We start from the raw sequence: 288,358 nt of genomic DNA on the forward strand, positions 1-288,358 counted from the left end.
TTCCCAACTCCGATTCCATTTTCTGGGACTGACTACTGTCTCCCAGAACATGTAAAGTTGCCATTGACTTTATTAGTCTTTTTAAATTCACAGACCCAGTACAACCTATCTTACATAGAGTACTGGAAAGGGTTAATACTTATCCCTGTTTGGCTGTTGGCAGTGGTAACTACCCTATTTTTCCTACCACAGTTATCTTAAATAGCCCTGGTAGTGTGGTAGGCTATTTTAGTAGCCTAGAACTTAAACCCATATAGATTTGTATACGGTTCCAGCTGAGTTTATTTGCCATTTCTTTTTGCAAATGTCTTTCTCGTGTTTACTCTGCGCATCAAACCAGGTTTCATTCCTTTGTTCGCCGTCCTTTTGAGGGCTTCTACACAGAAGCCCTCCCTAGGCGCCTGAATGTTTGAGGGGGACAGGATGTGAGGGAGGGGTTTGAGACTCCCTGCACAGGGTCTCCTTGGAGACCCATGTCGCACTCTAGCATGATTGGCTGAGGTGACTGTCCCGGCGGGACAGCCGCCCTGCTGTGTGATTGACAGCCAGGCTGTGTGAATGTGCATAAAAAGCAGGTCTCTTGGGATTGGAAGTCAGAGTCGCCACTGAAACGAAAGAACCGATGAGGAGCTGACAGAAGAGGACCCCTACAACGACTGAACCGCCCAGTGAAGCCCTGCTGCAGGTCCGAATCTTCAGACTCCAACGACAGAGAAGATCCACCAGGAATCTTCTTCCCCTGAGCTGGTGGTACCAGCCAGTTCGCCCAAACTGCAAGCCAGGACTCCCTCTTCTGGTTGAATTTGCTGTACAGAGCTACAGTGAACCAGATAGCCAGGAAGGTCGGACCCTGCTTGGGTTTTAAGGAGCGCACCTTTTATTTGTTGCTTTGCTCTGCAGCTGGTTTCTTCCCTGGGCAGTGCAGGACCCTCCAGTCTTCCTACTTCGTGTCAGTTTGACAGTCGCTTCAGGAACCGTGAACCTGCAGGACCTGCCAGGAACATCAGCCTCAGCTACAGCTTCTTCTCCATTTAAAGGTACTGTGCAAATCCGGTTGTTCGTTTCCTCCATCCGAGGCAAAGGTGTGTGAAACCTTTCGCCAATCCGAGGGCTTGTCCTTCTCTACTCTTTAAACAAACTTTTCTGCCGACCAACTTCGTCCAGAACTGTTGGCAAAGACTTAACCGCGAACTACCCTGAACTGTATGATCTTGAGCAAAAGACTTTTTGTCCTATTGACTTTCGCCTTAAGCCTTTTTGATTTGATTCCATCACTGTAGTTCCTCTTTCTAGATTGCCCTGCTTACTTACCGGTTGGTGCTGCTCAATTTTAGTCTAACTTTGTTTTACCCTCCCTTTTTAAATTGCTGGAGTGCCATTTTACTCACACTTCATTTTGAGTTTAACTTGTCCAGAATCTATTGGGAGTGGTGTGGTGTATTAACATTGTGATTTTCAACTGCTTTACTTTAGTGAAATGTTTTATAACTGATGTGTAAATAAATGTATATTCCTTTACTCAGAAACCTTGAGTCAGTGTTTGTTTGAACCATAGTAATTGCTGTCCTTTGTGTAACTATTTATACTGCTCCCTTTACTTTTCAGATAAGTCTGGCTGCCCAACCATCGCTACCCCTTTACTGTGTAGTACGGGCTTGTACCAAAGGTGAAATTGTACTGTGAAGTGGTTGAGGTAAGGACAGGAGACCTTGGATGAATATAATAACTTTTATTATCTTAAGTAATTAAATATATATGGATAGAGGAGTACGGATGTAAGGCCCCACCGACTGTGGCTGCAACGATCTTCTCATTTGAATGTCAGAACGTTCAACAACATACGTCTCTGACCATTCCAACATTCTATCTTTCTCACACCACGAGAGCTCCTCGCGGATTCTCGTGATGAGATAAGACACACATATACTACACATCTCCCTTCCTTAGCCTCCTGCTGTCCATTAAAAGTCTGGTAAAGATTTCTTCTGTGTCCTTTAAATACTCATACGAAGTATTTCATGTATGCTGGTCTGCAAATCCTCCTTCCTGTTCTTGACACCCGTGAGAAATCTGATTTTGTTTTTGGCAAGGAAATTGTCGACATTACATTTCTGTTTGACATTAATTTCACACGACTATCACTCTCTTCCATGTTTTCACCACTATCCATACTTCTTTGTTCCTTATGTACAGATTCATTTGGACTTACATTACTACATGACTTTATCACACACACCCTTTCCATATTCCAAACTCTTCCATCTTTCACTCGTACTGCATGTTTGAAAACTTCGACTACACCCATCGGCTTGGACCATTTGCAAGGACCATCTCTCAGTACTGGGGGCAGTTTAATTCTTACCAAACCCCCTACTGTGGGTGTTTCCCTCTTTTTTCCTTTCCCTACATGACTATCATGAGCTATTTTGTTTCTTAGCTGGGTGTTTCTAATGTTCTCCACTGCTTCTCCAAAATCTTTTCTCACAACCATTTCCCTCTCCATCCAGGATGGAGTCAACTTAGTGTTTGCTCTGCGTCCCCTACTCATTTCAAATGGCGACAAACCAGTCGTACAATGTGGTGTAAACCGGTGAGCAATTATCTTTCTTTTCACTGCATCTTCCCAGCTTAGTCCATTTGCCCAAGCCCAACGAATGGCATCTTTGAGTATTTTGTTGAATCTCTCAACTACACCATTCATTTGCGGATGATATATTGCACTTCTTTTATGCGTAATAGAATTTTCAATACAAAATTTCTCCATTTCCTTCGACCTAAATTGGACTCCATTGTCAGTTAATATGTTTCTGGGGAAACCTTCTCTAGCACATATTTCTGACATGAATTCCACAACTGTCTTGGCATTCATATTGGGTTTAATAAGAACTTCTACCCATCTGGTCAAAAGATCAATGAATACAAGACAAAACTGTTGTTTACCATCACAGAAAATAGGTCCTAAAATGTCTATGCCCAATTCATCCCATATCTTTCCTGGAATACTCGTTACCACCATAGGGTATTTTGCATTCACACATGCTCTGTCACTCTCATTGCAAAGGATACATTCTCTGATGACTCTTTCGATCTGCAAATCGCATCCCGTCCACCAGAAGTCATCACGTATTCTCTGTTTGGTCTTCACTATTCCTTGATGACCTTCGTGACCTAGTTCAATAATCTTATGTCGCAGGTTCACAGGTGGAATTATCCGATCACCTCTCATGACTCTGTTATTCACCACATTCAGTTCATCTGCAACCTTCCAATATTCCATGAGATTGTGTTCTTCAAATGTATCTTTCTTCAGATATTTACTGCTTTGAAAGATTTGTTTCAATTTCAGCATAACATCATCTCCTTTTTCAGCCTCTTCCCATTCTGTTTTTGATATGGAAAATGTCTCTATATTTAAAACAACTTCTGAGTTATTTTCATTCTCATCATCATTCTCTACATTATTTGTGAGCCGTGACAGACAATCAGCAGCGCGATTTTTCACCCCCGGTATGTATCGTACTGTGCAGTTGTACTCTTGCAAAAGTATGACCCATCTTTTTATTCTGTTGGACACATTATCCAATCCTTTATTCATAATAACATGTACTAATGGTTTATGATCAGTGCGGATTTCTACCTCCACTCCCCAAATGAAATTTCTAAACTTCTCCGTCGCCCACTTGATGGCCAATATCTCTTTCTCTATTGTGGCATAAGACTTTTCCGCACCTTTTAACAGTCTTGATGCAAATGCAATTAAATTTTCTTTCCCATCAACTTCCTGGGTGACAACAGCTCCAAGTCCCAAATTGCTAGCATCCGTCGTAATTATGGTCTTCTTTCCACTTTTGAAATTCTTTAATGATGGTGCTCTGCTCAATTCCCGCTTGATATTCTCAAATTCGTCCTCACATTCTACATTCCATTCGAAGATTTTTTTTTTTAGGAGTTCACGTAGTGGAACTGTATGTAAGGCAAAATCTTTTATGAATTTAGAATAATATTCCGCCATTCCTATGAACGTGCGCACTTCTTCCTTTGATTTGGGTCTCGGCATGTTTTGTATAGCATCAGACAACTGCTTCTTTGGGCGAATACCATCAGCAGATATGTCCAAGATACTCAATTTCTCTGCGATTGATATTGCATTTATCCCTACTGAGAGTCATTCCTGCCTCATATAATTTCTTGTATACATGTCGCAACCTCTCATCATGTTCCTTTTGATCTGTGGCATGCACCAATATATCATCTTGAAAACAAATGATCCCTTGATCATCTTCAAATAGTTTATGCATAATCCTTTGAAATACTGAAGCAGCTGATATTAACCCAAAAGGTAGTCTCCTGTATTGGTACAACCCATGTGGTGTAATAAATGCTGTCAACTTCTTAGATTCTTTATGTAATTTTACTTGGTGATATGCTGAAGTTAAATCGAGTGTAGAGAAATATTTTGAAGGCCCAATAGTGGACACAATTTCTTGTATATTGGGGAGTGGATGTCTGTCAGGGATCACGCTTTTATTAAGCTCCCTCATGTCCACACATATTCTCAGCTTGCCGGATTTTTTTCTTAGCACAACTAATGGTGAAACCCACTCACTGGCATCTATTCTTTCAATGATTCTCTGATCTTCTAACAATTTAATCTCCTTCCTCACCTCATCTCTCATTGATAGTGGAATACTGCGCAATTTCTGTGCTACTGGAGTATGATTCAGTTTCATTTTAATCTCATGAACAAATCCGCGAAGACATCCAATTTCATTCCTGAAAATCCCTTTCGTTATGTCATCATTACTGATGATCTTGTTTTCTTGATTTCTCATAGTGCCACTTTCGACTGAATACACTGATTCGCTGGATGCAGCATCTAATCTCACTTTGAGTTTGCTTTGATGAGTCCAACTCAACAAAGGTGTTCTTCCTGCTTTGGTAATATATATTTTTCCATTTGCTTTCCTCTCTTTGAATTTGAGCGTGCCCCAAAACCATCCAATGACATATATTCGGATTCCACCATATGCTCTGGGTCTTATGTCTGACTCATGCAGATATTCATGTTTCTTCCTGTCCCACATATTTTGTGGCACTAGGGTATATCTGGCTCCCGAATCAATCATCATGTGCATGTCTACACCGTCAACGCACACCATAGCCTTGGGACTTTCCATTTCTTCCTCATTTTCTTCACCTGTTATAACAAACACGCATTCCTCTCCATCTTCATCACTGTAATTATCACCTCCTATCCAATTTGTAGAGGTATTCTGTATTCTGCAGCATCGAGCATAATGTCCCTTTCCTTTACATTTCCCACACATAATTTTTAATGCAGGGCATTCTGCATTATCTGCCCAATGGTCAGTACCATCACATCTGAAACACCTCCCTGTGTTCTTCCTCCTAGAGTCATCTCCTCGTCTGCGTGGGCTCCGCTTCCTCAAATCACCATTATTCGCTCTAGGATTCATTTTATTCCTTTTATCATCATTCCAGGATACTCTGCCACCCCTTTCTGACTTGTATCTTTTACTGGTATTTTCTGTTATTACAGCTATGGATTCACTGTTCTTGGTCACGTTGGTTGTTGTGATTTTGTCTTTAGGAATATCATGTTTAATTTCAGTAGCTTGCAGCCTATTTTCTAATTCTTTGACACATTTCTCTGTATGCTCGACTTCCTTGGCCACACGTAAAACTGTATCCAGAGCGGGATTATCTTCAGCCCATAACCTTTCCCTCACTTTGCTGCTCCTGCACTCCAACATGAATTGATCTCTTAATCTTTCATCTAACTGAGCATCAAAATTGCATGTTTTAGCCAGCTTCCTTAAATTTGTAATGTATTGTTCCACACTCTCACCTTCTTCCTGAGTCCTCTTCCCAAATTTATAACGTTCCAGAATCGTACTCCGTTTCTTCTCATAATGTTTGCTCATTTTCTTGACTGAGCGTTCATACACATTGAGATCAACATCTTCCTCAAGTGGTAGTTCTGGCAAGTTTTCAAATTTTTCTTGTCCTGCCGGGCCCAAACAATGTAAAAGAAGAGATTTCCTCTTCTCCAAACTGCAGTTCTGACCACATACAACACCTGCATAGTGCTCAAATGATTTGATCCACCTTTCCCAAGGGATCACTGGGTCCACAACCTCCGACAGGAAAAACATGGGTGGTGGCACACTGTTAAAAGACATGATGTACACTTTGCTGGATGATAGTAAAAGGGTTAAAAGTTATCTATGTCTTGCACACTGCAGTGTAGGTTCTTATAGTTACTTGAATTCCTTGCATACATTTCATATGTCTTTAACTCAGCACACACTTCTATATATCTTGTGTGCCCTGTATCCTTATTATGCTGTACTTAATAGCATTAACCTTATTGTTGTTTGTTAAACCTATTTGCAAACAGGAGTGCCCTCCTATACCATGCAATACGGTAGATCTGTCCAGGCAGATGATAGAGGAAACAACGTAACTGGGCGTGTCAGGACCCGGAACAAAACAATTAATATAAGCAGGATTTACTGACCACGATCGCGCAACCACTCACTGTGCTTTAAACACTCCAGCGTTTGTCCGATTAGCATCCGGACCGAAATGAGGAACGAAACGGAGCGGCCACAGCTTCTTGACAGCTGCGCGGCCTGCTACACGTTCGCCGTGCAGATTTCACCGTTGGAGCGGAGCGGCTGCAGCGTAGGAGAGTTACGCAGCCAGCTACGACGCTCGTATGAACCAGATAGCACGGGGGCGGTGGGGCCTGTGAAAATCCTCGTCGCCACTTGAAGTGGTTGAGGTAAGACAGGAGACCTTGGATGAATATAATAACTTTTATTATCTTAAGTAATTAAATATATATGGATAGAGGAGTACGGATGTAAGGCCCCACCGACTGTGGCTGCAACGATCTTCTCATTTGAATGTCAGAACGTTCACCAACATACGTCTCTGACCATTCCAACATTCTATCTTTCTCACACCACGAGAGCTCCTCGCGGATTCTCGTGATGAGATAAGACACACGTATACTACATACTGTCACTTGTAGTCTTAATTGTGTGTGGTGTTCCCAAAGGGTACTGCATATAATTCTGCCTAACAAAGGTTCTGCCTTGGCTGTGGGTAGGTCCTGACATGTGTTGTTTGAAACCTAGTTCAAGTAGGGATTGAGTCAGGCCACAAGGCACTTTCAGTCCATCCAGGCTTTTTAGGCAAAGTGGCATCCTGGGAATTTGTAGGGCGTATAGTCCCTGAAACTAAAACACAAGCCCCAACTTCCAGGCCAGGTGGGTGCGACAATTTTTATTTTTTATTTTATTGTTAATTTATAACACGCTTAATACCAGCGAGTTGTTTCTAAGCACAGGATCGGGATTCGAACCTGTGTTGCGCCGTGTTGTCTAGCTTCCAAAAGGAATGCCATATGCAAATGAGTTTTAGAGCAGTCTAGCACAGGTTCGTCACAGTGGTGGGAACTCCAATGGAAACTGGCAGCAATTAATAGCTTTTGGAAGAGAAGGCACCACACTCAGTTGGAAACTCGTAAAATGCAAGCCTTCTCTCAATTGAGATTTTCGTTCGTCAGGGTATCCCACTTTTACAAAAGGGGCTTTGGGCTCTGCTCAGGGGACCTCTCAGCTGCCAGTGGCAGTGGTCCAAGCACAGACCCTGTCATGCATACATGCTCACTCTGGTTTCTCAGACTAACTGAACATTTGCCTTTTTTGGCGTTGCAGCATGCAATGCTGCCTCAAAGTGCCTGTGAGCTGCTGCGAGGCAGCAGGTAAGTGCTACATAAAACACCCGAATAAACAATACATGGCTTCCAAATACATGGCATCTGTGTTCTTTGTACAAGAATGTTTTATTAGTTAATCTATTAGCAGAGAAAAGTGTAAAACTGCAGTAGCTTGCTGGTGTTAAGAGGTACTTAATTTGCACAATACTGAGCTTCCCTGGGAAAGAAAATATCCATCAAGCTCATTTGGCCAGCTGATATTTCACGCCAAAACTAGAGCTTTCCTGAGTCTTAAATCTGGAGGGATTTTTTTAGAGGCATTTTCAACAGCAATCAATGGCCCTCATTAGGACCCCGGCATTAACCAATGGCGCTATTAGCGCCATGGTTAATGCTTGTAACTTACCGACTCCGCCATGGTGAAATGGGGAATTACCACCCCATTCCAAGGTTGGCGGGGCGGTAATTCCCCATTCACCATTGGCCCTTCCCCATTCCCATTTTTGCCCTATAGGGCTCAATGGGAATGGGGAAGGAGGTAATTACGGTACCGCAAATTGCGGTACCGTAATTACCTTCAAGGTCCCTTTGCGGGTCCCTACTTTAACGGCTGGTCCAGACCAGCCGTTAAGGTCGGTAGCCGCAAAGGGACCTCGTAGTAAGGCGTTAAGGGGTTAACGGCGCCGCAACCTTTTACGGCGCTGTTAATCCCTTAACGCCAGGGTCCTAATGAGGGCCAATGTAAAGTTCAACGTGGTTGTGCCGTGTGATAACTGAGGCCTTTGGGCTAGCTTGTCTGTAGCAAGTCGGCTCGAAACACTCTCTGGGCTGCACACACCCATCTACAAATAATGCCTAGTATGAACACCCGATAGCACAGAACGCAGCTGCCTTTTTGTATCCAGACCCCCACATACATGTCATCAACAGAAACGTTAAGTCAGGAAGTCAGAGGCCGCCACCGTCCCAAGTGCCAACCTGTATAATGCATTTGTGCTGTTCTTCATAGTACAATGTAATGTGTAAGTACAGCAAAACGCTCTATTTATAGGTTTAAATCACTGAGCTTCCCAGAGCCATCTAACAAAGCGGACAGAAACAGTAACTTAAGTTATAATTACACACCTCAATAGAGGCAACTAGATGAGAACAAAGACGGGGCCATGTAAGCCCCACTGTCCCAAAACGCCCACTCAGGGGCCACAAGCTACGAATGTGGGGGACCACTGAGCAGAAAAGGGCGTACTGCTTTCACTTTCTTTCCAGCAGCAGCCAGCTGTGACGATTAGAGATAGGACACCAGATGACAGTGAGGCACAGGGTCTCCTCGCATAGTGGTCCTTCTCCCCCTTGGCTCCGCATAGCGGTGCTGGTGGCTCAGCTTAGTCTCACACCTTCACATACAAAGCCACAGAGGTGGGGGGGGGGTGTTTGGCGGGTGACCCGGGTGAGGAAGAAGGAGCGCTCACTGGAATGGTAAGATAAGGTTTTGTAACTTTTGTTAAGATTCCAGCTTCCCGATCCCGATTGCTAAAATGCAAGTGTGTGGAAGGATCAGGAAGCTGGAATCTTAACAAAAGTTACTAAACCTTATCAGTTACGGCAGCAGGAGGACACCGCGGGGGCCGCGTCAGACCCCTGAATCCAGCATCACTTACCTGCTTTGGAGTCGGACCTGAGTCTCCTGTCGGGGGAGAGGTCGGGGTGGGCCTGGGCAGCTACAGAAACGAAAAATAGGCCCTGCAGAGGGAAGCAACTAGGCCGCACCACACGTGGCTAGGATGGCTTGGGCAGGCAGGCTCTCTCTGGTCTTCTCACACAGTGCCACGCCCTAACAAGTAACTTGTGGAGAGTGAAGATGGCGCTGTGTGCCCAACAACAACAGCCACATGACCCACCCCCACACGTCACTGTATCTGTATGTAATATCATTGGCTCAGAAGAACAGACAATGGGCCTCATTACACGGTAGGCGGTAACCATTAGCGCCATGGTTGCCGCCGGTACCGTACCGAGTCCGCCTTGGTGGATGGCGGAATTACCGCCCTACTCCAAGGTGAGCGGGGGCGGTAATTCCCCAATCCCCATTTACCCTTCCCCATTCCAATTTTTGCCCCATAGGGCATAATGGGAATGGGGAAGGTGCTAATTACGGTACTGCACATTGCCGTACCGTAATTAGCTCTGAGGTCCCTTTGCGGGTCCCGTCCTTAACGCCTGGAAAAACCAGGCGTTAAGGGAGGACCCGCAAAGGGACCTCGGAGTAAGGCGGTAAGGGTTTACCGGTACCGGTGCCCTTACTGGTACCGGTAAACCCTTACCGCCTACCGTGTAATGAGGCCCAATGAAAACTGTAAATTCTGTGTTACTATACAGAATTTATGAAATACTGCATAGTAACAACAGAATGTTAGTTTTCATTGGCTGTTTGTTTCACTGCTGTAGTCTCAGGCCCAGCCAGCCATGGCTTGGCTTGCAACTGCACGCAGAACTCAAGATAGATTTGAAACTCAAAGTCACAACAAACATAACAATTATAGGTGCGCCTGCCAGCCGCATTAATTAGTTTTGGTGCCCAAAAAAGAGTGCCGTGTTGGCCACCGGCAACCGCCGGCACAAATTAAGCACTGTGTCTATTAGGGATGACCGGCAGGCTGGACAAGGCCTACTGCAACTGAGAACTTGGTACATAGGACCCAGCTCATTGCAAGGGAAAGAAGGCTGCAAGTGCTCTCTACAAACCTTCCTGGTTGGGAAGGGCAGAAGGATATAATCTTCCCCAGAGATCCTCGACTGGGTCTCCCAGCACCCAAAGAACCAAGCAAGCAACCATTGACTCTACCTGAATGTGTAAACATCCTCAAGGTCAATTTGATGCCATCTATGCTGCTGCAAGTGACCCGCCACAGTAATCTTCGACTTTGACGCTCAACTACCTTTGCATCCCTGAATTTCATTCAACCCGAGGCTCCATTGTCTCTGCATCTAAGACCCACTGAGTCTTCGAGCATCCCCAACTCGGAAGGGCCTGCCTTGTCGCTGTGCTGAGACACTGAATGCCACTCTCCACTTCTCCGCATCTGAGGCTGACGAGTATTCTAGCACTGCTGACCTGACATTCCTTGTCATCAGAAGCGTCTTTGATCTAGAAGCCATCGCCTCTGCCGAACAGCGATGCATCGTTGGAACCCAGCACCGACACTTCGGACTCAACCCTGCTCAGCGCTGAAAAGGCCCAGACTCTCGTTTTGATGCCAAAAGCCTTATGTGAGGCTATTGATCCCTGAAAGACAGGAAACAGAGGTAGTTTAAGTAGTTCTGCTCCCTTTGTGTGCATTAAAGGATCATACTGACATTTAAGCCCACTTCTGTACCTTTTTAAGACATCTTCATACACTTTGCCTGAGCACCTGTGTGACAAAATTACTTCTGCCCGCAGGAATACAAGGTTGAGTAGTGGCTAAACTGCCTACTCAGCCCTCACACATCTACAAACAAGGGTGAGCCCAATCAAAAAGTAAAACAGGCAAGATATATACCTCTTTAGCCTTTTGTGGTAACGTGGACTGAGGGCATGCTATACTGTAATGCTATATAAGAGGGATGTGAATGTGATCCAGGTGGTCCAGTAGCACCCCAAACAGCAAAGTACAACAGTCCAAAATGAAGCAATATCCAATATACATACTTTAATTAAACACACCATTTGCAATAATAACTAAATAGAAAAACACTACAAACTCCCCACCCCCTGTGGAAAGGACAAAGAATATGCAAAGATGGAAAGATGCAGCACTCTGGGTAATGAAACAGGGGTGAAAAGCAATCAAAAACCACAATGTTCATAAAAGGATATGTTCTTGCACGAGAAAGGGTTTTAAGAGTGACCAAACCAGTCTCTAGGTCCAAAGGATGGGCCACAGGGGCAGTTACTATTCAATAATACCATCTCGCTATTCTTGGTGGTTCAACAGCGTTGAATCAGCTTCTTGCACTCTGTGCGAGTGGTTCAAGCAAGTCGCAGGGATCCAGACAATAAGCAGGCGTTGATTATGGTTCGAAGGGAGGCACGCAGAGGTTTGAATTCCTAAACTTATGGTTCAAGCTGAGGCAAGGAAGCACTCAGCTGTTGTGGTGCAGCAGTGAACTGGTTCGAGGATGCTGCAACAGCGGTCCGAAGAATTTGAAGAAGTGCCAAAAGCAGCACCAGAGGTTCCGTTGGTTTGAATGGGGTCGAAATGCAGGAGACCATCTGCTTGACTTCCTCAGTTGCTGTCAGGGGAGCAAACCTTTGAAGGCGATGGTTGCCAGATTTGAGGGAAGTTCCATTGCAAGTATAGGAACATTTAGCACTTTTGCTTTTCCCGAGGGTAGCTAGAAAAGAGGCAGGTTTAGCTCCAGCAGCAGGCTCCCCCAATGTTCCCTGAGATGGTTAGGGAGCAGAGCTTGCCTCTGCCTTGGAACACCTTCCTTCACCTCACAACCGGAGGACTTGAGAAAGGACTACTCTCCCAGCAGGGTCCAACAAATTCGCCTTTGTCAGTGAATGAGATAGTCATATTCAATCTGCTCATGATGTCACGCCCGAGTATGTTTACTGGTGCTTGTTTTGAGTATAACAATGGCAGAGATAAATCGTGATCTCCGACAGATAAGGAAATGCTATCAGTAAATGGAACTGTCATGATGCCTACCCCCAGGCATCAGGACCAAGCCCATCAGCTCCGGGAGGAGGCATCCAGATACTTATTAAAACCCCAACAGCCCCGGCTGGGGGATGTTTGGGTTTAGTCCTGGCGCCTTAGGCGCCAGGCTCATCATAGAAATCAGTCCTAGCGCCATAGGGGCCAGGCTCATAGACTTTACTTACCTGATGCAGACCATGCTGCAAGTGAGTCCAAGCCAACGTGAGGCCTGGATGGGACTATTTTATTAAGCGACTATTTTTTACTCGGGCGTGGCTCTGGGGAGCTTCTTACCTGGAACTACTTTGGAGGCTTTTTAAACCACGCCCGAACAGCAGCACACGCTTTGCGTTATTCTGCATCCAGCAGCGTAACGCTCACCGTGCCTGCAGTCTGCATCCAGTCTTCTGCCACGCCCGCCTCGAATCTGGAGCTCCTAAAACAAAGAGGAAAGAAAAGGACAAGGTTAGAAAACAAACTATTTTCGAATTCCTCACCTGATTCCGGATCCATCTCGCCTCCGGACCTGGAAAGAACATAATTTCTGTACGTGTCGCATCTCCAGCTGCAGCGCCGCGCCATACTCACCAGTCCTCGCAGCATCTTTCGATTCGGCGCTGCCTCCATCATTTCTTCGCCGAACTCCGGCACCTGGGGGACAAAAGAAAACAGGCGAGCCGAGAAAACCAACAAATATAACTCTTATCCTCTTATCACCATAGACTTACCTGATTTACCACCGGAGGCATTATTCTATAACTCTCCACATCTTCATGTGCCGCACCTGCAAAGAGAGAGAAAACAACACGTTAAAAAAAGTGCAACATTTACCGGACAGGTCGGGTAATACAGACTCTTACCTGAGCGCCACCAGCTGCCACGAGAGCATCTTCTCACAATCTCAGCTGCAAGACAGGGAAGGAAGAGGGGGACAAGAGTGAAACATCGGACATATTGAACTCTATGAACTTGATACTACTGGTCCTTGCCAGGAACCTCAGAGTCAATACTCTCCGGAACTCTCCCATGCCTTCAAACCAGTGAAGTAACTGGCATCAAAGCACCCCTGCAATCCATGCAGGATGGAGAGCTCATCTTTCAATATTATAAGGAGAATACTTCTACGGGTCAAGCAGACAAGATTAGGAGGGCCAGTCCAGTCAGTCATCTCTGCACTACGCATCACGTTGGTGGAGACCGCAGCCGTCCGGGTCCGACCGACGCCCCTGTGGGAGCCAGGTGAGCGTAACAGAACGCGAAGCCATTCTATAAATCCCCACCCGGGCGTTATGGAAACCTCAGAAACCGACCAACTGGCCCAATTATTGGGGGAACTTAGGGCGGAAGTGCACTCCGCTCGCCAAGAGACTAATGCCCTCAGTAGAGAACTGATTGTCTCGAAGGAGCGCACTGACGATCTGGCTAGGCAACTGCTGCAAAACCAAGCAGGGTAAACACCTTTACCAGGACTCGGGGGGAATCCAACTCCTCTTTCATCGAGCAATCCGGTGCAAGTGGTTTTACCAGGGGCTATTCCTTTAGCTCGACCTGAACGCTTTGCTGGGGACCCAAAAAGGTTCGCCGTGTTTATGAACCAATGTCGCTTGCACTTTTTATGCAGACCTGGAGCTTTTCCAAATCACCAAGCCAAAGTAGCTTTTGTAATATCATATTTGAGTGGCAGTGCAGCTGATTGGTCGATTCCACTAGTCAATCAGGATGACCCTCTTCTTCGGGACTTTCAGGGTTTTCAAATGAGCATTTGGAAAGACTATTCGCCAGACATTCCCAGGGACAGGCCCTGGATAACGAACTTTTATCCCTACGACAAGGTAACCAGGATCTGTTAACCTATATCGCAACCTATAATAGGTTGGTGGTGGAAACCGGATGGCCAGAGGTAAAACGAATTACTCTATTTCATCGTGGACTTCGGGGAGAACTTAAAGATGTTTTGGCCCAAGTTGTGAACCCACCCCAGGATTGCGCAGAATATATAGACTTAGTGGTCCAGTTAGACCACCGACTTCAGAATAGAAAGGCTGACCGAGCTAAGTTCGAGAATAGGGTATTGGTTAAACCCAACGTCACCCCCAAAAGGAACAGATGCAGCAGAACCTATGCAGATGGTGGGCGTAAAGGGACCCTTAACTCAAAAGGAAAGAGAAAGGAGACAGCAGATGCAATTATGTCTATACTGTGGGGCCTCAGGACATTTTCTACGGGATTGCCCTATAAAACCATCCAAGAAAGTAGTCGGAGTTGCTGATAGAAATCAAACAGAACCTGATTCGGGAAACGACCATGCCCGACAAGCGTAGAGGTCCGCTTGCCGAGCTTGAAGAAGGACACTGAGACCTCGCACCTAATCATACCAATGGTCCTTATTGATCCAAGGCAGCCATCACGTATGCACGCAGTAAGGGCATACATTGATAGCGGGGCCGTAGGAAACTATATGGACCACGAATTGGCTTCTAGGATGAATCTACCTTTCTGCAAAAAAACCTCTTCGGATGTCATCACCACAGTTGATGGAACTGAAATCGCCTCTGGGCCTGTAACTCATTCCACCACAGAAATGACACTGTTGGGTCAAGATGGGCATCAAGAGACTATTGTGTTTGATTTAATCAAAGCCCCGCAGTTCCAAATAATACTGGGGATACCTTGGTTGGAAACACATAATCCTAGTATTGATTGGCGAGAGAAGAGAATAACCTTCCTGGATTGTGCACACACCTGTTACCCGGAAAAAATCTTGAACCAAGGCCTGGCCACAGTCGCTAATCCAGTCGTACAGTTACCTCAGGAACATCAAGAGTTCCAGGATGTTTTTCAAAAAGAACAGGCAAACACCTTACCACCTCACAGATCATACAATTGTCAAATCGACCTCATACCCGGTGCACAACCTCCATGCAGTAGGATCTACACCCTTACGGAACCCGAAAACCTTCACCTACGACAATACTTGGACCAATACCTTGCTAATGGTTTCATTCGTCCATCCAAGTCCCCTGCATCCTCAGCTTTATTCTTCGTGCCTAAAAAGGAAGGTGACCTCAGAACGTGCATAGACTACCGCGTATTAAATCAGATTACGGTGAAGAATCGATACCCACTGCCTCTGATCCCCGAATTACTAGACCAACTAAAGGACGCTTGCATCTACACTAAATTAGATCTCCGAGGGGCATATCATCTGGTACGTATAAAGAAAGGCGACGAATGGAAGACTGTCTTTCGCACCAAGTACGGATTATTCGAATATCAGGTGATGCCCTTCGGGTTGTGCAATGCACCAGCAGCCTTCCAGTATTTTATGAACGATGTCCTTCGTGAACTCATTGACGTCTGTGTTGTCGTATACATAGACGATATTGTAGTGTACTCCTCCTCAGAATCAGACCATGTTAAGCACGTTCGTGCAGTCCTTGAGAAACTATGCTAGCACAAGCTATATGCAAAATTGGAAAAATGCGTTTTTCGTGCTACGGAAGTTGAATTCCTTGGATTTATCCTAACTCCAAAAGGAGTCCAAATGGACTCTCGAAAGGTAGACGCAATTCTCAAGTGGCCATCACCCAGTTCAGTTAAAGGGGTACAAAGCATGCTTGGATTTGCTCATTTCTACCGCAGATTCATTCCAGATTTCTCACATGTTGTACACCCCATCACAGCACTTTTGCGAAAAAACAAACGCTTCTTGTGGACCGAAGAGGCTGAAAAGGCCTTCCAAGAGCTGAAAGCGAAATTCACGTCTGCACCTGTCTTAAAGCATCCACGCCCTGAACTTCCATAAATAGTTGAAACTGATGCATCCAGTTTAGCCATGGGACCTGTCCTGTCCCAGAAGGATCCTGAAACCGGTCAACTTCACCCAGTAGCATTTTGGTCCAGAAAGTTCTCGGCACCCGAGTTAAACTATGCGGTCACCGATAAAGAGTTATTAGCCATCAAATCCTCCTTCAAGGCTTGGCGGCATTATCTTCTCGGTGCCAGGCATACCATTACTGTAATCACCAGAACTTGCAGTATTTAAAAACAGCCAAAGCCCAATCGTTGCGCCAACATTCGATGGGCATTGTTCTTTGCCGAATTCGATTTCGTGATCACCTATCGACCAGGCTGTAAAAATGGCAAAGCAGATACCTTATTCCGAATAGGGATGGGAGAAGCATATGCAAACCCGGAACCGGTGCCTATAATTTCAGAACAAAGAATTCTTAGCATAACTACTCTACACACACTAGAGGATATTCATGTAAAAATCCAACAACTCTTCGATCCAACAGCCCTGCAGGACTGGGTAAAGAAAGGCCTGGACTACTCAGTCATCAATGACCTACCTTATTATCAAGGGCGACTATTTCTACCACACAAGGAACTACAAGAACTTGTCATCTCCAATTATCATGACACCCTGGTGGAAGGGCACCCAGGTATCACAAAAACTGAAGCTAAAATTAAGAGACAATTCTGGTGGCCCACCTGGCGAAAAGACGTAAAGTCATTTGCGATGTCTTGTGACATTTGCGCCCAAAACAAAAGTCAGAAGAAAAAACCAGCTGGCCTTTTACAACCTTTGGATATTCCACCTACACCATGGCACACCTTATCGTTAGACTTTATTACAGATAGATCTACCTCCATGTAATGGATTTAACACCATTCTAGTTATTGTGGATCTTTTTTCCAAGATGGCCCACTTTATTCCTTTAAAGGGATTACCTTCTGCTTCAATTCTGGCCAAGGAGTTCCTCGAAAACATTGTTCGAATACACGGATTTTCTTCCGTATTGGTCTCTGACCGAGGTAGTCAATTCATTTCACATTTTTGGAAGAAATGTTGTCAATTGGCTCAAATCGACGTGAGGTTATAAACCAGTCCCCATCCCCAGACCAATGGTCAGATGGAGAGGACCAACCAGACCCTTGAACAGTACCTACATTGCATGCTACACCAGACCGAAAGTAATTGGAAAGATATTTTATGGATTTACGAGTATGCATACAATAACTCTGTACATTCAGGAACCGGACAAAGCCCCTTTTATACCATATATGGACATCACCCTCGAACCTCAGAATTAGATTCGCCTCAGCACTTAGAAATTCCCGCAGTTAGTCATTTGCACTCAACTATTACACAAGCCTTTAAGGAGGCAACAGAACATTTGAAACAAGCAAAAGAGAAATATAAGAAAAATGCTGATCAACATAGAAGTGAAACTCCACAATACCAGATTGGGGATCAAGTTTGGCTGGCCACAAAAGAAGGGAACTCGGACTTTTAACCCTAGATATTTGAGACCTTACACCATTAAGGCCATTATCAACCCGGTGGCCGTCAAATTGGAATTACCCTCTAATATGCGGATTCAGCCTGTCTTTCATGTTTCACTTTTAAAACCAGTTCAACCAGGAACAAGATTAACCAAACCACCCGACCCCATCTTGATAGATGGAGAACCTGAATTTGAGGTAAAAAATATCCTGGACTCCAAGATGGTTAAATCAAAACTTTTTTATTTAATCGATTGGAAAGGCTACGGACCACAAGAAAGGTCATGGGAGCCTAGTGACCACGTTCATGCACCTTCATGCACCTCGGTTGGTGAAGAGATTCCATCGAGACTTCCCAGACAAACCAGGGCCAAGGGGAAGAACAACTTTAGGAGGGGCCTTGGGGGGGGAGTGCTGTCATGATGCCTACCCCCGGGCATCAGGACCAAGACCATAAGCTCTGGGAGCAGGCATCCAGATACTTATTAAAACCCCAACAGCCCCGGCTGGGGGCTGTTTGGGTTCAGTCCTGGCGCCGTAGGCGCCAGGCTCATCATAGAAATCAGTCCTGGCGCCATAGGCGCCAGGCTCATAGACTTTACTTACCTGATGCAGACCATGCTGCAAGTGAGTCCAAGCCAACGTGAGGCCTGGATGGGACTATTGTATTACATGGACTATTTTTTACTTGGGCGTGGTTCTGGGGAACTTCTTACCTGGAACTACTTTGGAGGCTTTTTAAACCACGCCCGAACAGCAGCACACGCTTCGCGTTATTCTGCATCCAGCAGCGTAACGCTCAACGTGCCTGCAGTCTGCATCCAGTCTTCTGCCACGCCCGCCTCGAATCTGGAGCTCCTAAAACAAAGAGGAAAGAAAACTCTCCACATCTTCATGTGCCGCACCTGCAAAGAGAGAGAAAACAACACGTTAAAAAACGTGCAACATGTACCGGACAGCGTCGGGTAATACATACTCTTACCTGAGCGCCACCAGCTGCCACAAGAGCATCTTCTCACAATCTCAGCTGCAAGACAAGGAAGGAAGAGGGGGACAAGAGTGAAACATCGGACATATTGAACTCGATGAACTTGATACTACTGGTCCTTGCCAGGAACCTCAGAGTCAATACTCTCCGGAACTCTCCCACGCCTTCAAAACAGTGAAGTAACTGGCATCAACGCGCCCCTGCAATCCATGCAGGATGGAGAGCTCATCTTTCAAGAATATAAGGAGAATACTTCTACGGGTCAAGCAGACAAGATTAGGAGGGCCAGTCCAGTTAGTCATCTCTGCACTACGCATCACGTTGGTGGAGACTGCAGCCGTCCGGGTCTGACCGACGCCCCTGTGGGAGCCAGGTGAGCGTAACAGGAACCACTCCCCGGGCCCCAGAAAATCCTTGAGTGTGCATGGCATCGCCTGACAATTTAAAATTCCCTTCCCTTATGCATGACCTAGTAGCCCCTGTGTCTACTAGGAAAGAGAATGTCTTGTCACCTATTGCCACCTTAATGCGTGGTTCCTCCACAGGGTTAGGTGTTACCGACAGGATGGGACCAAACGAGGTAGTCTGTGGGCTGTCCTATTGGGGGTGTAATGATTGTCCGTTACCCGTGTAGGGATTATGTCCCATGATCGTCACTCCTCCCATTTGTGTAATTGGTACTGTTGTGTCCTTGGGTTGTTGTTTACTGTCTTGTAGTTGTGTTAGTTGCTGCACTGTCTGGATATGTTGTTGTTGTGCCATCCCCATTTTCTGCTGTGCCTGTTGATGGGCAGGTTGGTGCTATTGCACCTGTTGTGCATTAGGCATTGCGTATGTGTGCTGATGTGGCTGTGGCACGTTATATTGCTGTCCCATTCACATCTGGGCAGTCTGTTGGGCATCTTGCCGGTAGTATCCACTTGGTCCCCCTTGGTAGCCCTGTTGTCCTTGTTCGCCCCACCCTAGTTGTGCCTGACCTGCATGTGCGTGATATGTGTCTTACCAGCCCACATGTCCAGCATGTGGGCGGCTCCCCTGCCTGCCATGGAAATGCATCTGTGCCGTCCCTGTATCCCTGTGGCCCTTGTTGGCGGTAACCTCAGAACCCTCCTCCCGAGTGGTGTGCCAGTGGTGCAAATCCCCTACCTCTGTTTGACCCTCCTCTCCCTTTATAGTTGTTTGTGTAGCCATTGCCCGTAGCCATGTAACCTCCTCCCATGTGTTCTGTGTCTTGTTGCTGTGCTGTATATGGGGGCGGTTGTGGTAGTTGTTGGGGCCTGGGCTGTGGTGGTTGATGCGATACGGCTGTCTGCGCCTGTGGGACGGGGCTTGTTATGAGTGCTCCCTCTAGGGCGTATTTTGATAGTTTCTTCTGAACTAGTTTTGCCTCGTCTGCCTTCCTGTCTTCCTCTTTCTGTTTCATCTTTTCTTGCCATAGTCTACAGTGGTGTACTATAGTCAGTTGTATCTCTGGCCACGCCTTTGCTTCCATCCCCACCACATTTTTCAATTGTCGTTGCACGAGTTCTGGGAGTCCCTGTATCAATATATGATTAAAAAAAATAGCTAAAGTTTTGTCCCACGACTCCCGCGTTTCCAGGCGCCACTTCTCCTGGATTTCTTGGATGTAAATAACCGGATCCTCATTGTCTCGCATCTTGCGTGACGTAATCGCCCCTATATCTGACGTGTCAGGGTATTGTACCCTTAAGGCCTGCCATATTGCGTGTCTACAGTTTGCAAAGGGCGACCCGTCATGCAATGTGTTATTAATAGTCACTCCAGGGAATCCCGCCCTCTTCCAGATGTCATCTGCCGCATCACCCAAAATTGAAATCAAGAGCCCCTTTACGTCACCCACTGCGAGCCTGTTCCCTGCAGTCAATTTTTCCATTTCATATATCCATTTCCCCTCCTCTCCACTCAGGTTGAGCAGTCTGCACTTAACGTTCTCCCTGTCGGCATGCTTCCAAGGTACATATTGTAGTCTTGTCCCTCCCCTTTCCAATAAGGGCATCTGTGTGTATTCAGCTATCTCCTCTGTTGTGCGTTTAGGCTGTGCAGTCTGTATGTCTTCTGTGTCATCCTCCATATCGGACAACCTGTCAGGGAGGTCTATGCTGTTGTGTGCATAAGACGTGTCTCCTGTTCCCCTATGCCCCCCACGTTGGCATGAATGTCCCTTGTTTTGCGCTATTATTGACCACTTCCTTCTGCGCCCTGGGAGATCTCTGAATCTGTTGACATATGGAGAGTGTGTGGCTGACGGTGTTATTGTCTGCAGTGCCAAAAAACAATAGAAAGACACTGACATTTTAACAGCCCCGAGATTCGTCCCCAATTACTGGCTTGCGACAGCTTCTAAACTTGAGAATCTCATTGCCTCCATGCTGTAACCCCACCAGGAAAACAAGACACATTCATTTATGCACCTTCAACAATTAGAACAATCTCACCATACACACTGTCAATTAATTACAAAACTTTATTATATCAATATATAAAATACAGGTTCACACCACTTTTAAAACAGAGTGCAGAATAACGTCTGCCATAAAAAAGAGATTCTTTCTTTTTATCTCACAAAGTGCAATTGAATAATAAAACGAGGTTCTTTCTTTATATCTCACAAAGTATACTTATACAAACTTACAATAGACAATTCACTCAACCACTTTCTAACTGAAACAAAATTAGACCCCATGTGATGTCAAACACATCTGTCGAATACAAAAATAAGACAGCCCCCAACTTGCAGGTTGCTCTCCTAAAACATCTAGTATCTTAAATAGGAGAATCCTTGTGTATATAATCTCAAGGTGCTACTTAACTCAATAATTTATTAATAGGTGTTGTCATATTGTACACCACCACAAAACACCCAACATGTTTCATTCTTTTTCAACAGTATAATCAAGATGTAAGAACTTCTTCAGGGGAAATTCGACAAACAGGTCTTCACACTCTTACACACTCCTCACAGTAGTGTTCTTCATAAACCTTGAGGGAAACAGCATGAAAAAAAAATAGCCATCAATTACGCTGCTAACTATTAAAACAGCCAGAACATGAAGGAGCAATACATCTCCTACTGTTGGCTCACCTTGACAGTATTTGTTGTTAACACCTGCAACGGATGCGTAGAAACGTCTTCAAAGTAGACTTACAATCTGTTAACAAAAACACACCAATCAGCATCGACCGTACCACTCAAGCTCAATCCCAGAAAGTTTTACTTATTTTCTAGATAATACATATAAAGAGATATATTTTAATAAATTGTCCACTTGGTGCAACAACAGAAATACATGTGTTACCAATGGACTCACTACTCTCAACAGAGAGTACCACTAGTGAGGGTTGGTGAACCTGACTTACCCTCTGCTTGGTGGCATCCGTTAACCCGCGTTGTGCTGCTATGGTAAGTCGATCCTTATTCATGGTAACACCACCTCTCTGCAATCGGGATGCGGTCTCACTGTTGATGCGTCTAGTAAAAGTGGAACTGCTCTTTTCCAAGCAAAGCCTAAACCATAGTGCAAAAGCAGAGGACACAACGGTCGATAATTCCTTCTTGCGACACAACGGTCGATAAGTCCTATTCACATAAAAAAAGGGAAAACGCAGTGAGAAGACGGACACGCAGTAAGAATAAGAAAGAGAGAGGGGGGCTGGACGAGCAGTCATTCGGCACTCCTTAAAACTACGCCTCGTGCATTCCCTCACTTCCGCCTATTTCGAGGTCACGTATCGCCAGTCACCTGATCTTGCAGCGTCTACCAACAATGGTGCTCTTTTAAAGGCGACCGTTCTATGCAGCTGGTTGTTGTTAAGGCATATGTGATGAATCACGTGATCCCTGGTATTGTAAACCAAGATTCGTTAGTGAAGGGAAACCACTCCGCGACTGGTTTATGGTTGTGCAGCAACGGTGTTACTGTTGTATAAACAGGTAACAATGTTAATCTTTCTTATCATTTATGGAACAATTTGATGAAGCTGTATCAGGACCGACCAAGCCCCATAAACGCTAACACGTACAGACTTGTGGCTCCTTAATATTCCGCCCAGCGGAACGTGCATTAATCCTATCTTATGATGGAATTCTTATTCTTTCTACTAGGAATAATACCCTTGAGCCGAATGCTGTCTATCAAATTCATACTAGAATTAAGACAAGAAGATAATTAACCAAAATTCTGGACTAAAACGTTATACCAGGTTGTTCCAATCAACAGCCTCATTCAGCCCTGTAACCCCTGATTTACACAAAAAAATAAACCATTGTTATTTCACCTGTAGTCGTTTAATTACTGACTCGCCATTGTTAGATGGTGAAATGTGTAGCAACACTGTCCACCTGATATCATCCATTCCATGGTCCATCATCAAAAAATGATTACCATTGGAGCTGTGGATACCTTATTCTTTATACAGCTCCTGTGCTCTGAAATCCTCACCTTGATTTTACATTTTGTCATGCCTATATACAATTTCTTGCATGGACACCATATCGCATAAATGACGTTGCTAGTATTACAATTAGTAAATGTCACCTGTGACCATAGTTTCTTTAAACCTAGGTCAACTTGTGTGGTTCTACTAGTTAGATGACAGTTCACACAGTGTCCACAGGGTGCGTGTCTTAACACTTTTGGCAAACCCCACATCTCGGCGACACTCCTCTGTTGTTGAATGCCTCTAGAGATGTCATTTTTCGTGAGGAGATCTTTTAAATTAGGCCCTCTTTTAAAAGCACATAACGGAGGTTCAAGTGGACATTCTCTACCCGTCAAGATATGCCAATTCTTCCTAATAATCTTAATAACTTGGTTGGCTAGGGAAGTGTATGTACTGACAAAAACTATGCTTTTCTTGTGAAGAAGTGAACTTGAGGTATCGATTTTGACAATTAATCCACTCCATAAATTCATTAAACAGGGCAGCTGAACCATTCCACATGATCAAAATATCTTCAATATAGCGACGCCACAGTCCCATTTTAGAAAAATAGGGATTTGTGGGGCTATAAATTACCTGCCGTTCAAAACTCTCAACAAACAAATCCTTGTATTGCCTTGGTTGCCCCCTCCTCCTTTCCCATGGTCGTTCCCTGTAGCTTTAATAGTATGTGTGCTGCTATCCATTCATCCGTCCCTATACCTGCTGACTCAAGCTGTGCTTTTCTTATGCTGCCATCATCCACTTGTGTCCCTTCCATACCTACCGTGCCCTCCTTAGGCGGGGTATTCCGGTAATGCTCTACCGGGGCATACGGTGGTGGGTTGTACGTAGGGTTCGAATATCCCTCTTCCACTGTAAACTCTCGGGGCTCGGCTGCTGTTACGCTCATCTGGTCTCTGCGGAGGTATTGGAGCACAGTTGCAGCCCTCCGTGAACTTGAATCACCCCCTTCAGGCCTCTCCCTCAGTAGAAAAGCTGTGAGCGGTGGTATGTGGTGATACTGCTCCTGTGTGGATATAAGAGTGTCTAAGTATGCCAATCTGTGATTTTTGTACCTCTCAAACCCTTCACCCCAAAGTACGGTTTCTGTGAGCATACACCAGCCCATAAATCTCAATAGTGAATTATGGAAGATAAGCTCTCCGTCCTGCTACTTCTGGCAGGGGCGCGTCGAATGGGATCTAGTTCCTTCACTGATCCCTGATAAGGATTAGCCCAGTCCAGCTGCGACTATGCTTCTCATATGATTGGTAAGTCTTTCTTGAGCTCTTGTGATGCTGTTCGTTCTGTTTAATGTCTTTATATGTTGCTCCTATTTATGCCTGCAATAATGTCTCTCTTCTGTTTTCTTCCCTTAGATGGAAATGCGGCCTCAATGCAACTGTGAGATGCGAGATGGGGCCGGATGGAAGATGGATGCTACTGCAATGTTCGACAGCAGGTAAGTGATGGTTTAAGGAAAAGCGTGAAGTATGGCGAAGCGCAACCTTAAACTGACTGTTTTTTCGATGTCTAACTTTGTCTTTTTTTTTCCCTTGCAGGCGCTGCTGTCGACGATGGAGCGTGTCGTGCTGCGGTGCCAAGATGAAGATTTCGGCGTTCCGGAAAGTGTAAAGATTAATACTTGGTTCGCCAAAGAGATGTATAGGTAAGAACAGCTTCCCCCAGTTGTATGTTGGCAGGAAGCAGGATGTCGAGGAATCAGGATCTTCAAAGGTAAGTCTGACCTCAGTTGACGGTGTGAGCGTTACGCTGCTTGCAAGTGCAGAATAACGCAAAGCGTCTGTCTTCAGGATTGGGGCAGCTTATATAGCTAAGATCGTGAGCACACCCATTAGGGCTGGCTTACCAGCCACACCCTGCCACTGCTAGAGAGTGAGCATGTGGAAGGCAATCCATTAGCAGCCACATCCAAGAATACACTTGGGGCTGCTTAATGGATGGAATGTTCAAGGTTAATGCATCCTGCTTAATGGATGGAATGATCAAGGTTAATGCATCTGAAGTGCTATGTCCATAATAAAAGCTTTTTGGTGTAAAATGGATGTTCTTGTTTACTTTTGTTCATGAGCCTGGTGCCAAAGGCGCCAGGACAGTGTCCACCCAGGTCTCCTGTGCATGCAACCCTGCATGGCTGTGCCCCTGACTTCATGACCATGACAGCTGCTTCCTTTAATTCTCTCATTGGGTACAATCCCTCATCCTCCTCCTCACTCTCCTCAGCGTTGTCCGGGACACCGCTGGAAGGGGCATGAGGCGGAGCGCACCCCTCTCCTTCACCATCCTTCACTTCTCATATGCTCATCATCCCTGGGCCATATCCCTGAAACATTTTTCAAAGCTGGGAAATTTCTAAACAGTTCGCTAACTTCTTCCCCTTGTATGTGTTGTGTAAATACTCTAGCAATGAATGTTGAGTTTCCTTCCAAAAACTACCATTGGGCGGCCAAGCAATTCTTATTGTTTCGTCTGTACCTTTATTCCACTCTACACTATACTTTACTATCCTATCTCTGTAGGTGGGCAGAGTTTTACAAATGTATTGGAGTGATGTTGTCAATGTGTGACACCCATGCTGGGTCCCTCCCCATAGTACGTCATTTTAAATACGTATCATCTTTACCTGGCCCCTAATTGGGGACTTCCAACTCTCCGCTGTCAGCAGGAAAGAAAAAATGTGCGTTAAAATCCTGCTAATTTCTTCAATGTTTATCTTTCTGTTGTCATGCACTGGGCTGCCATCCTCTGACACACCCCTCTGTGCTTCTAGGGCCCCCTTCGGCCCATCATGTGTGAGGTCCCCTGCGACCCAACACCCGGCGCGGCGTGCTCCTGGGCCGTCCCGCCCATTCGGGGTAGCCGCTGCTCGGCACTCCCGTGTTACTGTTCGAAACTCTCGTCTGTTTTGCTCCCTCACAGCCTGTGTTGCGTAGTCTCGTACCAGCCCACCAACACGGGTTGCACCGCTACCCGGAACACCCCTCTGGAGGACGTGCCGGCATTCTCTGTGTGCGGCCGCCGGTTCATTTGCACCCTGTCATAGCCATTGGCCGTGGCTCCACTCTTGCGTAAAATAACGCTATGCCTGTGCAATACTCTATGGGTGACGTCACCAGCTAACCACAAAAAGGACTTATAAACAGGTTATGCTCAATAATTTCCCCATAATAAGATCCCACAATCCCCACAGCTGTCTTCCCACTACACCTGGAGTGGAGTATACGCTATCAATCACCTTTCTCAATATAGTTGCGTCTGCACCCACTGCGTCGCCTCACGTGTGATACTTTCCCTCACTGGAGGAACTTAACCAGCCAACTATCTTCCACAATCTGAGAGAGTCTCTAGCTACATGCTGCGGGACTCCGTCATCTATTCACTGAGTTAAAACACTCAATTAATAGGAAATCCTCATCTACTCATCGAACTACAACGCTGACTCTTAGAAAAACCACATCCCCATACATGTGTTCACTATCCAGACCAATCAGCGCGGCACTCTGTCCTACACGTCGGGACTCGTTACCCCACCCAATATGCTCATCAACACAGAAGGGACTACCTCTGCTTCGTTCCCTACTACAATTCACGTGCCGATCACCATCGATACACCAAATTTTGCGACAATGTAAAACCACCCGCCACCCTATTTACAATTCCTCCCCCCACCCGTACAACACAATATTGCTTGTTGTGTGGTCCATACTCACATTAGGCTCATGTCTGCAATGCCGCTCGGCTGCGGACACCCCTCCCAATCGGCTCTCCACTTCCCCTCTTCTGGACCGCATCTGGACACTCGCCAACCACGGACGGGATCATTTTTTTAATCGGCTCCCGATGACCAATCTCTGGTTGCTCTGTCCGGTTGTGTCGCAGTTCCGCGATGGTCCTGTAGTACTCAAAGGGGGCAACAGTGGAGGGGGCTGCGTTGCCATGCTACCTTATCACTTACGATCTTACTGGGGCCTCCAACGTGTTAGGGGATTCTCTGGTGGTCGGCAGAGCCGTACCCGGGGTCCGCGGACCTCCAGCTTTCGTAAGGCCATAACTCCTTCCGCACCCCAAAGACGCAGAGGGTCCACACAAGAGCAATTGGTTACTGCTGTTTATTAGAAGAAACAAGCAGGGACAATTCATGGAGGATAGGTTCCAGGCAACTTCTCATCCGAGTCGGGCTCGCAGGCCCGTTTTCTACCTGTGTGATGTAACAATTTGCGTCGCCTGAGAAAGTTTGTCTCCAAACCTATCACCACTCCGGGTTGGTTCCCATGTGGTAGGATCAGTATAGCATAACAACATGGAGAAAGGTGTTATTGGTGGATAAGAGGTCAGGTGGTACGCTTGGTTCATCCCCAAAAATGGCTACACCGAAAGTGATACATAAAGAGGGTTAGTGATTGGTTATGTGGTTTTGTCCTCAGTGATTAGCCACCCCGTGTCCTGATTGGTCCATCAGCGAGCCCCCAAGCCTTGGACCATCTTTGTTCCCAGCCAGCGATGTACCTGGTGCTGGCAACAATGTATGACTTTGGGCCTCATTACGACGAGGGCGGCCGCAGTATGAACGGTGCTGGTAAGGGACCGGCACAGTACATACCGGGCCATCCCATTACGAGTCCTGCAGCGGGTCCCTCTCTGTACGCCTGGCCAGACCAGACGTGCAGAGAGGGACCCGCTAGCAGTACAGGATGCTAACAACGTGCCCATTATCAATGGGCCCGTTGTTAGCATCCTCCCCATTCCCATTGAGCTCTATGGGGTCTCAAATGGGAATGTGGACATACCGGGTCTGGGTCCCGCGAAAGGGAATTACCGGGCCCTCCAAGGTCGGAATGGCCCAGTAAATCCCCTTTTGCGGGACCCGGACCCAAGTAATGAGGCCCTATGTGTCTGTGAGAAACAATGGACAGGTACTGGTGATGCCGTTAGAGTGCTCCTTTCCCAGCGCTGCCTGTGTATGTGTTGTTAGAACTTTGTTGCAAGCATGGTCCCAGACGTGGGACACCAGTGCTCCTTCAGTCTCCGGGGATTGGCATTATGTCAGTTCGGCCAGGTCACGTGTTAAGAGACAGTTGCTGAGGCAGAATTACGACGGTTTGATTTGTATTTTGCTTAGGAAAGTCATGGCGGGTGTTTCCTTGGCTTTGCGAGTGTGGAATGTGGATTGCAACATTGCGACCTTGGCTGAGGTGGCTCCTGCCAGGGGCTGTTCTGCGCTCCCAGCATCTTGTAGCTCCAAGGTCTCTGTGGGCCATCTCTGGCCTGTCAGTTCTGTTTCGAGGCCTACTTCGGCTTGGGTTGTGCACCCAACCTAGCATCCAAAGGGGGTGGCGGGTGTGGTGCTTGGTGTGGTCCCTTGTGCTTCCGCCTGTCCATAGGGTCCCGTCCATGGGGTTAGTATCATTAAGCATCTGCAAGCATATACACAAACTCTTCCGGCATCTTGCGTTTCTGCGATGCGGTTGCTGGCCTATGTGGAAAATAATAAAGATGCACGTGTGTGTGTGTGTGTGGGTGCAGTCCGCTAACAGATAGCACTGGACATGTTCTTCGTGTAGATTGGTGTGTGAGTGATTGAGGAGCAACGGCCCATATGTTTTCTGTCTGACTTTGGTATGTCATCATGTCATTTCTAACGATGGCAGCTTTAGCTTGAGTGGTGGTTAGTCGAGCTGGTCCATGTAATAGTTTCCAGCTCCGTCTTGGTTCCCGTCATGTATCTTGGGCGGGATTTGGCCTGGTTTCACAGGTGGAGCCTGGTCGCGGTGTGCGTCGGCGTTCGGGGCAGTGGGAGGAGGTGAAGCCTTGCGTGGCCGCTAGTTTTTTAGCCACAATGTCATCTTCCAAATAGGCGGCTTGGCCTGAGGGAATGGACACTCCCATTTCTCCTCTTCAAAGGGATGGAGCCAAGAGATGAATGAAATGTGTGGGAGACCCCTTATTTTAAAGGCAAAAGTCGATAGGTGATCGGACAAAAGCAACTCTGCTTTAATGGGTCAAATCCCTGTCCCTGAGACAAGTGGCATCATACCCAAAGTGCATTGTGCTAAATGAAGTGAAGGGGACAGGAGGGAAAGAGGTTTACAGCGAGAAACAAGATGGTGGAGCCCTCCTCCAACTATGCTGAGATGCCTCTGTCTGCAGTCACCCCGGCCCTTCTCGGACCCATAGTATCAAAGGCCCTTTCGTATGCAACACCCTGTTGTAATGCTAGTCCTTTTGTCGTAGACGTATAGAATGTATCCTTTGATGCTTGTTTTCCGGGACAATCCCTTCTGAGGGGCTGACTTTCTGTAGAGAGTTGTCAGCTGACATCATAAAGGATCAAAGGAGAGGCAAACCCATTTAGTCTCTTGCCCTGCATGGCCAGGGTGTCTAACCAGAATACACACAATCCTTCGGCAGCTGGCCTGGGCTCACAGTGCTGACACATGTATGCTACAAATTAGATGGGGTTTCTTATAATTAGGTGAATTACTAGCCATCATACCTTAAGCTCGAATCGATTTATTTTTAGAGCTTAAACTTCCACCAGAATAGTTATCACTCATGACTATGTGATTTTGAAACAGAGCATAGACTTTAAATGCAGCCTCTTTGCTGAAGTGTCTTGGCTCTCATGTCAGCTGCCAAAAGGGCTCCTGTGACCTCTGAACCTGCCCCATGCCACTGGAGAGCAGGCAATGCAGATCAGGAGGGAACAGGGCACTAGGCCTTCGGCATGCAATTTATGAGATGGGGAGTGGTTGGTACATCACCCTCTCTGAGATAACCTGCATCATTGTATTAATTAATACAAATAAAAAAAGCCAGGCATTCTACGCCCTTGCCCGGTGGAAATTGCTCACAAACCCCTGTCTACAAACTAAGACTGCCCCTTTAATTTAAAGTCTGATTTCTGTGCGCCTTCCCTTATAGGGGTGGACCAGTAGTATTTGTATTAGTTGTATGTTTAATTAAAGATCCTATTTTCATAGAACATTGCTTTGGCATTCTTTTATTTTGGTTACACAGTACTATTGATGTCTTGATTGCTTCTGAACAGGCTCAGACCGCCTCCTGAAGAGTATACCCTGCCCTGACCGGCGCTACCCAAAGGAGGTATACCCTGGGGATGTGCCCGTTTCACCTATCTGATTGGACTCACTACTGGTTTAGTAGTAGTGTGGGGCTGATTAGGCACGTTAGCAACTACTCATCCCTCGGCTCCTGCAGAGAAGTAGTCATTTCATCACAGCTAGCAAGTAGCATTGTGTAATATATGACATGTATTAGCCAGTCTTGGCATCTTTAGCACCATCACTGTAGCTCCTCGGATTGGTAGCACTAGCCTTGCGGCACATGAAACTACAAGTCCTAGGATGCACAGTGCTGCTGGTCCAAAAAGTCAGGGCTGAACAAAGATGGTCGACATAATGTGGAGCAATGAATGAGTCCCCACCCCTGGGATGCAGTGGGGTGTGAGTGTGTGTGTGTGTCCTGTGTGCACTTCCAATGTGTTATGAGCTCCCCTTTCCGCTAATTTGAAACCTCATGTCCTTAGCTTTGCATTCACCTTGGGCTTTTGGTCTACGCTGCATGCACTTTTCCCAGTTAGCCACGTGTACTGTGGTTGTTGTTGGTTTTTTTTTGGCATTGCAAATGCATGACTGTGGTCCTCATTACGAGGTTGGCGATGCGGTAATAAAGTGGCGGTAACGAAATGTAGAGTACCACTTTGAAAATCTTTAAGTAGCAAATGGTTTTGAGTGGAAGAGATCTTCTCCACAAAAAACCGTATTCATTCGCACTGCAGTCCTATGGGACTGTAAAATGGGGAATAACTGAAGGGAACTCATTACTCTTGCGGAAACCTCCCTTTACCTCATGTTTAATAACGCCCTATAAGAAGCAGCACGCAAGCCAGCTTCGTCAAAGCCAACAAAAGGTCTGACTTTCCATCTGGTCCACATTTTCAAAGCCACGCCTAGCGGCTATTTGTCGATGCTTATTTTCTTTGCATTGTCAGACTACAAGTTCCAGAATGCAAAGAGAGATAAAGGACTGGGTGCCCATGGTGTCACGGGTATTGGGCGTGGGTTGCCTGGGGTAAGGGATCATGGCTATGAACTAATGAGCGGCTGTCTGCAATTCTGGCTTATCCAGGTACCCAGTTTAAAATGTAAACAGCACTGGTTTTAAAAAGATCCTGTATTTATGTTTTGCACACTCATCCAAGCATGTCTATTCTTGAAACCCAAACAGGTTCAACAGGTCCAAAATGTTATCAGTTCCTTTCGAGCACCAGGTTCAAAGTGCAGCGCCGCACCGACCTTTGACAGTTGCTGACAACAAGCTGATAAGAAACCGAAAGTGAAAGTGGCTCATGCACAGACCTGCTGAGGGCAGAGGAGACAGCCCCAGACGCACCATGGCGGCCCCGGTGGCAGACCTCCAGAACGAGGTTACCTGTTCTGTCTGCTTGGAATACTTCACCGATCCGGTGACCATCGAATGTGGCCACAGCTACTGCAGGGCCTGCATCACCCTGACCTGGGAGAGAGCAGGGGGGGCCGAGGCAGCCACCTGTCCCCAGTGCAGGAAGGCCTGCAGAAAGACAGACCTCTCCAGGAACTTGCAGCTGGCTAACTTGGTGGAGATCACCCAGAAGTTTGCCTCTCAGCTGGTGGACGGTGACCTCTGTGAACAGCACGATGAAAAGCTCAAACTCTTCTGCGAGGAAGATCAGCGGGCGGTGTGCACGATCTGCGACCGGTCCAGGGAGCACAGGGGCCACACTGTGATCCCCATCCAAGAAGCTGTCGAGCAGTACCAGGTATGAGCGCTACACATGGCAGATCAATAATTCGAGTGTCCCGTGTTGCAGCCAGCGGATCACACAGCAAATGATTTTGGTTCGAAAGGGCTCATTACGTGTTCGGTGATTTCTCGGCGGTAAATCTGCCATTATACCACCGAACTGTAATATTGCTACCGTCACTTGGCCCAGCGGTATTGACGCCAGATTGCAAGTGGTGGTGGCAGTGTTATTCCCTATTTCATTGGAGTCCATAGTACTACTTACGGGATTTCAGCAGAATTACAGCAGCGGTAATTCTGCCGAAATTTGGCAGAGAGGTGGCAGATTTACTTCCAGCTCTGAGCTGAAGGTGAATTCTCAATATTTCTGGCCAATTTATAGTTGGGTGGTGCAGTAACAGTATTACCCTCACCGCCCAACTCGTAATGAGGCCCATTGTTCTTGCCAGGTTGGGTAATGTGATAAAGGCCTACAGGTTCTAGGTGTTTTTCGAAAAAGGTAAAGGATATTCTTCTCTCAGATCGAAGCAAACAAAAGGAGTAGTGTTGGGGTTAAGATTATTCGCACCTGGGGAAGGGCGCTCAGCCAATCAGGTGGCTGGAAGAGTGGGCGAGAATACTCTATGGACCGCCTGCTATTTCCAGCCACCCAAGGCCCTTCCCTGGGCGGCCCATCTTGATTGTGGGAAGGGAACAGAGAGCCTCTCCCTGTTGCCCTCCCCCTGACATTCGAACCCTTTTCCAACCCCGTTGGTCCAGCCACACTTACCTGCTGGACCAGTGCTTTGTGATCCAGTCCCTTTAATCCTCCCGCCTGCGGCCGCTGCCATTAACATGAAAAAGGGAGTAAGTCCCTAAGTTCCCATTTGCACCCCGGGGCAAATCTTGGGTACGAATAGCTATCACTCCCTCGTCGGGGCGTGTACATGGCCAGTAAGGGAGTGCAGCCCTCACCGAGGCCTGTTAGAGGCCATGTACGCCCCCAACTCGTGGGTGATTGCTATAGCGAATCATGGTTCCCCAGTCTCCTAGGGATACTGGCCTCCCTCTGGTTGTCTATTTTAAACCCACTCTCACAGTTAAAGTGCTCTGCCTTGTCCTCAACCTTTTCAAGACAGCCCCATGAATAAACCACCTAGCCTGCTTCCTGTCACTCAAACAGTCTGAAGGGTATAGCCCCATTTGGTTTCTTGACCTTCTAGACAGTCTCCAGTATACAGCGCCTTGACTGCTTTCTCAGGGATATAGTGCCTAGCTCACTCTCCAGTGCCAGATATTCACACCCTCTGTTCGGGTCACCATTTTGGGCTAGATATACTCCACATGTCTCTCTGCCCTGTGCCCCTTGTCCAGTCTCTCTGAATTCTGGCACCACACAACTTTCTCAACTTATTCAACTCTCCCAAGGCTCTCAGCTTTCCAAGCACTCTGTGCTCTCTCCACTTTGACAGCTTTCCGAGCTCTCTGGGGTCTCTCAGCATTGACCGCTCTCTGGTGTCTCTGTGCTTTGTCATCTCTCTCAGCTCTGTTGGGCTTCTCTGGTTAGTCAGCTTTCTTGGGACCTCTCATTTTCCCAACTCTTTCACATTTCTCAGCTAAGTCAGATATGTGGACCCTCTCAGCTTGGTCAGGTGGGTCTGCGCTGGGATTGTGTGTGCTTTCTTCCTGCAGGTCTCCCATGAGTGCCGCACCGAGTCTGATTTCCTTCAGTCTTTTATATTGCACCACCTAGTTATGCTTCTAAATCACGGTCTTACGTGTGTTCTGTTCAGTAGAGTTTTTACCCTGTCTCAATGAGGTGCTCTTGACACTTCATGCTCAGGTGTTTGGGTCGTGCCTGGGGCAGTCTGGACACATCTTGCAAGCACAAGTGTCCTGAAGCTTGCTGGAGAAGGGACGTGGCGTGCACAATTGCACTGGCTGGACGGTCAGTCAGGTAGCAGTAAAGACAGCAGAGGGTTGCGGCTCCTAGCGAGTGCTCGTGCGCCCCCTTGCCAGTACACGCTTTGATTCACGGTGGCACACCCACTGGTACGTGCAAAGGCCACACTAGCCTCTGAAACACGTCATGGGAGATGATGGAGATGGTGCCCAAGGGGGTGGGGCGCACCGTCAATAAGGGCAGCTGGCGCCGCTGAGTGGCTTTGACGTCACGGGAGCAACTGCCGGCCTTCGACCTCAATGGACTGCATGGGTAGAAAAGCTTGAACTCTTCTTTGACGCTGTTGAGATCAACAAGCAGGCGAAATGGCTGACCTTGCTATATTCAGTGGGTCCCGCTGTGCAGAAGCTGTTCAAAACACTGCGGCCCAGGGACCTATCGTATGCCGCCACCATCGAGGTGCTGAATGAGTATTTCATGCCCATGATCAGCTGTGACTATGAACGGTTCAGGATGAGATCTGCAAGGCAGGAGGAATGAGAAATCCTGGATGCATTTCATGGCAGGCTGCAGCACATTGCACTATCCTGTGCATTGGTCAACAATGAGGATGATGAAATCAGGCAACAAATCATTTATGCCTTCAGCTCGGCCAAATTGAGGAAGCAGGTCCTCAGAGAACCTGGTATAACCTTAGCCCGGATCCTAGAGCTGGGCCGGCCCCAGGAGTTGGCGGAGGTAAGAACGTACACCATGGGCGTGTCCAGACAGCAGTTGAAGCTGGTGGATTTCATGCATCGAGTGAAGCTGGAGGAGGTATGCGCTGTTGGAAAATGGCTGGGAATCAAGCCTTGAGGAAAGGGGATTGACTGGGGAAAGAGGCAAGTGCAGTGCTATGCCCACAGTGTGGATGGGGCTTGCCACACGCACATGAGTGTCCGGCCAAAGGACACACATGCAGGAGGTGCGGAAAAGAAGACCATTTTGCGAGGATCTGTCCAGCCTCATCACAGGCCACAGCCTCAAACGAAGACACTGGACAGACAATGGGAAGGAGATTGCCCAGATCATTTGCGGCTCAGCTGGTGTCACCAGAGGGAGGACACCCCGTTTGTGAAGTCTTTTTCCTATCGTGTGCCCAAGGAAGTGCCCAGGGGCATCACAAGCAAGCGTGGGAGGACTGGAGTGAGGTTCCCCGGAGGAAGAGTTTGATACTGGGATCTAGGATCGGCAGGTGCCGAAAGGACCACCTGCCTCCAAGACTGTAATGGGTGTGCGGACTGGAATGCACCCAATGTTGTACTGTCCATTCATATGGTTGATGTTTATTGTAGTTATTTGGTTATATAAAAGGAGGAGTGTGGTGTTGCCCTTTTAAATGGATGTATCGCTCCTTTAAGGACATGGGTCATGACTTCGCCATGACTGTAGTTAATAAAAGGGGCCTCTGCCCTAACGTGAAACAGTGCAGCAGCAGACTCAATGAGTGAGCAACTGGTGTCTGTGCCTGCTTAATTTGGGGCCTGCCATTTGACCACAGCCCGTGTGTTTACCCTGGCCCATGTGCCTGTTTTGGGGTTAGGTCTCCTATACCCAGAAATAACGACTCAGAACCACAATCCCGGTTTACGTTCTATATTCCCTATTCCTAACAAAAACCTAACTTCCTCCCCACGACATCTCCCCTCTGCTTATCGTGATGCTTCTCAGGTTCACATTTAATCGATGAACTCAGAAGGTTTACGAATGACCCGGTGATGTCACCCTAGGGACTCACGGGTCTCCCGTGACCCTCCTTCATCAGTCTCTGATCGGTTTTCTTCTGGAGGGTTGGTCCATTTGTTGTATGGTACTTCTTCTCTTACTGAGGTCAGTTCATTGATCCCTATTGGTGGCACTGGTTCTGGTGTCTTGGTCTCCTCAGCAGGCAGTCAGCGGAAGGAGGCATTCCGGGTTATGTCACATGCATCTCTTGTCACTGTGACCATGGATCCCTGTGTTTCTGTTACTTGAAAGGGTTTGGGGTCGTACCTTGTGTCTTGTTTTCCGCTCTTGCCTTTGGCGGACCAGAACCTGTTCTCCCACCAATATCATTGGGCCTCATTACGATTTTGGAGGTAGCCATGCCGTTCTTACCGGCATGGCTACCCCCAAACCGGGTACCAGGTCTGGGTCCCAGAAAAAGGGAATTACCGGGCCATGCCGACTTTAGCGGGCCCGGTAATTCCCATTCTCAGGACCCGGACCCGTTACATCCCCATCCCCAATGGAGCCCGCATAGGGCTCAATGGGAATGGGTAGGATGCTAACAACGGGCCCGTTAATGACGGGCCCGTTGTTAGCATCCTGGTCTGCTAGGGGGTCCCGCACTGCACGTCTGGTCTGGCCAGGTGTCCAGAGCGGGACCCGCTGCAGACCTCATAATGTGGCGGCCCGGAATGAACGGTGCCAGTCCCTTACCGGTGCCGTTCATTCCGCGACTGCCAGCCTCCTAATGAGGCCCATTGACTTGTTTGCTCCTCTCCGTCGGTCAGCCCATTCTTTTGCTTTATTATTCGTTTCAGCGTCTCGTTCTTGGATCTCAGAGCCCTGCTCTTCTGTGTAATTTTCAAACTGCAGTAGGCGAGTGCAGGGTTTATATCGGATCATTATTTCCCTGTGGCCTTGTGGGGTATGTTACGATAACTCCTCAACATCTGGCACAGGGCTTGGGGGAAAGGTACTTCCCCTGAATTTGCAATTGCTTATGGGTTGTCTGTCATCTTGCTTGTTGGTGGCTTCTTGTCTCATGGGTTTCCTCTCCTCTCTTATCTCTTTGGTTTGCCGGGCACTTATCTCGTTCCTGCTGCCATCTGTGGCCTTTGGGGTAATCCCAATGATCTACCCTTGTGGTGTGTTAAGAGGTGTTGCTTCCTTCCCTCTCTGGGTGTTGGCACCGTTGCTTCTCCTGTGTCCTTTTCTTTAATCCCTCCCTGGGCCACTTGCATATACATTGGGTGTGTTTGTGGATTGTCTCTCCCACTAGAGACCTCTTTGCTGTTGCTATGCTATACAGTTGGAGATTCCTTCTCCTGTGTCCCTCCCTTGCACTTGCCTTGTCACAGCATCAGCACATTTGGCTCCTTGGCTGCTTTCCCTCGAGCACTCCCTTCCTGATGCGTCCACCTTCTTGATGGCACCGTCGCACACCCCTCTGCAGTGCTGCCTCCGTGTATGCTGTTTCAGGGGTGCCAATGACGATCAGCTTGTCGCTTTGGGAGCCACTCCCGGGCTCCGCCTATCCGCTGAGAAGGGGTAGGAGCCCAATGTGCACAGCATGCCACAGCATGCCACCAATCTCTGGACTGGCTGATGTAAAATGTACAGTTTAAGGGATAATTTACAGCAATTGAATGGTTTAAAGCACTTGGAACTCCAGCATGCCACAGCATGTCACTGCTCTCGGGACTAGCTGATGGCAAATGTACTGTTTAAATGACTTCAAAGACATTAAACAAGTGAATATAAAGGCTCACAAACATTGTGAGATGTTATAAATCAAATATAAAAAAAAATGTAATTAAATTCCGATAGTTTCCTCGAGCTCACAATCTCATGGACTGTAGTTGGAAGTTCTACCATTGCACCAACGCTTAAGGTGGAACAATTTTGGTGCTAGTTATTATGACCTAATCCGAAAGCAGGGCTTGCAAGACCTTTTTCAGTGTCAATTCTAACATGGCATGCCACCTAAATATTTCTTTATATCTGCTTCAAATCCGTTTTTTCATTGCTTCAAAATGACTTCAGGCATCTCACCTCTTAGGCTCTTGCCTTATATTTCATAACTTACAGTAATTGAATGGTTGAAAGCACTTGGAACTCCAGCATGCCACCAATCTCGGGACTAGCTGATGTAAAATGTGCAGTTTAAATGACTTCAAAGACATTAAACAAGTGAAGAAATAGCCTCACAACCATTGTGAGATGTTATAAATCAAATTTAATAATAAAAAGCCTGTGTGTCGCCTTGCGGCTGCTGGCTGTCTGTCTCCTGTGCATTACACAATATGGCCTGGGTAGAAGTAGAATCCTCTGACAGCAAGTAAAGCAGAGAAGGGCCTTCAAACATTCTGCAGGACCCCTCTCTGGGACAGATGATGGAGAAAGCAGCATGGGCAGGGGTAGGGCCGTTATCCCATAAGCTGGACTTTCTCCTAGGCTGGGTCGCCTTTTCGCAAGGGCTGACAACTGTGAGGCCCAGAGCCTGCAAGAGACAATGGCAGGAGGAACATAAGGCCAGTGGCGAACCACTGTCCGAATCATGCAAAGGACACACAAAATAGTGGCATACTAAGGGAAAGGCGTGATGGAAGGGACAAGGTGACATACCGATAGCTCTCAATTCTAAAAGGCTGACTCACCCGCCAAGCCTCCTGCGTGCCCATTCATTCCAATGGGCATCTCACCCGCCAAAAACAAAATTGGGTGATTTCACCCGCCTTTGCAAAACAAATGGTTGAGAGCTATACATACCCCTTAGCCCACAGAAAGACCAAGAGGGCACTGCCACTCCTCAGGAAGGAGAACGTGCAAAAGGCACAATAAGAGCGTTTAGAAATGCAGAGATAGTTCCCTGGTCGACCCCTTTCATCCAGACCTGCTACTCCACCCGAGATCCTTGGAGGGGAAGCCCCCACTTAAGGCCAAAAGGTACTTGAGCAAGCGACTGTGTGCGCCTCTAAATAAGGAGGTGAGAGTCTAATTGAAGGCACAATATCCCAGACCTTCTATGGCGGATAAAGTAGCGGACACTCTGGAGGTGGACTCATTCATGGTGAAGCACACCAAGGACCTGAAAAGGGCATTGAGCGCTCATGGATAGCATGCCAGGACACACTCTCCGATTCCATAGGTCCATTGGCCAAGATCATTAAAATGGTGGAAGAGACCAAAGAGGTCCCTGCCTATGGATGTGCATATTCTGGCTAACTGGGCACAAAGAGCAGTTTGTTTAATAAGTAATGCCAACTGTACGATAGCAGCGGAGTGCAGACGATCGATTTTAGTAAAGACCGACCTGAAACTCAGGAAGTTGGCATCCTCTGAGGCCACTGCAGCAGCTAAAGGGCTTTTGTTTGGAGAAGCTTTTGTCAAACACATGTCCAGATTTGTTAGCACCTTTGCTGGTCTGGACAAAGGTCAGACATCATTAGAAAGAGTGTTTGTGCCCTGTGTATCCGCCAGGGCGGCAGAAGCAGAGGCGTCTCCGCCAGCCGCTGAGGAGGCCAGAGGCCTTATAGAGGAAACAGCTGGTGACAGCAGGAAGACAGAAGGCTGAATCCTTCCTTCCCCTCCTGTGGAAGAGGCAGGTGTCGGGGCTGGCACTGCAGCAGCAGGTGAGAGTACAGTCGTATGCACACAGCACAGCAGCAAGCAATGCAATTCCCAGCGATAGTTGGTAGGCTAGCGATGCACCTAAGCGCTTGGGAGGAGCTTACCGCGGACTCTTGGGTCACAGAGACTGTGCAGGGGTGTTGTCTGTAATTTTTAAAGAGCACAGACAAATGAAACTGCAGCAACCTTTTGCAATTTCAGAGTGTTAGGCAGAATCACATGCAGTACCCTTTGGGAACACTACATGCAATGAAGACTGCAAGTGTCAGTACAATTTCACCTTTGGTACAAGCCTGTACTACACAGTTATGTGGTAGCATTGGCTGAGCAGCCAGACTTATCTCAAGAGTTTAAGTGAGCAGTAGAACAAGTTACACAAAGGGACCAACAAATACAGTGGTTCAAACAAACACTTACTCAAGGTTTCTTGGTAAAAGAATATACATTTATTTACACAGTCAATTAGAAAACATTACACTAGCAAAAGCAGCTTAATATCGTACACTAATACACCACAATACACCACGAATAAGTTACTGAACTAGTTCCGTTCCCCTGAATTGGGAGCAAAATGGCACTTCAGTTACTTTAAAAAGGGGTAAAAAGACAAGGTTATAAGAAATGCAGCCCAAATACATTCATAGGTAGGGAAAAGGGTTTCAGTTAACTACAACCAGCAATTCAATTTGATAGGCCTGGGCCAAAGTCAATGGTTCAGAGTCTTTGTATAGAATAGCATAGTTCTTTTAGATAACGGTTAAGTCTTTGCCACGGTTCTTAGAAGAATTTGGCTAGGCGAAATGTTAGACGAATGTTTAGGGAGGGACCAGCCTTCAAAGAGGGGAAAGTTTCACAAACTTTCTCTGTGGTCGAAAAGATTTCTGGACCGCTTTTGCACAGTACCTTTAAAGTGAAGAAGAGCTGTAGCTGAAGCAGTTGTTCCTGGCAGTTCGAGCAGACCTCGCTGTTCGTGTGCTTCAGTCGTGGGGACAAGAAGGAGGACAACGGGAGGTTCCTGCACTGCCCAGGGAAAAGGCCACAAGCTTGGATAAACGTTGGTTTAATGTGTGAGTGCCTTAAAGACCACCATCTGGTATCCTTCCCACTGGCTATCTGGTTTTCCACAGCACTCTGTAGAAAATTCGACCAGGAGGGGACGGTTTTTATGCGACTTGTGAGTTGGTTGGTCCCACCAAACTCAAGGGAAGAAGTTAACCTTTAAGGGCTTCTCTGTCGATGGAGTTTCAGGCAATTTGGACCTACAGCAGGGCTTCACCGGTCGTCCAGGAGTTGCAGCAGTCCTCTTCCTTCAGCTCGTCTTCGGTTCTTTCGTTCCAGTGGTCGACTCTGCTTTCCAAGTCCCAGAGACCTGCTTTTAAACCACTTTCCCCTATTCATTTCAGCCTGGCTGTCATTCACACAGCAGGGTGACTGTCCTTGCCGGACAGCCAGCCAGCCAATCACGCCAGAGTGCATTCAGGTCTCCTAGGAGACTAAGCACAGGGAGTTTCGGGTACCTCCCTCACCTCCTGTCCACCCCACTTCAGCACTGAAACCCGCCAAAGGCCAACGAACAAAGGGACCAAACCTGGTTTGCCACGCAGAGTTAAACACAAGAAGGACCTTTCCTAAAAGAAACGGCGAAAATAGTCAACCGGAGTCTGTTTTCACAGACAGGTCTTGAGTGCCATCTTGAAAAACATGGCTGACCCGATTTTTTGCTACCGTTGTTTGCGGTCTGGTAAAATCATGGTAGTTTGATCTAAACCACTGCCACCAGCCATTTAAAGTAGGAAATGGTAACATTTGACTGTTACATGAGTGTTTTGACTCAGGGGATGCTAGGCACCCCCTCCAGCACTCTATAGGAATATAGTGTCTGCTGGGTCAGTAAATATAAAGAGACTAGGAAAGTCAATTTAACTTTACATGCTCTGGGAGACGGTAGTCAGTCCCAGAGAAAGTGTTTAAACCTTGGGGAGTCTGAAAGACACCCCTGTGCCACTGCACTGAAGGTATTGTGTGACAAAAAGAAACACTATAACCAAAGAACACAAAAGTAAAACACACATCAAAATACATGAAAGAGTCGGGGAAAAAAAGGCTCACACTCTTCCCAGGTAGAAAAATGAAATCCTAGAAATCCAGCAAAGTTGCTGGGGGTCTCAAAAGGTAAGAGAAATTAGCACATTCTTGAGAATTCTCCCTAACACAGAGGAGGAGCAAAGCCTTGTGGACAAGGAAGTAGGAGAGTTTCTAAAGAAAATGGTGATAAGGCCTGCGCAGCAATGTCTTATTGGTGAAACAGAAGCAAAAGGTCAGGCCGGTGATAATCTCAGACAATTTAACGCCTTTCTCGTGTACCAACACTGCAAGATGGAGGAAATCCATCTCTTCAGGGACATTTTTCAGAAAGGGCACTGGATTTGAGGGATGCCTATCTAGCAGTACCAATTCCTGAGATGCACCAGCAATTTTTAGAATTCCTCTGGTGATGGCAAAGGTGGGAGTTTATGTGTCTCCCTTTTCGGACTAACTTCAGCACTGTGGTGCTTCACAAAGCTACTCAGGAGTGAGACTGATTTTATACATCGAGGATATTTGTCTCATGGCGCAGGATCTGATGCGGCTGCCAGAGCAAATGGTCCCAGTGACGGGTCTCCTAGAGAAGCTGGGGTTTCTCATCAATTGGGAGAAATCTGAGACCAGGCCAAAGCAGGTAATGGAGTTCCTGCGGTTTATCACAGACTCAAAGCTGAGGCACTATCTCTGCCCCTGTAGAAAATGAACGACCCTTTGAAAAATCACAGTATTGACTTTCCATTAAAGACTAAACTTTACTTGACAGTCTTATGTTTGCTCAATCACCTCTTCTGTTTAAAAGTTCTTTTAACTAACTGATCAATTTTCTATCAATCATATGTCATAACAAGTTGCATTTGTCAGTCATTTTACAGTCACTTATCTAAGAAGGAATCTGCTGAACCTCCAACGAACCTGACAGCAGGTGCGGTCAATAAACAGGCAGACAACACAGGGCTGATCCCTGCCAGATTTGGAGGCGGTTCATTGCATGTTTTATTCTTCGTTATACCCTGTTCGAGATGGAGTCATTCATTAGGAAGCTACAGCGAGACAATGAAAAAGAAAGAGGAATTGGGGATGAGGAATTGTGAGGTGATAGGACCATAACGTTGTGATTCATGGACTAGGACAAGTGTCATTCCTGAGGGCAATAGAGTTTCAAACTGCAAAGACTACATTGTCACAGAAAATGTTTTTTTCTTTGATTTTTGGTTAATGTTTTTATTGTTTTTTAAGATTGCTGCTTGAGTTTTAATAAAGAAAAGTATGCATAGTACGAGCCTCTGTGTCTTTAATAGAATCATGACTTTCCTGAAAGTAAGTATGGAAAATCTGGACTCTACCACAGTACTAACTGCCTCGGAGTTTACAATCAGACAGCATTTCTGGCTTGTCCCTTTTTTCTGGCTTTGTATTCCATATCGTGTCATGGAGTCCCTCCTACATTTCTTTGTCAACAGAGCTGCCAAGTCTCCTTAAAATCGTGGGAGTCTCTAGCAAAAGGAGACAGACACCTACACTCTCGTATTTGAGCAAGATTTTCTTTCTACATCTGCAAAGATCTTCAGCTGTGCCTCCGACAGTCCCTTTTGTTTGTGGCAACACTGGATGAAGTAAGTAACACAATGCTGAACACAGCACTCAACAGCACATGGTGAGGCCAGTTGTCCTGTAAGCTAAGCTGTGTCCTGTACTCCTCGACTGCTGAATTTCCAGTTGATCTCTGTGGCAACTTTGGATAAAGAGGGATAAATGCGATGGATAAGATGATCATGTGTGTAATTTCAGCACAGGTGGTGTGCGAGAGGCTACGCAGCCCATGTGATGGTCTGACATGCATATTCTGGCACACAAACATGACTGTAGTGTCTGACAGGACATATTCTTGCTTTGCTTCTAAATTTGATTAGAAACCACATCCTGCAGTCTCATATGAAGCACAGTTTAGGGTTTCTAAGACAGACCTTTCGTTTTTTAATTTTACATCAGGAAAGGAGAGGACTTTGCAATTCTCTTATTGATTTAATGTGAAAGTTTATCACTACCAGGTCGATGCTGCGGACCCCGGTCAACGTCAAGGGATAGGCTTCATGGATGGACTACTTCATCTTAATGTCTACTTTCCTTAAGCCTCAGCCCGAGGAAAATCCAGACACTTCCAAACAGACTGGTCCCTCTGAATGTCGCTGTGGCTCATATGTCTCACACTCTGCCCGAACTCTATTGTCCTTCAAAGGCATGCATGAAATGGACAACTGCCCTCAGGGCCACAGCATTATGGAAGAAGTGGCAGCATGTTGGCAAGAGAGTAACAATATTCTTATACTGCAGGCCCATGTGAAATATAGCTTTGTCTTAACATCTATGTATCATATGTTTGTCCTTCTGTAGGCTGTTGATTTCTTGGAGTCATATATGTGTGTGATGTGTTGCATTTTGATAAGTCGTTCATTTTGTGAGGCCCATTGCTTATGAGTCACATTTTACATGTGCTACATAAGGAAAGAGGGAAGGCCCTTTACCCTGTAATAGGGGTTGCAGAGAGTCTGGGCTCCCAAAGCATTGATACAAACAGAAATGCGACATTCACAAATAGAGTGTGAGGTGTTCCTTGGTCTGTTGTGGTGTGGTCATGTCCACTTTTACATTTTTCATCATCCTATCATGATCGTGATGGACCTAAAACCCCTACTGCCCATTTTCCAAGGGTCATTTCTTCGCACACCACTCCCATTAGAGCTCTTAACTGAAACTGTCAGATTACATGGTCACTGTCCATTTTGATGCAGTGGCTGACAACCCCATGGACTACCTGCTGGGTTATCCAGGTGTTCGGGCGTCGACATCGAAGGCAGCAGAAGTTGAGGCGAAAGCTCTGGTTAGCATGGTCAGATCGATGACTCCTCTAAAACATATGTCACTTTGATTGTCCTGCTGCTATTTAAATTCGTTTTCAGCTGTGTGCCCATCTTGATTGTCCTGTTCCTGTTTACATTTGTTTTTAGCTTTGTGCATAACCTGCTTTTCATGAGAATGTGTTAACAAGTCCACCCCTCTATACTCTGTCTAGTCTGCCACCGGTTCCCTCACCCTTCCTCAGTCCCATTGTCCCTCTGTGCTGTTATTGCCCTCAGCCCTACACCCGCTACCTCCCCTTCCTCTGAGTGTTTACTGTTTTTCTGTGCATATTACCTCCCTCAGCTCCCATTGTTTTTCTCCCATTCTTGTTCCTTGTCTCCCCCCCTCTACCTACTGCTCTCGCTGCACATCTGTGGCCTCAGCCTGGTTAAGTGTACCTCATTCTCTGCAGTTTGCTATGGCGCTCTCTATCTCTCCTATCTTCTCAAACTGCTTCTCTATCTCTTAACCTTCACACCTTACTAAGTCTGTCAGGAAGAACCTCAAGAAGGACATACTGAGCTCTAACCCAGGCCTTCCAATTGCAGGCACCTACGTCATTGCCTCTGCCAGAAAGACTCTCACACACATACTCTATGTCGTTCCCTCACCCGTCCTATAGACTCTCCATATGATTGCTCTTCTCTCGCCTTTCTCTTCTTCGCCCATCAATGGTGGCACCCGCTAGGAGGTCTTTCTTGCCCTCTCCACCTCCAGGGTCCTCATCAATGTCTACTGCAATGGTACCATCATGGTCCAGGGTCCTCAAACCCAACCTTCTACTCTATGATAGGCTCCTCCCCCGCTTTATCAACCTCCCTCCGCCTTCTGCACCAGCTCCTTCAGCTCCTTCAGCTGCTCTGGCTCCCATGCCAGCTGTGCCCACCTTGGCTCCCTTGTCACCTCCTAACCACCCTTCTACCCTCGCCATGGCTTTCTTGCCACCAGCCCACACATTGACAACCCCGTCTGCCTTCTCCTCTTGGAAGAACCAGTCACACACTAACACTGTATCTGGGGCTCCCTTGCCCCCTGTGGTGCCTCCCGCACTGGCTCCCTCCTCACCCATTATGGTCCCGGCTCCCTTACCGGCCTTGGCTCCTCTGCCCCCTTCTACCTCTGTCTCTCAGGCACTATCGTCACTTAGGGGGGCCCACTCCCCCCGTAAGTCTTTCACTGATTGCAATCTGCTCCACATTGCCATGGTAAGCACTCGCTCAGCTGTCAAACACTCCCCTGACATCTACAACCTCCTTGAACTCCTGGATTGTGATGTTCTTGCCATCACTGAAACCTGGTACAAGGATTGCTCTGTCACAAGTTTGGACACACTTCTCCCAGAAGGCTACACAATACTCTCTCTTCTTAGACCAAACAGACCAGGTGAGGGAGTAGCATTGATCTTCCCTGAGTGTATCCCTCTGTCTGTCATTCCCACTCAGGCCTACTCATCCTTTGAGTGACTGGTATGCAGGCTCTGCCTCTCTCCTAGCTCTTCACTCCTGCTGGCCACGTTCTATCAGCCACATGGTCAGCCCTCCCTCTTCCTTTTGTAATGGGCTGACCTGGCCTCCTTTCTCCTTTCCTCCTCTTCTCATCTCCTCCTACTGGGTGATCCCAACATCCATCTCGACTCACCTGATTCCTTAAGACCTTTATGCAACCTTTGCGACTCTCCCTTTCTTTCCATCTTACCATCTGGCCCAATGCACAACGCTGGCCACACCTTGGATGCTCTCTTCTCGACTGACTTTCCGCTATCTATCCCTCTCACTACTTCTCTCTCCTGGACTGATCATTTTCTCCTCTCTTCTCACTTGAAGCTCTCTTCTCCCCTTGCATAGTTAAGCCCGGCAATGCCTCCCGTCTACAAGGTCATCCGACCCATGAAATGAGTCTCAGTAGCTGCCTTTACCTCCACCTATTATGCTCCTTTCACTCCTGCGACTGACTCCCACCCTGCCACAGCCCTCTCAAACTTTAACCTCTCTGTTTCCAATACTCTTTATATTCTTGCCTCTGTCATGAGGGTACGAGTGAAGCCTACCAAAAGTGCAACTCTTGGTATGACTCCAAATCAGCTTCTGTTAAACACAAGTGCAGGGCAGCCAAATATAAATGGGATTCCTCCGGCGCACCCTCTGACAAACTGGCCTGCCGCCTCCTCCAAAGGCAGTAGAGACTCTGCATCTGCTCCCAGAAAAAAGTCTTTATTCAAGCCCGCATCTCTGCGGTATCCAATAACACGGACACACTTTTCAAAGTCTGCAAGGAATTAGCCAACCCTACCGCAGCCCCCTCCACCATTGCACCCACCCAGGCAATTTGCTCGGCCCTGGCTGCACACTCACCTCAAAAACAGTGGATATCCTATCCTCCCTCTCTTCCTCACCACCTCATGTAGCAACATGTCTTGTACCACCCTTGGCCACCTCATCCCCTCCCCTTCTTTTCCCTTCTGTCTCCCCTGTCACACCTGAGGAGGTTACTAGACAAGTCTGGTCTATGAAAGCCTCCTCCAAACAGGTGGACCCCTGTCCCTCCAAATTCATCAAGGATAACATTGACTCTCCAGCCTTGGCTGACCTCTGCAACCTCTCCTTCGCCATTGGAGTTTTCCCCACCACTGCTCTTAAGCACTCCCTTGTGCATCCTCTCCTGGAAAACTATTGCCTGATCTCTATCACTCCTTTCCTGGGCAAACTCCTGGAGAAGTTTGCTATTTCCCAGCTTACCCTCCGCACTGAATCTGTTGACTCCTTCCACAACCACCAGTCTGGTTTTAGACCATCCAGAGGCAAGGAATCTGCTCTTCTGAACACCCGGGAAGATATGCTCTCAAATCTTGGTTCTAATTCTCCCTCTGTCCTCATTCTACTTGACTTCTCCTCTGCCTTCGATACGGTGAACCACAACACACTCATCGCACGTCTCTGTGATACCCTGGCCATCACTGATCAGGCCCTGGCATGGCTAATCTCCTTTCACTCCGACAGCCCATCCCAGGTGGAACTGGGGTCTTTCCTCTCCCCAATCACTCCATCTACTTGCATTTTCCCCCAGGGATCTGACCTACCCCCCTGGATTTTCAATGGCTACATGGCCCTCCTGCCCCGTATGATAGCCACCTTCACCTCCAACGTTCAGTGTTACACGGATGACACACAGCTCTCCTTCAGGCTACCCTCTGCCACTTCCTCTTCCTCACTAATACCTGACTGTCTGGCTGCAATTCAGTCGTGGTGTGCTCCAAACGAACTCTGACCAGCATCCACAGTAGAATCACTCACCTGCGACAGCAATGAGGGTTTCATGTCCATTTCAGCACCAGAGGTTTAGGCTTCCTCAGAGGTGTACTCAGAGACACCCCTGGCCAGGATGGTCTGTAGCACCAATGGATTCTCATGGGCTACTACACCACGTCCTCCTCCAATGCATCCAGTGCCTCATCACCTGCACAAATAAAAAAAAAACATGAATACAAATGTTAATAGCATAGGCCACACACCTAGGTATTACAATGTTGTCAGCCAACACATGAACCTCCCATGTCACACATGACACAAAGTCAGGCACGTACGCAGTGTCAATGAAAGGGAAGGGGATCCTGAAAGCATATATGGATGTGAGTCAAAGGGCAAAATAATACATATACTGCATAGCACCTGCATCACACACAAGCATGTGACTGGCATAGTCCTTCCACAAATATGACTGATGCCAATACACAGATGGCACATAGCATAGCCATGCCAGAATTGTCAACCAGCCTCAGATGGAAGTTGAATACTACTGACCATGAGCCATGTACAATGCATGTCAGATGACATTTCATGGAATTCACTATTAGAAAACACACATGTGTCACAGGGTGCAACAACGCTAGGATGTTGTAATACAGTGAGGGCAGGAATACGGATTCAATAATGCTAGGTCACATTGACATCACGCAAGTGAATAGGCATATTGAAGGGGATAACAGGGTTTAGAAGTGTGTGGGTGCAGTGCAGTACATGGGTATGGCCTCAACTATGAATAAAAACACAGATCCAGTAATGTCAATGTCGTGGCCTGATGGCACTGTAAGGGTAAGTGCCGTCATGTGTAAAGTGTTGGTAGTGGGTTGTAGGGATACAGTAAACCCCACCCCCAAGGGCGGAGGGTGGCTGGGAGGCAGTGCAGGGGTTAAAATGGTTGCTCAGAGGACCGTGTCGTAGCAGACAGTGTGGGCAGGTGGCAAGTGCATTCTCTCAGTCTTCTGGGACTACAGCAGGGGAGAGGTGGACAGAAAGCACAACACATGAGGAAGCATCAGAAGTGCCTGCAGACCCGGAGAAGCTACACCTCCAGTTACATAAAGGCAAGGAGGCTGTACCAGAGAGAGGCCCCAGCTCAACACAGATGTGAACCACAAACTAATTTCCATGAGGAGCAACTGACCCTGAGGGAGTAAGAAAGGGATGATCAAAGACCATGAGAATGAAGTAAATACTGGAGGTGGAGTTGAAGGAATTGCTGGCCCAGGACCCATAGGGACTTGCTAAGAATGCACAGGGTTCAGGAATGAACACTCATAGCCACTGTGAGCCTATGCCATCATCACAGTCCTAGAGAGATACCTTGCACCAAGCCTAAAGAACTTTTCACACAGTCCAGGACTGGCAGAATTGCAGAGGAAAGAGTGTAGAATCACAGAAATCCTGGTAAAGCCTGTTGCAGTAGTCCACCATAGGAATTACCAGTCCTCTGGAGACAGTGAGCTGCTGGGGGATGGATATGAAAGGAAGAATGCCTCTGAGGAGGAGTAACTTGCAGGGTGACCTCACAGAGACGTCAGTCATGTGACGATAGAAGGCGACTGTTGAGTGGAAGATCATCACAGGCTATACGCGACCACAGGTTGGAGCAAGAATAGGGCCAAGAGAGGCTGGACAGAGAGTGTCATGGAAGGAGGGAGCAGGTGTGGTGGTGAGGATTGCCTCTGTGTGCAGCACATCGTTTGTATGCAGTCTGCATGACAACAAGCACGTATCAGTCCAACATCACATGGGTCACACATGGCAGTCATGACAATGTAGCCTGAACTGGCAGACAATCATAACACATCACCCAAGCAACATACACATGGCCTGTACACACACGCACCACCACTTACTGGACATTCCTGTCAAGCTCACCTGGTCTCCACGGGGGCGTCGCTCGAAGCTGCAGGAATGATGTCTGCACTGGCGTTACACGGGGCTGAATAGAGAGGCTTGCACGCGACTTCTCCCTCACTGTCACTTCCTAGGAAGCGTTTGCCTAAAAGGTCGAAATAGGACGTGAGGAGCGGGTTTGGTTCCCACCTCCCGTAACCTCCTAATGCCCCCTCTCTGCTTCAGCCTCACCTTGGGTTTATTAATGGTGGACTCTCCGTCCTGCGATCTCTTGCTAGGGCGCAATATGACAGTCTTTCCCTGGATCGAGTTCCTTCACTGATCGTATGGGGCTGTAGCAGAATCTTGAATAGCTTGACTCAGCAGGTAAGTCTCTATGCCAATAGATGCCAATAGATGCTTGGAATAGTTGCTTAATGTCTTTATTACCCAAGTGTTGACCTTGTTTTCACTTTTATTTCAAGCGTGGTCTTGAGCAGTTTTCAAATGAAGGTTTGGCTGGTCCTACAACGCTGAGCAGATTTCCTGCGGGTGAGTATAGCGCTCGTGCGTGGCGCCAAAAGTCTCTAATAATGGTTTCTTTCCCGTGCGCGACTAACCTGCTGTCTTCTTTTCTTTTCTGCTATGCGGGTGCAGCGCGGCTCCGGAGCGGCGAGCGGAAGAACCGCTTCAGAGGAATCCCAGATGGAGGCGGTCTCTGGGTGAGTATCGGCTGTACTTGCTGATGCTTTCTTCTCTGCAGGTGCGACAAGCCGAAGAGCGGCCGCTCGGATGGAATCCTTCAGGTAAGGCCTCAACTGCTGTATTAATTACTGTTCCTTTCTTCTCCTCTTCTCTTCTCAGGTGCTGATGGATCGCGATTCCAGAACGGGCGTGGCTGCTGGAGTTCGGGTACTGGAGCTAAGCAGACACGGTGAGCGTTACGCTGCAGGAGTGCAGAATAACGGGAAGCGTGTTATATCTGTAGGGTGTGGCTTAAATAGCCTTGTAAGTAGTTCCAATAAAATAGTCCCTTCAGCCTCTTTCTGCAATCCCAGGTAAAGTAGTCCCTCAGCCACACCCAGGATAGGCTGGATGGCTCAGCCCATTAGGCTGGGCTGTATGTAGTCCCTTGCAGTGCACCACCAGATGGAAAATTATGAGCCTGATGCCAACGGCGCCAGGACTGAGTCCAGGAAGTCCTTGGGCAACCCTTTGGGGCTTTATAAGCCCTTATGGGTGTCAGTGACTGGGGAAGGCCCGCCAGCTCCAGGTGTTTGGGAGCATGCACCATGACAATTACCTCATACATTGGCAGGTCTCCCACACCTTGGATCTGCTCCACTGCAATGAAATCACTAGTGATCTCCTCATGTCCAGTGAGTTCATCGTCCTCTGGTGGTGACCCACTTCCAGTCACCAGAGTAGAGGCGAACTTTGCAGCCAGCTTGTCTTTTGCTCGGTGTCGGAGGTCATTCCAACGCTTCACAACATCACCAGCTGTGCACCTCTCATAGCCCAAGGCGTTAATATGGTCCGCGAGGCACTGCCAGTGGGTCATACGCTGAGCAGGTGTATGTGTGCTCCCTGCCTGCACTAGCATGTCACAGCCGTGTTCCAACATGTAGTCCACGAGCATGTCCAGTTCCTCATCACAGAAACTCCTCTTTCTCGACATGTGGGACTCCTGTGCCGTGTCTGGGGTCTTAGTCTCAGTCATGCTTCTGCTTCTTGTGAGGTGGTGCACACCCTGAGTGGCTTGTACTGCTCTGGTCAGTAGGGGCTGGAGTACAGGTGGACTGGCCTATGGAATCAGCCACCAATGTAGCTACAGGTCAGCTTCTGCGCCACACGTGTCTTGGCCTTAGTGACAAGGGACTTGGCCTCTGAGTCACACTGGGCCGGGACCAATCCAGTCCTGGCTGGGTGACCCTGAGCCAGGGTGCCAGTTGCTACAGCTGCCCCTGCAGCTTCCAGACCCTGGCCGGTGTGAACAGAAGATGACACAGCTGCTCCAAATCCCTGTGTGCCGGTGCCTGGAACTTGCACCGCACGTGTCTTGGCCTTCGGGACATGGAAATAGGCCATTGAGTCACCCTGTCCCTGTGCCGGGACCACTACAGTCCGGGCTGGCTGACCCTGAGCCTGGGTAGTGGTAGCCGCAACTTCCCCTGCAGCTTCCACACCCTGGCTGCTCTGGACAGCAGATGGCACTGCTTGTCCGGGACCACGGGTGCTGGGTATGTCAGCAGCTGCTGCATCTCCCTGCCCCGGTTGGGTGGGGGGCATAGTTCTCCCTGCATGGTCCCGGACACCTTGCCCACGTGGACCACCTTGGCCACCCTGGCACGTCACCCACCTTGTCCACCCTGGCCACGTCGCCCACCTTGGCCACCCTGGCCACGTCACCCACCTTGGCCACCTCTGGCAAGTCGCCCACATTTGCCTCTCTTCCCACTTGTTGCCCTCCCAGTCATGGAACTGATGAACTAGTCCAATGGAGGTTCAGCCAACAATTATCCTGGGCAATTGGAGTGAGGGGGCAGGGTACGTGATGGAAAATGTACCACTGTGCTCCAGAAAGCCTCTATGGGACCCCTGGTGAAAAAATAACCGGTCGTGCAACGTCCACACCACAAAAACAAAAATCAATGTGTACGCGACTGCTCGGTAGCCCACGTGTGAGTAAAAAACATCCTGCAATACGCTGTGTCACCCAGCAACACAAAAAATGCATACTCGAGGAACATGTAGGCTACTATGAACTCGAAAATGGGGTACGCGACACAAAGGGGCAACCACAGTGGGACAAATGCATGCACGACTCACCTTCTGTCTCGTACAATGAAAAAAATCAGACGCGCGTAGGCAACTCCCCTCCCAAAATAAGAAGTACGCACTGCCATAGTAGTGAACTATTTGCGTGTGAACCCACAAATATATGAAGTTGCCCACATGCCTGCAGTTTGGTGCCTGCTCATCAGCCATTGCCAGTGATCCTGTTGTTTTGACCACCTCTGCTGATCCTGAAGACTCCCGACTGCCATACCACCGCTCCACAGCCCAGCCCCAGGACCACCTTGCCCACCCACACCTGCCTCGGGTGTTGCCATGTCTGACACCACACCATCTGAGGCAAGTGGCAACCCCCAGGCAGAGAGGCAGAGGGCTGTCAGCTTCTCACCCAGGGAAGTTGGCATCCTGGTGGAGCAAGTCCTAGGGCATCATGATGCCCTCTTCCACGGCCCATTGCAAGTCGGCAATGAAGGACGGAGGAGCGCTACCCTGCGCTGTACCCCCAGGTCTTGGAGTTGGTGCTCTGTCTGGAGTCGACTGGTAAGTGTTCATGTATTCTTGTCCACCCTAGTGCATGTGCATGTTGACGTGTCGCTGGAGTGTGCACCTTGGCCTTATGTCTGGCATGCATCCTGTACAGATGTCTGTGTGCATGTCCCTGACAGTGCTGCATGTGAGCCATTCAAGCGTGTCCCACATCGATGGTGTCTGTGTTGCAATGCGTGAAGCGCACCGGCATGTAACGACGCGCACATGTTTGCATACCTGTGCCTGTTTCTGGTCTGGGGCATGCAAGAGGTGTGACACATGGGTGCTTATGTCACCATCATGGACAATCATGGTGTACATGTGCATGTGTCTGAGTAGTGAGTGTGTGTGACTGCCCAACACACTGCACGTATGTTACTTGAGTTCTTGATTTGTGATTGCCTCCCACTACCAATTTGCCCTTGAGTGCACTGTGACGTGATAGCTCCATGGCCTGCCTTAGGACTGTCAGGTGATGTGTGTGAATGAGATGTGTATGTCCCATGATGTGTGTGGTCTGAACACACAATTATGATATTGTGTCAGTGCCTTGTCCATGGATGTGAATGTCTGGTGTGAATGACAGACATGTTTGTGAATGTGTGTGAATGGCACTTCCCTGTGTGTATTGGAGGGTGATGATGGTTGTGACCTTTGGCAGTGCCACTGATGTACATTTGCATTGTGACAAACACAAATGCCCACATATGTTCAGTAGCCTGATGTTTGTGTTCTATGTTTCCCTATCCACAGCAACGATGGAAGAAGAGGGCGGAGAAGGCGCTGTGGAGCACCGCAACATGGATGCCTCCACCAGGCACAGACGCAGGGCCCAGTCCTCCCAGGTACCGTTATCTTCCCGTAGCAAGGAGACTGGTGCTGTGTCCGCGACAACGGCCACAGCTGCTTAGGGGAGGCCCAAGAGTGTGAAGTTGGTTGTGGGCACCTCGGCAGTGGGAGGGACAGGTGAGCCCACACAGGGGCAGTCCGATGCGGAAGACAGTGGGGAGTCATCCAGGTTAGTGGCTGTGGAGGAGGAGGAGGCCACATCAGCCCAGCCTTGGGGTCCGGCAGGGGTGATGAGGTAGGTGTGACTGGTGCAGTCCAGGATGAGGGGCCGAAGGCAGTGCAGGTCACCGTGGAGGGGCCTTTGACTGATCTTGTCCCTGGAACTGCGACTGCACCAGTATGCACCTGCAGGCATGCCTCAGGCCAGACCCATCCGCATGTGGCAGATGTATCCACGCAAATGGATCTTCCACTACCTGTGGATGAAGCAATTCATGACAGGGTGGAACCGTTGCTAGCCGGTATTGCGAGGCGTACAGCCAGCATTCGTGATGATGTGCAGGCTTCCAATCGGGGGCTTGCACATCATCAAGATGAGATATGTTGCCTCATTAACTGGCTAGCTCAGTTCCTGATCACGAATCTGTGTGCTGGCCACTGCTGCAACCCCCCCTCCTCCTTTTCCTCCTCTGTGCGTCAGTCGTCCTCTCTGCCGTATTCTGCCCCAGATACCACCAGGGCCTCCTGTGTTCCTGTCCCAACCCCGGCAGCCCGTCTGGTGGAGATCACATCCCTGCCACAGTCGGGAGTCGAAGGAGGATCAGCAGAGGTTGTCACTGCAGCGCCAGGAGCTATGGCAATGGAGGAAGTGCAGGCACCAAGCAGCAGGGCACGTGCACGACGGCCCCGGGTGGTGTCATCATCCCGGAGGCTGTCCTTGTGGCGCAGGCACCAGGCATTTTGGCAGCAGCAGGCTCAGGGTAGGATGCAACAGGACTCGGGCGTTCATCATCAGAGGGGCAGGTATGGGCCATCGGGCAGGAGGCAAACATGGACCTTACGACAAGGTTGTCTTCCGTGTTGGAGTGTTTGGGCCAGCAAATCGGGGCAGAGCGGCAGTGGGCACAGGAGGCGCACCTCACCATGGCCAGGGCGGAGAATTCACTGCATCGGGCAGAGAGGCGGGCAGAGGTCCTTGAGGAGACTAGCAGGGAGTTTGAGAGGAGCATGGAGGAGTCCCTGCAAGCCCTCGAGGGGGAAGCTGAGGCACGCCTACTGGAAGTGGACACAGTGTTCGATGATGCCCTGGCAGAGACTATGAGAGAGCATGGTGAGGAGATGGACTAGCCCGCTGCCTTTGTATACAGTTCTTTAGGAGTAGGTTTCATTTGTTTTTTCTTTTTATTTGGAGTTCCTGGACTTTGCTCAGCATCTTGTATATATTTATTTTTGTATTGTATTTTTAGGATTTTCTACATGTTTTGGGACCATGGACCCTGGATCTTTGTAAATATTTGGATTTTAATTTGAACAGTTTTTTTAACCATGAAGGAATGGTTTTCACATGATATGTGATTTCATTTGCACATACGTTAATGGACAAGGACCACATTTTTGACTCTTTCAATTTTTTACATCACATTGATTTTGGTTTTCACTTTCTTTTGGTTTTTGATTTGGTTCATGCATGTTTAATTTGTGTTTTTTACTGTGTGTGACTTAGATACATGTATTTTGTTATAATTTTTTGACATTGAAATCGAAGTGGTATCTGGTCTCAACGGTTTAGTGCATGTTTCACTCCCCCATGGCTCATTTGTGTGTCTCTGCTGTTCACCAATGTTGTTCATGTGTGTGCACATGCATGCAAGTGTGATGTTAGGATTCATATGACATAGGGAGCATGACCAATGGATGGGTGTTGAGGTGCACCAGGGGGATGCAGCGTGTGGTGGCATTTTAGTTGGCATGTGCTGCGCGATTGTTTGTTGGTCCAATGTGTTTTGGGGGTGGGGGCTGGGAACATGTGGCGGGGCCTGCCTGCAGGTTGCTGTCTCAGGTGGGGGGTGGGGACATGAGGTGGGGCCTGCCTGCAGGTTGCTGTCACTGGTGGGGGGTAGGGACATGAGGCAGGCCTGCCTGCAGGTTGCCATCACAGGTGGGGACATGTGGCGGGCCTGCCTGCAGGTTGCCGTCACTGGTGGTGGGTGGGGACATGAGGCGGGGCCTGCATGCGGTGATGGTCACAGGTGATCGGGTGGTCATGTGGTGTGGGCTGCCTGCGGGGTATGTTCACAGGTGATGGTGGGGGCCCCATGTGGTGTGGGCTGCCTGCAGGGTATGTTCACAGGTGATGGTGGGGGCCTCATGTGGTGTGGGCTGCCTGCTGGGTATGTACACAGGTGATGGTGAGGGTCCCATGTGGTGTGGGCTGCCTGTGGGGTATGTTCATAGGTGATGGTGGGGGTCCCATGTGGTGTGGGCTGCCTGCGGGGTATGTTCAAAGGTGATGGTGGGGGTCCCATGTGTTGTGGGCTGCCTGCAGGGTATGGTCACGGGTGATGGTGGGGGTCCCATATGGTGTGGGCTGCCTGCGGGGTGTGGTCACGGGTGATGGGGTGGCCATGGGGTGTGGGCTGCCTGCAGGGTATGTTCAAGGGTGATGGTGGAGATCCCATGTGGTATGGGCTGCCTGCAGGGTGTGGTCACGGTTGATGGGGGGGCCATGTGGTGTGGGCTGCCTGCAGGGTATGATCCACTGCTGGGGTCTGGCTGTCCCGTGAGGAGGCGTCTGCTTCCAGGGGAGTTGTGCATGTATCACGGGGTGCACGCGGGCCTTCCCACGTGATTTGGCTGGTGCGAGCGGAGGGCGCGATTTCGCTGGGGCGCGGACGGGGTATGCCAGGGCCTTCCCACCTGATTTTGCTAATGCGAGTGGGGTACATGATTTTGCTGGGGTGCGGACGGGTTACGCATGGCCCTTCCCATGCGATTTGGCTGGTGCGGGCGGGGTATGTGAGTTCAATGGGGTGCAGATGGGGTACGCGCGGGCCTTCCCACGTGATTTGGCTGGTGCGAGCGGGGTACGCGATTTGGCTGGGGCGCGGACGGGTTACGCACAGGCCTTTTCACGCGATTTGACTGGTGCGAGCGGGTTACACTCTGATTTTTCACGCGATCGCGATGGGGGGCTGTGTGCTGGGTCACAGATGGTGCAGGCCTTGTGCCGTATTGGGCATTTCACTGGCTTTTGCCTGTGCAAGGGGGTGTGTTGGGGCGTTACTTGCACTGCTTGGTGTTCATTGCGCCACGGCTACTGATGCCTCTGAAAATCCATGAATACGCGTGCCGCGCAATTGCTGGTTTGCGCCACAGCTGGTGCACCCGTGGCACACGCTCCTTCTCGGCGCGCAGCACTTGCTCTGCTTCTGCGCTGGATTTTATGAATTGGGCCCTAAATCGGAAGATTTAGCAACATTTGTAAATTATGTTTTCATGATCGTGCATATACTCTGATATATAAGTTATAAATATTATCAGTAGGATATGGTTGTACTGTATTTATCACAGTTCGTACAGTCAAGTGTCAAACGCATGAATTAATGTACAAACACACACACTTTAATAATGCGTCCATACTGTTTTGGAAAACATGTACAGAATACATGTTTGACATTTAAAGCATTACACAGTAATAGGTTTTAGATTGAACTGTTTTTAAAATTTAGTATTATGCAAGAAAAGCACAAGATGCAAATACTTTCAGTAAATTGTTTCTATCCTACAAACTTTCAGAATCGCACATGCAGTTTATTTTAAGATGTAACTTAAAATAAAAAAGGGAGCATCATTAAACCATGCGACAGTTCACATTAGAGATAGAATTTGACATCTACATGGCGTGAGACGTAGTGGTGTAGTGCCCTTGAGTTCGAATCTGCCATAGAGCCTCTCATTTTTATTTTTAAAGAAGGATTATAATTGGCACTTCATATTTTTATTTTTAAAAAGGAGGATTATAATTTGAAAAACGAAGAGACAGATTTACATGTGACACCTGCCAGTGGCGCGTGTCACTGGCATATGACACATGCCATATTCGGCTCCTACCCCTACTGTATCCGCTTCCATGTGTGCCGCTAACTGTGTGCCCGGCTTGCTGCTGCCGGTCAGGGCACTGGTAATAACATCTTCTTTTAGTAGGCACAGCCGCCTGCACTCATTGGCCAGTACGCCTCGTCGCCAGTTGTTTTGGGGGTTAGGTCTCCTACACCCGGAAATATCGACTCAGTGCCATGATCCTGGTTGACCTTCTTTATTCCTTATTCTACACAAAAGCCTAACTTCCTCACCTTGGCCCTCCCCTTCCTCCCCGCTCCTGCGTGCCCTCACCTTGTGCCCGCCCTCTTAAATGGGTCGTTGCTGTTAGGGTCCACGACAGTGCCCACAGAGCTGGGCCTGAGACTCTGTGGTGGGTGAGCCCATCTCTATGAGTGGACCGGGTGAGCTTGATCATTGCAGGGTGCCCGCTGCCTGTACGGCTACGTGACCGCAGCATCTGCTGTCTTGCTGGGTGCTCCCAGAAACTGTGTGCCTGGAGCGGGGGCCACCGATCGAGCCATCACACTCATGGCTTTATTCATCCACAATCCAGTACGGGCACCAAGTTATTATGTCTTTACAGGAATGGCAGAGTGGACAAGGGAGAGCAGCACCATGGTATTACCCAAATTGGTCGTTTCCAATTGACCATATGGTCAATCTGTCCGAATTCGGCCAGTACCATTTGTTTGTTTGGAAACAATTGATTTGGGTAATCACTACCAAACATGTGGAACGGGGGTTGCAGGGGTGTCCCCCGCTCCCAATGTTTGGTAGTGATGGCCTTTGTGGGTAGCTGTGTTGTCCCCCGCTTCCAGAGGTCTGGAGGCGGGGATGGGGGAAAAAGAAAAAAAAGAAAAGAAAAAGAAAAGTGGACCCTGCAGCGTCAGATCCGACCCACGTAGAAGGGACGGATTCGACACTACAGCGTCAGAAACAAAGCAGACTGCAAAAAGGTAAGTAGGGAGGCGTGTGGGGGGCTGTATGGCAGTGGGTGGGGGTTTGAGTTCAAAGGATTTGGCCGTAGCAAAATTGGCTTTGCGGCCGAATTGAGGACGGTCAATTCGGCCACAAACAATTGTGCCACGTCCAAACTGTCTACAACCGGCACCATTGCTTGTCCTGGAGCTTTGGAGAGGAGAACTCTGGCAGTGCAACCCTTACCACCAGCAGGTACCTCTGGGGCTGGCCCAAGGGCCCCATTAGGATGGCTTTCCTGGTGGCCAAGATCCTCCGCAGCTATTGGTACAATTTCAGGCTACTGACTTTTTGCCTCTGGGTCTCCCTTGTTTTCTTGGCAACAGTAGGGAAACATGTTTTGCTTGTAACTTGCCCTCTTGACGACTTTCTGAAAATATGTATGGTTGTGGGTAAACTATCTGATGATCCTGCCATTGGTGTCTCAATGCCAGGCCAAGCATGGTCTGTAAAAGGTCTTCTTCCTGTCTGGTAATATTCTAAGTTCTCTAGAGCCCGCTTGATAACGAGGTATTCAAGTTTGATGGCAGGGTAGTTTCCCACTTTGTGAAATAGTTTTTTCTGATATTATTGAGTGTAGATGGTTGTACTCCATAATTTTCCAGAGATGGAGCTGCTAGTAGACCTACCCTTAAGGGGTCCGTTTGCAGGATGAACTCCTTTTCATAATTTGGCAAACTTAGAAAAGGTTGGAAGCAAAGAATCGTCTTAAAGAATTGGTCAGCAGATTTCTCTTTGTCATTCCACACGAGATAGAATGAACCTATAAATATTGCTCCAGCATCAAACAAGATGTCAGTTCCGTCTTGCCCGTCAGTGTGGAACCTTCTCTGGAACCGCCCTTCCAGCCCCTCTAAGACTTTAGCAGGATCTCCTTAAGTTCGGGAAACTTCTCGAGAGTTTCCCTTTCTCCTCCTCCTTCCCTCTCCCACTCCCCTGCTAATGTCCCCCTGCCGCTGCGGCTAGCACCTGGTCCCTTATGTGCCTTACTGGGGCCAGGCCCTCCTCGTCCAGCCCACTCCAGCACCCCTTAACCAGCACTTGCACTCGGGCACCCTTCCCAGACTATCCTGAATCTGGTCCACCCCTTCCTCGCACCAGCTGACCCTTGTCCCTAGGTTTCCTGCTGGCACTTGCCCTCCTGGGCTCCCCTCAGCACTTGCCCAGCTCCTGGATCCCCAGCCTTCCTGCACTTCTCCCTCGCCCTCACCGCCCCATCCCAGCCTTTCGGCCCTGACCTGCCCCCTACACCCTGCACTTACTGTCACTGCACGTGCACGGTGCGAATGTCACAAGCCCTAGTAGGACAGTTTACTGTTATTGTTTTTATCCTCTGTCCCCCCACCCATTGCCTTGTGGCACCTTGAAACACTTGTGTATAGGTACCTTACAAATTCCCAGTAAAATAAATAAAATCAAATACTGTGTGTATGCTTAATTGCCCGAGGGCTGACGACGCCACTTCCTACATGGAACCTCCAGTACTTTTCCAGAATTCGGGTGAGCTTGCATTAACAGGGTGCTAAACTTGGTTTTCTCGAGGCTTGGCACACCAAATATATATTTTTGTATGTTCCTCCCAGCTGGACTGGTGAATGTCTATATCACCTTTGTATGCCTGGGTGAAATCGTGAGGTAGTGCTGTAATCAGTGAAAATAATGTGGCATACTGTGCAAAAGGGACGATGGTCCATTGGAAGAGACTGCTAGGAGAGGAGAATGCGGTCTTCTCTTTGAGGTTTGTGCCATCAGCAGTGCCAACATCCCTTTGATAAATATATGGTAGGTATGATGTTTGATGTTCCCAGGTCCTCAATGAACTCATCTATCTGACGCAGGTAGGCGTACCATCACCTTCCTAAATTACAATGCAGAACCACCACCATGTCTGACCTGGCTTAGCTAAAATGATGACAGGAGATGACCACTTGCCATAAGACCTCTCGATTAAGTGAGCTCAGAAACTTACTTGCTCACTTAACCAAAGTGTGTGATCCTGGACAAATCATTTAATCTCAGTAATTTAACTTCCAAAAAACTGGGAGTATGTAGAAGTGATTCCGTTCACATGATGTACGTTATTCTAAAAAAGTCTTATTCGTGTGTTACTAGAATCTAACACAACTTTATAAATCATAGTAATATCGAGCACTCACATATTGCACATCATAAGACCTGGACCTGCACTGGTCTTGCCTACTGCCTGCGGCTGAGCCATTGTCCACGTCAGCACCATTGTGGGCCACACGTCGGCGGATCCCAGCTCCCCCCGGTGCAGCCTCCTCCTGCCCAGCTGCCCACTTTACTCTCCTGACTATTTGGGACGCCCGTCTGCCCTCTCCGCCGTCCAGTCCTGGAACGTGACAACCACTGGACCTCCTCCTCCCAGGCACTCACCTACCACCTACCACACAGTCCCTCCTACTAGACCCTCCCACGCCTCCCCTTCAACACAGACCCAGCAAGAATCACACTCGCCTACCTCCTGCTGCTCAGCCACTGCTGCTAGTCCGTTTCCCCCTTCCTCATCCAAGCGTGTTCATCCAATACCACGGTCACGACCCCGGACCCAGCCCTCCCCGCTCGTGCCTTTCACCCTACCACACAGTCTCTGCTGCCAAACCTCCACACCCCTACCAGGATTAACCTGGCACACGCAAACTGCTCCAGCTTAGCCTGCCCCTGCTCTAGTGTGCCCTGTCTCTCTGCCACCTCCCATACAGTCTGCAGCTGAACGTCTTCCAACCTCCTTCCCTACCTGTTCCCATCCACATCTCGCTGCCTGCTCCTGATCTTGCGTACCCAGGCTCTCTGCTTGCTACCTACCAAACTGAGTACCATACTGAATAGCAAGCTGAGTACCAATCTGAGCCTCCTCTCTCTCCTACACCAGTGCTGACTCTACTAGAAGCTGCTACACTGGTCCCTGCTCTCGCCATCATAAGTCTCAACAGCAACTGACCTTCATAGCTCCTCGTATCACTGATTCCTCTGTTATGTGATCTGCCAAATCTCTTTTTCACCACCCTCTCTTCCCTTCCCCCCACTCTTTCACTCACCCCACCTTCCCCTCTCCCTCCTACTCTCCTTTTCCCTCCTCATGCCCAGTCCCCTCTTCAATCCCCTTGTCATGATGCCTACCCCCGGGGAACCAGACCAGGTCCGGCAGCCCCGGGAGCAGGCATAACGTTCCTGGGGAAGGGCCCAACAACCCCTGTTAGGGGCCATCTGGACACAGTCCTGGCGCCTTTGGCGCCAGGCTCATATGAGACTTCAGTCCTGGCGCCTTTGGCGCCAGGCTCATAAGGGGAAAACTTACCTGGACTTACCTGATGCAGACCATGCTGCAAGGGATCCAAGCCCTCAAGAGGCCTAGAAGATACCCCTCACGCCATGGATGACGACACCCATCAGACGGCCACGGAACATGCACGAAGACCTAGGGACTCTTTGCCACTCAGGTGTGGCGGTGGAGGAATACTTACCTGAAACTACTTTGGGGGCTATTTAAACCACACCCGAAGAGCAGCACACGCTTCGCGTTATTCTGCATCCAGCAGCGTAACGCTCACCGTGCCTGCAGCAGCATCCAGACTTCAGCCAAGCCCGCCTCGAGCCCTGAGCACCTAGAAACAAAGGAAAGAAGGAGAAAGGTTAGAACTAGGACATTTACCAGCTTCTTACCTGATTCCAGAGCCATCGCATCGTCGAACCAAAGGAAAGACTTAATTTTTAAACGCGTCGCATCGCCAGCAGCAGCGCCGCGCTGCACTCACCGTTCCTCGCAGCATCTTCACGTTTCACCGCAGCCTCCTGCATGTTCCCACTGCATTCCGGCACCTGAGGGAAGATAAAGACAATAAGGTGAGCCAAGGGAACATATAGAGGAATACTGGTTACGAGCCTAAGACTTACCTGATTTACCACCGGGGGAACCATTCCTCACCTCGGGTCGGCGCAGCTCCCACTGCACCATCGCCGTACCCCGGCCCCTAAGGGGAAACAAAAGCACAACAGGGTGAATCAAAAGGACAATCAAGGGGAGCCACCTCCCGCCATAGACTTACCTGATTTTACCGCCAGAGGTATAACTCCTCGACTCTGGTTTTCTCTCAGCACCTGAATAAAGGAAAAGACCACAGATTACGGGATTGGATAGGAGTGATGGTCAGGCATTTGAACTCTTACGAACTGCATACTTACGGCGTCTTGCCGGGAGAGTCAATATAGCCCTGGAACTCACCAATTCCTTTGACCAGTGGAGCAACTGGTCCATCACACGCCCCTGCGCTCGAAGCAGGATGGAGAACTCACCCTTTCAAAACATAAGGTGAGACTTTGGAGGGGACATCGGAGGTGGTCAGTGGGGAAAACAACGGGGGTGGGGGAAATTACGCTCAACTCCACGGGTGGTTAATTCCCCTTTCTCCATTCACAGAAGAGTACTCATACAGGCCAGACAAACGACACACCTCGGCCCTACGCATTACGCTGGAGGAGGCTGCAGCAGCCCAGATCAGACCGGTGCCTCTGTGGGAGTCAGGTGAGTGTAACAGAACGCGAAGCTTACCTACAATTTCCCACCCGGGCGTTATGGAGACCTCAGAAACTGACCGCCTGGCACGATTTCTAGGGGAACTGAGGGCCGAAGTGCATTCCGCCCGTCAAGAGACCAATACTCTTAGGAGAGAATTGATCTTGTCAAAGGAGCGAACTGATGACCATGCTAGGCAACTATTGCAAAGTCAGGCTGGATAAGCACCCCTACCTGGTTCCGGGGGAAATCCAGCCCCTGTGGTATCAAGTAACCCTGTGCAAATAAACCTACCTGGAAATATTCCGTTAGCTCCACCCAAACGCTTTGCCAGAGATCCCAAAAGGTTTGCCGTATTTATGAACCAATGCCGCTTGCACTTTTTATGCAGACCTGGAGCCTTCCCAAACGATCAAGCCAAGGTAGCTTTTGTATTGTCTTATCTCAGCGGCAGTGCAGCCGATTGGTCTATCCCACTGGTTACTCAGGATGACCCAATGCTCCGGGATTTTCAGGGCTTTCAAACTAGCATAGAAAGACTATTTGCCCGGCACTCTCAAGGACAGGCCCTGGATAACGAACTTTTGTCCCTACGGCAGGGTAACCAGGATCTCCTGTCCTACATCGCAACCTTTAATAGGTTGATTGTAGAAACTGGGTGGCCTGAGGAAAAACGGATCACGTTATTTCATCGAGGACTTCGAGGACAACTCAAAGATGTCTTGGCTCAAGTCGTGAATCCACCTCAAGACTGCACTGAATATATAGATTTAGTGGTCCAGTTAGATCATAGACTTCAGAACAGAAAAGCAGATCGAGCCAGGTTTGAGAACCGGGTGTTGGTCAAAACCCCCGCTAACCCCAAAGGAGCCGATGCTGCAGAACCCATGCAAATCGGAGGAGTTAAAGGACCCTTAACCCAGAAGGAAAGAGAAAGGAGACGGCACATGCAATTGTGCCTTTATTGTGGGACCTCCGGCATTTTCTACGGGATTGCCCTGTAAAACCGCCCAAGAAGGCGGTAGGAGCCGCTGATACAAGCCATATGGAGTCAGACTCGGGAAACGACCACGCCCGACATGCGTAGAGGTCCACTTGCCGAGCTTGAAGCAGGACACTCAGACCTCGCATTTCATCATGCCAATGGTCCTCGTAGATCCTGAGCAACCATCGCGTATGCATGCCGTAAAAGCATACATCGATAGCGGGGCCATAGGAAACTATGTGGACCACGAATTGGCTTCCAGGATGAATCTGCCTCTCTGCCGTGAAACCACCTCAGATGTCATCACCACAGTCGATGGAACCGTAATCGCCTCTGGGCCTGAAACACATTCCACCGTAGAGATGACACTAGTGGGTCAGGATGAGCATCGAGAGACTATTGTGTTTGATGTAATCAAAGCCCCACAGTTCCAGATAATACTGGGGATACCTTGGTTGGAAACACATAATCCTAGTATTGATTGGCGAGAAAAGAGAATAACCTTCCCGGGTTGTGCACAAACCTGTTACCCAAAGAAAAACCTGAACGCAGGCCTGGCTACAGTAACCACAGCAATCATGCAACTATCTCCAGAGTACCAAGAATTCCAGGACGTCTTCCAAAAGGAACAGGCTAACACCTTACCTCCTCACAGATCGTACGATTGTCAAATCGATCTCATACCCGGTGCACAACCCCCTTGTAGCAGAATCTATGCCCTTATGGAACCTGAGAACCTCCACCTACGACAATATTTAGACCAATACCTTGCCAATGGTTTTATTCGCCCATCCAAGTGCCCTGCATCTTCAGCTTTGTTCTTCGTGCCCAAAAAGGAAGGTGACCTTAGAACGTGCATAGACTACCGCGCATTGAACCAGATAACGGTAAAAAACCGATACCCATTGCCTCTGATCCCTGAACTGCTAGACCAGGTGAAGGACGCTTGCATATATACCAAACTAGATCTCCGGGGGGCATACCATCTGGTACGAGTAAAAGAAGGCGACGAATGGAAGACTGCCTTCCGCACCAAATATGGATTATTCGAGATACCAGGTGATGCCTTTCGGGCTGTGCAACGCACCAGCAGCCTTCCAATACTTCATGAACGATGTCCTTCGTGAACTCATTGACGTTTGTGTTGTCGTATATATCAATGACATTCTGGTATACTCCGCTTCGGAATCTGATCATGTGAGACACGTCCGAGCAGTCCTTGAGAAATTGCGCCAGCACAAACTATATGCTAAACTAGAAAAATGCGTTTTCCATGCCACAGAAGTTGAATTCCTTGGGTTTATCCTAACACCGAAGGGAGTCCGAATGGACTCACGAAAAGTAGACGCAATCCTTAAGTGGCCATCACCAAGTTCAGTTAAAGGAGTTCAAAGCATGCTCGGCTTTGCCAATTTCTACCGCAGATTCATCCCGGATTTTTCACATGTTGTGCATCCCATCACAGCACTCTTGCGGAAAAATAAACGCTTTATGTGGACTGAAGAAGCCGAAAAGGCCTCCCAAGAACTGAAAGCGAAATTCACGTCTGCACCTGTATTAAAGCATCCGCGCCCTGAATTTGCATACATAGTGGAAACTGATGCATCCAGTCTAGCCATGGGAGCTGTCCTGTCTCAAAGGGACCCTGAAACTGGCCAGCTTCACCCAGTAGCGTTTTGGTCCAGAAAATTCTCGGCACCTGAGTTAAATTATGCAGTTACGGACAAGGAGTTATTAGCCATTAAGTCCGCCTTCAAGGCTTGGCGGCATTATCTTCTCGGTGCCAGGCATACCATCACTGTGATCACCGATCACCGGAACTTACAATATTTAAAAACAGCCAAGGCTCAATCATCACGTCAACTCCGATGGGCATTGTTCTTTGCCGAGTTCGATTTCGTAATCACCTACCGCCCAGGTTGTAAGAACGGTAAAGCTGACGCTCTATCCCGAATAGGGATGGGAGAGACTGAAGTGAACTCAGAACCAGTACCTATAATTTCCGAACAAAGGATTCTTGGTATGACCACTCTACAAACTCTAGAGGACATTCAGAGTAAAATCCAGCAACTCTTTGATCCTACAGCCTTGCAGGACTGGGTAAAGAGAGGCCCGAACTTTTCAGTCAGCAATGCCCTACCTTATTACCAAGGGTGCCTGTTTCTGCCACACAAGGAACTACAAGAGCTAGTCATTTCCCGTTATCATGATACCCTGATGGAGGGGCACCCAGGTATTGCAAAAACCGAAGCGAAAATCAAAAGACAATTCTGGTGGCCCACCTGGCGAAAGGACATTAAGTCATTTGTGATGTCTTGCGGCGTTTGCACCCAGAACAAAAGTCAGAAGAAAAAGCCAGCTGGACTCTTACCACCATTAGACATTCCGCCTGCACCATGGCATACCTTATCATTGGACTTTATTACTGACCTACCTCCTTGCAACGGGTTTAACACCATTCTTGTTATTGTGGATCTTTTTTCCAAAATGGCCCACTTTATTCCTTTAAAGGGGCTACCCTCAGCTTCAATCCTAGCCAAGGAATTTCTTGAAAACATTGTTCGTATACATGGATTTCCATCCGTACTGGTCTCTGACCGGGGAAGTCAATTCATTTCTCATTTTTGGAGAAAATGTTATCAACTGGCGCAAATCGACGTGAGGTTATCAACCAGTCACCACCCCCAGACCGATGGTCAAACGGAGAGGACTAACGAGAATCTTGAACAATACCTGCGTTGCATGTTGCATCAGACTGAGAGCAATTGGAAGGACATTCTTTGGATCGCTGAATATGCATACAATAATTCAGTTCATTCTGGAACTGGGCAAAGCCCTTTCTATACCCTGTACGGACACCACCCTCGAACCTCAGACCTTCACTCACCCCAACACCTAGAAATGCCTGCAGTGGACCATTTACACTCCATGATTACACAAGCCTTTAAGGAAGCAACAGCACATTTGAAGCAAGCGAAGGAGAAATACAAGAAGGATGCGGATCGGCATAGAAGTGATGCTCCACAATACCAGATAGGAGACCAAGTATGGAAACCACAAAACACATACCGCTCAAGGGAACATGGACCTTTAACCCGAGATATTTGGGACCTTACTCTGTTAAGGCCATTATCAACCCGGTGGCCGTCAAGTTGGACTTACCGGCTAATATGCGGATTCACCCCGTCTTTCATGTGTCACTTTTGAAGCCAGTGCAACCAGGGACAAGACTAACCAAGCCACCCGACCCCATCCTTATAGACGGAGAACCCGAATTTGAGGTTAAAAGCATCCTGGACTCCAAGATGGTGAAATCAAAACTTTTTTATTTGATTGACTGGAAAGGTTATGGATCACAGGAAAGGTTTTGGGAACCTAGTGACCACGTACATGCACCTCGGTTGGTGAAAAGATTCCACCGAAAATTTCCCGGACAAACCTAAACCACCAGGAAGAACGACTTTAGGAGGGGCCTTGGGGGGGAGTGCTGTCATGATGCCTACCCCCGGGGAACCAGACCAGGTCCAGCAGCCCCGGGAGCAAGCATCACGTTCCTGGGGAAGGGCCCAGCAATCCCTGTTAGGGGCCATCTGGACACAGTCCTGGCGCCTTTGGCGCCAGGCTCATATGAGACTTCAGTCCTGGCGCCAGAGGCGCCAGGCTCATAAGGGGAAAACTTACCTGGACTTACCTGATGCAGACCATGCTGCAAGGGATCCAAGCCCTCAAGAGGCCTAGAAGGGACTACTTTACCTAGGGACTCTTTGCCACTCGGGTGTGGCGGTGGAGGAATACTTACCTGGAACTACTTTGGAGGCTATTTAAATCACGCCCGAAGAGCAGCACACGCTTTGCGTTATTCTGCATCCAGCAGCGTAACGCTCACCGTGCCTGCAGCAGCATCCAGACTTTAGCCACGCCCGCCTCGAGCCCGGAGCACCTAGAAACAAAGGAAAGAAGGAGAAAGGTTAGAACTAGGACATTTACCAGCTTCTTACCGGATTCCAGAGCCATCGCATCGTCGAACCAAAGGAAAGACTTCATTTTTAAACGCGTCGCATCGCCAGCAGCAGCGCCGCTCTGCCCTCACCGTTCCTCGCAGCATCTTCACGTTTCACCGCAGCCTCCTGTATGTTCCCGCTGCATTCCGGCACCTGGGGGAAGATAAAGACAATAAGGTGAGTCAAGGGAACATATAGAGGAATACTGGTTACCACCCTAAGACTTACCTGATTTACCACCGGGGGAACCATTCCTCACCTTGGGTCGGTGCAGCTCCCACTGCACCATTGCCGTACCCCGGCCCCTAAGGGGAAACAAAAGCACAACAGGGTGAATCAAAAGGACAATCAAGGGGAGCCACCTCCCGCCATAGACTTACCTGATTTTACCGCCGGAGGTATAACTCCTTGACTCTGGTTTTCTCTCAGCACCTGAATAAAGGAAAAGACCACAGATTACGGGATTGGATAGGAGTGATGGTCAGGCATTTGAGCTCTTACTAACTGCATACTTACGGCGTCTCGCCGGGAGAGTCAATATAGCCCTGGAACTCACCAATTCCTTTGATCAGTGGAGCAACTGGTCCATCACGCGCCCCTGCGCTCGAAGCAGGATGGAGAGCTCACCCTTTCAAAACATAAGGTGAGACTTTGGAGGGGACATCGGAGGTGGTCAGTGGGGAGAACAACGGGGGTGGGGGAAATTACGCTCAACTCCACGGGTGGTTAATTCCCCTTTCTCCATTCACAGAAGAGTACTCCTACAGGCCAGACAAACAACACACCTCGGCCCTACGCATTACACTGGAGGAGGCCGCAGCAGCCCAGATCAGACCGGCGCCTCTGTGGGAGTCAGGTGAGCGTAACACCCCTCCCTCACTCCTCCAGTTACACACCTACCCTCTCTCACCGTCCTAATCTTCTTTACCCCCCCACCGCTCATCATTCCAGCCTCATGAACATGGCGCTCTGGAACGCAAGATCCATCTGCAACAAGACTGCAGCAGTTCTAGACATATTCTTTCGTCTCAACCTTCATTTCCTATGTCTAACTGAAACCTGGATCCCCCCCATAACACTTCTGTCCCCGCTTCCCTAACTACCTCCTCGTCCTCCTTCTCTCATATCTCTCGCGCTACTGACCGTGGAGGAGGTATTGGCCTCCTCTACCACCCCAAATACCTTTCCTCTACCTCCTCACCATCTCTTCCTTCTTTCCCTTCCTTCAAATTTCTTTACAAATCTTTCTCCTCTCCTCACCCCATTTCCTTTCTAATCATCTATCGACCCCATGGCCCTCTTTCTTCCTTCTATGAAGATCTTGATCACCTCCTCTCGCTTATCTCTTCCTCCCCCTCTGCTCTAACTGTACTTGGCGACTTTAATCTTCACCTCCCTTCTCCCCCTCATTCCTCATCCCTCTTCTCCATCCTTGACTCCCACCTCCTTTCCCCCCTTCCTTCTTCGCCCACTCATTCCTCTGGCTCCACTCTAGACCTCATCTTCAATTCTTCCTACCCCTCTTCCCCAGTCTCTACTCTTCCTGTCTACCTCTCCGATCCTGCCTACTCTCCTTCTCCCTTACTCCCCTTCCACATCCCTCCTCTACTATGCCCTCTCCTCCCATCTTCTCACGGCGTGACCTTTGCAACTTTGATCCTTCCCTCTTTATTGACACTTTCTCTTCTTCTCTCCGCACTCTCCAAGAATTCTCTATATTGTCAGCCTATGAAGCTCTATTCATTCTTTCCCCTTCTAGTTCTTCCTCCCTTGATCAACTCTACCCCTTTCTCTCTTCCGCCCAACCCGGAAACCCTCTCAACCTTGGCTCACTCCTCAACTCCTCTCTTTGCGGCGCCTCCTCCGACGTCTGGAGAGACTCAGGCTCAAAACTCCTTCGCTTTCCAACCAAACCTCATATTTCTCTTACCACGCTCTCTTCGACTCTTGTCTTGCCTCGGCTAAATGCTCCTACTACTCTAACCTTCTCCACTCCCAAGCCTCCCACCCTCGCCGTATCTTCCAAACTCTCTCTTGACTTCTCTCCCCTCATACCCCTGATTCCCTCCTCCTCTTCTACACTTTCTCCCTCTGACTTCGCTAGCTTCTTCTCCTCCAAGATTCTTACCCTTCGGCAAAAAATCAACTGCTCCTTGGATTTCCCCTCTTCTCCTCCCCCCTCCCTCATCCTGCATGTCCTTCTTCTAACCTATCTCCCCTTCTGAAGTCTCCACCCTCCTCTCCAAAGCCCACCCCACGTCCGCCCCAACCGACCCTCTCCCATCCATTCTTATCCCTAAGATCTGCCCTCTTCTTATTCCCTACCCTTCCTTCTTCAACATCTGTCTTTCCTCAGCCACGTTTCCCTCTGCTTTTAAGCATGCCACGATCATCCTTATTTTGAAGAAACCTTCTGCTGATCCCCTTCTCACTTCTAACTTCCACCCTATCTCTCTTCTGCCATTCCTCTCTAAGCTTCTTGAGTGCCTCGCCTACTCTCAGCTCTCATCCTTTGTCACCAATCTCTCTCTCTCCTACCCCCCTCCCAATCTGGCTTCCGTCCTAAACACTCTTCTGAAACTGCTCTCACCTATATCCTTAACTCCCTCCTCTCTGCTCGACACTCTAAGCAGTCCTCTATCCTTATTCTCCTTGACCTCTCCGCTGCATTCGACACTGTCGATCATCCCTTTCTTCTCCACATTCTTTCTTCCTTTGGGTTCAAACGCTCTGTTCTTAACTGGCTATCCTCTTACCTCTCTTCCCGCTCTTTTACTGTTTCCTGGGGTGGCCGGTCCTCTCCAACCCAACCTCTAGAATACGGCGTACCTCAAGGTTCAGTGCTTGGACCTTTCCTCTTCTCTCTATACACCTCCCTCCTTGCCCCTGTTATCTCCTCGTTTGGCATCTCCCACCATTTCTATGCTGACAACACTCAACTCTTCCTTTCTTTCGCCTCCTTCTCAACTGACCACCTAAAACTTTCTTCCTGCCTTACTGCTATAAAGAACTGGATGTCTTCCCGCTTTCTCTCCCTTAGCACTGACAAGACTGAAGTCGTATTCTTTCCCTCCAACTCTCTTCCCCCGCCCTCTCCTCCGCCTTTCATTCACTTTCCTCCCGCTAATCTCCCTATCTCTCTCCATGCCCGTAATTTAGGCATTCACTTTGACTCCTCTCTCTCTTTCTCCCACCATATCTCTCTCACTTCTCGTGCCTGTCGCTACCACCTCTTTAATATTCGCAAAGTCCGCCCCTCTCTCACCTTCCATGCTACCAAACTTTTAATCTCCTCCCTTATCTTCTCCCGCCTCTTCTACTGCTCTTCCTTATTCTTTGGACTACCTACTTCTCATCTCGCCCCCCTCAAATCGATCTACCATTCTGCTGTTCGTACCCTCTGTCTCCTTACCTCCCGTGACTCCATCTCTGCTTCCCTTTCCTCCCTTGGCTGGCTTCCATTTCACTCCCAACTTAAATTTCACTTTCTCTGCCTTGTCTTCAAATCTCTCCATGGTCTTGCTCCCCCCTTATCTCTCCTCCCTCCTCTCTTTCTACTCTCCCTCCCGTTCCCTTCGTTCTGCTGACCATTTCCTTCTCACTGTACCTCGGTCCCCTTATGCCCCTTCCCGTTTCTGCTCCTTCCAACTCCTAGCCCCCCCTGCACTGGAACTCCCTACCTCGTGCAATCCGCTCTATCCCTACCTTCTCCTCATTCCACACCTCCCTTAAATCTCTCCTTCTCCATTCTCCTCCTTGAAACCCCTTCCCCCTCCTGCCTCCCCTCCCTCCTTTATCTTTCCCCTTGATTATCTCCCTCCCCTCCCCTACCTCCCCACTCTCTCCTTTTCCCCTCCCCTCCTCCTACTCCTCCTCACCTCTCTCCCTCCCACACAGTCCTACTCCACTACTCTCCGTATTCCCTTCAGTTAATTGCTCTTCTTGCTGTTTTATTGACTGATTCATATTGGAATTTGCTTCCACCATTATATTGTTTATGTTTAATGTATTAAGTTGTTCAATTGTGCAGCGCTTTGGTGTAAAGCGCTATATAAACAAATAAATACAAATACAAATAAGGTTATTTAGGACTCGTTACAAGTTTAGAGGTCATTCCTGTTGAAATAGCACCAACATCGATTTCCATTAACATGATTCGTTCTGGCGCTAACTCCACCAGATTACGAGTGACACTGGAGCGGTGTGGCGATTCTGGTGGAATTGTAGTGGGTGGTAATCCCGAATGTTGCAATTTTTCCAGTTTTTGGCATACACAGTGAATTATTCGTTTTGAAAAATAAATAGATGTAGAAAGACCACTCGGACATCGCTCGGAGTAGGCTTTCCAAATCGAACAGGGGCTGACAGGAGAAATGCGGGGGTCCGAGGTAAGTGTTTTTGGTGTGTGACAGTGTTAGGGAGTGTCTGCGTGTGTCTGTGGGGGATGTGGGGAATGTTTGTGGACTGTTGGAGGGGAAGCGGGTACACATGTGTCTATACATCTTTGTGTGTATGGGTCAGTGTGTCTGGAGTGGGGGTTGCCAGGGGTACGGCTTCCTGAGGGAGGATGGGGGAAACACCCCCCCCCGCCCAGTAGTGTGCTATTTCCACTTTCAAAGGCTGCACACAAAAAGGCCGAAATCGGTCTTTTTGGTGCTCTGCCTTTATAAAGCGGAAATATCACATAGAACCGTTCTTGTAGGTAAAGTAGCGGAAGTAACTTCAGCTAAATGCACTTCTGCTAAATGCTTTCCTCCAGTTTACCTCCAAACTCGTAGTGTTGCAGTGTGGTAAAAAAGGCGTTAGTTCCATTTACTGCACCGCCATGCTCGTAAGTGTTGGGGGCCCGCAGGAAAGAAAAACACCGGAGTCAGTGTAGGATTGACTCCCAAGCCAGAAACGGCTCAGTCTTTTTATTAACTTAGTCACATGGTTGCCACCATGTGACCATGCACAGATCCTTCGGAGGTACCATGTTCCCCAGAAGGGGAGACATGCAACATTTATCTCTTGGCCTACTCGCCCTAACAGCACTTGATAAGGTTATCACTTCTGTTTTAGATGTATGCATGCTTACAGATAAACACATGTTTGGTTCTTTTAGGCATCTGTTCTTATTCGTGTGTGGCCCCAGTTTTTGTAAAGCCACATTTGCTTCCCCTACAAAAAATTATTGATAGATGTGAGGCAGGGAGTTCCTAAAGGTTGTAGGGAGCGAACAAGTTACTATTTCCAGATGAAGGCCACAGAAGCTAATAGCTGTGGATGGTAGACCCAAGGGCAGACCAAGTAACGGATCCAGGCTCCCAAGAATGTACGGTATGACGTTCAGTCACTGTCACAGTATTTTTCGATTAGTTTTTTGCAGTTTCTTTTTTTTTAGCTCATCGAAAAATATAGGGGGCGGTGGGCAAGGGTATGTAAGGGTTAGGGGGTTGGGAATAGACGTTAAACTATATGGGAGGGGGGCTTGGGGAGGGAACCACCCCCCCAAAAAACATTTTGCAATTAGATTTTTCAAGAAAAATGTTTTCGGCAAAAACCTAATTAAAAAATAATCTGGCGATAACAGGACATAGAACCGACGGTACAGAGGGAATCAGGGCTACTAAATGTTGGTTGCCAGTGCAACACTATTAAATATTGAAAAGCATATTTCTCTGGTATTAAACCCGTTTGACTGATTCCACTTCTTTTAGTGTCATGTCCTTCAATCCCCTTGTACACATGTTGAATCGAGTGAGCCCTCATCATCTTTTGTCCAAAAGGTCCTTATAAATCCCAGGACTGGCCCTCCCAAAATGGATCCCAGTTTGAGAGCTTGCTTCTGTGTTGCGCTGACTAATAGACATGGGCCCTCCGGAGGTGGAAGGCCCAAGGGGAAAAGGTTGGAAGGTGGGCTCTGTCATGGGCCCGGAATTGGTAGCACCTTGCAGGTGCTGGCCCACTTACCATGCAGGTGTCGGGGTGGGCCACCAGACCCCAGCACTATAGGGAGCTAGACTTCAGGGCGCCCAAAACTGTGAGGAGGTGACAGGGGAAGGTGACAACAGGCAGTCCCTAACCCTGACACCCACATCAAAGGCCCCGCACCCATCCGGGTGGATGGGGGACAAAGGGCCTTTTGATGCTTCAAAGGGGGCTTGCCTGCCCTCAGGCCCATTTTTGGCCTATATCTACCAAGCATTGGTAGACCTCGCCCTAGGTTTCCAACCTCTCCAAGTGGGACTTCACATAAAACTCTTGAGACTTTGCAATATTCTGCCATTAAATAGGCACACCTAAGGCTCCAGGCATTCTTCTAGCGTAGGATCACCTTGTCTCAAGCCAAATGTTGAGCACATCGTGCCACCAGTGTGTGTGAATAGAACCTACGTACTGCACACCAGCCCAACTCATGTTTTGAGTTAAACATTTTAGCACTGTTGATACAATGTACTTTCATGCAATGTGGCACTGTATTTGACTCATGGGTTTATGGGTGCATATCATATTGAGTGGCTAGGCAATATGACGGTCCGATAGCATAGCGAGTAGAGCCCTCGCTTTGACATTTGTGCAGAGCCTGCTAACGCGGGTTCGAATACCGGCAGGGCCAAACTCAGCCTTTCATCCTTCCAAGGTCAATAAATGAGCACCACGCACCGTGGGTAATAATAAGCAGCGCTCAGATACCTGAGGGTTCGTAGCGCTATATAAATGCTAAATTATTATTATTACATCCACGTATTACCTGTTCACGGACCTGAGAATTCCTTGTTGTTTTGTTTCTGTTACTCCTGCTGAATGGACCAGCAGCCAAGATAAGAATAAGGGTTGTAACAATACACGTTTGGCCTTTCAAATTTAATTGTATTTGCTCAATCCGCTGTACTGTCGCAACTGTTTATACTGCATATGATTTGTTTTACTAACTAAACACACACAATATGAATCAACAGCTAAATAATGAAAGCTGCTGCAACAAAATTGTTTGGAGTGTGCTTTCACGGCTTGTTTCTCATTGAGACAAAGATGGTCTTGTCCCACTGAGTTGTTTACAAAAGTACAAATATTTTTGTATAAAATAATTGCATACACTCAGATTTGAGGGTAGGACGTTCCCCACTGTTTATATCTATATCTGGAGGAGGGCAGGCAGTCCCCAGTCTTCATTCCCCTGCCATCAGCACGTGCAGGAGCAGTGCCATTGCCCCCGCACTGCAAGAGACAGGCGATACTCATTAAAAAACCTCCCTCCCACCCGCTAAGTAGACACACTACCGAACTGTGATTAGTGGATAAACATGACAGGCACCAAGGGAAAAACTTAAATTTAACGGATTAGAGCGGGCAACAATTAATAAGGTATACAGCGCCAAGAAGGCTCAAAGAAATAAGTTATCATATGCCTTACGGGTTTTAATTAAATAAAACAAACCGCAGGGGCAGGTTGCAAAACTGGAGATGAGTTTGATTTAAGCCTAAGCCCAGGAATCAATCATTTAGGATGGATAGGCATAAATAACCAAAAAGGCAAATGTCTCAAAACCAGGGGAAAAATATCAAGATAGGGTAAACTTGCCCAGGGGGAGGATAGCAAAGTGGTGAGTATCGACTAGCACTACGCCGCATTTGGCAATTTCAAAGAAAGTAAGTATCATATGCCTAAACAAAACCACAGGAGCAAGTTGCCTAACTTGAGGTGAGTTTGTTGAAAGGTGAAGCCAAAGAAATCCCTCAATGGATTTAGTTAAAATAACCATCCCACATGGGCGGGTTGACAAACTTGAGGTAAAGTTTGATGAAAGCTGAAGGCCAGTAAATGCCTCAATGGAGTTATTTAAATAACCAAACCACAGGGGCTGGTTGCCATACTGGAGGTAAAGTTTGAGGAAAATGGAAGCCCAGTTATCCACCAGTAAGGAGGAAAAGGCATAAATAACCAATAATGCTGATACCATACAAAGTGAAAAATCAAGTAAATGACCAAGTCCAAGGACAGGTCGCAAAGCTTGAATTGTGGAGGCAAGCCGAAGCTCCAGAACCCACCTCTGAGGATAAAAAGTAATAGCGCCTCTCAAGGGGCCATATCACAAGTGGGTCATAGGAGCTAAAGGAATGCCGACACATGCCTCAAAGCGAGGAAAAAGGCCCACAACAGTGGGGAATGGCAAATGCCTCCCCGAAGGTCATGGCAAGGGCAATGCCCAAAACCGGATAATGTTGGATGCAAGTGGAAACTCTAGAACCCACCTCTGAGGATGAAAAATAATAGCGCCTCACTTTGGGCCTTATCACAAGTGGATCAGTGAGCAAAATGGATGCCTACACACAGTGGGAACAGGCTAAATGTCCCCCCACAAAGGGTGCAGGGGAAGGACAATACCCAAAAAACTGAAAACAGGTGGAAGGCAAGCCAAAGCTCCAGAATCCACCTCTGAGGATAAAAAATTAATAATGCCCCTCAGGGGGCAACATCACAAGTGGGTCACTAGAGCGGTAAGAAGGTATGTACTTGCCTCGAAGCGTGGAAAGGCGCACAACAGTGGATGAAAGGCATAGACCTCTCCAGTTTGCATAAAAAAACAGGAAGAATAGAGTAGGAAGGTCCACTGTAAAGTCAAAGAAGATACACCAGACACAGCTCACACGCTGGGTCCACCAGATACACCAGACCGCTTCACACGCTGGGTCCACCAGATACTCCAGACACAGCTCACATGCTGGGTCCACCAGATACACCAGACCGCTTCACACGCTGGGTCCACCAGATACTCCAGACACAGCTCACACAATGGGTCCACCAGAAACTCCAGACACAGCTCACACGCTGGGTCCACCAGCTACACCAGACACAGCTCACACGCTGGGTCCACCAGATACTCCAGACACAGCTCACACGATGGGTCCACCAGATACTCCAGACACAGCTCAAACGCTGGGTCCACCAGATACTCCAGACACAGCTCACACGCTGGGTCCACCAGATACTCCAGACACAGCTCATACGCTGGGTCCACCAGCTACACCAGACACAGCTCACACGCTGGGTCCACCAGATACTCCAGACACAGCTCACACTCTGGGTCCACCAGATACTCCAGACACAGCTCACACGATGGGTCCACCAGATACTCCAGACACAGCTCAAACGCTGGGTCCACCAGATACTCCAGACACAGCTCACACGCTGGGTCCACCAGATACTCCAGACACAGCTCACACTCTGGGTCCACCCAACGTCACAAGCTTTTTGTATGAAGGGCGGCAGGGATCAGCTTCGAGTTGGCCCTACCTGGAAGTAGGGCCCCTGCTCACCTGATCCATTGATCAATTGTTCCCCAAAATATTTGTGTAATATTATCATTATGTTTTGTTGGTTGGTTTTCTTTCCACTGTAGCTCATGATATAATACAGCTTGTGGCCAAAGTGTTTCCACCTTACCTTTTGTTTGACCTCATCATTATGGCACTGTCATTAGTCATTACTGTCACCTGTCACACCCTGCATGGCTCCCCCACACTAAAACACTTCCAAGCTTATGTCTGGAGTTCACCTGCTTACCCTGAAGAGACACTGGGCATTCCAGGTCTGCCTGTAACGTCTGTGGGTTCAGAGCAGCGTGAGACTTGAGGAGCAAGCTCTCCTTTTTTCTGTAGGCTTGATTAGCTAATTCACCAATGACACAATTAAAAACATGGCCACAGGACTAGCCCGTATTTTATTCTCATGGCCCCTCGCTCCTATCTGCGCTGTCACTTCCTGTTTGCTGCTGCTGCTGACGTGCATCGTTGAACTATCGACCAACGCTTCGGAAACGGTGAGCCACTGAGCTCATAAAGTGCAGGTCTGCACCAACCCAGGTCGGTGACCACAGTTCCAGTGGAGGGCTTAGTAACCTGCACGCATTAATCCTGATCCTGCCTTCCATTGGTCTGCGATCAACACATTAACTGCTGTTACGTTTGTCAGTATAAGTACCAAGGAGCCACTTCAAGTTGGTGGTGGCATCATGTACAAAAAGGGTCAGTATGAATAATAAAGCCTTTTATTTTTCCTTGCATCCACAGATAATGCTCTCAATTCAGGTGTGAGATTCCTACACAGCCCTGTTATTTTGCTTTTTCCCCATTATAAATAGAGAACAATTCTAGAATAAATAAAATAATGGGACTGGATAAGCTTCTCATGTTTAACGTGGAGCTACTTTAAATTTGATTACCTTTGTTTGCAAAGAGTCTCACATTTACACTAAAGTCATTTTGGTAAAGCTGTGTATGCAATGATTTGCAGACGAAAATTAAATTGGTAAGAAGGCCAGGTAAAATGAAATACAAATGATTACAAGGTGAAAGACGTCCAAATGGGATGTCAGTCAGATACCCAACAGAAGACTGAAATCTCACAGGCCCTCATTACGACCCTTGCGTAAAACGATGGCGGAAATGCAATACCGCCATCGAATAGCGCTCGGTGCGACTATGACCCGTCACCGCAAAGTACGAAGCCATTAGCGACACCGTAGTGAACGCCAACGCTAACTGCACCAAGCACGCGCGCGCGCCATGCCAAACCGCAAACACCACCATGGCGCAAGGGTACGCCAATTCCGACCCTAGCGGACATGTACCTAACGCCATCAAGCATGGCGGAATGTACCATTCCGCCATGGTGAGAAGTACGGCATCGCGAATCAACCGTAAACGGCCCCACTGAGTGCCTGTACACCGCTCCCTGCCCACAAAGTACAACTCCCCGTAGGTGCAATGAAGTCACAATGCAACCATTGAAATGTACAAGTCACCCATGCATGCCAACGAACAAAAGAAACACAACAGGGGCCAATGGGAGCTGCAGGGCACAGATGGCACGAATACAGAAGCCATCCCAATGGACATGACCACAGTCCCCCACCAAGAAACGCACGCAAACACAGGCACCTGTGACCAGCAATATTCCGAGAATCACATCATTCCACCAGTCCACCTGGCTGACCGGCATCTGTTACACAAAACCCAATCCCCCGCCCCTGAGCATGACAACATTCAAACTGTCATATTGGCAGCCCCCATCCCTGACCTCACGGGCTTCGTAGGCAAACGCGCCCAGTACAGTACCACGCAACTAAACTCCGAAGCTGGAACCCAATGCAGATCTCCTCACAATACATCGCCCCCCAAATAGGCATATGCCACATCACTTGCAAAGAAGAACGCTACACGGGCCAAATCAGAATAGAAATTTAATGCACATCAAAATCACCAAGCCCATACAGCCATCAGGCCATGAACTCCAAAACACTTTTCACCATTGTGGGCTGCATCCGCAAGAAATGACCAGCTACTACTTGTGTGACGCCCTGTTCCATCATGGTACACAGAGCCACATTCACGTAGGAAAAGGCAACATGGAAGCGCACAGAACCGCAGGGCCGTCCCAATGGGGAGGCACTAGTCCAGCTGAAAGGCCGAAATGTTGCTCCGAGCCACCAGTACTGCGTAAGGGCATGTGGGCCATTGGCGATCGTCCCATAAGATCGTAATGCTGCTCCACTGATTAACACGAAGCAGCAGGTGTCGGGAGTAAAACCCATCTGCAGGAGTGGCATACAGATGGCAGTGGCAAAAGGGGAGGAGATACCTGTCAACCAAAAGAAAAGTAAAAGAACAGAATGGCCATCAGAACTACATTCGAACAACTCACTTCAATGATCACACTAAATCCACAGCCATATGCATGCTAGCCCACTCCAAAGGATCATCACCACCCCAAAACCACTTGCCACTCATAACCATCTATATCGAGGTGCAAACACCATCACAAACGAGTGTACCTGTGCATGCGTCTGTCAAAACAGAATCCATCAGATGGGAATGTTAACGTGCATGGACACAAGTGTCTGAGGGCGCGTCGAGACAGGGAGGGCTCAACAAGGCCAGATAGACGATGGTCCCACTATGGCAGCCCTGCATCACATAGCGTAGGGGAGGCGGATAGATCCCAAGAAGCCCTGTACATGGCAAACTCTGTATCAAATCACCTGCCCATGCATCCATTCATCATTCCCTCATCCCGGGATTAAAACGCCTGAATATTTACTCACATAACATTAGAAATATCCATTGAGTCTGTGCGTTATGCAGCCTGCAAAATCCACAGTGCCCCAGCCCGTAATTCCAGTGTAGTGAAGTAACATGTATTTGGGAACGTCCGGCCTCATCGCCCACGTCGCTATTGCGCATCCCAAACTATTCATATCAATCATTGCATCCTCGCCATGGCCCCTGTCTCAAGGACATTGAACAATAGTACGTTATATTTGCAGTCAGACCTGTGGGCATTTCCTCGCCGCTAGCTGAAAACCGAAAGCGCCGCCCTTCGAATTCCTCATTTGCAACATCACGTCGAAGAGGCATCTGTGGCCGTTTGAAATCACTAATTATTCCATCGAGTGCGGCTGTGTGTGAAAATGGCAACTGCCTTCATCCACAAATGGGACGCCCCGCCCGTCGTTGCAACTCGGTACAGTGATGCATGAGGGCCCACCGTTACTCGAGTACTACGTTCCACTGACCCTTCACAAGTCTGTTCGCGACTGCACAGATAGTATGTGAAACAATGGGACCACAGCAGAATGAACATATCAACCAATCTTACACGGCCATCGGGTACAAATACATGATTGCAATAGCAAGATGCCATTCCCCGAATTGCAGCGTTGTGCGCGGGACGTGCTCGGCCAAAGGGGAGAGCAGTTTGCACAGGTGGAATTAATCACCACAGGTGGAGGCCATACAGCCTGAAAACACATAAATTGCACAGCCAGTCTCCTCCCACAACCACACCGAAATGCTACCGGCAGGACTCGCGATGTTGGCCCTGGGGGACCTGATAGCACTGCAAGTACTCCAACTCCAAGAAGAAGACGAACACCAACTACAACCGGCCGCACGGAGGAGACGCAGGAGGAGGAGGAGGCCAAGGCAGGGCCAGCAAGGGCCGCCAGCACAGCCACTACCACCACGCAGGCAGCCCGCAATCCCACGCCTCCGAGCACATCCGTTCAACCTCACTGATGAGCAGATCCGCACCCTCTACCGTCTGGACCGGGACACCATAGCCGCCATTGTGGACATGACACAGGCTGACCTTGTCAGCATGATAGATAGCCCAACCGCCATCCCACCCCTACTGAAGGTGGTGTCTGTACTCCACTTCCTGACCACAGGCACCTACCAGCACACAGTCGGACAGTTGCATGGCATTTCTCAGCCACTGTTCTCACGGACACTATTTCAAGTGCTCGATGCCCTCCTGCAGCACGCAGACGACTACATCTCTCTACCACGCTCGGAGCAGGAAATTACCAACACAAAAGTGGGATTCCATGCACTTGCCGGCATACCGGGTTGCATTGGTGCCATCGACTGCACCCATGTGGAATTGGTCGTCCCACATGCCATGGAGGCCCAGTACCGCAACCGAAAACAATTTCATTCCCTGAATGTACAAATGGTGTGTGACTCCAACAGGATCATTACACATTGTTGTGCCCGATTCCCTGGATCAACCCATGATTCTATGGTCTTGAGGAACTCTACAATACCACGCTACATGGAGCGACACGCAGGGAACAGATCCTGGCTACTCGGTGAGTCTCATTACATGCATGATTATGTGGGGTATGTGATTCCGCAATGACCTGGCAGGAAGGGGGGGGGGTGTGCGTACGTAGCAATGGCATTCCACATCATACGTTTCTCGTCCACATACAGGTGATGCTGGATATCCACTGGAGAGATGGCTCCTCACACCAGTCCGGAACCCACGGGACCAGCATGAGGAGGACTACAACCATGCCCACTCACGTACCCGTGTAGTCATTGAACAGGCATTCGGCCTACTGAAGACTCGTTTCCGCTGCCTCAGCAGGTCTGGCGGGGCACTCCTGTACCGCCATGAGAAGGTTGCAAAGATGGTCATTGCATGTGTCATGCTCCACAACATGTGCGTACGTAGAAATGTGCCCATGCCCCCTGACGCAGAACTGCAAGCACCTGATGATGGTCATGATGAGGGTGGGGATGTGGCAGCACCTCATGGAGTCTGCGAGGCACCGGAGGCCCGTGACATTCGTCAGCATCTCATTGATGCATGCTTCTAGCACTCACGCCTGGTGGCTGATACATGGACACGGGACTCGTGGCACTGTGTGTGTCTGGGACATGCACAATATGGACTGTACGCCTATGATGGCCTAGTACACAAAGATCAATATCCACACATCTCATTGGTTGATCGTGCACTGTTTATGGCATATGTGATATCATGTTGAACACCCTATCGACCCGCCACCCAAGTGAGCCCAACACACCCCCTCCACCCTCCTACCTCCCCCCCGAACACCAGTGTCCAAAGATGCTCATTGTCAGTGGGCTGTCGCTATTGCAAGCCCCCTCTGCGGGTATCAGGGGCACCCCTGCCTGTGGAGCGCAGGTTCCTCCCAGATCTACGTTGGGGGCTGCCCTGGACGGAACTTGCAACGGATGATGTGTCTGCCTGCTCACGTCCATGCATGTCCCTAAGGGTTTGCGAGAGCTCAGTGAGCACACGGCGCACTGCGGCAAGTTCGGCACATACGTCTTTGGACGTCGCATGCAGTTCCCCCCTCAGGCTCTCGGTGCTTCTCTCCATTTGGACTCTCAGGCTCTCGGTGCTACTCTCCATTTGGACTCTCAGGCTCTCGGTGCTACTCTCCATTTGGACTCTCAGGCTCTCGGTGCTACTCTCCATTTGTGCCCTTAGCGTCTCTGTACCTCTCTCCATTTCTGCCCTAAGTGTCTCAGTTGATGTTTCTATGTCTGCCTTAGTGCCCCCACATTCATCGGCATGGTCCTTGAGGAGCGTGGCCAGTTGCTGCTGTTGCACGATTAACTGGTCGAGGGACTGTTGCCTCTGCTGGGCCATGGCCATTTGCGGGGCTGTCACAGAGGGGCTGTTGTCCTCATGTTGCCTTGCCACAGGGCTTGTGGGGGATGGCCAGTCGTCGTCTTGTGGGTGCCCCTGCGTGGTATCCTCATGTTGTACGGGATGGGACAGACAGGGGGATTGGGACAGGTCATGGATGGATCTGACTTCGACATCCCCGTTTTCTGTGTCCGAGCATGCTGCCATCAATGGGGTGTCACCTATGGTGCTGCTGCCACCAGAGGCAGTGCCTTCTGTGGCATCCATTGGGGGGACCTGTGGTGGTGGTGGTGTGGGCATGCTGGCTGCTGGGGTGCCTGTTGATGTTCCCTCCTCTGTGCTGCCACCTGATTTGTGCTGCTGCCGTGTCTTGATGCGTGCAGCTGAGGTGGAGGGTCTCTGGCTGTTGGTCTTGGCCCTCTTTGCAGGTGTGCTGGTAGGGGTGTCCTGAAGCTCGTCGTTTGGATCGGACCCTGTGGTGGAGTAAAGGAGGGCGAGGGTTATTGATGGGTCTGTGGGAATTGGAATGGCATTGTATCACATGCATTGGGGTGGTACCTGAGGGTGATTTGGGTCGGGGCCTTGGAGGTGCTTTCATTTGTGTGTGGAGTGAGGGTGCAGTTGTTTGGCAGCCTGCAGTTAGGGTGTGCCTGCTGCACGTGTAGTGCGTGTTTTAGGGGTTTTTAATTATTTATGTATTTATTGTGGGTTTTAACGTGCGCTATCAGGCCGATGTGTGTGGACGTTCTCCTGGACATGTGTTTCTGTTGCACTATGTGGACGCATGGTACTTCACATGGATGGACTGTGTGGATTTGGCATTGTTTTATTTGGCCCACCTACCTGAATCTTCGGATGTCTGCACTCCTTTCTCCATCCCTCCGACTCCCTCTATGCTCTCCATTCCGATGGTGGAGGCACAGATTTCTTCCCAGGGGGTCAACTTGATGGGTGATTCAGGACCTCCCCCGGTGGCTGTGGCAATGTTGCGGTTGGCAGAGAGTATGCTGCGGACGCGTATCCGCAGGTCGTCCCATCGCTTGCGGCATTGCTGTGGGGTGCGGGGTGCGGTCCCCACCGCACTTACCCGCTGTGCCACCAGAGCCCATATGGCCTTCTTGTTTGCAAGTGCCGTCCTGGTCATTTGCGTGGAGAAGACGACGGCAGCATTCTCCTGGAGGGTCTCTGTTAGCACGTTGAGTTCCTCACGGGAGAAGTGGACCTGCCGCTTGCGGTCGCACGCTTTCTTCGCTACTTTTCCCATTTTTCTTGGTTTCGCTAGGGTGGATGACGGGTTGGGGTGTGTTTCAGGGTAGTGATTTTAGTGGTTGTGTGGTTTTAGTGGTTTTATAGGTGTATGGCGGGATGTTTCCCGTTCCGGGCCCATGTTTTTACTTCCGTTTCCGTATATTTCCGGTCACCGTACTTTCCGGTAGGCGCACACTGCGGTGACCGCTAAGAGGGGTGGCGGTATTGCACCTAGGGCGCCGTACGGCGGCGGTGTGGGCCGTTTTGGGGTCATTTCCGCCATCGCGGACTTTGCACTTCCGCCATGGCGTGGTGCTCGTGCCCGATGGGTCGGAATGGGCCGCACTTTGCTCCTTCGTGCAATGGCGGAAACGCTATTTACGCTGTGGCGGTCCGGTCAGTCACTTTCCGCCAGGGTCGTAATGAGGGCCACAGAGTCTTAGGCAATTAGGAAGAAATGGCAGTAAAATCCAATGTGGGATTTCCCAAATCTCCCTAGCCACAAAGGCTCGTCATCCCTCTACATTTTGAGCATTGCTGAATGCTGCTTGAATAGTGCGGGTTCCATCACTGTGTCTCGACAGCCGCCGTGATTCACTTGTCAGTGTTGACAGCCCTCCTCATCACGTGATGTAAAATGATATGATGTCATCATGAGTACCGGTCAGAGTGCTAATCTCTGCCCTTGCGGCACTAATGAAGCAAAAGCCAGCCAGCTGTAATAAACAAAAGCTACCAGCAGTTGGCTTTTTATTTATTTTTAGATTTGTAGAGTGCACTGCAGCCCACAGGCATCAAGGCTTTTGCTTCATTATTGCCGGAGAGCAGAGATTGACACAAGCTACTGCTGCTGGTAAGTGCTTTTAATTTCATTATTTTTTCAAAGCACTACAAAATAAATGCTGCGGTTTACTTTCTAAATTAGAAAGAAAACCACAGCATTTATAATGTTGTATTTATGTTTGCGGTGGCTTCAGCTTTGAGTCTCCTGGGCTCCCCCAGATTGAGGGAGCCCAGGAGACTCAAAGCGAAAGTGGCCACAGTCCGAAATACAATGTTGTTGTATTTGTAAATGCTGCAGTTTTCTTTATACGTCTCCCGGGCTCCTCCGGCTCTGAGGGAAACGGGAAACGTTATTCGGTTGCCTAGCAGCAGCAGCCGAGCCTCATCACTGATTGGCCCGCCGATCCTTCAACCAGCACCGAGCAGCGCCGGAAGGCGTTAGCTGGCCCTTCCTGTGAAGGCAACCTGAAAAGGCACAGGCCTGACTGTGCCTGTCTGTGCGTGGCCAGTGGCCATTGCCTGGGAGGATAGCCACCTGTCATCATCCTCCACTACCACGACTGCTTCGTCCTGGACACTTCTACTCAAGTTACCGCCTATCATGCAGCTCATGACCGGAAGACAATGCACGCCCCTGCGACGTAGGTTATAATGCATGCTAGATACTTTAATCAGCCGAATAGTTTCGCTGCATGTCTCCCTAAAAAAAAAAATAATAATTATGTACAGTTTTCTACTTGCCAGTAAGCCCTATCTGCCCAGCTACAGCATTAAGTCCCTTGCATGTATGCCCTATCCTGCTAGCGCCTGAACTTGCTCACTTATTGTTACTGCCTGCATTTGTGACTTAGCACCATCTGCCTAGTTACTCACTGTGTTTTTGCCTGTATGCCCTAACCTGCTAGCGCCTGAACTTGCTCTCTTATTGTGACTGCCTGCATTTGTGACTTTGCCCCATCTGCCTAGTTACTCACTGTGTTTTTGCCTGTATGCCCTAACCTGCTAGCACCTGAACCCGCTCACTCTTGTGATTGCCAGCCTCTGTAACTTAAACCAACGAGTCCAGCCACCACACTGCACTTACTGCCTGTGTACACTAACCCGCCAGTACCTGCCTATGCTATGCAACTGGCCATCAACATGGCTCCAAACCCGCTTACTCATCCCACCCTGCACACAAAGGATTCCTCCTACATCTTTCCTCCCTGCACTCATTATAGGTGAGCCGTACCTTGCCACCAAGAAGGTCTCCTCAGCTCATCTCTCAGCCACTCCCGCATCTCAGCCAACACGAGGAACTCAGCCTCACACGATCCCTCTACCCCTACACTTAAGGAACCAAAGACTAGGATCATGCTCCCTCATTGTATCCTCCACTATGAACAAGCACCCAGCAAAAACACTTCTTGCGCTTTCTCCCACAACTACCTCTATGCCGAGAACTCATGAACCAATCACCAAGCGTCCCATTGTCACATCCAAACCTAAATCGAGTAACAACTCTACCACTCAAATCCAACTTGCACTCATCAATGCTAGGTCCATGCAAGCCCATGCCACAGAAATCTATGACCTTATCACTGACCTGGAGCTTGACGCACTAGCCATCACAGAAACTTGGCTACACGAAGCCTCCGTACCAGCCATATGCCAATCTCTACTACCAGGATACACTATCCTCCGCCAGGACAGATCTACCCACAAGGGTGGTGGGGTCGCCCTTATTGTCAAAGAAACTCTCAAGGCCAGGCAAATCAAGTCTGCCACCTCAGACAACTTTGAAGCTCTCTCTGTAAAAATCTCCTTCTCTCCTAATGACACCATGATGCTACACCTAGTATACTGTCCTCCAGGACCCCTTCTGGACTTCCAAGCCAATCTCTTACATCTCATAGGTAGTAATCTCAAAACCAACACCAGAGCCATTCTCCTAGGAGAGTTCAACCTTGGTTTCAAGGATGCAAAAGGCAAAAAAGGTAAAGCCTTCGCCAAGTCTCTCCGGGCTTTATTCAAAAAGTAGACACCCCAACACACATCAAAGGACGCATATTGGGCTGGTTAGTTGATCACAACTGTGGTGTTGGCATCAGTTCCAACACCCCATGCCCTTGGACTTACCACCATCTTCTGCATTTCCACATACCATCCAAAATAGCTGCCCAACAAAATCCTCCCATGCCCGCCGCAATGGCCAGATCTAAAAAAAGTGTTCACCAAAGACAGAATTCTCCCCCTCGTAGAGGGGGAGCATTAGTATTGCCACTCTCCAACAACCCCACAGAACTGGTTGAGCTCTACAACGCCGTTCTTAAAGAATCGGTTGACGCCATTGCCCCACTAGAGAAAAAAAGAGCCAAAAGTATTAAACATGCCAACTCCTGGTACAACCAAGACCTACTTGTCCTAAAAGCTCTCAAAAGGCAGGCCCTGAACAAATGGCAATCCTGCCCCTCTGCCTCCACACGAGAGTCATACCTCACAATTGCTAAGTAATATAAAAACACCATTGCCGCAGCAAAAGCCGCTGCCTACAACCTCAGAATTGACAAAGCAAAATCCCAGTCCAAGGAATTGTTTGCCATTTTCAATGAACTGGTCGTCGTCCCCCCACGTCTACACATCGGACCGTGAAGGATGAAAAATTGTGTTTTACGACATCCAACACGCTATGCTAGACAAAATTAACCTACTCTAGGAGAAAATTAAGGCTAATTTCAACAACTTGCCCAAGGTTGCTCCCCAAACACACATCAACGCTGAGCCAGTTCCATCCACCTCTAATACCCTTTGCCTTCAGAGAAGTAACCATACCCGAGGTCCTACTAATCATGAAGCACATAAAACCATCGCTGTGTAAGGGCAACATCTGCCCAGCAAGCATAATCAAAGACTGTTCTGCAGCACTAGCTCCCTTTATATAAATGCCTCGTTCACCTCTGGCACGATACCATCTTCCCTTAAGGAAGCTTGGGGCCGGCATCTGCTAAAAAAGCCCACATTGGAGCCAGACTCCCCAAACAACTACAGGCCTATCACCATTGTGACATTCCTCTTGATAATTCTTGACAAGGCTGCATACCTACAGATCCAGTCCTACCTGGATATGCACAACATATTGGGGAAGAGGCAACCTGGTTTTCTCCCTCGGCATTGCACAGAACCAGCCTTGCTAGACTTAAAAAATCAGCTACTAGAAAATATGGACAAAGGCAAGCCTGCGCTTCTTTTGCTCCTCGGCCTGTCGGCAGCATTCGACTTGGTCGACTACAAGATCTTAGGGAAACACCTTACAGACTCCGCCCATTTCTCCCAAGGAGCCACCACTTGGATAACATCCTTCCTGGAGGGCTGAGCCATGAGGGTCTTCTCAGACCCGGCATCAGCCGCTCCATCCCCCATCGCTTGTGGGGTGCCACAAGGTTCATGCACCTCTCATACCCTCTACAACCTTTTCACCTTACCATTATTCAATGACTTAGAAGAATTCGGCATTACGTTCACCAATTATGCTGATGATACACAAATTCTTCTCCCACAATCTGGCGACTATGAGCAGGACCTCAAAACCTTACATCAGATATATACAATCATCCAGGCGTGGATGGCGGCCAATGGCCTTTGTCTCAATGGGGATAAAACGGAAATCCTACTGGTAGGCCCCAATGAGACCTTGAAAAAACTAGACAGCAAATACAGCAACTTCAGCATAGAGAACACTGTTATCACAGTCTCTGCTGCAGTAAAAACTCTCTTGAGGTTTCCTGGATTCCACCCTCTCTATGGATAGACAAGTTAGTTATATCTCATTATCAGCAGCACTCACTACTAAAATCATCAACGCTGTAAAACCCCACCTCTTCTCCAAAAACGGTCTCAATATTGCTAGAGCTACCATAGGCGCAAAATTGGATTACTGTAATGTCCTCCTTCTAGGTACGTCCTCCAAAAACATGAACAGATTACAAATCACGCAAAATAATGCTCTCAGAGCTGCTCTCAGTATCCCCAGGAGAGAGCATATTCTCAGGCCAGACAAGACGCCCACTGGCTCCCGATCAAAGAACGTATACTGTTCAAAGCACTCACAATCACACATAGATGTCTATCTCAATTGGCACCCCCCTACTTAGCTGAACGAATTCATCAAGTACAATCACACAGACCTAAGCGCGACCTATACTCACACCGACTTACTATCCCCGCCTTTAACAGAGCCAAAGCCGGGGGGGTCCAGTTTTTAAGTGCTAGCACCAAAATCATGGAACTCACTACCACTCAAACTTAGAAAAGAAACCTCTCTCATAGCTTTCAGGAAGGCACTGAAAACCAAACTATTCAAATAGACTGTATCTTCTCTGTTGTTCCCCTGTAACCATGGAACAGGAATATTGTCTAATCTTTAATTATGTGAGCTTGTACCTAAGAGCTATACCTATGTTTAATTTGCACCCAAGTGAATATTCTGTAACACTGCCACGATGCCTGAGGGCAGTTGTGCGCTTTATAAATGGAAATAAATAAAATAGATGCTCAGTTAATTAAGCAATAGAACCCGAGCAGCGGGGGTATTACCGACTCAGGTAATGCCCCGGGGCCAATAGGTAAGGACCCGAGCGAAGCGTGGGCCTTACCAAAGGCCCCGGGGCATTACCAGAGTCGGTAATGCCCCCGCCGCGAGGGTTCTATTGCTACTAGTATCCCGGCCCACAAAACTTGCGTGACCGGGGTACTAAAAGCAATTTTCTTCTGTCCCGAAACGCTGCAGCGTTTTGGGACAGAAAAAAAAAACGACCAAGAAAATGGCCGCCGCCATGGAAAGGGAAAACGGAGTCCGTTTTCCCTTTCCATGGCGGCCATCGGGAGCTCCCGAAAAAGGATACAAAAAAAAGGTAAGTGGGGTTGAGAGGGCGGGAGTGGGACGGGGGAAAAAGAAAAAAAAAAAAAAAGTATCTGCGTCCCCGGCGGGGGACGAGGGAAGCCGAGTCGCCACACGGCTGGAGGCTTCCCTCGTCCCCCGCCGGGGACGCAGGATCATGAAGGTAAGTTGGGGGGGCGGGCGGGAGTGAGGGGAGGGAAGGGAAGGGAAAAAAAAAATACTTACCCGAGTCCCCGGCGGGGGGCAAAGGCAGCCTCTCAGCCGCGGGGAGGCTTGAAACGGGATGGCCCCGCTTCAAGCCTCCTCATTGGCTGAGGGGCTGCCACGCCCCCCGCCGGGGACAAAGGCCGTGGAATCCCGAGGGAGGGATTACCGGCCCGGTAGGGACCTGGCGAGAGCCAATCAGAATGCTTGTTGCATTCTGATTGTCTCTCGCCGGGGTACTAATAAAAAGTCATGCTACAGTGAAGAATATACAGGCCTCTACACCAAAACATCTGTCTAGCGAGGTAACACTACTTATCATGCATGCTTATTTAAAGATGCAGAGTAATACATGTCATGCAACAGAAAGCAATGGCTAGACGGACTGTACCAAAATGCCAGTCTAGCCAGGTAATGACACACATGAACTTGGCTCTGCCCGAAAATACCAGTAAAACATGCAAAGCCAATATACGGTGTGGCAAAAATGCTCCAGTGATCCTTAGTCTCCCAGGGCCTTACACACACATGCATCCCCTTTCACCCACTGGTCACTCACCCATACATTCACTCTTACATTCACTCACACTGGATTCACCACACACCAAACCGCATGCAGAACATTCAAACACACATTACCACATTCATACTCATACACCCACCAGTCACTCGCTCACACCTTCTCTTACATCCACTCATTGCATTCTCTACACAGGCATCCACCCACCCAGAACATTCAAAAACACACCATCACGTCCCTACTCTTTCACCCACCAGTCACTCACTTATAAACCTTTTCGTACCTCCACCCATTGCATTATCTACACAGGCACCCGCCCAAACCCAGAACATTCAAAAACACACCATCACATTCATACTAATTCACCCACCAGTCACTCACTCACACCTTCTCTTACATCCACTCATTGCATTCTCTGCACAGGCACACACCCACCCATCTAGAACATTCAAAAACACACATCACATCACTTCTCATTCACCCACCAGTCACTCACACGTTCTCTTACATCCACTCATTGCATTCTCTACACTGGCACAGACACACCCACCCAGAACATTCAAAATCACACATCTCATCACTTCTCATTCACCCAACAGTCACTCATACCTTCTCGTACAGTAACCAGAAAGCTGCAAGAGCTTCCTGGTTCCTGTGTGTGTGCTGCAAGGAAGCTGAGGGAGAAGGGGTTGGAGCTGAATGTGGCATATGACATGTGCCACATGTCACGGTCAGCTCCAACCTCTACTGAACGCCTCCCCGGGCCAGACTTCACAAGTTGGGGTCACAAGGGAGTACCCAGGAATTGCCACTGCGGGCCCTAGGAGTCGCAGTAGGAAACCCTGGCGATCTCCAAATGATGTCCCTGGTTATTTCCTCCATCAATGCCATAGTGAGCAATGGTTGGCTATGACACTGGATGACACATTGAAAAGTATGGGAGTTCTGCCCCAGGAATAACACTGTATTTGTGCTTTGGAATTGGATCTACTTGGAAACTATGTCCCTTGCAGCCACCCCTGTTGCAGTGTTTAAATAAATTAGATGCTGGCCAGATTATGTTATTGTTATGTTAAATTGATTTATACAGCACACGTTCCCATTTTCATGGTCTCCTGGCACTCTCGTGGCCCTGCAAGGTAAAGTGGGTTGGGTTGGTTAGGGATGAAGAGAGGGATAAGACAGGTGTCAGGTTTGTGTGTGTGGGCTTTCAGGGTGTGCTTTGTTTTGTACACTGGATGCCTGTTGTTTCCAGATGTGCGATGTCCAGTGTTTGTGTTGAGGGGTGTTGGAGGCTATTGGTGTTAGTGAGTTGGTTTGAGAGTGATGTGTGGTTTGGGTGTTTAGTAGAGTGGTATGGTAGCCATCTCGGCATGTGTGGTAAGTGTTTGGTGATGGAAGGTGGTAGAGAAAACGGAATGGTTACTATGTTTGTGGGTGGTCTCCGGACATTGTGCAGCTATTGTTTCTTTTGTAGGGCATTCACCCTTGGTGTGCGGTTAGATTAGGTTGATGGAACAAGACTAATTGAGAGAAGGACATGGTTAGTGTAGTAGAGGTCCATCTGTAGGGGGCTGTAAGCTGTCACTGGAGTGAGCATTATCTAGAAAGGATCAGCGAGGGCTAGGGGTTATTGGGTTTCATAGGTCCTCTTGATCTCTTAGTCAGGCTTGTGTGTGTGTGTGTTTCTTGAAATAATGCTTTGAGCGGTCAGGAGGGTAGTTCAGTTGTCGGGGTCCTCGCGGTTCCTTCACTCTGGGCTACAGTTATGATATGATATATAATGTGGCATTTATAACGCGCCTGTACACATGTGTTTCTGGGAGTGACAAGACAAGAAGGGGGAAACAAAGGGAGGACAAAATAACGATCTTACTAGGCCTTGTGTCATTCAGAACGTGCAAGTGCGGGTAAGAGGAAAGGGGAGAAGTGGCAGGGGGGAGGAGAAGTGCAGTTAACTCACAAGTGCAGCCAGCGGGTGGCTCATAAGTGCAGAGAGAAGGGACTGTAGGGTTGCAGATACAGACCCTTAAGTGCTGGGGAGCCCGGAGGCAGTGCAAGGGCAACTGGGCATGCAGAAGCATGGGTCCGAGTTCAGAGGGTGGCCAGGTGACCAGTGCATGGAGCAGTCAGGTGCATCAGCAGGGGAGAGGAAGAGAGAAAGCGGAAGCGAAAAGGAAGGTCTTGAGGAACCACAGGTGGTTCTGCTCAAGTTTGAGAGAGGCAGGCAGACTGTTCCAGAGGGAGGCCCCAGCAAAGGAGATAGATCTGCCCCCAACTCTCTGCTTGGAGAAGCGTCTGACCCTCAGAGAGTTGGAGGTGGATGAGCAGAGAGCTCGAGAAGGAAGATGTTTTGGAAGAGAAAGTTGGAGGTAGGTCGGTCCGAGGCCCCAGAAAGCTTTGTGGACAGTGCAGAGGGTCTTCAACTTGATTCTTGCAGCCATGGGGAGCCAGTGAAGAGATTTCAGAGCTGGAGACATACGATCCCTGGGCTTGAGGCCAAGGACAAGTCATGCAGTCCTGTTCTGGGTAAGTTGTAAAGGTCGAAGAGTAGAGGCAGGAAGAGGCTGTTGCAAGAGTCCAGCCTCTGGAGATAGTGAGCGTTTGGGGGAAAGTGAGAAAAGGAAGAATAGCTCTGAGGAGGTGCAGCTGATAGTAGAGACATCAGAGATGTGAGGCGAGAAGGAGAGGGTGGAGTCGAAGATGACACCAAGGTTCTTAGTCTCACAGGAAGAAGCAGGAAGAGGGCCCAGAGTGGGTGGCCAGAGAGAGAGAGGAAAGGGGGAGCGGGTGTCCCAATGAGGAGGATCTCAGTCTTACTGGCATTAAGGCAGAGACCATTGGTGGTACACCCTTTCTGAATTGCAGCTAGGCAGTCTGGTATGCGAGAAGAAGCAGTTTCAATGCCTTTGTGGTTTGGGCATTGTAGGGGGTTGAAATGGCCTGCCTGTGAGGATGGCAAAACAAAGGAGGTGATGGCTGGAAGGTTTAGAATTAATCTGAACCTCTGGCATTGCTCTGGGCTACCCTCCAGAAAATCATCCTTCGCCTGCCAAATCATTACAAAAGTGGAAAGACAATTTGCAAATCAGGCTTAGTCTAACCCCAAAAGGGACTGTCCAGCCTGAACTGCTTGGTCACATTACTTCTGCACCAGAACACAAGCATTCCCAGACATGTTTCTGTCTCAATAGGCCTCATAAGTGAGGAGGAGCTTGGGTCGCTAGGCCCAGCAGGCATGGGACCCATGTCTGGGCATACCTGTCGCACTGAGGGCGACTATACCAAAACAAAGGAGATGATGGCTGGAAGGTTTATAATTAATCTTAACCTCTGGCATTGCTCTGGGCAACCCTCCAGACCATTGTTCTTTGCCTGCGAAGCCATTACAAAAGGGGGGAAACCATATGCAAATCAGGCGTAGTACCAACCTAAAAGGGGAAGTCCAGCCCCAACTGCTTGGTCACATCCCTTCTGCACAAGACCACACACATCCCAAACATGTTTCTGCCTCTTTGGGCCTCATCAGTGTCCTTTCACCTCAGATTAATATACAGCCTTTAGCTCCGCACAGCGTCCAGATGGACATCTGGTCCCCCCCATTTCTTTAGGAAAATTGATCACAAGCCCCACCGGGCTTTTCCTCATATACTCCATGGCTTGTAAATCAGCTTGGCTAGTCACACCTTAACCAATGTGAATAACGCAATGCTCATTGTCGAACCGCTTATCCTTGGATTCATCCACTCGTAGTGAGCGATAGACCCAGATTGTACTGGGGACCTTGAAAATCTCTTGCCTTGAGAAAAGTCTGTGAAGGTTGAAACAAGTCTTGGCTGATTCACATATTTTTCAATTTAAATTTAATTTGATGTGCACTTACGGGAATTTCTGTTACTATTAATTTGAATAACAAGCGCAAGACATCGAGGATCAACCTTCACTAGTCATTAGGCGAGGTGTGGGCTCCACCTCCCCTTCCCATGTTCTTGCTGCTGGTTTACCCTATCCAACTATAATTGCAAAACCTATGAATTGTTTAACCAATTTTCAAGTGCTGCGCAAGTTGATTCAGTTTCTAGTGCCCCTCTCTCGTGTTTACCTATTCTTGATAATACCAAGGAAATCATAATAAGGGTTTGGTGTGGGAAGGTGAAGTAAGGGGGGATCCCTCTTATTGGTCGTAAATGGAAGAACCTTTTTTTGCTATAAAATTGACCTGTGGTCCCAGGGTGAGAGCCCTGTCCATGAGTATTTGTTATCACTTTTGACGATTCAGGTTGAGCTGCCATACTCAGGGGGCCAGGTGAGAGATGTCCATGTGAGGTTGTCATCTTGTGGGATTATCATTATTTCTGTTTCGGTTGGGATTAGTTTGGGGTTGTTGTTTGACATTATTGTTGAGGCATTTATTGAAGATCTTGTCAGGGTCATTGTTAGTAGTTATCTTGAAAATTATTTGGGTGTCGTCTGCGTATTTTTAGGATGTCAGTTCATGAGTTTGTATGAGCTTCTTTGGAGGAGCCATGTAGATATTGAAGAGAAGGGGAGAGAGGCTTGATCCTTGTGGTACACTGCACGTGAGGATTTTTGAGTTTGATGTGAATGGTGGTAGTTCGGTTCTTTCGGTGTTGTCAGTGAGGAAAGATTTTAGCCACTGTAGTGCCGTATTATGAATGCCAGATTCTGCCAGTCTTTTGATTAGTGTTGTGTGTTTGATTATATCAAAGGCAGCTGATATGTACAGTATTATGAGGGCAGTTTGGGTGTTATTGTCAGCATTTATCATTAGGTCGTTCCATATGGAGAGAAGTGCTGTACCGGTTCCTCTCATGGGTCTGAAACCAACTTGGGACTGGTCATGTGCTCCGTTGGATTTCACATGGTTGAGGAGTTCTTTGTACACGTGGTTCTGCAAGGTTTCTGCCGACTAGGGTTGGTTTGATAGTATGTAGTTGGTGGGGTCATCTGTTTTCCTGCTTCGATTTTTAAGAGTGGTTTAAGATAGGCTGATTGTTATGATTTTGGTATTATTCCAGTGTTCAGAGATAGGTTTGAAAGTAGACAGGTGTAGAGGGCTCGGGTTTTATGGGTGAGTAGTTGTTTGTAGCTATCCAGTGGGCATGGGTCATTGGGGGTTCCTGCCATGTTGGTTTCTCTTAGTAGGTTGCTGATTGGTTCGAATTGGTCGGATATTGCACTGGTTATTGGGGTTCTGGTTTCTGCAAGGGTGTTGTTTGTGGTTTTACTGGATACTCATATAACCTGTTGGATTGAGTGTATTTTTGTTCCAAGGTGGTTAGCGATGCTGTCGCATAACATTTGCGAAGATACAGTGTTGTTTCTGCATGAGTTTTTTTTTTTATTTCCTTAATAATTCTGTATGTTTCTTTTGTGGATTTGTTACCGATTCGATTCTTGCAGCGTAGTGTAATTTCTGTTTTTTCTGAACTGATGATTTGTACAGCCGAATTTGTAGTGGAATGTTATTTTGTCATTTTGGCCACTTGGTTGTAGTTTTTCCTCCATGTCTTTTCTAGTTTACGGTTTGTTTTCTTGAGTCCTCTCAGTTACTCTGTGAACCATCTGGCCACTCCCTTTTGCGGTGTAGGTTTGAAAGTTATGTTAAAAAACAAGTGGCCATTTTTCAAAATGTAATTAATCAAACCAATGATATCAATGGTGTCATTACTGACACCATCAGTGATGTCATTAGTGATGTCATCCTTGTGGTCATACGCTGCACAACAGGGGGCGCATAGTTAAGGTGGACTTGCATGTAATGCAATTGCTGAATTGTAGGGGTTTTGTTGCATTAAATCTAATCACCTTAACTTTCTCCTCTCTAAAGTTTTTTCGCTGAATTTCAAGGGTTTTGTTATACTATAGTGTCTTCGAGGCCCTCTAGCCATGGCTTTTGGCCGTAGCCACTGTACATGTTGCACCAATAGGATTTTTCGGGCCCACTAGCCATGGCCATCACTATCATACCTAGCACACCCCACCCTGCAATCACCCACCTCCCGCCCTCCCCTCATACCCCTGCCATCACCCACCTCCCGCCCTCCCCTCATACCCCTGCCACCCTCCCCCCCCGACCACACCGTTTCCCCTCCCTAAAAACTGCACGGCTAGCCCAAGCAAGAACCGAAGCTGCCTCCTGCTCACCCTCCAACCCCCCTACTCTCTCCCACACACCAGTCGCAACAAAGAAACTAAAGAGGAAACGTTCTTGGTCCCCCTCAATCGCCCAGCACTCCTCGCCTCCCCTGGCTCGACCCATCACCTCTATCCCGCAATACCCTCCTTCCCCCGTTGCTTCTCCCTACCTGAAACCCCTCTCCCTCGATTTCTCATCAACTCCAACTGAAACTCCTAACCGCCAACATCCCTCTCTCAAACCCCCCAATCAAAACCCGACCTTCCTATCACACACTGCCTCCCAACCCCTCCCGAACCCTGCCAATCTCACTGCTCGCCCACTATTCCCATCTATCAACACCCACCCTACCCCTTTCCGTCCACACCCCCCACCACCGCCCCGTCCCGCTCCAGCACCGAGACCATCCTTAGCTGCCGATGTGAACTGCATCCTATTTAACGCCCGATCGGTAGCAAAAAACAGACATCCCATCTTTGACCTCCTCTCCTCTGCCACACCAGACCTAGTTTTCATCACCGAAACCTGGTTCTCTGATGACTTCGGCCCAATCGCTAATGAAGCTTTTCCTCCGGACTACTCCCTCATCCCACTGAACCGCACGTCCAGGGGAGGAGGGGTAGCATTCGTCTTCAAATCCCTCTTCCGCCCCTCAATCATCGACAACCAACCCTCCATTCCATCCTGCGAATCGCTCCTTGTTAAACTATCCCTCTCCCTTTCACTCTCGTACAGGTTCCTAATAATCTACAGGCCCCCTGGCTATGATAGACACTTCGCAAACAACCTTTGCGACTCCATCTCCACCCTCCAACTAAACCATCCCAACCTCACCCTTCTTGGAGATTTCAACATATGGCTCGACATCCCCACCAACCCCATGACATACTCCCTGATTGACGGTTTAGATGCAATTAATCTCCAACCCCACATAAACGGCCCGACCCATTATAAAGGACACACTCTTGATGCCATCTTCATCTCCAACACCCTGATTCATCTAATGCCGCCCACACCGATCATCTGGTCCGACCACTTCATTCTCTTGTTCACCATCCACTCACCTGAACCCCTTCCCATATTCGTATCTGAACCTCCGAACATTCGCAAAAGCTGGAAGAAACTAATAATCACCCCGGACCTAGCCGAGGCACTCCTCCAGTCCCCACAACCTACCTGCCATCTCAACAATCAACTAACCCCTGAGGCCTTTGATTCATGGCTCAACTCATCCCTGATGCGCCTGACCCCCTCGTGCAAACCATCAACCCGACTTGGCCCTTTCCCCAGATGGTTCACTCCTGAGCTAAAAAACACTTAACGACATTACAAATACCTAGAACGCAAATGGCATAAAGAGAAAACCCAAGACAGCAGGACCACCTTGGCACAACACCTGTACCAGTACAAAGCCGAAATCCGGAAAGCAAAAAAAGCCCACTACAACTCACGAATCCTAAACTGCAAAAATCCATGCAAAGAACTTCACAAAATTATCTCCGAATTCACCAAACCGGCATGTAACACAACCATCCCGACCGCGTCACAATCACTATGCGACTCACTCTCCCTCCACTTCTACTCCACGGCCATTGAAAGGACAAAATCTCTGACCACCAAACAGGCTCTCTTACAACCACCAGGCAATCCTCAGCCCGTACCAGCCAGCCCTCCAACTGCGACCACTACGCAACCAACTTTCGAATCCTTCAGTCCAATATCACCAGAACAATTTCTCAAACTCCTATCCGACCGCAAGCCATCTGGATCACCACTAGACCTTTGCCCAGCCACAACCCTTAAAGAAATCTTTGCCTCCACCTGCGCAGGAGAACACGCAAGATCTATCATAAACGCCTCCCTTTCTTCCGGTATCTTTCCAGATGCATTCAAATTAGTGTACGTCAAACCTCTGATTAAAAAACCCTCACTCGACCCTTTCGAACCAAAAAACTACCGCCCGATCTCTAACACCAGGTTCCTTGCCAAACTCATTGACCGAACAGCCTACTCCCAACTAAACGCCTTTGTTGAAGCCAACAATCTCCTAGACCCCGCCCAATCAGGATTCAGATCTTGCCATGGAACTGAAACCACCCTAACCTCGATCTGGGATGACCTAAAAATGACTGCTGACTCTGCAGGATGCGCCGCACTAATCCTTCTCGACCTATCAGCCGCCTTTGACACGATCAATCACTCAATACTCCTTGACCGCCTCCACTCCCTAGGAATCCGTGGAACCGCCCTTAAATGGATAGCCTCATTCCTCAAAGACAGGCACCAAATAACGACACTCTCCAACTTTACATCACAAGCCCGACCAGTTGACACAGGAGTCCCACAAGGAGCATGTCTATCCGCCCTCCTGTTCAATCTCTACCTGATCACCCTCCCACCAATAATTCGTGCTCACAACATCCTGTGTTACAATTACGCAGATGACACTCAACTAATTCTAAAGTTCCTGAACGCAAAACCCAACTCCCAACCTGACCTGACCTCTTGCCTCCTTAACATCGAGCGCTGGATGACCCAAAGCCACCTCCTGTTAAACCCCTCCAAAACAGAAATCATGGTCTGCGGCAACTCAGATTTTCTTCCGCACCCACTACCCTGGCCACCCGCCATGGGCAACTCACCGACCCCCTCTAACACAGTAAAAAATCTTGGGTGCACCCTGGACTCCGACCTAACACTCTCGCGCCAAGTCAACAATGTCTCTAAGTCCTGCCACTACCACCTCAAAAACCTTAGGCGCATCTTTCCATATCTCTCATTCCCTAACAGAGTCTCCGCGGTCCAATCAATCGTCATATCCCGACTGGACTATGGTAACCCCCTGTACCTCGGAATTCATGCCTACCAACTGAATAAACTACAAAGAGCACAAAACGCAGCAGCCAAAGTGCTTCTCGCGCTCGGTCCAAGGGACCACGTATCCCCAGCCCTTAAGACACTGCACTGGCTTCCAGTAGCCCGTAGGGTAGCTTTCAAAACCCTATGCCTCACCCACCGTGCTCTACATAAAACTGGACCCCATTATCTTCAAAAAAAGCTAATACCCTATCACCCTACCCGCACCCTTAGATCAAGCTCAGCCGGCCTCCTAGTAATTCCTAAAACAAACTCAGTCAGGTTAGGCGGAGCATCATTCTCAGCCCTGGCCCCAACCCTGTGGAACTCGCTCCCACCCCACATCCGCCGAACTCAGGACTTAACGGCCTTCCGCAAACTACTGAAAACCTGGCTCTTTCCCTAAAACCAACCAGCCCCAAACCACCATCATCCCAAAAAAAAAAAAAATTAAAAAAAAAAAAAAAAAAAAATTAAAATAAATAAATAAATAAAGTAACCGAACCAGATTGTAACCTACATTGACAAACAGAACTAAAACGAATAAACTAGATCTAAACAGGGAAACGATTAAATAGAAAAAGAATCACTGAATAATGGAAAGAAGAGAGCGTGGAGAGCGGATGAACAAGGAGAGCGGATGAGCCTGGAGAATGTGCAGAGCGCAAGATCATGCAGAACGGAAGAGCGCTGAGAACAGACGCACATATAGAGCGGAGAAATGTGGGGAACAACCGAATGGGGGGATAGACTGAGTGTGGGGAGCGCATGAATGTATGGAACATATGAGTGTGGGGAGTGTATGAGTGTGAGTAACGGATGGGTCTGGAGAGCGGATGGGTCTGGAGAGCGGATGGATCTGGAGAGCGGATGAGCCTGGAGAGCGGATGAGTCTGGATAGGGGATGAGTCTGCAAAGCGCATGTATCTGGTGTGTAGATGAGTCTAGAGAGCAAATGATTGTAGAGCGCATGAGCAGAGTCTGCAAAGCGCATGTGACCGAAGAGCGGATGAGTCTAGAGAACAAATGATTGCAGAGCGCATGAGCACGTGGACTCAGATGAATGTCGAGAGTGGACGAGTGTCGAGAGCTGATGAATGAAAAGGGGGAAATATGTGGAGGATGAGAGGGCGGAGGAGAGAATAGCTGAGTGTGGGGAATGGCTGAATGTGGGGAATGGCTGAATGTGGGGAATGGCTGAATGTGGGGAATGGCTGAGTGTGGGGAATGGCTGAGTGTGGGGAATGGCTGAGTGTGGGGAATGGCTGAATGTGAGGAATGGCTGAATGTGTGGAATGGCTAAATGTGTGGAATGGCTGAGTGTGGAGAATGGCTGAGTGTGGAGAATGGCTGAGTGTGGAGAATGGCTGAGTGTGGAGAATGGCTGAGTGTGGGGAACGGCTGAGTGTGAGGAATGGCTGAGTGTGAGGAATGGCTGAGTGTGGGGAATGGCTGAGTGTGGGGAATGGCTGAGTGTGGGGAATGGCTGAGTGTGGGGAATGGCTGAGTGTGGGGAATGGCCGAGTGTGGGAATGGCTGTGTGGGGGAATGGCTGAGTGTGGGGGAATGGCTGAGTGTGGGGGAATGGCTGAGTGTGGAGGAATGGCTGAGTGTGGGGGAATGGCTGAGTGTGGGGCAATGGCTGAGTGTGAGGGAATGGCTGAGTGTGAGGGAATGGCTGAGTGTAGGGCAATGGCTGAGTGTGGGGAATGGCTGAGTGTGGGGAATGGCTGAGTGTGGGGAATGGCTGAGTGTGGAGAATGGCTGAGTGTGGGGAATGGCTGAGTGTGGGGAATGGCTGAGTGTGGGGAATGGCTGAGTGTGGGGGATGGCTGAGTGTGGGGAATGGCTGAGTGTGGGGAATGGCTGAGTGTGGGAATGGCTGAGTGTGGGGGAATGGCTGAGTGTGGGGGAACGGCTGAGTGGGGGGAACGGCTGAGTGTGGGGAACGGCTGTGTGTGGGGAACGGCTGAATGTGGGGAACAGCTGAGTGTGGGGAATTGGCTGAGTGTGGGGAATTGGCTGAATGGCCGAATGTGTGGGGAATGGCCGAATGTGTGGGGAATGGCCGAGTATGTGGAATGGCTGAGTGTGGGGAATGGGTGAATGTGGGGAATGGGTGAATGTGGGGAATGGCCGAGTGTGGGGAATGGCTGAGTGTGGGAACGTACATAATATGCATTGATATGCGGGAACATTCGAATGAACATATATCATACCACACCTCACGCCTACTCTCCTCTTTACACCATCACTCAAATAGAACACAGGGATACTATGACACCATTCGGTATAACTGTTCTCATATCAACATCTCCCGCTCACTCCCCATCACTCTAAGTAACCACCGCTGGTTTAACACCCCCAGCCAGGCATTTCTCCTCAGGCCTAACGCAGCCACTCTCGAGCTGGATTAATTCTGCCGGAGCGTACACATTCTCCTGACCTCTCAACCACCACACCTACCACTAAGAAGCAGCTACCACATTAACCACGCACCAGCTGCACACATACTTTGTGCGCACACGCACCTTTTGTCTCTCTTTCACCCTCTCTTCTGACTCGAACCTCGGTTCCCAAGGGCGTTCAACCTACCAGCGCCTTCAGACCATACCAATGGTATATAAGGCGCTATATAAATGCAAAATAACAATAACAATAACAATGAACAATGTATTGGTTGCACCAATAGATTTCTTTGGACCCACTAGCCATGACCTTCGACCATAGTCAGTGGCCTGTACATGTATCACCAATAGATTTCTTTGGGGCCCTCTATCCATGGCCTTTGTCCATGGCCAATGTACATGTTGCACCAATAGGTTTCTTTGGGGCCCACTAGCCATGGCCTTTGGCCGTGGCCACTGTACATGTTGCACCAATAGGTTGCTTTGGATTCCTCTAGCCATGACCTTCGGCACCGAGATCCCTCTAGGTTTAAAATTACTTTTTTTTTCACTCTCTCCCTATTCCTGCGGGATTCCCCGGATATTCCCCTGATAATGGTAACAAACTAAACATACAGCGGCATTGAACCACCTCCACGGGATTCCCCTGGTATTGCCCTGATAACGGTTGAAAATCCCAAACTCTTCCATGCCCTCACAGGCACTCACATAGTGCCCCCCTCCTCCTTCCATGCCTCCCACCCCCCACCCACCTCAATTGCTTTTTTCTTCCCTTGCCCTCCCCATTACCCCCTCTCACTGTTTGGTTCATGTTACGCATTTTCTTCTCCAAGCACGTCTTCCATTGCAGCCGTGGGAATCTCGTGAGGTTCCCTTGGTATTCCCCCCTAGAATGCGGTCCGAACTGTAACTGGCTCGCCAGACCCCCCCCATCTCCACTACTTCACATGATGTACTCTTTCTCCCTCCCCACCTCTAGCCTGGTCCAATGTCCTCCTTTTTCCTCCTCCAAATAGCTTTTTTGGCACTTTTCGTTTTCGCATTCCACAGGTAATACCGCAGGCATTGCTCGCATGGAGCAAAACAAAAATGGCGGGTTTCATTTTTGAAAAGCATCTCTGCGGCAAAGCACCATAGGAGATATTTTTTGGAGAGCAGTGGTCACTCCCTTCCACGTCCAATATTTTTAATACTCCTGGATGGATTTACCCAAAACCTGTCCCAGAAATTGAGTCACTGCTTTGTGCTCAAGTTGTATCTTATTCGGTCAAAATTTGCAGGGTGGTTTTTGTGCTTTGTCTTTACCAAAATTGGATTTTTTCTCTATGGGCAAATGAATGCGAGTAGGCCGAAAACTGCGTTTTCTTTCTTTCTTAATACATTTTTAATTTCTTAACAAATCTATCTGCCAATTTCCAGTCGGTGTGGGGGGGAGGGGGGTGACAAACCAAGACAAAAGTTATTAGTAATAGAAGGACCACCCAATAATTACATGGCCCGAGGCAGCGGGCGTATAGTTATGGTTAAGTTGCTCACTCATAGGAAGAGCACTTTTTGGGCATCTTATAACATTCGTCCCCCCCCAGCCCCTGGAAGAATCCTCACCAAACTTTGCAAAAAATGTATATATCCACCTCAGAATGATTTTGCAGAGTTTGGTGTGGTTTCGTCCAGGGGGGGCAAAGTTATATGGGGAATCCCAACATTTTTGGAAATCCTCATAGACGCAATAGAAAACATTTTTTGCTCGCCCTGCAGCCCAAACCACTGGACGGATTTTCACCAAATCTTCTGCGCAAGGAGGGGCGGCTTGGTCCCGAAAGCGTGCTTTTGTAAATTTGGTGTAAATCCATCCAGTATTTTTTTTTTAAAATGTCCAAAAAGTAGGTAAAATTAGTGACATCTGGGTCCGGTCCACGGACTCATTTCCTGATTCGAGGTCTGCAGACGTTTCTGCACCAATTAGAGACTGGAGTGATGTCTGCGCACATCGAACACGCCCATTGATTGGATGGTGGAAAACATGAGCTTCGTTAGATATTTTGAAATGGTCACCATGTTGGATCCACAGACACCCACCGCAGATCGCGGATAGCACGGTGAGCAAAAAGTCTGTAAACACATTTGGGGTTATTTGGTGGCTGAAAGAGGGCCTGGAAAGGGAGGTGGAATGGAATAGAGTTGATATGGAGCTGTTTGTATAGGTGAAAAAGGGTTCGCAGGTGCCGCTGAGTTCACAGTCAATTCTATTATCCGTGGATATCATTTGGATGGCAGGCGGTTCTGGGTGATTCTTGTTATTTGAAAGTGTATTGTACACACCTGTAATTGAAGTATATGTGGCATTGCGTCCTCCAGGGTTATATCCTATCGCTGTGGCTCTTCAATATGTATCTGGTTACTCTGACTCACCAGATTTCCATTTTCTCTCCTCATTTCCAGTGTTATGCTGATGACACAGCTTTCCTCGAAGCATCTCCTCCCTGTCTTTTTCCCTGATTGTCTAACCGCCATCCAGGCATTGCGTGAGGCTAACAATCTCGGTCTCAATGACAGTAAAATGGAGATGCTTCTTATTGGGACACCTGTGCACCGTTTCCCTCCTATCTTCTGGTCGCCCTCCTTGGGCCCTCTACCATCACCATCCTGTGCAGCCAAAAACCTCAGGGTCACCTTTGACTCCTCTCTCTCTCCTTCACTCCTTAAACGTTCAACCTTGTCAAGAAGGCCCACTTTTACCTTCAGATCCTTACAGGCATTCTTCCTTTCCTCACCTTCCCCCAGAAGCTCAACATCTCTAGAGCCCTGGTCCTGTCTAGACTGGATTACTGCAACAGTTTTTTTTTATCAACCTCCCCCTTTGTTCTCTATGCCCCCTTCAGCTAATCCAGAATAGGGCTGGAAGACTTATCCTTGGCCTCAAGCCCAAGTATCATATCTCTGCAGCTCTACCATTTCTACATTGGCTCCTGGTGGCTGCATGAATGAAAATCAAGATCCTCTGTATCATCAACAAGGCTTTCTGGAGCCTGGGACCACGCTATCTCACGCTATCGCCAATGTTCCCTAAATACCCCTCTAAATCCAATTCTCTGCTTGTCAAATGCTTCTCCTCTTCAGCTGGTGCCTCTCTTTGGAACAGCTACCCTGCGCCTCTCTGAGAGTTCAGCCGGAATTCCTTAAGTTTCGGAAACCTCTGAAAACTCTGCTTTTCTCTTCGTCCTTGCCTCTATCCCCTCCGTGATAACTCATAGCACTGACACGGAGACTGGTGGCCTGGTCCCTCATAAACCTCATAGGTTACAGGCCCTATATGTAGTAGACACCAGTATCTTCCCCCTTCATCACTGCCCTTGCGGGTCTACTGTCTGGCGGCTGTGCACTCCACCATTGGGACTCCTCCACCCCAGCAGTTAGCCAGTGTCCTTCCACCTTGGTATCCCCTGGCACTTCCATCCTGGGCTCCCATCAGCACTTGCCCATCCTTACTCCCACTTCCATTCATGCACTTCTGTTACTGCAGAATGCATATGTGCATTTATAGCAGCACTGTGTACAATTATTTTGTATAAGTAAGGGAAATGCAGATGCAAAAGATTTGTAGAACATTATGAAGTGGCTGTTGGTGTGTGGAAGCTGTTGATAGGGTTATATGTAGAGTTTTTGGAAGTGATTGGTGGATGGATGTGTGATTGTTCAAAAGCAGGCAATGAGGGAGTGTTAAAAAAATAAAAGTAAAAAGGGTAGAAGGGCTGTCCTGTGCGATGGTGTGCATGTGCCATCCGGGTCTTTCAATGATGCATGTCCTGGAAAGGGGGCGGCAGAGACCGCGGATAATCATGAAAGTCTATGGAGTATGGTCCTTATTGTATACTAGAAAAAGGAATTTGGGACAGAAAATTGTTTCTGTCCTTTTTTTTTTGTCTAGTGTACAATTGTCCATTATTTCCATTAGCCTAGTACAAAATGCTAATGGAAATGTTGGACAATCTTATTGAGTCTAACTACTTTACTGAAAAATGTAAAGTAGATGGAGTAGATGGAGTTCTATTTTTTAATTGTGAAAGGTGGTTCCTGAAGGAATCTTTTTTTGGTGTTTTTTGATTTTGTATTTTCTTTCTTTTTTTGCAGGAGAGGCCAGGAAGTAAGGTGGAAGAGGGGAATGGGGGGGAAGTAGCACCGACCACAAATATGGAGGGGCAGGGGAAGATGTTGGGCGTGCGTTAAATGTAAGGTAGGGGGCAGTGTTTCTCATGCTCCTTGATTACAGCCTCAAAAGCACTTTGAAACGGTTCCCCCCTGCACAGTGGTGTGTTGCATTATATACAGAGTACTGTTGTCCTGGAAAGATATAGATCAACAACCTCTTTTATGGCTTGCAAGGTAGCTGGTGGGATATTGTGCCCCACAGTTGTAGACTGTGTTGTGGCAGTATTGGTTGAGGAAGATGAGGTAGAGGAAGACAGCCTAATACTTCTTGAGAAAGGATCAGCCTTTCTCAGAGCATCCCAGTGATTGGATTTGGTAAGCCGCGAATGGAGGTGGTGCCATAGGAGTACTGTCTAGGTTGTCCGTGACTGTGTACTCAGTGCATTTTACCTTAGTAGCCTTAGCCTTCGGTAGATCCCCAAAGGTGGTAAAGAACTGCCACACCCATGATTCTTTCTGGGTGCTGGAGGTAGGCATTTCTTCTGTCTCATCTTCCTGGTCCTTTTCATTGTTTTCTGCATGCTTGCGCTTTTTCTGTTGTCCAAGCCCTACAGCTGGTGGAGGTGGTGGTGGTGGTGGTGTTGGTGGTGGCTTCTGGGGGGACGGGATGGCTATGGTTGATAGTTAACTAGCAGTTGTGCTAATATTCTTCCAATCATGTGCTCTATTCTGGATTGCAGATGGAAATCCAGTAAGAATAGGTCTAGGAGCTGGGCGGGGGTAGATGTTCTGCTTGAAACTTCCTAGATCGGCTGAAAATGCTGTTTTTAACTGTTCGTGAAGCACAGACCTGTTCGCGAACACGTCATCACGCCATGCGCGTGCAGTCACATGACACTGTTCGGAGAGTCTGAGGTGACGTCAGACGTTTGCGAACGTCGGCGAACAAAAAACAGTGTAAAAAGTTTTAGAGAGTTGATAGAAATGTACTAGGAGGTGGGGAATGGCACAGTTTTTGCTTGAATTTTCTAGATTGGATGAAAATGCTGATATATTTGGGGTGAGTATGTTATTAGGAAGTTGTAGAAAATTAGGGTGCACTGGTAAAATCCTATGAAATTCAGTGAAAAAACATTGTTCAATGGCCATTATGGTTAAGTTGCACTAATAAAAACCTATGAAATTGAGTGAAAAAAACTTTGTTAAAGAGACATTATGGTTACAAGTAAAACCGAAAACCCCCAGAAATTCACCAGTTATGGTGAGCTAAGCAACCATGGGTCTCATCACAAGTTGGGCGCAGCGGTAAAATGTGGCGGTAAGACTATTACCGCTGCATTTTTCTGCTCCGCCCAATCTGGTGTTGGGTGGGATACCTCCAGCTTTTTGCTGGGGTAAAAATCACAATTTTGTTCCCGTTTTTGGTGCTATTAGCGCAGCACTAATTGCGTCGGTGCTAATAGCGCCAAGAAACCCCCATTGTGTCCCAAGCACCCAATGGGAATGGGGATTTACCGCCCCACTGCAATGCAGGATCCGGCATAAATTGCGCCGGACCTAGTTGCGGTAAGGCTAATAGCATGACCCGTAACTCGCACCACGACCATACACTGCTAAGAACTAACACCCAGGACATAAAAGAGGACATCACAAATGTCATTGATGACATCACTGATGACATCACATATCTGGGCCCCTTATTTTTGTTCACTGACATATCTAGTAGACTTTCACTGACATTGAGAATTTCAAAAATTGAAAAGGTGCTATATATCTAGACATTAACCTTCTCATATGTTCTTAAAGTACTTTCCTTAGCGTTTGATATCAGCTCATGGTGCACATACATGGGCCAATAAACAGGCCTTAAACACACAATTCATTTATGTACATGATGATCAACTCTAATGGTATTGTCATTTTATGGTGATGTTGTGTCTTTCTTCCTTACTGGAGTTTCCCTGTATGTACCTCAGATTTCTATACATTGTGGCTCTGCATATGTACTGTTTGTACTAACACAAGTGTGTCATGAGTCTTGTATTGCTAGCTATAAATTCCAAGTTTAACATTAGTCAATATTCTGATAGGTTTGCATTTATTATTTTACTGGCCAATATTACCAGATTAAAAATACTGTACTTCTATGGTGTATGTGTTGTTGGGTTCCTGTATTATCAACAACACTCCAATATAATGTTTTGTTTAGTTAAGTACATTCTTTCATAGATTAAGTAGTTCATGATAGGTCTCCCGATCACCCCTGACATCTTGCTACCAACAATATGAACACAGCCCCTTGTAGGGACTTTTCATCAAAATTAATTTCATATGTGATGCCATCAGCGATGCCATCAATGACAGTTATGATGTCATCTTTCATGTCCTGGGTGTTAGTTTTAGCAGTGCACGGTGGTGGTGCGAGTAATGGTTGCTTAGCTTACCATAACTGGCACACTTCTGGGGGTTTTTGGTTTTACTTGTAACCATAACGTCCCTTTAACTAAGTTATTTCACTGAATTTCATAGGTTTTTATTAGTGCAACTTAACCATAATGTCGCTTTAACATTTTTTCACAGAATTTCATAGGTTTTTATTAGTGTCACTTAACCATAGCGTCCCTTTAGCAATGTTTTTTGACTGAATATATTTATATACATCTTTGTTCACATACAGAAGTCTCTGGGCAGGATGACGAGGACAGGGTTCGGAGTTCATTTAATACTTTAAATAAATCCTAGATTAGGGTTAGAGAAAATCTGTGATTAATAATAATTATACATTGTTGCTTTTTTATCAATATGATCTTCCTTCTGGACAGGGGTTTTTCTTCCATGAGGATCTCTCCTTTATGGTTTTGCTTCACTGTGTAGGGATTTGGTTTTATCCTGCATCCTAATGGAACCTTGAGTCAGTGTCATGATTGACAATAGAATGGTAAGGATTAGAATGTTTATGTGTGACTGAGGTTCTCTTGGTGTCAGCTGAGAGATGTAAGCCTACCTGGGAGGATGCAGGTGTATGTTGCCCTGAACCCAGATGTACCTGACCTTAAATGATTATCACTATGTACTGGAACTTAATAAAAGAAGTTACTGGAACTTCACCTGAGGTCATGGTCATCTGTGGGGAACCCAGAACTTTACACACTGCTTGCATCTACCTTCCTGCTTTATGGAGTCAGGCCATCGCTAAGCAAGGCTTCTGTCAGTGACACGCAGAATATCTTCCTGGCTGACAAAATTACCTCTCTCCAGGAAGACCTGCTTTTGACATTAATTGTTATGGAACAACTGGGTCTTTTTGGTAGATTGTTATCTTTAGCTAAAGAGAAGGGTCATCAGGAGATGGAACCTAAGGCAGAGATGTAGGGGCAGGAAGAGGAGGAACATGAGGAGGCAGATGAGGGGCAGCAGATGAGATATCAGGAGGTAAGGGACCTCTAGGTTGTGGAGGAACACTAGGTGGATGAAGGGCACGAGAAGGAGGGGCAGCAAGAAGTGGTGCATGAGGCAGATGCAGCGATGGAGGAAGATGCACACCTAAACCAGTAGAAAGAGGGGCGGGAGGAAGAAGATTGGCATCCAGTGGAGGGCGAGGGAGGCCAGGCAACCCTAACTACCCTACATTATGGCCTGAGGATGGGGGATCCATCAGTAAATGGGGAGAAAATAGACCTGATGACTGCGCATGACGATACTGTGCTGCCCCAACACTTTCTTTCTAGACCTCTGCTGAGTGTGTTGTCACTCCCCAGTGCAAGCTGCAAGCAGATGAATGTGCAGTTGCCTTAATTATCTGCAAAAAGGAAATGTGTCTGGGCAAGAAGATGGAGCATTATGCATTGGCACAGCTGCACTGTGTAAACCGACATATAAAAAGAAAGTGCCCTCCATCATCCCCACTGCCACTGTAACCTCCCCAAACGTGCAAAGGAAATATCTACCATTAGCAACATGGGAAGGGGCCACTGAGCTGCCTGGTAAGCCAGCACCCCTTCCCTTCACCGCTCCCCATTCCCTCTCACCTTAGCACCCGTCTAGTCTCCTCCATGTGTGGTAAGGGTGGTTTTTTTTGTGTGTGTATCTAAAAAAAAAAAAACGTGCCTTTATCTTGCGGCTCGGCGCCGAGCAGTGCCGGTGTCCTCGGAAGCGCGTGCTCAGGTTGATGGTGTTACAGTCATGAACACTGAAAAGGGACTTCGCTGACAGGCAGCCCTCCACAGAGCTCCACAGAGCCGTGGCGCAGTTAAAAAAGGTGCGTTTCTAAGAACACCATTAGCACCCGTGTAGGGAACTGCACGGGTGCTAATGGCGAGATGCCCCTCGGCGGCGTTCCAATGATGGTAACGGCACTGCCTCCCTCTGTTAAAGAAACATTGCCTTCCCTAACGACAGGGTTGGCCTGCCGCCGAGGGGCCTATGCCTCAGCATGTTTGTTATAGCAAGTCAAGATTCCCCACCACAAGATAGAGGGTGTTTGCATGACAAACAGGCCCGCTCACAACCAGTGGCACCACCATAAGGCCTGTGTTGCCTCGGCATACATGCCAACATTCAAATGCACCAGGGAGGGAGATTTCCACAGGGAAATCGGGAGATGCATATTTCCCCATAGGAATTGTTGCATAGTGTATACGCAGTTAATACGCATGTGCGAGCGGCATCGAGGCTCGCGCATGTGCCGTTTTAATAAAGACGGTCACCCGGCAGTTGGAGCCAGGGACCCGAGCAGAACACACGCATCCTGTGTGGTCCCTAGCGTGTGCATGCTTGCGTGCGTGTGAGTGCCGGTGGGGGCCCTGGCCAGCCCCCACCATACAACACTGGCGACAAGGAGGCTCAGGAGCATTCCATCATCGTTCCGACGGCGTCGGATTCGGAATCGTTGCTCCGTGTTGTTACGAACTCGCACGTATGGCCGGCGGCCATTTTGTCTCATCAAGGATCGCAGCGGTTGCGGCCCAGGAGGGTGCTTGTGCGCCGGCTGCGATCCCCATTGCGTGACAAGCTAATTTTTGGACCCTTCCACAGCCCTAGCTCAATGCAGGGCTGTGGCTTCAAAAAAAAAAGAAATCGCTGTGGAGGACGACAAGAAGATCAACAGGGGTGCAAAGGACTTTCCATGCTTGGCATCTCCAGGCTTTCCATGTACAGCCATTAGTGTTTGGATTACCAGCATCTCCTCTGGTGCCTGGGTCCCAACTCCACTGTCAAGAACCAACAATCAGTGAGTACTCTGCCTGATCATCATTATGGGTGAGGAAGGAGAAGAAGGGGGTGCCCCTGCGCCTATCCCACGCAGGATGCACAGCACATTAGCTCCCATGCCCAAATTTGACACTACTGGTCCACCATCCAAATTAGGGCTGAAATGGCTCCTGTGGGTAAAGAAACTAGAAATGTTTTTCAGGGCCTCTGGGGAGGAGGATGAAAACGCGAAAATTGCCATCATGGTGTACTCCGCAGGCACCGAGATACACAGGATTTATGACTCTCTCAATATCCCGGTGGTCACGTATGATGCCATGAAGCAGGCCCTACGAGATAATTTTCTGCCCATGGCTAATGTGGACTTTGACAGATTTGTCATGTGTGCGGAAAGGCAGCAAGAAGAGGAGTCGCTGGACCAGTTCTGCGCGAGGCTGAGGCACCTGGCAAGCTCCTGCAGGTGGGTGAATGAGGAGGAGATGGTCTGAAACCAGCTACTGCAAGGGTGCAGTTCCGGGAAGCTAAGGAGGCAAGTACTGAGAGAGCCTGGTCTGACCCTACAGCAAATCCTGGACACAGGGAGAGCTTACGAGCTGGCGGAGGCCAGGGGGGTGAAGATGGATGCAGCCATGCACTCTGGCAAGGGCGAATAGGCATTTGCCATTGGACGCTCTGCTCCAGGGAGGGCGAGATGGACACCACAGAGAGGAGATGGCCCTCCACCGCCTGGTAATGCTCAGTCGTGTCCCTACTGCGGGTGTGACCTGCCGCACGTGGGGTAGTGCCCGGAAAAGTCGAGGGTCTGCGGCCGGTGTGGCACACCAGGCCATTACGCGAGGGTGTGCAGGGCAACCACACCGGCAGCAGCCTCGAGAGGACCAGTGAGAGTTGGTGGGAGCAATACCCGGAGGGTGAGGGGCGTGTCAGCTGTCGAGCAAGGCCTGCAGGACCTGAACATCGCAGAGGAAGAGGAGGAGGAGGAGGAAATCTTCTTTATCTCAAGCATTGCCACGGGCCCCAGAGGAAGCCGACAAACGACATGCACGGTAAACATCGGAGAAGTTCCCACCCCGGTCCTCATAGATACGGGGATATCAGTCTGTGTGCTAGTGACTGAACATTATGAAGCACTCCCAGGCCCTCCCGAATTGGTGGAATCCAAGGCGCGGATATACGCCTCCGGGGGAGACACGCCACTCCCCATCCAAGGGGTGTTCGTGGCACCTGTGTCCCATGGACAGAGCAAGATAAAAGCGAGATTCTTTGTTACAAGCGTGAGCCCGCACTCCCACCTAAGTAGTGCTACCTCTGAAGCACTGAACATTGTGCACTTCACGTTCGCTGTCTATCACACAGACCTGGAACGCCTGCTACAACGCTTTAACATGCTATTCCAAGGGATAGGGAAGCTAAAGGCCGACCCCATACTGCTCCACATCGATGGGACGGTGAGACCAACAGCGCTCAAGCATCGCCGCATCCCGTTCCACCTGAGGGCACAGGTGGAGAAGGAGTTACAAACACTGGTCGACCTAGACATTATTGAGAGAGTGGAAGGCCCTACCCCTTGGGTCTCTCCGATCGTGGTGGCCCCAAAGTCTAAACAGCCAGGTGCAGTCCACATCTGCGTGGACATGAGGTTGCCAAACATGGCGATCAAAAGGGAACGTCACCTCACGCCCACCCTAGATGACATTGTCGGCGATCTACAGGGGGCGAGAGTCTTTTCTAAACTGGACCTGAGGTCTGGCTACCACCAGCTGGAGCTCCACCCCGAGTCAAGATACATTACCACCTTTACGACTCACGAGGGGCTATACCAGTTTAAGAGGCTCAGCTTCGGGTGTCAGTCCAGAAAAACCAAACACCCCTTGAGGGTCCGGAAATGAATGATAATTGGTTGGACGAAGACCAACTGCCTCATTTACAGTGTTAAGAATATATATTCATCAGTTATTACGTAGCTATTAGTTCAACTAGTTCAACTAGAGTGAGACCATTTTAAGATGAACAGAATCGCCATTTTGTTTTCTCTCTCTACTCTCTCTAACGTTGCCACTTTGCCTCATGTAAAACTGCTTTGCTGTAGATATTATTTCGCTTCAATGGTCCAAGGCTAAGAAACATGTTGAAACATTACACTGGAGAGCCAGACAGAAATGCCTGATTCCCTCCCTCACATATCCTTGAAGACAGGGAGCAAGGCATTTAATCAGTACACGAATGCCATCGAGTCTCCTGAAAGAATAGCAATGTACGAAACTAGCATTTAAAGAGTTGAATTATGATCTTCTTTACGGCCTCCCTTTCTGAGCCCAGTGAGGCCCCGGAGAGCGGGCTGACCACTAGAGCGAGAATCGAAACTAAGAGATAGTGAGGTCTGGTATGTGCCAGTCTCCTATGCGTAGCTTGCCCATGAAAAACAGAAACGCTGTGTTCTCGCAAATAAAGAATGGTGTCTGTAAAATTGAAGATTGCAAACCGTTACTAAATATGGTGGTCTAAGTTGTCATATTTGTCATACTGGTCAATCATCACCTCTAATTCAAAGGGAAATGAATTGAGGGCGGCATCAAATGTGTCATACTGTGTCATTGCTGATTGTAAGGTGCTCGATTGTATATATGTAACTGATGTACGTTTCACCCTCTCTTGCGTCCCCCGAAGTCTGTTAGACACACGTCGTGGGGCGTGGGAACATTTGGCCAACTGGGACTTCTTTGTATTGCAATAAACCCCAGATTTTGGGAACGGAACCTTGTGTCTGGCATATCTATTCGAGTGTAGTGACTGTGCCTTGTTTCCACATCCGAGGGTCCCTCAGGGGCCCCTTTCACGGGGTCTTGTCGGCAGCAGAAGTTTTCCAGAATGCCATCAGGGGGGCCCTGTCGGGGCTCAAAGGGGTAATCAACATGTCAGACCCCATCGTGGTGTTCGCAAGATCGGAAGCGGAGCACCTGAAGCGCCTGGAGAACACCCTGGAAAGACTCCGCAGCCTAGGACTGAACCTACACAAATAAAAATGAGAATTTTTGAAAGACCGGCTGGAATTCTTCGGGTTCGTGTTCCACGCCGGGGGCATCTCCCCGGATCCGGAGAAGGTGAAGGACATCCAAGAGGCCGCCCCGCCGGGGTCGCCCGCGGAAATCAGGAGCTTCCTGGGGATGGTCAATTACTGTGGCTGATTTATTCGCGATTTGGCCTCCCTGTCGGAACCCTTGCGGGTGCTGACTAGAACTAATGTGGCCTGGACCTGGACCGGGAAGGAACAGAGGGCGTTCACTGCCATCAAGAATGCCCTGTCGGGGCAAGAGACCATGGCCTACTTCAATCCGGACCGGGAGTCGGAGATCGTGGTAGACGCCAGCCCTCAGGGGACCATGCGGCCCATTGCTTACGCCAGCAAAGCTCTCACCAAGACTGAGAAGCGTTATTCTCAAATTGAGCGTGAGCCCTTGGCTATCTTATGGGGCTGCAAGCATTTTCGGATTTACATTCTAGGGAAGCCTGTAGTTGTTGTGATGGATCACAAGCCCCTGATCCCGATCATGTGCGGGGCATCGTCCAAGCCGCCGCCTCGCATCGAGAGATGGATGCTCTCGCTCATGGAGTACGGGGTCAAGCTGCTGTATCGTCCTGGCACGCACAACCCAGCGGACTATCTGTCCCGACACCCGGGAGCTGGGCGGCCCAGGGACTCGGCAGAGGTGGCGGATTGTGTGGAAGCAGTGCACCTGGTGGTGGAATCGGCGCTACCCGTCGCCCTGGCGCGCCACGAGATTGCGGACGAATCAAACGCAGACAAGGTATTCCTGAGAATCAAGGAGGCTGTGGCCAGTGGGGAATGGTGCGAAGTGCTCATGAACAATGCCAGAAGGGACGTCGGCGCACAAAAGGACCTGCAGGCTCTCTGGAGGGCATGCCACGAGCTGTCGGTAGCAGAAGACGGTCTACTGCTGAGGGGGCACCAAATAGTTATCCCACGTGCACTGGTGAGCAAAGTGCTGCAGCTCGCCCACAAAGGGCACCAGGGGAAGGCAAAGACGAAAGCACGCCTCCGGTTAAAAGTATGGTTCCCGGACCTGGGGAGCAGGGTAGATGAATTCGTGAGGGCTTGCATTCCCTGCCAAGTAGAAAGTCCGGTGGAGAGAGGGCCACCTATTCAGGCCATGGAGAGGAGTGAACGCCCTCTCCATGAGGTATGTTTTCAGATATTTGTATTCTATTAAAAAGGCCTAATATTTCCCTAAATCTGGGACTCTAAGCCCTACTCTCAACAAAATAAAAGGGTGCTCGTCAGGATGCTGGGATATATAAACAATAGAAAGTCATCTGTACGGAAATCCTATGCTAACCTGAGTTTTGTCCCTACCACTAGCACTGCAAAAGAAATTTTAAAAACACAACAAATGTACATTTTAGGGCCTCGCCCAAATGAAAGAATGGTGGTTAGTTTCTTACCCCATCCTGGTGTGTCCTTAACAATTGGGCTCCTCGCCCCAACGCATAGTCTAGTCCAATACAATGAGTGTCTCTTCAGTCTTTCCTTGGCACAATTCATGCAAGTGTTCTATCAAGGGTCATGTCTCCTCCCCACTTTCCCCCCTCTGAGTTGTCTCCTTAATTTCCCCACTAGTAAAACTCTGGGTTTTCTCTCCACCTGGGCAGTTCCTCATGATTTCCACCCCGTAGGGTATTGTTCCTCTCACCCCACCTTGGGGTCTGGTTTCTCTCACCCTGCCTCGTGGCCTCGCTCCTCTTACCCTGCCTTGGGGTCTGGCTTATCTCACTGCGCCTTGGGGTCTGGTTTCTCTCACCCCGCCTTGGTGTCTCACGTCTCTTGCTCCTCCTTGGGGTCTCACTTCTCTCATTCCACCTTGGGGCCTGGTTTCACTTACCCAACTTTGGGGTCTCACTTCTCTCACTCCGTGTTGGCGTCTTGCTGGGTGTCAACACCGTCCTCCCGGATCACTGAAGCCTAACTGCATTCATCTGGTCTCCAGGCATTGCTCCATGGGAGAGTAGATGAGTTCAGCTGACGCTGTACTGCTTCCTCTGATTCGCTATGGGTGGAGCTTGCCTGCTGGTTTCCAGTGGGACTTTGGTGTCGGCTCCTCAGTGTGCCAGTACCCCGCCTCTCCGGCAGCTTCCACCTCTCGACACTCTCCTGGGCTGAGTGCTTCCGGTTTGTGTGCCAGCAAGGACAGTGAACGTTTGGCGGGCTCGGCTATGGCTGGTTACACCACGCCTGGCATATGCGCCCTCCTTCCTGCCACACATCCCAGGAGGAGGTCGCTCACCCTTTGCTGCTCTGTGGGTTTCTCCCCTTCCCTCATTTGATTGGCCTTTTTTCCCAGTGCCTGGGGGGTGGAAATATCCACCGTTCTTCCACTCTCGGCGGAGATGGTGAATACAGAGGGTCAGAAAGTTGGTACCATACCAACTATTTGCACAGGTTATTTCAATTTATCACACAATTTAACTCCTATATAGCCAACAAAGATATTAGGATCATGAGACAAGAGAGGATAACAAATATCCCTTACTGGGGATTTACTGTCCTCTAAGGGGTGTTACCTGCTGTGGGATCTCAATTGCCATGTCCAACAGGGGGTGTCAAGCTCAGCAGGCTCAGCTCCCTATCCCCAAATGGGGTGACTTCCCTTAGTGGAGAGGAGAAGAATTCCCTGGATTCGTCACATACCGCATTGTAAAACTCTGGTACAACCTTGTGTGAAAAGTATCAGACTGGAAATTTCCCATCGATTAATCACTTTACTCAGGAAACCAGGGATTTCAACCAAGGCACTGTTTGAAAGGCACTGTACACAGGCGGAGAAGTAGTTGCCCTTCCGTTCTTTCTCTAAGTGTGTCATTGTTCACTTCCTCCCTTTTTTTATGACACAGTTTATTAGTTTTAAACATACAAAATAGAACAAGAAAACAATAAGGAGGGTGCGAGTAAAGTCACTGCGTTCTTGTAATTCATCAATATAACAAACCCTGTGCACAGCGTTCTATATAGAAAAAGTATAGAGATAGAACCATTCTTGGGTATTAACCACTTTCTTCCCATTTGCTCCATATTGCCACAAACATATGGGGGCCGCCACATGACCTGTATATACTTTCTTCCATTGGCATGCAGTCATCCATGTCCCTTTTCCAGATGGATATTCAGTGGAGATCACCAAAACCCCATCTCAAAGCAATGTTCCTTTTTGCTATTAGTAGGGCCAACGATGGAAGGGTACCCTGTGCTTTGGACAAGGCCTCGATCGATCCCACCCCGAGTAGGAATAATTTAGGGTCTAGATCTATGTCATGGCCACAGACCGCCGACAGACAGTTCGCTATCCTATGCTAGTAACTTTGAATTTTCGGACATTGAAAGAAGAGATGGTAAAAGGAACCCACTTCCCGCCTACATTTCAAGCAAATATTAACCGGAGTACACCCCCATTTCAGGAAGAGGTCAATAGCGTAGTAAATTCAATGGAACATTTTGAATTGGATCAATTGAAGCCTTGCCAATATGGCCATCGTTCTGGGAAACATTAATGCTTCTTGACATTCCCCCGATTCCAGGCACCGCACGTCCATCTCCCACTGAGCTTTAAGGTTATGTAAAGGGTTAGAGGTACACGAGTGGAAGGGTTGATACAGTCTTGAGATCAATTTGTTAGTAATAAGCCCTTCATTCACGTTGGCCTCCAGCAGTTTTGACACGGCAAGCAGCCCTACAGTTAAGTGGTGTATTGGCCACTGTTAGTGCCTAAAAAAAGGCAAATACTCCCCAAAAATAAAAATGAGGAGTAAAAATACACCCAACGAAAAATACAAAACAGACATGCAGGACCTTCTGCTCCTGCTTTCCCCATACAGCTCCTTGGATATGTTTGGACCAGTAGTACACATATTTCCACACGAAGAAACTACTATTATTACTGCATCATTGGAAGAAGTAAACATATATTTTTTTAAATTTGTATGAATAACTAGGTGCAAAGGAATAATTGTTACAAAAACATTTCCATTTTCCAGTTAAAACATTTTTACTCGCTTATAAAATCCTCCCATTGGGAATTGGACTTACATTTTTACTCCCTAAAAGTTCATTTTACTCCCAACTTAAAAAAATAGGGAGTAGAATACTCCCACTTCAAAATCTTATCTGGAGCACTGACAGCAAGCCTAGATTATCAGGGAATTGAGACAACAATGCATGTTTGAATTGAAGGTAGTGGCAGCCTTCACTGTTTGGCAGGTTCCCCCCAAGCGTCTGTCTCCATAGAGCACATCGGGGGTGGGGGGAAAATTGTGCCCATCCACGCCACCACTGACTTTATATGCGATTGAGATCTGGGAGCCCGATGCCAACCTCCCACACAGAAGTAAACAATGTGCAAGAGCGATTCTCGGCTGTGAATCTTGCCAAATCCAACACCAAATAATGTGGTTGATCTTCTGGAACTCCTCAGCAGGTATTCCCACCAGAGTGTTTTGAATGGCATACAGGTGTCGGGGGAGCATCAACATTTTAAATACTGCTGTGTGCCCCAAGTTAGCCAGGGGATGAGTCTTCCAGAAAGCAACGTCTGCTTGGAATCTTTTGGTGATTGGTGCCAGATTGGTCAATAAGGAGTCCTTAGGCACGTGATACGTGGGTGGTACAGCCTGTGCATCCCTCTGTAATGGAAAGAGAGTTGATTGTGCCTGTTCACCTGTAGGCCATTGTACCTGCTGAACATCAGGAAGCTATCCGTCACACGGGGGACCGAGACCCAAGGTTTATTAAGAAAAAGCAACAGATCTGCGTAAAGCCATGGGCCAATGGAATCCCTCCCAAGCAAGGTCAATTCTTAGCCAGATTGCTAATGATTCAATGGCAAGAGTGAGCAACAGCGGGGACAAAGAGCAGTCCTGTTGGGTACCCTGTTGTGTACCCCTTGCAAGGGGAAACAGGGGAGAGGTAATCCCAAAAACCTTCACTGATGCCGTTGGTAGATCTCCCAGATCTCAAACGCTATTATTGGGCTTCACAAATGTCAATATCTAATGAATGAATCCATGGGGATCCGAGCAACCCGCATATAAAGTCAGAGGTGGCGTAAATGGGCACAATTTTACCCATTTCATCAATTGTCACCAAAACTCATTTTATGCATTACAGCCTAAAGAAAGTGCAAATAGATGGAATCAAACGCCTTTTCAAAATCAATGGAAAGTATTGCCAATGGACTGTCAATGAGGCAGGCTTTGTTGATGGGCAAGAGAAGCCTGCAGATGTTCATTTTAGTAGTCCTATTGGGAAGGAAACCGCATTGGTCGGGGTGGATGAGTTCAGGTATGACATTCAATAACCTATTAGCCAATATTTTTACCAGTATTGTGGCCTCACCATTTATCAAGAAGATCAGCCGATAAGAGGTGCAGTCCGTGCTGGGTTTGTTCTTTTTGGAAATTACTATGATGGTCACCTGCCTAAGGTCTGCGGGTAGTTCCCCATCATCTTGACTGGCGCAAAACATTTCAAGCATTTTTCTTAAAGATTGTCTTGCCCAGTTTCTTCCAAATTTCTACCAGGAAACTATTTGGATGTGGAGATTTAACAGGCTGCAGACTGGTAATTGCCTCTTGAACTTCATTTTCTGTGATATCAGCCTCCAGAACCTTGCTCTGCAGAGGGGGATTCGCTTGAGAGGAATGTCCACAAGGACATCAATGGGATTGAGTTGTAAAATGTCGAGGTCAGTTTCGTAGAGCCGCTCATAGTAATTTGCAAAACCAATTGCAATTGATGCGACTTCAGTTGCCCTGTCCCCATTGTGTGTAGTTATTTCCTGAATAACGTGTAATGGTTCATCCTGCCTCTCTAGCCAGTTAAGTAGTTTGCCTGCTTTATCTCTCATGTTATAGAGCCTGCTTCTGTATTCGTGATAGGCGCTCCTGGCTGTGTCTGTGGCACGATTGTGGTACCTCGGCTGAGTTTTTAAGATGAGTCTGCATGTGTGTTGCGATTGATCTGAGATAAATTCATCCATCAATCTCCTTATGCCACTTTCCAGTAGGGCAATATCCGTGAGAGGCTTTTGCTCCCTAGCGCTTAGGACGGAAATGGCTTTCCCCCAAAGAACTGCCTTATACCCTTCCCACATGGTCCTCGGGTCAGTGACTGATCCAGTGTTTACATTGAAGAACTCTTCTTTCTTAATAACAAGGCTATCCATCACCATGGGGGAGGCGAGGTAATACGATTGATGTCGCTGTGTTTAGCACAACGTTAGTAACGGGGAATGGTCCGATACACCACGAGGCAGAAAAGCGATCTCTTAAAAAGGTGCATTTGTTCATTGGGAATAAAGAAGTAATCCAACCTGGACATGGACATATGTGCACAGGAGTGAAATGACAACCATCTTAGTTGGGGGTGTAATGCTGTCCTGATGTCTTCAATTCCTGTGGCATCTACAAATTGCGAGAGCTTGGAATAGGGAAATTATCTGACCCTGATGGGCTTGAGGCCTAGCCCATTCCAAATTCACAACATTGTTGAAGTCGCCCCCTATAATCCATAGGTCCCCACCATGTCTGGACATCATTGTATGAACTTTGTGTAGTAGGTGTGAACGCCCAAGGTGCGAGGTGCATATATATTGAGAAACCCCATTTGATGCCCCTGTAGCATCCCGGTGACTAGGACAAATCTGCCATTGGGATCCGTCACTACACTCCCAATTTGTATAGGAGTGGATTTCCGAAAGAGGGTCAACCTCCCTCACAAATCCTGCACGTATCTAGCATGGAATGCCACGTGGTAGTTAGATTTATTAAAGAAATTGCAAGTATTGCCCATGAGGTGTGATTCTTGTAGGAACATGACATTGGGCCTCATTACAACTCAGGCGTTAAGGGTTAACGCCGTCGTTAACCCTTAACGCCTGATTCCGATTTTAACGGCTGCTTTTAGCAGCCGTTAAAATCCATGGCGCTAATCCGCCTTGGTGCTAATTATGCCACCGTAATTTACGGTGGCGTAATTAGCGCCTTCCCCACTCCCATTATGCCCTATGGGGCAAAAATGGGAATGGGGAAGGGTAAAATGGGAAATGGGGATTTACCGCCCCACTCACCTTGGAATGGGGCGGTAAATCCGCCATCCACCATGGTGTAAACGTAGTTTACACCATGGTGGTAAAGTTGGCGTACTTACCGCCTGGGTCGTAATGACCCCCATTGAGTTTGTGTCTGTTGATATACTGTAGTATTGTGGAATGCTTTATTTTGTCACATAGGATATTGGCATTTCATGAGAGGCAGGTAGGACCATGAGCTGTCTTTTCAGTCACGGTGATTGGAAGTGTGTGGTTTTTGTGCGGCTTGTGGCTACAGCATCCTGTGAAACAATACGTGCATATTGATAAACATATAAAAGAACACTGACTCACTTCGTACCTTTAAAAAACATCCTAACTTCCTAACTTCCCAACTCCCCCACCCTATACTGCCTGAATAACTTGGAGTACCTGTTTGTCACGATGCCTGCCCCCGGAAAGCCAGACCAGGCCCAGCAACCCCGGAAGCAGGCATCCTGCCACTTGAAGCATGCCCAAAAACCCCAGTTAGGGGCTCTTTGGCTACAGTCCTGGCGCCTATGGCGCCAGGCTCATAAGAATAAAGTCAGTCCTGGCGCCATGGGCGCCAGGCTCATTACAGAAATCTTACCTGTTGCAGACCATGCTGCTTACCTACCTGATGCAGACCATGCTGCACGAAGCCACAAGCCAAATGAGGCTTAAAGGGACTACTTTACCTCAGGGACTCCTTTCCTCTCGGGTGGGCCTGTGGAAGAATACTTACCTGGGACTTCTTCCAAGGCTATTTAAGCCACACCCGGACAGCCACACGTGCTTCGCGTTATTCTGCTTGCTGCAGCGTAACGCTCACCGTGTCTTCAGCAGCTCCAGTCTTCAGCCACGCCCGCTTCAGGCCTGGAAGACCTGGAACAAGAAAAGGAGAAGGAGAAGAGGTCAGAACAAAACCCTTACCTGAATCCTTGATCCAGCACATCGTCGATCTGGAAGAGAGCAGCCTTCTCAGGTGCATTTCCACGCACCTCCCAGAGCCGCGCTGAACTCACCAACCGGGGCTGCATTCCTTTACTCCATCGCGAATCCAGCATCTCCAGGCCATTCTTCAACACCTGGGGGAGACAAGAACAGATAGGTGAGCAAGGGCAATACAAACCACCCCCAAAGACTTACCTGATTTACCACAGGGGGGTACTCACCTCATCTCGGGTCGGCATAGTCAATTCTGCATCACTGCCGCACCCCGGCCCCAAAGGGGGGAACCACAATAGACTTACCAGGATCTTACCAATTGCCACTTGGAACTCTTCTGGTGGTTTAAATCCGCAACCTGCAAGGAATCTGGCAGAGTGAAGATCAGACTTTTGAACTCTTACGAACAATTGGACTTAGAGTCAATACTGGAACTCACCAATTCTTCCACGCCAGTGAAGTAACTGGTCATCTACGCGCCCCTGCGCTCGACGCAGGATGGAGAGCTCATCTTTCCAAATCTTCATGTGAGATTAAGAGGGAACTTCAGGAGTGTTCTGTGGGCAGACAAGGGGAGTGGGAAGGCGGGTTAACGCTCAGATTACGGGAGGTTAATTCCCTTTCTCCATTGCAGAAAGATATTCATACGAGTCCAACAAACGAAGCTAAGTGGGTCTGTCCAGTCTGTCATCTCGGCTCTACGTGTTACTCTGGTGGAAGCAACAGCGGGCCAGTCCAGATCGACGCCCCCGTGGGAATCAGGTGAGCGTAACACTGTTGCCGAACTGAATTAACAAAGGAAGCAACAAGCTATGGGGGTAACGCTAGCCCAGTGTGTATGGCAGAGTGTTGTTCAAAAGGGAATGGACAATAGATACACAGCGTGACGCACAAGTAGTAAGAGATCCCCCCACATCCTAACAAACCCGGTTAGATATTATGTGTGATAACTTTCAGGTTGCTTCTCTGTGGCCTGGTGGTGCATCCCCGTTGTCTCAGTGGGCACCGTTCTGCGAGAGGGCGGGTGGTGTCTGGCGTAATTTGTTCCAGATCCCAGACCTGAGGTTTGCCCGTTGACCGTTGGATGGATGATTGTCATTTAGAAGGTCAGACCAGTCTCATGCTTGTTAAGGGTCATTAAAAAAGAGGATCCTCTCCTCCTGGTAGATTTTCAGAGTGGCCGGAAAAAGAGGGCGTACTTTCGTTTGAAGTTTTTTCTCACAGAGTAGAAGGATAGCCTAGCTTTTTGAACTGCCTTTGTGATGTCTGGGAAAACCCCACCCTTGAGCCCTCAATCGCCAAGGTACCCCTCCTCTGTGCCGCCTGCAGAATGAAGTAATGATCCTTGTAGTTAAGGGGTCTGGCCACAATAATTCACTGCGGAGCACTTGGAGGGGGGTGCCCAGTCTGGGACCCTGTGTGCTCATTCAATTGAGAAAAAATTAGAAAGCCCCGTGGGCCCCACTATGGACTGGAACCATTTCTGCAGGAAGAGCTCAACACACTGTCCCTCTTCCTTTTCAGGAACTCTTACTATAAGGATGTTATTCCGCCTTGACCTTCCCTCAGCAGCCTCCCCTCTTGTTTTGAGAATTTTGGTCTTTCCTTGTAGGACAGAGATTTGTCCTTACATCCTGGAAATGGCATCTTGCGCAGTAGATATTTTTTGCTCTGCCTTGCCCATCCTAGAGATGTTGGGATGGACCTGTCATAGAATGTTTACGTCGATACCGACTGCGTCTATCTTGGATTCCAAGGCAATTCTCAAATCAGTAATTGCAGCCATCACATCCGAGAGTTGAATAGAGTTGGCGTGGGCATCTTGACCGTCCCCTCCATCCTTAGGTCTCTGTGGTGCTGGGGTAGTATATGTTTTAATCTTGCTCTGTTTATTAGGTTTATCCTTCGGCATTGTGTAAGATGGCAGAGCGTTTGGCCGGGCAGAGAAGTATGGACGCAAGTCTCCTCACAGCACGCTGTTAACAGTCAAGTTTAGCAAATCTGAACGGCCAATTATTAATCAGCTAGAGTTTAACAGCGGGGGCGCAATGCCACAGCCCAGTGACACCACTCCACTGAGTAGTCATGTATGGCATGGATTTTTGCCAGAAGGGTGTACCCTTAGCCTTCTGGCCTGATTTTGTGTGGGTTGGCCCTGTCTGGACGACCCCAGTAACCACTTGTAGGCCATCAAGGTAGCAGGAAGACAGAGCGACAAAAGGGTCGACGGACAGTGGCTATGTACGCCACCCACAACAGTCCAATAGCAGAGTATGCCTCTAGCACCCATTTCACATGAAGAGGAGCCAACACAGCAGCATGCTATCACCAGCCCCAGCATTCATCCGCACTCACAGCAACGGTACGCACTATGTCACTGTCTTCATCTAGTTGGAGGCTGCTGTGTGGCGACTTCAGCCGTGTAAGGCTCACCGTCCGCAGGAGAAGTAGAGGAGGAACTGTTGCCCGCGCCTCTGCAGCTGGGCTCCATACCCTGCAGTTAGGTGCACGTCTCTGGATGTCGGGCCACCAACATACCCGCTCAAACGAGGGACCTCAGGCCACACAGGGCTCTCCCATCACCGTGTGCGCGCGTGTGAATTGACGAGACCCAAGGAGCATCCAAATGTTTCGGGGGTCTCGTACATGGAATAACAGGTACAAGGCAGCTGACAAAACCTCTCATTATGTGTCCAGCTAGAACGAATTTTGTCATAGGTCGTCGCTGCATTCTGATGCATTGGGGTAAGTAGCTGTCTCGACCTCACGACTCATAGACATCCACAGACTCCCTTACCGCTCTGGGTGATGCTGCGGTGCTCGGCTCCAGTCTCGGGACCACCACGTGTCGCCACTCAGTTGCCACCAGGTCACCTTCCTTCTCTGAGTGATCGCTAATATCACAAATCCTTCTCCCTCGGAACCTGGATCCACAAAGTGGAAAGTCGGCCGGAGAGCAGGGTTTCTAGGTGAGTTTTTGCAGGGCTCAATGAAAGTGCTCTCGCACTGCAGCCATCTTTTTAACTGTGTGGGGGCTTACGAAAACTGTTTAGACTATCTGTATACATATATATATATGTTGGCAAATAAATATTTGGTTTTAAAATATGCTGACGCTACTGCTTATAGTAAATAGTTATTTCCTTTAAACATAAACTTTGGACCTCATTATGTGTTTAGTGGCATGATCAGTGTTAATATTGCCCAACGGAATTACCGTTACTGCAGGCGGTAAAAATGAATTACTACATGAAATTGGTTTGGGTTACTCCCCATTCTGAAGTCCTAATGGCTCAATTAGGTGGTGGCTGTATTAATGTATTAATATATGAATACCCCATTACCCCCATTACCCCCCATTACCCCCATTACCCCCTTTTAAATGCGATGTAATGCTTCCAATCACAAGCGGGTGATTTTGTTGCCTATTGATTTTTAGAACCTACTGTCAGGCAGATCAGAAAAACAGATGATTTTAAGAAATAACTGATTTACTGTTATGGCACAACTTGTAGTGTGTCCTAAAATATTTGCCCAAACAGTATTTGCCTTAAATAAATGTGAGGTACTCTTTCTTTTCTTGCAGTTGGAATTCAGCACGACACTGGTGAATCTGCGCAAAGAGATGGACAATATTTTGAGACTGACAGCTAACAAAACGCAAAGGTTAACAGAGTTTAAGGTAGGGAAATGTTTCCTTATGCTTCACACTTCATAGCTGTAGAAAACACAGCAGCAGCACTTCTCATGCCCAGATAACCTCTGCAGTCTAATATCAGATTGAATTATAAATAGGGGAAAGCCAGCAGATCTGAGGCTTGGGGGTGGGGATCCAAGTGGGGTGTACTTCTAATCTCAATCAATGTTAAATATGCTTTACACAAAAACATAATGGCAATGAATAACACTAGGGCGTCGTTACGATTGTGTAGGTAAAGGTGCTAATTCCTCCAACTAGAATTGCAGCTAACACCACTGGTAATTGTGGAACTTCCATCTTCTTATGAGTTCTGGTTAGTCTTCATTTTCTAGTCCCATAAACCTTTATTAGGAAAATAGAGGCACTCCCTATGGAGGTTATTGCAGTGGGTGTCATTCTTCCATGTTTTGGGATGTAGCACCTCCAAGCAGATGCAGGAGGTATTGCCTCTTGGTTGGTTTTCAACTCATGGGCCCTCATTATGAGTCCGGCGCAGAAGTGCTGGTGATTCCGTCATTTCGGTAGTACCGTTTCCAACAACTGCAATGACGGAATCACCGGCACAGAACAAGCCTGCAGGAGAGTGCAAGCCGCCTTGCCGGACTCGGTGTCACTGGCATGACGGAAACACTGACAAAAGCAATAAATGCTGGTGTTTCAGTAACAAAAAACGCCGGAAACACTGAGTCCGGCAGGCAAACAACACAAACACTATGAATTGGGCAACCGATGACGGTAGCACCGGCAATGGAGACACCGGGATGGGAAACAGCATCATCGCGAGAACTGGAAGCTGGCCGGTGGCCATTTTGAAAAACACAATCCATGTAAAATCGCCCACTTCCTGTAGCCATCCACTCATTGAAACACCGGCACTATGTCAGGATAAGCCAAGGCAAATGTCTGAAACACCGGCACCATGTCAGGGAAAGCAAAGGCACGTGTCCCAGCGGAAGCTGTGCTACTCAGAGCCAGAGCTAACTGTGTTAACAGAAACAATTGTGGCTAATGCAGATTAACTTTTTTCAACTGACCACAGGTGATCAAGGCAACGTATAACGTCAGCAATGCGGAAGGAGGTGGCCAAGAAGGTCACGGGCTGTGGGCCCTGTCCACCACACCCCTAAAGATTGCCATAAGAGGTGGGACAAACTCCGACCACAGGGTAAGGAACCTACTCTCTGTCCACAGGAGGGAATGCCTTACAACCAGAGGCGGGACGGCCTCCCCAACTAAACTCATGTCCTGGGAGGAGACATGCAACACAGTGCTGCACCTGGAAGGGATCGAGGGAGTAGAAGCGACAGCGACCGGTAATAGGACGCAAGCAGAGGGCGGGGAGTACAACGAGCCACATCAAAACACTAAACCTGAGTTGACTGTGAAATGCAACACACACATCACAGAGTCAGGTCCAACTGCATGACACTGAAACACAACCACTACATGAAATGGGCTATGCACATACAGCTGGCAGGGCCGTAGTATAAGAGAACACAAGCATTGTACCCAAAATGCATGTGCACACACATATGGGCTTATGAGTACTGGTCATGTGCACAAAGAGACAACATGAGAAGTAGCACATACTTGAAGCACAAACCTGAACAAGGTACCGTGGCTGCACTACGACCAATGTGCATCCATAGCGCACACACACGTGTACGCATGCATCAAAGCTGTGTATTGCCAGCCCGTTGGATGACACAGAGGTGATTAACTGCATGCCCATTTCATCCTCACAGGCAAATGCTCTGACAGCGACCATGGTAGACCCTCAACATCCCAGCCAGCCACGCAAAAGAAGCAATGCAGCCACCAGGCCCTGTGGACCAACCACCCGCCCCTGTAATGCTGCCAACTGTCACTGTGGCCCAGCCACCTTCCCCTGTAGTGCTGCCAACTGGCACTGTGGCCCAGCCACCTTCCCCTGTAGTGCTGCCAACTGTCACTGTGGCCCGGTCACCTGCCCCTGTAGTGCACACCTCTGGCTCACCAACACGGCCAGTGCCCGCCCAACACAAGCAACCTTCACATCCGGGAACATCGATGGGCAAAGCTGGGTAACAGCACAGACAGCTCCCAGGACCACACGTCATATCATAGGCCAACCTTGAGCCCCTCTGACCTACATAGCCCACCTCTACCACCAATGCCAAACATACGTGACATGGGTGCACGCATCCACAGAATAGAATAGAGGCATGATGAGATGGCCGACTTTGTGAGGCAGGAGCTACAGTTGTCCCGCATGATGAGGGAATGTGTGCAAGCCAGCAGCCAGCACTATGCCCATGCCCTGGGTAGCTCTTCCTCTGCCCTGGTTGTGCTAGCACAGAGATTCCAGGAGGGGAACAAGGGCGTTTCAGCCACACCCTGTAGGTGGCCCTCGACCGCGGGGATGTCCATGGATCAGACCCCCCTCCACCATCACCACACCAGCTAGCTCACACCAGGGCAGCCCAAGAGGCTGCTCCCAGCGGCTGTCAGGGTCATTTGCACAAGGCAAGGCCTGTGACAACAAAAAGCCTAGAAAGTGACTGTGACCGACAGCATCACTGACACTATCTGATTCGTGGGTGTTGTAAGGAAGGCATGGTATCAAAGTACACAAGTGACCACAGTTAAAGGGTGTTTATTGAATTTTTATCAAGGGTGTGATAAACGCCTATCTAATCCTAAATTTACAGATGGGAGCAAGCTACGACCATCAAATAATAATAATGCAGTCCTAGTGGAGTCTCGTCAAAATAAAAGGGCCTATGCTAAAAAAAAGTTTGCCATTCCTTACCGCTAAGTTCCAAAATAATGTGGGGTAATGTTCATCAAAAAGAAATAAGTGCTCACAAAATGATAAGGATGTTCAGGCCATTGGCCTCCCTTCCCCACGTTTTCAGCATGGGACAAGGCGGTTCACTTGAGCATAGCACACTCTTGGGCTTCTTCGGCACCAGGATACAGTTCCACTACCAACATCAGGGCCTTCTGTGCCCAAGTCCCTTCCATTATCAAAGTCTCTTGATTTTGAGGGCCTGTTGGATCAAACAAACGAAAACTTCCTTTTCAAAATATTCAAATAGGGTGATTCACTCTTTACCCTGGATCCCCCTGAGCCGGGCTCGGATCCCCTTTTGTACCACAATCTTCTCTCGGGTGACTCACGGTTCACCCGGGATCCCCCTCAGTTAGACTCGGACCCTTTTTCCCAATTAGTCTCCCTTAGCCGGGCTCGGACCAATTTCAGTTTGTATTTTCGGGTGACTCTTCATCCTGGATCCCCCTCAGCCAGGCTCAGAACCCCTTTCCCACAATTAGTCTTCCTCAGCCGGTCTCAGACCATTTAAGTTTGTATACCATTTCTTGGGTGACTCATGGTTCACCCCAGATCCCCCTCAGCTGGGCTCAGATCCCTTTTTTCACAATTAGTCTCCCTCAGCCGGGCTCGGACCAATTACAGTTTGCATAAGCTATCGAAGACTTTCAAATGTGAACAGGGTTTGCCTTGACCCGTTTCAAGTTCGATTTCACAGTTCACAATTTTTAAACTCTCTGTTGGATACCTTACAGAGACCTTCGAATGAGCAGCCCTGTGGCGCCGGACCACTCTGTATACGGTATCTGCCTTAGTTTACAAAAGTTCAGTAATTCCTTGTATATTCAATTATATTTGCGTTGCTTATCACATATGACTTGCTCTTTGTACTTTGCAGATTTCTCCATACATTGTTGTCGCTTGTAACCTTGGTTCTCACACAGACCTGTCTGCTATCAGTCTCCCCGACTCACCGGCTGTGCTGACTTTAATGGAGCGGCTTTGTTGTAGGAGCAATGGACAGTACTACAGCTGCAATTGCTCCTCCTTGCTTTGACTGTCGATGCGGGTGATTCCCGGGTAACTTCGACACACAATGCACCTTTCTTCAGCCTTATTTCCCATTCTTATGTTTCTTATCCTGAAGGGTTCATGAAAGTAGCGGTTTCCTCCCTCAGAAAAGGCCAAGGGCAATTCCCTCCTTGCCACCCTTTCTGATCTTGCCATCTTTCTCCTCTTATTGAACTGCCATATTGGAACTGCTGCATCCTCGTGTGTATTGCCTTGCTCAGAGTGTGCTTTCGTGCTCCGCCTTTCATCCTTGTGGGGAAGTGTGATGGAAGTCAGGTGTGTGTAATTATCAGTAACTGCCTGACTCTGCCTGACCCTTGTGTTGGGACATATAAGGTATACGTCTCGGGTGTAAGTCCGTTGTCACTCAAGTGATCTGTTCCTGAGAAAGTGTTTGTTTCGCAAAAGGGAGGGGGGATTTAATTCCTAGGTATCCTACCTGGTAGGATGGGGAAAAGGTGTTATTGGGAAGGGGATACCGTATCTCACCCTCCGGTGTCCCACTTCCACTACCCAAGGACCCCTCATCCAGGTGGGTTCTACGTTATTTCGTTGACCAATTTTACATCGTGGGACTTTTCATTGCCGACCCTTTCATCGCCAACATTTTTTTATTTTTTTATTTATGGGGGGGCTGTGCCCCCCCAAACCCCCTTACTTAAATAATCATACCCCAACCCCCACAAACACCCCCCCTAAAAAATGTTTTAAAAAAAAAAATGTTGGCGATGAAAGGGTCGGCGATGAAAAGTCCCATGATGTAAAAGTGGTCGACGAAATGCGTATATACCATCCAGGTGATACTCCCGCACTAGTCCACCCGCAGGAACTGGATCCAAAAGTGATGGCTGTGTTCTGGCCACCTGGATAACAAATTCCCAGGGACTAGCGGGTGAGACACCTTTAGGTTTCTCACAGTGTGTTTGGGGAGGGAGTGTTTGGGGAGGGTGAGTGGGGCACACAGTGTTCAATGCACATTGTTCAAAATAATACATACATCTTGTTAGGCACAAAAATCAATGCTGGGACATTTCTTATTGGTGTGGTCTGCTTTATTGGTGCTGCTTGTCACATGCAGTGAGGGGCATGGGTTGTGTGCAGTGGATGGGTGGTCAAAAGAAGTTGTCAATTATTTCCTAACAGGCTACATGCCCATCCCTAACATCCATGTGTATGTGTCGTTGCATGGTTGGAGCTGCATCCCCATCTCCATCATCTTCAGCGTCTGCTGGCGGCATGTCCATATCAGGGTGCAGAGACATGTTGCGTCTGACACATATATAGTGCAACATCGCACAGGCCAGGGCTATCTTCCCCACCTTCTCTGGCCTGTACATGGGCACCCCCCCTGACTGGTGCATGCATCGAAACCGTGCCTTCAATAGTCCGAAGATCTGCTCAATAGTTGTCCGGGTACGCACGTGTGCATGATTGTAGGCCACCTCCTGCTGAGTCTGGGGGTCCCTCAAAGGGGTCATCAACCGTAGCAGTAGAAGATAACCTGAATCACATACAAGGGATGGGACGCAAGGTGAGCCATTGCATGCACATGGCTGGACAGTGCTTTAATCAATGAATGTCTGTGTGCCTGACACATGCATCTGGGACTGTGAACTAGCTCCCTGCTGCACCCTGTGACAGCCACTGCTGGACATGCTGTGTGTGCAGGGTTTCGGTACCTGGGTTGGGTTGCTGGGGGTAGGACTGGACTGGCCACTGACTGGCCATACTGTGAGTCACCCATATGCCTGCGCACCAACAATGTCCGGGTTGGACGTTAACTTGCCACGACCACGGCTGCACACAGTGCATGGCACCCACAATGCAGGTTTCACTGTGATTGCGTTGCATGCACATCAAATGTAGGCTCACATGCACAGACTGCATGGAAGGCCAATCCCCATTTTGGTCCCACTGTGGCCATTTATGGAATGGCGTAGATGGCTTGCCCCTCTCCCTTCAGTTCCCACTGGGATCCCACCCCTGTGCTACGCACATTGCAGTGCTACCACAGCACACTATGTATGTGCAGTGCATGGAGTGCATTGGCGTTCACTTTCACATTGACATCTGATGTGTGTAGGTAATGATGCACGGCAGTGGTATTGAATATGATTTTGGATCACACGCAGTTGTGGTGTGCCCATGCATGCATATTGTCTCATTAGGGCATGTGTCACATGGGCCTAGGTGGGGCTGTGTAGAGGTACGTTGGGATTTGTGATATCGCTGTGTTGTATTCTAGTACCTGTAGCGCATTGCATGTGTTTGTCCATATGTGCTCAGAATGGGATGGCCTGTCCCAATGTTATGAGAAGTGGGTTTACTCCTGGTTATCTTGTTTGGTTTTCGGTATCAATAATACTTCTAACATGGTAGTTAGTGCGATACAGGTTCGCTTTTATTGATGATTTTTGAAAATTCCACTTGAATACAATGATTAGTGTGTAGAACACTGTTATGGCATTTTGTGCCTTGGTGCGGTCAGCCGACACGTGTTTCAACCCATAAGGGTCTTTCTCAAGGCTGAACAATATTCAAAGGTGCATAGTGATATGTGGTAAAAGGCATTTTGTGACCATCATGTTAATTTAACAACATTAAACGTGGTGGGTGATGTGTGGTGGTGGTAGGAGGTTTTAAAAAACATTGCATAATTGTATATTGCATTTACAAGTTGGATTATTAACACAGTAGACCGAGGAAAAAGGGGGGGAAAAAGGAAAGAGAGGTTAAGCAAGAGCGGTGGGGAGGAGGATAGACTGAAGGAGGATTGGAGAAATAGGTGGTCTTCTTACCAGGTATGTCATGCTATGATCCCCAGGTGGGGTTCTAATTGTGTTGTGGGTGGCTGTCCTTTTGGCAGTCTAGCTCCTTTTGGGCTCTAAAATTAAATAATAATAATGAATTGGTCCGTTATTACAATGGTAAATGATTTGGAATTTAAAGTCCGAAGGAGGTGGGCTGAGCCCTTCCTTCGGTATGGCGAGTTGCAGCGAGGGTTGGATCGGGGTGGTATAGCTTACCTTCGTCAGAGTATCGTCTGTGATGAGTCGCTCTCTGCGGCTTCAGTGTTGAATGAGTGCCGCCATGTTCGTTATACTTACGCATGCGCCTACCAACCAGGGCTGGACTGGCGGCGCATGCGTGAGCGTGTAGTGTCCCAGCGGGTGCTAATGCGCGTGCGCGAAGAGATAGTGTCCTTGGGATGCAATTGCGCATGCGCGAATGCGAGTTCGCGATACTGATGTGTGCACAATTTGATGTTTGTCTGGTCGGGCCATGGTCTAATGGGGTGAGGTGGTATGGGCCCAGGAGGGGCAATTCAAAGGGGATCAGAATGGGAGGGTGTGAGTGGTGGTTTGCTGAGTTCTAATATGAGTGATGACTCATTTCAAGTGTGAATGGAAATACTTTCCGAATGGTCAGTCGTGGCTTGTCAGAGATCTGGTTTGGGCCAAGGTGTAATGCCCATAGTGGAGGCAGATTTGGTGGTCAAGAAGGTTACAGAAAGACATTGAGGTCGTGATCTCTGTTGAGACAATTTTTAACACATCTGAAGTGGCAGATAAGTCGCGCTTCTTCTTGTCTGAGTTTCTGGATTCTGTCTCCTCCTCTCGGGCCCAGCTTGACAATTTTCAGTCCGATGAGCCTTATTTCACTTTTGTCGTTCATTTGATGGTACTTCTGCCAGTGATTGGCCAGCGGTAGTTTAGGATCTTGCGAATGTATGCTGTTCATATGTTCCCTTATCCTGATGCGGGCTTCTCGGATGGTACTGCCAATATATATCTTGTCACATACGCAAATCAAAGCATAGATCACAAACTTGCTTCTACAGTTAATGTGCTCGGTGATTTTGAATATTGGGCAACCTACGAATTTGGCACATTTGGTTTGTGTCGCATATTTACACATTGAGCAAGTTCCGCATTTGGTGAAGCCTATTGGTGTTTGCTTACTGAGCCAGTCTTGTGCCATGATGTGTTTCTCCGCGAGAAAGGAAGGACTAAGTAGGTTCCTTAGAGTTGGTGCTCTTTTGAATGACATGCTTGGATACGCCTCAAGTTGCGGTTCGATATGTTCATCCATACGGAGTAACTCCCAATGTTTGGTTAAGATTTTTTGCAGGGCATGACTGTCTTGGTTGTATCTTGTAACAAATCTTATCTTGGGGTTGCATTCCTGTCTTCTGGGTTTAGGTGATAGCAGTGTAGATCTTTGAATGTGTATTGCTTGTTCTCTTGCCGGTGTCAGGCTTTGGGCGGAGTAGCCTCGACATCTAAATCTGCGGTCGAGTAGGTCGCATTCTTCTGTGAAGGATTTGTCTGTGCTGCAGTTCCTTCTCGCCCGGATGTATTCACCTTTTGGGATATTTCGTATGACACTGTTCCTGTGGCAACTTTGTGCATGCAAGGTTGAGTTCACTTCCGTTGGTTTACGGAATGTTCTGGTTGTAATTTTGTTGTCTTCTATCATAATCTTGAGATCCAAAAAGTCTATTTGTTCAGAGCTGATGTGGCTAGTTAGTTCAATGCCATAGTTGTTTGTATTGAGGTAATCCATGTATTGGTTTAGTTCATTTTCAGTCCCTTTCCATATCAGGATGATATCATCTATGAAACGAGCCCAGTTGACAATGAGGCTGGTGTATTTGGTTTCCTTCATTGCATGCTCTTGTTCGTAGGTATGCATGAAGCAGTTGGCTAGTGCTGGAGCATAGCTGGCTCCCATAGCAATCCCCTTAGTTTGCTTGTAGTATTCACCGTTGAAGATAAATATGTTGTTGTTGAGTGAAAATTTCAGGAAGGATTTGGTCATTTCAACTTGATCGAGGTGTGACGCTGACTCGTATTTGAGGAGGTACCCCATACTCGATATTGCAAGTTCATGATCAATTGATGTGTACAGGGCCTTGACATCAAGGGTGGCCATTAAGTAGTTCGGTTCCCATTCGATTTTGGAAAGTATCTCCAAAGTGTGCATGGTATCTCTGAGATAGGTAGGGATCTTGATGATGAGTGGCTGTATTACATTGTTAATGTATCTTGCTAGTGCTTCCGTGATACCGCCAATACCACTCATAATCGGTCTTCCTTCTGGAATGGTGTCAAAGGTTTTATGGATTTTCGGTAAAAAGTATAGCGTTGGCATAATTGGATGATCCGTTCTGAGGTAGTCATATTCATCCTCTGTAATGAGTCCTATCTCTTGGTATTTGGTAAGGAGTTCTCGGTGTTCCCTGAGAATCCTGGCTTGGGGATTGTTGTCCAGTTTCTCGTAGTTGCCCGGTATTTGGAGGTGGTTCAGGGCCATTTTGATGTAGTCTGTTCTTTCCATAATAACTATGTTGCCACCTTTGTCGGCTTCCTTTATCACGATACTTGTTTCTTCTTGTAGATCTTTAAGTACGGTTTGTTCCTCATTTGTTAGGTTGTTTTTATCATTAGTACCTCTGGTACATCGATCTTCCAATTTGTGAAGGTCATTGATCACAGCTTGATGAAAGGTGTCTATATAGTTCTCTGCAAAAAGTTGTGGATTGAATTTAGATTTGCTTTTAAGCTCTGGGATTTTCATGGATACACTCTGAATCCCTAATTCTTGCATGCATTCTTGCTTGCTCTTGTTGTTCTCTGCAAGCGTGCTTAGGAGATGGATGTCTTCAAGGTCTCTGATGGTGAACAAGCTGGGTTTTGGTACTGTTTCTGGTGGTTTGTAAACCGTTGCTTTGGTTGCGAAGAATTTAGTGAGTTTGAGGCGTCTAGTAAATTTAAATAGATCTATTTGTATATCTACAAAGTTGTTCTTGCTTGATGGTGAGAAGGACAATCCCTTGTTGAGTACCCTTATTTCCAGATTCGTAAGTTCTCTGTGTGACAGGTTCATGATCAGATTTTGTTGTGTTTCTGTCCCACAGTTTTCTGTGATTGTGACCTTGTTTGTCTTTGTTCGATTTCCTCTTCCAGGTCTCTTGCGTCCTCCGTCTGTTCTTCCCCCTCTTCTTCTTCTTGAGGGGTTCCTGTATTTGTCAATGGAGTTGCGAAGGATACCGATTTTTTGTTGGTGTTGGGTTGTGATTTCAGGCGACTTGCCTTCCTGTGTAGCTTTATTTGGTCTAAAAAAGACCGCTTAGCTGTTGCCTTTTCTGGTAAATTTGATGATTCTTCCTGTTCACTGTCAATATCCGAACTTGCACCCGAGGTGTTTGGGGTACTTTCTTTGGATTTCTGTTGCTGTTGATTCTGATCATATTTGGGTTGGTAGGTGAAGACCCGGTCTTCCCTGTAGTCTTTGTCGTCTCTAAAGAATTTATGCAGCTTTCTCATTTTGACTTCGTCTTGGTGGGTTTTTAGTATTCTATACATAGTTTTGTAATTCTTCTCCTTGGTTGTTTTGGGGGCATCGTATATCTCTATTTCCTTTTTTAGTTCTTCTAGTAGAATCACAACTCTTTCATGTTTTCTTTTGGCGTGTTCAATCAGCAGTTCTATCATTCGTAATGAGCCTGTTATGAGGTTTTGTTCCCATTCATCTGCTAAATCTGAGTCGAGTGGGTCATCAAAATCCGGAAAGATAACTATCCTGAGACCCCTCGGTACTTTCTTTTGTTCCGCATATTCCTGCATTGTTGTTTTCTCCCAGAATTTATTGATTTCTTTTTTAGACAATTTTTCTAGTCTCATGAATTTGTGCTTTAGATCTTCTTGTGGATTTGAATCTCGGAAGGCGTTATCCGTGGATCCTCGTGGGGCAAATAGCGCTCTGATGTCTTCATTCCTTGACATCATGTATTCTGCCATTCTTTGGCTGTTCCTTTATTCGTATTGAGTTTGTTTAGGAAAATTCCAGGCGTTTGAGCAAGGCTGGTTCCCTAGTAGTAATTAAAAGGTCTGGTTGGCTCTAGGATTGGAACTTGCCCATGCTAAGCACCACTTATAGGTTGGACGGTTTGTTCTGGTGTCACAAGATCACAGGAGTGGTTTGGGGTTTAGCCAGGACCCCAATTTGGTGCGTATGAGAAGTGGGTTTACTCCTGGTTATCTTGTTTGGTTTTCGGTATCAATAATACTTCTAACATGGTAGTTAGTGCGATACAGGTTCGCTTTTATTGATGATTTTTGAAAATTCCACTTGAATACAATGATTAGTGTGTAGAACACTGTTATGGCATTTTGTGCCTTGGTGCGGTCAGCCGACACGTGTTTCAACCCATAAGGGTCTTTCTCAAGGCTGAACAATATTCAAAGGTGCATAGTGATATGTGGTAAAAGGCATTTTGTGACCATCATGTTAATTTAACAACATTAAACGTGGTGGGTGATGTGTGGTGGTGGTAGGAGGTTTTAAAAAACATTGCATAATTGTATATTGCATTTACAAGTTGGATTATTAACACAGTAGACCGAGGAAAAAGGGGGGGAAAAAGGAAAGAGAGGTTAAGCAAGAGCGGTGGGGAGGAGGATAGACTGAAGGAGGATTGGAGAAATAGGTGGTCTTCTTACCAGGTATGTCATGCTATGATCCCCAGGTGGGGTTCTAATTGTGTTGTGGGTGGCTGTCCTTTTGGCAGTCTAGCTCCTTTTGGGCTCTAAAATTAAATAATAATAATGAATTGGTCCGTTATTACAATGGTAAATGATTTGGAATTTAAAGTCCGAAGGAGGTGGGCTGAGCCCTTCCTTCGGTATGGCGAGTTGCAGCGAGGGTTGGATCGGGGTGGTATAGCTTACCTTCGTCAGATGCAATTGGGAGGGAGTTTCAGACAAGAAGAAGCGCGACTTATCTGCCACTTCAGATGTGTTAAAAATGGTCTCAACAGAGATCACGACCTCAATGTCTTTCTGTAACCTTCTTGACCACCAAATCTGCCTCCACTATGGGCATTACACCTTGGCCCAAACCAGATCTCTGACAAGCCACGACTGACCATTCGGAAAGTATTTCCATTCACACTTGAAATGAGTCATCACTCATAATAGAACTCAGCAAACCACCACTCACACCCTCCCATTCTGATCCCCTTTGAATTGCCCCTCCTGGGCCCATACCACCTCACCCCATTAGACCATGGCCCGACCAGACAAACATCAAATTGTGCACACATCAGTATCGCGAACTCGCATTCGCGCATGCGCAATTGCATCCCAAGGACACTATCTCTTCGCGCACGCGCATTAGCACCCGCTGGGACACTACACGCTCACGCATGCGCCGCCAGTCCAGCCCTGGTTGGTAGGCTTATGCGTAAGTATAACGAACATGGCGGCACTCATTCAACACTGAAGCCGCAGAGAGCGACTCATCACAGACGATACTCTGACGAAGGTAAGCTATACCACCCCGATCCAACCCTCGCTGCAACTCGCCATACCGAAGGAAGGGCTCAGCCCACCTCCTTCGGACTTTAAATTCCAAATCATTTACCATTGTAATAACGGACCAATTCATTATTATTATTTAATTTTAGAGCCCAAAAGGAGCTAGACTGCCAAAAGGACAGCCACCCACAACACAATTAGAACCCCACCTGGGGATCATAGCATGACATACCTGGTAAGAAGACCACCTATTTCTCCAATCCTCCTTCAGTCTATCCTCCTCCCCACCGCTCTTGCTTAACCTCTCTTTCCTTTTTCCCCCCCTTTTTCCTCGGTCTACTGTGTTAATAATCCAACTTGTAAATGCAATATACAATTATGCAATGTTTTTTAAAACCTCCTACCACCACCACACATCACCCACCACGTTTAATGTTGTTAAATTAACATGATGGTCACAAAATGCCTTTTACCACATATCACTATGCACCTTTGAATATTGTTCAGCCTTGAGAAAGACCCTTATGGGTTGAAACACGTGTCGGCTGACCGCACCAAGGCACAAAATGCCATAACAGTGTTCTACACACTAATCATTGTATTCAAGTGGAATTTTCAAAAATCATCAATAAAAGCGAACCTGTATCGCACTAACTACCATGTTAGAAGTATTATTGATACCGAAAACCAAACAAGATAACCAGGAGTAAACCCACTTCTCATACGCACCAAATTGGGGTCCTGGCTAAACCCCAAACCACTCCTGTGATCTTGTGACACCAGAACAAACCGTCCAACCTATAAGTGGTGCTTAGCATGGGCAAGTTCCAATCCTAGAGCCAACCAGACCTGTCCCAATGTTGTCTTGTGCGGTTGATGTGAGTCAAGGCCACCCAATTGGGCATGCCATTCATGGCCCTGCATTGGCATGGTAGCTGTGGGGCATGCATTGGTGCCAGCCAAACCCCCCACAACCCTTGGCCTGTGACCCATGCAGCAATGTGTGTGTGGTTATGCTTTTACTCACCCAATAGCCAGGTCCGCTGTCCCCCATAACGCGTCATCACAGGTCACCTGGACGTTGAGTGAGTGGTACAGCTTACGGTTCCTGTACACCTCCTCTGTGGCATGTCGTGGGGAGCCACCGGCTCGATATGTGTGCAGTCCAGTGCTCCCAACACATTGGGCATGGAAGCGTACCTTGGTGGCATTCACCTGTGCCTGGGTGGTTGGGAGGGCAATGTCTTGGGCAACATGCCACAGGAGGGGATGCTGGACCTGCACCAGCACTCTTGAAAATAAATGCAGGTTACGATATGCCATGCAGCTCGCTCACAGAGTACTGAAATGTGCCGGTGGCAAGGAAGTGCAGGACTGACACCAGCTTCTACAGGGCTGGTATGGCTGTCCGGATGCCTATGCTGCTCTCAATGTCATCATGGAAGAGCTGCACCAGTTCCAGGATAGATTCCCTGTTTAGACGGTAGAGTGTATGGATCTGGCCGTCTGTCAGGTCCTTGTGCGGGGTATTGCTGCACGCCTCCGAATTGCCACTTGCATGGCATTGTCCCTCATCATCATCATCATCCACCTCTTCCTCGACTGAATGTCCTCCTGTTGCCACTGATGCAGCTCCTGCTCATACAGCTGGACTCCAGCGTGCAGCACCTCCAGGTCCTGTGCTACCTGGCAGCCTGGTTGTGTTGGTCTGGGTTTTTGGTCTGGGTTTGGTCCATTTCAGCAATTTCTGTGCTTATTGGGTGCACCTGGGTGCATTGGGTGCACCTGTGGCCTGTACTACCCCACCTGGCATGTTTTCTGCCTGCTCTGCAGTGCTGGTGTTTCTGCCATGGATTTACCGGTGGTACTGTCATTTTTGTGCCAATGTTTCCGGCATTGACATTCTCATAATGCTGCCTTCTTTCTGTAGTGCCAGTGTTTCCGGCACATTTTACGGTGGGTCCCGATATTTGTGTTGTCTGTGCTACCGGCAACAGTGACTGTGCTGTGTTCCCGGCGTTGGTGTTACCAGCATTGCGTCTTGTATTAGTACAGTCTGCAAAAAGTGTGGTAAACGTAATTACCAGCACCTTAATTCCAGACCAGGTCACTCATAATGAGGGCCCTGGGACTCATTACGAGTTTGACTGTGCAGGCAAGATGTTGGTAAAGTCACAGAAATTCAGTTACCAGCACATTACTACCCATTTCCTGCACCCCTAAATTCCCAGTCTGCGGGTAAAGTGAAGTAAATACCTAATTGCTTGCTGGAGGTTTCTCCTCCACTTTATTGCCAAAAACTGGAGCTTTTACTACAGGTGGAATTACCATTGGCGGTAAATCCTCAAAGTCACCACCAATGGAGTCCTATGGACACGAGGAATGCGCATCAACTCTTGTCACTCATAATCAGGTGGGTTTATCACAATTGCAATTGGTGGAAACGGTAAACAAGCTTGGAGGTATTTCCACAGGAAATACTGCCACACCTGAAATGAGGCCCCGGGTTGCCACGCCCTCATAGCCCAAAGCACCCTAAAAACGAAAAACAAAATACCTGGCTTGAAAGTGCTTTTATAATCCTCTACTATGACATTGTAGGAGGAAGATACAGCAAGTAGTTGATAATGAATGTAAAATAAGAGATCCATGCACAAATTAAGGCCACCGGGTACCCAGCCTTCCTCTCCCACAAGTCCCACACGATGTTATAACGGGGATCAGGTTGTTGCTTTGGGGCTGGTGGCAGAGTATAATGTACGGTTGCCGAAAGATGGCAGTGTGAAAGAGTTTGTTTTCTGTCTGACCATCCATGACAAACCCAATTGCAGCCGTAGACCCAATGCTTGGCAAGTGCGACTTTGAAGACGTTCATTGTTTTCCTGAGTGCCCTCAGTTCTTGTGTACTCCGCAGGATGTACCGGAGACACTCCAGTAGCCCTCCTTCTAGTTCTACATTTCTCTTCTTTCTTTCCTAGCAATGGGATCTGGGTAGGCTTCACTATCTTCGCCCTTGTGCATGTGTGTGTGCGTGAGTGTGTGCGTAGCCCTTGTCTTCTTCCCTACTGTGTCTCTTGACCGGTAGTGGGGTTAATGGTGGGATTACCCATGTGTCAATGCTGCTGCATGGGTTTTCTGAGTGGATGGTGGTAATTCTAGGTGCAAACTGCGTTTTGACTCTGTTGCATGGGGGCTGGTTAATGAGCAATATTTGTGAGCCGTGTCCGGTTTAGTATTGTCTCAGCGCTATGTCATGGGGAATTGCAAAGAGCAGCATAGACTTCCTTACAAGCCAAAGGGAAGTATTTGCCTTTTATGTACACACATTGTTTGCACAAGAATTGTACATTTCCGGATAAATGGCCCTGGTTTGCACTTGGTGACGTCACAAAGCAGTTGACTTGTTTGTTGAGGAATTCTAGAAACTCTGGGATCAAAGGTTCACCAAAAGCAGTGGGATTCCATCTTCAACTGGTTCACTGAGGCAACTAAAAGGCATTCTGAATCCAAAACCAGAGCTCTGAAAGATGCCCTGAGGAAACTCAAAGAGCAGTTAAATTAACTGAAAGCAGAGCAAGCAAATTTAGGAATCCCTAAAATGGAAAAGGTTTGAGCAGATGCTAACCAGTACTTCCAGGGCTACCCCCAACGAAAAACTCCAGAAGATGTTTTAGAGTCCAATAATCTCGCTATATTTAACCCTGTCCCTGATCAAGTGCCAGTTCTACCCTGAGCAGATGCATCTGCTTCGCCATCTTTACCGGTGGGCAGATTCAATTTCAGAGCCCAGATTGAACGTTGGGCATTTAGTCAATCCACTCATAGATTATCACTGGGAGGCTCTACATCCCATTACAATCACTTTCAGCTATTAATGCACTGTATGATACTTGGCCTACATGACCTATTTTCTGTTATTTTGGTGCTTCGTCGTCTGCATCTAATCCATCTGATCTACAACCCTTGAAGGATTCCCCAGTTTATCCCTGTCTGCTGATGCTGCATCGTACCCTTTGAGCCTGTTTCCTGCGGCCGGTAATACAATAGTAAACCGTACACACAGTGTGGAGCAATACTGATCTATTGAATCTTGTGCACATATTTTCAAAAACCTGTAACAAGTTTCAAGAAGAGTTACAAATTCTTAGTACCCAGTGAGGGTCAATGAGCTGGTAGAAACGCAAGCTCATTGGCCCTCGCCCGGGCCTTACCTGCCCCAGATTGCTCGGAGCTCCGCGCGGCCCGGAGCTCTTCCTGCGACTGGCCGTCATGGACAGGGAGAAGGGAATACATATAGTCCCTTCTCCCTGTTCCCTGGTGGCCATTTTTCTTTGTTCACTTTTTTTCAAAATACTTCAATGGCTGCCATGGAAGGGGAGAAGGGACTACACATAGTCACCTTCTCCCCTTCCATGGCAGCCATTTTCTTTGCTTACTATGGCCGCCACGGAAAGAGAAAACAGACTATGTTTTCTGTCCGCAGCTGGCATTTTTAAAACTTTTAAAACTTTTTCTTTCCAGGTGCGAAACTCAACGGCTCTCGCAGCCGGGGGAAAAAAACATTATTACCCCGGTCTAACAGGCCGGGGTACTAATGGCAATATGCCCCTCGACTGCGGGCCATTACGGCATAAGGTAACTATGGGCCCCAGGAGCATTATCTTATGCAGTAATGGCCCACAGTCTTGGGGCATATTGCCAAATCATTGAATGTTAGAACCCTACTTGTGCTGATCTCAATCAATTGTGAAGAGCTTCCATTCCTCCTGATATGACTACTGCAAGAACCAAAAAAAAATGGATTGGACCAGGATTATTGCTTGTAAACAAAGTAAAGGGGATAACCTATGATTGGACCAGGATTATTGCTTGTAAACAAAGTAAAGGGGATAACCTAGGATTGGACCAGGATTATTGCTTGTAAACAAAGTAAAGGGGATAACCTAGGATTGGACCAGGATTATTGCTTGTAAACAAAGTAAAGGGGATAACCTAGGATTGGACCAGGATTACTGCTTGTAAACAAAGTAAAGGGGATAACCTAGGATTGGACCAGGATTATTGCTTGTAAACAAAGTAAAGGGGATAACCTAGGATTGGACCAGGATTATTGCTTGTAAACAAAGTAAAGGGGATAACCTAATCGGTTATCTCGTGAGGCTGAAACAATGTTTTAAAAAACATATATTTATTCAAGCACTTGGACTGAAACAATGTTTTGACCAGTGCTTGAGGATCCCCAATGCAGCAACGACTGCACTCAAACCGTGGTTCCTGTATTTGTAATGGGGCTGCAGTGCAAGATTGCTGAAGAAACTGAGGACTTTCTCATTTACTGAGAAGGCAATACTTTGACTGAGGTATTATTGGCTTTGCAGCATTTTGCATGCAATGCCAGAGATTCCCAAAAAATTACTGGTGCAAGATGAATTGTTTATAAATCCAGCAACTGCAACCATCGCAATGTAGGGTGGGGCACCACGCAAGACCCGACTTTTGGGGTAAGAGGAAAGGGCAGAGCTAGAGGTATCTCTGTAAATGTGAGTCAAGGAGGAGCTGAAGATACACAGATGTCAAATGTGTACAACAATCAGTGTAATAATTGTAAACAGTTTGAGCATTGGATGTCTGAGTGCCCAAATCTACCAGCTCCACAGTCAACACCCTCCTTTTTCAACAAACCTGTGAAAACAGAACAAACTTTTCATCTGAATCTGGTATTCTGTATCAAGAACCTTTCTCTTCAAAGTGTATCATTAACTCTTCCAACAAGATCAATCTTTCATGTTTTCTGATGCTGATGCGTCCTAACTGTTAGAGCAGGCAACGAACACTACGTGTCTTGAATCATAGGACCCTAATGCTCATCCATGGATTCAAAGCAATCTGTTTGCATTCAGAATGTGTGGAACTGCTAGATCTGTGCCAATCTACTGCATGCCATATTTGTGTATTGGGTATTTATAATGCGCCTATACACAATGTGTAGTCTCAGGCTTCCTTCTGGCACCCCTTCCTTTTCATTGGGTAGACATCTGCAGTGATGTGAGACTAGTTTCCAGATCTAATTGCCCCAAACCTTGTTCTGGTCATTATTCACAGATAGTTTTTTCAGGATTCCTGAGTGTCCCTCTTCTTGATGAGCTTCAGAAGAAACCTGCTGCTATCTTCTCCTCCCATAGGCCTTCTCTGTTACACTAATCATGGGTCCCTGTTTATGGATATGAGCAGATGCAAATACTCTCTATCCACCAGTACTAGTGATATCATAAACAATGTTTCTTTCTATTTTGATAAAGTATTTTCTTTTCTGAAATCTGGTTATGCCACCTGCCATGGAACCTACTTTGTCTGTGGAGTCTCAGCCTATGGTGACCTATGGATTGGGGTGGAAGTTGTTACATTGGATATGTATTGCCTGCCATTAGACTATTTCCCAAACTTCCAACCCCTCAGACAGATGATCAAATCTGGTTGGGAAACCTTTGTTAAAGGCAGTGGTTATTAAATGCCTGGAATAGGCATCAAACTAAACTATGATAATGTCCTTAAATTATCCCTGCTGCTGGAGAGAGTGGCAAATGACACCGTAGTTTCTCTTTTGCTGATAACTCATGAGCAAGTAGCACTGTATACTATTGTGCTGAAGCAACCAATTGCTTTATACACTATCCTGGCTTCCAAAGCAGATGTTTGTGCTCTAGTGGGATCAGATTGTCGTAAATTTGCCAACTATGAAGACAACCTTACTCACATAGTCACTCACCTTAGAAAGTAAGTGGCTACAGTAGATAGAGGGAATAAATATGCAAGATGGTCCCTTTGGTCCTGGCTAACCAATCCTGTTGCTTTGCTAGGAGCCACCAAAATCTCTGGGATCCTGATAATTTTTGCTATTCTTCCGGGAGTGTATTACATATATTTGCTAATCAGATGTGTTCTTAATTGTTTGTAGAATAAAACTGTTGATGTTTTGCAGGTTCTAGAGATGCTTCTGTGGCGGGTCCGAAGTCGGACACTCAAAAGACATGGTTCGATTCTTTTAATGTAAATTATATGTAGAAGATCTAACGTTCCTTATCACTAAAAGGAATAACCTACCTTTGTAGATAAACTAAAGATGTTCATCCATTGTCATGAAGTCCAAAAGACAATGTGCTCCATCCAAACTACCCTATCTGGTCGTGCCACTAATCTTAACTTAAATAGACCAAAGGAATGATTTGTCTTCTCCTGGCCTCCCCAGTTCATTCAATAGACTCTTGATTTATAACTCCTCTCGGTGGAACACATAGTCTCTGCAATCAATTCTTGTAGCTCCTCAAGAATACCTTTCTGTCTCGTACTTTCTGTGGCCCCCTTTTTAGGATGTCTTCCACTATAGCATGTCTTGATACTCCGATTGTTACTGGTAGTTTCCTCCCAGGCCTCCTCCCCAGGACTACTTGGTTGTGGATTTGCTTCACCATTTTCTAAACTCTCATTATCATAAGTTATCAGTCTTGTAGTGTCTCTTTTACTGATTTTACAACAACTGTGTGAATTCAGCCCCTCTTCTAGGCTTTTCACTTCTTGGTTGACTTTGTTGCTTATTTGATAACTTGTGCTGCATACTGGGACAAGGTTACAACTTCATACAGTAACTCTCTGCCCTCTCTGGATTATTCATTATTTTCATTCACCTCCAATCACCTCCCTAGCCTCACAGGGGCAGACCCCTTTGGGAGAAGGGGCAAATATCTGCGATTCGTCACACTTCTAATGATGACAACTGAAGAGATGTTTGGGACATGACCTTGTTTTCCTGAGGTTAATTATGTATTTGAAAGTTAATTTCCATGAAATGAGAAAATGATGCTGCTTCAAGAAGGACAATACCACAGGTGTCAGGGTTACAAAGTGTGTAGTGGAGTAATAAGAGCTTGCTTTAAATCGTACATTTGCCTTCAGGATTTACCATCGACTGGCTTGCATAGTTTGCAAACTTGCCACATAGCCCTGAACCCTTTGGGGAACACAAAAATCCTAAACCACCTAAACTGTGCTTATCTGCACAAAAACCACACACAGTCTTGTTCCTTCCACCCACGGCAATCTCTGCCGATCCACACTTGAAATCCAACATGGCCACCAGGGTTGCCATAGGCTTAATCCAGCCACCTTCACTTCATGTGATCATATGGAGCGGAACCAGAGAGCCACCCTAGCCTACGAACACATATTTATGCCATCAACCAGAGTACCTACCTACCAGGGGGAGGGGTGATCTCCCCATATAGGCCAAGGAGCCAGGTCTGGCAGTGTGGGTTGAAGGCACAGGAGGCTCGAGTTTGGAGAAGGCTGGAGACTAGAAATAAGTGGAAGAAGAGGAGGCTGGAGTAGTGGAGGTCACTTGCGAGGTGGCTTCAGGGGTGTGTAAGAGGAGGTGGTGAGAGATGAGAGGGAAGAGGAGGTGGTGGTGGTAGCAAATGAGGTAGTAACATCAGGAGTCGAGTGGTCAGAAAGAGGTGACGATAATACAGAAAGTGATCCCATCAGAAAAAGTGTGAATGTGTGACAAAGGAGGCAGCATCCTCAGGAGATGAGGGGATAGAAAGTGGAAGCGGTAGTTGAAGTAGAGACTTTATGGGACGAGCTGATGGGAAGGAAGAAGTTGAATGAAGAGGTGTGAACAACAGAGAAGGAGTGACAGGTCAGAAGGACGGCTTCAGTGGAGAAAGTGGTGTAAGACCAGACTTTGTGAGGAGAAACGAAATGGAGTCTAGGAGGTTATGAGAAGTTTAGAAAGGTGAAGTAGAAGAGGTTCAAGACTGCTCTGCTTAGCTTAGGCACTCCTCTTTAGCTCTCTGTGCTGGCTACGACCGATGAACCATCTGCTCTCAAGACCTGGTGCCAGAGTTAGTCAAGGACCGCAGGACCCTGGAAAGCCTGCATCCTGCTCAATCACAGGAAGAGGTTTTGGGAACCCAGAGAGTCCATAATACCAGGCAACGGAGAGGTAGGGCAACTTCCAGCGAACTCTAAAGACTTGGACATTGGCTCCAGAAGTCTGGCGCCTGACTGCCTGCATCCGGCCGGAGAGACCAGCATTTGAAGAAAAACATCCTAAACACTGTTAATGTTATTTGTTGGAGCTCCCTGTTTCACTTTAGTTGGCCCTTACTTGTACATAAACTCTGAATAATCATATTGAACCAACAGTGCATGGTCTTGGACCTAGTGGCCTATGTGACGATACACTAGATAATGCTCAATCCTTTCACTGAATAAAATGTATGCCTACACTACACATTTTTTACGTGGAGTGAGTCCTAGTTTATTTTTCATATCTTCCTTTTGTATGTGTGCTATCGCTCTATTTTTTATTGAATAGATTATGGAAGGAATTAGCAAAATATGATTGCATGGTGGAAATACAGGGATGCAGTGAACACATTGAGCCATTTCATATATCTGAGACCTCTTTTAGAAGCTTCTGGCTCCTCTTATAAGAAGGAAAGCAATATACAACCCTCTTTTGGATGAGCCTTCAGCAAGGGAGGATTCAGAGTAAATGTGTCGGTTCTCTTACAAGCATTGTTAGAACCCCTCTGACCCTTGTTTGGGAGAGTTTGGATTCATGTTATCAACTGTACATTAGTGATCCTTATTGGGGAAAGTCATGTTATCTTTCGGCAGAGCCATTGAAGGCTTTAGAAATCGCTGTACTGTAGATCTTGTGCGTGCTTGTTCATTTCGAGGCCGTCTAGGGAACAGTTGTCACCCATAACATTTGGCACTCTGGTCCATGGATTCCAAAACCAGCCAGACCATGTCATCTGCCCACAGTGTCTCTCATGAGAGGCTTGTACATGTCAGGAAGGTCCTTTCCTTGGATATTGTTTCTTAGACGTCATTATATTTTGTGGGTCCACTTCCAGGCAATTTCATCCCAGCAGTGTCCCTCACTGGGGTCATGCAGAGTTATTCCCCAACCCCTAGCCCACAGAATAGCATCAGGACCATTCTGCACCTGGGACCTCTTTATCTACAGCTCACTGGAAGCATTCAACTAATTTTCTCTAACAGGGTTCACTTTTTTTGTACTCTCTGTGTACAAGCCATAGCACAGGGCAACTAGTTGGCCCCCTACAACTGCAAGACCTTCACCACAGTTTTGTCATTCGAGTGTATGAAGATGATGCAATCCTCAGCCTGTACCTTTCCACAACCCTCAAAATGTAACACTTTAGGTGCCAGCAGTGCCCCATTTTGGTGTCATGCACTGTTTCAATGCACGGACACAGACTCTGCCTGGCAGCCAAGCTTAAGTACAGTGTGGGTTACACGAATACAACACTTGGGGCAGTGTTTGCTGTTATAATTTGGAGGGGCCTAGAGGCTCATGGAATTCTTGCAATCAAGTTGCAATCTTCTCCACACATCTCGCTTTGAGGATCAGTCATATTTATTTTAAGGGACACCAATAAAGGCATACAAGAGGTAAAATGATTTTTTTATGAATAGATAAACGAGGTTTGATTGTTAATCATTTCATCAGAATGAATATTTGTTTTTGGCATGCAAAGGGTAGGTTTGTGAATGTTCTATACAAACATGATCCATAGCATTTCTGCATAAGAGATAATCGTCAGCAGGTTTATTTGACCTGCTTCATAGATAGGTTTTGTAATGTAAAATGCAAGGTCAAGGATTCTGACTGTTTCTAAGCTAACTGTTCTGTTTTTCCAAGATCACAACTCAAAGCGAGCGGCGTAGGATTGAGGGTGAATTTGAGGAGCTTCACCGGTTTCTGGAGGAAGAGAAACGCAGCCTTCTCAGCAAGCTTCAGACCGAAGAGCAGAACATTTTGCAGAAGTTAAATGAAGCGGTCACCAGATTGTCTGACGAGTCTGCAGCTCTAAATAAATTGATGATTGAAATAGAGAAGAAGCGACACTTGTCTTCAGTCCAGCTGCTAAAGGTGAGAGACACTTTATGATACTAAAAATACTCTACTTCCTGTAAACATGGCTTGTACCCTAGGAGAGCCTGCAATTCTTAGTAACACTCGGGGCCAGGGAAGTGCCTTTATCTTAAGATATCTGAAACATGCTCTTAGGGCGGTTCCTGCTGAGCCATTTCTCTCATAAAGTGTAATGGCTTCCATGCAGTTTTAAACCGTGCCATAGTATCCACTCTAATCTCGCCTGCTCAATCCCTTCCCTTAATTGCCCTTCGCCTACTAAACCGCAACTAAACTAATAAGGTGCAAGATTATAGGGCACACATGCATGTTTGAGCTTCATGGCAGAGTTTACCAAAGGTACTCTGTGTTCAATGTTAACAACAATAGACTTTTCTAAATCTCAGTGGTAGTGAGGTCTGAGCTCACTCCCGCAACACTCTATGATCCCAGGGTCTCTTCCTCTAGCCTGCCGCCCACCTATCTCATTACTGGCCTCACCCCTATGCATGGGTCCACTTTATAATAAAGCAATTGTCTCATTCTGCAGCTCACAGATGGATTATTGCCACCACATTGTCCACTAGAGGCAAGCACATTTCACAGCACCAAGCCACATAATGCGAAGCATGCTTCTCCACCATGTTCCTTGCCTATACCAGGTGTGCCGTTCATTCTATAGACCCAGTGGTGCATCACCTTTAACAATTCTCTCAAAGCAATGGCTTGATCACACCGCATTTTAGTTCATTAAGAGCAGAAGGCTATAGACTGTCCACTGCAGCAGAACAGCTCAGCATGCATCAAAACATTGCGGGAGGATCAACTGCGAGCTCAACGCAGAATCAGCACAAAGGTTAATGTGGTGTTGAAATATTATAACTTCCACTCACGCCTGCAAGCATCGAATGAATCCATCCATACCTTTGAGACATCGCTGAGAGTACTGGCCAGCACATGCATTTCTGGGGATGTTGGGGAACAACTAATTCTAGACCAGTTCATTCTCCATTGCAGGGACCACAAGTTACAGGAAATACTGTTGCTCGGGAACAGCCCTACGTTGGATGGAACCATCACTATAGTGGAACATGCTCTGCTTATGCAGGAAGTGGTGAAGTCTGACCCCAAAGAGCAAGTGTGTACACAAACACAAAGAATATTCAAAAGTAGAACACAATTGAGTAGGCGTCATGGAAATTAGAAGTCCAAAGAGATTGCTGCTGATGCAGCAGTCAGACTCCCTTTGCTGACCGAAAGGACTCCCTGGCAAGGGACAAATAACCTCAGGATACATAGCCAGAATGTGCAGTGGAAAGAACAAATGTTTGGCATTCCTGGCCGACAGTGGTGCAGCTACTGATGGGTTTGAGGGGAAGACTAGCCAACAAGGCTTGAGTGCCACAAGTCACAACACCCAGAAGCAGCACACATCTGTATTGAGCGAGCCTCATAGACACAAGACAAGAAATGTGGCCACCTTGTGATGCTTGCCCTATCAGGCTCTTGAAACTCTGTCACCAGGTCCTGGTTCCCCCACCTCGCCCCTCACCAAAGCTACTACTCAATGAAAGTGTATTCATTTAATTGATTGATAAATCCAAAACCATACTATGCAGAATCGGGTTTATTTTAAACGTGCAGCCTGCCGGGTGTTCATGTACACTGTCATAGCTGGCAGAGCAGCAACTGGGTGGTAGACATGTATTCATAGAAATCAGGTATTCGTCAAAGGATTTGGTTCTAGTACAAACAGACTCAACTTTATGCCCAACTTACCATTGGCTATTTGATGGGAAGCTTCCTTTAAGGAGCCCATACACAGTAGGGAGACAGGATAAGATCCTTCAGCTGTCTATTGACACCTATAAGCCCATCATTACCATACCATTGAGTCAGGGAAAGTTTGATATTCCTTACTACAATCTGCTACGGGCAAAATTCACCTTGCAACTATGTGGCTTTACTTCAGCTGCTGCAACCTCATGTTAACTTCCATTGGCGTATTCGAGTTACACTCACTCCTGGTATCCAAGTCCAAGAATTCTACAATAAGACCCTGCATGCAGGGGGTGGTCTGTCAAAAGGACGGTAGTTCCTTACAGAGAGAAACCTTTGTTCCTCAGGGGTCCCGACATGTTGGAGATAAAGCATTCAAAGAAGTCTGATCCAAGGAATATCCATTCAACGCCCTTGATCATTACTGATCAACATAGGCAAAGGCGGGAGCAAGACCCTTCCTCCCAACACATCTCAGAGAAACAGAGAGACCACAAGCTGAAAAATACTGAAGCCTGACTGCATCTAAGGACACTTTAACCAGGGCATCCAACAACCCGGAGGGTGATAGTCTTCCCAAAGGTACCTTTATATACTTAGCTGTCCTGTGTAAGGAAGACATCGAGTCAGCCGGTCCGGAAAGAACGGTGGTGGTAAATCTGCCACCACTGTTATTTCCGGACCGGCAGATCTCGAGTTCTGCAGGCGGGAGGTGTCACTCCCGCCAGGTCTGACCTGGCGGGTTTAACACCACCCGCCTGCAGGTGGACATGGAAACACTGGCACCATTACAACATGGGCCCGGTGTTTCCACTTCCCCACTCCCATGGAGTCCTACGGGACTCCACGGGAATGGGGACTTACAGAATTCCGCCTCCGGTAATTCCGGGAACTACGGAGGTGGAATCATAATACTAGTCCGGCGGTAACCTGCCGGTTTTTCCAGCTCGGTTACCGCCGGACTCGTAATGAGGCCCCTGGTATCAAAGTAAGACAGACACAGGTGATCACAGTTCAAGGGTGTTTGTTGAAATTTTATCAGGAGTGTGAAAAGCGCCTATCTAAAACTAAATCTACAATGGGAGCAAGCTACGACCATCAAATAATCATAACACAGTCCTAGTGGAGTCTAGTCAAATAAGAAGGACCTGTACTAAAAAAAAACTATTGCCAATCCTTACTGCTATGCTACAAAATAGTGTGGTAAATATTCACAAAAAGAAATAAGTGTTAACAAAATGATAAGTCAGGATGTTTAGGATGTTGGCCTCCCTTCTGCATGGTTTTAGCATGGGACAAGGTGGGTCACTTGAGCACAGAACACTCCTGGACTTCTTTGGCACGAGGTCACAGTTCTCCTCAGCAACATCAGGGCCTTCTGTGCGCAAGTCTCTTTTGTGCAAAGTCTCTTGCCTCAGAGGACCTGACGTATAATAAACAACAAAGAAAAGTTAATTCCTCAATATTCATGTTGGGCGATTTTACTCTTCACCCTGGATCCCCCTCAGCCAGGCTCCAATCCTTCTTTCACCAATAGCCTCCCTCAGACGGGTTCAGACCAACTTTAATTTTTAGGCATCCCTCAGTCAGGTTCACATTTGCCACAACAATATCTTTGCGGGTGAGTTTTACTGTTCACCCCGGCTCCCCCTCTTCTGGGCTCAGATCCCCTTTTAGAGAATGAGTCTCCCTCAGCCGGGCTCAGACCAAATTCAGTTTGTAGGCAATCGAAGACTTTCGAATGTGCACAGGATTCAACTTAACCCTCCGCAGGACCACTTCAATTTCATCATTCAATAATCTTTCACGTGCTCTGGGGGTACCAAACAGAGACCTTCCAGTGAGCACCCACGTGGCGTCGGACCACTTTGTATCAGGTACCTATTTTGGTTTCATAAAGTTCAATCGCACACAAATTCTTTGTTCATACAATGTTGCCACTTGCAACCTTGTACATAACACTGTCCGATCTGCTATCAGTTTCTCCCGACTCACCGGCTCTGCTGAACTTGTTGGCGTTGCTCTGCTGTCGGAGTCAAGGACTGTACCATGTTGGCAATCGCTTCTCCCCACCTTGGCTATCAATGCGGGAGGGCCCTGTGTACCTTTGAAATACGCTACACCGTTCGTCAGCTGTAATTCCGGGTCTTATGTTGTTTTTCCTTGAGGCTTCTTGAAAGTCGCAATCCTTTCTTGAAAAGGGCAAGGGTAATTCTCTCCTTGTCATCCTCTCTGGTCTCGCCGCCTTTCTCCTCGGTTTAAAATGCCATCGCAGTATAGCTGCTTACTTGTGTGTTTGGCCTTGCTCAGAGTGTGCTTTTGTGCTCCGCCTTTTATCCGTGTGGGGAAGTGTGATGGAAGTCGGGTGTGTGCAGTTATCAGTAGTTGCCTGACTCTGCCTAACCCTTGTGTTGGGAAATGTCAGGTATATGGCTCTGGTGTTAGGCTGTTGTCGCGCACAATGAACTGTCCGTGAGAAAGTTTCTAGATATCCTACCTGGTAGGATGGGGAAAAGGTGTCATAAGGAAGGGGATACCACGTCTCACCCTTCGGTATCCCACCTCCACTCCCGAAGACCCCTCATCCAGGTGATCCTCCCGCACTTGTCCACCCCCAGGAACTGGATCCAATAGCGATAGCCGTGTACTGGCCACCTGGATGACAGATCCTTGTTGGCTAGCGGATGAAACAACTTCAGGTTTCTCACACCTGGGAATTGCAGATGATGGCTGGATCAGTTGTAAGGCTCTTGTGCCAGACAGCCATTTCCCTTTTACATTCCAAAGGCATCACCCCTGGCACTGCTGTTGCTCATCATTTCATCAAGGAGAAGTTGACCGTATCTGCTTCTGCTGCACAGAGATGCGCCAAGAAGCCTGCGTGATGCTGTTGAGCCTGCTTAAAAAACGAAGGCAGTGAACTTGAGGACTATGCACCCTTTCTCAGGCATTGGCTTTTCCATGGGCCCTAGAGAGTGGTTAATTGCCCTTTTCCCTTCTTACCAAGGCATTTTAAAGGAATCATTTTCATTTTGTGTTTCCCTTTTTCTTTAATATATTTGTCATCCTTCCTGCAGTGCAGAGTTAACCTATCTGTGGTATATATCCCACCTCTATTACTGTGTGCATTCCCCTTGCAAGGGTAGGCAATTTGTATGTTAAGTGTCACTGTGTTTGCTAAAGACTGCTAATTTTGCTCAGCATTGTTGGACATTCCTCGTATTTTATACACACAGCACTGTTTAAATTGGCGTTAGTAGTAGCATGTGTGTTTTGTTGCTGCCTGCACATTTTCCTTATTTGGGCTGCAGTTACTGGCAGATAGAGGGTTAATCACTCCCTGTTTCTAGCTGAGCAGAGGCATCACTTCAGTATGTTTTTATGAAGGGTGCCATGTCATGGAGCCAAGCGGAATCAATGTAGTGCCAGCACTCTTGCATAACGCCCTGCTCCTTTGTCCTGTCTCCTTTCCTCCATACTGATTGGGCCATCCCTATGCAGGGATGCCATTGAAGGAAAGGGGACTATGGGCTATCTATCTGGCCATATCGTTCTGAAAAATACATGTCTGGTCTTGTCTGCGCCCTCGTTAATTCAAGACTTGAATATTGTAATTGTCTCCTTGCTGGTGTCTCCACATTCAGAAGCTCCAAACCATTCAGAACGGTGCCATTAGGGCAATTTATGGCTTACAAAAAAAGAGAGCACATCACCCCTTCTAGGAAGGCACTTCACTGGCATCCTGTTAGGCACCGGATCTCGCATAACATTCTAATCTTAGCTCACAAATGGAGGACTGGGAAGTCTTTGCCTTATCTCTCTACCCGACTTCAGGCAGCTCTGATCAGAAGGACCTGGCGCTCAAATGATGCCATCAAACTTTATCAACCATGTTCTAAGCTTGAGAAATACGGTGGCACAATGTTTGATACTGTGGCGCCAATTGCCCGGAACTCCTTACCCGTTGGCATCAGGACAATCCTGCAGCTACCCCAGTTTAAAGGAGCCCAGAAGACTCACCTTTTTAGCTCTGGCTGACGCTTCAGCTTGACTGATTGACGTATTAGGTCCAGGGTTAAGATTACTGCTGATGTTTCTGATTGTTGATTGTTCCCAGATTAGATTTTTTTTGCTTTGTCCTGTTTGTTTTGTTTGGTGTTTTCTTGTTCACGCGGAGGCCTGTGGGCGTCTGGTGCTATATGCAAATTAGCTAAATAAATAAAATAAAAAAATAAAGGAGTACATTAATCGCTATGGTGAGTAACCTTTTCTTTATGCTATTTTTGGTAGCCTCGTTGCGCAAGGCTCTTTAAGGAAAAGGGAGGGAGTCATTAGTGGGAGTGACAGATAGAAAAAGTGTGATGTTGGTGAGCGCTGGTCATGGTTACCCAGTGCCTCAGTTTGACAGAAAAGTTCACAGTATGTTTGGGAAGAGCCCAAGATCCGATAAACTGCAACGCTTTGGGGATTGTTAGCAGCTGATGTAAGAGATTGTGATAGTGCTAAGAAGGAGAGCTTAGTCGTGGTTTGATTAGTGTTCATGTGCTGATGGCTAGCCGCTCCATGGGGGTTTGTGTGTGCAGCGTAAAGGAGATCTTAGAGGGGAGTCTTTTAGTCAGGGAAAGGGGGACGCGTGCCGTACGAGACTAATCAACCTGCAAAGCTGACTCGCACCGCAGGCCTCGTGCAGACAGGTCCCTTTTCACTATCTCACATGGCCACTGTCAATCCATCTCTTGTTCTCTCGCTGGCTCTGGTTCTTCCTGTCTCTTTCTCTGTCTCAAATAGATACATTGCACCACCATGTGCAACAAATATCGCACCCTTAAATTGGTAGATGAGGGAAAGGGTCCGTCTGGAAGCTAGAGTCATTACAAAACCTACATGCTGGGGGTTATGGGAGGCAAGAATATTTGGACCAGATAAAGGGCTGCTTCAAATCCTGGACCACAGGCACTGATTTCACTTTCCTTAGTATGTCGGGTGGCAGGATGAGAGATGCCTCCTACCTTACTCTTTACCCCGCTCAGGTGTTGTGCTTAGTGGCCTATTTGGACCGTTGCCTGTCAGGGTAAGGAAAAGCATTTCTCAGGCATCCAAGGCAAGGGACAGAATCCCTTCTTGTTTCTTCCAGAAGTCTACCCTGCTGTCTCCCACGAGCCCTAACCTCTTCTCACAAAGGGCACACAGCAACAGGCCAAAATAAAATTCCCCACTTCCAGTAGCCACAACTCACCAAGACTTCAATATCGGAGTGATGCTGCAGCCCTGCAGGGGTTCTACACGAAACGAGGAGAAAAGATTGACAGCCTGGTGTGGATTTTTAAAATGCACCACCTAAGCCGAGGTGTCTGCAGGAAGGCGAAGAGCATTCTGGCAGTGTAAGAAAGGAGGATCAGGTCTGGGATAGGATGGACAGTCTGATTACAGTATAATCTCAAGTTTGCATTTTCTCTGGCCCGTTGCCAGCTAAAGGATTTCTGCCAAAGTTCCTTATAAGGTTTTGTGCTCTGCTGTGTAGAGCTTTACCATGTCTGGTGCAAGACTTAGCATTTAAAGGATAGCCCACAGTCTAAAGCTTGAACTTGTAAGATAAAGTATTTGCAATTTAGGAGAATGGCTCTGCTATCTAAATCTAAAGTATGTATGATGCATGATGTGCATTTTAGGGGGATAGCTCTGTTGTCTAAAGCATGACCACATAACGTGCGGTTTATGCGATTTAGGGGATAGCTCTGTTGCCTAAAGTATTCCTATGTACGGCGCAGTATGTAATGCAGGGTAATGTAAGTGTTCTTGGATTGTACCATTCTGCCACTTTTGGTGGCTTTGCCTTACATGGCTTTGTAAGATATAGGGGTAACCTGTATTGTGGATGGGTGAAGGTCGGAAGTACCTGGTTCCTGTGTGCAAATCTTTATAGGTTTGATGGAAATAACTTGGAGTATGTTACGCATAGGGAAGAGCCTACGATCATATAGACTGCAGCGCTTTGGCTCTGATTACCTAGTGATATAGGAGCGTGTGATAGGGCTAAAGAGGAGATCTTAGTCATGGTTGACAGATGGAGAAGGTTAGGGCTTTTAACAGACAGACTTCTTCAGGACAGTTACAAGGACCTGGTCAACTTTGGAAAATATAACACAACAAATGAATAGCCCATGGAACCTTAGTGAAGTAGTCTGAGGCCCAGTCCAGCAGTTCGTCTATAGCCACAGAACATCTCTAAAGGAGCTGCGCAGAAGTACTCCCTTCACCTCTAGTGCAGATGTTTTCACACATATATACATGCAACTGAACTATGCACTGAGTCAGTCTCTTATAGAGCACTATGCATTTACCATCAACACAAGCACAACAACAACATGAAAAAGTTAGAGAAATGTGTTTCCACACCTACCTTTGTAAACCGTGAGAGCACAGGCCTGCTACTTCATAAAGAGCCCAGCTAATATCATGCCCAATTCAGAGCCTCCCTCCTGCAGCAAACTGAAGCTATGCAAGAATTACAAGTGTTTTTTTTCTCTCTTTCCTTCTAGGATGTGAAGAGTTTCTTGAACAGGTAAGGGAGAACATTACAATATGCAGTTATCATCTCTATAATGTGACTATTTAGAGAAGGGTATTTTATGCCAAGATCAGTTGTTTTGACATGTACATACACTATTCTCATAAATGAAATGTCTTTGAGAAAACTGGGGTTACAAAGCAAAAACAATTTACAATAGTTTCTCTAGTGTGGCACATGGAAAAATCCAGCAGTACACTGGAGCTTTTGAACATCTCTCTCATGATGCCTGGGGACGCAGTCTATGCCAGTATGGCCACTGTGAATCAGATTTACTGTGCTGCAGCCACAATCTATGCCAGTATGGCCAGTGTGAATCACATTCACTGTGCTGAAGCCATAATCTATGCCAGTATGGCCACTGTGAATCACATTCACTGTGCTGCAGCCACAATCTATGCCAGTATGACCAGTGTGAGTCACATTCCCTGTGCTGAAGCCATAATCTATGCCAGTATGGCCACTGTGAATCACATTCACTGTCCTGCAGCCACAATCTATTCCAGTATGGCCTCTGTGAATCACATTCACTGTGCTGCAGCCACATTCTATGCCAGTATGGCCACTGTGAATCACATTCACTGTGCTGCAGCCACAATCTATGCCAGTATGGCCACTGTGAATTACATTCACTGTGCTGCCGCCACAATCTATGCCAGAATGGCCACTGTGAATAGCATGCACTGTGCTGCAACCACAATCTATACCAGTATGGTCACTGTGAATCACGTTCACTGTGCTGCAGCCACAGTCTATTCCAGAATTCCCACTAAAGGATATTGGATGTTGTTTCACAAACACAATAAGTCAACATTCTCACAGTCAATAACTGCCATGATGCAGTCCCTGCCGCCAAACACATGAACGCATTGCCCACACATCACCAACAGCCCCCCCCGCACACACACAAATCACTTGCACAATAAATCATGACCCACTGCAAACATGTATTTTGGTCGCTCAGAATCATTTTGGGGTTCTCTTGTTTGCATCCAGTTTGCGTGTGGAAAATGAATTTCTCTGGCACAGTTTGCAAAAGGGGTTGGAAAGTTTGGAATTAATCCTAACCTCTGGCATAGCTCTGGGGAAAGTTCCAGACCATCATTCTTCAGCCTGCCAGGACCTTACAGAAAGGGGAAAGACCATATGCAAATCAGGCATCAATGCACCCTAACAGGGGTAGTCCAACCCGGGCTGCTTGATCACATCCCTACTAGCACCAGCAGACATGTTTCAGCCTCATTGGGGCATAATCAGTGAAGAGTAGCTTGGGTCTTTAGGCCCAGCAGACATGGGACCCAAGTCTGGGCATGCCCATCCCACTCATGGTGACTAATGCAAAACAAAAGAGGTATTGGAGCCTCATTACGCATTAAATCCACCGGAATACCGCCCAACGGAATTACCATTACCGCAACTTGGTCCGGCGGTATAACTCCTGGACTACAAGTGGTGGTGGCGGTAATTCTGTCAGTGGTAATTCCATCAAAATTGGACCGAAGGTCCGCAGATTTACCTCCAGCTCATGGCTTGTTTGTTTGTTTGTTTATTTATTTTAAATGCGCGCCAGACCCAAGAGTATCAGGGCTGGCGGTGAATCCACCAACTTTCTGCCAAACTCATAGTTGGACATTGCTCTGGGCAACCATCCAGAGCATCTTTCTTTAGCCTGCCAAGCCGTTACAGAAATTATGCAAATCAAGCTTGGTCCCACCCCAACGGGGGCAGTCCAGCCCGAACTGCAGTTTGTAAATAAATCACTAGTTAAAAACACTAAGTATATAAACAATTCGATCAGTGAGAAAATCTCCCTTATTCTGTAAATAAATATCCTATGGGAAAGGCTATGGACATAAATAGAGCAAGAGTTCCTGGGAGTTTAGGATAAAATCAAAGAGCACTTTGGGAACTTAAAAATGTCCATGGCCATAGATTTTTATATTTAACAGACATGTCTTGATAGTGATGCAAGCATGCAACTATTTTGAGCACACAATTCACATTGGGGTTTGCACTAATTTCATTTGGATCTGGTACAACTCGAAGCCACATTTTTTGCAGCATTTTCATGGGGGCAAGTACCCCATATTGCACTTCAATGCCCCCCCCTTCCCCACCCCCCCACCTACCCATTGAAATAAAAAAAAAACCTGACCACACACCGCCGTAAAAATGTGGCAAAATGGCCACAATGAGTTGGTCTCTACGAGTTGTGCTGGTCATTTGTTGCAATACTTGCCATAACAGTAAAATGCCTACAAACTATGAGTCATAAATACAAATGAGTACATTGTCCAGTTTAAATATTTAGTGGCTCAAAGAGGCTGAGCAGAAGATATTCAAGCAACGGTATATTATAGGGGCCTCAACGAAGAGATGAAAGATTCAGTTGCTTAAGCTATACCAGCTCCCACCACTCTTGAAGATCTACTTGATTTACCATAACAGATTGAACGACGGCAAGGGGAAAGAAGAGGGGAGAGGTGCTGGTTTGAACTCCAAAAACCCATGTCCCACCCTCTCTCTGAGAACAATTCAGGAATTCCTCCCCCAGAACCCGTGCAGCATTGGGGATATATGGTCAGGCCAGGAAAGAAGAAAGGAAACATCGCGGAGATGATAATCTGTGTTTTTATATATGGTTTAGCTGACCATAGAGTCTGGGATTGTCCTAAGAAATCAGGAAAAGCTGTTGGTGCTCAGTATTCTCTGGACATCCTTGCCCCTGCCATGAGACTCTGTCTGAAGCCTACCTCCAAGTGCAACTCTTGGAAGACTCTGACCTTGCTGCCCCGAAACGCAAGTGCATGGTGGCTGAGAGGAAGTGGAGGGCTTCAGGTGCAACCTCTGATAAACTGGCCTGCCGCCTGCTCCAAAGGCAATACAGACTCTCTATCCTGTCCAAGAAGAGAGTCCAAATGCAAGCCTGCATCTCTGCAGCCTCTAACAACACAGCCAAACTATTTTAAATCTGAAAGGAACTGACCTACTCTTCGGAAGTCTCCACCTCTCCTGTTCCCTCGCAACCCCACTATACCACCCTAGCTTCTCACTTCACTACCAAAACTCAGGACATCCTGTCCTCGATCTCCTCTTCCTCTCCATCTACCTTTCTCTGCCCCCCTCTGGCCGCCTCTCCCTCTCCTCCTCCTTTCTCCTCTGTCTCTCTGATAACACCCAACGATGTTTCTAGACAAGCCTGATCTATGTAAGTGTCATCCAAACAGGTTCTTCCTTGCTCCTCCAGAACCATCAACGACCACATTGACACCCTCACTCCAGCCTTGGCCGATTTCTGCAATCACTCTTTCGCCAGTTGATCTTTCCCCTCTCTCCTCAAGCACTCCCTTGTGCACCCCCTCCTTAAAAAGCCTTCTGCCGATCTGACCTGTCTGGCTAATAATCACCCGATCTATACCACTCCTTTACTGGGCTAACTTCTGGAAAAGCTGGCCATCTCCCAGCTTACTCTTCACACTGAAACTGTTGGTTGTCTCCATGACCTTCGGTCTGGCTACAGAGCAGCCAGAGGCACTGAAACTGTTATCCTGAACACTAGTGAAGACCTGCTCTCCAATCTCGACTCCATCACCCCTTCTGTCCTCATCCTCCTGGACCTTTCGTCACGGCCAATCACACCATCCTGATCAATCAACTTTGTGCGAACCTGAGCATCATGGATCATGCCCTGGAGTGGCTGACCTCTTTCCTTCTGGACCAATCCTCCCACATCCATCTTGGGCCCTTTCTCTCCACCATCTCTCTCTCCACATGTGTTGTTCTACATGGCTCTAACCTCTCACCCTGGCTCTTCAATCTCTACGAGGGCCCTTTGGCCCACCTAATCTCTACCTTCTGCTCTAACTTTCAGTGTTATGCAGAGGACACGCAGCTCTCCGTTAGGCTCCCTACAGCCTCCTCTCCTCTCTCGCTCATTCCTGACTGTTGATCTGTGATTCAGGATTGATGCGGCTCCAATGATCTCTGCCTTAATGCCAGTAAGATGGAGATCCTTCTCATTGGGACCCCTGCTCCCGTTTTCTCTCTCTCACTCTGGCTGCCCTCCATGGGACCTCTTCCTTCACCTTCCTGTGAGGCAAAAAACCTTCGTGTCATCTTCGACTCCACTCTCGCCTTCTCTCCTCTCATCTTGGACCATTTCCAAGAGGTTCCATTACCAGCTGCACCTACAAAGAGGTATTCTTCCTTTTCTCACGTTCCCCCAGACGCTCATTGTCTCCAGAACCCTGGTTCTCTCTAGATTGAACTACTGTAACAGCCTCTATCTCAATCTGCCTTCCTCTACTCTCCACCCTCTGCAACTCATCCAGAACAGTACTGCAAGACTTATCCTTGGCCTCAAGCCCATGGACTGTGTTAAGACGGATTTCTGAACTCTGTCCGGGAGGGGCAGAGGTTCAGAAGGCCAGCCTAGTTTCTTGGAACAGGGTAACCTCTGGACAAGCCAGACCAATCAGGGTAGCGATGGCGGCGGTCAAGACTAAGGGCCTCATTACACGGACGGCGGTAAGGGTTAACGGTCACCGTTAATGGCAACGGTGACCGTTAACCCTTACCGCCGTACTACGAGGTCCCTTTGCGGGTTGGAGGAATCAACGCCTGCTTCTTGCAGGCGTTAAGTACCAACCCGCTAAGGGACCTCGGAGCAAATTACGGCACCGCAATATTGCGGTGCAGTAATTAGCGCCTTCCCCATTCCCATAGAGCCCTATGGGGCAGAAATGGGAATGGGGAAGGGCAATGGCGGAAGGGGGATTTACCGCCCCTCCAACCTTGGAATGGGGCGGTAAATCCCCTTTCCGCCAAGGCGGTGCCGGTAATTTACCGGCATGGTCCAGGGTGCTAATAGCACCCTGGATTACCGCCTTCCGTGTAATGAGGCCCTAAGTCTCAAGAGGGGTGAGGGTGACTGAAAGCCCGCAATGACCACACACAACAAGGACACTTACAAATTACTCCAAGCAGGTGTTATATTAAAAATATAGACACATTTATTACAAGGCCTCTGTAACATTGACCATAGTAAAGAATCACGGTAAAACTCAAGTAAACCAACACATCACACTCAATACAATATATATACAAGACCAAAGGGTCTAAATCGTTAGAGGCACGAAATTTGTAGACCACCTAGATGGGGAGGAAAACAGGCAGTGCAAATAATCATTAGACCCAGTTCGCCATCAGAGGCCACCTAACTAGAAGGAAGTCCGAGCCCTACGAAGATTGGAGCCTTGTGCTCAAAAGTACCTGAACACGCTGGTGCCAACGGGCCAAGGAGAGTCTCTTCAGGGAAATCAGGCAGTTCAGAGAGGTGAACAAACGAGGGCGAACAGATCTCCGCTACTCAAGCGCACCCTCCACTTGCGGGCAGAAGCAGGGCATGAGTGCGAAAAAGGCGTGCTGTTTAACACAGCGAGGAAAAGCTACAGGCTACTGCAGGAGGGAAACCGGTTCCTAGCGTTGCTACTCACCGGTCCCTGATGCAGGCAGATCCAAGCTTCCCTGCGTCAGTTTCAGTGCTGGCAGGTTCAGATACGAGCAGGGGACGTCTCGGCGTCGTGTAGATTCCGCGGCAGCAGAAGTTAGAGTTGAGGATGTCCCAAGCGTAGCAAACTCACACAGATTGTTACCACAGCAGGGCAACGCAGCGGCTGTGTGTATTTCAGCCCAATGTACACTCCTCACTTCAGACCTGGGAATGCCAAGTGTACGAATTGTGTGAGAGTGTCGGGGACTCGAAATACAGCAGCAGCCTGACGGCGGTGACAGAGCAAGACTCATGTGTAGGCTGGTCAGTCCACTGGATGGCCCAGGGACGGTTCCGAAGGCTTACTTGCAGGAGATGATGAAGATGGCGAGAATAGTTCCCACTATTCCAAAGGGTCGAAGTGCCAGTACAGGCCTTCTCGTTCGATCAGAGGCAGATTGGTCTCACAGGGCGACAGCAGTGCAGAGGAGCAGTCCTTCAGCGGGTCACCAGCGATTCCTCGGTTCAGCCTCTTAGTTGCAGGATACTTGGCTCCTTATCCTTTGTTCATGAGAACTCAGGAGATCGACCTGGTAGTGGGGTTTTCAGCCTCCTTTTATCCAGAGTTCCCTTCGCGCCAAAACAAAGAGGACCCTATAGGAGATCTGCTCTTAAAACACACACACCAGACGTGGACCTATCACGGACCACTGTGGTCCCAGGCATTCAAGACACACTAGACTCTCTGGCACCCAGGATGTGTATTGGGAACAGACATCCCAGCCCACATCCTGGAGGCTCACACCAGGCCTGTAGAAGCCCGCGAAAGCATCTGTGTTTCGAGGGAAAGTAAATGCCCAAATAAGGAAGGCCCCGGGTCGGCTCGACCTGGGGAAGGTGAAGGGGGCAAGACGGTCAGCGGGCAGGACAAAGAACCTTGTGGTCTGGCCATTTTGGAAGCCAGGCAACCGTTTTGGGCTTAGCGCGAGAAACGCGCTTAAAACAGCCAAAAGGAGCTCAAAACACAAAGAAACAATCTCTGCCACCAGTCCCGTCCGTGATTCACTTGCACCGTTCGTTAACAATCCAAAGAGAGTTTCTAGGGCCTGTAGAGTGACTAGAGACCCAAGAGAGCAGTAACTTAGCTTACAGTGCCCTCTTGTGTCATGAGAAAAAGAACTACGGAAAACGATGTTTCCCGGCAGAAGTGAGCGAAAAGCCCAGAGGAGTGCGGCAGAAGGCTGCGCTTCTCTGGCAAAGTCTAGATCAGGGAATAAAACAACAGCAAAAAGTTTAGGGGTTGCCACATGGAAGGAAAATTACCTACAATTAAGAAATCTTTCCTAACAGACTGTATCTCTCCAGCCCTGAAATCTCTCCACTGGCTCCCGGTGCCTGCAAGGAGCAAGTTCAATCAAAACCCTCTGCATTGTCCACAAGGCTGTCTGGAGCCAGGGCCCGAACTACATCACATCCTAAATGCCTTCCTTCTCGAGCCCTTCGGTCAGCTACCTCCAACTCTCTAAGGGTCAGACGCTTCTACAGGCAGAGCGTAGGGGGTAGATCTCTTTCCTCTGCAGGTGGCTCTCTCTGGAACGGCCTCCTTCTCCATCTCAGACTTGAGCCGGACCACCTGAAGTTCCGGAAGCAGCTCAAAACCTTTCTTTTCTCCTCTCCTTTCTCTCTCTCCCTGCTCTGCTGACCTACCTGCCTGCTCGCTTGTATACCCTCAGATTCTCACTGGGTACTAGGCTCCGCTATGACCAGTCTCTCCTGCATTGCCTCCGGGCCTGTTACGCACTAGGGGCTGTAACTTTAACCCCTACAGTCCCCTGCCTCCTTGCACTTAGCCAGAGCCGCGATGCCCTGGCTGCGCTTACTCAAAGCAATGCTGCCCTGATTGCACTTCCCCTCTCCCTTGCACTTCCCCTGCACTTTGCGTTATTGCACTTGCACGATCTGAATGACACAAGACCTAGTAAGATCATTTGTGTTGTCCTCCCTCTTTACCCTCCCTTGTCTTGTCGCACCTAGGAACAGATGTGTGCAGACGCGTTATAAAGGACTTATATCATATCATAAAAGGAAGCGCCAACAGAGCCAAGACACAGACCACCACCCCCTACTAACCAATTTGTCCAATCACCCATGTCGGCTGTTGAATCTATACATTCACCAGATGGGCTTAGAGCTGATTTCCAGTCCCATCATGCACACCAGGGCGTTCCACATGACCTTTGGAAGATATAATCATGCAAAGTTAGCCTTTGACGTAATCGACGTCCCGTTTTTCAAAATCATTCTGGGAATGCCATGGTTGGAATTACATAACCCTTACTTTGATGAGGCTGGGAGTGGGAAGGGTCTATTTTAAATCTGATCATTTTTCAAAATCTTGCCAGAGTCACGCTTGGAAACTTGCACCCTACCAGCGACACACAGAGATACCGAGTGCCACGGTAGAGAGTAGCCGCAACCATCCAAGATCTCCCAGACAATACCAGGCTTTCCACAATGTCTTTGATCCCTATGAAGCTGACACCCCTTCCCATGCATCGATTCTACGACTGCCGCATTGAGCTAATTCCAGGACCTAGTGTTCCATATGGCGAAAACGTATGCATTTAAAACATGAGAAACTGGAACACTTAAACAATACATATGAAAAATCATACTAAAGGCTTCATAATATATTCCACGTCACTTGTGAGAAACCCCATTTTTTTAATTCCAAAAAAAGATTGCACGTAACTCAGACCCTGTGTGGACTACCACCATATGAATGCTATTACCGTTAAAAACAAAAATGGACGACCTCTTATTCAGACACTGGTTGATCAAGTTGATATGCACCAAGCTTCCTCTTCATGGGGCCCACAACTTGTTAAGATATACACCGTGGAAGACTGCTTTTCAAACCCAAGAAGGCCACTTTTAATACTTAGTCATGCCCTTAGGACTCTACAATGCTCCTGTGTCTTTCCAGTATTTCCTAAATTAAGTTCTTCATCCCGTCCATTAAGGTTTCATTGTAGTCTACCTAGAGCGTAGTCTACCTGGTGTATACTGGCTCCCTATAAAACCACACCAACTACATTCACTAATTTCTATGATTACTGTATGGAAAGTTATCGAAATATTCATTCCATCAGGCAATAGTTACTTTCCTGGGATATGTTTTGGTGCCTGAAAGAAAAGACATGGATCAGTGAAAGGTTCCAGCAGTTTAGGGGAGGCCAGCCCCAAAGAACATCAAGGAACGCCAAAGGTTCTTGGTGTTATTGCCCAATACTCATGGGTGTTAAAGAAGGATGTTCCACTCCAGTGGGACCACAGACAGTGGCAGCATTTCTATCCTTGAAGAAATCCTTTACGACAGCCCCGTCCTTCGACGCATAGATGCTGCTTTGCCATACATGGTAGAAATTGATTCTTACAACCTGGCTCTGGGAACTGTGCTATCGCAGACACACCCCAATGATCAGTCTTTGCATCCAAAAGCCTTTCATTCCAGGAAGTTAAACCCCTCTGAAGTTAACTATGCCATTCTTGATACGGATCCCTTTGCAATGAAAGATGCCTTTGTCAAATGCATACCTCTTGAGGGAACAAATCATACCATTATTGTATTAACTGATCATAGAGACCTGTTTTTTTTAAGACTGCCCCCAGTATGAATCCACGCCAGTCATGCTGAGTTCATTTCTTCAGTAGGTTTCATTTTGGTATCACATTCAAACCAGGGTCGCAAAACACCAAAGCAGATTCTTTGTCCAGGTGACGAATGTCAGGAAAAAATTGTCCTACCTTTTATCTTTTCAGAAAATATTGCCCTGTCTCTGTCTACCGCAGCCAATTAATTACCTCAGAAGGTGCGTGCATCCTACACCGCTGTCATGATGTTCAGTCTTTTATACCATGGAAAACGCGTGTGGATTGTGACACAGAAATCGCAACAACTACTAATTGAAGGGTGCCATGAGTTCATTGTCCGGGCATTTTGGTTGGAGAAAGACATTGGATTTAGCGAGCAGGTACGTATGGTGGAAGACTCAATCCAGAGATTTTTGTGAATAAATACATCACGCGAGGTGATATTTGTACATGGACCAAGAGTCTCAGACAAGCCCCGGCAGATTGTTGCTGCCGATACCTGTTCCACCTCAACCATTGCATTCTGTCAGAATGGATTTCGTTACAGATCTTCCTCCCATAGAAGACTGTTCTGATACCATCCTCATGGTAGTGGATTCTTTTTCAAAATGACTAATTTTTAACTTCTGAAAGGAACTTCTACCAATGGCGGAAATGGTCCAAACATTTTTGAAAACAGTGGTTAGACACCACAGTCTTTCAGAATGAATAATATTGGATAGAGCACCAGAATTTGTTTCTCGATTTTGGAAAATCATTCAGAAGCACTTAGGTATCAACGCTCATATATTGTCAGCTTACCACCCTCAGAGCGATGGACAGATAGAACAAGTCCATCAGTACTTGAGATGCAACTACACGCAACAAGGAACAGATAGGGAAAAGTACCTCCCGATGGCAGAGTTTGCATATAACGAAACTCTAACTTCCACTACTGGAACATTACCCTCCTTTGGGACTACAAGTCAACACCCACAGATGTTGCCAATATCACCCTCCTACAATGGTACCCACAGCCAATGAGTGGTTAACTGCCTTGAAACAAGAACAAAATATTCTTCATTTTTTGCAAAAAAGTAAAACTGATGCCCAAAAATGTCTACATATTCATCGCAAGAATGTGCCGCGGTTACATCCAGCTCAAGAAGTATAGTTGTCCACAAAAAAACCTGATAATTCCAGGAACATGTAAGTTCAAGCATTGACATATCAGACCATACCAGTTAGAGAAAATCATCAACCCTGTAGCCGTAAAATTGATATTATCTAAGACCATGAAGATCCAACCAGTCTTCCATGTCTCTTTCCTCCAGCCTTGCCATTTGAAATTACATTAATTTCTGCTGAAACTCCAGGACCCCTCTGTCTCTGTAGATGCTGATGGTGAATATGTTGAGACTTGAGTGGTGGACTGCAGATGGCAAATCATAAGTTACCTTACTTATTGGAATGTGAGGGCTATGTGCAGAGGATGACTGTACATGGGAACCAGTATCTCACATACACACCCCACAACTACAGCAAGCCAACCACCAGGAATATCCTGGAATGCAACATCCACAGAAGAGGGCTAGAAGCGGATATCCTGTGACTAACACCATCCACAGTTGAGGATCCAATGAACCCCCAGCTAAAGGGGAACCCACTAGGAGAGGCTCAGTCAATAGGCCCTCTGTCACCTCTCCCCCACATACCTGAAATCAGAAGCACGATCTGCAATCTCTAGGCAGAATGCATTGGAAAAGATCCAACTGTTCCGCGGATGTGGCCTGTACCCATAATGGCGACTAACCGTCCGGAAGTCAGGTAGACTACGCAAAAGCCAACCCAGAAGTTGAAGGGCACTACTTCCAGGTTTACAAACATTTAACTAACCCAGACGCTGTGTAGCAGAAGTCCAGACAGCCTGAATTGAGGTATTCATAGAAATAGGAACTGTAAGGAAGAGTTACAGTCTTCATAGTTACTATCTCCTTTCTTCACTTCTCCATCCCACTCGTCGACTCCCAGACATGCACTCCATCATGTGAATCCCTTCTTGTCAAACTCACTGCCTCCGACTGTTCTCCCACAGCTTCCTAATCATCTACAGACCTCCCGCTTATGACAGACATTTCACGGCCAACCTCTGTGACTTTATAGCCACCATCCAAGTAAACCACTCCTCCTTGACTCTACTAGGAGATTTCAATATCTGGCTTGACATCCCCACCAACCCTCTGACCCATTCTCTGGTCGACAGCCTTGATGCACTTAACCTCTCTGTTAGGCAGAATCACATGAAGTACCCTTTGGGAACACTACAGGCAATTAGGACTACAAGTGTAAACACAATCTCACCTTTGGTACAAGCCTGTACTATACAGTTATGTGGTATCAGTGGCTGAGCAGCCACATTTATCTCAAGAGTTTAAGTGAGCAGTAGAACAAGTTACGCGCAGGACCAACAGATACAGTGATTCAAATATACACTTACTCAAGGTTTCTTGGTAAAAGAATATACATTTATTTACTCAGTTACAAAACATTACACTAGCATAAACAGCTCAATATCACACACTAATAAACCACAATTACACAACCGGTAAGTAAATGAACAAGTTTAGCTCCCCTGAAGTGGGAGCAAAAGGGCACTTCAGATATTTAATAAAGGCGTAAAAAGACAAGGTTATAAGAATAGACAGCCCAAATACATTCATAGGAAGGGCAAAGGGTTTCAGTTAAATACAACCAGCAATTCTTCTCAATAGGCCTGGGCCAAAGTCAATGGTTCAGAATATTTTGTATAGGATAGCACAGTTCTGGTAGATAACGGTTAAGACTTTGCCACGGAGATTAGAAGAATTTGGCTAGGTGGAAAGTTTGACGAATGTTAAGGGAAGGACAAGCCTTCGTAGTTGAGGAAAGTTTCACGCACTTTCTCGATGGACAAAAAGATTTCCCGACTTCATTTGCACAGTACCTTGTTAATGAAGAAGAGTTGTTGCTGAGACAGTTGTTCCTGGCAGTTCGAGCAGATCTCGCTGTTCCTGTGCTTCAGTCGTGGGGAAAAGAAGGAGGACGTCGGGAGGTTCCTGCACTGCCCAGGGATGAGGCCAAAAGCTTTCGCAAGACGTCGGTTTGAGGTGTGAGTGCCTTAAAGTCCACGAGATGGTTTCCTTCCCTCTGGCTATCCGGTTTTCAACAGCACTCTGATGAAAATTCGACCAGATGGGGACGGTGTCCAGGTGGCTTGCGAGTTGGTTGTTCCCATCAAACTCAAGGGAAGAAGTTAACGTTGAAGGGCTTCTCTGTCGATGGAGTTTCAGGCAATTCTGACCTGCAGCAGGGCTTCACCGGTCGTCCAGGAGTTGCAGCAGTCCTCTTCCTTCAGCTCGTCTTCGGTTCTTTCGTTCCAGTGGTCGACTCTGCTTTCCAAATCCCAGAGTCCTGCTTTTAAACACTCACACAGCAGGGTGTCCTTGACAGACAGCCAGCCGGCCAATCACTCCAGAGTGCATGCAGGTCTCCTAGGAGACTAAGCACAGGAGTTTCGGGAACCTCCCTCACATCCTGTCTACCCCAGACACTCAGGCGCCAGAGGAGGGCTTCAGCATTGAAGCCCGCCAAAGAACAAAGGGACCAAAGCTGGTTTGGCGTGCAGAGACAAACACAAGAAGGACCTTTTCTAAAAGAAATGGCGAAAAAAGATGACTGGAGTCCGTTTTTATAGATAGGTCTTGGGCGCCATATTGAAAAACATGGCTGACCCGATTTTTAGCTACCGCTGTTAGCGGTCGGGAAAGATCATGGCAGTTTGATCTAAACCACTGCCACCAGCCATTTAAAGTAGGAAAGGGTAACATTTTACTGTTACATGAGTGTTTTGACTGAGGGAAAGGTAGGCAACCCCTCCAGCACTCTATAGGAAGAAAGCGTGTGCTGGGTCAGTAAATTTAAAGAGACTAGTAAAGTCAATTTAACTTTACATGCTCTGGGAGAATGTAGTCCGTCCCAGAGAAGGTATTTAAACCTTGTGGAGTCTGAAAGACATCCCTGTGCCACTGCACTGAAGGTGCTGTGTGACACACAGAAAAAGATGATGCTTTTGGAGTTGTGTTAAAACTCCATAACCAAAGAACACAAAAGTAAAACACACATCAAAATACATGAAAGAGTGGGAAAAAAAGGCTCACATCTTCCAGGTAAAAAATCAAATCCTAGAAATGCAGCAAAGTTGCTGGAGGTCTCAAAAGGTAAGAGAAATTAGCACATATTGAGAATTTTCCCTAACACTCCTCCTTCACATGAACGGCCCAACTCATTGTAAAGGACACACACTTGATGCTATCTTCAGCTCCCATGAGTGGATACATCTAGCCCCCTTACCTCTCATCTGGTCAGACCACTCTGTCGTCGCTTTCTCCATCCTCTCCCCTGCCTCCACCTCCAAACCAGCCGCCCCTCTTCGCTGCAAATGCTGGAACAAACTAAAGATCCTCCCTGACCTAGCCGAAGCCCTACTTCACAGACCCCCCGCAACTACCCATCCTGATGAATCTCTAACCATTGACTCCTTCGACTCATGGCTCAACGACTCACTAATTCCGCTCACCCCCTCATGCCGGTCCTCCTCACGCCTTGGACCATTTCCCAAATGGTTTACTCCTGAGCTGAGGAATGCCAAACAACTAAATAAATCCCTGGAACGCAAATGGCGAAAAGAAACAACCAATCTCAGTAGATCTTCCTTCGCCTTGCACCATCGCAACTATAAAGCAGAAATCTGAAAACCCAAAAAGGCCCACTACAACAATCGGATTCTCCACTGCAGAAACCGCAGCAAGGAGCTCCACAGAATCATATCTGAATTTGTCAAACCTACCTGTACCTCTGTCCAATCTACCCCATCATAATCACTCTGTGACTCTCTCTCACTTCACTTCTACACCACTGCTCTCGACAGAACGACCTCCCTTAACAACAAACTGGCCCTCCTCCCCCGCCCCAAAATCTGACTGCCCTATCAACCACCAACCCCGCCCGCCGCTGCAACACTGACCTTACCCACCTTTGACTCCTTCAAACCAATTTCCAGGGACAAATTTCTCAACCTTCTCTCTGCTCGAAAACCCTCTGGCTCCCCCCTTGACCCCTGCCCCGCCTCAGTCCTCAAGGAAATATTCTCATCCACCTGCACAGGAGAGTAGGCAAGAACCATCCTAAATGACTCCCTCAGCTCTGGAATCTTGCCCGATGCCTTCAAAATTGCACATGTCAAAGCTCTTCTAAAAAAAAACATCCCTCGACCCCTTGACCCCAAAAATTACCGCCCCATCTCGGACACCAGATTCCTTGCAAAACTCATCGGCCAAACTGCATACTGCCAACTAAAGGCATTTGTCGAATCCAACATCCTCCTTGACCCCGCCCAATCAGGCTTCAGACCGCGACACGGAACTGAAACCACTCTGGCCTCAATCTGGGACGATCTTAAAATCACTGCTGACTCTGCAGGATGCGCTGCACTAATTCTCCTAGACCTCTCTGCCTCCTTCGACACAATTAAGCACTCAATCTTTCTTGGCTGCCTCCACTCCCTAGGAATCCGTGAAACTGCTCTCAAATGGATTGCCTCCTTCCTCAACAGCAGGAAACAAAAAAAACCTCCTCCCCCATTTTGCCTCTGCCGCTCGCCCAGTTAATACAGGAGTACTGCAAGGCGCATGTTTATCAGCCCTCCTATTCAACCTCTATATGTCCACCCTCCCTGGAATCATCCGCCCGCACAATATCCTTTGCTACAAATATGCCAATGACACACAAATCATCCTTAAACTCCTTAACTCAGACTCCAACTCTCAGCCGACCTTGCAGCCTGCCTCCTTTATATTGTGCGGTGGATGACTACAAATCACCTCCTCCTAAACCCCACTAAAACTGAAATCATGATGTGCAGCAACACTGAGCTTCTTCCCCGTCCACTGCCTTGGCCCCCATCCATGGGTGAACGGCCCACCCTGTCCACCACAGTAATAAACCTTGGATGCACTGTGGACTCTGACCTAACCCTCTCTCGACAAATTCTAAGTCTTGTCATTACCATCTCAAAATTCTTAGGCACATTTTTCCCTAGCTCTCCTTCCCGAGCAGGCTTGCTGCTGTGCTGTCCATTGTACTCTCGAGACCTTGGAGTCCCGGCATACCACCTTAATAAACTGCAAAGATCGCAAAACGCTGCTGCCAAAATGCTACTAGCGCTGGGTCCAAGAGACCACACCTCCCCAGCTCTCAGAACCCTCCACTGGCTCCCAGTTGGACGAAGGACCACTTCCAAGACCCTGTGCATCACTCACCGTGCAGTGCACAAGACCGGCCCCCTATATCTACAAGACAAGCTAAAACCTTACCTCCCACCCCGCACCCTAAGATCAAGCTCTGCCCTCCTTTTAGTGATCCCAACCACCAACTCCGTCAGGATCGGAGGATCCTCCTTCTCAGCCTTGGCCCCTACTCTGTGGAACTCGCTTCTATCCCACATCCGACACACCCAAGACTACTTGTCATTCCGCAAATTACTAAAAACATGGCTGTTCCTATAACACCAGTGACCACCCTAAAGATATGTCTGAACCTCCAACAGCCTAATGACGAAACACACAACGAGACTGTCTACCTGGTGTTCAAAGACCTCCAACCCTACCCACAGAATAGGATGGATTGGAATGGATAGAACAGATGGAATGGATGGAGTGGATAGAGTGTACGGAGTGTATGGAATGGATCGAATGGAACAAGTGCAACGAATCGATCTAATGGATAGGGTGGATGGGGTGGATGGAGTGAGGGGGTGGGTGGGTGTGTGGGTGAAGCGGATGGGGTGGATGAGTGAGTGGGTGGGTGGGTGAAGCGGATGGGTTGGATGGAGTGAGTGGGTGGGTGGGTGAAGCGGATGGAGCGGATGCAATGAGTGGAGTCGATGGAGTTGATAACATAGTTGGAACAAGATGAAGTGAATGGAATTGGATGGAGTGGATGGAGTAGATAACATGGATGGTACAGGATAGAGTGAATGGAATTGGATGGAGTGGATGGGGTGCGATGAAAGAGGTGGAATTGGATGAAACGGATGGAATGGAAAGAATGGATGGGGAGGATGGAATTGATGGAGTGGTTCAATTGGGATGACATAGAAAGAACTGGATGGAACTAGATGGAGTGGATGGAACTGGATGGAGTAGATGGAACTGGATGGAGTGGATGGAACGGATAGAGTGGATGGAACGGATAGAATAGATGGAACGGATAGAGTGAGTGAAACGGATGGAGTGGGTGAAACAGATGGAGTGGGTGAAACGGATGGAGTCGGTGAAACGGATGGAGTGGGTGGAGTGGATGGAGTGGATAGAGTGGATGAAATGGATGAAATGACTTGAATTGAATGACATGGATGGAATTGGATGGGGTGGACAGAACCGGATGGAGTGGAACGGTTAAAATGGATGAGAAACGGATGGAGGGGATGAAACAGATGGAGTGAATGAAACAGATGGAGTGGGTGAAAACGGATGGAGTGGGTGAAAACGGATGGAGTGGGTGAAACGGATGGAGTGGATGAAAAGGATGGAGTGGATTAGAGTGGATGGTGTGGCTCGAATTGGATTACATGGATGGAGCTGGATGGAGCAGATGGAGCTGGATGGAGCGGATGAAACGGCAGAGTGGATGGAATGAATGAATGAAATGGACAGAGTTGCTGAAATGGACAGAGTGGCTGGAATGGATGGAGTGGATGGAGTGGATGGAATAGAACGAATAAACAGAATAGGTGGAATGGATGGAGTGATGAATAGATGAACCAGAATAGACAGAATGGATGAATAGGACAAAATGAATGATTTGGATAGAATGGATGAATTGGATAGGGTGGATGGAATAGATGGAATGAATGGATGGAATGTATAGAGTGGATGGAATAGATGGAATGGATAGAGTAGATATAACAGATGGACTGGACAGAGTGGATGGAATGGATGGAATGAGTAGAGTGAATGGAATAAGTAGAATGGATGGAATGGATAGAGTGGATGGAATAGGTAGAATAGATGATATGGATAAAATGAACAGAAATAGATAGAACGGACGAACTAGAAGGAATAGACGAATTGAACAAAATGAATGGGGCAGATGGAATTAGCGGAATTTGATGAAATTCGCCCCACACGTTGTATCACTGTGCACCCTGTTCCCCGCTGTTGCTATATATCTGTATCTCCCTATATATGCTATTTATCTGTATACCCGTATCGCCCCCCCCCCCGTCTCTAAGTGTCTGTTTGTCTCTAAGCTCCAACCATCACCTGCCTGGTCTCGAGCACTCCAAAGATAACCACCTCATCACATCTCTAAGCTTACTCTCTACTATACACCATCCCTCAACTAGAATACAGCTATACCCCTGACTAATTCGACCTAGCTGTCCACATACGAATACGACCTCATCAACACCTCATCACCCTAATAAAACGCAGCTAACTGAGCACATTCTGGCACAGTTGCTCACATATGCGTCCTACAGGCCTAACGCAGCCAGAGCCCATTCTGGATGTCTACCCACCAGACTGCACACATCCATCTGACATCTCCAGCACCACACCTAAATGATAGGACGCAGCTACGAACCGGCAATTACACGAGCTGCACACTTATCTGGTGCACCGACGCACCGTACGAAACTATCTCTTTCTGCTGACCAGAAAAAAGGTTCCCGAGGGCGTTCAACCTACCAGCGCTTTGAGGTCATACCAATGATATATAGAGCGCTAAATAAATGTCAAATAACATAACATAACATTCATGGGGTTGTCTCTTCGACAGCAATTTGCCCAGTGAATGAACTGATCCATCGGGATAGCATGAGGTTCAGCATTCCTGTAAGATGCTTGAGCAGGGGTGACTTCAATTAATTATGCCACTGTGACTTCATTTCCAGCTCTATCATTATTGATTGCATGCTCAGAATACTATGGGACCAGTCAGGCACAGCCTGTTCAGGATTGTGAATTCATGCAAAAGATTTGACCATGTAGCCGGAGCAATTTGATTCTCTTGCCCCTTAATCTTGTTGAGGCCAAATCCATGTGTCTTTTAATTTAGCAGCTGATACTCATCACAGGCTCTTCAGATGAACACTTTGAAAGTGTCTTAGAGATCTGCACTTAGTACCATCTCACACTTCTCCATGGTTGAGCAAGAGAATAGCAGCTTTCGATGCACCCCCTCCCTCGAACTATTCCCTCATCCTCAGCATCACTGAGCCTAGCTGTAATATTGGCAAGCAGACGCTCTTCCCCTATTCCATTCCTGCTGCCGCTTGTTCAGATTCCTTTACAGTCCTTTCTGTTCCATATAGAAGATGTGATAAGGGAGTTCAATCTACTCAACAGCTGCTTGCATATCAAAATAAGTAAACAGATGCAAAAATGTTGATTGTACGTTCATTCATACCATATTAATAAGCCTGTAAATATTTAGCAGCAGTAATTCCCATAGTTGAGGTAACATGACTGACTCTCTCATATCATTTAGAGAAGCTAGAGCTACAACCTGCAAAACAAAGGAACACAATTCAATCACATCTGGTAACAAAAGCAATATACCATCACCTAATAATGATACGCAATTTCTTTTGGGTACATCACTGGTGCGTGGCTCAAAGCCGATTGGTCTTCGCAAAAGAAACAAGACTAGATTTGTAGTTTAGACAGACTATTCTATTTGGAGAAAACTATTGCAGGAAGCAACCGTGCATTCCCCGCACTACGAAACCCAACCCCTGGATATAGGTAGGTGGTTTTCTATGAGCCCTTTTGGAGTATCCCATTCACTGTGGATATTAGTTAAGCTATGAGTAAGAGTTAAGAATTAAACCTCTTTTCTTGTTGATTTATTTGCCCCTTTCATAGGGAGAACTTAAAACACTGAAACAGAATCTCCTAGAGGATAAATATTGAAACACATTGGTCCTGATGAAGGTGACACAAATAACACAGTCACTGAAACCCGTCGACAATACCTACGGATATCCTTTACTTGGTTGTTGGATACATCACTCTTAATCTTCATTCGTTAAACAAACAAAGTAATCAAATCACAATTGGCACTGAATAACACTGCATTCATTTAAATTTGAGTTACACACTAATGGGTGAGTAGAATAAATTGAATTCCAAATCCCTTCTCGAATGTAATCAAAGAGCTTGTATATTAGACATTAATAGATGGACACACTACATGATATTCAGAGCTTTAGCATCTCCCACTCCTGGGCAAGTGGCTGGGAGTAGAGGTCTACTCCTCTTTTTGAGGGGTTAGAACCATTATCATCATCTGTAGAAGTATTAATACACTTGTTCATTGGACAGAGTCTCACCCTTATATTTTAGTAATGGGGTCATCTCTTTGACTGTCCCTTTTAGATAGGCGGTCCATCATCTGTACTAGGGCCATTTCCCTGCCTACACACAGGAACACAGTCTTCTTCCTGAGGGACAGTATAGTTTTTTAACAGTAGGACATTTGTTATCGACAGCGGTTCACCAAGTGCAAAGCAATTGGAGGCCAATTAAACTATTGCTTACAGAAGTGGGTGGATCCTTAGGCTTTAGAATTTCTCAAAATCAGTAATTCTGTGTTTCTTCCCAGATGCAAGAGTGAGACAGTAACGGCGACAGAAGACGTTTTTTCTACTGAGCTGAGCAACAGTGTCTGCAGTTTTTCTAAGGATCATGTCGTAACAAAAATGCTTGGAAAATATAGAGGTAAATGAATGTGTAACCCCTGATTTACCCGCATTGTTGTTTTACAATCTAGCACACACAGCATTGCCAGTCTCATTGATGGGAAGGATGAGGGGAGAGTGCAGAGAATGCTGTAGGCCACCGGACAGGTCTGCTTTCCCATTCCTTAACATCGCCTCCACCATTACCCCATGCAAAGGTTACAGTTTTAGGGTTCATTTGTTTTCCAAAAAATAACAACACTTGCCTATGTCAACATTTTTAGTATCTGGACTATAAGATGTTCTCTGAGACCGAGTGGACAATGGTCCAAATAATACACAATGATCACACACATTTACTGTTGACCCAGCTTACTTCACATGCACCATGTTGGATAGTCAGGCTCTACTTAGGAATCTAAGTGTTTTCTGTACCCAAGTGAATCTACAGAGAATCATAACATCTGTTATTTCAGTACTGCCTGTTTGGCTTTGGCGTGTTTTGGTGGCATAAGCCATCATATTGCCAAAACCATTGCTACAAAGAAAGAAAGAAAGAGAGGGATTTGGAGAGCAGGATATCTTGTTGTCATGGCAACTTTCAACACTCCTAGATCAAATGGGAACCTCACAATGTGTTCATTTCCTTCTCCTTGCACCATGCATACCAATGAGGAGTTTTGTGCATGGATTGTGCCAATCAGGAGCAGATTTTTAAATCACATGCATTCTTTCAAGCAGCAGTGCAGTAATCCTTCCCGGCCTACTATTCTGTCCATGGCCATCCCGAGGGGTTGAAGGGGGCTCCGTTTTGGGGTGTCATCGGCAGCTGAGGTATTTCAAAATATCATCAGAGGTGCCCTGGCTGACATCAGTGACGACATCCTGGTGTTCGCCAAGACTGAGGTGTGCCACTTATGCAAGCTGGCCAGGAATTTCAAGAGGCTGCAGTCATTGGGCCTTACGCTCCACAGGGAAAAGTGTGAGTTCTTGCGACCGACCATTGAATTCTTTGGATTTATGTTCAAGGAAGGGGGTGTGTCACCAGATCCCAGAAAGGTAAAAGACATCAAAGAGGCCCGACCACCGGAGAATGTATCGGAGGTGAGGAGCTTTCTTGGAATGGTGACGTACTGTGGTCGCTTCATTAAGAATTTAGCATCCAGGTCAGAACCCTTGAGGGCCCTTACGAAGAAAGAAAAAGTGTGGCAATGGGGCCCTCTTGAGCAGGCGGCGTTTGAGGATATCAAAAGCGCCCTCACAGCTGAAGACACCATGGCCTTCTTCTATATGGATAAAATGAACAGAAATAGATAGAACGGACGAACTAGAAGGAATAGACGGATTGAACAAAATGAATGGGGCAGATGGAATTAGCGGAATTTGATGAAATTCGCCCCACACGTTGTATCACTGTGCACCCTGTTCCCCGCTGTTGCTATATATCTGTATCTCCCTATATATGCTATTTATCTGTATACCCGTATCGCCCCCCCCCCCCGTCTCTAAGTGTCTGTTTGTCTCTAAGCTCCAACCATCACCTGCCTGGTCTCGAGCACTCCAAAGATAACCACCTCATCAATCCCGAGGGGTTGAAGGGGGCAGGAGGGGCAAATTACCCGGGCCTCTCACTTAGGAGGGGCCTCGCGACACCATCCCCTCGCCTGAGTAGAAGGCAACACAGTCCACCCGTATTCCTTAATCACACAGGGGACTGTGCTGCTTGTTCTCAACCCCTGCAACGATTTAGTTTGTACGTGGAGCCGTTTGGCTCCGTATGTAAACAGCAAAATAATGGAAGACGGCAGGGCTCAGAAGTCAGCTCCGCTGCTTCCCATTATTGATCTGGCAGCGTAGACATGCTGAATGACAAGAGAGGACTCCTCTCCTGTCACTCAGCGTGTTCACGTTGCGGAGACCTGAAACGTGAACACGCTGACTGACAGGAGAAGGTCTGCACTCCTGTAAGGCAGCGTGTTTGTGTGCTAGAGTGAAGGGAGGCCATCCAGTCCTCCATGACTGCGCGGGTACTTATGAAGGGTGTATGGAGGTACGGTAAGTGTTTTTTTATTTCAAATGAAATGTGCATGTTTATATGTGTGTGTATATACATTACGTGTGTGTACATATATGTGTATGAATGCATGCGTGTATGTTGGTGTTTATGTTTGTGTCAATGCTGTGTTTGGTTTTATGTATGCGTGCATGTAAGGAGTTCTCCCACTGTTCTGGTGGATGAAAGCATAGGTGAAAGTGTTGTATGTGAGTGTGTGTGCCAGCCCTCACTCCTAGATTTAGCGGCCCTGCAGGCCACTAAATTTAAGATGGGGGCTGGCATTCTTTTTTTGTTTGTGTTATTAGGTGGCACTGCCAAAACTATTGCATTAGAGCACAGACAGTGGTTGAAATTGACTTTTTTTACATGCGGATCGCACCTAGTGCAGGGGAATGGGGCGTGTCCAGCGATTGGAGGATTAGGAGGATTAGGAGGCTATAGGGCAGGTATTTTACTCACCCCCATAAACATTTGCCTCCTAACACCTGAGAAGATTTATCATGAACACCTGGAAAATTGCCCAATTTCGTATATTGTTGTCAGAAAAATACAAAATCTGCACCCCTTTTAGACCTATAAAATGCACATCAATATATCCAGAACAGTGCAATATTGACAACGGATTTCACAGGGCTCCTGCTCAAGTGGTCTTGTGTGGAAGTGTCTCACCTCTGGACCTAGCAACCACGGTTCAAATACCTGCCCGACATAGTTTAAAACACGAACGCACTACAGCATTATAAAATAAATATATAGTGCACATAGATATCCCAGGATTGTGGAGCTAGATCTGAGATCCGGGAAGACATATTTTGCCAGATCCAGGAAGATCCGGCCCAATGACAGCACGGAGTACAGATCGGGATAAATGGCATATGAGGAGGGACTCAAAGCTTGTAGGTGTTGTTTGGTTATTTGCACACTGATTGACTGCCCATGGCCATGCTAATCCCTATGGCAATTCCAAACCAGTTCCTGACCCCCCCCACTTAAACACCTCCTTGTGGAAACTGTTTGAGCTCGCTTTAATTAAGCCTTACAATCAAACTTTGCACTCAAAGTTCCTGCCAGTTGCTTCTCAAAGGATTCTTTTGAGAGTAAATGACTTAATGGAAGTTGTAAACATGCCACTGGTGTAATAAAAATGTCTTGACCAGGTCTGCCTTCAGCCACGCGATTTAAAAGCACTATGCGTGTGCTTCACAGAAGTCCTATTAAAAACAAACATTGGCAAAACCAACAGTTTTGGCTTTTGCATAAGTATCAGGCATTTGCCATACACTGCTATTATATGCTCAGGTACTCGAACCATTTTACACCTACTACCATCAACGACCAGTTAATACCAATCCAGCAGTGCCTTTCCCATGCCTATCCGAAAGCCCAAACTGTTGGCATTGCCAATGCTTGTTTTGCTTTACCCTTGATGCACAGGACCATGCATCAAGGGTAAAGCAAGCATAGGTGCTACTACATGGCTAAACTGGACCACATTGAATGTAGGCCAGTCAAGCCAGTAATAACACTTATGGTGCACAGCCAGCCTGGATATACTTTCTGTGGCATGGCATTTTTACTGGCTGGGAGTCCTAATATGGTAATGTTGGCATATATTGGTGCAGCTGTGTGGACATTTATGGTAACAGCCAGCATGAATATGTTGTTGGCAAAGACGGCATGAAATGCATTGGAAAATGTTCCTGTGCATGGTTGTTGACTTGCAACTATTGGGTTTTCCCATGCGCTACCATAGAAAACTAATTGCAAACTGTATGGCTTTCTACACAATCTTTCAAAGAAAGTGCTGTAAAATGCACCATTTTAACCCAATGTTTCAAACATTTTCTTGGGAGTGAGAACCCCTCTAAAGCACCCCTTGTTTGGTTTGGGCTCCCTCACTGTGCTCTGTCTAACCTGCATAATTGGTGCAAACATTTAAGCCCCTCCTGTTAAAAATGTCACCAGCCTTCACTGTACATCATCTATCTGTCACTCTGTATAATGTTTGTTTCAATGCACACACAGGGACAGGGCCAGAGGCATAGCCAGGATTGTGTAACTAGTGGGGCCCACCTCAGTGACATTAACATCTGTAAATGCCCACGCAGCGCTGCTGAGTGGGCATTTACAGATTTTCGATGAGCCTTGTCCGCTCAGGCCCTACCCTGTCCACGCCTCTGGCCAGGGCGCTCCTTAATGCTGGCATCACGCACGACACGCTGTCATGCATCCTATATATATTTATGCATATGATAGAAAAGTTAGTCTGGTATAAACTTTTCTTCAGTAGAGAAACCTAACTTTGCTGTAGTAGATTTGCACTTGTAGGAATATACCATATTTGGGTTCATCCATACATAAACTCAAGGGGAGATTTCTCGAGTGCCCTGTTTGCAGCGGTGCCACCGCTTTCCCAGTGCAGTCGCATCCTTGAACTAGGACGCTGGCATGAAGTTTCAGAGGCTAGGGCGTCCAAGATGGAAGCAGGAACACGCCCAGTGAAGACTGAAGAGGTATGTGTGGTGGGGCGTTGTGGCAGAGGTGCCAAGAGGCCAGGTACCAGTTTCCGTGACAGGGGCAGGAGAGCTGGAGAAGCGTGCCAAAAGTGTGGCTATGACCTGCCCTACCCCGCTGAGTGTCCAGCGGCAGGAAAAACTTGTGGGCGATGCGGCCTTGCTGACCACTATGCACATGTTTGCAAGGCGTTCCTGCCCGTAATGGTGCGCAGGGGCCCAGTCCGGTCTGGGTTCCTGCATCAATCCTGCCCACCTAACGTGGCACAGGTCGACCAAGGGGAGGAAGGTGCCCAAGCGGAAGAGGAAGAAGAGGAGGAGAATATCTTCTTCGTGTCAAGTGTGGCGGCTGTAAAGTCGAAAAACAGACAGCAACCAAGGTGCGTGGTGGTGGTCAATAAGTCACCCGTCCCAGTGCTTGTGGACACGGGTGCGTCTGTCAACGGGATGGCCAGTGGACACTACGATGCGATGGACACACCGCCGAAACTGGTCAGCCCGAGAGCCCGCATCTTCACTTTCGGAGCGTCGGAACCGATCCCGTTGGATGGCGCCTTTGTGGCAATAGTGGAACATGCTGGGTCGAGAATCAGGGCGAGATTCTACGTAACACTGGTGAGCACGAATACATTACTGAGCTGCGCCGCGGCAGAGGCCCTGGGCATTGTAAGCTTCGCTTACTCAGTATATATAGAAGACATACATGACCTATTGGACAAATACTCTGCCCTGTTCCAAGGAATCGGTCAAATGGCCGGTAATCCAGTGAGGCTGCAAATAGATGAGTCTGTGCAGCCCATAGCTTTGAAACATCGGCGGGTGCCCTTCCATCTGAGGGAACACGTGGACAAAGAGCTGGACAATTTAGTGAACTTGGACATTATTGAGAAGGTCGAGGGTCCCACACCATGGGTGTCACCGATAGTGGTGGCGAGGAAACCGAAACAACCTGACTCAGTAAGGATATGCATCGACATGAGGCTCCCCAACAAGTCCATCAAGAGAGAGAGACATTTGACGCCAACTATCAACAACATCATCGCAGAATTGCAGGGAGTTCGTTTCTTCTCAAAGCTAGAACTCAGGGCCGGTTACCACCAGGTCGTGCTGCATCCAGAGTCAAGGTATATAACGACCTTCACCACGCACAGAGGCCTGTATAGTTACAAAAGACTCCGTTTTGGGGTGTCATCGGCAGCTGAGGTATTTCAAAATATCATCAGAGGTGCCCTGGCTGACATCAGTGACGACATCCTGGTGTTCGCCAAGACTGAGGTGTGCCACTTATGCAAGCTGGCCAGGAATTTCAAGAGGCTGCAGTCATTGGGCCTTACGCTCCACAGGGAAAAGTGTGAGTTCTTGCGACCGACCATTGAATTCTTTGGATTTATGTTCAAGGAAGGGGGTGTGTCACCAGATCCCAGAAAGGTAAAAGACATCAAAGAGGCCCGACCACCGGAGAATGTATCGGAGGTGAGGAGCTTTCTTGGAATGGTGACGTACTGTGGTCGCTTCATTAAGAATTTAGCATCCAGGTCAGAACCCTTGAGGGCCCTTACGAAGAAAGAAAAAGTGTGGCAATGGGGCCCTCTTGAGCAGGCGGCGTTTGAGGATATCAAAAGCGCCCTCACAGCTGAAGACACCATGGCCTTCTTCGACCCAACACTCCAATCATAGATAATTGTGGACGCCAGCCCATTCGGCCTGGGGGCCGTATTGACGCAAATCGGCCTGGATGACAGCGTCTGCCCAGTAGCATATGCCAGCAAGGCGCTGTCTGACACCGAGCAGCGCCACTCCCACATCGAGCGAGAGGCCCTCGCCGTATTGTGGGGGTGCAGGCATTTCAGGCTGTATGTCCTGGGCCGGCCAGTGACTGTTGTGACTGACCACAAGCCGCTGCTTCCCATCTTGGCGGGATCCTCTTCCAAGCCACCAGCGAGAATTGAATGGTGGATGCTCGCACTCCTTGAGTACGGTATCTCCCTAGTGTACAGACCCTGTGCCAAAAATGCAGCGGACTACCTGTCCCGTCACCCGGGGAATGGCAGCGAAGAAGCACTGGCTGCATGTGCTGAGGAGGCGGATGACCACGTACAGATGGTGGTGGAAGCAGCCACCCCGAATGCCAGGCCCCTAGAGGAACTGGAGGCAACGGCAGCCCGGGATGAGTGTTTTCACATCCTGAAGACCGCAATGCAGCAGGGATCATGAAGAACCGTGCTTGAATCACTGGCCGGACGCACCCAAGAAGCAAAGGTGGTGCTAGAACAACTGTGGAAGGTGAGGGAGGAACTATCTTTCTCAGCCACAGGCCTCCTGTTGAGGGGTGACCGGATCGTCATGCCCCAAGCCAAGATCCAGGAGGTGATAAGTCTGGCCCACCAGGGACACAAAGGGGCCACAAAAACCAAGACGTGACTACACCTCAAGGTGTGGTTCCCGGAGTTGAAATGGAGGGTCGATGAACATGTGGCCGCATGCGTCTGGTGCCCGGCGGCGTCCCCCGCACAATGAGAGCCTGCCATTGAGACCATGCCCAGAGGGACGCGCCCCTGGAGGTGGTGCAGGACGGCTTTGGGTCCACCACACTAGGCACACACTTCCTGATAGTGGTGGACGAGTACTCCCATTACCCTGAGGTGGAGTTTGTGGACTCGGTGGCTTTTGAACATGTGGTTGTGGCCCTCGAGAAGGACTTCGCCTCTCATGGTTTTACCCATACCCTGTGCTCGGACAATGGGGCGTCCTTTCAGAGTGAGCACTTCTCAGAACTGATGGACGGGTATGGGGTCCAACACCGGAAGATCACCCCGCTCTGGCCAAGAGCCAACGGTGAGGCGGAAAGACTGATGCGAACTCTGAATAAGACATTCCGGATAGCACAGGACCAAGGACGATGTCTGCAAAGAGCGCTATATCAGTTTCTGAGAGTCTTCCACACCACTCCCCACTCATCGACGGGGGTGGCCCCAGCCGAGGCCCTCTTCAAACGGTGCCCCCGAGGGCTGCTGCCTGAGGTTGGTGAAAAGGAGCCCAGAGTGATCGACGACCAGCAGGTGGAGCTTGATCGCAGGCTGCGGACGGAGCAGGAGAACGCGAGGAGAGGACTCTGCCCGCAATGCCTAGAACCTGGGGATGAGGTGCTGATACGAAATAGGCACCCCCACTGGAAGCCGTCATGGGGTCCATGGTGACGGCATCGGACGGGAGATCGTCAGTCACCAGGAACTTGAGTTTCTTTAAGATACTAGGGGACACAAGAACTGACCCACCCCAAGAACAGGACAATATGGAAGTACCCGACGAGGGTGGAGGTGCTGGCCCCCTCCCTTCATCTCCAGTGGAGGGACCACTGCCGGAGAGATCGCCCGTGCCGGAGGCCAGCAGGAGGTACCCCCTGAGGACAGGGTGAGGGAAACCTGCTCGCCTCACCGACTACGTGCTGGGACAAGTATCCTGAACGGCCTGTGTGTTGTGTGTAGTTGTTATGGGGATCCAGGGCGGCTGTGATTAAAGGGGTGCCGCGGAAGGTTTTGATTATTTGCACTGTTTGATGCGTGGTTGTTATTGTTGGAATTGTTGATGCACATTTGTTTGTCCTCATGAAAAAGGAGGAGTGTGGTGCTGCCCCTTTAAGTGAAGCGCACGCGGCAGCGTGACGTTGCACGCCGCTGCGTGCACTATAAATAAAGGGGGCGTTGCCGGCCGCGATAGTGTGACCGGGGAGCCCGAACTGGACAGACGTCTCCGGCTGAGTCTGTGGAGTTGGGGGCTCACGGGCATTGCCATCAGGGTCATAGAGGGATCTCCAACACTGCCGATGCAGCTTCGAATCCCGGCAAGGCCAAACTCAGCCCTTCATCCTTCTGAGGTCGATAAATGAGCACACTGTGGGTAATAATAAGCAGCACTCAGATGCCTGACGGTTCGTAGCGCTATATAAATGCAAATGAGTGATGCCTAGTGCTGCCGCCTCGCACACTGTGAACGACTCCCCCTCACACACACTCCCACAGAACAAATACTTTAGCTCTGTGTAACCCCATTAATGCTTTTCTTTCACAGCCTGTCTCCCCTGCTGCCACCACATGGCGCTGCCTCGGTTCCGTTATACCCGACAACCCAGGACACCGTCCTTACAGAGGCTTCTCAGATGTTCTGTGGAGGAGCCCTTTTTAAATGGGAGGCGCAATTCTCCTCATGTTTATTCTTGACATGTTTTCATCTGGAATTGTGAGTTGATGTATAACTCAGCCTTTCTGCTTATATTACTTCTGCACAGCACAGGTCATCAGATGTCTTCCCGGATCTCGGACCTGGCCTGCCTCAGCCCTGGCCTTAGGGGTGGGCGAGCTCAGAAGGACTCAGGCCGGCCCCCAGTGCTTTAAGTGGGGTGCTAAATCAGTGGCGGGGGGTTCTCTTTAGGGCTACGCCCCTAACTAGAGCCTGCCTCGCCTAAAGGGGGGCTGTTAAAAGCAGGAGAGCTGGAGCGCACTTGCATTATTATCATTGCTGTCCCCAGCCCCTCCTTTTGAGCAAAAGGAGGGGCTGGGTTCACCAAGGGTGTGACACCAGTGTGCCCCAGCTCTAAGATGCAGAAGCCAGCCCTTTCATTCAAGGAGCCACTTGGTTAAAAACGGGCTGTCTGAAATGCCGTTTTTTTTCTAATCCGAAGTGCTGACACCTACATGCATACTGTGTAACCGTGCAGCGCTTCGCTGCACAGACTGCCTGAGGTGTCGGCGTGACTGGGTATAGTCAAAGGTGGGACTCGGCTCGGGGGCCCTTTCTGCAGACTTCCGGGGCTTAGCCCGGCCTAGCCCCGGCCCACTTAAATCCCTGTCAGCTCCTCATCTCGCGACCGTGCCTGCCCAAAGCAGGTGGTGACCATAAGCCCCTCCAGCTGCCTGCAACCTTAAAAACACTTCTGAAGTGCCGACTGCACAACTGGAGCGTGTTGGCATGACTTCCTGCCTGTCCTGGCTACCTGACTTCTTGTCCCGCCCCTGTCAGTCATTGATTGGCTGGGACGGGATAACAGGAAGTCAGTCAGCCCGGACGGGCATGAAGTCAGTCGAGCGCTCCTGTTATGTGTTGGCGCAGTGGTGAATTTATTTCTCCCCAGCCCCCTCGTACTGATATTCTCATCCCTCACCCCCTCACACCACTTTTCTCAACCCCCAGCCCCCTCTCACTCCTTTTCTCAATCCCCTTGCATCCCATTTCTCGGCCCCCACCCCCCTTGCACCTCTTTTCTCAGCCCCTATCACCCTCACACCTCTTTTCTAGGATCCCAGCCCCCTTGGCCCCCTTGCACCTCTTTTTTAGGCCCCAGGCCCCTTGCATCCCTCTTCTCAGAGCCCTAGCCCCCTGCACCCCTCTTCTTCTCCCTCCAGCCTCTTGCACTCCTTTTCTCTGGACCCAACCCCCTTGCAGCCCTTTTCAAGCCATCTTTATAAAGCAGAGTATTGTTGAAAGCCAAACAGGGGTGTGAGGAGCGGAGAAGATGAGATTGCAAGTGAGTCGTGAGTATTTGCCCAGGATGTGGCAAGCGAGTTTGCAATCCTGGAGACTGGAACAGTTATTTTCCCCGATTGTGGTCTGTTAGGCAGAATTACATGCAGTACCCTTTGGGAACACTACACACAATTAAGACTACAGGTGTAAGCACAATCTCACCTTTGGTACAAGCCTGCACTACACAGTTATGTGGTAGCAGTGGCTGAGCAGCCAGACTTATCTCAAGAGGGATGTGAGCAGTACAAGATGTTGCACAAAGGACTTGCAATCACAGTAGTTCAAACAAACACTATTCAAGGTTTCTTGGTAAAAGAATATGCATTTATTTACACAGTCAGTTGGAAAACATTCCACTAGTAAGAAGCAGCTCAATATCACACTATAATACACTACAGTACACAACCAATAAGTTCCTTAACAAGTTAGGCTCCTCTGAAGTGGGAGCAAAATGGCACTTCAGTAACTTTCAAAAGGGGTAGAAAGACAAAGGTTATAAGAATCAAAACACAATTACTTTCAGAGGCAGGGCAAATAGTTTCAGTTCACTACAAGAGGCAATTCAATTCAATATGCTTGGGCCAAAGTCAATGGTTCAGTGTCTTGGATAGGATAGCACAGTTCTGGTAGTAAACGGTTAAGTCTTTACCAATGTTCTTAGAAGTAGTTTGCTAGATAAAGAGTTATATGTCGGTTTAGGAGCGAACAGGACTCCGAAGTTGGGAAAGTTTTACAAACTTTCACTGTGGCAGAAACAATTTCCACACTGTGTTTGCACAGTACCTTATGGATAAAGAAAAGCTGTAGCTGAGGCAGTTGTTCCCGGCAGTTCCTGTAGATCTTGCTGTTCCTGAGCATCAGTCATGGGGACAGGAAGGAGGACGTCGGGAGGTTCCTGCACTGCCCAGGGAAGAAGCCACAAGCTTGGCTAAACGTCAGTTTTAAGGTGTGAGTGCCTTAAAGTCCACAAACTGGTATCCTTCTCACTGGATATCTGGTTTTCAACAGCACTCTGAAGAAAATTCTACCAGTATGGAGACGGTGTCCAGGTGGCTTGCGATTTGGTTGTTCACACCAGCTCAAGGGAAGAAGTCGTCCTTGAAGGGGCTTCTCTGTCGAGGGAGTTTTAGGCAATTTGGACCTGCAGCAGGGCTTCACCGGGCAAACCAACAGTCCAGGAGTTGCAGCAGTCGTCTTCCTTCAGCTCGTCTTCGGTTCTTTCGTTCCAGTGGTCGACTCTGCCTTCCAAGTCCCAGAGACCTGCTTTTAAACAGTTTTCTCCCATTCATTCCAGCCTAGCTGTCACTCACCCAGCAGGATGGCTGTCCTTGCCGGACAGTCAGCCAGCCAATCATGACAGAGTACATTCAGGTCTCCTAGGAGACTAAGCACAGGGTGTTTCGGGCACCCCCCTCACACCCTGTCCACTCCAGACACTCAGGCGCCAGAGGAGGGCTTCAGCACTGAAGCCAAAGGGCATCGAACAAAGGGACAAAACCTGGTTTGGCGCGCAGTTAAACACACCAAGGACCTTTCTTAAAAGAAACGGCAAAAAAAGATGACCAGAGTCTGTTTTTACAGAGGGGTCTTGGGCGCCATATTGAAAAACATGGCTGACCCTATTTTTAGCTACCGGTGTTCGCGATCGGGAAAAATCATGGTAGTTCATTCTAAAACGACTGCCACCAGCCATTTCAAGAGGAAAGGATAACATGTGACTGTTACATGAGTGTTTAGACACGGGATGCTAGGCAACCCCTCCAGCACTCTATAGGAAGATAGTGTGTGCTGGGTCTATGAATTTAAAAAGACTAGCAAAGTCAATTTAACTTTACATGCTCTGGGAGACAGTAGTCAGTCCCAGAGAAGGTATTTAAACCTTGGGAAGTCTGAAAGACATCCCTGTACCACTGCACTAAAGGTGCTGTGTGACACACAAGAAAAAGATGATGCCTATGGAGTTTGTCTAAAAACTCTATATCCACAGAACACAAAAGTAGAACACACATCAAAATACATGAAAGAGTGGGGAAAAAAGGCTCACACTCTTTACAGGTACAAAATGAAATTCCTAGAAATCCAGCAAAGTTGCTGGGGTCTCAAAAGGTAAGAGAAATTAGCACATTCTTGAGAATTCTCCCTAACATGGCCATGCGCTGCTTTTCAGGGCATAAGGAAAGGATACATGTGGGTGGACAGTGTCGCTTTTTTCAGAGGGGTGATGCAGCACCCCTTTGGTATTTATGAGGCTGGCAAGCTTGCTCATGTGTTTGGCTACCATGATTTCACCCAGGTTGTCACGTTCCCAGTGTTGACGCTTATTCCATATCCACAGAACACAAAAGTAGAACACACATCAAAATATATGAGAGTGGGAAAAAAGGCTCACACTCTTTCCAGGTAAAAAATTAAAGTCCTAGAAATCCAGCAAAGTTGCTGGGGGTCTCAAAAGGTAAGAGAAATTAGCACATTCTTGAGAATTCTTCCTAACACACGTCCCCCCCCCCCCCAGACTAAGGGACAGGAGGATTTAATCCACTCCTGGATGAATCTCCTTACTCCAGTCGGTCAAACATCCTGGAGAGACCATCAGCATTTTGGTGGTGACACCCAGACCTGTGTTCAATGGAAAAATCAAACCCTTGCAGGCTGATTGACCATCTCAGTAGTTTAGGGTTTTCCCCTTTCATTTGCATCAACCATCTCAAGGGTTGGTGGTCAGTCTGAATCACAAAAGTAGATCCATGCAAATATGGCCTAAACTTCTTCAGTGACCACACAACAGCAAAACATTCTCTTTCAATGGTTGCCCACCTTGTTTCAGGTTACTTCAGCTTCCTGCTGATGAAGCAAATGGGGTGCTCCCTACCTTTCTCATCCAGCTGACTCAGAACTGCACCTATACCTGTATTGGAAGCATCTGTTTGCACAATTAAGGTTTGGTTATAGTCAGGAGCTCTTAAGACTGGAGCTTGACAAAGGGCTTTCTTAAGGCCTTCAAATGCTTGAGTGCACTCCTCATTCCACCTGACCTTCTTGGGAAATTTGGGTGAGGAGATCACTGTCTTTTGGAGAAGCTATGGTCACATAGTTCTCTATGAAGTTCCTATAGTAACCAGTGAGGCCTAGGAATGTTCTCACTTGGGTTTGAGTATTAGGGGTCGCCCAGTTTTGTACAGCTTGTACCTTGCTAGGCAAATGCCTGATTTCACCTCCTCCTACCTCATGTCCAGGGTCACTCTGACCAATTTGACATTTACTTGCCTTTATGGTCAGATGAACCTGCTCAAGAGCCTGCAAAACATATCCTAAGTGGTCAACATGGTCTTTCCAAGTAGCGCTGAACACTGCAATGTCATCCAAGTATGCCATGCAGAAGTCCTCCATCCAATTCAGAACTTGATTAACCATCGTTTGGAATGTTGCAGGTGCATTCTTTAGTCCAAAAGGCATTACCTTAAACTGGTAGAGGCCTGCTTGGGTGTATAATGCAGTTTTCTCCTTGGCATGGTCTGTCAGTGCTATTTTCCAATAGCCTGAAGTGAGATCAAATGTACTGAGGTACTTGGCTGAACCAAGTTTGTCCACCAGTTCATCTGTCCTTGGTAAAGGATGGGCAGCAGTCTTTGTGACTGCATTAAGAGCTCTATAGTCCACACAGAATCTCAACATCTTGGATCCTGCCTTTGGCACTAGTACAACCGGACTAGACCATGGACTGGTAGATGGCTCTATTACCCCGAGATTAAGCATCTTGTTGACCTCTTCCTTTATGTGGGTTCTAACATGATCTGACATCCTGTAATCTCTGCTTTTAACAGGTAAACAGTCACCAGTGAGCATATCATGCTGGCCCCAACGGGTCAAGCCTGGCGATAGTGAAAACAGGGAGGCAAACTGATTTAACAGAAACCTGCACTCCTCCTGTTGTTCCAGTGTCAGATTAGAAGAGAGATTGACTCCTATCTTCTCATCAAAAGGCTGTCCTCTGAGTAGGTCAAGTAGAGGTTCACTCTCCTCCTCCTCTTGAGCTGAAGCTAGAAGCAAAGCTCCTACTTCTGGTCTTGAGACATAAGCTTTTAGACGGTTGGTGTGAAAGCCTCTGGGAGCCTCCTTAGGATTGCCTAAGTCCACCAGATAGTTGACCTCCCCAAGTTTGCCCACAACCTTGAAGGGTCCTATCCATTTGTCCTGTAAGGCCCTGTGCCTTGTAGGTATCATAACAAAAAACTGGTCTTGAGTAAACTCAACCTTGTTGGCCTTCTGGTCATGCCAATGATTCACCAGAGCCTGACCTGCTTTTAAGTTATATGATGCTTCTGCCATCATGTGTGATATTCTCCTACGGAGACCTATCACATAGTCAGTGACTCTCACTTGCTTGGGGGAAGGAGCACTCTCCAACCCCTCCTTAATTAGGGCCAAGGGACCTCTAACTGGATGGCCATAGAGAAGCTCAAAGGGACTAAATCCAACTCCATTCCGAGGGACTTCTCTATAAGCAAATAGAAGGAATGGCAGTAGAAGGTCCCACTTTCTTCTAAGGGGTTCCTCTAAAGCACCTATCATGCTCTTCATTGTTCTGTTAAACCTCTCTACCAGTCCATTTGTCTGTGGATGGTAGGCAGTCGAGAACTTGTAAGTCACTCCACAGTTTTTCCACATGGCCTGCATGTAGTGGGACATAAAATTGGATCCCCTGTCAGAGATGACTTCCTTAGGAAAGCCTACCCTAGTAAAAAATACCAAGTAGGGCCTTAGCAACAGCCGGAGCTGTAACAGTCCTCATAGGTATTGCTTCAGGATACCTAGTAGCATGATCTACTACAACCAGGATGAACCTGTTGCCTGAAGAAGTTGGATGGTCTAAGGGACTCCCACCACTGGGAGAGGCACCAAGGGTGCCCCATTCTTGGCTCCACTCTTGCCAGATGTCTGACAAGTGTGACAGCTCCTACAGAATTTGTCTACATCAGACCCCAACTTAGGCCAGTAGAAATACAGAGAAAGCCTTTCCTTAGTCTTCTTGAAACTCAAGTGACCAGCCAAAGGAATCTTATGGGCTATCTGTAGGAACTGTTGTCCGCTTTCCAGAGTCACTACAAGTCTTCTGTAGTCCCCTGGAATAGACTCAGTAGGTTCACTGTAGAAGATGCCATCTTCCCAGTATAACCTATGCTTCCCTGGCTCTTGCCCTTCTAGCTGGGAAGCTGCCTGTTGGTGAAGACCTTCAAGAGTAGGACACCCTCTTTGATCTCTGCTGAAGTGTGCCCTACAGGGTCCACCTTCTGCCAGTAAAGACTGCAGCTCAGGATGATCTGCAAGATACAGATCTCCAACAGGAGCAAGGTTCTCTTCCAGCCCTGATTCCTCAGCAGCTGATTCACCCTCACTAGGTTGTTCCTCACACTCAGCCCCAGCTGGTGGAGGAGTCACAGGTATGACTTTGGACAGTCCTCTCGGGGATGTCCTTGCAGGTAGCACAGGAGTGCTGGCTGGCTTCTTCCTTGAGGTTTTAGGTTTCCCCTTTTCCTCCCTTTTCTTAGAAATTGCAGTCAGTAGGTCCTGTGGACTGGGGGTTATAGTTTCCTCCATACTTTCCCCTTGAAAGCCTCTTAAGGTTCTCTCTCTGGCCTTCCTTGTCTGCTCCTGTTTCCTTTTCCTGGGAGGCCTGGGGGTGCTTAATACAACTCCAAGAGTTTTTAAGTCATTCCCCAACAGCTCTCTCCCAGGTACTTCACTCTGCACACTTACAGGTATCTTGACAGTCATGTCATTGCACTGGATGAGAGCTGGTAACTGTGGAAGCATTTGGATTCATCCACTACAGTAATGCTGGCCCGAGTGTCTGTGATGGCAGGGGTATCCTGCCCATTCACAAGAACACTGTCTTCGTAATACTCTTTAGTATTGTCTGAGATGGAATTGTAGACATCTAAGATCTGTTGTTCCCACAGACCCAGGGACACTAAAGAAACACTGGCTGAGACTTTCATGGGTTCCTCAGCCAGAAGGTGAACATTTGCACTTGCCATGTGTACTTCTTCCTCGGGAGAAGGCTAAGGAGACAGTGTGGATCCCTGAAGGTTTACCCTTACATCTGGGATCCCCTTTCACATGGTCCCTTGTCCCACAAGCATAACATTTTCCAAATGTCTTTATGAATGGGGGTTTGGCCTGACCCACCTCTGGTTTAGCACCAGGGGTTAAACTAGCCTGATTTGGTTTCCCATGTGGCTTACCCTTGTTATGTTTGTGGCCCTCTTTTGGAGTGAAGGTATTGCAATTCTCTTTGTTATCTTTCTTGTGCTGCTTTCCCTCATCCTTCTTCTGAGTTGCCCCAGAATCCTTGTGAGTAGCCCTGTTGGCAACCCACAAATCAGCAGCCTTTGCTAACTTCTTTGGATCAATTTCCTTAGAGTCAGCCAAGTGCTGTCTCAGCTCAGGAGAGCAGGCATCAAAGATAGACTCCAACATAAACAGATTTCTCATACCTTCATAAGTGTTAACTCTGTAACCCTTAACCCAACCATCTAAGTTTTTCAAACATTCACACACCCAGGTAGCCCAAGGGGTACCATCATTCTTTTTGAGGGTTCTAAACCTCTTAAGATACTGGGAAGGAGTTTTCCCAAACCTAGCTATCAAAACTAGTTTCACACTTTCATACTCCATTCTGTCTACTTCTCCCATCTCCATTACAACATTAGATGCAACTGGGGGTAGCCTAGACAAAAGCCAAGGAATCAGCTGATTCCCTGTAATTTTCTGAATCCCATGGTTATATTAAAAAGTTGCCAACCAATCCAAAATATCAAGCTTAACCTCATGCATGCTTACTGCATCTTTGGGCATGCAAGGCCTCTTAGGACTGGAAGACCTAGAAGACTCTGGGAGAGAACCATTCTCAAGAGACAATTTCTTCATTTCAAGAGCATGTTGTAATTCCATTTCCCTTAGTTTAAATTCTTGATGTTTACTTTCAGTTTGGGCTTGGATTCTTTTGAATCCTAACTCAATTCTCATCTTCTAAAGAGAGACAAACTCTGGAATCAGTATTGGACATGGCAGGGTCCCTGTGGCAAAAGGTGGAGGCCTAAGAGCAGGTAGAGGTGAAGTGAGGCCTATATCTTGAAACTCCTCTGCCTCATCTAACTCTTCAATAACATTTGAGCCAGACTCTGAAGCATTATTATCCTCTTCATCATTTTCCACATTTCCATCAGAAGTAGGTACAGCAGACCTATTTCTTTGACTTTGACATTCCAACAACTTTTCTATCAATTCATTCTTTTTGCCTTTAACAGTGAGGTTCATAGCTTTACACATTTCTCTCAGCTGATCAACTGTTAAAATGACTAGGGTCTCCTGTCTGTAGCTATCCATATCAGGCATGATAAAACAATTGCTTTTCTAGTGGTGCTTAGCCTTGTGAGGGTTATTTAAACAAAGGTAAGAGCAGCACTCTCAGTGTAATAACTATACTTTATCCTCACCACTTGCCACCAGTGTTAAGCAGAATTACATGCTATACCCTTTGGGAACACTACACACAATTAAGACTACAGGTGTAAGCACAATCTCAAATTTGGTACTGCCTGCACTACACAATTATGTGGTAGCTGTGGCTGAGCAGCCAGACGTATCTTAAGAGGGATGTGATCAGTACAAGATGTTACACAAAGGACTTGCAATCACAGTAGTTCAAACAAACACTTACTCAAGGTTTCTTGGTAAACGAATATAGATTTATTTACACATCTAGTTAGAAAACATTCCACTAGTAAGAAGCAGCTCAATATCACACTATAATACACTACAGTACACAACCAATAAGTTCCTGACAATTTAGGCTCCCCTGAACTGGGAGCAAAACGGCACTTCAGTAACTTTCAAAAGGGGTAGAAATACAAAGGTTATAAGAATCAAAACACAATTACTTTCAGAGGCTGGGCAAATAGTTTCAGTTCACTACAAGAGGCAATTCAATTCAATAGGCCTGGGCCAAAGTCAATTGTTCAGTGTCTTGGGTAGGATAGCACATTTCTGGTAGTAAACGGTTAAGTCTTTGCCAATGTTCTTAGAAGTAGTTTGCCAGAAAAGAGTTATGTCGGTTTAGGAGCAAACAAGACTCCGAAGTTGGGGAAGTTTTACAAACTTTCACCGTGGCAGAAAGGATTTCCACACCGCGTTTGCACAGTACCTTATGGATGAAGAAAAGCTGTAGCTGAGGCAGTTGTTCCTGGCAGTTCCTGCAGATCTCGCTGTTCCTGAGCTTCAGTCGTGGGGACAAGAAGGAGGACGTCGGGAGGTTCCTGCACTGCCCAGGGAAGAAGCCACAAGCTTGGCTAAACTTTGGGTTTAAGGTGTGAGTGCCTTAAAGTCCACAAACTGATTTCCTTCCCACTGGCTATCCGGTTTTCAACAGCACTCTGAAGAAAATTCGACCAGTATGGAGACGGTGTCCAGGTGGCTTGCGAGTTGGTTGTTGCCACCAGCTCAAGGGAAGAAGTCGTCCTTGAAGGGGCTTCTCTGTCGAGGGAGTTTTAGGCAATTCGGACCTGCAGCAGGGCTTCACCAGGCAAACCAACAGTCCAGGAGTTGCAGCAGTCATCTTCCTTCAGCTCGTCTTCGGTTCTTTCGTTCCAGTGGTCGACTCTGCCTTCCAAGTCCCAGAGACATGCTTTTAAACAGTTTTCTCCCATTCATTCAAGCCTAGCTGTCACTCACCCAGCAGGGTGGCTGTCCTTGCCGAACAGTCAGCCAGCCAATCACGCCAGAGTGCATTCAGGTCTCCTAGGAGACTAAGCACAGGGAGTTTCGGGCACCTCCCTCACATCCTTTCCACCCCAGACACTCAGGCGCCAGAGGAGTACTTCAGCACTGAAGCCCGCCAAAGGGCATCGAACAAAGGGACCAAACCTGGTTTGGCGCGCAGAGTTAAACACAAGAAGGACCTTTCCTAAAAGAAACGGCAAAAAAAGATGACCAGAGTCTGTTTTTACAGAGGGGTCTTGGGTGCCATATTGAAAAGCATGGCTGACCTGATTTTTAACTACCGGTGTTCGCGGTCGGGAAAAATCATGGTAGTTCATTCTAAAACCACTGCCACCAGCCATTTCAAGAGGAAAGGACTGTTACATGAGTGTTTAGACACAGGGGATGCTAGGCAACCCCTCCAGCACTCTATATGAAGATAGCGTGTCCTGGGTATATGAATTTAAAAAGGCTATCAAAGTCAATTTAACTTTAAATGCTCTGGGAGACAGTGGTCAGTCCCAGAGAAGTTATTTAAACCTTGGGAAGTCTGAAAGACATCCCTGTGCCACTACACTGAGGTGCTGTGTGACACACAAGAAAAAGATGATGCTTATGGAGTTTGTCTAAAAACTCTATATCCACAGAACACAAAAGTAGAACACACATCAAAATACATGAAAGAGTGGGGAAAAAAGGATCACACTCTTTACAGGTAAAAAATGAAATTCCTAGAAATCCAGCAAAGTTGCTGGGGGTCTCAAAAGGTAAGAGAAATTAGCACATTCTTGAGAATTCTCCCTAACATGGCCATGCGCTGCTTTTCAGGGCATAAGGAAAGGATACATGTGGGTGGACAGTGTCGCTTTTTTCAGAGGGGTGATGCAGCACCCCTTGGGTATTTATGAGGCTGGCAAGCTTGCTCATGTGTTTGGCTACCATGATTTCACCCAGGTTGTCACGTTCCCAGTGTTGACGCTTACCCACAAGACCACATACAATTGTCATCAAAGCACATGTCTCATATTTGCATATTTGTTTTTCCAGGGAATATTGCACTATAGATTGTGGGTGAGCACCTTTTATACCTTGCCAGCGTAGTTATTGGAAAGAGCAGCATGAAAGAAATTGCACCATTTTTAAATTATTGAGCATTTCCTTTGAGCGGTGTTCAACTGCCAGCTCCACCCCCTCTGAACTCTGCGTCCCTTCTCCAAACTCGGCCCCAACTCTTGCTCTTGTGGGATCCCCCTTTAAATTCTTTCCATTTCCACCGCTGCTGCTGCACCACCTCAGTCAAAAGGCTGATGTACTTTTGAGGAAACCAAATCACAAAAATCAAATCCCTTTTGTAATCCCGATGGGCATCACACTACTTGGGTGTCTTGTTTATCCAATTTAGTGGGGTGATAGCTGGAAGCTGCACATTAAAAATCCACAACAATGCCGTTTCCAGCTCTATCAAAGGAATGCTTGTGAGTAAAAAAGAGCTTATTAGAAGCCGATTTATTTCTGGGCAAATGGCCTCAACGCAGGGACAGACTTGACAAGAAAATTAGTTTCTATGTGAATAAACTTCTTTATAACGGTCTCAAGAGAAAAAGACTGATTTACATTGATCAATTTTCTTTTGATCGGATTGTAAAGGTTTTTTTCTCTTGAGACCTTTAAAATGCGGTTTCCCTTTTCTCTTTTTTACATATTTGGGGAGTTTCACCCTCCCCCCATCCCCCGATCATTTCTCACCGCCTCCCACCCACCACCAGCTCACACCTCCCATGTCCCCCAAACCAAAACACATACATTCACACATCACAAACATAACACACACGCACCCACAAACCCACATCTCTCAGCCCCTCCCCACTCCCCCAAACCAAAACACATACATACATACAAACAACACACACACCAACGCACACGCTCCCACACATTTGCACGTTCTCTTGGTCCTGCACTTCCGGGTCCCGACCTGCCTGTCAGGCCCTGCGCGCACTCTTGTGCGGCCGGGGTGTGACAATTGGATTTAGAAAGACCGCTCTGTGCGGTCACGGAGCGGTCTTTCTTAATCGGTCTTTCACATGGGACCGAAAATGAATGTCATTGCTGCTATGATCACTGAATGCTTCCAAAAGATGGCCTTCAGCAGGCGCATACATATGAGTGTGTGAGGTATGGCAATCTGTAGTCACTGGCTTAGGTCCTAGCAGGGGCTGAAACAGTCCTTAATCATTTGGAAGTAGATAAACAGTGTCACAGAGCGGGGTGATAAGAGCTTCTATTATTAATAGAGGGATTTGTGCACTTATATTTTGCTGCAAGGATCTCTTCTCCTTTGTCTATATGGTACTGCACCATAGACATTTTCAACACAAAGGAATTCTGGCTGAACAAACACATTGTGTGGAGTGTTTTAACTTAGAGAGGTTTGTCTGTGTGACCCAGGGATCTTTCTTTTTTAAAAAGGAATTAGATGATTTGAGGTCGCCTGAAATCAGGCTTTGCCATGCAAATAGTGCACTCCTGTGGCCCATTTTGCACCACAAAGCAGTATCCTTATTTTACAAGTCTGTCACAGGGTTTGGTGGAGCCCAGGCAAATAATTTGGTAAGGCCCACATGCCATCCTTTGCACTGTGCCAGCCACGAATAGGAGATGCAAACACTCTCCCTTTTAGTGTATGTGTGTAGGGCATAGATCGTTGAATGAGGCCCTCTGGATGCAGCCGGGCTAAGCGAACATCTTGCTGTTGTTCCCTTGCACTTACCCTCAATACGATTTGTTGGGTACATATCCAGACTGAACACACTGAAAATCTTGAGAAGATCATGTCATGGTCACCCAACATGCTTCATCTTCCACCAGTGTCTGGGGTTATGAACCATGAACATATCTTGTGTACACACGTCAGATGAAATCTCCCATCATAATAACCCCTGCCACAAGCCTTCCATACTTCACATGATGTTTGGCTTTCTCTAATGTGCTATATTCGCGAACGTACAGTTGGAGGGTAGTGTGTCTATATAGGCCAGGTAGACTGGATGTCCCACACCCAGAGCTTCTAATTTAGAGACAAAGTTATTGTTTTATGTTTCTGAGGCCTATCATGGTGTGCAAAAACCTCCACGTTTTGAGGTTACTGTGGCCCTGATGTTCCTATATCCTGGTAGATTAGCTGGTATTATATCCTATTTTTATGTAGAGCGCTTCATGTCGGAATCCTAACTCCTGCTTCTAAACATTGTAAAAATGTGTGCTATTCCTACGAAATGTAATAGTGAACCAACCTCAGAAGGATAAAAGGGCTTATTCAATCCTGTTGAAATGTAAACTTGGAAAGTGCAGGCTGGCACATGTCAGAGTTGAGCTTTAACTCAGTGAGCTATTCAATTGTGACACAGTATGCTGTTTAATCAACTGTGCAGTTATGATATGACCTGATATGATTTTTCATTTATAATGCGCCTATACACAAGTGTTTCAAGGTGCGACAAGGCAAGAGAGGGTGAACAGAGGGAAGACAGAGACAGCGATCCTACTAGGCCAGGTGACATTGAGATCGCGCAAGTGCAGGGGAGGGGGGAAGGTGAAAAGTGCAGGGGGGAAAAGGAAGAGGACAGTGCAGTACATAGGATAACAGTAAGATAAATAAGGACAATAAATAAAAGTGCCGTCCAGCTGGTGGCAAGTGCAAGGGTAAGTGCAGACATTAGGTGTCAAGTGCTAGGAGGGGCTGTAGGGATACAGAACAGTCCCCAGGTGCAGGAGTTGCAAGGGGGGCAGTGCAGGTGTGCAACTGGTGGGGAGGGAACCTGGGCCCGAGATCAGAGGGTAGCCAGGTAACCAGTGCAGTTTCAGGTTCAACCAGGAGATCAGCAAGGGAGAGGAGGAGAGAAAGCAGAAGCAAAGAGGAAGGTCTTGATGTGCTTCTGGAACCGGAGATGGTTCTCTGCAAGTTTTAGAGAGGCAGGGAGGCTATTCCAGAGGGAGGCCCCAGCAGAAGAAAGAGATCTACCACCAACTTGCTGCTTGGAGAAGCGACTGACCCTGAGGGAGTTGTAGGTGAATGAGCGAAGAGCTCGAGAGGGAAGAGTTTTAGGAAGAGAGAGTTGAAGGTATTGAGGTCCCAGGCCCCAGAGGGCCTTGTGGACAATGCAGAGGGTTTTGAACTTAACCCTTGCCGCCACTGGGAGCCAGTGCAGAGATTTCAGTCCTTGAGAGATACGATCCCTGGGCTTGAGGCCAAGGACAAGTCTTGCAGTCCTGTTTTGGATGAGTTGCAGAGGGCGGAGAGTAGAGGCAGGAAGATTTAGAAAGAGGCTGTTGCAGTAGTCCAGCCTAGAGAGAACAGAGCTCTGGAGACAGTGAGCTTCTGTGGGAAGGAGAGGAAAGGGAGAATACCTCTGAGGAGGGGCAGCTGGTAGTGTGACTTCTTAGAGACGTCAGAGATGTGAGGAAAGAAGGAAAGTGTGGAGTCGAAGATGACCTCAAGGTTTTTAGCCTCAAAGGTGGGAGAAGGAAGAGGGTCAAGAGAGGCCGGCCAGAGAGTAACAAGAAAGGAGGGCGCAGGTGTGCCGATGAGGAGAATCTCGGTCTTACTGGCATTAAGGCAGAGATTGTTGGCGTCACACCACTCCTGGATAACGGACAGACAGTCAGAGATGAGAGAAGGAGAAGAGGTGTCGGCGGAGCCTGAAGATGAGTTGAGTGTCATCCGCATAGCACTGAAAGTTGGGGCAGAGAGCGGCAAAGCGGTGGGCAAGAAGTGCCAGATATTGGTTGAACAGCCAGGGAGAGAGGTTAGACCACTGGGGAACACCACAGGTAGAGAAAGAGGAGAGAAAGGACCCACGTTATGATGAAACATTTATTACATTTATTAGAATGTCTGCCCACGACCCTTTCCTCTACCCTCTAGTCTTTTATAAAAATATATAACCCTACTATTATCATGTTTACAAGTGGATCATGGAATATTCGTCCACCTTCTATGCAATTTTATATTAATAAGAAATGTAACCCCCAGAACCAATGCATCACCAAATCCTGTGGCATTAAGGAGAGGAAACTGTTAAGATAGCTCAGAGGGTTAAGTGCTCGCGATTGGGATGTAAGTGCAATCTGCAGGCCAGAGATTTGAATCCTAGCGAGGTCTGCTCAACCTTTATCCTTCTGAGGTTGACAAGTAAGGATTAATTTCAGTTGCTGAGTAATAATGATTTTTATATAAGAGTGTATTTGTAAAGTGTGTTGGCAAACGCGATATATAAGGAATGGGTTATTATAAATGACTAAGTGTCAGCATCAATAAATCCACACATGCTAAGTGTGACTTCTGTGACTGTTATTCAACTTCAGACATGCTTTTATAAGAATCCTATCCAAGAGTCCCTTTCCTTCCTTGGGATATGTGTGAATATGTGTGAATCTTATGTTATAGTGGCAAGTTTAAAGCTGAATGAGGCTTGGTTGTGAATACATTGGCAGTGAGATGATTGCGTCTTCATGCAAACAAACATCAGGGTGATACAAATCTCCAAATTGTTATTTAGATTTTGAGAATGTTAGCAGCAACTGTAAGTGCCCCGCCCCCCCAAATATAATGCCTCGACACACCAGTGTCCTCTTCTGCCCCCCCAAAATGTTTGTTGGCTATTTCCACACAAGAAATAGTTACAGAAGCATTGATAATACATGAAAATAGAAAACAACTTCAGATGTTTGACATAGAGATGAAGCTTGTGATGTTTGTTCTTGCTATTTCCCACAAATATGTTTCCTATATTACTATGGGGTTTTATGTAACTGTAGCTAGGCGTTAACAACAGCAATGTAAGTTGTGATAAACAACTGCAAATGCCAAAACGATTGTTTTTCCAATGCTTGTTTTACTATTCTCACCATTATGGTCTGGTGCTGCATGCAATGTGTAACGCTGTCGCTATGCAAGATACTGCAAGAGCAGCATACTACCTACCCGTCCCTCTTCCTCGTCTCTGTACTTACTTTTGAGGCCCTGGTTCCCCTGACAGGAACATTTATTCCAATCAAAATGTTCTGCCCCTCCCTCCGGGAGGTATAATTCCTTCCTTCAACAATCCAGCTCAGTGAATGTTTCCTTTCCTCTGGACAGTGGCTGTTATCTTTTTGCTGCGGGGCCTTGAGGAGCACCCTTTGGGGGCAGGTGTACCCACCACTGCACATGTGCGAGCCTAAGGGGTAAAACGACCCTGGTAAGTACTCCCAGACTCCCTGCTAGATGAGGGAGCCCAATTGAGGAAGTATTCCACTGCACAGGCATAGAGGGTGCAGGCACTGCAGTGGCAGTAATCTACTGGTTTTGTGCCCCAGATGGGGAGTGGCCCCGCACCTGGGAGGAGGTGAGTGTTCTTCCCTATCCAGCTGAGAGGCCCGCCAGGGGGGTCGGGTAGGCCAGCTGTTGTGGCTGTGATTTTGGCATGCTTTTATAATAAGAGATAAGCAGCTATGATGACCAGAGCGGCAAGGCCTTCCGCACAGCCATGTCTGCTGCAGGCCCCACGCAGAGAACTAGGAATATGGCCCAGGGTGGGCTTTATCAGCCCATCCGCTGGAGCCATTGCTAGCATTGTTCACCTGGTTGGCGTGCCTAGTCTAGTTTGAGAGCCTGTTGGATTCCTTAGCTGCGTCGTGGGATAGTAGTATGCAGATGCTGCATCGGGGCTGCGCTTCTGCTGGATAAGGGGTCTTGGGAGCAGTCTGGTGGCTTAGTGGCCAAGGTCACTGCCTATGACACCAGCAGTGTAGCGTGCTATCCCTGGAGAGGGAGCTTGAAAAAAAATCTGTTTTGATGATGATTGTGGTGATGTATTCAGGCAAGAGAAGTCAGTACCACTAGTAGGGGTGGGGGATGGATACTGTTGGTGGTGGCCTGCTGCAACTGGATGTTCTATGGTTTAGTGTGTTCATTTGGGTTCCTGGCCAAGCATGATACTGACACCAGTGTAGGAACAGGAAACATCTTTACTAAGTTCCAGCTCCGGGTACAGGGTACAGGAATACATTGAGGCCACATCAGGTAAGTTACTAGGACAGACATTCACCTGCATTCTCACTCAGTCAACCCATCTTCTCAACTTACTGATTCACAGACCATTGAGAACATAACATTCTCTCACATTTGTTTGTCATGGCTTAAGCTGGAAGAAAGCATTCTTGCAAGCACAACATGTGGAGCTAGTATTTGAGGAGGATTCTGGTTCTTCTTGTAATCCCCACACCCTCCCCCCAATCTGGGGCTGGCAACGGTAGAAGCATGAGAAGAAGTCTCTTATCTCTGACATAAGGTACAGAAATAATCCTTTAGACTCAGAAGGAGGCTCAGAGGAATCGACGAAGATCTAAGTGTGTGTCGATGTCCTTGTTTTCTTCGTCGTCGTCTTCTTCAGAATCTTGTTCATTGGATGGGGCTGTGTATTGGGTGGGGTTCCCCTCTCTGGAGGTTTGCTGTTCAGAGGGGGATCAGAGAATCTGGCAATTCAAGTACTCTCCCGAGCTGCGGTTCACTCTACCTGATAGAAAGGACAAAGTGCTGCCAACATGGAAGGACCCTAAGCAGATATCTATGCTATGGTCCTTGAAATGGGGAAGAGATGTTCTTGCCAGAGGTAGTGGAGATTGATACCATCTTCGCCCTTTGATGTCTGGATCCTCCATATTTGCGGAAGAAGCAGCAGAGCATGATCTGGTGGATTGGGAAGTGGGTGCAGCTAGGCGGCGCCCATTTTGCTCCGGGACAAACTCCTATAGTGTTGTCTTGGAGTTGGGAGGGGGGTTAAAAGGCTGGTAGTCACCATTCTGGAGGACATGCATCTACATGTAAAGTTCTTGTCGACCTGCCCTTTGATGGTGTGCGGGCTGTGGCAATGTCTATGGGACCTGTTGGGACTGGAAAACGGCTCTATAAACCATCTGCTGCAAGATAAAGTTCACAGTGTGTTTATAGGTGGCCAGGTGCACTGATGAGCTGAAGAAGTGAGATTAAGTCATCCTCTCAGTCTCAGTGGCCTGGGCTTCGCAGGTCTGTCAGGCCTGTGTCTTCATCCCGGCCTCGACAGCACTGGAAGGAAAAAGGAGAGAGTTGAGCGGAGTTCCTCCAAGTTCTGCTCTCGGCAGGAAGGGCAGAAGCCCAGACAGTCGGCAGAGGCTGGTGGGGGGCGGGGGGGTGTCGACTGCTTTATTCTGGCATGCAGGCCTCTGGTCATCTGATACCAGGGTCATTTGAGTGGGACAATTGGGTTTAAAAATAGATTTCCTGGCTCCTCCCACGCACTCAGGATCCATCAAAATACCTTGGCCCCGACAGAGACTCAGGGGTTTGGCACTATAGGATGGGGTCCAGGAAATGTTGGCCATGAGGGCCATAAGGAACGTGCTCAAGGCCTGTCTGGGTCAGGGGTTTATTAGATCATTATTCCGGTCCTGAAGGACTTGGACACATTCTGCTTGGTGATGGATATGTGGAGGCTCAACAAGTCTGTGACCAGGCTTCTGTTTAAGATAGAGACACTTCGGAAGGTCAATCGTCTGGTGGGACTTCTGGCTCCAATAGACCTTCAGAATGCATACTTCCACATCCCGATCCAGAGTTTCCACCATCAGCTCTTACAATTTGCAGCAAAAGCGCCATCTTCCATTCGAGACTCTCCCATCTGGGCTGCGTTTAGCATTGAGGGTGTTCGTGAAGGTCTTGGCCACGGTGTTGGCTTTGCTGCACCAGGATGGGGTTAAGGCTTAGTCAGTTGAAAGATTTCCCATCTTGTACTTTCACAGGATCTGTCATTCATTGGGGTGCAATTTCGGGGCCTGGCTTCATAAGGCTTTGAAGCTCTGCTTCCAGTGACTCAGGAACAGAAGGACAGTTTTCACACCACGGAAGGGTTTTTTGCATGTACGATCTGTGGTCATCGCTCCTACCTCCAAAAGGTTGTGGCGTAGGGTGGAGAACAACTCTTGGGGATCTCACTAAACAGACGTTTAGGTATCAGATGATGGAGACACATTCCTCCAACTGGAAGGGGATGTCAGCGATTGCTATCGTCTTAGTGGTATTTTCAGGCAGAGCACGCACGGACTGTGATGTTTTTGTCCAAATGGACAGTACATCATTAGTGGATAAGGTGAATTGGCAACAGGCCGCTCAGTCTCTGGCTGTGGGGGACTTGGCTAGAGTTCTAGCGGCACGGGTGGAGTCGAGCTTGAAATACTCAAGAGCAGCAAACACATGAGGGGAGTAGACTATGGCACTAGTGTTGAGCAGGCGTAGCAACTGCAACTTAAAGTGGATTTTGGTGGTGCCCATTGGCCACTGATATCATGGTTACCACTTCCGGTATATCTGGTGGTGGCTCTAGTATAGATTCTGCCGTGGTCCCATCCATGATGAGGACCTTGAGGGGCAGTCGGGGACAGTCTCTGGTGAGATGGTCGGTGTGGAAATTGAAATGAGAGGTTGGCAAGGTCTCGGCTTTAATCCTCAAATGGTTACCTCCCATCAGAAGGCAGAAGGATGGCTACTCTAAAGTGATGCAATGGGCACTGTGACCACTTTGTGTCTTGGTGTGCACGGAATGGTGTTCAGGCCATATCTGGTGCCATGGCAGCTATTTTGCTATTGCTGGCTAATGGTTTTGAGAAAGCCCTTGCAGTGGCTGCTTTGAGAGCTCCATGGGCAGCTGTGAAGGCCTTGCAAGAAACCTGGGTGATCTCTCTAAAGGGGACAATCTGGCAAAGCATATATTGAAGGGTTTTGCTCTTTCTAAGCCAGTGGATTATTTGGGGGCTCCCTCTTGGGATCTTACACTAGTTTGAAATTGCTCCAGGGACAATTGTTTTTTACGTGGACTTGTTATCTCTGAAACTATCTTCTTGACCATATCATGGCGGTTCTACGTTATTTCGACGACCACTTTTACATTGTGGGACTTTTCATCGCCGACCCTTTCATCGCCAACATTTTTATTTTATTTTTTTTAATTTATGGGGGGGGGATGCGCCCCCCAAACCTCCCCCTTACTTAAATAATCATACCCCAACCCGCACAAACACCCCCCCTAAAAAAAAATTCAAAAAAAAAAATTTTGCCGATGAAAGGGTCGGCGATGAAAAGTCCCACGATGTAAAAGTGGTCGACGAAATGCGTGTATACCATCATGGCTGCATGCTGGTTAGGGGTGATTGGTGATCTTTTATGTGTAGAGCTACTTTTGAGTGTGCTCTCAGAGGCATTGGTGCTTCAATGTGAATCTCGTTTTCTTCCTATGGTGGTGTTGGAATTCCAGAGGTCTTAGGACATGGTGCTACTGACTTTTTATCGTAGGCCGGTGATCATGTACATTAAGTGGATTGCATGTTTTTGTGGGGTGGACAATTTCTTTTTCACAAATGGGGCATTATGGGCTGTTGGGCAATCCTTAGCGGGTTCTCTTGGCCGATTGATTAGAAAAATCATTGGTATGGTTTATGGGGCGGGAGGGGTGCTGCTGTCTCTGAGGATTCAGGGACGGTCAACCAGAGCAATGGCATTGTCCTGCGCCGATGTTCAGCAAGTTTCCCTGCTGCTCATTTGCAGGGCAGCATCCTGGGCCGACCGGAATGTGGTCCTTCTCAATTAAATGTGGCCAGTCAGGAGGGCTGTGCTTTTGCTACCAGTGTTATGGGTGCTGGCACACACTGAAGGCAGTAGGTTCCAGGTGTCTGTCAATAAAGTGGGTGATGGGGTGCGTTACAGCATAGACGTATGTTGTGCCTAAGGCCCCATCTTAATGATGTTTGGTATTACTCAAAATTACATACGGGGACAAGGAAGGAGGCGGAGGTAAAGCCTAGATAACTTACCGGTATTCCTCATTACTCCTAGTCCAACACTACCTTGTCACAGTACTTGCGACAGACACCCCTCTCCCTCCCGTATAGAATGGTAGGGTCCATGAGCCTCTGTGGGAGATGGTTAACTGAGCCGGATTAGCAAAATGAGTCATTATACTTCCTGGAGGGAGGGGAAAAGCTTTTGGATTGGAAGAAAGCTTCCTATCAGGAGAACCTCAGAAGTAAGTACTCTGACGGGGAAGAATAGGACCATGAGTAATGAGGATTACTGGCATAATGCCCAGGGGAGCGTTACCTATTAAGGACATTGAATGCACCTGAATGGGAGCTGTTAAATCCCTGCTTGAGGATTTTAAGTTAGATTGAGAGGTCCGCATGATAGCAAGCTGACGCTCTGCACCAGGGCTATTGCGGTTCAGTGCAGCACATACAAAAGAATGCCTTGACACTGAAAGATTACCTGATAATTAAGAAAACACGTCATTAATTTAAAAAGTGAATTTTGTAACCTGACAGAAATCACTTATGTTAAGTTGATTTATACTGCGCAGGGCTGCCATTTTGGGTTAACCAGCCTGCTTAAACCTCTGACGGATCAGAACATGATATGGCTGACACCATCTTTTCACTTCCTTGATTCTCCTTCCTAAGGCTGATAACATGTTTGCCAAGGGTGCTGCTCAAGGGTACCGATCAAGGAAGAAACAGCACAGAAAGTGCTGTGTAAGTAGCATTTGTCGGATGCCTAGATTACCAAACCTGCTCCCCACCCTTGTCATTTCAGCAGCAGCAGGGAATGTTATAGCAATGACTCTGGGAACCAAACCCTACAACTCTTCATTCCAGTTTAGGAATAGAGGAGATAGTTGTGCTGTTACCTCCAGCACCTATATTATCATTGGAAAAGCAGATGTGGACAGAAAACTCACATCTCCACAACTCAGTCTCCCCTAAAAAGACATTTGACTATAGGATTGCTGGGTATTAGTAGTTAAATTACAAACGTGTGGTAGAACATGTGTAGTCTGATCCCGTCAGCAAATGCAACAAAGTGCCTATCATGTACAGAACTTCGCCTTCATGATTGGCACCTCAGCAGCCAGCTTCAAGCAAAACGGCAGAGGTTGAACATGGTAGACTCATTTGGACCGGCATGCTGCAGCAGCTTCCATGTTTCAAGAGCGGAAAAGGGAAGTCTATTGACATGTATTGCTGGGACAAGCAGCAGTGTCCCAACAAGAAGCTGATAAGTACTTAATGTTTCCAAGAGAGGTGGGAATCGTGGCCAGACTGCGGCTCATACAATTCAAGATACTCCACCGGGTATACTACTCCTGTACTGCATTGGCCAGGTGGGGGGTGGGGGAGTGATGCTTGTCTCAGATGTGGAAGGGAAGGCGGCACCTTCTATCATATACTCTGGTACTGTGCACAGGCGCCTTTAGAACCGAAATTGGCTCTGCTGGGGATTTGGGAGGACGCCGGGTTAACAAAACATGAAAATCTTTTCTAGCGGTAACGATGGGCTCGCCAAGAGACTTTGCAGCTTCCTGGGGCTCTGCAGAGCGTCCCAGACTGAGCCAGTGGACTGCAGAAGTGAACCAATGTTCGTCCCTAGAGAGGAGGGTGTACAGGTCGAGGGGATCCCCCCAAACATGTTTGAAGACATGGGGTAAATGTTTGGGAGAGGGCTGAGAGAGTATGGTTGTCTGCGCTGTTTCAATCCCGGACTATTAAGTTGGTATACTATCACCCGCTGGCATCCTCTGGCTTATCATGTCATCACTTTCATGTTATCCTGTGGAGACTCTTGTATCATGCCTCAACGTAGATAGGTTTGTTTTATTATGTCTGTTATGGTAAAATTAATAAAGAGGAGATGTGATAAATAAAAAAGAAGCTAATATGTAAATGACTGTGGCATCCCCATTCTCACGCAGTACAACTTGCACTCACTAACCAATACCTCACCTGCTCCAGACATCGCCTCCACACCCCGCTTCTCCTTCCTTCCTACTCTAGTCTCTTGGTCTGTCACCTCCTCCTATGACCTCATCCAAATAACCCACCACTTCCTGCTGTCCTTTTTATGCTCCCAATCTTCCTGCCATTGGATCCTTTGCCCTGGCCAATCTGGCCCCACCCGGGAGGTGCTACGAGTAGCAAATATGTTAAATAGCAGATTAAGCCGTACCCCTTTTCTTTGTGTGGGTCCGCAGCGGGGTAGTGATGGTGGCCCGGGAAGTAGAATGTCTTCAGTTCATGTTAGGGGGGCTTTAGTCCATGCTCTCCTAAGGTACATTCAGTCTGTGCAAGGGTTTGTGCCCCTCTAGTTGGTCTCTGGTGGTTTAGGGAGCTTGCTGCTAGCTATGGGTGTTCACCGCCAGCGTGGGGTCGCGTGGTGCGTCTTCTCTCTCAGACATCTAGGCATTGTAATGGCGGGTCCCCTTTCTTAGCTGGTTGTCTCATGACACGGACAGCGTGTAGTGCTGGAGGCTGGCTCTGTTTCTGCCACTGCTTGTCTTGGCTCAGGTCAGGTATGTTCACTCACGAAAGAGTCTGGCAAGCATCTTGTTGAAGAGGCATGGTAGGGGACAACGGGGCACTGCACAGAAACAGATTGGCACAAATGCCACTGTTCTCCATGACAGGCTTCCCAACCCTGTTTGAGCGAGGTTCCATCCTCTGTTGACAAGGCCGGGGTGCTTGTCACAGTACTCTCTGCTTAACTCGTAATGTGCTGCCTGATTCCAGGGCATCTGCAATCTTTTTCATGGGTCCGGCACCACCTCAAAGCCTCCTCACCTTTTTGTTAACCAAGCCTGTATGAACACTTCCCCAGAAACATTTGCATAGGCTTAAACTTCTCCACTATTGCCAGCTTTATCAGTTGAGTAACGTGAGTGATATTGCGCACTTCACCCAAGAGTGCTGAGCACCAGGCGTAGGTACTCAATAGAGTTAGGGTAATGATAGGTTAGCAAAGGTTTCTGGATGGAGGGCTGAACCTAAGTTTTGAGACATCCTGACGAGCACCCATTTATTGATTTGTATTTGTGGAAGCGCACTGAACCCTCGGGTATCTAGGCTCGTTGTGGTAGGGATTTGAGAAGGTTTTCTTGATTTTGTTCAGTACATTGTCGTTTAACTATATATCAGTGTCTGCCTCCTCAGTCTGACCCACCACACTATGTAAACTACGTAACTAGACCTGCAGGTCTAGTGGTATGTTGAAGAATTTACAAGGCTTGTCAATCTTAGCAGCTTGTCTTCAAGACAGTGCATATTTACTTTTGGCTTCTCTCACTGTTTTTAACACAGGAAGGTGCCACAAAGCAGAGTACATTTCTTAAATGATTAATCAACATTAATGTGTAGGGGGTAGAGAAGAATATTCTGTTGCATGCTTGTATACTTTACTTACAGATCACTACAGTAATAAAGTGGCAAATCAAAAATGTGTCCCTGCAAAGTTTCCATTACGATGCCTGACACCTGGAGCCAGTCCTGGTTTTTGCTTCCAATTGCATGCTGGAACTTGTAGTTTTGTTTTGACCATTAAAAAGGTGGTCCAACACATCCCAGCATGCAGTGCAGTAAAAAAAGAACAAGACTCGGTCAAAGATTCTGCATGGAACAGGGAAACCTGGCAGCTACGAAAATTGCTTATTTACGAAGTTCCATATAATTAATGTAATGTGTTGTTATGTGCAAGCAGGAGGGAAACCTGCTCCCAGTTTACATTAACTGCGCAATCAAGTAAATCGAGAAGACACAGAGCGGGTGTCTAACGGTCTTCTTTATTCAGCCGTTACCTTTTCTCTGTCGAATCCCCACCCCATACGTGACATGCTTCACTCGAAAAACCGGCGAGACATCGACATGAGACAGAAATAGTGGAGGGAGAAAGAGGACAAAGAACCAGGACACTTCTCTCCCCCACCCCCCACATGAGATACCTTGTGTCCCACTATTCCATTTCCTCGATCGATCTTGACGGTTTTTGAATGACTCTCTTTGATGGACTTTGTGGTACCACCACTCCATCATCTGGCTCACTGCAGCTGTCATCAGTGTCCACGTCACCGTCCATGTATTCAGAACAGGTTTCTTGTGAACGCCCTGCATCAACTGGTTTGTCTAACTCACAAGTGTCCACCACAAGCTTCTTGAAGAACGAGGAGTTTCTGGTGATAGTACAACCAAGACCTTCAGCTGACACCATTAATTCTTGAATTTCAGTTACAGTAAATGATATAGGGTCAAATGCAGACACCTCCTTCTGCCCTTGAGGCTGGCGGACTAGTACTGAGTCACCCCCTTGTATGTTCAACTCCTTGACTCTCCTTCTCGCATCTGCACATTGCTACATCTTAGATTTGCTCCCATCATCTTTTGCTTGAGACTTCAGGTTTAGGTCTTGGCAAGTCACTGACTCTGCAGTCTGTGGCAGCCTTGTTCGTACCATTCAGCCAAACATTCATTTGGAAGGACAGACCCCCGTTGAGCTGTGCGGTGTTTTTCGATAATCTCGCAGTAGTGTGCAAATAGCTTGCATGAATAACCCTCAAGTGATGGAGCACACTTGCAGTGTTCGTTTTATGTTAGACATGAAACGCTCGATGGTGCCATTAGCCTGAGGCTAAAGGGCGTGATCTTGCGATGCTGAAATTATTATGCAAACATTGCAAACTCATGCCCATTGAACAGCGGAACATTATCACATTTTACTTGCGACGGAATGGCCTAGTCGGTAAATATTTTTCAACAGCTGGGATGACAGAATGGGCAGCCGTTGAAGAGACATATCGTCCATGACTACTAGTACATATTTAACATTTGTTAGCAGCCCAGACAGGTAGGGGTGTCATCTTCAGGGGCTCTGGGAAGATGCGTGGGGCCACTGTCAAGCAAATAACACAGGATTCAAGAATCTTAACATCCATTTGCAGGAACCACACCTTTGTCCAATCACTTGATTCTACAGGAACTCAGGGGCGACAATTCTGTTCTTCTTCAGTAATAGGCCTTGTGTAGAGATGGACAGCAGGTTTCGTAACAGATGAATGTCTTTAACAGTTTCCGCTCATTCTCAGAGAGAATGGCATTACCCTTGTTTGAGTCCCACCATCTCTCTGATATCACTTTATCCTTGATCTGAGTCAGCACAGTGTCCTGATGCATTGGCTTTATGATTTCTGGAATGGTCAGAGACTTCGGGAGCGCATTGTCCACAATGTATTTTATGTACTGATCTGCCTTGAATGACTGTGCTTCTTCTTTCACAGCCCAAGGAGGTCTGGACAGGAAGTCTGCCGGGTTACTGTCTTTCCTGGGCTGATGTATTATATCAAAACAGTTTTCCTACAGGCGAAACCCCCAGCATGCAATTTGAGGCATTTTAGTATTTGGCTTGCCACAGATAGTTGTGAGAACTTGGTGATCTATGACAATAGTACATTTTTTTCCATACAGGGAAAGATGATAATGTTCACATGCCCAGACCACAGCCAGGCTTTCTTTCTTTCTCGGGCTGAAAATACGCACATTCAGTGGGTGACAAACTCCGACTGGCGTATGCAACAATACGGCGGAGCGAGGATGAGCCTGGCTTGAATTGGACCATTATGATGCCCAAGCCTAGCGGGCTTGCATCCACAGTCAATTCCTTCTCAAGGTCAGGATCATAGTAGGCCATGCACGAGGCCGACGAGATGTGCGGCTTTATTTCTTGAAAGGCTTTGTCACACCCAGCTGACCATTTACATTATTGTCCCTTGTCGGTGAGAAATCACAATGGCGTACTCACTAATGCAAAGCCCTGAATGTATCTGGTACAATTGCTAGCCATGCCCAGAAGTGATCACATGGGCGATGTTGATGTGGGCATTGGTGTGGTAATTAAAGCTTGTACTTTAGAAGAATCAGGCTGTAGCCCCTCACTCAAGAATATATGACCAAAGAAATGTAGAGTTGATTTGCTAAATTCACACTTAGCTGCATTCAATGTCAAATTGGCGTCCTCCAGCATCATACACACTTGTCACAGCGTGTCATCATGCACCGCCTGCATTGCCCCAAAGACTATAATGTCATCACTGTAAGTAAGGCACTGGGGTATGTGCTTGATTATTTGGTGAATTTCATGTTCAAATATTTCGTCCGCTGATAAGACCCAGAGGCTGAGGCTTTTATACCTGAATAACCTCAGATGAGTTGTGAAAGTGCTGATATAGTGAGATTAAGGGGGAAGCTCCAACTGGTGGTATCCTTTATTGAAGTTGAATTTTGAAAATGCCTTCGATCCGTACAGTAGATGCATCATGTCTGGCATCCTTAGGGCTAGGTGTCTCTCCCTCTCTTTCAATGGCCTAATTGGCTGCTCGCATGTCCACACATACTCACATCTTGCCTCCATTTTCTTTTTCGGGTACGGGTACTATGGGAGAGACCCATGGCGTGGGCCCTGTTGCATGCTCAATGATGTCTTGATTTAGCAATGCTTGTATTTCATCTTCTACTTCTCTCTGAATGTTTAGTGGAATTCCCTGATAATGCTGTGCAACTGGTTTAATGTTGGGATTGATATGAAGTTTGATTTGTTTTGCTTTTAGCTTTCCCAGCCCAGTTAATAGCAATGGAAATCATGTCCTTTGGGTCTGTGGTGTATGTTGATATAATTTGATACATTATGTGGACCAACACCATTTACATGGCTGACTTGAAGCTGAGGATACTTCCTCCTGGTACTTCACTTTCCACCACGTATATAACCAGCTTCACAGACGTGTCTTTGTATGAGCAGGTAGTTTTAAACATGCCTTTGCATTCAAGTGGCATCTTGCATCCATAAGGATATATGTCAATGTCGGGAGGTTTGTTTCCCAGTGTGTTTGAGCCCTCGGTACGTGTCTTCACTTATCACATTGACCGTGGCACCTGTGTCAGTTAAGAATTCTCGTGCACTTCCATTCAATTTGCACAATAATGTTGGGCTGTATTGCGCTGCCGTCTTGTTTCCTATGGCATGGACATACCCTTGTTTACGATCACAGTTTGATGATGAGTCAGAGTGGTCTTGACGTCTTGGAGAGGCTACTATGTATCTTATTTTCTGGCATGTGGACTTTCTCCTCGGTTCTTCCGGGGTGGGCATTCTGCAATATTCTTCTCTCTTCTCAGTGTGTCTCCTGGCCCTCTGTGGCGACTCTCGATGTCTGCTTGGGGAACTCTTCCACCTGGCAGTGGGAGATCTCCATTTTCTCGAGCGTAGACTCTCTGCGGCCTGCTGACTGCTGCAAATATTTCATGTTCTTGCATATGGATTGAAAGTGGTTTTTGCCTCCACAGCTGTCACATGAGAGGGCAATTGCCGGACATGGGCCAACATGAGGGAAATTGTATCTGCACCGGTAACATTTGCGTCAGTCTTTGTTGGACACGATAGCACATGGCATAGAGGAGCTGCAGATGCTGTTTGCATGTAGAGCACCATGTCTTCCAGGGATCTAGTATTTTCTGCCAGTTTTTTGCAAAATTCAGCAGATTCACAGCCAGCAATTACTTGGGACTTTAATGCTTCTTCTGTCGAAGAGTGGTCGAAGTTGCAATATTTGACTCTCTTGCGTAGTCTCATAACAAACGTGTCCAGAGTCTCACCCGTCTCTTGGGTAGAGGTGTGAAAAATATGTCTCTCGTAATCAACATTCCTCAGTGGAGCAAAATAAGTGCTCAATGAGTCAATGATTCCTGTGAATGTGTCCGTGGCACCCTCAGGCATTTCAAACACAAAGGGCCTCATTATGACTTTGGTGGTAGCTGTGCCGGCTGAGTCATTTTCTTTCTGGCACCCGGGAATGGGCAATTACTGGGGCATTACAGCCCCGGCGGACCTGGTAATTGCCCATTCCCTGGCGCAGGAAACAATTACTTGCCATTCGCATTTGAGTCTTATAGGAATGGGGAGGACGAATGCACCGGCACCGTTACTAACGGTGCCGGTGCCTCTGTCATGGTGTGCGAGCGGGTGCCGGTCCGCCCGCCAGGTCAGACCTGGGCTGACAGGCACCCGCTCGCAGAACTTGTAGTATGGCGGTACGGTAGCAATGGTGCCGGTAGCTTACCGACACCGTTGTTACAGTACCGCCATATCTGTAATGAGGCCATACTGGTAATGAGGCCCAATGTCTCGTACTACTGGGCCAAGCGAATCCATGAGTATTCCTCTCAAGCGTCGTTCTTCCCTAACACTGGTGGCATCAACGTAAATCTAAAGCTCTTTTAGCCATTTGTTCCAGCATGGTGCCCAACTGCTGGGGTCTGAAATGTCAAATGGAGGGACAGCTTGTAGCTGTAGGGATTCATGTCCTCCCTCTGTTCTGCTCGGTAAACCAGGAGAAAATGTTGACGGGGTGGCGTTGGCACTGAGGTCTTCATGCTCAGACATGTTTGCCATGGTTTGAAATGTACTCACAGTGATGTGGTGCTCATAGTCCTCACAGGCACCTTTTGGATGTATATGCCAGGTACTGATGATCCACTAGGCCTGTTGATGCGGTGGCAAAGAAATGTGCTTTGGTTGTACTGTTCAGTGCTTGGTTGGTGTGTGAAGAGGTACGTGCACTCAATCAGCACGATTGACCTGGGATGCTGGCCTACAGAACGTGCTGAGTGTGAGGCACTTGAATTAAACACATGTTTCTCACGAGGTGCTTGGGCAGAGGGTGTGGACAGCACTTCCTCCACTTTCCTCTTTGTGCTCAAGCAAATTCAGCTCCTCCCCACCGCTCCGTCATGGGAAACGGGTTCTGCCAAGTAGGCCTGCCAGGCCTAATCAATGTACCTTTTCTCTGTGGAAACACCGCCCCCACTCGTGACATGCCTCACTCGCAAGCCGGCGAGACATCAACATGAGACAAGAATAGGGGAGAGAGAGAAAAAGGACAAAGAAACAGGACACTACACGTGTGATTCATGTTAAGAAAGAACATAATAATAATAATTAGGCTTTTATATAGCGCTACAAACCCTCAGGTATCTGAGCGCTGCTTATTATTACCCACGGTGTGTGGTGCTCATTTATCGACCTCGGAAGGATGAAAGGCTGAGATTGGCCCCGCCGGGATTCGAACCTGCGTTAGCAAGCTCTGCACGGATGTCAAAGCGAGCGCTCTACTCGCTGTGCCACTTGACCGGCAATTGAACATGTACTTCAATTTAATGTAGGGATTGACAACTGGTATTTTACATCAGAATGCTGATCTGCGGTATTGATACCTTGATTTTGTTCTGCGTTTCTATATACATTTTGTTTGGCAAGTGAAAATAGCAGTCAGTGATATCTTTGTGGGGTCTGAATGTTGTTCAATGCATTTAGTACTATGACTTTTGGTTTACCTCACTCCATTCCAAGATGGCCACTGATCTGAACTATTGGACCATAGAGCTGTATACCCCTAGGCATGTTGGGACTGCTCTAGCACTAGCAAGTTTGCTCTTCCTCTTTAAATGTTGTTCATTACACAAGTGAATTATACTTTGCTCTGACTAAGCTATGTTCGCGAAAAAAGTCAGCAATCATCTCTGTATTGTTAGCCTATTCCACTTCATTAAAATGGAAATGTAAGAATTATTTTGACTCCAGTACTGTTGCCTTTGGTGTGGCACTGGCATGTGTGCCATTATTGAGGAGTGAACTTGGACTGTTTGCTCCTGTTTGTGAGACTTATGACGGTTGGGTCTAACCGATTCTACAGTGCCACCGTTTTTGTTCGTAGAATGGAATAGACCATTCCTATATATATTTACTTATATCATTCACTTCTATCCTTTACAAGAGCGGCCATTTACATTTTATAGTACATCATTTAGTTTGGTTTAGTATGGCAGGTATTTTTTCAAATAAGGACATTATTATTTAAAGTGGGCAATTGCAGCCTATTTGCTGGACTGTATCAAAGGAAATGATATAAAGTATACTTCATTTACCTTATTCAGAAGGGTCGGTTTAAAAAAGATGTTTTGGATTTCCAATGTGAGTTTTTTATAAAGGATTTATTGGGTTTACAAAGCTTTTGTTTGCAGAGTGCAGGTCACCCTAAATAGTTCCATCTTTTCCATCAAATTAGCTGCTAATTAAACAAAGGGGGTTGATTACATTGGTGCAGGGCTGCTAGTCAAACCTGGGATGTCGATGAATTGGACTCAGAGCTGCTTCATGGCTATTCCAGTTCATAATGCGCAACAGTGGAGAGATGTGCATGGAGGCACATGCCAGCCAATGATATGATTTTTTTAAATGGTTGACTTGCTGAATTTGACGTTTGATATTGAAGTAGAGGGTTTACTTCCAGGAAGATGCTGGAGGAAAATAGTCGATTTTCAGGCCACCAATCGGCAGACCTATCGCAGCGGAATCACTGTTCATGATAAATCTGCCAAAATCCCTATTGAGTCCTACGAACTCCAAAAATAGAGACAAACCCCAGGTTAGTACTGCTCGCAATCTGTGGTGAACCTGCAGGACTGAGTGGCAGGAACAGTGAACATGTTTGGCAGTATTTCCAATTGAATTACCACCAAACTCGTAATGAGGCATAACGTAACTAATTGACCAGGTAGATGTTCTTCTTTTCCCATTGGGGCAATTCATATTTCATGTGAGTTACAAGGATGATATCATCCAATGAATCTTAGCAAATATAAAATCAAAGTCAACAGAGATCAGAAGTTCTGAGAAGGACGAGATCGATTTTGGAGAGGTAATTGCACAGACTGAATCAGAGGGGCACGAGGCAAGTAGGTTCTACAAACTGGTTTTGTCATTGATGACTAGCAATGCTGCTTTGTTGCAAGAGTGGTCTGCAAGATTGTCTGAGGAGACGAGATGTGCTTGGCGACTGGCTGTCGGAATGCGGTTCTGTCTTCTATCATCCTGGGGACAGGTCGAGATGGGTTAAGATTTTGAACAGAGTCAAATGGACGCCAGAACGTCAAGCACTCAGTATAAATAAAGTCTATCTAACTCCTACAAACGATTGTAACTCACTACAGCACACCTTGAGAAGACTCCTATTTACCATGGTGTATAGTGAAAGCTTCCTAATATTTAGAGCAGGGTTTGTGAAATAATGGTTTCTGTTTACCTCGGTCTTCATCTCCTTCTGCACTCTCCCGCACTACCCCACAATCTAACACCACTTTATAAAACTCTGGGTTTCATTACGAGTTTGGAGGTAGCCATGCTGTTTTCAGCGGCATGGCTACCCCAAAACTTGGGTCCGGGTCCCGCAAAATGGGAATTACCGGGCCATTCCAACCTTTGCGGGCCCGGTAATTCCCATTCGCGGGACCCGGACCCTGTACATCCGCATTCCCATTTGAGCCCCCATAGGGCTCAATGGGAATGGGGAGGATGCTAACAACCGACCCGTTAATGACCGGTCCGTTGTAAGCATCCTGTTCTGCTAGTGGGTGCTGCTCTGCACGTCTGGTCTGGCCACCGTTCATACCGTGGCCGCCACAGTCGTAATGAGGCCCTCTTTGTTTAAATGACCAACTTAGTCAATGAAGCATCCTCCCTCCTCAGCTATCCACTAATCGAGCACATTTCTCACAGCCTTCACGATGCTGGCCATTTCTCCACATTTTACGCATCCTGACCTCCTTGAGATGTTCCTCTGATTTAATCAATGGCTGTGCGACTTTGCCTGTGTAGCACAAGTACAAGCAAATGATTGTCTCTTGTTTTCCGAATCTGGTTTGTGTAAGACTCTGCTCTTTGCCCCCTTGATCTACTACACATTTTCCAAGGTTGCCATCTTCTCATTGCAGGTTTCACCGATGTGTACAGCATCTGCCCTGAGATGGAGGAGCTGAGGGTTCTCCTGCTCGATCTGACAGGCCCTGGGGGAAGCGCAGCAGGGAACTGCAGCCTAGGGGCAGAGAGATGTGCTAAGATGGTGAACAGCGAATGCAAAAGGGGAGGCTCTGTGCGCAACGGAAGGAAGGTGGTGGTTATAGATGTACAGCTGCCCCCAGAAAATGGAGATGCCGAGAAAGAGATTGGTAAGGCATTCTGTTTGTCCTTACCGGGTCCTCACGCCATAGTTCTGGTGCTGAAAGTAGGGCAAAGCTTCAGTGAAGTGGAGGAAAGAGTGGCCGGCATCAAAGAACTCTTTGCGAACCATCCAGAAAACCACATGATTATCGTGTTCCTGGGGGAAGAGCTCTTGGGAAACAAAAGTATGTCTCAGTATGTCCAGGAATCTGAGGCACAGCTGAAAGAGCTGATTAAAAAGTGTGGGAACCGCTATTGCGCCTTCAGCAGCGGAGCACCTAGAGGCGAGCAGGAGCAGCAGGTGTCAGTCTTTTTCACCATGGTAGACCGGATGCTACAAGACCAAGGAGGGGCCTTTCATACCAGTGAGGAATGGGGGTACATGGAGAAGATCCTCCTAGACACAGAGGCAAGTATTAAAGTACAATATAGTGAAGAGAAGCAAAGTGAAGAGAAGGAAATTAAGAGCCAGTGTGAAGCGCTTATTAAGGATTTGGGGCAAGAGAAAGACAGTCCAGAGAAAGACAAGCTTGTGGCGCAAGTAATAAGGGAAATGAAAAGAAAACTGCAGGAATCAGGACAGAAACATGAAACAAAAGTCGAAGGGGCTCGTGATGGCATTAAGTTTTTCTTTTTTCATGCTATTTTAAAAGCAATACAAGCAACAGAGAACCAGTAGGACGAGTAGAGTGGCATCGAGTAGGGCAATGTTCAGACCAGAAAGACCTGCGTGGGATTGTCTGGGGCCTCTCTCCATGCACCCAAGTAGAAATAAGAAACCTGGGACAATGGGATCAGTACGTGAGCAGCAACGACTGGGGTGTCTCCATTATTAAATAAAAAACGTACCTCAAACTACACGACCGAAGGGATTCTAAATAACTGCGCCTTCTAGTTTCATATTTGCATTTAAGGTGCGAATTAAATTGGTTCTTTTATAACCTTTTGGTTGTGTGTGTTTCCATTGTACATTATGGGTATTTTTTAAACAGTAAGAAGCTGCTGGCCCCTTTTCCTTTAGGAATATCTGCCTTAGACATGTTTTCACAACACATCTTGCTAAGGCTCTTCACGATACACAAGTGCCCAATGGCAAAGCATATTGGGTAACTCTTATTGAGGTGCTGTCGTAATAAAAATACAAATATCAATAAAATATAAGTTTGTGTTTTGCTTATCCATTTGTTTACCCTGGTCACCAGAAAGGTAATGCTATTGAATCGGAAAAGGGTCCTTAAAAGTGAGGAATGTTGCTACTCGCTGAACTAACAGCCTTTCCTTTCTAGCAGACTCATTTCAAGTGCCCCTTGTCTGTTGTTTAACTTTTGGCTCTTGGTAGAACTTGTTTATATAGTGCTAATTTCCCAGGCGTGGACTGGAACTCAGAAACTGCTCTCTGGATCTTTCCGTGCAAAAGAATTTTTTTAAGCCTGGGAATCAGACTGGTACAGATCAGAATGTTCCTTGTGGAAATCTGAAGGGATGGAAGGGGGTTGGGCTGGGAACCAAAAGAGGCCATAGAAATAATTATCAAAGTGGCCCTATATTACACATTTTCAGCAAGCCCAACCCTTTTCCTTTGGGAACATTTAGAAATACCACCCAAAACAGTCCCAGGGTGCAGAGATCTACCGGGAAATCTCCAGAGTTCCGTATAGGCTAGTCCAACCCTGGAAGGGGGAGTTACAATAGACGCCCATTGTTAAGCCCCTTCACAGTTTGCAGAGCGTCTTGCAATGTGATATGTTCAGTGGTTATCTCACAGGTTTTGAATGGACTCTATAGGGCAGGAGCCAACTTCCCAGCATGGAGGCCTAAGACCAAGTTATTGAACGGTCCTGCTAGGTGTCATGTTTGTCACCTAATGGTGACCTATAAAGAGGGAGGTCTGCAGGGCTGGCTAGGTTTTTGCAGTACATTCCAGAGCTGGGGTCTGGATGGAGGCTGACCGGAAGTGATGCTTTTCCATAGCTCATCAGGAGGGCAGAGGGTTTTCACTCAGTAGCGAGGCATGATGCAGGCTTTCAGGTTTTCCCTAGTAAGGTCTAGTAAATATAACCAGTGTATCTTGAAACACATGCCCTCCGGCAAATGTCAGTCTGGTAAAGGATTAAATCGTAAAACCGGCGATAAACTCAGGTCCAGATTAAATAGGGACATATGTTTGTATTTGTATTTATTTAGATTTATATAGTGCTTTAGGCCAAAGCGCTTTACATGAGGAACAAGTAATTACAACAAGCAATACATGACATTGAATCAAACCAGAAAACAGTACAACGAACAATTAACGTTATTGGTGAGGTTAAGTGCGTATGGAGAGGGACTAAAGTGAGAGAGGAGGGTTAGAAGGTGAAGGAGGAGGAGGATTCAGTGGAGAGAGAGGAAGTCGAAAGATGCTAGGGGGATGAATGGAAGAGGTAGGATTTTAGAGAAGTGCAAAATGAGGGGTAGAAGGTAGCATAGCGGACGGGGAGGGGAAGGCGGTTCCAATAGAAAGGAGCGAGAAGTTGGAAGGAGCGGAAGCGGGAAGGGGCACAGGGTGGAGGAGGAGGAGAGAGAAGGAAGACATCCGCAGAACAGAGAGAACGAGAAGGGGTGTAGAAAGTGAGAAGGGAGGATAGATAGTGAGGGGCAAGACAATAGAGGGCTTTGAAAACTAGACAGAGGAAGTTAAATTTAAGCTGGGAGTGAAAAGGGAGACATCCTAGTGAGTCAAGGGAAGAGGAGATGGAGTCGTGAGGTGAGAGGAGGCAGAGGGAGCGGATAGCAGAGTGTTAAATGGATTTGAGGGGGGAGAAGTGTGAGGAGGGGAGTCCAAAGAAGAGTGTGGAGCAGTAGAAGAGCCTGGAGAAGATGAGAGAGGAGATTAGGAGTTTAGCAGCGTGGAAGGTTAGGAGAGGACGAATTTTACAGATGTTGTAGAGGTGGAAGCAGCAAGATCTAGCAGTGAGAGAAATGTTGCATATGAAGGGTAAATGATAATCCCTGGCAGGATAACTAAGCAGAGTCCTGGGTACCCAGATCCCCTCCCTTTTAGGGCTGCACAGATAGTGGCGTCACTGTGTGCTTGTATCATGAGCGATGGAAAGACTGTGAGGAAGGAACTTAAATTAGGGACAGAGTTGGGAGCCAGCCGGTAAGCAAGGCCTCACACCACCTACTGGCCCACTGACTCCTTTCATGTGTGCAAAGTATAATAGTGCAACATGCAAATACATGGAAGCATGGCACGATCTGACGCGGGAGAATCAGCGTAACCAGTTCCCGCTCAAAGGCACCTTTCATTTAGACCGGCTAGCCAATGTGAAGTGCCCGTTAGAATCTGGAAGCCACAGCTGACCATTACTATGAATGCCGCTCCTTTGCAGACAGCAGCGGTCTCGGGTAAAGATTTTCCAACAGCCCATGTCCAACCTACACAGATTCCTTCCCAACAGTTACCAGCAGACTCCCATGATTTTCAGACGCCCACTGCAGGTGCCACACAGCCAGCCTTTGCACCAGCACTAGCCATAGGGGAGTGGGTCGCCCTCAGGTTTTCACGGGTACCCTTTTCATCTCCATTCATACCCTTTTATACGAGAGGAGGTATGAAATTTGGACGGGACCCACTGACATTTTAAGTGCCTTTGAGACAAGAACTCAGGAATGGAACGACAGGCACAGGTGGAGAGGAAAGCAACTTGGTGATAGTACATGCTCCATGGTCTCGTGGAAACTGGCAATCAGGCAACAGAGGGACCAGTGATGGAACTCTGGGCCAAACCGGCTTCAGTCCTCACGATCTGGCGAAGACACCCAGGCCGGTGCCTTCAGGCCCAATGTTCCTTTCCTCGCAAGCTTCACCAGAAAGTTGGGTGGTCCAGATTGCGATAGTGAACCTTAAAACCACATCCCTTCCATCCATTCCCCGGTTTTGGAAGACCAAGAGGCTGGACACATGGGGAAGCCTGGGTCTCTGGTGTGTAAACGCTGACTGTGCTCTTGCAAAATTCTCCTTCAGACTCTGGTCTGTCATAGCAGTGGCATCAGAGCACATCCCTGAAAGGGGGTGGGGGTATTCATTGTTAAAGGGATACTCTAGTAAAAAAATTTATTTCAAAAATAGATAGGCCACATTAAAAAAAAAATACTAGCATCCTCCGTTTTAAAACTTCCTATGTAAAATTTTGAGCTATTCAAGCTCAAAATTCGAAAAAGCAAGCACAGGGGGGCCGCCATTTTGTGAAATGGAGGCCCTCCTGTGCTGGCTTTTGCTTTTGCGGCACTAATGAAGGAAAAGCCAGCCAGCTGTAGTAAACAAAGTCTACCACTGGGTGGCTTTCCCTTCATTAGTGCCGGGACTCGGAGGACGCGGACCGGAGACCAGAGCAGGAAAGCTGCAGCTGAATCTCGGTAAGTGCTATTTATTTTTTTTACAAAAAATAAGCACTAGCTGCGGTTTTTTTTCTAAGTTTGAATAGCTCAAAATTTTACATAGGAAGTTTTAAAACGGAGGATGCTAGTATTTTTTTTTTAATGTGGCCTATCTATTTTTGAAATAAAATTTTTTACTAGAGTATCGCTTTAAGTATTTCAATCAGGCGATACACCCCGGTCTCAACCTATTATGTAGCGCACAACTGAAATGCTTATTTTGTCATATATATAGGCATTGTTGTATGAAAGTGGTACATGTTGAATATTGACTAAATGATGAGATGTTTTAAAAAAAAGGGAAAATAAAGAGAATTGTTTGAAATAAACATGTTTGTGTTATAAAACAGGGTCAGAAGAGGCAAAGGGTGGTCAATCTACCAATTAATTTAGTAGGTTCTGATTTTCCTGCCAGTTGTACCAAAGGATGCCCTGAGCAGACAGTCTTCGACCTCCCACAAGTGTTAGCTTTGCCAAGAAGTCCTAGAGGAGATTTTCTCCCATTGCGGTACACCTCCAGTAGATCTCTTTGCTTCCACTGTGAACAGGAAGTGCAAGTATGTCTGCTCCAGGAATTCTCTCATCAAAGAGCTCTGGGGGAGGCCTTCACAGTCAATTGGGACTTTGACTTCCTTCTCTATGTGTTCCTGCCGATATGTGTCTTTCCACTGGTCCTCAGGAGGCTATGCCTGTTCGGGGTCCACAGTGATCTTGATCGCTCCTGACTGGGCCCAAAGAACGTCCTACCCAGAGTTGATGGACATGGCCACTTGCCCTCCTTGCCATTTTCCGCAAAGGTCAGACCTTCTCTCCCACTTCGAGGGGCGGTTGCTCCAGCTGAACCTCCTTAGCCTGAACCTTCATGTCTGGCTTCAGAAAAGGTTGAGGTACAAAGGAGTGGGAATTGTCAGAGGATTTTCTGGACGTACTCCTCTCTGCTAGAAGAAGCCCCCAACAAATCCATCTATGCCTGAAGATGGCATATGTTTTCGGTGTGGTACCGAGAGAGGGACCTGGACCCGTTAACTTGCTTCACATCTGTGTTAGATTTTTTTCTGTCCTTGGCCGGGTGGGCCTGCAGATCGGTATGCTTAAGGGGTATCTTGCAGCCAATTCAGTCTTCAAGAGGACCCCAGAGCAAGGCTCTTTTTTCATGATCCCCACGGTCATGCAATTTGTGAGGGGTCTTTCCAATATGTTTCCCCCACACCAGTTTGTTGTTCTGGCCTGGGATTTAAATGTAGTGTTGACATTTCTAATGTACACTCGATTTTAGCCCCTTCTTTCCTGTTCACTAAGATTTGAAGAGGGAAAAATCTATATATGCCTTCCGTCCTGAAAAAACACCCAACCGGAAGAAGCAGCAACGACAGCATGGCCGCTGATCATATGAGCTTACACCAATTCCGACTGCTCCCACGATGGACAACTACCATGAAAGATACCCTGTCAGTAGACCTTACAATCCTGCAGCAATCCAAACCCTACGCAGAGTGGACGTAGAGACACAAGACAGAGCTGGAAACAGCTACATGGACAGAATCGACTAAAGCACCAATAAGCCATACCTCAAGTCGTTAGAGACATCACAGCAACATAGATACACGTTAGACAGGAAGCACACATGCAATCCGCACATTCGGGACACTCAGACACCCAACCTTCAGGAAGAACACATGCGTAAAGCTCTATGAGTTAAAGAACAGTGACATATACATACTGTCTGCACGTTTATTATTTTTGCCACTTAGGCCATCTCAGCAACACAGAAACGCAAGAAGCAAGAAGAGCTTGTTTACATGCTTGCAGATGCTTACATGCAACTAACCCTATGGTATGACAGGAGCACTCAAGGGACCCGACAGCCATGACACATTAACCTATGGACACTATGGAAGACACATAAAAGAAGCCAGAACAGGTCTTAGGAAATATAGTTGGCCATGATCGTCTCAGAGAAATCTCAGGCCTTACAAGAAGCAGAAATACTGCGGCAAGGCTGCAATGTTGCAAACTACATTCCACACGCAGAACCAAGGTGCCATTGGCTGCAGGAATGGATATTCCCTGCAAAATACAGACTCATTTGGAGCTATTGGGCTCACAAACATGGTCTCCCAACACGTGACCCGGCCGAGCTGATACTGGGGCAAGACTCGAAGGCTGGGAAGAAGCAGCCATCCCACGACCAGATAGCGGTCGCAACAAATTTGCTACTCTCCAGCTACTCTTGTAAGTTGGGAATGGAATACTCTCATGGCATTAGTCTTCCACACTATTGTAAGCGCTGACACATTGTTCCACCTTGATGACACACAGCATACATGTATTACAAATAGGTGTCTTGCGGACTGGGAACAGAGTTTGTCCCAGGCTTGGGGGGCCCGCAGCCCGACCAATGAGAACCCTTGGGTCTAGGGGTAGATAGCAGGGGCTAGTGACCAATCACAGAGCTTGCTCACTGTAACATTTTCAGAGTAGCAATTTTCGGGAATGATCCAAGCACACCACCTGACACAGCCTTAACCACTAATATTACACCTCTATGGGATCCTATATGGGTCATACCACTCAGTGACCTACCCTGAGTGGCAATAGGGTTTTGGGAAGAACCCAATGAGTGACGCAGGTTATGACATCACAATGTAAGAAAACTGGCCTGCGAGCCAGTGTTCTCTGAGATGTGCCTGGACTTCCCTCCGTGCATATTGCCTGTGTGTGTTTGTTGTCTGTAATAAACCGCAGTGAGATTTTGCTACTTGTGTGGACCTCGACTTCTTTGGGACAAGGTAAGGAGTTAGGGCCTTCCGTGAGCTGGGTGTCCGCGGACTCCTAGCACGGCTCTGCCTGCCTGGGGGTCCCCTAACAAGTTGGAGGCACTGCTGAGATCGTTTGTGACTTCAGCCCAGCCAGGTGCTGCCTCCTTAGACGTCAGACCCGGAAGACTGCAGGACCCTCGTCCAGCGCAGCCGGAGATTGGTCGTTGGGAGCCGTCTTCAAAACTAAACCGCCCGCAGTCGGCGAGGTGTCCACTCAGTGTACAGGGGCGAGACGAGCGGATAACGGGAAACCAGCGGCCTAGCGGCACCGACAGACGCAGAAAGGAAAGTAAGTTGTGGTCCGCGCAACCAGCAACGCATTGTGTGGGTGGGTTCTGTGTATTTATGAAGGGGGGGTGTAAATTGGGATGAATATTGGTAGAAAAATTGTGGTAGCACGTGCATGGTTTTAGGGACCAGAGTGGAGGTAGACGTCCCTTTTGTATGTTTATGAACTGTTTGGGTTGCGAGGCGACAGCATCCCGTGTTAAGTAGTGATCGTTCACTCGATAGGCTTGGACCGTGAATGTATATGTAGATGTGTGGTATTCCTATGAGTTGGACATTTTAGTTCGGTGCATAGATGACGTATCCCTGTGAGGGTTAGCTGGAGCTATCCTCGATTGGACAAGGTGTATTAACTAGTTAAGTCTCCCGGAGAGAGATGTATAACACGTCAGACGACGTGGCGGGTTTAGTTTAATCACATAGAGTTAACAAGCATACTCCACTCCTGGGAGGTGGGAAGACAGCTGTGGGGTTTTGGGTTTGGCGGGTTTGATGCGGGTTTGACTTGGGATTGAAGCAACAGGTTATTTTTCTGTGCGCGCACAAAGTTTCTATTATGTGTTCAATTCTAGCTTGGCGACGTCACCCATCGGTCGATGCACAGGACGGTGTGCGTTGTAAATGGTGAAGGATTAGCAGTATGGCATTGGGATTGGTAGACAGGTGAACAAGTGGCGGAGCGTGGAATGCGCATGATTGAGGTGGTGTGCTGGACAACGGCAGCATTGGTGAAGGCGGGGCGGTACACAGAGTACCCCACGTATGGTACAGAGCCGTGAGGCTTGTAAACAGTAAAAATTGGAACGCATTACATCATACAACAATTTTTTTTCCTGTGATAGCGGAACATCGAAACCATCGATTAGAGTTCAGGTAAAAGATAACACTGTTATGTATTCGAACAGAGGTGTGGGGGTCATGTATAGCGGGTGGTAACTCCCATCCAGCGCCTTTGCAAAACACTGTCTCCTTATAAGGACAAAATAGTAAAGTATAGTATACAATGGTCCATACTGTAACGCTCACCTGATTCCCACGGAGGCGCTGATCCCGGCTGGGCTGCTATCGTTTCTTCAATTGAGAAGCATAGAGCTCGGACGACTCTCAGGACTGGGCTTCCTCTTATCGAATGTCTGACTTGCAGGGTAAGTTTTCTGCAGGTGGAAGAAAAAGGGTTAATCACCGTTTGATGGGATTCCTTCTCCCACCAATCGCCAGTTTCTCCCACAGCCTAGCTTTCTACTTGTCTCGGCGAGCTCTCACCATAGGCGTATAAATGCTGAGCTCTCCATCCTGCGTCTGGTGCAGGGGTGCGTGGATTCCAGTTACGTCACTGGATGAGTTCAGTGTTGAGGCTCAAGTCTTTTGCGGCCTTAGTTGTGGCACTGGTGCTGGGATGCCGAAGAGCGATGCCGCCGTTACTGCACAAGCGGATGCCTGTAAGTATACTGTAGTCTTTAGGCTTTAAAAGATGGGCACCTCAATAATGTCCCTTTTCCTTTGTTTCAGGCCTCGGGATGCTGTGGGCGTAGTTTTCCGTTGCCGCTGCACGTGCCGATGCACGTAAGTATGATGTTCGTTGGCCGCTTTTAATGGCACCTCTAATAATGTCCTTTTTCTAGTTTTCAGGTGCCGGGATGCTGTGGGCTTTATATCCGTTGCCACTGCACGTGCCGATGAACGTAAGTATAATGATCATTGGCCGCTTTTAATGGCACCTCTAATAATGTCCATTTTCTAGTTTTCAGGTGCCGGGATGCTGCGGTTGATGCGGCCGTTTCTGCGCGTGCAAAAACTGGTAAGTTAAGATGAATGCGACTGCCTTCACCCGAACCCCTTTTTAATTATGTCCTTTGCCTTTCAGGTGCAGAGAAGCTGCCGAAGAGAAGGCCGCGGTTAGCTCTGTTGCAATCACGGATGGATCAGGTAAGCGGGCGCGGCTGCGAGCGAGTTGCACTTTTCTAACCTTATGTTTATTCTTTGCAGGTTTTGCCGGTGACTGGATTCCGGGTTCTGGTAAGTATTGTTCTGTGTCTTTCTTCATCCACAGGTTGCTGCACGGAAGCTGAAGATGACTCTGGACTTGGAATGCAGGAGCCGACTCGGTGAGCATCCTGCTGCTGCTGCAGAATAACGCGAAGCACGTGTTTTCCATCGGGCATGGTTTAAATAGCAGAGAAGTGCTTCCAGTGTGTGTTCTTCCACCGGTTCCACCCAGGTAAGAAAAGAGTTCCTGAATGGAGGGAATAGTTCCTCCCAGCCCTGATGGCTGGGGACTTCAACCAGACTGGATTGTTCTGGGTAAATATGCAGCATGGTCTGCCTCAGGTAAGTCCACCCAAGCATTATTACACTGTTTATCAATATGAGCCCGGCGCCTATGGCGCCAGGACACGATCCAAAGGGCCCCTGTAGGGGTCTGCTGGGTCCGGAGTAGTGGAAGACGGGTCTGCTTCCGAGGGCGCTGGGCCAGTCCTGGCCCCTCGGGAGTAGCGCCCATGACAGCACCCCCCCTCAAGGCCCCTCCCAAACTTGTCCTCCCCGGGGGTTTTGGTTTATCGGGAAAGGTTCGGTGAAATTTCTGGACTAGACGAGGAGCATGGACGTGGTCATAGGGTTCCCATTACCTTTCCTGAGGTCCGTAGCCTTTCCAGTCGATTAGGTAGAATAGCTTCGATCTGATGATTTTAGAGTCCAAAATGTCTTTTACTTCAAATTCGGGCTCCCCATTCACTTGAATGGGCTCTGGAGGATTGGTCAATCTGGTTCCAGGTTGCATGGGTTTCAAAAGAGATACGTGAAATACAGGATGTATTCTCATATGGGTTGGCAATTCTATTTAACGGCCACTGGATTAATTATGGCCGTAATTGGATATGGTCCCAGGTATTTGGGGTTGAAGGTGCGAGGCCCTTTAAGCGATAAATGTTTGGTGGACAGCCAGACTTGATCCCCAACCTGGTATTGAGGGGCATTGCTTCGGTGTTGATCTGCTCCTTTTTTGTACCTCTCTTTAGCTTTTTGTAGATGTGCAGTCGCTTCCTCAAAAGCTTGGGTAATAACGGTGTGCAATTGATCCACGGCGGGTGTTCCAAGATCTTAAGGTGGATCAAGGTTGGAGGTTCGAGGATGAATCCCATACAAGATGTAGAAGGGACTCTTCCCGGTACCCGAATGAACTGAATTGTTGTAAGCATATTCAGCTATCCAAAGGATGTCCTTCCAGTTACTCTCCGACTGTTGTAGCATGCATCGTAAATATTGCTCGAGAGTCTGGTTTGTTCTCTCTGTTTGCCCGTCGGTCTGGGGATGATGGATGGTCGAAAGTCTTACATCGATTTGAGCTAATCGACAACAGCTACGCCAAAAGTGGGAAATAAACTGGCTCCCCCTATCTGAGATTAGTACTGACGGGAAGCCGTGTAGCCGGACGATGTTTTCAAGAAATACTTTGGCTAGGACTGATGCTGAAGGTAAGCCTTTTAGCGGAATGAAGTGGGCCATTTTAGAAAACAGGTCCACAATAACAAGAATGGTGTTGTACCCGGAACAGGAGGGTAAGTCTGTGATGAAGTCCATGGAAAGGGTATGCCAGGGACACGGTGGGATGTCTAATGGTGGCAGAAGACCAGCCGGCCTCTTCTTCTGACCCTTGTTTTGAGCGCACACACCGCAGGACATCACAAATTCCTTTATGTCTTTTCTCCACGAAGGCCACCAGAAGTGTCTCTTCACCTTTTCTGTGGTTTTGGCAATGCCAGGGTGACCCTCAATTAATGAATCATGATAGCAGGAGATTACCTGTCTTTGTAAATCGGCATGTGGTAGGAACAATCGTCCTTGGAAATAAGGCAAGTCATTGCTTACGGTGAAATCTTTTCCTTTTTGTAACCAGTTCAGTAAGTCTAGTGAGGTTACAAGTTGTTTAGTTTTTTCTTCAATATCCTCAATGGATTGTGAAGAAATCAGACCCACGATCCTTTGTTCAGGAATTATTGGTACAGGTTCTGGATTGGCAACATTATCTCCCATTCCAATTCGGGAAAGAGCATCCGCTTTGCCGTTCTTGTTGCCGGGGCGATAAGTGATCATGAAGTCAAATTCAGCAAAGAATAGAGCCCAGCGAAGCTGTCTGGAGGATTGAGCCTTGGCAGTTTTCAGATACTGCAGATTTCGATGATCGGTGATCACTGTGACGGTGTGTCTGGCCCCGAGGAGATAATGCCGCCATGCCTTAAAGGCTGATTTAATCGCTAGAAGCTCTTTGTCTGTGATGGTGTAGTTGATCTCAGGCGCCGAGAACTTCCGAGACCAGAATGCCACAGGATGCAGTTGGTTAGTCTCTGGATCTCTTTGTGATAGGACTGCTCCCATTGCTAAGCTGGAGGCGTCGGTTTCAACGATGTAAGGGAGGTCCGGGCGTGGGTGTTTCAGTATTGGCGCCAAGGTGAATTTAGCCTTTAGCTCTTGGAAGGCTTGTTCTGCTTCTGCGGACCATTCAAAGCGTTTATTTTTTCTTAAGAGGGCGGTGATGGGTTGTACCACTCGTGAAAACTCTGGAATAAATCTACGGTAAAAATTGGCAAAGCCTAGCATGCTTTGAACGCCTTTCACGGAAGTAGGAGACGGCCATTTGAGGATAGCGTCTACTTTTCTCGAGTCCATGTGGACTCCTTTGGGTGTCAGAATAAATCCCAAAAATTCGACCTCAGTGACATGAAAAACACATTTTTCGAGCTTGGCAAAAAGTTTATGTTGGCGAAGTTTTTCAAGGACCGCCCTAACATGATTTCGATGGTCAGCTTCTGAAGATGAGTACACAAGAATGTCATCTATGTAGATGACAACGCAGACATCAATGAGCTCTCTGAGGACATCATTCATAAAATATTGGAAGGCGGCCGGTGCATTGCATAGTCCAAAGGGCATCATTTGGTATTCAAATAGCCCATACTTAGTGCGAAAGGCCGTCTTCCATTCATCTCCTTCCTTGACCCGTACCAAGTGATAAGCTCCCCGGAGATCAAGCTTAGTATAAATACAGGCGTTTTTTACCTGGTCAAGGAGTTCTGGGATCAGAGGTAAGGGGTACAGGTTTTTTACTGTTATCTGGTTCAGAGCATGATAATCTATACAGGTTCTGAGGTCACCTTCTTTTTTTGGTACGAAGAACAGAGCCGAGGATGCAGGGGACTTCGACGGACGGATAAAGCCATTGGCCAGGTACTGGTCTAAATACTGTCGCAGATGAAGGTTCTCAGGCTTGGTAAGGGCGTAAACCCTACTGCAAGGGGGAGTTGCACCGGGTAGCAAATCTATCTGACAATCGTATGATCTGTGGGGTGGCAAGGTGTTAGCCTGTTCCTTTTGAAAAACATCTTGGAACTCTCGATACTCTAGAGGTAATTGTGGACCGTCAGCCGTTACTGACGCTAGGCCAATGTTGGGTCGTGGATAACAAGTTGGTGTGCACTCTGGGAACTTTATCGTCTTTGCTCGCCAATCAATCTGAGGATTGTGTTTCTCCAACCAAGGAATCCCTAGAATTACTTGGAATTGAGGAGCCTTGATCACGTCGAACACAATTATCTCCTGATGCCCGTCTTGGCCTAGTATCGTCACTTCAGTAGTGGTATGGGTCACTGGTCCGAAGGCGATTTCCGTCCCATCCACCGTGGTAATGACGTCTTTAACCACCTTTGGACAAAGAGGTAAGTTCATCCTGGAAGCCAATTCGCGGTCCACATAATTTCCAACTGCTCCGCTATCAATGTATGCCTTAACTGCATGCAAACGATCCGGTTGCTCTGGGTTTACGAGGACCATTGGCATTATGAAGTGCGAGGTCAAAGAACTGGTTTTTACGCTCGGCAAGCGGACCTCTACACTTGTCGGGCGAGGTCGTTTCCCGGCTCAGGCTTTTCAGAACTCTTATCAGAAGCTCCCACTGTCTTCTTAGGTGGTTTCACCGGGCAATCTCGAAGAAAATGTCCTGAATTTCCACAATAGAGACATAGTTGCATTTGTCGTCTCCTGTCGCGTTCTTTCTGGGTTAGGGGACCCTTTACAACCCCAATTTGCATAGGTTCGACGGCTTCAACTCCTTTGGTGTGACTTTGAGGCTTAGGGAACACCCGTGTTTCAAACCTGGATCGATCCGCCTTTCTGTTTTGTAGTCTGTGATCCAATTGGACCACCAAATCAATGTACTCTGAACAATCCTGAGGAGGATTCACTACCTGGGCAAGGACGTCTTTGAGTTCGCCACGCAAACCCCTCTGAAAAAGCGTGATTATTTTGTCCTCAGGCCATCTGGTTTCCACGATTAGCCTATTGAATGATGCAATGTAGGCCACAAGATCTTGATTGCCCTGTCATAGGGAAAGGAGTTTGTTGTCCAGGGCCTGCCCCTGGGAATGCCTTGCAAAAAGTCTTTCCATATTTGCCTGGAAGGTCGGCAAATCACGAAGGATCGGGTCATCCTGTGTAACCAGAGGGATCGACCAATCAGCGGCACTGCCGCTAAGATACGAAAGCACAAAGGCTACCTTAGTCTGGTCAGTCGGAAAGGCTGCAGGTCTACAAAGAAAGTGCAATCGGCATTGATTTATAAACACTGCAAACCTTTTAGGGTCACCAGAGAAGCGTTCAGGCCGTGCCAATGGCACATTTCCGGGTAGGTTGATTTGAACAGGATTGGCTGAAGCCGCTGGGATATAGCTCCCTCCTGAATTAGGTAGCGGGGTTTGCCCCGCTTGTGTCTGTAATAACTGTCTGGCGAGATCATCAGTTAGTTCTTTTGATATTATCAATTCCCTCCTAAGGGCATTTGTTTCCTGGCGGGCAGCATGAACTTCAGCTCTTAATTCCTCTAATAACTGGGCCAGTTGGTCTGTGTCGGAAGTTTCCATAGCGCCTGCGTAGGAGGTTATTGGTGGGCTTCACATTCTGTAACGCTCACCTGATTCCCACGGAGGCGCTGATCCCGGCTGGGCTGCTATCGTTTCTTCAATTGAGAAGCGTAGAGCTCGGACGACTCTCAGGACTGGGCTTCCTCTTATCGAATGTCTGACTTGCAGGGTAAGTTTTCTGCAGGTGGAAGAAAAAGGGTTAATCACCGTTTGATGGGATTCCTTCTCCCACCAATCGCCAGTTTCTCCCACAGCCTAGCTTTCTACTTGTCTCGGCGAGCTCTCACCTTAGGCGTATAAATGCTGAGCTCTCCATCCTGCGTCTGGTGCAGGGGTGCGTGGATTCCAGTTACGTCACTGGATGAGTTCAGTGTTGAGGCTCAAGTCTTTTGCGGCCTTAGTTGTGGCACTGGTGCTGGGATGCCGAAGAGCGATGCCGCCGTTACTGCACGAGCGGATGCCTGTAAGTATACTCTAGTCTTTAGGCTTTAAAAGATGGGCACCTCAATAATGTCCCTTTTCCTTTGTTTCAGGCCTCGGGATGCTGTGGGCGTAGTTTTCCATTGCCGCTGCACGTGCCGATGCACGTAAGTATAATGTTCGTTGGCCGCTTTTAATGGCACCTCTAATAATGTCCTTTTTCTAGTTTTCAGGTGCCGGGATGCTGCGGGCTTTATATCCGTTGCCACTGCACGTGCCGATGCACGTAAGTATAATGATTGTTGGCCGCTTTTAATGGCACCTCTAATAATGTCCTTTTTCTAGTTTTCAGGTGCCGGGATGCTGCGGTTGATGCGGCCGTTTCTGCGCGTGCAAAAACTGGTAAGTTAAGATGAATGCGACTGCCTTCACCCGAACCCCTTTTTAATTATGTCCTTTGCCTTTCAGGTGCAGAGAAGCTGCCGAAGAGAAGGCCGCGGTTAGCTCCGTTGCAATCACGGATGGATCAGGTAAGCGGGCGTGGCTGCGAGCGAGTTGCACTTTTCTAACCTTATGTTTATTCTTTGCAGGTTTTGCCGGTGACTGGATTCCGGGATCTGGTAAGTATTGTTCTGTGTCTTTCTTCATCCACAGGTTGCTGCGGGGAAGCTGAAGATGACTCTGGATCTGGAATGCAGGAGCCGTCTCGGTGAGCGTCCTGCTGCTGCTGCAGAATAACGCAAAGCACGTGTTTTCCATCGGGCGTGGTTTAAATAGCAGAGAAGTGCTTCCAGTGTGTGTGTTCTTCCACCGGTTCCACCCAGGTAAGAAAAGAGTTCCTGAATGGAGGGAATAGTTCCTCCCAGCCCTGATGGCTGGGGACTTCAACCAGACTGGATTGTTCTGGGTAAATATGCAGCATGGTCTGCCTCAGGTAAGTCCACCCAAGCATTATTACACTGTTTATCAATATGAGCCCGGCGCCTATGGCGCCAGGACACGATCCAAAGAGCCCCTGTAGGGGTCTGCTGGGTCTGGAGTAGTGGAAGACGGGTCTGCTTCCGAGGGCGCTGGGCCAGTCCTGGCCCCTCGGGAGTAGCGCCCATGACACATACGCATGGAAGGAAAGATAGCAAGCCCATGGCTGCCTAACAGCAGTTTCTCCAAGGATGTGTTGCAGTCACTACTGACCCACTTACAGAACACATACAAGGGGAAGAAATTAGCAAACCGTATGGATATATTTGAACTGTGCCGTATGTTCCAAGAGGACAGGCCATGGATGCTAAGCATGCAGGAAGTGAAGGAGGAGGGAGCGGACACCTCCGTTCCACCTCCCATACTGCCTAGCATAACATCTGATGATGCAGAGGAGGAGGAGCAGGGCATATACCTGTTAAGGGAATTAAAAGCAGCAGAAGGATACTCAAACCCTACATATAAACTGCCCCCACATGCCCACAGCGAGCAACAGCGAGGCACAAGTGAGGCGGCCGGCGACCCTGACGAGGACGGGCTAAGGCGTGCAAAGGCAGAGTTTGCAGGGATAGGACCGGAAGAGTGGGTAGCGGTACAGATACTCTTATACTCTTGAAACTAAAATGGGAAGCAGAAGGTGCAACGAGGGCAATAGAAGGCTTAGAGCTGGGACACGGGTGTCGAGGTAGGGAAACGCAAATAAAGAGAGACGAGGAAGCAAGACTAGAAGAGGCAGACAGGGTGCGAAAGAGAGTTAGCAAGGGAGTTGGAATTGTAGGAGCAGGGACGGAAAGAGCAGTTAGCACTATTAGGGAGAGAGCGGAGAGAAGTAATAGAGATGAACACGAAGGGGGAGAGAAGAGGCAGATATGGAGAAGAAGAGGGAGAAAATAGAGAGAATGGGAGAAGAAGAAAAGGAGAAGGAAATGGCATTACGGAGAAACAAAATATTGCTACAACAAACGCGTAAGTACGAGGAGAAAATGTTGAGGGAGTTAAGGTTGGCAAGGATGGCAAGAGAACATGATCGAGTGATAAAAGTAGAGTTTGAGAGGAAGAGGCGAGAGGGAACGGGACGATACAAGTACAATTAAGGAAGCCCCCGTAGACAGTGCAAATACACTGAAGGTTAAGTACAACAAGAAATGGTGTTGGACCAATGGGAATACGGGACCAGGACAATACATGTAAACTCACGGACACTGATCTTAATACGGTAACGATACGCTACCCAATCACACACAAATTAAACTTTTTGAATGGCTTCTGTAACTACATGGACGAGGAGTCCAATAATGACACCGACCACAGTGATGAGGAGAGGGAGGGACCTGGTAAACGCTACCTAACACGAACTTGGGGAAGGAACCTTGTGGGAGTGCAAGTCACAAGAACAGAGAGGTGGGGGGCAGGACACAGACAACCTCACTCAAGACGTAAAAGAAAGGATAGCTCCACAGACACCATACAACAATAGGCTCAGGGACCTCCCAGGGTGCAGGAGGGACGAGGTCAGGCTCATACAAAATATGGGACATTTGTGCCCACAGGGAGGGTTGACAGGGGCCAGGACGCACTACAACAGACACACACAGTGGGACTGACAGATATAGGTTCAGAGGTTGAGGACGAGAGGGGGCACATCCAGATACGGCACTACAGACGGACACCTGAGGAACGGGCTGCGTGCTCGCAGATACCCTTATTGGAGAGGGGAGGGACAAGACCACAGTAGGTACCCTGGAAGCACACAGATAAAGAAAACATTAAATGCAGATTACCTTCACTAAGTGAGGGAGCTGGGAAGTGGATTTATGAGATGAAGAAATTAACGGCAGGACACAGGTTGGAAGTGGGTGACGTCAAAGGCTTGCTGGTCTCAATATTGGGTGACTCAGCCAACGACATTTGGAAGAGGGCGGGGTTCCCAGGGGTGACTACCCAAAACACAGCACACAACGGGTCACAATTTGCAATTAGCAGGGCCGCAGTGTGGCAGGCACTGCAGACACAATACCTCAACACGTCAGACATAGGATCAATTATGTCACGCAAGATGCATGATGACGAAGATCCTGTTAATTACGTTCAAGAGTTTCAAGAGCTTTGGCGCCTCAAAACTCAAGAGCCGTGGGACAAAACAATAGCAATCTTTTATCATTTCTTGATGCAGGGGTTACCAGATCCAGTATAGAAAAATGTGAAAAAGCTGGTAGGAATGGAAGCAAAGGCTTGGCCGGAATACAACTTACCATAGTGCACCATTGCAGGCTATGGCAAGATAAGGTAAAATAAAAGGTGGAAGAGAGGAAGGCAGATGAAGCAAAATTGGTTCGAAAGAAATTGTCAAAATAAGCACTAGAAGGAGTGCTCATAACAAGCCCAGGCCCACAGGCACAGACTGCAGTTTCACAACCTTAGCACCAACCACAGCAACAATATGGCACCATGCAGCAATACACACAACCATTGGAGGAGGGTACATGGGAATGGACGGATACCAAAACAATTATAGAGGGAGAGGAGGGTTTCAAAGAGGGTGGGGTTTCAGACCACAATCACACCAACCCATAAGGGGGTTCAGGGGATACATGCAGCCCATGTCACAGGGACAGAGAGAGGGAGGAGGAGGATTCCAGTGGCAGGCATGGGAGCCACCCCAGTGCTGGACCTGCGGGCAGCTAGGCCATATTTCTTGCACATGCAGAAGCAGAGGGATGCAACCAGGGTGGGGTGAACAAGGGCAACAGAGCTACCAAGGGGGGCAGAACAGCTATTATTCCCAAGACATCCAACAAACAGGACAACTACAAAATATGCCACAGCAAAACATACATCCAACACAGACACAACCTCAGACGATGCTAACAACACCTGCACCCCAACCAACACCCCTGCACATGGCAACACCCCAATCGACAGCACCACAAATGACAGAGCCATTGCCCCAACATTTACAAGCAGTACAACAGTTGACACACTTAGAGGACCACTGGCCACAACTCATGGACACAATGCCAACAGTACCAGTGAAAAGAATGGGAGGGGTAACCATAGTGGGGGACAATCCTTACACGGGGACTGGATTAACATTATACCCACAGTAGTACAGCCCACAGACGAACTTGCTGCATCCCATCCTGTCGGTCACACCCAATCCTGTGGAGGAAACTCTCATAAGGGTGGCGATAGGTGACAAAACATTTCCTTTCTAGTTGACACTGGGTGACTAGGTCATGTATCTGGTAAGGGACATTTGCCTTGTCAGGCGATGCCATGAACACTCAAGGATTTTCGGGGGCTCAAGAAGTGGTTCCTTTTACTGATAACATCTCCTTATCTATAGGAGATCACAACCTATCGTTACCCCTACTTTACTCCAAACAAGCACCTGTAAACATATTGGGACGTGACATCATGAGCAGACTAAACATGACAATATCATTCACAGACAAGGGGCCTCATTACGACCCAGGCGGTAAGTTACCGCCTGGGTCGTACCTTTACCACCATGGCGTAACCTACGTCTACGCCATGGTGGTTGGCGGACTTACCGCCCCATTCCGAGGTGAGTGGGGCGGTAAGTCCCCATTAACCCATTTACCCTTCCCCATTCCCATTTTTGCCCCATAGGGCATAATGGGAGTGGGGAAGGTGTTAATTACGCCACCGTAAATTACAGTGGCGTAATTAACAACAAGGTCCCTTAGCGCCATGGATTTTAACACCTGCTAAAAGCAGGTGTTAAAACCTCCATGGCGCTAAGGGACCTTGGAATCAGGCGGTAAGGGTAGGCGCTGTTTACGCCGCCGTAAACCCCTTACCGCCTGGGTCCTAATGAGGCCCAAGGGCATAGTATTCTCTACGCCAGGAATACACATGCTCACTGCAAGACAAATTGTTCAAGCATATTGTGGGAAAACTGTACAGAGGGGGTAGCCAGTGAACCCAGAAATGTTCCTGTACGGGAGAGACATGGCCCTAGCATGGCTGCCCGGCATCACAGGGAAGGTATGGAGGAGGCCAGGTATGTACTTATTCAGACCAGAGACACAAACGGATGAGAAGGAGGGGGAGTATGTGTTGATAGACATAGGCCCTCATTACGACCCTTGCGGAAATCGACCGACCGGACCGCCATAGCGTAAATAGCGTTTCCGCCATTGCACGACGGAGCAAAGTGCGGCTCATTCTGACCCATCGGGCACGAGCACCACGCCATGGCGGAAGTGGAAAGTCCGCGATGGCGGAAATGACCCCAAAACGGCCCACACCGCCGCCGTACAGCGCCCTAGGTGCAATTCCGCCACCCATCTTAGCGGTCACCGCAATGAGCGGCAACCGGAAAGTACGGTGACCGGAAATATACGGAAACAGAAGTAAAAACATGGTCCCGGAACGGGAAACATCACGCCGTACACCTATAAAAACACTATTTCCACACAACCATTAAAAACACTACCCTGAGACACATCCCAACCCGTCAGCCACCCTAGTGAAACCAAGAACAATGGGAAAAGTAGCGAAGAAAGCGTGCGACCGCAAGCGGCAGGTCCACTTCTCCCGTGAGGAACTCACCGTGCTCACAGAGACCCTCCAGGAGAATGCTGCCGCCGTCTTCTCCACGCAAATGACCAGGACGGCACTTGCGAACAAGAAGGCCATATGGGCCCTGGTGGCACAGCGGGTAAGTGCGGAGGGGACCGCACCCCGCAACCCACAGCAATGCAGAAAGCGATGGGACGACCTGCGGATCCGCGTCCGTAGCATACTTTCTGCCAACCGCAACATTGCCACAGCTACCGGTGGGGGATCGGAATCACCCATCAAGTTGACCCCCTGGGAAGAAATCTGTGCCTCCACCATTGGAATGGAGAGTATAGAGGGAGTCGGAGGGATGGAGAAAGGAGTGCAGACAACCGAAGAATCAGGTAGGTGCCCCAAATAAAACAATGCCATAACCACAATGTCCAATCATGTGAAGTACCACGTGTCCACATAGTGCAACAGTAACACATGTCCAGGAGAACGGCAACATGCATAGGCCTGATAGCACACTTTAAAAGTCACATTAAATACATAAATAATTAAAAATCCTAAAAGCACCCTCTACACGTGCAGCAGGCACACCCTAACTGCAGGCTGCAAAACAACTGCACCCTCACTCCACACACAAATGAAACCACCTCCAAGGCCCCAACCCAAATCGCCCTCAGGTACCACCCCAATGCATGTGATACATTGCCATTCCAATTTCCACAGACCCATTAATAACGCTCGCCCTCCTTTACTCCACCACAGGGTCCGATTCAAACGACGAGCTCCAGGACACCCCTACCAGCACACCTGCAAAGAGGGCCAAGACCAACGGCCAAAGACCCTCCACCTCAGCTGCACGCATCAAGACACGGCAGCAGCACAAATCGAGTGGCAGCACACAGGAGGGAACTCCAACAGGCACCCCAGCAGCCAGCATGCCCACAACAGCACCACCACAGGTCCCCCAATGGATGCCACAGTAGGCACTGCTTCTGGTGGCAGCAGCACCATAGGTGACACTGCATTAATGGCAGCATGCTCCGACACAGAAAACGGGGATGTCGAAGTTAGATCCATCCATGACCTGTCTCAATCCCCCTGTCTGTTTCATCCCGTACACCATGAGGATACCACGCAGGGGCACCCACAAGACGACGACTGGCCATCCCCCACAAGCCCTGTGGCAAGGCAACATGAGGTGAGCAGCCCCTCTGTGACACCACCGCAAATGGCCATGGCACAGCAGAGGCAACAGTCCCTCGACCAGGTGATCGTGCAACAGCAGCAACTGGCCACGCTCCTCAAGGACCATGCTGATGAATGTGGGGGTACTAAGGCAGCCATAGAAACATCAACTGAGACACTTAGGGCAGAAATGGAGAGAAGTACAGAGACACTAAGGGCACAAATGGAGAGAAGCACCGAGAGCCTGAGAGTACAAATGGAGAGAAGCACCGAGAGCCTGAGGGGGGAACTGCATGCGACGTCCAAAGACGTATGTGCTGAACTTGCCGCTGTGCGCCGTGTGCTCACTGAGCTCTCACAAACCCTTAGGGACATGCATGGACGTGAGCAGGCAGAGACATCATCCGTTGCAAGTTCCGTCCAGGGCAGCCCCCAACGTAGATCTGGGAGGAACCTGCGCTCCACAGGCAGGGGTGCCCCTGATACCCGGAGAGGGGGCTTGCAATAGCGACTGCCCACTGACAATGAGCATCTTTGGACACTGGTGTTCGGGGGGGAGGTAGGAGGGTGGAGGGGGTGTGTTGGGCTTACTTGGGTGGCGGGTCGATAGGGTGTTTAACATGATATCACATATGCCATGAACAATGCACGATCATACAATGAGATGCGTGGACATTGATCTTTGTGTACGAGGCCATTATAGGCGTACAGTCCATATAGTGCATGTTCCAGACACACACAGTGCCACAAGTCCCGTGTCCATGTATCAGCCACCAGGCGTGAGTGCTAGAAGCATGCATCTATGATATGCTGACGAATGTCACGGCCCTCCTGTGCCTCGCAGACTCCTTGAGGTGCTGTCACATCCCCACCCTCATCATGACCATCTTCAGGTGCTTGCAGTTCTGCGTCAGGGGGCAGGGGCACATTTCTACGTATGCACATGTTGTGTAGCATGACACATGCCATGACCATCTTTGCAACCTTCTCATGGCGGTACAGGAGTGCCCCGCCAGACCTGCTGAGGCAGCGGAAACGAGTCTTCAGTAGGCCGAATGCCTGTTCAATGACTACACGGGTACGTGAGTGGGCATGGTTGTAGTCCTCCTCATGCTGGTCCCGTGGGTTGCGGACTGGTGTAAGGAGCCATCTCTTCAGTGGATACCTGGCATCACCTGTATGTGGACAATGAAGGTATTTTGAGGAATGCCATTGCTACGTACGCACCCCCCCTTCCTGCCAGGTCATTGCCGCATCACATACCCCACACTATCATGCTTGAAATGAGACTCACCGAGTAGCCAGGATGCGTGTCGCTCCATGTAGCGTGGTATAGTAGAGTTCCTCAAGACCATAGAATCATGGGTTGATCCTGGGAATCGGGCACAACAATGTGTAATGATCCTGTTGGAGTCACACACCATTTGTACATTCAGGGAATGAAATTGTTTTCGGTTGCGGTACTGGGCCTCCATGGCATGTGGGACAACCAATTCCACATGGGTGCAGTCGATGGCACCAATGCAACCCGGTATGCCGCCAAGTGCATGGAATCCCACTTTTGCGTTCGTAATTTCCTGCTCCGAGCGTGGTAGAGAGATGTAGTCGTCTGCGTGCAGCAGGAGGGCATCGAGCACTTGCAATAGTGTCCGTGAGAACAGTGGCTGTGAAATGCCATGCAACTGTCCGACTGTGTGCTGGTAGCTCCCTGTGGCCAGGAAGTGGAGTACAGACACCACCTTCAGTAGGGGTGGGATGGCGGTTGGGCTATCTATCATGCTGACAAGGTCAGCCTGTGTCATGTCCACAATGGCGGTTATGGTGTCCCGGTCCAAACGGTAGAGGGTGTGGATCTGCTCATCAGTGAGGTTGAACGGATGTGCTCGGAGGCGTGGGATAGCGGGCTGCCTGCGTGGTGGTAGTGGCTGTGCTGGCGGCCCTTGCTGGCCCTGCCTTGCCCTCCTCCTCCTCCTCCTCCTGCGTCTCCTCCGTGCGGCCGGTTGTAGTCGGTGTTCGTCTTCTTCTTGAAGTTGGAGTACTTGCAGTGCTATCAGGTCCCCCAGGGCCAACATGGCTAGTCCTGCCGGTAGCATTTCGGAGTGGGTGTGGTTGTGGGAGGGGGTTGGGTGTGCAATTAATGTGTTTCCAGGCTGTATGGCCTCCACCTGTGGTGATTCATTCCACCTGTGCAAGCTGCTCTCCCCTTTGGGCGAGCACGTCCCGCACACAACGCTGCAATTCGACGAATGGCATCTTGCCATTACAATCATGTATTTGTACCCGATGGCAGTGTAGCATTGGTTGATATGTTCATTCTGCTTTGGTCCCATTGTTTCACATACTATCTGTGCAGTCGCGAACAGACTGGTGAAGGGTCAGTGGAACGTAGTACTCGAGTAACGGTGGACCCTCATGCAACACTGCACCGAGGTTCACCGACGGGCGGGGCGTCCCATTTGTGAGTGAAGGCAGTTGCCATTTTCACACACAGCCGCACTAGATGGATTAATTTGTGATTTCAAGCGGCCACAGATGCCTTTTCGACGTGATGTTGCAAATGAGGAATTCGAAGGACGGCGCTTTCGGTTTTCGGCTAGCGGCGAGGAGATGCCCACAGGTCTGACTGCGAATATAACGTTCTATTGTTCAATGTCCTTGGGACAGGGGCCATGGCGAGGATGCAATGATTGATATGAATAGTATGGGATGCGCAATAGCGAAGTGGGCGATAAGGCCGGACGTTCCCAATTACATGTTGCTTCACAACACTGGAATTACGGGCTGGGGGAACAGTGGATTTTGCAGGCTGCATTACGCACAGACTCAATGGAAGTTTCACATGTCATGTGAGTATGGAAGCAGGCGTTTGTGATAGTGTTTTCACCTCGATATAGATAGTTATGATTCGCTAGTGGTTTTTGGTTGGTGATGATCCTTTGGAGTGGGCTAGCATGCATATGGCTGTGGATTTGGTGTGATCATTGAAGTGAGTTATTCAAATGTAGTTCTGATGGCCATTCTATTCTTTTTCATTTCGTTTGGGTGACAGGTATCTCCTCCCCTTTTGCCACTGCCATCTGTATGCCACTCCTGCAGATGGATTTTACTCCCGACACCTGCTGCTTCGTGTTAATCAGTGGAGCAGCATTACGATCTTATGGGACGATCGCCAATGGGCCACATGCCCTTACGCAGTACTAGTGGCTAGGAGCAACATTTCGGCCTTTCAGCTGGACTAGTGCCTCCCTTTTGGGACGGCCCTGCGGGTCGAGGCGCTTCCATGTTGCCTTTTCGTACAAGAATGTAGCCCCTGTGTGCCATGAGGGTACAGGGCGTCACACAAGAAGTAGCTGGTCATTTATTGCGGATGCAGGCCACAATGGTGAAATGTATTTTGGAGTTCATGGCCTGATGGCTGTATGGGCTTGGTGAATTTGTTGTGCATTAAATTCCTATTCTGATATGAACCGTGTAGCGTTCTTCTTTGCAGGTGATGTGTCATATTCCTATTTGGGGAGCGATGTATTGTGAGGAGATCTGCATTGGGTTCCAGCTTCGGAGTATAGTTGCGTGGTACTGTGCTGGGCGCGTTTGCCTACGAAGCCCAGTGAGGTCAGGGATGTGGGCTGCCAATGTGACTGTTTTGGTGATGTGATGCTCAGGGGCGGGGGAATGGCTTTTGTGTAACAGATGCCGGTCAGCCAGTTGGATTGGTGGTATGATGTGATTATCAGAATATGGCTGGTCACAGGTGCCTGTGTTTGCGTGCGTTTCTTGGAGGGAGACTGAGGTCATGTCCATTTGTGTGGCTTCTGTATTCGTGCCATCTGTGCCCTGCAGCTTCCATTGGCCCCTCTTGAGATTCATTTGTTCGTTGGCAGGCATGGATGACTTGTACATTTCACTGGTTGCATTGTGTGGCTTCATTGCACCTACGGGGAGTTGTACAATGTGGCCAGGGAGCGGTGTACAGGCACTCAGTAGGGCCGTTTACGGTTGGTTCGCGATGCCGTACTTCTCACCATGGCGGAATGGTACTTTCCGCCGTGCTTGATGGCGTTAGGTGCATGTCCGCTGGGGTCAGAATTCGCGTACCGTTGCGCCATGGTGGTAATTGCGGCTTGGCATGGCGCGCGCGCGCGTACTTGGTGCAGTTAGCGTTGGCGTTCACTGCGGTGTCGCTAATGGCATCGTACTTTGCGGTGACGGGTCATAATCGCACCGAGCGCTATTCGATGGCGGTATTGCATTTCCGCCATCGTTTTTCGATTTCCGCCAGGGTCGTAATGAGGGCCATAGAGAGAATTGTGTCAAGCGAGGATTGGGTTGCTGTACACGCCATTGACGACAATGGGAAGGCATGGAGTGCAATAATTGCAGTAGCAGAAGGTTGTCGCCGAACACAAGTATCAGACAAAGAGCTGTTCTCACCAGAGAGCGGCGAGGGTGAAATGATGTTGGAAATGAGCATGTATGTCTGGCTGCGCATCACATACAAAGAAATTGCACAAAAAATGGCAATGGCCCTAGAAACACCAGCGCCCTTCTGTGAAGAAGATTTAGCTAAGGTACCTGCCAACTTGTGGACAACAAGTCCCTATGACGTGGGGTGCATAAAAAGCATAGGGGAGTGAAGATAAAATTGATACCTGGAGCAATTCTGCCAAGAGTTAAACAATATCCCCTGACCAAAGAAGCAGATGAAGGCATTTATGAAACAATGAGTTCCCTCATTGACAGAGGCATTTTGGTTCCATCATAATGTCTATGCAAAAATGCAGTGTACCCTGTGTGCAAGGTGAACGGGGGTCGTGGCATTTCATTCAGGATTTGCACACCCTTGACCACATTGTAGAAGCAGAGTACCCCGTTACAGCAAACCCTGCCACAATCCTATGTGGCATCCCAGCTGAAGCCACATATTTTACGGTTATTGACCTGACAAACGCGTTTTTGTCAATACCCCTGCACCCAGACTCACAAGATTGGACAAGTTTAATGTACCGCAACCAGAAATGGAAACACACTAGGCTACCACAAGGGTACTGCGATTCACCCTCCATCTTTAACAGAGTTATACAGGTGGACTTAGGCAATGTCCAGACAGAAAGCACGGTGTTACAATATGTAGAAGATATCCTTCTATGCAGCACTACTGAGGAAGAATGCAGGAAGGACTCAGTACACATGCTCACTATACTAGCAGAAAATGGGTACAAGGTAGACAAAGCCAAACTACAGAACTGACAAGAGGAAGTACTGTACATAGGACCGCTGATATCCAAAAATGGCAGGCACATAGCCCCAAAAAGAACACAGGCAATTTGTGACACCCCACAACCTAAAACAATAAGGGAGCTACAGTGGTTCCTCAGCAACTATTGCAGTGCATGGGTCTTTGATTGTAGCATGTACACGTGCCCACTTCTCACAGCTCTGATAGAAGCACAAAGAGAAACAAAATAACTGGGATGGACGAGGGAAATGACGGAGGCATTCAACAAACTGAAAGAGGCAATATCCACAGCTCCAGTTGTAGGGACCACAGATTACAAAAAAAAATTCTTCCTGTTTTCACACTCCAACGGGGTGGTTATGAAAGCAGTACTGACACAAAATACTAGCATGGGCCATAAGCCAATTGCTTATTACAGTGGATAACTAGATCCAGTAATGAAAAGACACTTTCCATCGAGCAACACTTGGCTGCTGCAGCTTTCGCAGTAGAGAAGGCTTCATCAATAACTATGGGGTGCAGCACCATCCTTTATGTGGAACATGCTCTCTTTGCGATCCTGCACAAGCCAAAAAGAACACTGACAACACAAAGAGCACCTGGGTATGAAATCATCCTATCAAGGCCAGAATTAAAGATAGTGAGGTGCAAAAATGTAAATCCAGCACAAATATTGGCTGATGTCCCCCAACCTGGAGAATGGGCTCATGACTGCACTTAAAACATAGAGTTCTACACTGAAACACGGAAGGTAGAGGAAGATGCGCTTGAGGGGGGAGAGGTAATGTATATTGATGGGTCATCAACTATCGATCAAAGTGATGGTATAAGGAGAAGAGGAGCAGCCGTGGTTGGATTGCAGGAAGATTGGACAAGTGAAGTAGTGACAAGTATCTGACTACCTCCTCAGTATTCAGCACAAGCAGCAGAATTAGTGCCACTAATATTATCCCTACAAAAATGCGAAAGGAAAAGAGTAATGATATACTCAGATAGCGCCTACATAACATCAACAGTACATTCAGGGCTAGAAAGATGGCTGAGAAGGGGGTTGAGGAGAGCGGATGGGACACCAGTAAAGCATGCATTATTGTTAGGGAAACTAATTGGGATTGTAACACATCCAGTGGAGCTAGCACTAGTAAAGTGCCAAGCACATACTAATGGGGAAGACCCAGTCTCAAAGGGGAATGAAACAGCAGACTACCACGCAAAATGTGCATCATACTTCAGAGAAATGTGGGATTTAAAAAAGAAACAAAAGGAAAGGGGAGGGGGTGAGACAAATGCTAATGAAGGAGGGATATAATTACGTACCAGAAACTCAGACAATGGAACTACAGGAAGCTGCACCAATGGATGAAAAGGAGCTCTGGGTAAAAAGAGGGTGTTAAATGTCCCCCACCGATACCCTCTGATGACATAATAATACTGGGAAGGTAGTGATGCATCTTGCATTATTAAAAACAGCACTAGCACAACTGCATCACCCCCACGCACACAGGGAAAGAGGTCATTGCAACATGCATTGGAAAATCGTGGTTCTGTCCTGACCTAAATGCACATGTTGCAAATTTCATCAGCAATTGTTTGACATGCCAGCACTTCACTGCTGGGCACACACTAAGAGTTTTAAAAGGAACACTCCCCAGACCCGAAGGCCCGTTCCTACATCTTCACATTGACTACGTGGACATGATCCAAGTATGTCAAGGTTACCGCTACATGATTGTGGTGGTCTGTCCCTTCTCAAGATGGATTGAGGCTGGGCCATGCTCCCATGCCGATGCCCTCAGAGCTGCTAAATTCCTGGTCCGGGAAGTATTTCCAAGATGGGGCGTTTGTGAGGTCCTACGGTCTGACAATGGTCCTCACTTCGCAAATGAAATGTTCCAACACATAACTGCCCTGCTAGTAATAAAACACTCATTTGCCTCTGCATATCACCCACAATCCAACGGTGTGTGCGAACACCTCAATGGCTTCCTGAAAGAGAGCATAGCCAAAATTCAGCAGAGCACCAAAAATAATTGGCTCCACTGCCTGCCCCTGGCCCTATTCAAACTGCGTAATAAGCCTGGGTCCGACCACCATTTAGCGCCCCACAACATTTTGACAGGATGCTGCATGCATCTCCCACTGGCTCTGCACATGAGGGCTGTGAAAGACTGTGAAAGTACATCTGATGTTTTTGGACATGAAATGTATGACTATGTAAATTCATTTGTTTCTAGCGCTTCTTTTATCTCTCGCCAGATACAACGAACAAAGGGAAGGTCGGAAGACAGTATGGAAGTAGACGACAATACCACAGAAGTGCACAAAGAACCGCCTATTCAAATAGGAGACCAGGTCTTATCAAAGAACTTTATGAATCGCTGGAATGCGCCTCCCTTTACCGGTCCCCACGTTATAGAGGCGGTCACAGAAAGGGCCGTCAAGCCACAAGGGAAGATGGTTTGGAATCATACCCAGGACATCAAACCCTACAAAGCATCGGCCTCATCCTAACGGGCCACTACAGAAATCGACAGGGCCAACGCTACAGCAATAAGCAACTTGAAAGAATGTACTAGTGCCCCAAACATCCCTGAACTTGACAATTTCCTGAGTACAAGAGATCAAGAGACTTCCTATTTTTCACCACACTGTGTTAACACTGTCTTAACATTCTTCTTGTTCGCACATGCAGGGTTCTGCGTCTGTTATGTAAATAGTTAGACATAGTTGCCGGACCTGAAGCTATTTAAAGTGCTCAATGTTGCCTCCTGTCATTGCCCTGAAGCCTTTTCCAAACAATTTGTCCACGGCATCAGAATGCCCACACATTTTAGGCTTGTTCACCAGAAATATATTACCATGTCTTCATAGAGTATTTGGTTCAAACGTACCCACAACTTGAGCAAAGTGCATACCCTGTCCTGCCCACACTCACAGATTCATCCATACAGAAGATTTGCGAAGAGATATTTGCATGGGCATTAAGTGATTATTTAGTTCACGGAGCTTGAACTTACTAACAATTACTAAAATAATAACGCCTCTTAACTTTTTCGTCTCATCAGCTGCTCAATAGCTGCCTAAGTTAAAATGGTACTGTTAATACAAATGCTTACAACAACTGTGTGGTTACTGCTATCTACTGGCCTCTTAGCAACTGCCCTCTGGCAGCTATATCTTGCCTTGCATGTTTCCGCTGTATCCAACACTAACATTTCCCCGACCCAAGCTGCACGGATTACTGTGTCAGGTGGTACAGAAGACACTGCTGATAAGGTAAGGAGAGGTAAGCGCAGTATTGGCACAGACATTAAGGGAGTTGACACATATCTCACTGAGACTGCACACGTAACAAACTGTTAAGGATTTCAATCAGGCGGCACACACCTTGGTCTCAGCTGCGTGTGTAGCGCACAACTGAGATGCCTTTCTCTTTATTTTATACAGATTCAATTTGAGATGGTACACAACTCATATCACACCCGCTTTTCCAAATACCCCGGGTCACAATGGACCATGAATTTGAAAGCAATGCACTTGGTTACCCTTCTCCTAGAAAATATACACCAAACAATTTAATAGGAGCACTTTTTGATTTAGGAAAGATAGCACCCAAACTAAGATTTCCCCCTGCAATGTTACCTCAACCCACAGATAATCGAATTATGAGTGGATAGAAAGAAGCAGCAGGTAATCAGGAAAAAGAGGAAGAAGACAGAACAGAAATCTGACCTTCCCTCACAGAATAAGAGGAAAAAACTTTAAACCCTTAGCAAAGGTCTAAAATAACACTTGAATTTTACAAATAATTCATGAATGTGTGGTTAAATTATAATATACATATGTTTTATCACAATAGCATGTATTTTATATCACTGGCAATAACAAGGCAATGGATCAGTAAAAAGGCAGACAATTCGAAAATGAGTGGAAAGTTTAAAGCATGTAGCAGCCAAATGACACATTGGAAATTTCTCAATTCCCGCTGTAAATTACCCAAACGGTTTTGAATAAAAATGGGTGAAATACTCTGATTTGGGTTGGGGGATAGAGGTATATCACAGGGACGCTATAGAGTTAAAAGTAGGTCTCTAGGTTATGAATTGAGAGCGATCTGGAAGGTAGAGTGAGGTTAGTTTTTAGGAAAATAGAGCAGTTGAAAAGAGAAACTCTGTTTTTAAAAGTGAAAGGCAAATTTTACTTAAACTAGATTTAATGGCTAAGAAAAGAGGAATGCCAACCGTGAATATCAAAGTTACGCTGCAGTTGTAACCCTTCACGCAGTGTACCCCTTTTCTTGAGGGAAAATGCATTTATTTAATCAAAATATCGCTAATGACTTATGAGCTATGCAGAACAAAAGAAAAATAGGAAAGTGGCGCTAATGCTTAGAAAGTCAAGGACAGGGTGCACAGAGAATTCTAACAGTTTCAACAAGTTACCAGGATGCAAACATGACTACATAGAGAGTGGGGTAAGGACAAAGGCAAGACAAGATAGGCTATGTGTTTCTATGGGGTGGGGATTATACTCACAGTCCACTTTTTAGTTTTGGGATTTTTGGACAGTCAGAAGGTTCTGATCACCACACGGCGGCGAACCTGGCAAAAGTCAGCTAGGCAAGGTCTGGTCACTGGGTAGCGAACAGCTGGGCAATTTGGGTCACTGAATGGCACAGGGACCGCTGGATGCAGTTAGTGAACAGCAAGCTGGTCTGATTTCAGGAGGCAAAAGGTACCACAGCTTTCCGCTTTTTAATGGGAGATTAGTGGGTTGATTCTGGATCACTGGCCTTGCTGGGATAGGAATCAGCTATGCTTGGGTTTTGCAGTGGGCTCTGGAATAGGATCAGCAATGCTTTGGCCTTTTAGTTGGATTCAGCAAGATGAATGGCGCAGATCAGGAAAACCGCGCAGGTACTTCAGGAAGAGTGTGTTTCTGGAGCTCAGTCAACCACTCTTATTTATAGAGCATGGTGACATCACAGAAGTATTGGTGGGCAGAACAGAGCTAGGCCTACCTCCAAGAAGCGGATAGGACAATCAATGTTGGTTTCCTCCTCGAGGAGGAGTCCCAGTTTATGAGGTTGCATTTTATGAGGTAAAAAGCCATCCCACAGTCCTTTTTGCCAAAAATATGTCATAACCTAATTTACACATTTATACATGTGTGGCACTTTAACCAACCACATGGGCAGATTACATATTGTAGGTAGAGCATACCAGTCCAATCCTCACGGTTGTGGGACCTTGTTTCACCCCTCTACCAGTTTTTCACACTTTCCAGTGAGAATTAAATTACTTAAAATTCTATAACTTTATACATGGGTGTGGATTATCATTAGGCATGTAAGTATTAAAATTCACAATGGCATCATGGATACTTTCTTTATCTCTGCCATTTCCATTCCTTGTGTGTCAGGGAAGTCTATGAGATCTTAAATGAAAGCCCATAAAATCATATTTAAACTGTTAACTTTTCACATTTTTCCAAAGTCCTGTGGCAAAGATAAAAGTGTTACAAGCTTTATTTATAAAATATTCTTTGGAAACAAATGTCAGTATTGTTCCCCATATATGGGCACAGCTTCCAGGCCATCCCCCTAAATCCAGGGTTTTTCATGGAGTTTTTCTTTGAAGCTTCTTGTAGAAGTCACAGGGATGTGTGATGTTTCACTTCGCACATCCATGTCCTAGCAGTTCCATTGTAAGATGCTGGAGCACAGACAACAGTCTGTCCAACCTAGTAATTATCACTTGTGTGTTCAAGGAGGTTACTGTGGGGGTCCTTTTGTTGCTAGCATCCTTCCAGCAGACCTGTTTGACAGGTTCTACCCCCATGTAGCCACTGCAGTTTGATTTATTTTTACTCTGAATTAAAAGAAAAGCTGCTGAATAGAAGTATCTCATCCATGTATTTTCACATCACATTGCTAGATAAGGGCAGGGCCTTATCCAACATGCCCTTTTAAAACAGATATTTTCCTTTATTTTGCAAAAGTACATTTATCATGTGGTGACAGAAAGGTGCACTTTTCTTGCAAATCCGGTTTTTCTATCTAGATTCTCACATTGTTTTGCAGCCATAGTTAGTTTCTTGTACATAACAGTCTGTACAAGGCAAAGGTCTCCTGGAATTGACAAGTGCACAGAAAGCTCTGATTTTATTTTCAAGCAGTGATTTTTGACATTTTGTAGCACAATTTAAGCGTTTCCCGTGTAGCTGAAGGAAAGCTTCTGTTGATATTCTCAGGTTTGCTTGACACAGCCTGTCATTCAGGAATAATGCTCTTTTCTGATGGAGCACAATGTGAATATGGCTGGGCGTGATAGGGTCTTTTTGATAAAAGCAGTTTAGTGAAAACAGGGAAAATGGCATCAGCGCTGCTTTTTCACTCTATTTTTTTTGCATTTTGCATATGTAAGAACACACTGGCAGGCTTCCTCAGTGTGCCCCTTTTTCCATCCTGCACAATATGTGCTTGGCAAGATGGTGCAGCTATCTTTTTATTGCTGCAAAACGCAGTTTTGGTGCCATGGTGCCAGCGCAGACATTTTGCTGGTGACTGTAGATGCGCAGCTTGGTGATGTGAGGAAGTACTGCTGAGTTGGGTCAATATATCCCACAACCCCCCTGCTCCCGACTCTTCTGAGATTCCTTGTCGAGGGAGAGTAGGGGAAAGTGGGATTCATCAGGTGGGCAACAGGGCTCCTCAAGTGAAGTCGCTCCATCATCCGGGAGCGGTACTTCCATGATCCTCCCGTTGTTGCACGTTGTAGCGCTGAGTAATGCCCGCAGCTTCCCCTTATGTTTTTCTTCATGGTGTGGAGCGACACCCCCAGATTTTCTTTGATTTCTCCCTTCCAGGTCACAGTGGAAGCCCTCCTTGGTCTTTGAAGGCGCAACCAGTGCGAATCTATTAAATAAATAAGAACTGGTTACTTCATTTTCCCACTAACTGCCTTCAATAGGGTTGACAGCAGTGGGGCACGCATGCACTCAATAATAACAATTGACAATGAAGAAAAATACTCTGTGTAAAACAATTATACCTATATATCTAAACAGTTCCCTTCTGGTTCTTCTTTTTCTTGTTCTTATGCGTTAGATGTCTCCTCTATTTGATTTTCTCTGGGCTCCTCAATTTGTTGATAAGTGTGCTTAGGGTGGCAACTTTTTAACTGATTAATATGGACCCATTTCTCTTCTGTCAGTTCGCCTTTGGAGATGCGGATTCTGTAGGTGACAGGTGAAATTTTATCTACAATTTCAAAAGGACCGCGCCAACTGGGCAAAACTTTACGCTCTTTGGTCTGGTTCCTTTGGAAATTGTACAAGTAGACCCTGTCTCCAACTTGGTATTCCTTTTTGGTCGTTTTAAAATCATATTGAGTCTTCATACCATATGCAGACTTTTCTAGATTCCGCTGAGCGTATGCAAAAGCATGTTGAAGGCGTTTTCTTAGATTCTCAACATACTCATGAGTAGTGGGGGCGTTTATCAGTGTCTGCTCTTGTGTTCTATAGAGCAGATGCTGAGGTAGCACCATCCTTCATCCAGTCATCAGCTCAAATGGAGACATCTTAGTTGCAGAAGAAGGTGTAGATCTGATGGCCATCAGGACAAGCCGTAATCGGATGTCCCAACTTGACCCAGAGTCTGCCACAAACGTTTTTGGACAGCGGAATGCAATGTGAAGTTTCCTTTTTACCCCCACATCTTTGTCATCACTTTGCTGGTGCAGTGACTACCCGGTCTGACTCAATCCTTTGGGGTAGGCCAAAACGCGAGAAGATGTGGTTGATCATCAGGGCAGCTGCTGTGTCTGCCTTGCAATTTGGGTCCGGGAGACATTCCACCCATTTGGTAAACAAGCATGTTACGGTTAACATGTACTTGTTCCCCCTAGAGGAGCGAATCACGGGCCCGATGAAATCTACTTGTAAATTTGACAAAGGCAGTGTCATTGCCCTCTTCTGGAGGGGAGCTCGGTGTGTCAGTGAAGTTGGCTGAAATTGTGCACACACAAGGCATCCCTTCACGTATTGGTCGAGGTCCTGCCCCATGTGTGGCCAGTATGCAACCTCTCGCAAGATTTCTAAAGTAGTGTGAAACCCCCGATGACCGGCTGTGGCCGCATCATGGGCATGACTTAGCATCAGGCTTCGGAATGAGGTAGGGACCAGCCACTGGTCGAGGGGACTCTTCTTGTTTTGGCCATATCTGACCTCCACAGAAAGCCCTGTAGTACTCTGGATATTTTGAATTTTGGTAACCCTCCACCCTTGGCCTCCCCTCACCCGGATTGGGTTGTCTGGTTTCCTGAAAGCGGGGAAAGAAAGGAGGGTTCTCCTGAGGGTTGGGGTTTTGTGGGTACCGGGGAAAGAAAATTAACCCAACATTTGGGAGATTACTGCCCTCCTGGGGGAAGTTAGGAGGGAAGTTTCCCGGGCGGTACTTACCTGATTGGATCCCCCCTTGGGATGGGGGAGTCCATACATATCCCAAGATTGGTTGGGTGCCTTTGTATCGGGGACTGATATAATCAGGGGAGTTAGGGGTCCCATTAGTGGATTACCTCCCTGACTGCCACCTGTTTGTGACTGGCCTGAAGGCCTTCTGGGTCTTGATTTTGCTGATTTTGTGAAGGTACATTTTTAGGCTCCCCCATCTCTAGGTCTAGAATGGGGGAAACCTTCACCTCCGCCACCTTAGCACCAGCAGGGGTGTTGGCTGGTTTGGGGTTTTTGGCTAGATTTTTATTTTTGGCAGGTGTTTGGACTTCATAAATGCGGGTCGTCTGCTCTATGACCCAGTCCAGACATCTTTTATTGTGGAAGTCCCTCACCAGCTGGGTCATAATGTACTTTGGTAGCGCATGAAAGAAGGTAGTTATAAACTCCCTGCTATCCATGCGCACCCTCTTAGTGGTTTGTGCGAAGGCGCGTTTTAGCTCCTGCGCAAATTCTCGTGGGGCCCGATCTTCCCCACACTGCAGATTGTACGCCGCTTTGTGAGCCTCTCGGGGGTTTCTGTGGGGGGAAAAGTGTTTCAAGATGGCCGCCCTGTAGGTGGACCATCTTGAATGGTTCTGGTCCTCCAGTCCAGCAAAGAAGCTGGAGAGAACGTCCATTTAACATACTCTATACAGTTCTGGTTGTCTTTCCGGTGGAAAGTGTCCATCATCTGCTCATAGAGTTCCAAGTGTTCCCAGACAGAATATTTTGTGTTTTTGTGTTATGGGGTTATGACACTCCTAATGGCCTTAATCTGCCTAATGGGGTCTTTTGTCATAACTCTCTTGAGTTTATTTGCCTTCTTTGGCTTAATCACCTGAGTCCGCTCACCCTCAGACTCAGAGGCGCTGCTACTTGAGGTCCCCTCATGATCATCTAGGCGCTCCCTGATTCTTTTAGCTTGAGACTCCTCCCTGCTCCCAGGGCTGGCAGAGGATCCCCCCATTGCCCTGACTGGGTGGAAGTCTTCAGGATGCTCTTATGATGTCTCTTTTCCTGTTGTTCCTGAGCAAATTGAACCAACTGGTCCCTTTGGAGGTAGTGCTCCTGCAGGTCTGATTCCCTGACTCTCTCCTCATAGGAGGTTTCCTGGTCAGAGACATAAGCCTTTATATTTTTGTACCTGCCTAGGGACGCCCTTCTGTCAATTTCTGGGGGGCACTGACCTGTCAGCTCCCTTATGCTTGGCCTATTAAATTCTGATGGCCTGATGATTTCCTAATGGTTTCCGGCTCATGTGAACCGGTAGCCATGAAGTCAGCAGTGCGCAAAGGATTAAATGGGTGTGAGTCCCTTAGTACACAGCTCATCATACTATGATCAGGAGTTGCCCTGTCCCTCTCTACCGGTTTGGGGTCCCTCCAGTTTGGATTGGATCTAGGATACTCCTTCTCCAACCTCGCTAGTTTTTCTTTCTCAGCCCCTATCTCTTGATAATAGGCAAAGATCTGAGCCTTTTGTTCGGCTATCAGGGTTTTACTAGCCTCTATGACCCGCTCTTCTGCTGCCACTTGTTTGTGGAGCCAATCATTCTCTTCACAGAGGGCCTCGTTATCTCTTTGTGCTGCCTGTATAGTTTGAGAACCCTGAGCCAATTTTTGTTGCAGGGGACTCACCTCCTGAGTTTGTGCATTTTTGGTTTGGGTATTCACTTCCAGAGCACCTTCTATCCGTCTGGCATGCTCCAGTAGATTTCCATATTCTGTTTGGAGTTCATTTAGTTTCTGGAGGCCTAACTCACTTCCCTGTAATTCTGTTTTTAAATTGCTTACTTCCTGGCCTAGGGCGTCTTTCTCCTGCTTTAGGGTGCCCCTCTGTTCAGCCAGGTCATCCCTTTGTTTCTTGATGGTATTTCATTTCTGGCGCTCTTGATCAAATTCTGCTTGAGAGTGGAGGTCTCTCGTAATTCATTTATTATTTTCCTCTTTCACCTTTTGACCTGATCTTGCAGCATGGTTATTTGTCTTGAGCAGCCCCGGTTATATGTTAATTGTTGAGTCAGCTTCTGTTGACTCTCTTCTTTTCCTGACACTCTATTTTTACTGCTTCTAGTTGGGCCTCTATGTCTACATTATTCCGCTGTTGGCGAGCCAAGTCCTCTTTTAATTTTATGATGTAATTTCCGGATTCTACCTCCAAATCGTGACACTTTTTAAATTTTTGTTCTGCTAATTGTAGTTCAGTCTGGATTTAATTTAATAGTTCAGATTGATTCCGCGCCAGAGTTGAATTTTCCGCATGCTTTTCCAGCATCACTCCCATGTGGAGATACATGTAGGCCGCTATTCTGGCCATTTTAATTTGCTCCTCTTTCATTTTTGGGGTCATATATAACTCACTCAAAGCTTGGTGTAATAGGCCACCGTCCTGCCATGTATCCATGTCTATGGCAGTGATCTGTTGCCTTGTTTCTTCTAGCCAGACTTTTTCATCTTGCTCTGGCCATTCACCTCTGACAAATAGCGTGTGCAGAAGGTGCTCCCTAGCCATATTGATCTCTATTACGGTCATTTTGGACATGTTCTTTCTTTATTAATTTATTTATTTATGTAAGGGTAACCTGTATTCTATTCCGTTCTGTCTATTGTGGGGTTGATTTATTTTACTTTTAGACAGAGGCCTGGTACTTAGAGTATTTGTCTTGGGGAGGCGCTTGTACAGTGTAACTGTAACGCTCACCTGGTATCCACGGTGGCGTCACTCAGCCTGTTCTGACCTCTTACGACCTCAAACCCTTCCCTGGCGTGTACTCAACTGGAGACTGGGCCTGAAACACAGGATTGTTAGAGTTTAACTCCCTATTGTCTCTGTGTGCTTGAACCCCTTCTTCCTTCCCCGGGGTCCAACCCTTCCCTTTGATCCACCGCTCACCTTGTTTTCTTGGAAAGTGCGCTCTCCGTCCTGCTTTCAGCGCAGGGGCGCGTTGATTGATGCAGGCTCGTTGCTGCCTAGTTACTTCACTGGCAAGAGTCCGACAGGTAAGTATAATGAGTCTTTTGAACAGTTCTCTAACTTCGTTCCTTTCCTTCCTTAGATGATGGCCGGCGTCCGGGGATGGCGACGTGCTGCTGAGATGAGTAGCGGTAAAGGTGAGTGAGAGCGCAATGTGTCATAATGCCTACCCCCTGTAAGTGACTCCAATCAAGCAATCCCACTAAGTCAGTGCCTTGTCTGGGATGCCCGAGGGAAGCTCTTATTTATATATTTTTATGGCAAGTTATAATCTGGATGATGAACCCTTGTATAACACCCCTCTCTTAGAATCCCCCTTGACCCCACTGAGCCAAGAAGTAGGCTTGTTTTGCAAACTTAAAAGGTTTATTTGAAAAATTAAACAATATATATCACACTTTTATAATAAATTAACAATTGATATCACACTTATGAATATAATGTTGATCAACAATGGGTAACCTGACACTAGCACACTTCTTTACAATCAATGAGGAGTTGGTATAGGATGGATAAGGCAGCGAAAATACTTTTATAGTTTCAAGGGAAAAGCAATGAGGAATAAAATGCAGTACGGAAATTACTTGATATGATTTTAGCAAAATATAATATAATCACTTTTTCTCTGGCAATTCACTCCCCCCCTATGCAATATAAGAATGGAAGGAGAGCACACAGTCTTTAAGAATCCCAACAAATCACACTTTATAATGCAATACACAGTTCCAGTTCCCCCAGCAAGCTTGGAGAAAAACAGGTATGAGTTTTAAACACAGGCGAATTACTCTAATGTGGTTTGCAAGGAAGTGAAAAGGTGCTAAAATTGGCTTTAATTCCCTCTAGAGGTTCAGGGTAGGTGATGGCTACTTTATATTAGTTCAGGCTCACTTTAGCAATGCTCTATGAGCAACTAGCAGGTTAAATTAATTTTTAGCAAAGGAAAGCAAGGAGCTGCTGACTTTTTACTGGAGAAGAAATCAGGCCAAATCGCAAATCGCGGTAAAATTCGCGAGTGCGTGAATCGTGATTACGGCAAAAGTATAAGCAAGTAGCAAGTCGGTTTTAGGTTCATTGGAAAGCCTAGAATCTTAGCTTTTAAATGAAAGTTAAACCACGTTCCTAGGACAAACGGTTCCAGAGATACAGACGATTTAGTAAAGGTAGTTTTTTCGGATTTAAAGTAAAACTCAAAATGACAGGTGACAGTTTGCAGCTTTAGAATGACAGATGACAGCTCGCAGCTTTAGAATGACAGATGACACGATTTCTAGGAGGCAGTTCTACTTAGGTTAAAATAGTTTGAATTAGATTATTTTAACTAAGAGATTGGGTTCTGCACAGTTCTGGCGAATACTCACTCCTAATTTTTAGAAGGACTGGGCCTTGTCACGGATCGGGTCAACTGGACTGGACTTCGGGCGGTTCTGCTCACAGCGTCTGGGTCAGCTCTGCTTTGCTGCTCTGTCAGGCACCGGTTCCCTCTGCTCAGCAGGTGGTTCTGCTAGCGGTCTCTGGTTCTGGATACTGCTCTTCTGTTAAAAGTTCTTGGCAAAGAATTCAAACAGCTCGCCCGGTGTAATAGTTTGCAAATGATTTTAAGGATGCTGAGGCCTGCTGAGAAGAGTTCTCAGTTTGTGGGTTTAGGCCCTTGCTTTAGGTTCTGAAATAAAGTTCTGGTCTCTGGAGATTGATGGATGTGAAATCTGGAGTCTCCCGGCAGAGCGTCCCGCAGAAAATGGAATTGAATGCCCTACCTGTCCTGCACTGTCTGCTTTTATGTGTTTAGAAAGTGGGTGGAGAGGCTAGCTTCACTAAGCCTGCCCCTCTCTTGATTTGATAGGTCAATAGATTCTTTGGTCCCTGATTTGGGAAGGGATAGTGTGTCAGAGTGATGTCATTTTTATGGCCTCCAGAAAGAACACTCCCCTGTCATCTTTACACACAAATCTATTTCTGATCCAAATACATATTTCCCAGATACACAATTTGTTGAAATTTCATGTAGACATTGCAGATAAATGAAGACAGGTCCCTGTTCAAGCCCCATGTTCCTGCGACCTGGGATTCAGAAATGACAACATTTTGCGCGTTTTGGTTGCTTTTGCAATATGGGATTTTCATCAAAAATTATACAAAGTTACACACCCTTCCACATGTATCCCAGTAACTTTCCATGTCTCTAGCATAAACACAGTGTCTGGAATATTGATAAATAGCGGGGTTTTGCCCCAGAACATCACACAAATTGGAGTTTGGTCTTGAATTGTGGGCACAGTTTTCATTTTAAGGATCCCCAAATTGCACATTTCTGTCATCTGGTTACAAAGAGTTATCAGTATTTTTATGAAACATATATTTGCCTTCAATTCAACTCCCCAAAGTGTTTGGGTCCGCCTCCAGAAGCTTGGGTGGGTCAGGAAACACATGTCTCTCCTTGCTGGCAGAGGGCTGTTGACAGGAAACACTCAAAATTAACATACCCCATTCAAGGGGAAGAGTCTTTTGTGTGGGCTCCAGCAAGCTGAAGGAAAACCCCTCCTTCTCACTCAGAAGGGCCATGTGATATCCTGCCTCCTGGTGTGGGAATCTCTGAGGTGTTAAGGTTTCCCAGCCTCTTGGCCTCTGGGAACAGCAGGTGGTTAAGCTTTTAATTAACCAAAAGGCTTTGAAGTCCAGCTGACTCAGGTCCCTTTGTCAGCTATTGAACTCAGTTCTCCTGTCAGAGTTTAGACCGCTAGCGACGCCTTGTGGAATTTGTCGGTACTGCATCCATTTAGGAGTTCTCTTGAATTTGACAGGAGATTTTTGCTATTGTTTTGATAGGCATCCTTACATTAGAGTGGTTATGTGGAACCACCCCACAAGAAGGTTGAATCTTTAGAGTGGTCTTGTGCCCATGATTTCAGCAACTTTTTGACATCAGTAAAACAGATTTTTGAACAAAGGTCTCCGGTATTAGCTATCTTGCAATGTTTGAACTTGACATTTGGAGCTTGCCCTCAAAGAAACAGAGGTGATTTAAAAGCGCTTTTGCTCTGACAGGTGCTGCTATTTTTCCTTTGGCACCAACTTTCACCCCTGGTGCTTTTGGTATGCGCACAACTGCGCGGATCTCCTGGACTCTGGGATGGAATGATGGGCGGCGACAGCTCATACCCACATCTACCCAGTCTATTGATTCAGCATGGGTCAAAACCCTTCACACCCCGGGGACCCAGACCAAGTCCAGCACCCCCGGAAGCAGGCAACAAGTTATCCCAAGCAAAGCCAACAACCCCTGCTAGAGGCTATTTGGGTGCAGTCCTGGCGTCTATGGCGCCAGGCTCCTATGGAGAGTCAGTCCTGGTGCCATAGGCGCCAGGCTCATAGATTAAAACTTACCTGATGCAGACCATGCTGCAAACTTACCTGATGCAGATCATGCTGCAAGAGCTCCAAGCCAAAAGAGGCTTGGAAGGGGCTATTTTACCTAGGGACTATTTTTTTACTCGGGTGGGGCTGGGGAGGAATACTTACCTGGGACTACTTTGGAGGCTATTTAAACCACGCCCGAAGAGCAGCACACGCCTCGCGTTATTCTGCATCCAGCAGCGTAACGCTCACCGTGCCTGCAAGTCTGCATCCAGTCTTCTGCCACGCCCGCCTCGAGTTTGGAGCTCCTAGAAAAAGGGAGAAAGAAGGAGAAAAGGTTAGAACAAGAGCAATACCTTTGATCCTTACCTGAATTCCCGATCCATCGTGCCTTCGAGCTGGAAGAAAGAAGTTATTTTATGCGCGTCACCTCGCCTGCTGCAGCGCCGTGCTGAACTCACCGGCCTTCGCAGCATTTTCACATTCCACCGCATCCTCCTGCATGTTCCCGCCGCACTCCGGCATCTAAGGAGAAGACAAGAACAGCAAGGTGAGCCAAGGGAATACACAGAGGAATATTAGTTACCCCCCATAGACATACCTGATTTTACCACCGGGGGTATTATTCCTCTTCACGGGTCGGCGCAGCTTCCACTGCATCATCGCCGAACCCCGGCCCCTAAGGGGAAACAAAAGGACAGCAAGGTGAAACAAAGACAATAGACTTACCTGATTTTACCGCCGAAGGCATTATTCCCCGAGACTTCATACTTTCACTCAGCGCCTGAATAAGGGAGAAAGCAACAGGTTACATATTGACATTATTTTATCGAACTGTGTTGGATAATACAAATCCTTACCAGAATATTACCGGTTGCCACGAGGAACTCTTCACCAGGGTCAAGCTGCAACCTGCAAGGAATCGGACAAGAGTGAAAGTCAGGCATTTGAACTCTTACGATATTGTTCTGGAACTCACCAATTCCTTCGAGCCAGTGAAGCAACTGGTTATCTACGCGCCCCTGTGCTCATTGCAGGATGGAGAGCTCATCTTTCCAAACCATCAGGTGAGACTATAAGAGGGGACATCAAAGGTGATCAGTGGGGAGAACAGCGGGGTGGGGGGATTTACGCTCAACTCCACAGGTGGTTAATTCCCTTTCTCCATTTGCAGAAGAATATTCCTACGGGCCAAGCAAACAAAGCTAGGTGGGCCAGTCCAGTCCGTCATCTCGGCCCTACGCGTCACATTGGTGGAGACCGCAGCTGTCCAGTTCAGATCGACGCCTCTGTGGGAGCCAGGTGAGCGTAACACGATGCACGATGCAAGCCTTTCGTATTTGTATTGAACTGAGTTATTTTTCTCTGTCTTTTAGGTGCCACGACGTTTTCAGCATGGATGCCGGTTATGAAGAAGAAATGCGGTGAGTAAGCGCGGTATGCGGCGCATCTAGATGTTTCCACGCTAACCTGGAGTGTCTTTTCCCTCTTGCAGATGGATGAGAAGTTCCGGAGACAGAGTTCCCCCAGAGCGGCTGGGATTCAGGTAAGCGTTTGAAGCTCGTACAGTCTTTAAAATAAGCGAAGATTTGCTGAATGCTTACTAATGCCTTTTTTCTGGTCTTTTCCCTTTTCCTTAGGAAGCGGTGTACTGCGATGGGAATGACACCGCCGAAGATGCCCGCAGAACAGAAGAAGCGATGAATGATGGGCAGAAGCGCTGCAAGGTAAGGCTGTTCCTAACAGTGTTCTTGTTCTTGCAGGAGCTGAGCGCAGAAGAAAGATGCAGGCCTACTGGAGACCGATCCGAACACAGTGAGTGTCACACTGCAGGTGCAGAAAACACAAAGCATGTTTCTCAGCCTGGGCGTGGCTTAAATAGTCTCTGGGTATCCCAGGTGTCTCTGGGTTGAACCACACCCAAAAGACTAGACTGCACATGCAGTTCTGGGAACCGAAATATGTTGGGGCATCCATCTTGTCCCCATCAATGCACTACAAGTCCAATCCCCAATGTTATCCTATGGGAGTGAGTGAGTCTGGTGCCACAAGCGCCAAGTCTGACTCCAAGTGGGTCTTTGGAGGGATGGAGAGGCCCTTGAGGGCCTTGTAGGTGATCGTGGCCTGGCTCCAGCCTGACATCTTGGAGGGCTGGGGACATGAGGGGCAGGAATCATGACAGCACCCCCCCCCCCAAGGCCCCTCCCAAGGTGGCTCTTCTGTCTGGTCCTGGTTTGTTTGGATGGTTTTGATGAAATCGTCTAAGCAAGCGAGGTGCATGGATGTACTCACAAGGCTCCCATGTCCTGTCTTGTGGACCATACCCCTTCCAGTCTACTAAGTAGTATAATTTGGATTTGACGTACTTTGAATCCAGGATGTCCTTGACTTCGAATTCTGGCTCCCCGGTGACTACTACTAGCTGCGGTGGCCTTGCTATCCGGGTGCTAGGTTGAACAGGTTTAAGGAGAGACATGTGGAACACAGGATGAATCTGCATGTTTGACGGCAAAGCTAGTCTGACTACCACAGGATTTATCACGGAGGTGACAGTGAATGGACCCAGGTATCTTGGACAAAAAGTTCAGGTTCCTTTAATGGACATGTGTATAGACACCAGCCATACTTTGTCTCCCACTTGGTAGTTGGGGGCCTTTGCTCGGTGTTGATCAGCAAACTTCTTTTGGCGATTCTTAGCTTGAAGTAGGTGTTCAGCTGCCCTTTTAAAGGTTTGAGAAATGGTTGTGTGCAAGGTTTTGACTGCTGGCATTTCCAGGGTTGTAGGAATGTCCAACTCAGAAGTACGTGGGTGCCTGCCATACATGGTATAAAAGGATGTCTGCCCAGTGCTGGTGTGTAGGGAATTCTTATAAGCATATTCAGCTATCCATAATAGGTCGAACCAGCTTCCTTCCGCTTGGTGTAACATGCAACGCAGATACTGCTCGAGCGTCTAATTTGTCCTCTCAGTTTGACCATCAGTTTGGGGATGGTGACTGGTGGATAGCCGGATGTCGATCTGGGCCATAGAGCAGCATTTTCTCCAGACGTTAGATACGAATTGAGTACCTCGGTCTGAGACTAAAACTGAAGGAAACCCATGGAGCCGTACGATGCCTTCAAGAAACACCTTTGCCAGAGTGGAAGCATTTGGGAGCCCCTTAAGAGGAATGAAAAGTGCCATTTTTGAAAATAGGTCCACAACCACAAGAATAGTGTTAAACCCTTGACTGGGTGGTCAGTCAGTAATAAAATCGAGGGACAACGTGTGCCAGGGTGCTGGTGGGATTTCGAATGCTTGTAATAGCCCTGCCGGTTTCTGCTTGGATGACTTGTTTTGAGCACACGCTCCACAAGATAGGATGAATTTGATAATGTCTTTACACCACGTGGGCCACCAATAATTTCGTTTTACCTTGGCTAGGGTTTTAGCGATTCCGGAGTGGCCCTCGATCAAGGAATTATGATAACCGGACATGACGTGTTCTCGTAGTTCTTGGTTTGGTAAGAATAAACGATTCCGGAAGTAGGGCAACTGATCTTTTATCATGTAATGTTCTCCTTGTGCACTCCACGCTTGTAATTGCGCCGGACTCATCAGGTTTTGGATTTCTTCATGTAATTCTTTCTGAGTTATGGTTGCTGTGATTCCGAGGAGCTTGTCACTCGGGGTGATTGCTATTGGGTCAGGGGTCTAATACCCTTGCTCTTCCACCCCCATACGGGAAAGGGCATCAGCCTTCCCATTTTTCACCCCTGGTCGAAATGTAATCACGTAGTCATATTCAGCAAAAAAAAGAGCCCAACGTAGTTGTCGTGAGGATTGGGCCTTTGCCGTTTTTAGGTAATGGAGGTTCCGGTGGTCAGTTATTACAGTGATTGTGTGTCTGGCGCCCAAGAGGTAGTGCCGCCATGCCTTAAAGGCTGACTTAATGGACAGGAGTTCTTTGTCTGTGATAGCGTAATTGAGTTCAGGGAGTGTGAATTTACACGACCAGAAGGTAACAGGGTGTAACTGGCCCGTTTCGGGTTCCTTTTGTGAGAGGATGGCTCCCATATCCATGCTTGAGGCGTCCGTTTCCACCAGGTATGGGAGATCAGGGAGAGGGTGGCGTACGATTGGGGCAGATGTGAATCTTGCTTTGAGTTCCTGGAAAGCTTCCTCTGCTTCTGTTGTCCACTGGAACTTTTTGTTGCTTTTCCTTAGCAATGACGTGATGGGATGCACATTTTGCGAAAATCCTTGGATGAACCGGCGGTAGAAGTTTGCAAAGCCCAGCATACTTTGAACCCCCTTGAATGAATTTGGGGATGGCCAGTTCAGGATAGCATCTACCTTGTGTACATCCATTCGGATTCCATTCGGGCTGAGAATAAAGCCCAGAAATTCCACCTCGGAGACGTGGAATGAGCACTTTGCGAGCTTGGCTTAGAGCTGGTGTTGACGGAGTTTCTCCAATACCGATCAAATGTGTTTAACATTGTCCTGCTTTGATGCGGAATATACTAGAATATCGTCGATGTACACCAGAGCACAGACATCAATCAATTCCCGTAGGACATCGTTCATGAAGTATTGAAATACTGCAGGTGCGTTGCAAAGGCCAAAGGGCATTACTTGATATTTGTACAAGCCATATTTGGTGTGAAAAGCGGTTTTCCATTTGTCCCCCTGTTTTACGCGAACAAGGTGATATGCCCCCCTGAGGTCTAGTTTTGTGTAGATTTGGGCATCTTTGACTTGATCAAGCAATTCAGGGATCAGTGGCAGGGGGTAGCGGTTTTTTACGGTAATCTGGTTCAGTGCGCGATAGTGGATGCACGTTCTCAAGTCCCCCTCCTTTTTCGATACGAAGAATAGAGGACTGGCTGCTGGAGACTTCGAGGGACGGATGAACCCGTTGGCCAGGTATTGGTCAAGATAGGCCTTCAGGTGCTGGTTTTCTGGTCCCGTGAGTGCGTAAATTCGCTCACAAGGGATTTGTGCGCCGGGTATCAGGTCGATTTGGCAATCTTATGGTCTATGCGGTGGCAGGGTATTAGCCTGTTCTTTCTGAAAGACATCTTGAAAGTCCTGGTATTCACTTGGTAGTGTGCCAATTGCCACAGTCGCAAGCGTGGAGGTTCTGGTGTCTATTGGTTGTTTCTCTTGGCGATAACATGTGTGGGCGCAAGTCTCGGGAAAAGGTAATTCATTTGCTCGCCAATCGATTCGAGGATTGTGAGCTATCAACCATGGCATTCCCAAAATCAACCGGAACTATGGTGCCTTAATGAGGTCGAAAACGATAGATTCTTGGTATCCATCCTGGCACAGAAGGGTTAAAGCTGCAGTGCATTGAGATACTGGACCAGAAGCTATTTCCGTGCCGTCGACAGTGGTAACAGTGTTGGTGGTTGATTTAGGGCGTAAAAAAGCCCCATCTTTGCCGCAAGATCCTGGTCAATGTAATTCCCAACGGCTCCACTGTCAATGTACTCTCTTACTGCGTGCATCCGAGATGGTTGTTGCTGATTGATCAAGACCACAGATAGTGCAAAATGGAAGGTCTGTAGTTCACTTTCTTCACTCGACAAGTGGACCCCTACACTTGCCGGGCTGGGGAGTTTTCCGATTCCTTGATGGTATCTTCCTTGTCTGTGGCCCCTACCGTCCTCATCGGTGGCTTCACAGGGCACTCTTTAAGGAAATGACCTGACCTTCCACAGTACAGGCATAACTGCTGCTGTCTCCTTTTATCCCTTTCCGCTTTAGTCAAGGGGGATCTGACCCCCCCTGATTTGCATTGGTTCTCCTGAACCTTCCGTTGTGCGGGCAATATTGTCCTTTGAACGCACATACATAGGGTGAGGGTCCGGTCTGGTTTGATCTGCTCTTCGGTCCTGCAACCTATGATCCATTTGAACAACAAGGTCAATGAATTCTGAGCAGTCTTTCGGGGGGTTCACTACTTGTGCGAGAATATCCTTGAGCTCCCCCCGCAACCCCTGATGAAATAACGTGGTTCTCTTCTTCACTGGCCATTCTGCTTCAACTACGAGTCTATTTAACGTGGCTATGTATGTTAATAGGTCTTGATTCCCTTGGCGTAGGGACAGAAGTTCGTTGTCTAATGGCTGCCCATGAGTACGACGGGCCAACAGCTTTTCCATCTCCTGCTGAAAGCCCCTGAAGTCATGCAGCAAAGGATCATCTTGGGCCACAAAGGGTACAGACCAGTCCGTGGCGCTACCACTCAGGTAGGAGAGAACAAAAGCGACCCGTGATTGGTCATTCGGAAAGGCCCCTGGTCTACAAAGGAAGTGCAGGCGGCACTGGTTCATGAACGTTGCAAACTTCTTGGGATCCCCCATAAATCGTTCGGGCGGGGCCAAAGGAACTGCCCCAGGAAGGGTTATCTAAACGGGATTGGCTGATGGTGCTGGCATGGAGGGCACGCTTCCCGGCAATGGTGCATGCCCTGCTTGTGACTGGAGAAGCTGCCGGCTTAAATCATCAGTGCGTTCTTTGGCTACTATCAGCTCTCTCCTCAGGGTGTTGGTCTCCTGCTTGGGTGTATGTACTTCAGAATGTAGCTGCCCCAACATGTGGGCTAATTGGTCGGTTTCTGACGTTTCCATGACGCCCAGGTTGATTTTGATGTGAGGCTTTGTGTTTTGTAACGCTCACCTGGTATCCACAGGGACGTCACTCAGCCTGTTCTGACCTCTTACGACCTCAAACCCTTCCCTGGAGTCTACTCGACTGGAGACTGGGCCTGAAACACAGGATTGGTAGAGTTTAACTCCCTATTGTCTCTGTGTGCTTGAACCCCTTCTTCCCCAGGGTCCAACCCTTCCCTTTGATCCACAGCTCACCTTGTTTTCTTGGAAAGTGTGCTCTCCGTCCTGCTTTCAGCGCAGGGGCGCATTGATTGATGCAGGCTCGTTGCTGCCTAGTTCCTTCACTGGCAAGAGTCCGACAGGTAAGTATAATGAGTCTTTTGAACAGTTCTCTAACTTCGTTCCTTTCCTTCCTTAGAGGATGGCCGGCGTCCGGGGATGGCGACGTGCTGCTGAGATGAGTAGCGCTGAAGGTGAGTGAGAGCGCGATGCGCAATGCAACCCTTTCGTATTTGTATTGAACTGAGTTATTTTTCTGTGTCTTTTAGGTGCCGCGACATTTTCAGAGTGGATGCCGGTTATGAAGAAGAAATGCGGTGAGTAGGCGCGGTATAAGGCGCCTCTAGATGTTTCCACACTAACCTGGAGTGTCTTTTCCCTCTTGCAGATGGATGAGAAGTTCCGGAGACAGAGTTCCCCCAGAGTGGCTGTTGCGATTCCGATAAGCGTTTGAAGCTCATACAGTCTTTAAAAATAAGCGAATATTTGCTGAATGCTTACTAGTGCCTTTTTTCTGTTCTTTTCCTTTTTCCTTAGGAAGCAGTGTGTTGGGATGGGAAGAAGCGATGAATGATGGGCAGAAGCGCTGCAAGGTAAGGCTGTTCCTAATGATGTTCTTGTTCTTGCAGGAGCTGAGCGCAGAAGAAAGATGCAGGCCTACTGGAGACCGATCCGAACACAGTGAGTGTCACACTGCAGGTGCAGAAAACACAAAGCATGTTTCTCAGCCTGGGCGTGGCTTAAATAGTCTCTGGGTATCCCAGGTGTCTCTGGGCTGAACCACACCCAAAGGACTAGACTGCCCATGCAGTTCTGGGAACCGAAGTATGTGGGGGCATCCATCTTGTCCCCATCAATGCACTACAAGTCCAATCCCCAATGTTATCCTAGGGGAGTGAGTGAGTCTGGTGCCACAAGCGCCAAGTCTGACTCCAAGTGGGTCTTTGGAGGGATGGAGAGGCCCTTGAGGGCCGTGTAGGTGATCGTGGCCTGGCTCCAGCCTGACATCTTGGAAGGCTGGGGACATGAAGGGCAGGAATCATGACAATAACCCAGTATTCCAACCGCACAAAGTATCACTAGCTTGCAGGTTAGTCTGCTGTGCTAGACTGCAACGGGTGGCAACCAAACTCAATCCCGGCGACGAGCCCCCTAATTCTTAAGGATTTCAATCAGGCTGCACGCACCTTTGTCTCAGCCTAGTGTGTAGCGCACAACTGAGATGCCTCTCTCTTTATTTTATACAGATTCAATTTGAGATGGTACACAACTCGTATCACTTTTTCAAATACCCCAGGTCACAATGGACCATGAACAAGGCCGGTTGGTGAAAATGCAATATTTATTTATTTTAAAATCAAATCAAATCAGACAATTTTAATATGGGGCAGCAATCACCAATGGGTTGATAATTACAATGAAAATGAAAGCAATGCACTTGGTTACCCTTCTCCTAGAACATATACACCAAACAATTTAATAGGAACACTTTTTGATTTAGGAAAGATAGCACCCAAGTTAATATTACCCCCTGCAATGTTCCCTCAACCCACAGATAATCGAATTCGGAGTGGATTGAAAGAAGCAGCAGGTAATCAGGAATAAGAGGCAGAAGACAACACAAATCCGACCTTCCCTCACAAAATAAGAGGCAAAAACTGACTTTAAACCCTTAGCAAAGGCCTAAAATAACACTCAAATTTTACAAATAATTAATGAATGTGTGGTTAAATTATAATACACATATGTTTTATCACACTAGCATGTATGTTATATCACTGGCAATCACAAGCCAATGGATCAGCAAAAGGCAGACAATTCGAAAATGAGTGGAATGTTTAAAGCATGCGGCAGCCAAATGACACGTTGGAAAACATGCACATTTCTCAATACCCGCTTTAAATTACTCAAACGGTTTTTAATAAAAATCGTTGAAATACTCTGATTTGGTTTGGGGGATAGAGGTATATCACAGGGACACTTTAGAGTTGAAAGTAGGTCTCTAGCTGGTGAATTGAGAGAGATCTGGAAGGTAGAGTGAGGTTAGTTTTTAGGAAAATAGAGCAGGTAAAAAGAGAAACTCGGTTTTTAAAAGTGAAAGGCAAATTTTACTTAAACTAGATTTAATGGCTAAGAAAAGAGGAACGCCACCCGTGAATATCAAAGTTACGCTGCAGTTGTAACCCTTCACGCAGTGTACCCCTTTTCTTGAGGGAAAATTAATTTATTTAATCAAAATATTGCTAATGACTTATGATCTATGCAGAACAAAGAAAAATAGGAAAGTGGCTCTAACGCTTAGAACGTCAAGGACAGGGTGCACAGAGAATTCTAACAATTTCAACAAGTTACCAGGGTGTAAAAATGACTACTTAGAGAGTGGGATAAGGACAAAGGCAAGACAAGATAGGTTATGTGTTTCTATGGGGTGGAGACTATACTCACAGTCCACATTTTAGTTTTGGGATTTTTGGACAGTCAACAGGTTCTGATCACAACACGGCATCTGTGCCTGGCAAAGTCAGCTGGGCAAGGTCTGGTCCCTGGGTAGTGAACAGCTGGGCAATTTGGGTGACTGGACGGCACAGGGACTGCTGGATGCAGTTAGTGGGCAGCAGGCTGGTCTGATTTTAGGAGGCAAAAAGTACCACAGCTTTCCCCTTTTTAATGGGAGATTAGTGGGTTGATTCCGGATCACTGGCCTTGCTGGGATAGGAATCAGCTATGGTTGGGTTTTGCAGTGGGCTCTGAAATAGGATCAGCAATGCTTGGCCTTGTAGTTGACTGGAGTAGATCAGGAATGCCGCCCAGGAACTTCAGGAAGAGTGTGTGTCTGGAGCTCTGTCAACCACTCTTATTTATAGAGCATGGTGACATCACAGAAGTATTAGTGGGCAGAACAGAGCTAGGCCTACCTCCAAGAAGCGGATAGGACAATCAATGTTGGTTTCCTCCTCGAGGAGGAGCCCCATTTTATGAGGGTGCATTTTATGAGGTAAAAAGCCATCCCACAGTCCTTTTTGGCAAAAATCAGTTATAACCTGATTTAAACATTTATACATTTGTGGCACTTTAACCAACCACATGGGCAGATTACATATTGTATGTAGAGCATACCAGTCCAATCCTCACAGTTGTGAGACCTTGTTTCGCCCCTCTACCAGTTTTTCATGCTTTCCAGTGAGAATTAAATTACTTGAAATTCTATAACTTTGTACATGGGTGTGGATTATCATTAGGCATGTAAGTATTAAAATTCACAATGGCATCATAGATACTTTCCTTATAATACTCAATTCTCTGCCATTTCCATTCCTAATGTGTCAGGGAAGTCTATGCCATCTTAAATGAAAGCCCATACAATCATATTTAAACTGTACACTTTTCAAATTTTTCCAAAGTCCCGTGGCAAAGATAAAAGTCTTACAAGTTTTATTTATAAAATATTCTTTGGAAACAAATGTCAGTATTGTTCCCCATATATGGGCACAGTTTCCAGACCATCCCCCTAAATCCAGGCTTTGTCATGGAGTTTTTTTTTAAACTTCTTGTAGAAGTCACGGGGAGGTGTGATTTTTTTACTTCGCACATCCGTGTCCTAGCAGTTCCATTGTAAAATGCTGGAGCACAGACAACAGTCTATCCAACCTAGTAATTATCACTTGTGTGTTCAAGGAGGTTACTATGGGGGGTCCTTATGTTGCTAGCATCCTCCCAGCAGACCTGTTTGACTGGTTCTCCCCCCCATGTAGCCACTGCAGTTAGATTTATTTTGTTTATTTTTACTCTGAATTAAAAGAAAAGCTGCTGAATAGAACCATCTCATCCATGTATTTTTTACATCACAATCCCCTTCACATTGCTAGATAAGGGCAGGGCCTTATCCAACATGCCCTTTTAAAACAGATATTTTTCTTTATTTTGCAAAAGTACGTTTAACATGTGGTGACTGAAAGTTGCATTTTTCTTTCAAATCCAGTTTTTCTATCTAGATTCCCACATTGTTTTGCAGCCATAGTTAGTTTCTTGTACACAACAGTCCGTACAAGGCAAAGGTCTCCTAGAATTGACAAGTGCACAGAAAGCTCTGATTTTATTTTCAAGCAGTGATTTTTGACATTTTGTAGCACAATTTAAGCGTTTCCCGTGTAGCTGAAGGAAAGCTTCTGTTGATTTTCTCAGGTTTGTCTGGCACAGGCTGTCATTCAGGAATAAAGCTCTTTTCTGATAGAGCACAATGTGAATATGGCTGGGCATGACAGGGTCTTTTTGATAAAAGTAGTTTGGTGAAAACAGGGGAAATGGCATCAGAGCGGCATCATTTTACAGATGACATATTCCCTTTTTCAATGGGAATTTTGGGCTTGCAGCAAAGCAGCGCTGCTTTTTCCCTGTATTTCTTTTGCATATGTAAGAACACACTGGCAGGCTTCCTCAGTTTCCTCATTGTGCCCCTTTGTTCCATCCTGAACAATATGTGCTTGGCAAGATGGTGCAGCTATCTTTCTGTTGCTGCAAAACACAGTTTTGGTGCCATGATGCCCACATGAGCCAGCGCATCCATTTTGCTGGTGACTGTGGATGCGCAGCTTGGTGATGTGGGGAAGTACTGCTGAGTTAGGTTAATATATCCCACAGAACAACATGTGGTATAAGAACACGCCTAAAATTGGTAGGGACACAACAAGGGAGAGCTGCTATGTCTGCTCACTGATCCAATATGCCATGAGTACCTCTAGAACCTTTGTAGCAACGGAAGTACCAGCAGCAACAGCACAATGCCTCTTGTACCTTGCGATGTTCCAAACACGAGAAAGGTTCCAAGGGAAGACGGCGACCTTAAAATTGATGTCAAGGGCAACCTTCCCCTATGAAGATAATTACATTAAAACTTTACTGATGATGAACAATTACTGGTAGCACAGAAAAGCTACAATACATTAATGAGGGGTCAGAAAAGGGAGAACGAAGAGAATCATGTTAGACTACCTGTCATGCAAATGGAGAGTAAAGAAGATAGGTGGAGAAATCGGCTGCTGGGAACAACCACAGATACTGATATATGGAAAAGTATATACAAAGGATGGATGGAAGGATGGAGTAGTGGGAAGTAAAGCACTGACTAACGAAATGTGCAGTAAACAATGTACAAGAAGAGAATGACAAATGCCTTAAAGAATGAGACAAAAGTGCAAGCGTATTGACTTGGGTGGATAAGGCGGATGGACCACTGACTATAATTCCCCTAACAACACCGGCGCTGTGCTACAAACATGACAGCGATTACAAAGTAGGAGAAATCGAAGAATGCAGTATGATATGATATGGTAGGTTATTTATAACACGCTTAATAACCAGAGGTTTCTAAGCGCAGACCCAGGGATCGAACCTGTGGTGCCCCATGACGTCTTGCTTCCAAGGTGAGCACGTTGCCCCTGATCTATCCGCCTGAGACGACATGTAGAATAGAGAAGATTCCTGAAATGGGAACAGGAACTGCGGTACTGATGGACCACTATTGGGCCTGTGGGACCAAAGCATATGATAAACTTCCACTTAACTGGGGAGGAATATGCTCCCTGGCACACGTCAGCATACCCTAATTGGTGGTAACAAGATAAGATGTGAAGATTGATGACTTCACCAAACTGGACAAAGAAAATAATAACAAGAAAATGTCACTGCAACAGATACCATATCCCCAACATAATACAAATGACAAGGAAGAGGGGCTGATAAGAGTGAAAAGAGAAGGGGACTATTTATTGGGACGATCGGAAGTGGCTCTGGATCAAGTTCCACCATCTCACAGACTATTCAGCAGAACACAGATGTTCTTTTCAGCACTATTACACCCTGGATTTCAAACATATGCAAACGCCAAATGGCTCCAGTTCACCTACTGGGAGTTGATGATGACAATAAACTCGACAGTGAACGGGTTCAATGCAGTAAAAGAAGAGCTTAGAGCAATACGATTGGTAGCAGTTCAGAACAGATATGTTCTGGATCTCCTTACAGCCATGGAAGGAGGCGTTTGCGCAAAGATAGGAAGTTCCTGTTGCACGCTCATTCCGGCCAACGACAAGGACATTGGGACACTTCCAGAAGCAGTAGCACAATTGGCCCAGATGCACGCCAACATGGAAGAAGAATCTAAGGGCACAAAGAAAGATGGGAGTTGGTTCTCTTACCTCTGGTCCTGGATGCCTTCCTGTCTGTCTTATGGTCTAAAGGTGTTAGCTGGAGGACTAATAATGGGAGCAGCATCATTGTGCGGCATAAAGATATGTCTGGCCAAATGTAAGACTACAGCAGAAGAGGTTGTGGGAATGAAGCTGCTAATGGACATGGACATGGACAATGATGGACTGATGGACGAGATACTAAGGGTAAGAGAGAAGCTCAGACAGAAGATAGCAGAAGCTGACATATTCCAACCAGGAATGAAGGTAGAAAACCCACGCAATCCAAAGAAGTACATAGGGAAGTGGGTTTGCTGTAGACCCGGAGGTGGATGCATCTACATGTATTGGTCATTTGAAGATCATGTCAACTACTATGGACACTTGGCCGGAATAACAAAAGTGTGGCGCCTAGTAGATGATGCAAGAAACAGTGGTGGTATGGTCAACAAGTTGACCAGGGGGGGACTGAAGAGGGAAAATCCAAATATGCCTTCCGTCCAGAAAAAAAACCCAACCGGAAGAAGCACCAACAACACCATGACCGCCGATCATATGAGCTTACACCAATTCCCACTGCTCCCATGATGGACAACTACCATGAAAGAGACCCTGTCAGGAGACCTTGCAGTCCGAACCATACCCAGAGTGGACAAAGAGACACAAGACAGAGCTGGAAACAGCTACATGGACAGAATTGACTAAAGCACCAAGAAGCCATGCCTCAAGTCGTTAGAGACATCACAATGACATAGCTACGTTAGACAGGAAGCACACGTGCAATCCGCACATTCAGGACACTCACACACCCATCCACACTAAGGATATGTGCGTAACAGTTCTATGAGATAGAGGACAGTCACATATATATATACTGTCTGCACGTTTATTATTTTGCCACTTAGGCCATCGCAGCAACACAAGAAGCAAGAAGAGCTTGTGTACATGCTTGCAGATGCTTACATGCAACTAACCCTATGGTATGACAGGAGCACTCAAGGGACGTGACAGCCATGACACATTAACCTATGGAAGACACATAATAGAAGCCAGAACAGGCCTTAGGAAACATAGCAGGCAATGATCGTCTCAGAGAAATCTCAAGCCTCACAAGATGCTGTGTAAGCAGAAATACTGGAGCGAAGGCGCTACCAAGGCCGCCATGTTGCAAATTACATTCCACGTGCAGAACCAAGGTGACACTGGCTGCAGCAAAGGATATTCCCTGCAAAATACAGACTAAAACGGAGCTATTGGGCTCACAAACATGGTCTCCCAACACGTGACCCAGCCGAGCTGATACTGGGCCAAGACCTGAAGGCTGGGAAGAAGCAGCCGTCCCATGACCAGACAGCGGTCGTAACAAATTTGCTACTCTCCATCTACTCTTGTACGTTGGGAATGGAACGCTCTCATGACATTAGTCTTCCACACTATTGTAAACGCTGAAACATAGTTGCACCTTGCTGACACATAGTATACATGTATTACAAACAGGTGTCTCGCGGGATGGGAACAGGGTTTGTCCCAGGCTTGGGGGGGCCTGCGGCCCGACCAATGAGAACCCTTGGGTCTAGGGGCAGATAGTTGGGGCTACTGACCAATCACAGGGCTTGCTCACTATAACATTTTCAGAGTAGCAATTTTTGGGGATGATCCAAGCACACCACCTGACACAGCCTTGTCCACTAATATTACACCTTTATAGGCTCCAATATGGGAAATACCACTCAGTGACCTATCCTGAGTGGCAATAGGGTTTTGGGACGAACCCAATGAGTGACGCAGGTTATGACGTCACAATGTAAGAAAACTGGCCTGCGAGCCAACTTTCTCTGAGATGTGCCTGGACTTCCCTCCACGCATATGACCCGTGTGTGTTTGTTGTCTGTAATAAACCGCAGTGAGATTTTTGCTACTTGTGTGGACCTTGACTTCTTTGGGACAAGGGAAGGTGTTAGGGCATTCCGTGAGCTGGGTATCCGCGGACTCCTAGCACAGGTCTGCCTACCTCGGGGTCCCCCTAACAGATTGCTCACCCTTAAGGTGATTTTCCTGGTTGCCATCACTTCTGCTAGACAGCTGAGTGAGCTCCAGGCGTTATGTGTTAAACCTCCCTACTTGCTTTTCTCCAACGAAAAGGTGAAGTTGAGAGTGTGGCCATCCTTCTCCCGGGATGTGGTCTTGGATTTCCAGATCTTGCAAAAGATCCATCTACCTGTCTTTTCTCCTCTGCCTCACCCTACCAAGCCAGAAAAGCATTTCCATTGGCTTGACCTGGTGTGTGCACTTAGCTACTATGTCTCTCAAAAGCGTGAGGCCAGGAAAGTTGAGCAGCTTTTTGTTGGCTATGCTGGTGCGCAAGCTAGCAGAGCTGTGGCCAAACAGACCATTTCAAGGTCGGTCATTGTCTGCATCTCTGAATGCTTCATCTGGCTGGTAAGGAGGTCCCTGAAGGTGCCAGGGCACACTCCACCAGAATAGTGGTTGCCACCTCAGCTCTGCAATGAGGAGTCCCTGTTCTGGATATTTTCCAAGCAGCCACATAGGCTTCCTTGCACACGTTTGCTAAACATCACTGTTTGGAAAATATGTCTGGTCAGACGCTCATTTTTGCAGGGCTATGTACTGCTTTGGAAGTCTATCAAAGATGAGCAAACCGTGTGAGGAAGGAGTCCATTAGAAGAACAAATTACTTATCTCTCAGTAACAATCTTTCTGATGGACGTTCCTCCCATGGATGCCTCATTAACCTCCCTATCTGCCTCTCTTGACGGATGGCTAGTACACCTTTGGTTCTACTGTTCCTCAGCGTCAGAGTGCAAGGGAAAAAGGGTGGAACTGAGGTCATGGGCAAGGGGCTCCATATATACTTGCCCTGAAGTAATATCTGTAGGGGACCGTAGTGGTGTCTGGTGGAGCTGCGCTGTTCTCCCCGGCGGCGGAAAAGTTTCCGAAGAGCAGCTTCGCTGAGAGATAGATATAAAAAATGAGGACTCCATGGGAGGAATGTCCTTCAGAAGGTAAGTAATTTGTTCATCCCCTGCTATAAAAGAGTGGGAATCCACCACTCTGTTGATTCGTATTTGAGTTATTGACAGCTCAAAGCCGCCTTTCATAGGTGTGAAGCCATTGATCAGATTAAGCTGAGAGACCTTCTTCTTACTTTCCCTGGTCAACATAAGGGACGCAAGCGGGAGGATCTTTAAAGATGCAGGGACCGTTTTACCAGGACCCCAAGATGTAGGTAACTTAAATACTGCCCAGGCTTGGGATGTGCAGATGAGGACTCAAGCTGTTACATGTTTCCTGTACTGGATCCCACTACACCTTCAAAGTCCAAGTGCACAACCCCGGCCCTACTGCTGCTCAGCTCTTCAACATTTGCTATCTTCAAACCACCTTTGGAACACTAACTCTTCAAGCGCCTGATAACCTTGTGTGCAACAAGCCCATGCATCACCTTGTGGAGCCTTCTCGGATCACCAGTTGAAATGTCTGGTTTCAAGCCGGCCTCTGCCTCTGCCAATCAAGTATCTTCAAGCCAACTCATCACACCAGCCTGGACCCAATCCCCCACATAGCTATACACTTTATTCTTGTTTGACTGCATTGTCCCTCCTGCTATACAGTTTATAATACTAGCTTGCAGTAGATCTGTGTGTACAGGGCTGGGTTCTTAGATGTGTTTGAGAATGACCTGTTTTTAAGTTCATGTTTTTATAGAAGCTTTCTTGGGCGTTTCTTTTATTTTGGCATTTACAGTAGTTGATGTCTCCACTGCTATTGCTAAGAGGTTTCCGCCACCTACTCCCATAGCTAGCAAGGATAGCCTGCTCTCTGCTGATGCCCTTAGCTTACCTATTCCAGAGGTGGGAACAGACAAGTGAGTCGACTCCCACATACACATTCATACCACACTCTACAAAAAGAGAAGTGCTATACCCCCTGTGGTGTTGCTGCCGGGGTTAAGGCACTCCATTCTGGAAATGCATTCATTCACACGGTGACCGCTGGACAGGGAGACGCCGGGGTCATCATTTCTGTAAGGATTCACTGTGCTGGAGCACTATAATGACATCACCCCCACACACTAGAGAGTATGCAGTGAGACACTGCAATAGGTAGCTGATAGCCATCCCACTGGCTCTGCAAGAGGCTGCGAGTAGTTGGAAGCCCTGAGTGAGACGTCAAGTCCAATCACACAAGGGTGGTGGTGTTATGTAGGTAGAGGACTCTGGAGGCAGCAAGGTAAGATGATTCAAGTTTCTAGATTCCTTAGCTTCACAGTTCAGTTGTCATCAGGTACATAAGCTCATTAGGAGATATAAGGAAGGTCAGGGTGCCCACTGGCTCCCACCACCCAGGCTACATTCTTCCAACTGCCTCAGGTGGAACATTCAGGACACTCAATCCTCCCACAACATTTCAGCACTCACCTAGCACTCTACTGATGACCTCACTCAGTCTGGCATGCAGGGAGACAAGGAAACAACAGGAAAGACAGACCCTAACAGGTGGGTCCTTTGCTTTGCTGACTGAGGCCACAATGTTCCAGCATGTTTACTGCCTAGGATTCAGTAACAGGGCATGCTACACAAATCCCTGACTGGGGTCCTTTCCATTTGGTGATCCTCGGGGCACCCTAACTACTAGTGCACGGAGAAGCTGACTGCATAGCTCAGTGGAGAAGTGGGTAAGCCCCCGTGAGAGTGTGTTCATTAGGAAGCCTAGAGGCTCTGGAACAGACTGGACTCCATAACGCCATAGTGACAAATATTGATTGAAAACAAGCATTGGCAAAGCCAAAGGTTTGGGAATTTTTGTATAGGCACTACATAAGCATTTGTCAGGCATTAGCTTCATATGCCCTGGAACCCACAGCTTTTTCCAGGTGTTGCCTTGATATGTCCAAGCACTGTTACTCATCCCCACATTATGCCATCAAATATCAAACATTACAGGAACTGTAACTAAAGTGCCAGGTATTCACACCATTGGCAACAGTGATTGCAATAAATTGAATACTAACCCCAGGCTAGGGAATGTAATAAAGTGCTCACACCATTGCCAGGTATTAACATCAAAAGTGAACATACTCATACCATCAGCATGGGTGTAGATGTCTAGGGTGTCACCCTATTGCAAGGATCGATATTTAAGGGTGGCACTGGAGAGCCCAGCAAAGATGGCTGTGAGCACCTAAGCCCCTCATATCAATCCGGTCAGTATCCTGTTGCTTCCCGGCTATCCCGTTTCATTAAACACAGTGCAGAGCAGTGGGACAACCTAGTCCATACCCGGGTGGAGTTTGGAGCCCAACAAGACAAGCAGCATGGAGATATGGACTGCCACGTCTGGGGTCCCTCAATACAACAGCCTGAACGCGAGGGAAGAGGACGCGGCCCCAAGCGCGAAACGCTACCCGCACGATAGACAAGGGGTGGTGGATGCATGCACCGGGCCAACCCCGTAGGCAAGAACGGAGGCGGGACCTTTGCGAAGCTGGTCCAGCCCGGCGCTGAAAAGAAATAAACCCCGTCCCCTGAGGCAACACCAACACTGAGGTAGCTAGACCACGAGGCGGGGTCGGCACAGACCTTGGCTCGAGGGACGCTGGGTGCCCAACAGCAACAGGACCCTTGTGCTCCTTAACACAAAGCAGGCACATGCGGAGCCAATGACCCGCTGAGAACTTACAGGGCATTTCCGTGGGATACTGAGGTTCTGAAATCAGAAACACAGGGCCGGCGGTGAGGTAGTACAATCATTCGAGAAATTACCTCAATCCAATGGGGGATAGACCCTACGGAAACCCACGAACGATCTGAGGTACGCCCCAGTGCGGAGAAGTATTGGCCTCCTGATATTGCTGGTAAGGAGACACAGACACAGTCGGTGCAAAGCATAACCATACAAATGATATAACACTTATCACAATAAGCCCTTGGGAGGAGGGGAGGAACAAAATCCTCTGACGCCCAAAGGACGGGGACTCCCAGAGGGGGTAGAGGGGCACCCCAAGCCAGGGAAGAACACCACCATAAAGTAGTAAACAACTAAGGGGGCGAGCATGGTACAACACGCACACACTGTGAAGGGAGGGACGAGCTGGGGCTAGAGGCGAGTTGAGGCAAGATTAGCGGAGTTGCCAAATAAGCATTGCCGTGCCACACAAGCCCCAGGATTATTACGGCAGGGGGCATGACGAGGATCGTCTCTGATCTTCCAGATCCCCCCCCCCATTGCTTCGTGCACCGGAAGCGGGGTACAGGGATACATCAAAAGGGCGACCCTGGAGACAACGCAACTAAGGAGACAATTTAGAGGGCAGCGAAATATTGAAGATCTGAAATCAGAAACACAAGAGGTAGTACAAACATCAGAGAAACAACCTCATTCCAACGGGGAACAGACCCAAAGGAGACCTGCAAACGATCTGTGGGACTCCCCAGCCTGGAGAAATATTGGACTCTTGTGATCCCCGGTGAGGACTACCAGCGCCAGACACAGTTGATGCAACATGCAACCATACGAACGATATAGCACATCACAATAAGTCCTCAGGAGGAGGGGAGGTACATGATCCTCTAACGCCCAAAGGACCGGTACACCTAGGGAACAGGGTGATGATCCGGAGGGGGTAGAGTGGCACCCCAAACCAGGGAAGAATACAACCATAGACTAGTGAACAACCAAGGGGCCGAGCACGGCACAACACGCACACACTGTGTAAAGCAGGACGAGCTGTCATACCGCCGAGTTCCTGGCGTCTATGGAGCCGCTGGCGACGCGGAACCTAGCTTCGTTCGCTTCGGCCACGCCCCCTATTTCCTGGTTCCCTTTTGCTGATTCCGATTGGCTAGACGCTCCGCGGCCCGGTGTTTTAACCGGCCACTTCCGGGTCACGGACGCGTTGCAACGCTTCCGGTTTCGTCCGTAGGCTGAGTTGCTTGCTACCTGTGGCTTTCGTGCTGCTCTCTCGCTTGCTGCTGGTCGGGTCTTCGTACCCTGTCTGAACCTTTCTGTTATTCTTTCCGCTGTACCTGTCTGCCTTTCCCTTTCTCTTTTGGTTCGCAGTATTCTCCTTTGCCCTCCTTCCATCTTGCTTCCCCTCCCACCTTCCCATCTTCACTTACCGCTTTTTTCCTTTTCCGGTCTGTTACTCTCTCCGCTCTTCCTTCGCCTACCTTCAGTATTGCTTCTGTGACCTCCCGTGTACCAGACTCCGGCCTGTTCCCCTGGACTGCCTTTGCTTGCTGCATTAGTACTTCCTCACTTAGCCTGTGTACCAGTTCCTCGGACCTCTTAATGGACTGCCTGTGTTTCTGAGTCTTCACTCCACCCGTTGTCTCCAGCCACTGCTACCAGATCTTACCTTATAAGTACTCCGGGTTCCACGTCTACAAGACACCCAACGATACTACAGGGGTTTTTTGTGCCTAAGGCTTTTTCCCCTCTTGGTCGATCCCGGGGGTGGGCCCCCTGTTCTCCCTTCTTGGGGAGCACGGTGGCTTCCTTCCGGGGTCGTCCCTATCTTCAAAAAAAAAAGGTGTCTACTCGAAGAAAAGAAAAGAAGGGTTCTTGGAAGGAAGAAGAAGGTGAGGAGTCGGGGGAGGGGGAGATTTCAGAAGCTACACTTTCGGACGAAGATATCACCGATCCCGGTGACAGTTTGCAACGCCAAAAAGAGATGGCCACCCCACAGCAGGTACAAGAACTCGTAGCCGCTGTACAAAGTCTAAGTCTAGAGATGCAGAACCTTAAGACTGCTAACGCCACCCTCCAACAGCGTATGACGGACAGAGAAAGACCTTTAGCCGATTTACCTCCACTTCCCCTAGTATCAGGGAAGTTTGATGGATCCCCAAAGAAGGTTAAAGAATTTCTGGACGCATGCAATCTTCATTTTACCTTTCGCCCTCAGACCTTCGCCTCAGATCACGCCAAGGTGTGGTTTATGATCACCCACATGATCGGAAATGCCCTGGCTTGGGCTACCCCTCTAGTAAACCAGTCAGACCCGGTTTTACAGGACTACAATGCCTTTAAGGCCCTGATTCAACAAACCTTTTTGCGAACAGAGAGTACATACTTGGCCTCGGAGGACCTCCTTGACATCCGTCAAGGGAATTCTGATTTACTGACCTACATCACCACTTTCAAACAGGTGGCTGCAGAGGCAGGTTGGCAGGAACAGGCTCAGTATGCCATATTTCGGCGAGGTTTAAGGGAGGAATTGAAGGACGAACTTGCCCGAATAGAAAGACCGGTGTCTTTCGCCGAACTTCTGACAGCTACCCTCCGAATTGACTTCAGGATGACGGAAAGACGTCAAGAAAAGAGGAAGAACAGGCTAAGCGTACCCCCTCCCATGGAGACTCCTTCACCAGCGTCTATACCCTTCCAACGGACAACTAAAGAAGAACCCATGCAGATTGGAACCACCAGAGCCCCACTGACACCGGAAGAAAGGAAACGGCGCAGGGAGGGTTCCTTGTGCATGTACTGTGGATCTTCATTACATTTATTAAGAGATTGTCCAGAAGTACCACCCAGAAGATCGGGAAACGCTCGCCCTCGGTAAGCATTGGGACGCATTACGGAGGGGCTGCTTTTAGTCCCTACGCACCACTTTCTGTATCCTCTACAGAAACATCTGAGGACTCCCGGTTGATGGTGCTCACAGTTTCTCTCAGAGTAGGCCCCAAAGAAGTAACCGCTTTAGCACTACTCGACTGTGGAGCAGCAGGAAACTTCATGGATACCCATTGGGCAGAACGACGTGGAGTCAAGAGGATAGCCAAAAACGAAGATCAAAAGGTGGAAGGAGTTGATGGCGAACCTTTGAGCTCGGGTTTGATCACTCATACCACTAAAGCACTTACTTTATCCATCCAACAACACACCGAAAGTATCACATTCGATATTATCAGAGCTGCTCACTTCCCTCTTATCCTGGGTATCTGTTGGTTACGCAGACACAACCCCTGTATAGACTGGTCTAGAAACCTACTTAGCTTTCAGTCCTCACTATGCAAATCGGAATGTTTGCCAGAACCAAGATTCGAGACCGTCAAGACCACTAATAGCTGCGAAGTCAAAACGGTGCACTGTCTTCCCCACTACCTGAAGGAGTTCGATGAAGTGGCAACTGAAAAGATACCCGTAGAGCTCCCTCCTCACCGGCCTGAAGACTGTTGCATCGATCTCACCCCAGGTGCATTGGTACCCTTCGGTAGGATGTTTCCACTATCATTAGAAGAAAAACAATACCTCCGAAAGTACCTGGACAGCAACATGGAGAACGGGCTAATTAGGCCTTCCAAGTCCCCTGCAGGGGCATCACTGTTCTTCATCTCAAAAAAAGATTCTAAGGAGTTGAGGCCGTGTATAGACTATCGCGGCCTAAACAAGGTTACCATAAAGGACCGGTATCCTATGCCATTGATAACCGATATCCTACAAGCTGTAACAGGGTGCTACCATCTTTACCAAACTCGACCTGAGGAATGCGTATCACTTACTCCGGGTGCAGAAAGGAGATGAATGGAAGACAGCATTCCGGACTCCTTTCGGACTTTTTGAATACCAGGTAATGCCGTTCGGATTGGTAAATGCCCCGTCGGTATTCCAACGATTTATGGACAGACTATTCTCAGATCTCCTGTGCCAAACCACATTGGTTTATTTAGATGACATACTGATATACTCTCGTACACCTGAAGACCATGTGGAACATGTTAGGGAAGTATTCAGAAGACTACAGAGAAACCAGTTGTCGGTTAAACTCACCAAATGTGTGTTTTCAGCCTCCTCCATTCCTTATTTAGGATACATTCTGTCAGACCACGGAATCTCCATGGATCCAAATAAGGTGTCTTCCATCCTTGAATGGCCCTCACCCACCTCAGTCAAAGAGATACAAAAATTCCTGGGGTTAGCAAACTTCTACCGGAGATTCATCCCAAATTTCTCTCAAAAGATATTACCCATCACCTCGCTCTTAAAGAAATCTGCAACTCCATTTAAATGGACAACGGAGGCAGAAGACAGCTTTGGTACTCTTAAAGAAGCCTTCTGTTCAGCACCCATTTTACAACAACCAAACCAACATCTACCCTTCATTCTAGAGACGGACGCTTCTTCAGCCGCAATAGGAGCTGTGCTTCTTCAAGAAATCCAGGGTACAGAACATCCGGTGGCTTATTTCTCGAAGACCCTAAACTCCAGCCAAAGGAACTACTCGGTTATTGAGCGAGAACTTCTAGCCATGAAAGCGGCCTGTGTAGAATGGCGTCATCTACTTCAAGGAGGAAGGTTCCCGTTCACCATAAGGACTGATCATAAGAACTTACAGGTTCTCAAACAGTTCGAGTGTTACAATACTCGACAGGCCCGATGGGCTCACTTCTTCGCCCAATTCGAATTCAGCATAACTTACATCCCGGGAAAAAATAATGTTGTAGCCGACTCTCTTTCCCGCCGGTGTGATTACGTGTCAGAGTCAGAGACGAATCTTGAACGGATGTTTCCCCAGTCCAGGACTATCGGAATAATTTCTAAATTCCTTCAACAGGTACAGGAGGATTCTGGAGGTCGTTTTGAAATTGAAAAACACTCTAAAGATCTGGCCTATGAAATCAGGAACGGTCTTTACCTAGTAGGAGGAAAACTTTATCTACCCACTCCGGCTTTTCGTAAAACCGCACTTGTCTGGTGTCATGACTCTAAACTAGGAGGACACAGGGGTGTGGCTGGTACTCATGACTATCTTCAAAGACATTTCTATTGGCCTACAATGAGAAAGGATGTAGAGCAGTACGTTCAGTCATGCATCATCTGTCTGAAGAGTAAATCATCCCGAAAAAGACCAATTGGTCTACTGGAACCTAATGCTGTACCCAAGGGTCCCTGGAGCACAATTTCAACTGATTTCATAGTGGATTTACCTCCGTCTGAAGGATGCACCTGTGTCATGGTAGTAGTGGATTCATTTACCAAATTGGCTCACTTCTCCCCATTACCTGGCGTCCCTACGGCAGCCAAGATGGCGGAAGTGTTTCTCCAAGACATATTCCGGTTACACGGTCTACCTAACAAGATTATTTCAGACCGGGGTAGTCAGTACACCTCCCAGTTCTGGAAGGCCCTGTGTAGCAGACTAGGTATTGAAAGAGCTCTCACCTCTGGATTCCATCCACAATCCAATGGGCAAACTGAACGCTTGAACGGAACCCTGGAGCAGTACTTAAGATGCTTTATCAACAACCAACAAGACAACTGGTGCACACTACTCCCTCTAGCTGAATTCTCTTATAATAACTCCACACATGCAGCTCTGGGGTTCAGCCCTTTTTTTGGTACTTATGGTTTTCACCCTCGCTCCATTCTTCCTGTCTCGGGCCTTTCTACTAACGTACCTTCAGTAGATTCTTCACTCTCCCTCCTTAGAGAGACACACAAGAAGGTAGAAGAAGGCCTTAAGTCAGCCCAAGCCCGATATTGCATTCAAGCCAATAAACATCGTAGACCTGTACCAGGATGGGATGTGGGTACCCAAGTTATGCTCTCCACTAGATATTTACCTCGTTGGGTACATCCCTCCAAGTTATCTCCAAAATATCTAGGGCCATATGAGATCATACAGAAAATCAATCCTGTGGCTTTTCGCCTAAGACTACCCAATAACCTAAAAAGGGTACACCCTGTTTTCCATGCTTCCCAACTTAAGTCATTTCATGCTGATACATGGGCACGACAGGTTAGACAGACTCCTATTCCCCAGGGTTCCACTCGAGCTGAATATGAGGTCGCCCAACTCTGTGACTCCAGGTATCATAAGGGCAGGCTGGAATATTTGGTTAAGTGGAAGGGCTACCCTTCTTCGGAAAACTCTTGGGAACCCATCTCACACATTAATGCTCCTGTCCTACTTCGCAAATACCACTTTTTCCATCCAGGGAAACCCGGAGGAGGAGCGTATAGGAGGGGGCATACTGTCATACCGCCGAGTTCCTGGCGTCTATGGAGCCGCTGGCGACGCGGAACCTAGCTTCGTTCGCTTCGGCCACGCCCCCTATTTCCTGGTTCCCTTTTGCTGATTCCGATTGGCTAGACGCTCCGCGGCCCGGTGTTTTAACCGGCCACTTCCGGGTCACGGACGCGTTGCAACGCTTCCGGTTTCGTCCGTAGGCTGAGTTGCTTGCTACCTGTGGCTTTCGTGCTGCTCTCTCGCTTGCTGCTGGTCGGGTCTTCGTACCCTGTCTGAACCTTTCTGTTATTCTTTCCGCTGTACCTGTCTGCCTTTCCCTTTCTCTTTTGGTTTGCAGTATTCTCCTTTGCCCTCCTTCCATCTTGCTTCCCCTCCCACCTTCCCATCTTCACTTACCGCTTTTTTCCTTTTCCGGTCTGTTACTCTCTCCGCTCTTCCTTCGCCTACCTTCAGTATTGCTTCTGTGACCTCCCGTGTACCAGACTCCGGCCTGTTCCCCTGGACTGCCTTTGCTTGCTGCATTAGTACTTCCTCACTTAGCCTGTGTACCAGTTCCTCGGACCTCTTAATGGACTGCCTGTGTTTCTGAGTCTTCACTCCACCCGTTGTCTCCAGCCACTGCTACCAGATCTTACCTTATAAGTACTCCGGGTTCCACGTCTACAAGACACCCAACGATACTACAGGGGTTTTTTGTGCCTAAGGCTTTTTCCCCTCTTGGTCGATCCCGGGGGTGGGCCCCCTGTTCTCCCTTCTTGGGGAGCACGGTGGCTTCCTTCCGGGGTCGTCCCTATCTTCAAAAAAAAAAGGTGTCTACTCGAAGAAAAGAAAAGAAGGGTTCTTGGAAGGAAGAAGAAGGTGAGGAGTCGGGGGAGGGGGAGATTTCAGAAGCTACACTTTCGGACGAAGATATCACCGATCCCGGTGACACGAGCTGGGGCAGGTGGCGTGCTGAGGCAAGATTGGCAGAGCCAACAAATAAGCATTGATGTGTCGCGTACACCCCAGGATTAATACAGTATGGGGCAAGATGAGGATCATTTCTCATCTTCCAGATCCTCCACCCTCCCCTCCCTTTACATAGTGCACCGGAAGTGGCGAACATCGAAATAGGGTGACTGTAGAGATATCACAATTAAGGAGGCAACTGTGGGTGCACTGAAGCAGTGTGCAACCCACAATCAGAGACATCAAGAGAGGAGCCAACTTATAAAGAACCCTGGGGTGCACACACAAGATCCTCTCCCCTTATATGAAAGCGTTGAACAGCCCATAGGACACAAAGAGTCAGGGAAGAATCACGAAACCTGAAAGGTCAGCCTGGAGGACACAACATTGGAGGAACTATAGACAGATGACCCAGTGTGTAGAGACAACCAGTTGCTGACAGCCGTACTTCCGGAGTAGTGGAAATAGACCGCTTCCATCATAAGGTGGCAAAATAGCAGTGGGCATGCGACAAAGATAACACCCATACTAAGGGAAGTCTGGGGCGAACATTGTGATGTCGAAAGCGGGGAAGGGAAACAAACAACAATCCAAGTTAAAGTTACATTTTGACACACCATCTCATGCTAAAAACCACAGGCCAATGGAAGAATCCCCAGACGGACATCCCCAACAGGCCTCCCAAGACCAATCAGGGGCATTCCAGGACATTAAGGAAATGTTCAATCAGTTACAGAATAGTATACAGTCCCTGGACGGGAAAATGGATACCCTCACCTGCAAGATTGACCACATGCAGGTCTGCCTTGATAAACACAGAGGGAGGCTTGACAAAGTGGAATGGCGTGTGACCAATGCGGAGGAAAAATTGGCCAGGGAGATGACACAAGTGAAAAGGACACTGAAGGAATTAGCTGATAAGCAGGAGGATTTGGAATCCGGGTCTAGATGGAATAATTTGAGAATAGTAGGAGTCCCTGATTTGGTAGAGCAGAGAAACATGGAACCCTTGGTGGAGGAGATACTATGGGTAGCGCTGGGAGCCGAGGACTTCTCTGCAGTATTTATAGTGGAAATGACACACGAGTACCAAGCAGGAGGAAACCAATTCCCGGGGCTCCACCACCCGTGATCATAGCCTGCATGCTAAACTATCAGGACAGAGACCTTGTGCTCTGTAAAGCCAGAGATAAAGGGAACATGACATAGAGGGGAGACACCATCACACTCTTCCCAGACTTTTCAGATAAAGTACAAGCTTCTCAGAGAATGTACACAGAAGTTAAAAACAAATGCAGAAAAGGGGCATTCGCTATGCTATGTTGTTCCTAGCCAAGTTACGGATACAACACGAGGGACGAGGAAT

At 47.7% G+C, this 288,358-nt stretch overlaps 1 protein-coding gene across 1 annotated transcript; it reads left to right on the forward strand.

The window, feature by feature from the left end:
• The first annotated feature begins 31,426 nt into the window (after positions 1-31,426).
• LOC138580136 (E3 ubiquitin-protein ligase TRIM11-like) lies at positions 31,427-220,312 on the forward strand. The gene is made up of 6 exons (XM_069650447.1): positions 31,427-31,994; positions 126,081-126,176; positions 149,131-149,361; positions 157,662-157,684; positions 177,519-177,634; positions 219,142-220,312. The coding sequence occupies exons 1-6, from the start codon at positions 31,545-31,547 to the stop codon at positions 220,044-220,046; spliced, it is 1,821 nt and encodes a 606-aa protein (XP_069506548.1). The 5' UTR covers positions 31,427-31,544; the 3' UTR covers positions 220,047-220,312.
• Positions 220,313-288,358: the final 68,046 nt, after the last annotated feature.

This window comes from Ambystoma mexicanum, chromosome 3p (genome assembly GCF_040938575.1).
Source record: "Ambystoma mexicanum isolate Mex_15411 chromosome 3p, UKY_AmexF1_1, whole genome shotgun sequence".
Taxonomy (NCBI): Eukaryota; Metazoa; Chordata; class Amphibia; order Caudata; family Ambystomatidae; genus Ambystoma; species Ambystoma mexicanum.

Excerpts from the sequence above, each read along its gene's own strand:
- LOC138580136 (XM_069650447.1), top strand. The coding sequence starts at position 31,545 with ATGCACAGACCTGCTGAGGGCAGAGGAGACAGCCCCAGACGCACCATG. Across the intron at positions 31,995-126,080 it reads AAGCTGTCGAGCAGTACCAG|TTGGAATTCAGCACGACACT; the intron begins GTATGAGCGCTA and ends CTTTTCTTGCAG. Across the intron at positions 126,177-149,130 it reads AAAGGTTAACAGAGTTTAAG|ATCACAACTCAAAGCGAGCG; the intron begins GTAGGGAAATGT and ends TGTTTTTCCAAG.